The sequence below is a fragment of the Hemicordylus capensis genome, chromosome 1 (assembly GCF_027244095.1).
Source record: "Hemicordylus capensis ecotype Gifberg chromosome 1, rHemCap1.1.pri, whole genome shotgun sequence".
Lineage (NCBI taxonomy): Eukaryota > Metazoa > Chordata > Lepidosauria > Squamata > Cordylidae > Hemicordylus > Hemicordylus capensis.
In genome coordinates, this window is record NC_069657.1 from 333,235,769 (window position 1) to 333,448,376 (window position 212,608).

Sequence of the window (212,608 nt, forward strand, 5' to 3'; positions counted from 1 at the left end):
CCTGTGGGCTTCTAGCAGCATCTGGTGGGCCACTGTGTGAAACAGGATGCTGGACTAAATGGGCCTTGGGCCTAAACCAGTAGGGTTTTTCTTATGTTCTTATCAGCAAACTTCTAGAACAACTTTTGTGGGAAGAGTATACACGTAAACAGGTGGAACTATTTATTTATTTATTTATTTATTTATTTGTATCCCACTTTTCCTCCATGGAGCTCAAAGTGGTGTACATGGTTATTTTTATCCTAACAACCCTGTGAGGTAGGTTAGGCTGAGAGATATATGACTGGCCCAGAGTCACCCAGTGAGCTTCATGGTTGAATGGGGATTTGAACTCGGGTCTTCCCAGTCCTAGTCCAACACTCTAACCACTACCCTATGCTGGGTCCTACATAAAAGGCACAATTTAGCTGGGTGTGGTTTGTTCCGGGGGGGGGGCAGCATAAATACCAGAATGTTACAGCCATTTACATTGCTCCACCCCCTAAAAAAACAAATTGGACCCCACAATGTTTTTAACCCATTCCCAGTCATGGGAACATAGGAAGCTGCCATATATTGGGTCAGACCATTGGTCCATCTACCTCAGTATTGTCTTCACAGACTGGCAGCAGCTTTTCCAAGGTTGCAGACAAGAATCTCTCTCAGCCCTGTCTTGAAGAAGCCAGAGAGGGAACTTGAAACCTCCTGCTCTTCCCAGAGAGGCTCCATCCCCTGAGTCTCCCATTCATATGCAACCAGGGCAGACCATGCTTAGCAAAGGGGAAAAGTATTGCTTGCTGCCACAAGACCAGCTCTCCTCTCCTCTGTTTCAGGCCATTCTTCGACATTTGTTTTTAATGGGAAATGGGTTAATAAAAGTATAATATTGGGAAAATTTCAGTTCTCAAGTATTATCAGTTGTCTCTAATGCATCCCACTATTTTGAGCATCCAGTTTGATTTTTTAAGGAGTAATCCCAGCCCATTCTATTCCAGCTTTTACACTTTCCCTTTTCCCATGACTGCTCTACCCTAAAACGTCCATGCTACAGCTAACCTTATGACATTGATACCATTCAAAGTAAGATATAAAGGTAAATTTCTTGTTTGTTACTTTGTAAGGTACTAGTGTCATAAAGCTACCGGAGTTTTCGACACTTTAGGACTGAAATAAAAGGCCTGGACAGTTCAGATTCCTATTGCCTTTAAGTTATTTCCTTTCCAACCCAGCCTCAGTGTTAAAGTCAATGGTTTATTTTAACAGGGTACAAGCCTGATAGCCAGGGAACCAGGTCTCCTAAATCCAGGGTGTGTGTGTGAGAGAGAGAGAGAATGAACGAACTTTGCACAAGCTCAGAATTGCTCTCTGCTTTATCTTTAGCTCAAATTAAGCCCGAGCTGAGCTGATGTACATATAAATCTGCCCTGTACTATTATAAATTCCCTAAGACCAGCTAATGACAGCAGTCAGTCCATGGAAAGGGTGGGTGATAAACCAGTTGGTTTATACTGAGGGTTTTAGTACGTGAAAGGAGAACGATGCCAGGCACACAATGGCAGCAGAATGAGGGAAAACAAGTGCCTCCCTTTCCCCTCGCTGCCGCTCTTTGTAGATCAGCAGAGGGAAACCCCAACTCTAGACTGAAACCCTCCAGCACAGCGTGAAGCGTCCCTGCATTTTCAGGCGGCTTAGGATTTCGGATTTTTTTTTATTTTTTGCCTCCATCGCGAGCTCTTTTTCGCTCGGCTGCGAGTGAACCAAACAGCGGCACTGCGGCCTTCCCAGCGGCGGAGGCACCTCGCGCTCGCAGTCGCCGAAGAGACCGAGAGAGACGCAGCGGCGGGAGGCGGACCGGCGTAAAATGGCGGCCGGGAGATCACGTGACCACCCTTGAGGCGCTGCTGGGGTGGTATGGAGGCCGCCAAGAGACCCCAGGAAGACGGCGAGGAAGTGGTGGTGGAGGTGGGTCGGGGGCGTCGGCGTCTCCCTGGGAGGCTGCTGACATTCTACCCCTAACTAACGGGCGGAGTCGCGAACTGGTCTTGGGCTGCAGGCAGGCGCTTTTGGGCTCTCCTCTCTGTGCAGAATAGCTGTTGCTGACACACAGAAACAATACGCCTGGTCGCTGCCTACTGGGCACACTGTGGCTGGAGTCCCAGGTGTTTACTCGAAAGTAAATCTCGTTTCCGGAATGTGCGTAGGCCAGGGTCTGCAGCCGTGCAGCAAAATCTTCTGTATTATATTTACTTGGAATTAAGCGTGGCTGCGGCTGCTGCTGGGTTCAAGAGACCTTTTGCTCCCAGGTAAATGGACATGCGATGGCAGCCTTGAGCCCGTTGTCAGTTTTTAGCACCACGACTTAGCTCAGAAAGTTGTGAAATAAAATGAGTGTCCTTGAGCATGTGTAGAGTATCCCCCATCACTACATCAGCGCGAAGTAGCCACTAACTATTCTCACACGTCTGTGGTTTTGAATTACTTTTTAATATTATTATTTTATTATTTCTTGTTTACACAGTCAGACAGGTGTTATTGACTGGTTTGTTTTATCCAGACATCGAGTCCTTCCCAAGGACCTGGGATGCCAGGATTTTATTGTCAATTGTTATAGATACCGTCGCAGAATATAGGCTGTTCCCAGTAAAGCTGCTTTTTGTAATTGGCTGGTGGTGATTTCTGTGGCCCCTATGGTGTTGAGGTGCTCTTCAAGGTCTTTTGGAACTGCACCCAGGGCGCCAATTACCACTGGGATTATTTTGGTCTTCTTCTGCCACAGCCTTTCAATTTCAATTTGTAGATCTTTCTATTTGGTGATTTTTTCTATTTCTTTTTCTTCTATTCTGCTATCCCCTGGTATTGCTATGTCGATTATTTTGACTTGTTTTTCTTTCTTCTCGACTACAGTTATATCTGGTGTATTGTGTGGCAGATGTTTGTCTGTTTGTAGTCGGAAGTCCCATAATATTTTTACATCTTCATTTTCTACCACTTCTTCAGTTTTATGGTCCCACCAATTTTTGGCTACAGGTAGCTTGTATTTTTTGCAGATGTTCCAGTGTATCATCCCTGCTACTTTGTCATGCCTTTGTTTGTAGTCAGTCTGTGCGATCTTTTTACAACAGCTGATGAGGTGGTCCACTGTTTCATCTGCTTCTTTACAAAGGCGGCACTTGCTGTTTGTGGTTGACTTTTCTACATTTGCTCTTATTGCATTTGTTCTTAGTGCCTGTTCTTGCGCGGCCAGTATTAAACCCTCTGTTTCTTTCTTCAAGTAACCATTCTTAAGCCATTGCCAGGTCTTGGTGATGTCTGATTTTCCACTTATATTGTGCAAATAGTGACTATTGGCTTATTTTTCCATTTTTCTGCTCGGTTCTTGACTTATTCTTTCTTGTAGGCCTGCTTTGTTTCATTGGTGTTGAATAGTTTCGCGTTATTGACCATTTGAAGTGCATCTTCTTGATATATTCTTCAAGGCCTCTTTTCCCCTCCTCTACTGTTTGATGGACTTGCAGCATTCCTCTTCCACCTGAGCTGCGAGGGAGGTATAGCCTATCGACATCACTGCGGGGGTGCAGAGCATAATTGATGGTCATTATTTTCCTGGTCTTACGATCTAGCGTCTCTAGCTCTGCCTAGGTCCAGTCTATTATTCCTGCAGTGTATCTGATGACAGGTATAGCCCAGGTGTTTATGGCTTGTTTGGTGTTCCCACCATTGAGTTTGGACTTGAGGATTTTTCGGACTCTCCTGATGTATTCACTTCCCATTTTTCTTTTAACTACAGTGTGTGCGATGTTATCAGCCTGGAGAATGCCCAAGTATTTGTAAGGTTCTTTCTCTTCCAGGTTCTTGATCTTGCTTCCATTGGGCAGTTCTGTTCCTTCTGTTTTTCTTATTTTCCCTCTGTTCATTATTAATGCAGCACACTTGTCTAGTCCAAACTCCATTGCTATAACGCTACTGAATATACAGACAGTGTTTAGCAGTGATTCGATTTCTGACTGGGACTTTCCATACAACTTCAGATCGTCCATGTACAGCAGATGGTTGATTTTACTTGATGTTTTAGATGTTTGGTATCCGAGGCCTGTTTTGTTTAGTATTTGTGAAAGTGGAGTCATGGCGATTACAACAACAGAGGGGATAGTGAGTCCCCTTGGAAAATGCCTCTTCTAATGCTAACCTGTCCAAGTGTCTCGCCATTGATTGTTAACTGTGTACTCCACATCCTCATTGCTTTTTAAATAAATATCTGAATGTTTTTGCTGACACCAGTTGTTTCTAAACATTTTAGTATCCATGTGTGAGGCAATCAATCGGAGGCTTTCTTGTAGTCAATCCATGCAACACTTAGATTTGTTTTTCTTCTCTTGCAAATTTCTAAAATCATTTTGTCAATCAGCAGCTTGTCTTTTGTGCCTCTGGTGTTCGGGCAATTTCCTTTCTGTTCAACTGGGAGCTGTTTGTTCGTTAATAAGTGTTGCATCACTTCATCTGCTATTATTCCAGTTAATAATTTGAACATGGTTGGCAGGCAATAAACCATCTGATCGGTCTATAATTACTTGGAACTGCACCTTTTGCTGGGTCTTTCATTATGAGATGAGTTTTCCCAGTTGTTAGCCATTGTTCAACATCACCGCCTTGCAAAATGTGATTGAACTGTTTTGATAGTTGTTTATGAAGGCTTGTTAGATGTTTTAAGCCAAAAACCATGCAGTTCGTCTCCTGGCGCAGTCCAATTTTTAATTTTCTTTGCTCTTTCACTTATTAATTCTGGTGTTATTATTAGATCTTGCATTTGTTTGTTACATTTTTTGACCTCTTTCATCCGGCCTGCTTTTTTATTATAATCTATTGGATTGTCCCATAATTTCCCCCAGAATTGCACTTTCTTCTTTATTTGGTGTTTCTACGTTTCTTGCAGTTTCTCCTTCTATGCTTTGGTAGAAACGTCTCTGATTCGACTGGAATTGGAGATTCTGCCTGTGTTGTGTAATTCTGGCTTCATATCTGCTAATCTTCTTTGACACTGCTGTTATTTGCTGCTTGATTATTTCCAGGACTTCTCTAATTTTCCTTGAATCTAGGTGGTATTTTTGGATCAGATACTGTTTGGTGTTTTCATTCTTCAGCTTCTTATCTTTCATATCTTTCAATTTACTAGCATCTGATCTAAGCCTGGCGATTTTATTTTCTAATCTAATCTTCCATTTAGGTGATGTACTGCTTTCTTTTTTGACAGGTCCACTGATCTTATATCCGAGCTCTTGTGTTGTTATTGTTGCTGCACTGTACATTAGTTGGTTTGTTTCTTGCAAATTATTGGTTGTTATTTCTGCAAGTGCAGCATTGACATCTTTTAATGCCTGAGCAAGTTGTTTTTTGGAAACTGTTTATAGGGCTGGAAGTCGAACTCTGGTGGCTGTTTGGTTCATGTGCTCAGTTATTTTTTGCTTTTAATTCTTCTTCCATATCTTGATCCTGTGTTGCTCTTTGCAGTTCTTCCAGCTCAACTCCTGTGAATACTTAATTTCTTATTATGAATCTTCTCTGGTCTGCTAGCCTTTGTTCTGTTATTTCTGTATCTGGATGCTTCTCTTTCCAAATTTGGTACATTCTTTTAAAATAACCTCTTCTAGTTGGACTAGACTTGTAATAGCAGATCATTATTTCCTTGTTGGCATTTTTCGTATATTTTTTTCGGTTAAGCGACGTTTCTTCCAGTAACTTTGCTGTCTTCAGCCCTGGTTGCTCAACTGAAGATCCTGAGTCCTGCTGCCCACTTGCCACCAGATGTCCAGGGACTATAGCACCTGGTGCGGTCCTTGTTGACCCGGGCGACGACCGATCTGGTATAGATTTATTAAAGTTACGTCTCACCATATTGTTGATGGGAGAGGCACTCTTTGTCTGGCTCCTCTGGTGAGACCTGTCCAGTATGGTTGGACCTCTGGCATAGCTCTCACCTTCCTCAGAGCACACAAGCCCCACAACCACGCCAAGGTAGTGCCTCACTGGGGGATTATTATTATTATTATTATTATTATTATTATTTCAATTTCTATACCGCCCTTCCAAAAATAGCTCAGGGTGGTTTACAAGGAGAAATAACAAATAAATAAGATGGCTCCCTGTCCCCAAAGCGGGGTCACATTCTAAAACGAAACATAAGATAGACACCAGCAACAGTCACTGGAAGTACTGTGCTGGGGGTGTATTTAAATGTTAAATATACATATAATTTATGTATATTTAAATACATAAATATTATGTATTTAAACACATCTACACAGACTCCTCTCTTATTCTTCAACTGAACCATATGCAAAATCTTAATGCAAGAGAATGTGGAATAGCTACTACTCATCTTAGTTTATAAACAAGGTGGAGAGGATCTACATTGGTTAGCAGCTCTGAAGTGGCAGTACAAAAACTACAATACTGTAGCAGAGTTCTTTATTGCTGGAGTTAGTGTAAAACTAAATGACTTGTTTGAAAATATAGATGTGAATGTGTCTAATTTTCCTTTGTCCATCAAATGTGTGTTTATAAAGTGTGGATTAGCCTTTGCCTATGTGAATGCATATTTGTGATTAGGTTTAGCCACTACAGAACCAGGAGCTGGTTCTTACTATAGTCTGTTTACATGTCCTAAGTCACTGGTGAGAGTAGTGAGTGGTTTGCAAGTCCACCAAGAAAAGATAAGAGAGTTCTTAAAACATGAATTGTGAGTAGGGTTGCCAACATTTCATTGGCGGAATGAGGGACACAAACACATATAAAATTTTTTTAAAATTCAACAATTTAAAATCAACCACAAAATTAAAACCAACAAATTTGTAAAAAGCTGAAAAAGCTTGGGTGAAGAAATGGGTTTTCAGATGTTTTTTAAAAATAGCCAGAAATGGGGAGGATCATATCTTAGTAGGGAGCGCATTCCACAATTCCGAGGCAGCAACCGAGAAGGCCCGTCTCTGTGTAGCCACCAGACGAGCTGGCGGTAGCTGGAGACGGACCTTCTCAAGTGACCTCAATGGGCGGCGGGGCTCATAGTGAACAAGACGCTCTCTTAAATACCCAATAACATTCAATATGTTATTGAATTAAATGCTTTTGAATAATGCCAGCATTGTTATTATTTAGAACACATTCAGGTTATACCATTTTCAACCAAAAACTTCTAAAAATAGTTTACATAGCAAAAGGAATAAAATGCCCCCCACGGCAAGTATTTCACACTGCCACTGTTTGCCTCCCCACCAAAATGCGGGACAAATGCTGTCCCTATAGGGACCTGAAATGAGGGACGTCCCACGTAATGTGGGACATATGGCAACCCTAATTGTGAGACTTGAAATATATTATTATTTGGTGGTAGCTGCAAACCAGCACTGGAGTGAGTAAGATGCAAATAGCTTCTATTGCATTACAACAAAATTTCCTACAGCAAAGTGAGATATCTGTTTCTTGGCACATAGAATGGATAAACTGGAGGCAGCAATGATGGTGCTCTCCCCTAAACACTACAAATATGGAACTAGGCAAATGCAATGGAGAGGAGGAAAGCTGTTACGTGTTTGTGTTCTTGAAGAGAGTGGCTGTATGGCAGCAATATATATTCAGGGTAGGTTCTGTCTGAAAGGGAGCTTGAGCCTGTAAATATATTATTTAAAATGTGCTTCATAAACTTTGTTTTCCCAGGAACAGTTAGTCATGGTGGAACTGTCAGGAATAATTGATTCAGAGTTTTTGGAAAAATGTGAGAACAAATGCAAGATTTTGGTGAGTGTGGTTAATAGAAACTTATGTTTTTGCTGCTTTGTTAATGAGAGTAATGAAATAAATGTATCTTATTCAGAACCTGAAGAAACTAAAGCGGTTGTTTTGATGGGCTTCTTCATGGTGATAGGTACAGATGTAAACAGATGATGTGAAGCATGCTCATGTTTCTGTTTTGCCACATGATAGTAGAAAGCTATTAATTGTCACATCCCACTGTAGACAGACACTAGCAAAATAGGTGTGTGTCTTATTTGCCCACAACGGTGTATATGAGGACAGTAATGTAGGAAACCTATCATATGAATTGTCCATTAGCTGCAGAGACTTAAAAGTTCTCTGAATCAGACTTGTGTAGAAGTAATTCATGTTTAACCTTATTTCTGATGAAAGTGTCTGTTTCCTCTTCTTTGTAGGGAATAGACACAGAGAGGCCCATTTTGCAAGTAGACCGATACGTCTTTGCTGGGGAGTATGAAGGTAAGAAGACATGTTATAGGTACACTATTATTTTCATATGCCAGGATCCAAAGAATCATGAAATTAGTTCTATTACCAAAGAGGGCTTTTTTAGCTTACTGTCCTTAAGGAAAGTAAGCTTATGAGATTACCCTGCATTCTGTCTGTGTGTCCGTGTGTGTCCTGTCCCCTTTCAACTTCGCAGTGCCTGGACCAATATGAACCAAATTGGATACAGTTGTAGGGACACCTCAGTGGCATCGTTTGTGATGATGTCATCCACCCCAATTCAAGATGGCAGGCACATGGATGTTTGAGATGCAAGTGGGCTAACTTGTGGACTGCCTAAGCGATTTGAACCAAATTCAAATCAAACCGATTTGAACCAAATTTGTAGTGAGTGACACATAGGGACACCTCAATGGCTGAAGTGAGTTAACCTGTAAGGATGGTAATTATCAATTAAGATTTTAGTTAAAGGAAAGTAGGCAGTTTAGTACTTACCAGAACAACTTTCTTAGCTAATTTTCTTTAATAATAACAATTAAAACCAAAGTCACATACAAGTTTAAAGCTACCAAAATCAGAGACACAAATTCAAAACCAATATTAAAATTGTATTGTTGGAATCATATCCCAGTTTCAGATCCCAGTTTGAGAACTCTAGCTACAATTAGCCAGGATTATCTGGTTCAGACACCAGACCATCAAAACATGACTAACTTCCAGAAACTCAACACGGCAGTGGAACAAGTATCATAACTTCTCCCCTCGTGCATGAAGGGAAGGGGTGGAGCACGCATACACCTAAGGCTAGGGGATATCCCATGAAATCTAGATCAAGTCTTGACTCCGCATCACACCTGGAGTGGGCCTTAGTCTTGGAAGCCTTGTTAACATTTAGCCTTGTTAGTCTTGTTAACATTTTTTTTCATCTCTTCCACAGATACTCTTGGTACCTGTGTGGTGTTTGAAGAAAACAATGATCATGGTAAGTAGTAAACGATTTGTATCTAATATTCTCAGAAGGTCAGAGACAAAAATATTAACATTTCAATGAATAAGGATTACCACTCAAAATTGGTCTATAATTTTTGTTTATAGTAGATGCAGAAGGTAACCAAAAATTACAGCTAAAGTACAAGTGCCACACAATGAAGAAGCTGAACATGACACGGACACTCCTAACTGAGAAAAAGGAAGGAGAAGAGAATACAGGTGATTCCTAGAACCTTCTTAGTCCCTCCCCCCGTCCCACCACTTTTTCTATACTTCTCCTATACATATACTGGGTATACCCACCAAATTCACACGCACCATGTTAAGGATGTGTACAAAACGTTTCATGAACATCTGGGTGGGCTTAGAGCAGGCTCTTTAAAAGGCGGGCGGCAGGTCTTACCTGACACTCCAGGGCCACTCAGCTGCCCGAGTGTGGTGCTGCTGGGATTAAACACCCCACACCTGGCTGCAGGGCTCCTCCCAGCAGCCCGCGGATGGCATCGGCACAGAAATGGCATCTGTGCATGCTTGGATGACATTTCTGTGCCAATGTGAACTGCTGGGAGGAGCCCTGCAGCCGCATGTGGGGCATTTAATCCTGACAGCACTGCACTGAGGTGGAGGAGGGAGGTCATGGAGGGGTAAGACCTGCCTGCCTCCTTTTTAAAATGCCCATTCACCCCCGCTGAAACAATTCGGTAGGGGCAGCTTGAAGCATTTTGATGCCTCGAAATAAAGGTGTTGAAACGCTTCGTGCACATCCCTACTCCATGTGTGAACAACTCTCCATATATTAAACTGCATGAAAACTATACACCAGTCATTTCTGGAGATTAATACAGTTGTGTGTCAGGCTGGTCTTGTGGTAACAGCATGACTTGTCCCCTTAGCTAAGCAGGGACCACCCTGGTTGCATATGAATGGGAGACTTGATGTGAGAGCACGGTAAGATACTCCCCTCAGGGGATGGAGCCGCTCTGGGAAGAGCAGAAGGTTCCAAGTTCCCTCCCTGGCTTCTCCAAAATAGGGCTGAGAAAGACTCTGCCTGCAACCTTGGAGAAGCCACTGCTAGTCTGGGTAGACAGTACTGAGCTAGATGGACCTATGGTCTGACTCAGTATATGGCAGCTTCCTATGTTCCTAGGCAGAGAACAGGAGCAAAGATGCCTTTGAATCAGGCAAGCACTTCTAGCAAGAAATATTTCAATAATTCAATAGCTCAAGCTCAAATGGTAGTAGTTATAGTCATTCTTACATTTGCCGTTGAGCCAGTTTTGAATTTTAGGCTGTCTGATACAACAAGTTGCCATTTGTTGTATTCATGGTTGGAGGATATCATATGGACACATCCACATCCCCTGTAAATAATCTGGAGGTGAATTATATGCCTGACTCTCTGGTTGCTGTTATCCCTAAATTTGCGAGTAGAGTTTCTCTCCATGTTTGGTCATAATAGTTGTGAAGATTGCACTATTTCTAGTGCAGTGTTTGCTCAGCACATGTATACAAGTATTACTTAAGTATTGCTGTATGGTTCATCTTTAAAGTGTGTTAATGATTATGAACATAGCACCATTAATGTATGTGGTGCTTTACAGCGCAACAAAAACTCCTCTGCCCTGAGGAGCGTACATATTTTATATTTTAACACTGGGGAAGACAACAAAAGGGAAAGAAGAGATTAAAAGGGAGAGACAAGGGTAAAAAGAGATGAATGTAAAAACTTAGTGAATTTCATTTAAAAATCAGCCCGTTTTAGAATTCTCCCCACCATTCATTCCTTTCCTGGTTTATCTTTCTCTCTTGTTTTTGGTATTTCTTCGACAGGTGGAGGAGTGGAATGGCTAGAACTTAAGGATAGAGACTTCTCATACAGCAGACCTAACATGATTTGCAACTTCTTATATGAAAAAGAAGAGGAGACAGTTGAGTCCCAGGACAAACTGGCAGATGAGTCTGAAGGAGAAGCCGGTGACAAAGGAAATGTTGATCAGAAGTTTGAACCTGAGATACAGCCCAGCATTGAAATTGATGACTCTGCCCCTCCTTTGGACACCATAGTCTCTGAAGCAGTGGACTCTCCTTCAGTGAACACTGAGGATATTATTCTAGATGATTCTCCGCATTGATGTGAAGTCTGTGGATGAGATGTGACAATGGGAAGAGCTGTTTTGATATACTAATGTGTTAGAAAACTCTATATGAGCTCTGGCTTGGATACATAATGAATTGGAAAACTGGACCCTAAAGTTGTATGCCAGCTATGCTGGAGTAATAGCTTACATCCTAAGAACAGTGTATCAAGTCCACTTGTCTTTTTTCAACCAGCAGACTAGCCACTTTTGAAATTCAAGTATGTTTCAGAAGCAGTTTGTGCAGCTGGGAGTTGCTGTTCAAAAGGAAAATAAATAAATCTTGTTAGATATTTGCATGCCTTTGAACATGCCTACCTGGACTCCTTTGTTTAATGTTCCTTATGGTATCTTATTACCTCAGAATTGTAAAGAGCCAAAGACAATGTCTGATGAAGAAATAACATAAGTAAATTCCTGATTCTCCTCAAGTTAATAAAACACATATTTGTACAGTTTAGTTGTACAATGTCTTTGTAAAATGTTTTGCTATTTATAAGCATAATGTTGGATTCAAACTCTTATGTTTACCTATATAGACAAAGATGTATTATTTTCTTATTTTATTTTATTTAACATATTTTTATACCGCCCAAAACTTACATCTCTGGGCAGTTTACAACAAGATAAAAACGAAAGTTAAACATTAGTTAAAAACAAAAACATGAAATTTAAAACAATAATTTAAAAATTTTAAAACAATATTCTAAAAACATTAAAACAATCAAAACAATATCAATTAAAAGCCTGGGTGAACAGATCCGTCTTTAAAGACTTTTAAAAAGTTTTCAGCGATAGGGAGGCTCTTATTTTACTAGGGAGTGCATTCCAAAGCCTCGGGGCAGCATCAGAAAAGGCCCATCCCTGAGCAGCCACCAGATGCGCCATTGGCAAATGCAGACGGACCACTCCGGATGATCTCAGTGGGTGGTGGGGTTCATGATGAAGAAGACGTTCTCTTACATACCTAGGGCCCAAGTTGTTTTGGGCTTTATAGGTTATGACCAGCACTTTGTATTTTGCCTGGAAACATATCAGCAGCCAGTGTAACTCCTTCAATACTGATAGTAATATGGTCACTCCTAGATGACCCAGAGACCAGCCTGGCTGCCACATTCTGGACCAACTGTAGTTTCTGGACAACGTACAAGGGCAGCCCCACATAGAGCGCATTACAGTAATCCAGTCTGGAGGTTACCAGCAGATGTACCACTGTTTTAAGGTCATCTATCTCAAGAAACGAGCACAGCTCGCATATCGGCCAAAGCTGATAGAAGTCTCCTCTGGCCACCGCCTCAACCTGGGACACCAGGGAGAGACTTGGATCCAGAAGCACCCCTAGACTGCGTATCTGTTTCTTCTGGGGAAGTGTGACCCCCATCCAGAACAGGCAGATCAAAATCGTCTCTCGAGTTCCAACTTCGCACAGTGAGTACCTCCATCTTATCTGGATTCAGTCTCAGTTTGTTATCCCTCATCCAGCCCATTACCACCTCCAGGCAGGCATTTAGGGAGGTTATGCCCTCTCCCGATGATGCTGACATGGACAAATAGATTTGGGTGTCATCAGCATACTTATAGCACCCTGCACCAAATCTCCTGATTATCTCTCCCAGCGGTTTCATATAGATGTTAAACAACATCGGAGACAATCGTGCCCTGAGGGACACGATACAAAAATTCAGATTTTGAAGAACACAGTCTCCAAGGGACACCATCTGGAACCTGCCTGAGAAGTAGGCCTCTCACCCCCAACCCCCTCAGGCGCTCCAGAAGGATACTATGGTTGATAGTATTGAAAGTCGCCATGAGGTCCAAAAGGACCAACAGAGTCACACTTCCTCTGTCAATTCCCTGTTGGAGATCATCCATCAGGCCAACCAAGGCAGTCTCCACCCCATAGCCAGCCCGAAAGCCAATTTGAAATGGGTCAAGATAATCAGTTTCTCCACAACTGTCTGTAGCTGGGAGGCCACCACTCTCTCAATTAGCTTGTCCAACAGTGGAAGGTTGGAGACAGGCCTGTAGTCACTCAGCTCTGAGGGATCCAAGTTAGGCTTCTTCAGAAGTGGTCTAATAATTGCTTCCTTAAGACTAGGAGGCATCCTACCTTCCCTCAGAGACACATTTATAATCTCTACCAGGCCTTCTACAACAACCTCCCTGCCAAATAGTATAAGCCACGTTGGGCACGGGTCAAGAGGACAGGTGCTGGGCTGCACCGTTCCAATCAGCTTGTCCACATTAGTGAAGTGTTCTCTTTGACTTGTAGCTATTGTGCAGGATGCATTCTCCCTCTACTTTGGTCTAGCCTGATTTTTTTCTGTGCATAGGGCAACTAAGTAGCGGGAATCTCGGGGTGAAGCTAGGGGAGGAGGGCCCAAGTACACTGCTCTCCCCAGCAGCCCCTCAGAGTGAGGGAGATAGTGAAGAAAATCAGGAAAGGTGGAGCTGGGGTTCCCTCAGGAGCTGAGGTCTAAAGTTCTTTGAACCCATCCGCTCAATTATAGATGCACCCCTGCTGGAATCTGAGCCATGGTTAGAAAGATACTGCTTAATCCATCCTTATTGAGTTTGGTGATTCTTTATTGGGGAAAGATATAAAATGTTATCAAATATATATATTACTAGTATTTTAAAGCCCGTTATAATAACGGGCGCTAGCCTTTTTACCCCCCTTTATGTGTTCTTCATCTTTTTTTTCTTTGTGTGTGTGTGTGTGTGTGTCTCCTGTCCCAACCTCCCTCCTGCCCCACACTCTGGCCTCTCTTCCTCCCCCTCCCACCCTGCTCGCACCCTCCCCTTCCTGTCAGCCTCCTGCCCAAGTCCATCCTGCCACCCCACTCCCTCTTGCCCTTCCCTTCCCCCTCCCCCTGCTTAACTCCCTCTTGCCCTCCCCCCGACCCACTCCCTCTTGCCCCACTCCCTCTTGCCCTTCCTCCTCCCCCCTGACCCACTCCCTCTTGCCCTCTCCCCTCCCCATGCCCCACTCCCTCTTGCCCCTCCACCCTGACCCACTCCCTCTTGGCCCTCCCTCTTCCCCCCCTGCCCTACTCCCTCTTGCCCTCCCCGTGCCCTACTCCCTCTTGTCCTCCCCCCTCCCCCCTCCCTATTGTCCTCCTCCCTGCCCCAGTCCCTCTTGCCCTTCCCCCTCCAACCCTCCCCCTCCCCCCCCCGCAACTTTACTCACTGTTTTGAACGCGACGGAGAAAGGAGCTCGCAAGCAGAGCTCATTTCTCGGCCAAGCCTCTTCCCGGACTGTTGCATTGGGCGTAAAGGACGCCCAGCGACAGTCTGGGCAGTGTCTTTGCCGAGAGAGGAGCTCTTTTCGTGAGCTCCTTTTTCCTCGGTCGTCGGGGTTGGTTATTCTTTGGGTAAGGAGGTCTCGGGCAGCTGGGTGGGTGATTGGCGGCGGCGGCCGCGGAGGCATTTTCGTGGGCCATGTTGGCCCTTGTTCATGTGTGGGGGAGCAGGGAAGGCGGGATCGGGCTCCTGGGAGGGCGGTTGGCGGCGGCCGCCGCGGTGGCATTTTCCTGGGCCATGTTGGCCCTTGTTCATGTGGGGGGGCTGCGGGGATGTCGGGCTCTAGTGCGGGGAAGTCGGGCCCCAAAGTCCCCCCCCCCGGCCGGCTTTAGCAGCGACTCCAGGCCTCGGCGGCAGCTCCGCCACCACCTCGGCCGGCTTCCCCCGCCGCCTCTTTCCCCTCCACCTCTTTCCTATCTTCGCGGCGGCCGCTTCTGCCCCCACCACCTCTTTTTCCTCCGCCTCTTTCCTATCTTCGCGGCGGCCGCTTCTGGCCCCGCCGTTTCCCTCGCCGCCTCTTCCCGGCTTCTTCTGAGCGGCCGCTTCTGGCCGCCCAACATGGCCGCCGGGTGCTGGCGGTCGTGCCTCCCTCGGCGTGTTCTGGGCATGCGCTCCGCGCATGCCCAGAACCGCCGAGGAAGGCACGAACACACGCTTGGTGTCCATCCACGGACGGACACCAAGCGTTTTATTAGAGAGGATTAAACTCCTTTTCTCCTTGGCAGGTTTAAATATTGTTTGGATTGTTGGAAGTAAAGGACTTTGCGCTGTCTCTTTGCCTCAGACAGTGGAGGACAGACTAGTAAGTCAGAGGGCTAGAAGGTCAAAGACATTTGGTCATCACTTCCTGATGCTCTGATGCTATCCCTTTGAAATGTAGATTGCTAATCTTAGGGGATTCAACTTCCTTCCTCCTCCTCTCTCTTGCTACCTGGCTGTTGACCTTGCAACATGGCAAGTCTCTTGCCCTGCACCATATGTGCAGAGAAGATGGTGAATCCATCTGCATCCATTTAGATAGATAGATTAGAGATCCTAAATCCTCACTTTCCTATCTAGAATGGAGTTCCTTAATAAATACCTTTTATATTGATTTGAAACTAGCAATTGGCTCCAAGTTACTTTACTCTTAGCACACATGCATGCATAACTAAATCCGCTGTGTTTGTGCCTCTGTGCACTCTGCTATATTGAAAAAGGGATTCTCTCACCACAGAGAATTTCCAACATGGAGAGCTTGTATAACTTGTGAACATTGATGCACCTTCTCCCTCAGTGCTAAAAAGAGCTCAATGACATGTTGCTAGTACAAAAGATTGTGCAGAAAAAAAGCCATTAACGTTAAGATTTTGGTTTCTCGTTACAACCTGCTTTAGTGTGTTAGCTATTGTGAATCTAAGTTTTGCAACATCCAATGTGAGCAAAATAAATTTTCAGACTTTTGTTCAATGTGTAGGGTTTTTTTCCATGGTTTGGTTTCTTTCCACTCTGCGCAGTGCATAATATTTGCCAAGCAGGCCTAGCCTGATTCTAGAAAAGAGTTTGCTTTTTTTCTAAAAACAAAAACCAAAACCAATCCAAATAAGCACAGCAAAATTATTGTTGGCTTTATACTGTTTGGTCTGGTTGAGTACCATGTATCTTGCTGACCCAAGGGCAGATTGAGTCAATAATGTTTTTGTGTTTGTAATTAGACATTGTTTTAAAATTAAGAAGTACTCTATGTTCCAGAATAACACCACTCCATTCTTTGATACATTAATACTTGGGCACAGATATGTTGTTTACATACTGTTCTATTTAATATTTTATGCAAGTTTTTATAATCAGGAGATATGAGGAGGCAAAAAAATAACTTCTCAAATATTTGTATTCCCTGTTATTTTTTACAATAGTTTTAATATTATTCTGCACTTCAGTGTCTTATTTTGTAGGTTAAGTATTGATAACCACCAAAGCAGAATAATCAAAACAGAATAGTTAATATTGAAAACCAAGGAAATTTTTTTTAAAACCCACAAACACTGAGGAAATTAAAGTAATGATGTAATTGCAGATTGAGTGGAGAAATCTATCTCCACCCCTTTTTTATAACCAAGAGTTAATTTGGTGGTCCCTAGCTTGTCAGGAGGATAGTGAAACAGGGTCCCCCACTAACAAAGTTTAGGTTTCTGTATATTTTGTGATTCCGCAGATGCAAAAAAATATTTGTAGGAAAACGAAAAAAGAAAAGAAAGCCCTAAGCCAAAATGGCTTAATGAGGTCAGAGCAACTTTATTGTCCTTCAGGAGGCACAGAATGCCGAAGGTGCCTGATTGGAGGTGGGAGAAAAGAATAAAAAACAGGGTAGGGTTCTTACTTTTTTGTACCACCCTTCAATATTTCCAGGGCAGTTTACAAAAAGAAAAAACAGCAATAAAGGCCCTAGCAATATATAATATCTGGAATGTGTGTGTCAGTGATATGGAATTGTTTAATTGGGATTGTTTAATTCAGGCCTACAAATAAATGTCTAAGAGTTTGATTCAAAGTTTGGGCTGCTGAACAGCACAAAGAGCCACTAGGCCTGAAATGAAGAAAATTATTTGAGTTGGGGAAAGTGTTCAAACCCGGAATGGGGGCCCCTCTCAAGAACGTGAGATAGGAGGCCAGAAATAACAAATGCCAGAACCTGTCGGGAAATAGATAATATAGGTATGCACAAATCCATTAGACAAATTCCAAGATACCGATAGCGGGTAGGGTCAGTAGAAATGTCAAATAGTAACTTATCTTCTGAAGACACTAACTGCATCACTGGAATGTTTATGTTTAATTACCTATGACATGTATTGATAGCTTTACTGATATGCTTGTTTGCTTGAAACCTATATAAACTGGCGAACTGCGCAGCTTAAATGTGCAGTACCAGACAGATTCTCTCTGACTGTACTCGTGCCTTTCATGACATGAAAAAAAGCGTATTTTGAGCACACATCCTTGTTGCATTTTGACGTACATTCAGTCAGGCAACAAGTCATATTGCAGGAATTCAGTCTAATCCTCTTTGGTCTGGCTTTATTCTCTATCAAATGCGATAGAAGGATGAAAACAAGGGGCTGGATCAAACAGAAAGGCTAGATTCCAGAGGATTTTCTCTGCAACATCAGGACTAAGATTGCACCCCCTTACCTTAATTCACTACCACCCCAATCCAAGATGCTGTAAGAGTTCTGGGGGGACTTAGTCCGATCATTGTAAAGCTAAAAGATCTGGAAGTGTGAATTAAACTATTATCAAAGGAGACTCAGTTGCAAAGAAGGCAGAGCCCCCAACAATTTAAAGAATGCTGATATGAAGGTGAAATTTGTATTTTGGGATATGTGTCCACCCAACTTTCCATATACTGTGGGGAGAGAAAGGCCACTATACTCCCCTCTCACATACTATGCCACCTGGGGTCAGGTTTAATTGAGCAGCTTTCTGCCATTTGCAAATCCAAGGCTTGTTCTTATAACCTTTATGGCATTTTAATAAAATACATATTTTGATAGATGAAGATCTATAAGATTCAAAACTTGTTTTGTAGATTTTCTCCTGACAATTAAAAAAAAAAATCAAAGATAATAGGTAAAATGTGGCCATAATTTGGAAAACAGGATCACATACTGTAACTTAAAATATTTGGTACCTCTTTCTTATGTTGTAACATAATGTTTATAATCACAGTATTAATCTTGGGTATTTTGATTGCTTTCAATATGATTTAATTTAATCTGAGACACTGTTTTCTCCCATGCTTTAAAACCCTAGCTCTCCATTGATTGTGTGACCCAGGAATGTGATGTTCAGTGATTTTATTGCAAATACAGTGAGGGAAATAAGTATTTGATCCCCTGCTGATTTTGTCCGTTTGCCCTCTGACACAGAAATGACCAGGCTATAATTGGAATGGTAGGTTTATTGTAGCTGTGAGAGACAGAATAACAACAAACAAACCCTCAAAAGCCCAGTGCCCAAAAGTCAGCGATGGATTTGCATTGTAGTGAGGGAAATAAGTATTCGATCCCTTCACAAAAGATGTCTTAGTACTTGGTGGCAAAACCCTTGTTGGCAATCACAGAGGTCAGATGTTTCTTGTAGTTGGCCACCAGGTTTGCACACAACCTAGGAGGGATGTTGTCCCCTTTGCAGATCCTCTCCAAGTCAGAAAGGTTTCAAGGCTGATGTTTGGCAACCCGAACCTTCAGCTCCCTCCACAGATTTTCTATGGGATTAAGGTCTGGAGACTAGCTGGGCCACTCCAGGACCTTCATGCAATTCTTCTTGAGCCACTCCTTTGTTGCCTTGGCTGTGTGTTTTGGGTCATTGTCATGCTGGAATACCCATCCACGACCCATTCTCAATGCCCTGGCTGAGGGAAGGAGGTGCTCACCCAAGATCTGACGGTACATGGTCCCGTCCATCGTCCCTTCGATGCAGTGAAGGTGTCCTGTCCCCTTAGCAGAAAAACACCCCCAAAGCATAATGTGTCCACCTCCATGTTTGACGGTGGGGATGGTGTTCTTGGGCTCATAGGCAGCATTCCTCCTCCTCCACACACAGCGAGTTGAGTTGATGCCAAAGAGCTCGATTTTGGCCTCATCTGACCACAACACTTTCGCCCAGTTCTCCTCTGGATCATTCAGATGTGCATTGGCAAACTGCAGACGGGCCTGTACATGTGCTGCCTTGAGCAGGGGGACCTTGTGGGCACTGCAGGATTTCAGTCCTTCACGGCGTAGTGTGTTACCAATTGTTTTCTTGGTGAGTATGGTTCCAGCTGCCCTGAGATCATTGACAAGTTCCCCCCGTGTAGTTCTGGACTGCTTTGTCACCGTTCTCATGATCATTAAAACTCCACGAGGTGAGATCTTGCATGGAGCCCCAGACCAAGGGAGATTGACAGTTATTTTGTGTTTCTTCCATTTGCGAGTTATTGTGCCAACTGTAGTCACCTTCTCACCAAGCTGCTTGGCGATAGTCTTGTAGCCCAGTCCAGCCTTATGCAGGTCTACAACCTTGTCCCTGACATCCTTCGACAGCTCTTTGGTCTTGGGCATGGTGGTGAGTTTGGAAGCTGAGTGATTGCTTGCTTCTATGGACAGGTGTCTTTGATACAGGTACTGTAACAAGCTGGGATTAGGAGCACTCCCTTACAGAGGGTGTTCCTCATCTCAGCTCGTTACCTGCATATAGTGAAAAGACACCTGGGAGCCTGAAATCTTGCTGGTTGATAGGGGATCGAATACTTATTTCCCTCACTACAATGCAAATCCATTGCTGACTTTTGGGCACTGGGCTTTTGAGGGTTTGTTTGTTGTTGTTCTGTCTCTCACAGCTACAATAAACCTACCATTCCAATTATAGCGTGGTCATTTCTGTGTCAGAGGGCAAACGGACAAAATCAGCAGGGGATCAAATACTTATTTCCCTCAGTGTATGTTTCAGTAGAAGTGTTTGCAATGTTAGATTAGACATTGATTTTAACAGAATTACATGTTGAAAAAGTATATCTTGAAATTTTGCTCCCTTCTATTGATTAGAGACAGTACAGTATATGTCATATTGTGCAGAATTGTCATATATTCTTGCAGTGCGGTTTTAGGGGCTCAGATGACAAGTATCTTTTTTTTGTATGTAAGGCTTTTTTTTTTAAAGTGAGAAAAACGCAACACTGCTGATCAGTAATACACTTGTCTAGAAAGAATCTGAAAAGGCCTTTGTGCCAAAGTACTGATTCAAGCATGATTTCTGCCAAAACTTTTGAAATGTTGCTTACAGTTGATATCCAGCATTGCCAGAAGGCTTCCTGTACTCCCCTGTACAGGACATTCTAGAAACCTTTGTTTTTGTTCTTTGTTCTATTTTTCTTTTTCTTTTTCTTTTTAGTTTGCTATGTATGATGGTGCAATCCAGTCCTTGAGCATAAAGATGAACCACACTAAGTTCTGTTCTCAGGATATACCACTTAGTTCTGTGTGCTTAGCTTGTTTTAGCAATGTGTGGTTTTGAAAGGAAAAAATACTGATGGTGTGGGAAGTGAAGCACAAAGCAAATAGTAGTTACTTATATAATTGCAGTCCTGAGCATGCTTAGTTAGGAGTAAGCCCCTAGTGGGCTTGCTTCTGAGTAAATATGCGTAAGATTGGACTGTAATGATATAGTAATTCCAAATAAATGTGAATCAGTGCAATGGATGTGCACAGAACCATTTGGTGCTCCATTCAAGCCAGTTCAGAGGGGGGCGGGGGCGTCTCCTTACGGGGCAGAGAAGGCACTGCCTACCTGCCAACCCCGCCCTGCCCCTTTTCACTGGCGCTCTTCCAAAAAGCGGGTGCACAGGGCTCCTTGCAGCTGGGATCAGTGTCGCCATGCAAACCGTGCCGGCCGTTTGCATGGCGATGCTGATCCCAGCTGCAAGGAGGCATGCTGCAGCCCTGCACACCCACTTCTTGGAAGAGCACCAGCTGGGGGAAATGGGCAGGGGCTGGCAGGTAGGCAGCACCTTCCTTGCCCCCTTAAAGTGACCCCCCGCCCTCCCAGGAGTACACACAACCAGTTCTGTGCACATCCCTAGTGTAAGTATCATTGCATTCAGTTGGATTCACTTCTGAGTAAACATAAGATTGCAGCTTCTTTAGGCCTAGGCCATAAAAGCAGTGACATTAAGCTAGTTACAGCCACAATATTCACAACTCAGCTTCTAAATTCAGTTAATGCCCTTGCATTATCTAGCTTAATATTAACAAATAATCATGTTATTTATTATTGGCTAAGCTATGGAGGTAGCAATTCCACTAACAAAAATATCTTGTTTTCCTGGATTTATAGTCCATGCCATTCTGAAAGCTTGGGGCAGATAATGGTACATTTAAAAGAACATATTTGTTTTATTTACAAATGTATAAATTGAGCATTAGATGGAGTGCTCTGCTATTTCACTTCAAAGTCAGGAACAGGTTACATCAGTTTTCTAAAGGGTGAAACCCTTCACCTCAACTTGGTTTCTTCAGTTCTCTGTCCACCTTCTTCATTCCAGATTCTCCAAAACTGTTTGCTTCACCCTAGTCTGAAAATAGCCGGCTGGATGAGGAGGAGGAGGATGGATGGATGGATGACAAGTGGGTCTTGGTGGCTCTTCTGTCCTGTCCTTTCCTCCGCCTCGTGAGCCATTGGGTTGCAATTTACCTAAAAAAAAGACTAGGCCAACTAGTATTCATGGCCAGAGGTGTAACTATAGGGGGGGCAGGGGGGGCACGTGCCCCGGGCGCCATCTTTTCTGGTCACGTGGGGGGCGCTGCCATGACAAAATATGTATATATATATATATTTGTTGTTGTTAATACAAATGTTTCCTGCTCAGTGCAGCAATGCTGCAGCAGTCAAGGGAGCGCGTCAGCGCCCCCTCCCCCACGAGTGGTCCCTTCCGCACTGCCCGCGCCCCCCCCCCATTGCTTTGCTGGCGCCTGGCGGCCAGTCAGTGGCCTGGCTTGGTGGCGGCGGCGGGCGCTTATGAGGAAAAACCTAAGTATAATGTAGTATGTTGGGGGCGCGGGGGGGGGGCCGCGGGGGGCGCCATTTCAGTGCTTGCCCCAGGCGCCATTTTCCCTAGTTACGCCTCTGTTCATGGCTGCATATTCACTGCAATATGTAATTCCATTTGTTATAGCTAAGACACAGAGGATTACATTCCAACAAAGTTTATTGTGAAACATTGCAAAGCTCTGAAGTGCATTTTAGTTTAAGCACTTCTCTCTTGAATCCTATTTTCTCATGTACTACTGGTAATATTGTAATGAGAAACAGAAGACCATTAAAACAAAATATCCCATTAAAACACAATAAAAGATTGACTGACCAGATTATTTTTTATTTTACCCTAAATCCTGCCCCCTCCCGCCCCAACAACTAGAGTGGATAGAAAGTGTATAACATTGCTTGTTGCTTCCAAAGATTAAGCTATGGTGAATTTCTAAGGAGAGAGAACATTATTATTATTATTACATTTATATTCCGCTCTTCCTCCAAGGAGCCCAGAGCGGTGTACTACATACTGAAGTTTCTCTTTCACAACAACCCTGTGAAGTAGGCTAGGCTGAGAGAGAAGTGACTGGCTCAGAGTCTCCCAGCTAGGATAGGATGACTAGGGGCCACCCAAAGACACACATCTGTATACTCCCTCCCTACATCAGTTCTTTTTAACGAACTTGATACATCTGATTTTTTTAAAGCTCTCAAAGGTCAAGTCCTTACTGAGCAGCTGCTTGATGGATGTGTGTGTGTATTTATTTATCTTATTTTGATACCGCCTGATATGTACATTTCTAGGTGGTGTTCAAAATTTAACATATTTAAAAATCACAGATTAAATTACATGACAATACAAATAGAATAAAATAGTTATTAAAACAAATTATTAAAATTCTAATTACAAGCCTGTGAAAACAGGAGAGTCTTGAGGGTCTTCCTGAAAACAAACAGAGAAGGAGATACTCTTATTTCAACAGGGAGCCTATTCCATACATGTGTGTGTGTAGGTTTTCCTGGCAGAGTAGAATGCCTGAGTTATCTCCTAGGTTTTGCAAGATTAATTCTCAAAAAGAGTACTTTATGTGGGAATTAGATACTCATCCACAAATGAAATACATCAGTCCCTGGCCACATTTTTTAAAAAACAAACAAACATAGAATAAGGACTCTTTGACATCCAGAATAAATTATTTCTGAGTAGTTCCATTGAAATTAATGAGATGAGTTGTCAATTTATAGGGATGTGCATGCGCTGGCTCGGTGTCTCCCCTGGGATGTGCATGCTGCCGCCGCCGCACAGAAACTTCAGGGAAGAGCACTGCAGCCCTGTGTGGCCGTCTGGAGAGTGGGCGCCACTGGCAGAAAAGCCCTGGGACAGGGACAAGAGGATAAGGCGCTCTTTACCTGCTTTTTCAGAGAACTGCTCCCCCACCCCTGTACGTCCCTATCAACTAACATCCCATTAATTTCAAATATAATTTAAAGGGGACTACTCAGGAGTAAGTCTTGTCAGCTAACATGAGACAAGATACCCTTTAGCTCCCACAGCGGAACTAGATCTAGGAAATCCAGGTATAGGAGTTAAATAATTGTTTAGCATACTGTAGGTATATCTTGTAAATATAGAGAGAGCCAGCGTGGTGTAGTGGTTAGAGTGCTGGACTAGGACTGGGGAGACCCGAGTTCAAATCCCCATTCAGCCAAGAAACTAGCTGGGTGACTCTGGGCCAGTCACTTCTCTTTCAGCCTAACCTACTTCACAGGGTTGTTGTGAAAGAGAAACTCAAGTATGTAGTACGCCGCTCTGGGCTCCTTGGAGGAAGAGCAGGATATAAATGTTATAATAATAATAATTAATTAATTAATGAGCATTGAATAACATATAACACCCTCTCTAGATGGGAACATTAGGTAAAGTAGGAGTTACCTAAATCTGCAACAACAACAAACACTTAGAGCTATAGCGTCCTAAACTACAACAGTCAAATGACACTCTTCGTCCCCTCCATTTTAATCACATCCAATTTCCCTTGCCTTCATTCTTTCTCAGTTTTTAAACACCAGTTCCAGATTCTCTTGACTAGGAAGCAGATTCTTCGCCTCACCTCTTCCCCCTGGTGGCCACTTAACTGGCCAACTGATTGGCATGGTGTGGGCAGCGAGTGAGTGAGCTCTTCTTCAATCAAAGAAAAACCTGTGCCGGGGGTGCTGGAAAAAGACCCAGACCCCGCTATAATTGAGTGGATGGGTTCAAAGCATCCGGGCCCTTCAGATCCACCCCTCCCTATTTTCTTCATTATCTTCCTCACTCCAAAGTGCCTCCAGGAAAGAGGCAAATATAGGCCCTCTCTCCCCTAGCTGCACCCCTGCCCAGACCTTTAACACCCTGAGGCATTCAGTCAAAATGTCCCCCACTAGTGTGGCTTGGCATCAAATAATGCCAAAATATTTCAATTAAGACTACCAGTGCCATATTTTAGGTGGATGCTGTATGCATATGGAAGTTTGCAAATCCAGGGGGAGACTTCTTTCATACCTGTAAGGGGCGCTTTCCAAAATGGCCAGCCAATGTTATTGTGTAAGTCCTCTAACAGGATTTATTTATTTATTTGCTTATTTTACATATTTTTATACTGCCCACAACTTACGTCTCTGGGCGGTTTACAACAAGATAAAAACATTAAAACATTAGTTAAAAACAAAAACAAGAAATTTAAAACACATTTTAAATTTTTTAAAAACAATATTCTAAAACAACATTAAAAATAATCAAAACAATATCAGTTAAAAGCCTGGGTGAACAGATGCGTCTTTAAAGACTTTTTAAAAGGTGTCAGAGATGGGGAGGCTTTCATTTCATTAGGGAGTGCAAAGCCTTGGGGCAGCAACGGAGAAGGCCCGTCCCCGAGTAGCCACCAGACAAGCCGGTGGCAAATGCAGATCGACCTCTCCTGATGATCTCAATGGGTGGTGGGGTTCATAATGAAGAAGACACTCTCTTAAATACCCAGGGCCCAAGCTGTTTAGGGCTTTATAGGTTATAACCAGCACCTTGTATTTTGCCCAGAAACATATCGACAGCCAGTGTAGATCCTTCAATACAGGAGTTATATGGTCTCTCCGAGATGACCCAGAGACCCGCCTGGCTGCTGCATTCTGGACCAACTGTAGTTTCCGGACAACGTACAAGGGCAGCCCCACACAGAGCGCATTACAGTAATCCAGTCTGGAGGTTACCAGCAGATGTACCACTGTTTTGAGGTCATCTTTCTCAAGAAACGAGCACAGCTCGCATATCGGCCGAAGTTGATAGAAGGCACCTCTGGCCACTACCTCAACCTGGGACACCAGTGAGAGACTTGGATCCAGAAGCACCCCCAGACTGCATACCTGTTCCTTCTGGGGAAGTGTGACCCCATCCAGAACAGGCAGATCAAAACTGTCTCCTGAGTTTCGACCCCACACAATGAATACCTCCATCTTATCTGGATTCAGTCTCAGTTTGTTATCCCTCATCCAGTCCTTTACCAACTCCAGGCAGGCATTTAGGGAGGTTATGCCCTCTCCCGATGATGCTGACATGGAGAAATAGATTTGGGTGTCATCAGCATACTTATAGCACCCTGCACCAAATCTCCTGATTATCTCTCCCAGCGGTTTCATATAGATGTTAAACTACATCGGAGACAATACAGAGCCCTGAGGGACACCATACAAAAGTTCAGATTTTGAAGAACAACAGTCTCCAAGGGACACCATCTGGAACCTGCCCGAGAGGTAGGAGCGAAACCACTGCAGAGCAGTGCCTCTCACCCCCAACCCCTCAGACGCTCCAGAAGGATACTATGGTCAATAGTATCGAAGGCCTCTGAGAGGTCCAAAAGGACCAACAGAGTCACACTTCCTCTGTCAATTCCCTGTTGGAGATCATCCATCAGGCCGACCAAGGCAGTCTCCACCCCATAACCAGCCCGGAAGTAAGTTTGAAATGGGTCTAGATAATCAGTTTCCTCCAAGACTGTCTGTAGCTGTGAGGCCACCACCCTCTCAGTCACCTTGCCCAGCCACGGAAGGTTGGAGACACGCCTGTAGTTACTCAGCTCTGAGGGATCCAAGTTAGGCTTCTTCAGAAGCGGTCTAATAATTGCCTCCTTGAGACTAGGAGGCATCCTACCTTCCCTCAGAGACGCTTTAGAACCTAAATGCTGTTAATGTACCTCTCTTCAACCTCCTCATGCCACCAATAATGCCCAAGGTTTTTTCTTCCAAATTTGACCTAATGCATAGGATCTTTAATGCCATTTTATGCCAACAAGATTTCAAAAACCATGTTGCCTGCTATAAGCATTAAGTCTCTTTCTTTAAACCCCACCCCTACACACGCAAACACCATCAAACAATATCAGTCAGTAAACTAAAAACCTGTTTCAGATGAGAGTTAAAATGCTTTAAATTCTCACTCGTTTTGGAAATTACAAGTTAAGGTGCCCATCTTAACTTCCATGCCATATATACTGTAAGGACCTTGTATAGTCTCATATTATGCTGTTTTAGAAATTAGGCTTTATGACCTACACCTTGTCTTGGCCTTCAGGCAAGACATTGGGCTGAGTAGGGATGTGTTTAGGCAGAAATTCAACAGGTATAGCTTCTCTGATGAATTTCTGCCGGATGCATCTCTACAAGGCACAGTGTCTATATAGTAAATGTCCAGTCAGAAATTCAACAAGTCCCCAATCTAGTCACAATCACTTCCTACAGATACATCTAATGGATTTCTGTCTGATGCATTATTACAAGGCACAGTTTTTCCTCAAAATGCTATGTCCGACAGTATATTTTCAGGCAGAAATTCAAGACATGCAGCAGTTCCTCTAGGAAACCTTTCTCCACATCTCTCCACTCCCTTCAGACTGGTGGCTGTTCAAGGGCTTCCTTGGCCCTCAGTCTAAACCTGGAGTTTTTAATCTGGGGTCCATGGACTCCTTGGGGATCCATGAGGTATATCCAGGTGGTCCATGGAAATTTAAATATATAATTAAAGGTAGCTCAGAAACCCAGCACAGGAGCGGGAGAAGTCCATCTGCTTCCCACCCAATACTGCCTGGGGTGTGAGACCAGGTGGGTCTTGGGGGCTCCTTCTGCTGCTGCCTGCCTACTCCTGCTTCCCCTGTCGGGCCGCTGCCTGTAGGTAACATCTGTGGGGAGTGAGTGCAGGACTAGGACCAGCCCCTGAGTGGCTCAGCTGTTCCTCGGGTCATCTGCTCAGTCTTGGGCTTTATAGGAGGCTGCTTGTGGCGGCAGGCCCGCCACCAGTGGGGTCGCCACCAAAGGGGCAACACCAAAGGGGGTCACCCCTTTGAAGAAGCCACTTCGGGGGAGAACGAGGGCGAGGGCTAGAGGGCTTCTGTTTAATTAGTTTTAGATGTTTGGGAATTGGGTTGAAGTTGCTGCAATGTGTTTGGGTTCATCTGGAGATGGGAAAACAGGGGGCACCTTCGTTGACTATGGGGCAGCTATTCCGGTTGTGGTGGGTAATAGAAGAAGAAATGTTGGCAGGTCATTAGGTTGCTCCAGGGGAAGGGTAGTCAGAAATTTATTAGCTGTCTCTCCTTCCGGCTGTCCTGCCAGCTCTTTGACCTCAGGGAGCACTGCCAACAACCCACATAGCCTTACCTTGCTCCTCTGCAATGCCAGGTCTGTCCCAAATAAACCTGAGCTCATCCATGATTTGATCATGGATGAAGGGGCCAACCTAGTATGTATTACCGAGACTTGGTTGGGGGAGGCTAGTGGTCCAGTCTGGTCCCAGCTTCTCCCTCCAGGATATTCTGTAGAGGAGCAGGTGAGGGGACATGGGCGGGGAGGTGGAGGGGCTGTGGTCTATAAGGATAACATCTCCATCACCAGGGTCCCTGTTAGGGTATCGGACCATATTGAATGTGTGTACTTAAGTTTGGGGACCAGGCATAAACTGGGACTTCTGTTGGTGTACCGATCACCCCGCTGCCCAACGGAACCCCTTACTGAGCTCATGGACTTGGTCGCGGAACTTGCATTGGAGTCTCCCAGACTTTTGGTGCTGGGGGACTTCAATGTTCATTTTGGGACCAATTTGTCCGGGGCAGCTCAGGAATTCACAGTGGCCATGACAACTATGGGCCTATCCCAAGTGTTCTCTGGACCGACGCATATTGCAGGTCACACACTTGATTTGGACTTCTACTCTGACCAGGGTGGTGTTCCGTGGGTGGGGACTACTTTGATCTCCCCATTGTCATGGACGGACCACCATCTGGTTAAGGTGGGACTTACAGCCACTTCCTACCTCTGCAGGGGCGAGGGGCCCATTAGAATGCTCCGCCCGAAGAGGTTATTGGATCCAGTAAGATTCCAAGAAGCCTTGAAGGGATTAAATGTTGGCTTTGCTGGTGATCCTGTTGATGCCCTGGTTGAGAACTAGAACAACTCGCTCACCAGGGCAGTAGACACGATTGCCCCCAAGCGTCCCCTCCGACCTGCTTCAAAACTGGCCCCTTGGTATACAGAAGATCTACGGGGGCTGAAGCGGCAAGGTAGGCAACTGGAGCGCAAGTGGAGAAAGACTTGACTCAAATCCAACAGACTACGACATAGAGCATAGTTCAAGATCTATGCTCAGGCAATACGTACTGCAAAGAAGTGTTTCTTTTCTGCCCATATTGCCTGTGCGAGTTCACGCCCAGCTGAGTTGTTCAGGGTTGTGAGGGGACTGGCATCCTCCCCCACTCCCTTGAACCAGAATTTGGAGTCATCAGTTACCCGTTGTGATGTGTTTAAAGAGTTTTTCACAGAAAAAATCTCTCGGATTCGTGCCGATCTAGATGGAGACTCCACAGTTAATTTGATACCTGAACTGGAGGTGTCCAGCAACTCCTCTTATGTGATTCGACTGGATCGGTTTCAGTTTGTGACTCCTGAGGATGTGGACAAGCTGCTTGGGGCGGTGAGGCCTGCCACTTGTTCTCTTGATCCTTGTCCAACATGGCTTGTTCGATCTAGCAGGGAGGCTGTTGTAGACAGCCTGGTAGAAATAATAAATGCTTCTCTGAGGGAGGTCAGGATGCCTCCTTGTCTTAAGGAGGCAATCATTAGACCTCTTCTAAAGAAGCCTGCATTAGATTCCTCAGAGTTGAGCAATTATAGGCCTGTTTCCAACCTCCCATGGCTGGGCAAGGTAATTGAGGGTGGTGGCCTCTCAGCTCCAGGCGGTCTTGGAGGAAACTGATTATCTAGACCCATTTCAAACTGGTTTTCGAGCGGGTTACGGGGTGGAGACTGCCTTGGTCGGCCTGATGGATGATCTCCAATTGGCAATTAACAGAGGAAGTGTGACTCTGTTGGTCCTTTTGGATCTCTCGGCAGCTTTCAATACTATTGACCATAGTATCCTTCCGGAACGTCTGAGAGTGTTGGGGGTGGGAGACACTGTTTTACAGTGAATCCGCTCCTATCTCTCGGACAGATTCCAGATGGTGTTGTTTGGAGACTGTTGCTCTTCAAGATCTGAGCTTAAGTATGGCGTCCCTCAAGGCTCCGTACTTTCTCCAATGCTTTTTAATATCTACATGAAACCGCTGGGAGAGATCATCAGGGGATTTGGAGCTGGGTGTTACCAGTATGCTGATGACACCAGGATCTACTTCTCCATGTCAACTTCTTCAGGAGCTGGCATATCCTCTCTAAATGCCTGCCTGGAAGCAGTAATGGGCTGGATAAGGAAGAATAAACTGACGCTGAATCTGGATAAGACAGAGGTACTTATTGTTCGGGGTCAGAACCCCAGAGACGATTTTGATCTACCTGTTCTAGATGGGGTCACACTTCCCCAAAAGGAACAGGTTCGCGGTCTGGGAGTACTTCTGGATTCACACCTCTCCCTGGTTTCTCAGGTTGAGGCAGTGGCCAGGGGTGCTTTCTATTAGCTTCAGCTGATATGCCAGCTGCGCCCATTTCTTGAGATCAATGATCTCAAAACTGTGGTACATCTGTTGGTAACCTCCAGACTTGACTCTTGTAATGTGCTCTACGTGGGGCTGCCTTTGTATGTAGTCCGGAAACTTCAGTTGGTTCAGAATGCGGCAGCCAGGTTGGTCTCTGGGTCATCTTGGAGAGACCATGTTACTCCTTTACTGATGGAGTTACACGGGCTGCCAATAGGTTTCTGGACAAAATACAAAGTGCTAGTTATAACTTACAAAGCCCTAAACGGCTTAGGCCCTGGGTATCTAAGAGAGCGTCTTCTTCATTACAAGCCCCACCGCCCATTGAGGTCATCTGAGGAGATCCGTCTCCAGTTACCACCAACTTGTCTCGTGGCTACACAGAGACAGGCCTTCTCGGTCGCTGCCCCGAGATTGTGGAATGTGCTCCCTGCTGAGATACGATCCTCCCCATCTCTGGCAATTTTCAAAAAACACCTGAAAACCCATCTCTTCACCCAAGCTCACTCAGCATCCTAAATTTTTGGGGTTTTAAAATCTGGTTTATTTTAAAATTTAAAACCTGATTTCGGGGTTTTTAATTACTGTAATGGTTTAATTGTTGTTTTAAAATGTTTTTAAATTATTAGTTGTTATATTGTTTTTAATTTGTTTTAGCTCTTTATTGTTTTAGTGGTTTGTTTTAACTGTAAACTGCCCTGAGCCATTTTGGATGGGCGGTATATAAATCAAATCAAATCAAATCAAATCAATAAAATAATCCCCCCAAAGAGCATGCATATAGAGAGAGGTGGGTGAAGGGGATGAATATGTATATGAATTATGTTCTCTTCTTTATTTGGCTGAACTCTGAATAGATTTGCTGCTGCCCTTGTTGCGCAAAGCTTTATTCTGTCCTTCCATTTTTAATAGAGATGCCGCCTCAATTTTATTTTGTTTTGTTTTTTATATATATGAACCACCCTGAGCCATTCTGGGATGGGCAGTATATAAATGAAATAAACAATAAAAATAATAAATTTGCTTTGTTCTTGAACATTATCGAAATTTGTCATCATTGTATAAAGTGTCATTAAGTTCCACATAACCGGCAAAATAAGTGGTAGTGGCAATGCAGTCTTTTCTGTTTCCAAACATGCTGTTAGTGTTATATTAACACTTTTCAGTTTTTTAAAAAAGTTCCCCTTAAATGCTTGGGAGGAATCCAAACTTTGATCCAACTTTCTGTAATTCCTTCAGCCAAATATGGAAGAAAAAAACCTGTTGAGGTTATTGATAGCCACTTTAGGAGGCTAAGGAGAGGGACTTATTATTTGGTAGCGCTGTGCAGATGTGTCAGTCTGACAGGCATGTTGGAACTGATATAACCTCTGTTGGGAATTAGCAGAATGAATTGCACAGCAACAGGAGAGATCCCTGACAGTCGGAACTCTGACCAATATCCATTCCCTCTGGTCACTGTAGATTGATTGATTGATTAAGTGCCGTCAAGTCAGTGTTGACTCTTAGCGACCACATAGGTAGATTCTCTCCAGGATGATGTGTCTTCAACTTGACCTTTAAGGTCTCTCAGTGGTGCATTCATTGCTGTTGTTATCGGGTCCATCCACCTTGCTGCTGGTCATCCTCTTCGTCTCCTCCCTTCAACTTTTCCAGGCATTATGGACCTCGAGAGAGCTGGGTGTTCACGTAATGTGTCTGAAGTATGATAGTTTCAGTCTGGTCATTTGTGCCTCCAGTGAACATTCTGGTCTGATTTGTTCTATGATCCCTTTGTTTTTTTTCCTGGCTGTCCATGGTATTCTCAAAAGTCTTCTCCAGCACCAAAGGTCAAAAGCATCAATGCTTTTTCTATCTTGCTTCTTCAAAGTCCAGCTTTCGCATCCATAGAGGGAAAACCATTGTCTGAACGATTATAATCTTTGTAGGTAGAGATACATCACAGCATCTAAATATCCTTTCCAAGGCCTTCATTGCAACCCTACCAAGTGCTAGTTTGAGGTATATATCTTGACTTCTGGATCCTTTACTGTTGATGGAAGATCCTAAAAGGCAGAAGTTATCCACCACTTCGATGTCTTCATGATAGATTCTGAGGCTGGTTGCTGTACCTGTTTTCATCAGTTTAGTCTTCTTTACATTTAATTGTAGTCCCATTTTTTTCACTGTGCTCCTTGTCTTTCATTACTAGAGCTTGCAGAGCATCCGCATTCTCAGCTATCAGAGTGGTGTCATCAGCGTAGTGCAGTTTATTTATGTTTCTTCCTCCAACTTTAAAACCATGCTCATCTTCTTCCAATCCAGCTTCTCTCAGTATATGTTCAGCATATAAGTTGAATAAATGAGGAGGAAGTATACAGCTTCGTCTTACTCTTCTGCTAGTCTGGAACCAGTCTGTTTCACCATGTTCCTTCTGGACTGTGGCTTCCTGTCCTGTGTATAGGTTTCTCATGAAAACAATAAGATATTCTGGGTCGCCCATTTTCCTAAGGATATTCCACAACTTGACATAGCTGACACAACTGAAGGCTTTTTTGTAGTCAATAAAGCACATATTGACTTCTTTTTGTTATTCTTTGGCTTTCTTAATTATCCAGTGTGCATCAGCAATGACGTCTCTTGTTCCTTGGCCTTTTCTGAAACCAGCATTTCCCTTTCCACATAGGGCTCTAATCCGCATTGGATGATCCCGAGTAAGGATGTGCACGAACCAGTCCAGAGCCATTATAGAGGCCTCCAAACCAGTTTGAGCTTGGGCCGGTCCGGCAGCCCAGCAGTGGGGTGTGTGTCTCCCTTTAAGGGTGTGGGGGGTTGCACTTACCTGTCCCGCCGCTTTCCCCCCGCGGTGCTCTGTTTTAGCGAAATGTTTTCGGGGCGGCAGTGTTCCTCCCTGCCGCCCCTGCCCCCGTTATTGTCGGGAAATACCAGAAGTAACGAGTGTGTGTGCATGTGCCTACCGTGCACATCACTCACTGCGTGTGCACGCTGCGTGCGTGACATGTGCACACAGAGAGTGATGCGTGCGTGCATGGCAGTGGACACACACACACTCGCTACTTTTGGTATTTCCGGAAAATAACAGGGGAAGGGGCGGCAGGGAGGAATCTGCCCCCAAACCTTTTTGCTAAAACAGAGCACCGGTGGGGGGAAAGCGGCGAGAGCACCAGCGGGGGTGGGGGGAGCGGCGGGAAGGGTAAGTGCAACCCACCCGCCCTTAAAGGGAGACACCCACCAGCACCGGACCGCGCCTCTGCGCTTCCATGCACATTCCTAATCCCAAGCATTATTTTGCTAGCATGTGAAAAGAAGGATATTGTGTGATGGTTTGTGCAATCTGTTAAGTCTCTTTTCTCTGGTATGGGTATGTAGACTGACCTCTTCCAATCTGTTGGCCACTGTGTCATTCTCTAGATTTGGTGGCATAGTTTGATTAGATCCTTGACTGATTCTGCTTCTGTTGCTTGCCATATTTCTGTAGCTATTGCATCAATTCCTGTAGCCTTCTGTCTTGCTTATGACCGGAGTGCTGATCTAACTTCATCTTCCCATACTAGAGGTTCTTACTAGTAGGGAATATCTTCTAGGGTATATTGGACGTTGACATCCCTGTTGTACAGATTTTCAGTATACTCCTTCCATCTCTGTTTGATCTTCTCAGAATCAGTTACTATCAGTCTTTTGGCATCCCTTAACACACCAATTCAAGGTTAGAACCTCCTTCTGAGTTCAGAGATCTTTTGGAAAACTTTCCTTGTTTTCTCTGTGTCTATTTCCATCCTCAAGGTCTTTACAGATGCCATCCTTGTCTCTTCTAACCGCTTTCTGAAATTCCCTATTAAGTTCCTTCCTGAGGTCTTTATCTTTCTTGACTTTGGCTTCTCTCCTCTGCTTTGCAATTTCCACCGTCTGTTGTGACATCCATTTTGCTTTCTTCTGTTTCTTGGTCTTTAGCAGTCTCTTTTTGCATTCATCCTTAACAACTTCTTTGATTTCATCCCACAGTTCCTCTGGTTCCCTATCAATGAGGTTCAGAATTTCAAAGCGGTTCCTGATGTTCTCCTTGAAAATGGTGGGTACATTCTTAAGATCATATCGTGGAAGCTGGATAGCTTTGTTTTTCCGCTTTAGCTTGACTTGGAACTTACACATGAGCAGTTCGTGATCTATTCCACAATCAGCCCCCGGCTATGTCTTTGCTGTTATAACTTAACTCTTACACCTCCTTGCACCAATAATGTAACCAGTTTGATTTCTGTGCATTCCATTTGGTGATGCCCATGTGTATAAGTGCCACTTTGGTTGTTTGAAGAATGTGTAAGCAATGAAGAGATCATTGGCTTGGCAGAAACTAATAAGTCGTTCTCCTGCTTAGTTTCTGTTTCCTAGGCCATATAGTTCGACAGTGTTTTTCTCCTTACCATTTCCAACTTTGGCATTCCAGTCTCCAACCACCAGCATCACATCTTGCTTGCATGTTCTGTCACTTTCAGACTGAACTTGAGCATACAATTCATCAACTTCCTCTTCTTCTGCATTAGTCGTTTGGGCATAGACTTGAAGAACTGTCATATTAAAGGGTTGTCAATGAAATCTAATTGATATTAGTCGGTCACTGACCACATTGTACCCAAGTACTGTCATTGCTATATCCTTCCTGACTATGAAAGCAACACCGTTCCTTCTTTGGTTTCCGTGTCCTGAGTAGTAAACGGTATGATTTTCTGACTAAAAGTGTCGCATTCCAGTCCATTTTAATTCACTGATGCCCAAGAGTCAATCTGTAGTCGATTCATTTCATCTTTCACTGTGTCGAGCTTTGCCATATTCATGCTTCTTACGTTCCATGTTCCCATTGTAATTCTATCTTTGCAGCTTCAGATTTTCTCTTCCTGCACGGCACATCAGCTGCTCAGACGTCAAACGCTTTATTCTAACCATGTCATACACACCATTGGTACTCTGAGAGATCCTCGGCTCTTCCTCAGTAGCATGTTGAGTACCATCTGACCTGAGGGGCCCAACATCCAGCACTACATTGACAATCATTCTATTTTGTCTATCCATGTAGTTTTCTTGGTAAAATACAGGAGTGGTTTACCATTGCCTTTTCCTGAACAATATGAAATGATGCCTTAGTTGTTGTCAGTGAAGTGATCGTCCGCCTCCAGCACCTTCTTATATTGCTGCTGCCCAATATAGGTGCCTGCTTGCTTTAGCTGGGAAGGTCGGATAACCTTTGGGTGATCCTACTGGGAGTATACCTCCTGGCGTAATTCCCTCATCCCTCCCAGGAACACCCCACCTGCCACGATGAGGCAACATAGCAGGACTTGGGGTGGGTGGGGTCATTGCAGAACTCTCACAGAATTCCAACATGCTTGGTGGACTTTCCCTTCCCGGCACCAGCCGCTGCCTTAGCCAGCAAAAATGCTTACCTTTCACTTCAGCTTGAGATTGAAAGGGAGTCGAATCCTTTCCCTTGAACCTCAAGCTGTGCTGAAGCTAGCAATTTTGCTCCTGAAGCAGGGGGAGTACACTCACAGATGGCCCCCCTCCCCCATAGGGGGTTGCCTCGCTCCCCAGTTTCCAGCATGCATCGCCTCAAAACCACCCCTACAGCTAAGTCAGACTTTGACTGGGCTGGGTGGGGAAGGGGAGTGTTGAAGTACAGCATCCTGGAAGGGGGATGGGCAGCAAGGCAACTCTCCAAAAAGGACCCACGGAGTCAGAAGGTCCCTGTAGGAAGTGGCCTTGCTCCCTGGTTTCCAGCATGCTGCCCCATTGGAAAACTTCTATCTGACTTGGCAGCAGGACTGGTTTTTAGGGAGTGCATGATGGAAATTGGTGGATGGAAAATCAGTCAGCTGCCCCATGGAGGATCCCCGCCCCCACCCTGTCAGTCCTTTCAGAGCACTGCCCCACTCCCCTGATTTCCAGCATGCAAGATCTCAAATCAACCCCCACTGGGGTTCCCCAGAAAAAAATTATCTGTGACTCAGAGGGTGAGTAGCATCTTGCTGATGTGTTTAGAAAAACCAAAGCTACTCTATTTTACTTAGAAAACCTCATCTTAACTTAAAGTAACCCCAGCCCAGCTCAGGGACATCAGGCAGCTGAACAGGAACATCAGGCACATGATTAATGTCATTATCTCTCTGTAGTAAAACTGTATCTATGAAACTTGCTAATGATGTGTTTGAGTAAACCAAAGTAACTCCATTTTACATAGAATACCAAAGCATCTCCAAGTTTGCTTAGAAAATCTAAATCTAACTTAAAGTAACCTCAGGCCAGCTCAAGGACACGGCCTCACATGATTATCTCTCTCCACTAAATTGTATCTAAAGAAACTTGGTTCTCACCGTTCTTTGCTGAGAAGTTAATAAAACAGGATGTAACCAAATAAGGAGTGATCACCAGATGAACAATGAATCATTCACATGCGTACTAGATACTTAGTCCACCATTTTACTGCCACGTATACTATGTCAGCATCATTCAGATTGTCTGTATAAATGTAAGATGCACCTATAACCAATTTGTATTCAATGTGGAGCGTGAGCCCCATTGTCTACCTGCTTCTGCAGAGCATTAAACCAAGCCTCTAATTGATTCCCACTGTGTCTGTTTGATTGGCTTAAGGCGGACCCAGGGACGAACTGAATTCACATCACTAAGACAGCTAAACTGTAAGCAAACAGGATTTAACCAAATAAGGAGTAATCACCAGATGAACAATGAATTATTTGCATGTGTACTAGATACTTAGACCACCATTTTATTGCCACGTATACTGTGTCTAGGGTGTCAGCATCATTTAGATTGTAATGTAAGATGCACCTGTAACCAAACTGTAATCGGGTTGAGAGTGTGAGCCTATTGATTACCAATTGCTGACTGCAGAGCAATAAACCTCAATTAATAATTCCCAATCCTTGTGTCTGACTGATTGGCTAAGCGGACCCAGGAATGAGCCCATCCACATCACTGCAAATCAGGGAATGGGGAAGTGAAACAAACCTCCCCACCCCCCACAGGACCCTCTGACCCTGTGGGTTCCTTGGAGTGGTTTGTCCTGCTCCCTTCATCCCCCAGTTTCTAACATGCAGTCTCTCAAAACCACTCACAGAAAGTTAGAAAAAATGTTAGGAATTCTGACCCAATCTGACCAACCAACAATTTGAGCGGGGGGGGGGGGGGCGGCATGTCGGCCCTTCCAACAATTTCTCTGCCGGGTCTGGGTGTATCAGATCAGATTCAACATTTTCCACCCTGTGCACAGGTGTAGTATTTAGGCTCTGCAGCCTGCTAGAGGGACTCTCGCAATAACATTCTGGGGCTAGTTTGGAAAGTGCCCCTTACAGGTCGTGTGTGTGTGAGATAGAGAGTGTGTCTTCCGGTGGAATTTGCAAACTTTCTTATAGATACAACATCTACCTAAAACATGGCACCAGTAGCCGGAAGTGAAATATTGTTGCGCTAAGCCCCCGCACGACATCTTAATCGCCTTCGTGAGGCACAGAGAGCTTTCACCACAGAGTTGCCAAAGGCTAGAGCGACGCTATTTTGAGACCGAGCATCCCCGCCGACGGAGACTTTCAGTTAAGGGAGGAAGAAGCGTGTCGCTCCTCTTTTCCTATCTATTCCTCTATGGGCTAAAGCCCTTTTTGTCATAGAGACCAAAAAAAAAAAAAGGCAAGCGTCACACACATCCTAAAGTTCCGGTTTATATTTGACTGCCGTTACATGCGGCGCCGAAGCATTATTAAAATCAAGGGAACTACGCGACCGCCCGATAGCTAGAGACACCTTTCCATCCCCTTGCACTGGATCAATTTAGAATCGAAAGAGTCTGTAAAGCTTCATAGGGTCTGTGACGTTCGATACGTTTTTGCAGACTTAAAATGATGAGACTAACGTTAGGGTAGGTTACGTGGCTACAGATTTTTAGAGTTGGCGTTAGAAAGAAAACGGATTCCTCTCTCTGGAGGCATCTTTTGTTTCATGGCATAGACAAGACAGTGCCTAAATTATCACAGCTGCTGCCTTTTCCCATCGATTTCTGTAGGAACCCCTCACTTGAGCACGGGGAGGGCATTTAAAAATGGCTCCTGCAGTAAGAGCCAGCAAATGCCCTGTAGAATTAATGGGATTCCTCACTCTGCCCATTTTATAACTCTGTGGTGTTTTGTGAAGGAACTGAGCCCTTGCTTTTCTAACTCTATGCTTAAGCACAAGGAAAACGAATCTTAAACCACGGCGGCGGATCTGACGCTACCACTACGAAATACACAATCGCCTTACTTCCGGTGCACATGTTTGATCGGCTCATGTGGAGGCGGTAAGATAGTCATCGGAGATGGAGGCGCTGGACCGAGTGGTGTAAGTACGATGTTTAGGGAAAACTGATGTCGTGTGAATGGCTGTGCTGCCTTGACTGGGTTGTGTGGAACTTTTTTCCTATCAGGTTATTAAAAATGTCTTTATATTGTTATTGTAAAAGAGTCTTAACGGCTAATACATAGGCAGCCGTATCCTACGCAGGTCTTAGATGTAGGACACTTCGGAGTTGCTTCCAAGGAAGAGTAAAGGCTTGTAGGCTTACTATGGCATAAACGTTCATGGACTCGAAGCTACTCAATCAAAAGTAGGAAGATGTAACATTTATTTGCAAATTCTCCATTAGCTGGCTAAATATATATATGTGTGTGTGTGTGTGTGTGTGTGTGTGTGTGTGTGTGTGTGTGTATATATATATATATATATATATATATATATATATATATATATATATATCCCCCCATCTCTTTTGGAATAACTCTTGAGTGTTGATTGCATTATGTTCTTGAGATTATTCTAGGTTTGGTCTGCTATTTGTTCAGCTATGTTTCAAGCGCAGTAGATTTCCTTATTTCTGGAAGACTGGCTAGTATATCCCAATGAAGAATTGTTTGACTGGGTTGTTAAACTGGAGCAATTTGAACCAGAACATGTGTGCTTTAGCCTTAGCATTATTTTGTATTTGACTGCAACTCCCATCATCCTCAGCCACAGTGGCCAATGATCAGAGATGGAGTTGTGGTCCAGAAGCAGCTGGAGGATCAGAGCTGTGCAGCGCTCTCCTGGCGCTTTTGGATGGCGATAGCTTCTTGACACTGGATCCTATGTTCTGCTGTTTCAGCTCAGGAACATCCAGGCTTGGCTTGTGTGTGTGATTTTAGGGGGCTGTTAAATGATAGGTGCCAATGCCAAATTGTTTGGTTATTGACTGTCCTCCCCTACCCCCCCCCCCCCGGCTCCCCACACTCTTTATAACTATATTTTTCTAGTGTCTGCTTTGCTTCTTTTCTGTGATCTACACATATTGGGAGGGTGCTTAATATTCATAATAGAAGCTTAAAGTTCAGTATAATATTAACTTTAAAATGTAGAACTTGATGTTACAACAAAAATTTAGAATGTGTCCAGTGTAAGGGCAATGTGGTGTCGTCCACTTGACACTGCCAGTAATCCAACACAAGTTCTAGATTACTTAACCTGTTTCAACTAAAGGTGGTGGCAGAAGAATTGGCTTATGGTTTAACTTTCTGTGGGCAGGAGAACTTGTAGGTGACTGTTAAATGAGAAAATCAGTTAATGCTGATAGATTTTGCAGTCCAATTCTAGTCATGTTTACGTAGTAGAAAGACCTAAGTAGAACATGCTTCCAGGTAAATATATTTACCAGAATTTATACTTGGGAGTAAGTAGTAATACTACTCAGAATTTACTTCTGGGTAAACATAATTAAGACTGGGCTGAATATCTGGGTAGAAACAGTTTAGAGCCATTTTGGTCTCCGTTTCTCAAATATGAATAAGAACATTAATTAGGTATGATGCAGTCACTAGGTTTTTTAGATTGTGAGCCCTTTGGGGACAGGGATCCAACTTATTTATTATTTCTCTCTGTAAACTGCTTTGGAAACTTTTGTTGAAAAGCAGTATATAATAGTTGTTGTTGTTAAACTAAAGTGGACTTACCTTCTCATGGAATAGCTTCAGCTGTTGATTGGTATTCAATTGCAGAGGTCAGTCCAAAGAGTAGGTAGTAAAATGCCTGTCTGATACTGCAGTCCTATGTACACTTGCTTGGGAGTAACAGTTGCTTGTTCATTAACAACAGGATTATTCATATTGACTAACTGAAGGATTAGTAGGAGAGATATTATACTCAAAAATGACTGAACTGAATATTTTTTTTATGTTGGAGTAGACACTCAACAATTAAATATTGATTTAATCATTTACCATGCAAAAAAATGTAACTCTATCTTGTATTAAAATTTCTCATGGCAGAAAGCCTAAAACGAAGAGGGCCAAAAGGTTTCTTGAGAAGAGAGAAGCAAAGCTCACAGAAAATACAAAGAATGCTATGCTAATAAAAGGTGGCAATGCAAGTTCAACAGTAACTGAAGCACTTAAAGACATTGTAAGTATGTTTAGAAATACTGTATTTAGTGGAATTAAAGGTTTTGTGATGCGGGAATGTGACTTAGAGAATGCATTCTGGGAATCAAGTCTTGCAAATGAAGCATTAGCTTCTTGTGGATAGTGCTTCATGTTTTGGCCCTACTTTAGTTGTAGGGGGAAATGAGCAAGTGCTATGATTTTTGTTGACTCAGAAGTAAATCTCATGTGGTTCCATGGAGCTTGTGAGAGAGAAAATTTTCCAATCCAATCTTTATTACGGTCATAGACCAGAGGACAAAAACACAAAAAAGAACAGACACAGAAAAACAGAAAACATAAGAACAAATATATCAAGATCAAACATTTAAAAACCTGAACAGATTTTGCAAATTATATAACAGTACCTGGCCACTCTATTAATAACATTCTCATCAGGATTGGCTAATAAAAACTTCAGATAAAAATCATCGGGATGCCCTATAAAATCAGTCAGCAAAGGGGAGATTAATCCTAAATGGGCATCCCTATAAAAATCACAATATAAAATAGAATGCACGCTGGTCTCCACTTGGCCTGTACCGCAGGGACATAGGCGGATGGGAAAAGGAGTGCCTTTAAATCTTCCCTCCAAAACAGTGGAGGGGAGGACGTCCAAACGTGCTAAAGTCAAAGCGCATCTAAATTTGGGAACGATAACAAGACGCAGATAACTTGTGGGGTTAGAACTAATTGTTTGCTCACCCACATGGGCATTCTTGGTCAAAAGAGCAACTTCCTCCTGAAGATGAGAGAATTTTCCAAAACAGAAATGTTTCCCAAACGTTATTTTTCTATGGAAAAAAATCCATTTTTAAAAATTCATTGGACAACATCCAAACTAGCACTGAACACATGCAGCAGTGCAAGTTCCATATTACCTTTGTACTGTATCTTGAGTAAGGAAATGGGTGTTTTCCTCTGATCTCCCTTTCCCTTTGAAGTGCACCATGCATCACCAAAATATGTCCTGGAAGGATGCATGACCTTTGGAGACACATTTTGGTGATGCACAGTGGGTTTCAGAGGGAAGGGGAGAGAAAAGAAAATTGCCCCTTGCTTTGCTTAAGCATCAATGCAGTGGTAGTCTGGAACTTGCACTACTGCACATGCACAATGGTAGTCTGGATTGAGAAAATCTTTTGGTAATGATGGATGCCAATTCAACATGGCAGTTTAAAAGTTCTGACTTTTTTGGGTGATTATCCTTAGGAAGTGTATGAATAGGTACATATGTCTTACTGATTTGAGTGTTTCAATTTTAAAAAATCATTTTACCTAAAACCTTGAATGTATTTCAGTATAATGAGGTGGTAATGGGCTGTAACGGGCTGGATGAGGGATAGCATCATTGAATCCAAATTAAAGTTGAATCCGAATAAGACGGAGGTACTGACCGTGGGGGGTCGGGACCCGAGAGATGGTTTAGATCTGCCTGTTCTGGACGGGGTTACTGAAAGATCAGGTATGTAGCTTGAGAGTGCTCCTGGATCCAAAGCTCTCAGGTTGAGGCAGTGGCCAGGAGCACTCTTTATTGGCTTTGGCTGATACGACAGCTATGTCCATTTCTGGAGGTAAATGACCTTAAAACAATGGTACATATACCGGTAATGCACTCTACGTGGGGCTGCCTTGGTAAGTAGTCCGGAAACTACAATTGGTACAGAATATGGCAGCCAGATTGGTCTCTGGGACAACTTGAGGGAACACATAACACTGGTTTTGCGGGAACTGAACTGGCTGTTGATATATTTCCGGGTGAAATACAGAGTGCTGGTTATTGCCTATAAAGCCCTTAATGGCTTGAGTCCAGGGTATTGAGCGTCTCCTTTGTCATGAACCCTGCTTCCTGTTACAATCTTCTGGAGAGATGGTTACGGTTGCCACCGGCTTGTTTGGTGGTAAATTAGGACTGAGCTTTTTCTCTGTGGCTGCCCCGGGGCTTTGGAATATGATCCCTGCTGAAATAAGATCATCTCCTTCTCTGTTAGTTTTCAAGAAGACCCTCAAGACTTGCCTGTTCTCACAGGCTTTTAATTAGAATTAATTTTAATAATTTGTTTTAATAATTGTTTGATGCTACTGTTGTGTTGTGTATTTTAATCTGTGCTGATTTTTAAATACTGTTTTCAGATTTGTACACGGCCTAGAGATGTGTATATCAGACAGTATAAACATATGACAAATAAATAACACTTAAGCCACATTAAGAGTTTTTATTAATCACCTTGTAATTGCATATTTCAGTTCAACTACTTGGCTATTTGAAAAACTTTTGAGATACAATGTGGGAAATTAATATGGGTTTTTAAAAAGCTAAATGAATAGGTCAAATAGCATGCCAAATCAGATCACAATCTATTTTAGGGCTTTAGAAAATTTCATAGTAAAATTTCCGGAGGAGAAAAATTAATGCCAATCTTATTAAGGTGAGGGGGAAATTGCATTAGGAATTTTTCTGGAAAATGCATATCTGTGCTGTTACTCCCAAATAGGTGTGCATGGGATTGCAGCCTTTTGTAACATGCATTTCAAAACATCTGGACAAATTCAGTTCCATTAATTCTATTATTTATTTCTTGAATTTATATACCGCCTAGTATAAAAATCTCTAGGCGGTATACAGAATTAAAACATACAAAACATTTAAAATTCACAATAAGATAAAAATTAAATTAAAAAATTAAAAGATAAAAAACACGTTAAACACATTATATTTAAAAATTTAAAAATCAAAACTCAGTTGAAGGCCTGGGAAAACAAGTACGTCTTCAGGGTCCTCCTAAAAGCAAACTGAGAAGGAGATGCTCTTATTTCAGCAGAGAGCGCATTCCAATGCTCTGGGGCAGCCATAGAAAAGGCCCGATCGCAAGTTGCCACCAAATGGGTTTGTGGCACACGTAGTCGGACTTCTCCAGATGATCTTAATAGGCGACAGGGTTCACGACAGAGAAGACGCTCTCTTAAATACCCAGGACCTAAGCCGTTAAGAGCCTTCTAGGTAATAACTAGCACTTTGTATCTCGTTCGGAAACCTAACAGCAACCAGTGCAGTTCATTTAGAATTGGTGTTATATGGTCCCTTCTGGTAAACCCAGAGACCAGTCTGGCTGCCGCATTCTGTACCAATTGTAGTTTCTGAACTACGTACAAAGGCACCCCCACGTAGAGTGCATTACAGTAGTCAAGACTAGAGGTTACCAGCATATGTACAACCGTTTTAAGGTCACTAATCTCCAAGAATGGACATATCTGGCTTATCAGCCAAAGCTGATAAAAAGCACTCCTGGCCACAGCCTCAACCTGAGAAACCAGGGAGAGTTTGGGATCCAGGGGCTACGAACTTTACTAGGACCTGACCCAGACTATGAACCTGATCTTTTAGGGAGAGTGTAACCCCATCCAGAACAGGCAGATCTAAACCATCTCTCGGATCCCGACCCCGCCCCCCCCCACAGACAGTATGCCTGTCTTGCTTGGATTCAACCTCAGTCTGTTATCCCTCATCCAGCCTAATATTGCCTCCAGGCAGGCACTGCGTGGGGTCATGCCATTTCCTGATGAAGTTGGTATGGAGAAATAGATCTGGGTGTCATCAGCATATTGATAGCATCCCAGACTAAACTTCCTGACGATTTCTCCCAGCGGTTTCACATAGATGTTAAAAAGCATTGGAGACAGTATGGCGCCTTGTGGAACCCCACACTTCAGCTCTTGCTTTTCAGAGCAATAGTCTCTAAGCGACACCATCTGGAATCTGCCAGAGAGGTTGGAGCGGAACCACCGTAAGACAGCGCCACCCAATCCCACCTCCTTCAAGCAACCCAGCAGCATACCATGATCAATGGTATCAAAAGCTGCAGAGAGATCCAAAGGGATCAGCAGGGTCGCACTCCCTCTGTTGATGGCCAATTGGAGATAATCCATCAGGCCAACCAAGGCAGTCTCAACCCCATAGCCCACCCGAAAGCCAGTCTGAAAAGAATCTAAATAATCTGTGTCATCCAAAACTGCCTGGAACTGAGAAGCAGCCACTCACTCAATCACCTTGCCAAACCAAGGAAGATTAGAGACGGGTCTGTAATTGGCAAACTGAGAGATCCAAAGCAGGCTTCTTCAAATAAGGTCTAATAATAGCCTTCTTAAGACAAGAAGGCATCCTGTCCTCCCTCAGAGAAGTATTTATGATATTTACCAGATCCTCTCTAATAATATGACTATCAGATGAAATAAGCCAAGTTGGGCAAGGGTCAAGAGAGCAGGTGGTGGGGCGTACAGTCTGAAGCAGTTTGTCCACATCATCAGAAGTAACAAACTGAAAATGATCCAGTTCAGTCCTACAAGAGGAGTTGCTGGGCACTTCTACAATAGACTCTGCAGTAACTGTGGAGTCTAGTTCAGCGTGAATACAAGATATTTTATCTGCAAAAAAATTGTTAAACACACCACAGCGAGTGACAGATGGTTCCAGATTCAAATTCAAGGCAGAGGGGGCACAACCCTAGACAACTCAGCTGGATGTGAATTTGCAGAAGCAATGTGGGCAGAGAAGAACCACTTCTTTGCCATCTGCACTGCCAGAGCATAGATCTTCAAATGAGCTCTGTGTTGCAATCTATCAGATTCATGCCAAGACTTCCTCCACTTGTGCTCTTGTCATCTACCTCACCGCTTCAGCTCTCGCAGTTCATCTGAATACCATGGGGAAGACTTTAAAGCAGGTTGGAGAGGACGCTTAGGTGCGATTGTGTCTACTGCTCTAGTAAGTTCATTATTCCATGTTTACACCAGAGCGTCGACAGAATCACTCGCAGAACCAGCTGGAAACCCTTCCAAGACTTTTTGGAATCCTATTGGATCCAATAACCTTCTTGGGCGGACCAGCCTAATGGGTCCTTTACCCCTACAGAAGTGGCTTGTGGCCGCAAGTCTTACCTTAACCAGATGGTGATCCGTCCATGACAGTGGGGAGATAACAGGGGCCCCCACCCATGGAACACCACCCTGATCAGAGCAAAAGACCAAGCCGAGTGTGTGACCTGCATCATGTGTTGGTCCAGAAATCACTTGGGATAGGCCCATAGTCGTCATGGCCGCTATGAACTCCTGAGCCGCCCCTGACAACCCAGTCCCGAAATGGACATTGAAGTCCCCCACCACCACCAACATGCTCCACTTCAATGCCAACTCAGCAACCAGGTCCGTCAGCTCAGTTAGGGACTCTGTTGGACAACGAGGTGATCGGAATACCAACAGATGTCCCAATCTATCCTTGGTCCCTAGACTTAGGAACACACATTCAATATAGGTCAACTCCCTGACAGGGATCCTCCTAAGGGAGATAGTATTCTTATAGACTTTCCCCGCCCACATCCTCTCACCTGCTACACCATGGAATAACCCATTGGGAGGAGCTGGGACCAAACCGGGCCACTAGCCTCTCCTGACCAGGTCTCCGTAATGCACACCAGATTGGCACCTTCATCCAAGATCAAATCATGGATGATCTCAGGCTTGTTTTGAACTGATCTGGCATTACAAAGTGGGGTTGTCTGTGGGTTGAGGGGACTGCCCTCCAAGGCCATAGAGGTAGTAGGCCTGATTCAGGGGGAAACCACAATTGTTACTAAATTCCCTCCCCCTTTTATGACTTGATGAACTACCAGCACCAAATATTGGTCGATTCTCCATCACCACTGAAATGGTTGCCCCAGAGACTCCCCCCGCCTCCCCATCTCCCAGTGACCCAAGACACATACTTACACCAGGCTCAACTAATCACAGGGCAACAACAAAACAGGACTGTCGCTACCAGGAGTCTAAAACAATATAAAGACCCCACCCTTCAGTCCCACCCCCGAAGGCCGCCACCAAAGGCTGGCCCCCTTTGGTGGGTGGCTTTGGTGGCCGCCTACAGGTGGGCTGCGCCTCCAGCAGAGGCTTCCTTCTTTTGAAGGCTACAGAGATAGAACAGCCCAGTCACCTGTCTCTCACACAGGATTGGGCTGAGGTGGCCAGCTGCTTGGTGTCAGAGCAATTAGGAAGGACAAGCACCTAGCCAAGGGGTGGCCTGACCACCTCAAACAGGGAAAGGGAGTTGGAATTCTAGTTGGGATGTTGAATATACAGACTCCTTAATAGTGCCTTTTTAAAAAAAGTTTATATCCTGCAACTTCACAAAAAGTCCCAGGGCATATGTGAATTATGAGATTGCTAGAATACTGTATTCATGGTATGGTGGAATTCCATCATCATTCGTGTATGATGGAATTATTTTATTTAGGCAGCTTCCTCGCCAACTATAGTCAAAGATGTCTTGTTAGGGACTCCCTGATTACTGCTGGTTCCCCAAAGATGGCTGCAACCAATGAGCTCAGTAATAGGACTGCCCTACTGCAGAGCAGTGTGGCTTCATAATAACAAGCAACGGGTTAATTGGACCATATAAATGGACCTAGGAGGAAAAAAGAATCAGGTAACTGGTTGGGTGTGGGGATAACAATTTTAAAATATTGAGTTTGGAGATGAGATTTTGGCAATGCCTGTCCTGTTGCTGCATGTTTCCTTCAGAAAGCAGGTGATAGTAGAGCTCCCTGATAAAGCCATTAGCTAAAGTCTATTTGGAAGTTCAGTGGATGGCTCTATCCCTCAGGCAGGCATTAATCTGGACTTGGCTTTATCTGTAGCTCATCAAAACAAACCAGTCTGCTTTGTATTTGAAGTGATCAGTGTAGAGTGTTTCATTCTTAAAATATTTAACTTTCCCCCCCTTCCAGTATGCCTTGAAAAAGCCCTTTGCTGTACTATATAAAAAGTAAGTGATATTTTTCTCTGTTAATCGAATTGGTTTATCTGGCATTTGGTGTGTGCTTTTAGAGCAGCCTAAACTCTGAGGTATTTTTCTACTTCATGTTCCATGAAGTAGGAAAATACTTCATAGTTTAGAGTTTAGGCTGCTCTAAATGGTTAGTTCATCTAGACTGCCAATATGAAAAACAGGATATTTGCATTGTGCTGATGTTTAGGAAAAGCAGAAGAGAGATGCATTAAAACATTATTGGGCTTCTATGATCAATTGCTCTTTGTCTTGCTCTCTTTTAAATCCAGGTTATCTGATGAGAGAGAATTAGGCCTAGGGCTTCTCAACAGGATATAACTGGTTTCCCTAGACCGCCTCCATGGCTGATGTGCTGAACTTTCCTGTCCCCAAACCTGTTGTAACTAAGGTTCAGCTGAAGAAAATTATTTTCAGCCTTAAGTTATGCAGTTGTGAAGCAGTGGAAGATTTACCTTGTCACTGAAGAGGTCTCTGTATGATGAGTGTAGGGTTAAGATGTTATGAAACATACTGGAACAGTAATCTGGGAATGCTGATCCCCTTGAAAATTATTTTCCCACCCGGCAATCCAGATATGACTGCTTTGCTGCTGAGGAGAGCAAGCTATGGTTAGGGCACTGGATTAAGAATATGAAGACCTGGTCAGGTGAGGTGGTCATCTCAGGCACCAGTTTGGCAAGGATGGCAGATTGCCTGCCTGTGGCCCTGCCTGCCTGACACTGCTGTCACCACCCCAGCATGCTTTCCTTGTGTCAAAGGAAGGGCAAGGGCAGCCATCCCTGCCCTTGCTCTTTTTCCATCTTCACTGCATCTTCCTGCGCTCAGTCTGTTCAAAAGGATAAAGGTAAAGAAGCTGGAGCAGCAGGAAGTGATAAAATACACTTCCCCACCCTCATCCATTTGAACAGGCAGAGGGAAGATGTAGTGAGGAAGAGAATTGGCTGTGACAGTTACTGCAGTGGGGAGAAGCCGTGGTGCAGAGGCACTGTGTGGGGAGAGAAGTTTGCCAGCAGCCTTCTGTCTTTGCATGGGTGCCCTTTCAGAGCTTTGCAAGGCTCAGATTAGTCGCTTCCCATCCAAGCCTTGCAAAGGTGCTGCACAAGGGGAGGGGGTGCTTTTTGCTTTGCAAAGGGCTTTGTAAGGCTCAGATTGGGAGCTTCCCATTCAAGCCTTGCAAAGCTGTTTGCAAGGTGTAGTGTGAGGGTGCTGGCAACCTCCCCTTCCTCTGCAGAGTTTTGCACAGGTCTGGGTGTGTTTGAGGGAGGGGCTGGTCTGCTACTGGACCCTTATAAAACATTGGGGAGACGTCTTCATGCGGCATCTTTCCACAACCTTGCAAAAATTGGTTGGGGATGCTCTCACCTGTCCCCTGAAAGGCTTTGGGTTAAGGAGAGGAGGCTGCTTGCTGACAGGTGATAAGGAGAGCCCTCCCCTCACCTTCGAACTCTGGATATCCAAACCGGTTCAGCACTCCACAAAAGGAGCACTGAACCAGTTCGTGCACATCCCTAGTCTCCTCTCTTCAAGCTGTGCACCTTTAAATGAGGGGGAGGAGTGTTAGGCAGCATTCCACGGCTTGCCTCAGGCGAACATGAGCCTGGGGCTGCCCCTGCAAGGGTTCGAATCCACACAGCCATGAAGTTCACTGAGTGACCCTGGGCCAGGTACTATCTCTCAATCTAAACTGCTTCACAGGGTTGTTATGAGGATAAAGGTGGGTGCGGAGAACAATGCAAGCTGTTCTGACTTCTCTGCAAAGAGGACAACATACACATGTCTAAAGCATGAATAATGTGAATATGGGTGTTATTACTTATTGGTGGAATTTGATTATTTTGTTTTGGTGGTATATGCAAGAAATGGGCTAATGCAAGAAATTATCTAAGGAAGTACAAGAATGCAATGTGTAATTAACTTATTGCTTGCTGACGTGGGATGCTTTGATGACCAACCCACTGCAGCATGGATGGTTTTAAAAGAATTAGATATCTTCATGACAGATAGGTCAAGACACGAGTCCTTTTTATACATTATATTCAGTGCTCATATGAGTGTACACAGGTACAGTTATTCACATGTTATGTTGAACACCGATACATCAGAACATTTCCTGCCTGTACCATGCACTGAAGAGATGAACCCCGGTTCATTTCTTAAAAGCAAGTGCAGCCATTCACCAAAAACATGTACATGTTCTTGTACACTCTTACAAAATAATATCTGAACGGGGCTAATCAACCACAATAGAAATGCTTCAAAACATGATACCAGATGCTGGGGGCAAATACCCTGCTTGTAAGCGTTCCAGAAGCATCATATTGGCCACTGTTAGAGATGGTGTGTGGGACCCGAGAGACCTTTTCTGCAGCGTGTAAAATGCAAATGATGCTCTTCTTATTAGAGAGGTTAGAGCGCTTCTATATAGCTCATTTGAAACTACACTATAAAGCTTGCAGGTTTGTCATACTAGAGGTTCAGAGGTTAAAAATGACTCAAACTTTTCCTTATCTTTAAGAAAAAATATTACAAGACCCTTTGAAGATCAAACATCCCTGGTGAGTATAAAAGAACTTGATCATTTAGAACAAAAGCCATCTTATTGCATAAGACTAAAAAGGGGGAAATAAAGCTTGTAAGATTGAATTGAGATATTTCCAAAGTTATATACTACTATGCATATTTATATACTGCTCTTCAACCACAGTCCTCAAAGCAGTTTACATAGAAAAAAATAAATACATGATTAAGATGGACCACAGTCCTCAAAGGGCTCACAATCTAAAAAAACCAAGGCAAATACCAGCAACAGCCACTGGAGGGATGCTGTGCTGGTGTTGGATAGGACCACTTGCTCTCCCCCTGCTAAATTTAGGAAAATCATCACTTTAAAAGGCCTCTCTTTGTTTAGCAGAATTAAGGTTGTCTGCAGATGATCTGTTTCATACCGAGTTCTGTAAAATAAATATTGCTGTGGGTTTCTTTCTACCAAATAATCCTCCAGCAGTATCCTCCTTTGTTTCTAGGCAGAGCTGTTGTAGAGGAGATGGAGGATCCTCTAGGTTTAATTTCCCTAACAGCTGTATTTGGTTTTGTAATGTGATGGCTAAACTAGATTTAAGAATCATCATCCAGGCTGGACAGGAATATACCATAAACTGAGAAACATGTGACATTTTTTATTAGGCAGTTGCTAAGTGTGAGGGTATTGTTTTCTTGAGGTCACACTGACCGAGGCCTTCAGTTGTGGTGAGTGGCATGTAGAAATTATAGTTTAAATAAACACCCCACTATAACTATATACTTTGATTTATTGCTTGTCCCGTCTCAAAAGCTCAGGTGGATAACACCCCTTCCCATCTGATCAAGCACAATAAAATTAAATATACTGGGTGGCATCTAAAAGTTTCTTGCTCAAGAAGGAATAACACTTTGGCTTGTATAAGCAGAAGACCCAACTTCTGATTCTGCCCTCTTCCTATAGGCCCTGCTCCTCATCTTGCATGGTTCTGGATCTGGAGGAGACGATTTTATTTATTTTATTTTATTTATATACCACCCTTCCAAAGGTGGCTCTAGGTGGTTGTGGAGGGTAGGGGACTGCAGTGGGGAAGAGGGGCTGGAAAGCCCCAGTATACAAGCAGAACTCTGTTCACACTTCTTTGGATACAGCCCAGTTAAACTTCCCTTACCTTTGCTGACCTAGCCACCAAAGTTTATGTACTCTAAAAAAACAACAACAACCCTGAACAGGCAACCCCACATACAATTTGTAACTAGCATTGATTGGGGTTTGTGTGTGGGCTTGATTCTTCCTGGAGAAACTCGACTTGCTTTCTGTATGAAGACTCTTGCTTTGAGGAACAGGCAATTTAAAGGGATTTCTGGAGACTGATCTTTAATGATTTTTTTCTTTGGAATTTAAACTGCAGAATCTGGAGCACCACACACTGTGTTCTCTGCACAAACGATATTTTTAAACTCCTCCTCCACCTTATGCAAGTAGTCCCCCCGCCCCGTGCCCAATTACCCTGAAGGGTCTGGGAACCCTCCAGAGCAACCCTCCATGAGGTGGAGTGGAGGGGCTGCCACTGGAAGGAAAAATCAGTCCTCCCACTTCACATGCAGAAGTGTTTTGTACACTCATCTGAGTTTCTGAAGCAGCTTGTGTAGCCAGAGTGGGAAGGGGCTGATATTCAAGGAGCCTGTGTTCAAAGCCCCACTGAACATGCACAGCTGGTTACCTGGCTTCATGGATTGTGTTGGCTAGTTCTGTTGTCAGGAGCTCCTTCTGGGAATAGAAACACAGTTGTGCTTCCACAAGGGATCCTTGTGTGAGTGGAAGGGACCATTGCTCTCCTTCCAGAAACAGGGGGAACTTCCAGTGACAGTGGCATGTTTCCGAAAGTTAAGATCAATCACATATCTGTCCTGCAAACTTATAAAGTAATGTCTTCATTTCCCAGCAGGATTACTTGGCTTTAATCCAGAAATAAGCAGCCAGTATTGTCTTCTCCTTTGACAAGATTTCAAGTTGCTCAGTGGCAATATGTTCTTCTGAATCATTGGCATTCAGCTTTGAATGGTGCCTCTTCTTTGCCTTCATCAACATATTTTTTCTTATCCATAGGAATTTTTTTCCAAGAAATCAGACTCTTCTTTGTTCCTGTTTGGATCACATAATAAAAAGAGGCCTAATAATCTGATAATAGGTAGGTTTTGGATGGGTTGGTAGATCACAATGAGGTGTTCATTAAAGCTGGGATGAGGAATGTGGTCTGTTTCCTATTTTAGTCCTGATTATTTAATTCTTAATTTAAAAAAACAAAGAAACAGATACGCCTTGGCGAAATAGTAACAATAAGTGTGAGAGGTTCAGAAAGCAGAATTGATTTTCAAGTTGCATCACTCCTAGCTCAGTCTTACTGTGCCATGAAACCTAGTAAAGCTCTCTTTAACCTTTAAGGTTTGGCTAGTGACAGAAGTCACCTTAAGTGGTGCAGCGGGGAAATGCTTGACTAACAAGCAGAAGGTTGCCAGTTCGAATCCCCACTGGTACTATATTGGGCAGCAGCAATATAGGAAAGTGCTGAAAGGCATCATCTCATACTGCGCAGGAGGAAGGCAATGGTAAACCCCTCCTACCAAAGAAAACCACAGGGCTCTGGGCGTCAGGAGTCGAAATAGACTTGATGGCACACTTTACCTTTAGTGGCAGTCAGCTCTTACTACTACGGTTTATAATGTATTTAGCACTTCTGGTTTACAGTGTGCTTTTACACTTTGTTGTGTTCACCCTCATGACAGTGTTGTGGATAAATTGAAGCTGAGCTGGTAACTTGGCCAAGACTACACAGTGAGTGTAGCAGAGGTGATGAAAGTTCAACATACCAAGACTCTTCTCCTGAAGGAGGAATATGGGGGAGTCCAAAATGTATGTGGCTTCTGTATAGAAGGGAGATAGCTACAAATGGTTAACTGTTGCCTGGTATTAATTAGTTTCATGTAAATTGTGGTGTTTAAATATACTGCACACCAGTTGCAACATTGTTGCACGTTGGATTCCAAAATGCAGCTTTGTGCTATATAGGTGAAATGTTAACTTTTGACCAAAGACCACGTTTGATTATTTTGTGTAGGTCGCATGTATGACTATCATGTCCTAGATATGGTTGAACTGGGCATTGAGAAGTTTGTAGCTCTTGGAGATATCAAGGTAAGATACCCTTCAAAACAGTTCTAGCTTATCAGTGATAACTCCTAGCTGATTGTTGGCTGCTTATCTCCAGAAATGGGGAAGAGGAGGAGAGATCACCAAAATTGCCTCTTACTTACCTGCACTATCTAGTGCAGACTTACCTAGAGTATCTGCTGCATGCTTTGCAAATAGTAGAGGGATAGCTATATTCCTGTCAGTGGCTTCTGCAGAATTTTTTCTAAAGCAGTCTTGATTTGGTGTTCTCATTTACAGTTACTAGTTTTAATAGAAGGCAAAGATGAATCCCTAAGGGTGGTTGGTTAATTATTTACTGCCCCTCCTCCAAGAAGCTCAAGGCAGCTTACATTATTCTTCACTCTGCCGTTTTATCACCTGACCCTGTGAGGTAGATTAGGCTGAGTGTATGAGACTGGCCCAGAGTCACCCAGTGAGCGGCATGGCTGAGCAGGGATTTGAAGCTGGGTCTTCCTGGTCTTAGTCCAACACCAGACCACTAAACCATGCTGACTTTATTTATAAAATGTCAAACCTGACATTCATCTCTTCATTTGAAAGTAGAAGATTCTATATTTTCTAATTTAAAAAAACCAGTATGGTTAGAATTTGTGGGCATATTTTAGCAAAGCTCAATTTGTTTTTTGTATAATGTGTATGGTTGCTAGTTCATACTGAGGTGGTAAGCCTGTGTCTGAATTATCCCATTCAGACGGGCTTGAATGCTCCTCCATGAGAATCAGTACAAAGCAAAAACGAACGTGTTGGGGAGAAGGACCCTTCTCCTTGGCATTTCGTTTTCTGTGCAAGGAAACCTTCGTGCGTTTGGAGCTTTCAGCTAGGACATCCAAGTGCAGACCACATGGGACAGTCCACAGTCCTGTTTACTAATTTGGGAAGAACTAGGCCTATGTGTGATAGGGTAGAGAAGTGTTGAATTTTCAAACGCCCCCACTCAACTTGGAAAGGGAACTTCCAAGGCAAGAAATCACTTCACTTTAAAAAAAAAATCCTACACTTTGTTCTGTTTTAATTTATAACCTTATTTTCCAGAAAAACTCAGGCAGCATACAAGACTAAATTGTACCTTCTTAAGAAGGTTGCCATGTGCTCATGTTTCAAACTTCAGTGTGTTGCTGGGAGCTCCCCTTGAGCCTGATCCAACCAAGCACACAGCAAGGTTTGCCTGCTAGTGAGGCTTTCCTCTGTCTGTTCTCATTGGTAGTCGTTTCCTGTCTCATTGGGATCTGCTTTTTAATGTTACGGTGGTGTGGAGGAGGCCACTCTAGATCAAGTTTGCTTTTAAGCTGTAGCTTTAGTTCTAGCCAACTGTGATAGATTACTATGTTTTTTGATTGGCATGACCAGGTGTCCTACATGCTCAAAGCATTCCAGGGTGTTTGAGCTTTGGCCTTTGGCTGCTACTTCCAGGCATTCACGGGTCAGTTTGCAAGTATGACTGTTGCGTGATTTTTTAAATATAGAAAATATTGAAATATTTCCATCCTATTCACTCTAATGTACTTGAACTGGTTTGGAAGAGAAGTTAATCAAGGGTCCATTGTTTCCCTTGTTCTCTTTACCCTCCCAAGAGTCTCTGATTCACTCCCTAGGTATGAAAACAAATTGGAGGTTATCAGGAGCTAGTTTTGCCAGAATCCTTTGATTTTCTAATTAAATAATACAGCAGACTTGAATATCTTGATGTACTGTGCATATTATATATGTTCATGGTTCTCAACTGCCAGCAGCCTGTTAGTGGGGTTTTTAGCAGCCTTGTGGATGGGTTGCTTGTCTGTTGGCACTGTTGGTGCTGTTGGTGACGCTTCCAGATCCCAGGTACCTCAAAAAGCAGCCCCCAGCAGTTAGGCGTCTCAGCACTCCTCTTCTGTGACCTAGACTTGCTGTCCTAAGGTAAAAAAGAAAGCTGTGGGAAGAAAAGCAGCAGAAACTGCTTACTTTTCAAGGCACCACTTGCCTTAGAAGGAAAAACAAATAGCTGTAGGTGCCCAAGTGCTATCTAGCCTTTGGGTTGGATTTAGCCCCTGCTGCCACAAATGTCACTGGACCACTGTTCCCTCTAAGGCGTGCACATGTGTGTGCGCTCACAAGTGTTTGGATGTACGCTCAGTTCATTTCAGATCCCGCTCATGTTGAATCAGGAAGGCCCCACTCTGAATGCCTGTGCGCGCACACTGCCGCCCAGAACAAATCTCATTCCTCACAGAGATGAAAAAATTAGAGGGACCACTGCACTGGACCACTGAATCAGACAGACGTTCTTCAGAGACCAGTGACATTTCTGACAGCGGGAGCTAGATCCAGCAAAAAGGCTAGGTAGCACTTGGGCGTCTATCCATTTGCTTTTCCTCCCAATCTCGATCCCCCCAGTTTAACCACTTTTTGACCATTTCTGTGGCACTAGTGCCTACTTCAGTGTGTGTGTGTACACACACACACACAAACACACACATATATACATATATATATACATACATACACATATCCTCAGGTGTCTGTGTGTAGTTTTGTCTCTAGTCTACTGAGATGGGGAACAGCGTTAGGGCAGACAGGAATGCAGGCCCTGTCCTCGTATGCCACAAGCCCCTACTGTCTCTACCACTTTAACCGTATTCAGACATTAGGTTGAATGAGTGAACAGATGTCTTTACATGTTTTTGTGTGAATGACTGTACCTGTGTTCATTTTAAAAGTGATCCTGGTACAGGTCCATCAAAAGCATGGTACAGATAGAAAGCATACTGCTGTACCTGTGTCCAGCATAATTTGTGACATTCTATAGCTGTGTTCAACATAACGTGTGAATAGGGATTTGCAGTGCCTGTGTAGCATGTTGGCTGCCCCAGTCCTAGTGACCAACATGTCCTAGAAGCTAAGTGAGGCTTCTTCTATTGAAACTCGTAACAAGCAGCTAGTGAAAAGATAAACTTGGTTCTAATTTATTGTAGTTTTTAAAAAGCCAGTGTGGTGCAGTGACTGAGACTTTGGACTAGCACTAGGGAGACCTGCATTCAAATTCTCACCCAACCATGAAGCTTGTTGGGTAACCTTGGGCCAGTCATAATCTCTCAGGAGTATAATGGGAGGAGAACAATAAGGTGCAATTAACCTATTGATTTAGTATATTTGTATACCATGCCAAACTCATGCTTCTACTCCTTGGAGGAAAGGTGGGGTAAAAATGTTAATGAACATGTTTCCCCCTTACTTGTCTTTTGTCACTTATTTCATTGAATTCTTTTCCAAGATCTTACAGTCTTCCCACTGCCTTTATCTTTATTTTTTAATGTTTGTATAATAGAACAGCAAGTGCCCTGAAGGAACAAAACCCATGTTGATATTTGCGGGGGATGCATTTGACATAAATGAAGAACACAGAAGATTAAAGAGCCTTCTAATTGGTAAGCATTTAGAGTCCACGTGTTTGTGCAGTGGAGCACTGAGCCTTGAAATCTTCATCCATGGGGTGGCATTTAGCTGTTTGCTGGGGTGCTCACATGTGAAGAGGCCCCTGGGCTTGATGCTCTTCTGTAATAAAGTTGTGCCAGTATTTAATTGCTTAGTTTATGACGTGTTCAATCTGTGCAGTTAAGCCAGAGACCTGGAGGCAGGATGTGTGGAATGTTGGCATCTCTGCCCTAAGGTGAGGGAACTGATTTTTAAGCAGAAATGGATTCTTCCAAGATGAAAAACAAGCATATATTTGGTTAAAAGTAGATCAGTGTGCTTTCAATCACACACCAAGATAATAAGATGATTGTACCCAGCACAGCTTATGACTATAGATTCCCCCAGTCATAGGATAATTCCTCAGAAAAAGAAGCTGCATGGATAACATACTTACGGGAAGTGTTGTTCAAGAAGCTCACTTTAACAAACCACTAAAGAAGAAATGCATCCTCTAAAGGGCTGACTTTTCTCATTGAATCATGTTTTCTGGGATAAGCCCATGCGTACTCTGCACAGGAGAAGCTGTCCCATAATTGTCTGTCACTGCACCACTGGAACAAGATGTGTGCTACTAACAGAGGATTGCATTTCTCTAGTTGGCTTGAATTTTTGTGTGCATACACTTGGCAGTTGATATCTTGGAGCTAGAGCAGATGATCAGAGATACACGAGCTGCCGTCATGCAATAGTTTGGGTCTATTTTGTTTTTTGTTCTGCCAAGCAAGGAAGGAAGAGTCGAATAGAAACCCATGGACTTGATTCTTTTTCTTTCTCCCTCCATCCCACTGCCCATCGCTGTCTCTAAGCAAGTCTAATTCTGCAGTGCAAAACACACATGAGCTGTATGACCAGAGAGTGTTGCATTACTGTACATGACTGATTGATGTGAGTCGCCCTAAGCAGCACGATGCAGGAGGGGCAGGATATAAATATTTTGAATAAATAAAATAGTAGATGTCTTGCATTTGTACTAATAAGTGAAATGTAACAGCAAAAACAGTAGGTGGAGGAAGTGTTTATCAAGTGATTACAAATGAGTGATATGCTCTTACTCTCAGATTAACCTATTGTGGAACTTTAGTTTTATCTAATGGCTTTAAAAAAAAAGCTTTCTTTTGGCTTCCTGCTAAAAGATAATGGATTTAAAAGAATCACTGCCCTTGTAGATATCTCTGTTCAGCCCTAGCCTAGCAGCTACATATTAAACATCAAATGAACTGTTTACCAGATCTGTGTTGAAGACATGCACATTCTTGGTAAACAACTAGGTTTCTGTTGACTTGTGAGCCATAAACTGGGTTTGAAATTTTTCCCATTTGAGGAAGTCATGTGATTGGTGTTGAGAAAGCCTGAAGCTGGGAAAATGAGGTCACAAGCCTTGTTCTAAAACAAGAATGAATTGGGCCCCTTCAAATCTTTTTTTTTCTTTTGGCCTGCGTGCATGTTATAAATGTGCAATTGGGGGAAACTAGCACATAGAATTTAGACATAAGTTTGGAATTTCTCCCTCTTTCCTTTTTAAATGCAAGCATTGCACTCCTAAAAGTTGTCGTAAGAGTCAATAATGCAACGTTATTTTGTTTGAGAATGATTTCCCTTGCTCTGTCAGTGCCTGTGAGCACTAATCTTATTCATCTGCTGTCATGGTTTCTTTTCCCATTTCAATGTTATAATAAATTGGGAATAAATGGTGCATCCAGGAATTAAGCCATTCAGGCACATATTTAGGAAAGGGGCTCCTCAGGAGTATTACTGAGATGTGGAGTGAGCCCAGATGCCAAGTGAAGCTAGAAGTATATACTACTCCGTGTGTGCAGACTTCTTCCTCTCCCCCACAGAACAGATATTCTCTTGGTATCACATCTTTGACAACACCAGCTGCCTACTGTGTGTTAGAGTGGAAGCAGTCAAGGTTCACCTGAGTGGAGAACTGACCTACAGTGTTAAACGTTCAGAGTAGAAGCACTATCTGTGTCAGTTTAGGCAGGGCGAGAGGGCAGTACGGATTCTCTCTGCACCAGCCTTTTGCATGTAAGGCAACTGATTCTGTGTGTATGAATCTCTCTTGCTTACATCATGGCTATTATGTAAAGGTAATTTTTGTCCTTTCCCACATTGGAGTACCATTGAAGTGCATGAGTAATTTCAGACACGGCAGCATCTCCTGAGCACAAATCTGAAAGTGGTTAACTTGCTTAATAGCTCCTACCAAAATGCTATATACTTGGAGGGGAGTACAACTTGTAAGATTCAGAAAACAAAATATGCCATCTTAAAGCTCACCTGTGGTTGACTTTGCGAGAGTGTGAAATGTTGGGGAAGCAAAGGGGAGATGCTGGAACTGAAGCTGGCAAGAAGTTCAAGAGACTAACATTCCAGACTCTGCAGAAAATAAAATTTCCCTACAGAGATTTTGATTTCATAATAATCCTGTTTGGAAGAGCACAAGTTCAGGATTCAGTGCCAAAAACACTGGAAAATAATATTATAAAAGCTTCCCACATAGGATTCCTATTGCAGCTTGAGGAAGTTTGATACTGAAATTTGTCAGGAAAATATTTTCTTCTAATCTCTTCAGTTAGAATTCAATAATTCAGCAGGGTAGGTGTGAAAACATATTAAATTTACCAATAGCATATTTGTACCTTATGTTTCTTGCTTTCTAAATAGCATCTGCTGGTAGAAGCTTGTTCTGGTTGAAATGCTAAGAAGAGAATACTAAGAAAAATATCATTGACTCAGAAATCTGAAAATGAAGCTAGAAGAGAATTAAGCCCAATGTACTCTGTCCAGTATTCTTCTGGTTTAAATATTCTTTTTTTATTAATATGCCTTGTTTAAATTAGCAGGGTTAGCTCTAATTCATGGCTGCACAACTTGGGCCCTCCTGCAGATGTTGGACTACAACTCCTGTAATCGCTGACTCCTGGCCATTGTAGCTCAAGATGATGGAGCCGTGGTCCAAAAACAGCTGGAGGGCCAAATTGTGCAACCCTGCTCCAATTTAGTGGGTTAAAAAAAGAGGAAAGGGATATTTATGTTACAGAAGTACATTTTACAGAGAAAGTACCTAGAACTGCATTGGTCTCAGTGGTTACCATGCACCTTTGCATGTACATACGCATGTGCGCGCGCACACATGATACCTTATTCGTGCATTTTTTTCAACCCATAACCTCCAGAAGGTATGAACAGCATCAATACTGAAAAGTGAATATCTCTTAACTGCTGTAGCAATGTTGAGTAATTACTGTACTTAGGAGTTGGTTGCAAACACTCCTAGAATTTAGACCCAAATGTCTTAAATATAATGTTTTAGTATTCCAGTCCCCTAAATTAGTATCCAGTTAACAACAATATTATTTTGAATGGTCAGACTTGCTTAAAAAAACAACCAGAATTGAGAAGTGCGGGGGGATGAAAATATATGGAGTATAAAGTAGCATAGGACATGAAAAATGGCTTTTCTTTACTTGCCAGTGTGGTGTAGTGAGTGCTGGACTAGGACTGGGGAGACTCGAGTTCAAATCCCCATTCAGCCATGATACTTGCTGGGTGACTCTGGGCCAGTCACTTCTCTCTCAGCCTAACCTACTTCACAGGGTTGTTGTGAGGAGGAACTCACAAGTACACCGCTCTGGACTCCTTGGAGGAAGAGCGGGATATGAAATGTTAAAGAAACCCACTGCAAAATGTATGTGTTAAGTGGCATGTATTCTGTTTTTCCCAAACTGGTTCTAAACTGTCTCAAAATTGGGGGGGAAACAAGTACTATTATTCACCACTTTTAACACTCATTTTCTGTAAAGCATAACTTTTTTGAAACATTGTACAGAAATGTTTGCTGCTTATTCTGTTTTTTGTGTGGTGAATGCAACTAGACTCTGTTTTACTGCCAAATATTCTGTTTGGAAAGGCTATGTTGCCTTCTGCCTTGACAATTCTAATTTCTGTAAAAATGAAGTGTTCCAGGAGGGTTGAGGCCTTTGACAAATGTTTGTTACATATAGAGAAATTAGAAACGGAGACTCATCTTGAATTACAATTGTGAATGAAGTGTCATGAGTCTTTTCTTTAATCTTCCACTGTGTGTGATAATGTCAAACAGCTATTGAGAATTTCTGTCACTTGCACAACTTTTTTTGATAACATAATCTTACTTAAGAAACCACATACTCTGATTAGACTTTGTAACCAGTCATTTCCAGTAGCCAAAAAAGACTTGACTTTTTCAATTCCTGCTGCACAGAAGCAAAATAAGTTTGTCCCCTTTTGTACCTACTGCAGGGGGTGTGCTTGTTTTGTTTTTACAGGGGAGGTGCAGTGGCTGGTTGTATTGGTAGCAATGCTGTTCCTCTAACTTATGACGCTGATGTTGGATCTCACCACAAAATGAAGCCTAGCACTATTTTGAAAGAGGCATTCTTTGTTGCCAGTGGCTTTAAAAAGATATTACTTGTGTGACAGAATATAGTGGAGGTTTTCACTAATTATTGCCAGACATAAATGTCTGATTTTTGTGTATTTGTGGTCCTGTATTTGTGGTATTTGTATTTGCTGTATTTGTGGTCCCCTGATCTTGCTTCTCCTTACTACTTAGAAATGGTTCTTGCTCTTGCCCTCCTAGATTTCTTCAGAGGTCCCACTGTGCCCAATGTTCGCCTGGCAGGTTTAGAACATGTTCTTCATTTCACAGCTGTGGATGAAAAGATCTATATGAGGAGTTACAAGTAAGTCTCTCTTGTGGTTAATTTCATACCACTGTATGCACAGTAATATGCTTACTAGGGATTAGATTGTGTGAACTTCTTTTGTTGGATTAGATTAGAAGGCATTATTGGATCAAACACTCAGAGAAAATGAGCCTCTTCTTACAAGCAGCGAGAAGGGCTTGAGGGTGGGCTACAGGAAAGGCTGGTTAAACATACCTTCTTCATGGATGAGCAGTTCTTCCTCCTTGGCTGGGTGGATTGCCCACCCAGATGAGCACCAGCTCCTGCCAGTAGCTCAAAGGGCTGGTATACTGGGATATTTCACCTCCCCCCCCACCCAGAGCGCTGATAATGCACCCCACAAGTGTGTGGTTCACTATTGGGATTCCCCCGCCCCCCCAGTCTGCAACACAACCAGAGAAATGAGGTTGAGGGAGTGCTCATCCCCTTAACCTTGTTTTAAAGGGTGGCTAGTTAGGTGGGTTTGCCACCATGGTCGGCTCAATCCCGGCAGTTTGCATGCACGTACAAAACTTGGCTGGGCTCCTTTAGCCTGGTTTTGCAACACGTGTGAATGCTCTCAGTGTCTACCCTTAAGTGATTATGCACATCCCCAAATCAAAAGCATGTTGTCTCAAGTCTGGTGCCTAGTTTTAATTTCCCTGTCCCAAGTTCAATCCCTAGGATCTCCAGGGTAGGTCTGGGAAAGAGCTTCAAGCTTAAAGCAGGAGATTGACCTGACCTTGTGCCTCAGTTTGTAGGCACAGGGTCAGGGACAAAACCCCACCTGTTGGAGACAGGATCCTGTCAATTACAAATTTTGGTTAGCCAGCAGTACGAGCCCACACTTCCTGACTCTTGCTAATAAGTCATCTTTATTCAGAATTTTACTAACTCCCTTAGCGACACAAATAAAAGAACATATCTAATAGCCTCTTTCATGCTGGAAGGATGTTTCCAGACTACACAAAACTCTGCAGGCTTAGAGCTGATCTGTGCATTCAAGAAAAAGCATGTTGTCTGGGACTTCAAAATGCAGGTAGAGGGTTGCTATAAGGATGAATTCTGAGTGCCCGATAAAGCAAGAACTGGAATTTAATAGCAGATAGCAACCTCACTTTTTTCTCTGCTTTTAAGGGTATTATTGAAAAAATCTGGTTGCAAAATTCCGAGAATTGAACTTGAAGATATGGGACCCTCACTAGATTTGGTGATGAGGAGGACTCATTTGGCTTCAGATGACCTTTACAAGTTATCTCTAAAGCAGCCAAAAGCTCTTAAGGTATGTAGGCAAATCTTTAAACTTCTGCAAACTTTTTAACAGGAAAAGGTATGTGAATTCTTTCAAATCTGTAATTAATATAAAGCCTAATGTAACTTCTCCCATTCACTTTTAAATAAAACCCTACAGTCCTTCATTTTTAATTAATATAAACTATATCCCATTTTTCCTAGTATGTTTAGTTCTTCTAGATTTCTTGACATTAAGAATATTTCAGATCTCATTGTTGATACATCTCTAATTCATTGGGATTCTTTGGATGTGATTCTAATTCATTGTTGCTAGTAATGCTAATTCATTAAATACCCTGCTGGGATAATGATGATTTTTGGTAATAGGATAAAGAGCTAAACCAACATTAAAAGTTTTACCCTTTTCCTGTAATTCAAAAATAACAAATTCTGGGGTCCCCCCCATATTAAAACTTGTACTTGAATGGAACTTCTAGTGCAATTCTCTAAAGCTAGTAGTTTGTGAGTTGCATTCTTTATTTGCTATTTCTCAAGACTGTGGCTATGTTTTAGCTTTATGTGAAGAAGCTGAAGGAAGATGTGGGTCCATGCACTCTCCTCTCTTATGTGTGGTGGGGAGGAGGAGAGTGAAAGTCCCGCTTTCAGTTTAAGAGCAAACCCTAGTTCTGCTTTACATATGAACTCAGAACTGTAGTTTTTCTTACTAGTTAGAACAAACCAAGACCAAACGATGGTGACATAATGTGAAATTGTGATTTGTTAAATGAAAGTAAAAGCTTTGTCTACTCCTCCCTCCTCGTGCAGGTGAGACGAGGACCTAGCCTGTGCCTCTTTTTAGGTTTGTCACACAGTGCTTATCCATGGTTTAGTGCTATGTGTCTGAACTGGGCCTTTGTCTTTAGTGTGATTTTTAGATCATTTAAAAACTGATGAATGCAAATTTTCTGTTGGCCGTTACACTGGACATGAATATTTTGTAATTATTAAATGTCATTCTAGAAAAATGAATACTGCTTTCTTATATTTCTAGCCAAAGAAGAAGAAAAATATCTCCCACGATGTATTTGGTACAAAATATGGAAGGATCCACATGCAGAAGCAGGATCTGGATAAACTGCAGACTAGGAAAATGAAAGGCTTAAAGAAAAGGCCAGCTGAAAAGAAGGCTAAAACTGGACACATTCCAAAAAAGGCAAAGTTGGATGATAGGTTGGAGCAGGATTGATCATTCGATTTGGCTGCTGTGTGATTTCTTTTTATTCTCCAAATTCTTAACTCTTAAAATGCCATATACTCCTGAAATGTATATTTAATTAATTTTCAAGAAAACTGGACTTTTTCTTTTCTAAGCAGAATATGTGTCTTAAAGAGATTTAATGTGTACTACTTAACCAGTTTGGGGGCAAGTATTTTCTGGTTACCACTTGGAATTCATACTACTTTTATGACTTCTGACCATTCTTCCACTTCTTCATTGGCATGTGCACATGTGCGTTTTCTCTCTCTCTCCTTGTGCTTTCTAGAATCTGACATCTTGTTCTAATAAATAAAAATTTAAAAACCACACCTCAAAACAGTATTGTAAGGGATAGGAATTAAAAATATACTCTGTGCTTTGGATATTTTTAAAAATAAACTTATAAGCTATCTGTCTCTGGAAAAACTACTACCTATTTTAGAAACAATTCTAAGCATGTTTATGCTGATGTGTCTTTTTTAAGAATTGGAGATTGGGGGCAAAATATGAGCAAGAAGTCCAAGGTGTTTGCATCACTACTTCTGATGCAAAGAATGGAAGTCTACACTCTGTCTACTGCTGCTGTTATTTATGGGATAACAACCTGGATTGAAGACTCAAGAGCTCCATATTTATATATAATATATATGTTTCATCTTAAAATATTGCAATTTAAGCAAGTTAAATTCTTTTGGGATAAGTGATAGCTATGTAACATGAGAATAATAGAAAGTGCAAATAATGTCCAAGTTTATTTCTAGCTCATGGTGAGATGCAACGCTTCCCCACACAGGTCACTTTGCATTTCTTGCTAAGGTATAAAAGGATATGAAAAAATCGAGCTTTGGACACATTAGAGAGGTGTATAGATCAGAGAACATGCAGTAGTTGTGCCTCTCCAGAACATTAGGAGCCCTCCTTGAACACTTGAGTATATTACTTCCTGTGAATTACGGGACATGTCTTGCTTTGTTACAGCATCTAAGCACCCACTGATAAAAAATGTGATTCCAGCCTAGGAATGGAAAAGAATTCTATCATTTCTAAAAGACAGTCTTTGCATCCTCATTGCAAGAAAACACATTTATTGTGGCACAAGTTTCATGGCCAAAGCCTACTTCATCAGATGCAAGAAACAGTCGCCCAAACACATAAGCACATATAGTGAGAACACACAGACGGGGAAAAGAATTAACATATTTAGTCAAAAGACCAAACAGGTAGTACATTTGATAAAGGTAGTACATGGAACACAAGTGAATATAAGTGGGATGAGTGACCTACTCTTAGCTAGAGGGCACTGGTGATTAGTGGGAACACCTAGAGGAGGGCAATTTGTCTTCTGTAGTGAGTTTGCTGCTCCGAAAACCGAACTGTTTCCTTGATTTTTTTAAAAAGGCATCTTATGATCGGAAGCACTACCTCCTAGAAAAAGCAACCACCAGGTGAAGGGAGATCCCAACTGGCACTGTGAGAAGGGAGAGGTCAGCCCTTGTGCTGTGTTCCCCACTTAACATCACCCTGCCCCAGAAACAGCTCTTCGCAGCAAACAGCCACTTCTGGGGCAAATAGTAGCTTGAGAGCAGGTGTGTTCAGAGGAAAAATTGGTTCTGGGGATGCAAGTTAAGTTTTTCCTTTGGCCGCCCCATACACTACAGTCCCTATCGGGATCTCCCCCCACCATGTGCATTTTCGAACTCTGTTCCACACCTGCGCAGCAGTAATTGTCTAAAGTTGCCACTTTGTGGAGTAATGGTGAGATGATGAGCTTTGTGAAAGCAGAAGTATTTCCAGGGCTAAGCGTGTCTCTGAAAAACATCAAGACAAATTGGTAATTTGACCCCCACTGTTTGAAACTAATGTGCAAAATGTACTGACTACTTCTAATTTGGTGGTTTCATGGTGACATTTCCCCCTGGAATGGTTTCAAAGTTGGTAACTCAGAAATGGGTGTGGTAATATTGGTTTCCCAGAACACTCTGTAACAGATTTCAAGTCATCTTTCATCAGCAACATTTCAAAAGGAGATTCCAGTGTGAAGCTGCTGAGTTGAATATGCTAGACCCTTTGGGCTTTTATCTCTCTACAGAAAATAGTTCAGATTTTAGATGTTCATCTTCCTGTGCCTGTGCAGCATAGGAAGATGCAGCCTCTAGCTGGAAATAGCTCTCACCCATTCTACTTAAATGTTGCATTACTTTGTGCACATACCAACTGCTGTTTTTTGCTTTGCATCTTTCCCACATCCTCTTTGTACCTGGTGGCTGACATCCAGACTAGTATTGCATTAGCACAGCAAGATAAGTTGCGTTTAGTTCGGTTTGCAGACCTGCATGAAGTTGTGATGCTTTGTGATATGCAACCACTATGAAAGACCATCTGCGGGGCACAATGTATCAGCATCTTTCCTTAGTGCAAGAACTAGTCTGGAATGTTCTTTGTGCAATGTCCTTGCACTAGTGCAACAGTATAATGCTTCTGCAACACTAGTCTGCATGTAGGCCACTATATATACCTGACATGTAGGCGGTATCTACTTTGTCAGATATACTGGATCTGGCTCATGAAAACTTGTGCCACGAAGTTACTAGTCTTCGGGGTTGTGTGTGTTGTTTGAGTAACACGGCTACTCCTCTTAAGATCTGTCATTGCAGAGTAGTTTTATGCTGAGGGAGCATGGTGTGGGGATGGTGGATTTCTTTTTTAAAGAACAACTCTTGTGAGAAGGACATCTGAGGTTGAGATTGTTCATACCAATCTTGATATTTTTATACCACCCTAGATTTTATTGATTGAACGTTAAAGCTAGTACAGTATACTTCAAAATCTGTATTTGACTGAATGTAAAAAGTTAATCTTGCTTTTGGTGCAGAAGAGGGCAACCAAAATGATCATGGGCCTGGAGCATCTTCCTTATGAGGCTAGGCTACAGCATCTGGGGTTCTTAACCTTGGAAAAGAGGTGACTAAGGGGAGACATGATCGAGGTGTATAAAATTATGCATGGAGTGGAGAGGGTGGACAGAGAAATTTTTCTCCCTCTCTCACAACCAGGGGTCACCCCATGAAATTGAAGGTAGGGAAATTTAGGAACAAAAAAAGGAAATATTTTCTCAAACAGCACATAATTAATCTATGGAATTCTTTGCCATGGGATGTGGTGATGGCCACCAGATTGGATGGCTTTAAGGGGCTTAGACAGATTCATGGTGGACAGGTCTATCAATGGCTACTAGTTTGGTGGCTGTGGGCCACCTCCAGCCTCAGAGGCATGGTGTCTCTCTATACCAGTTGCAGGGGAACAACAGCAGGAGAGAGGGCATGCACATACCTCTTGCCTGTGGGTTCCCCTGAGGTATGTGGTGGGCCACTGTGTGAAACAGGATGCTGGAATAGATGGGCCTTGGGCCTGATCCCACGGGGCTGTTCTTATGGAATGCACTTCGCTCAATTATCTGAGTTCCATTTCCAGTGTTAGGGTACCCAACACTGAAAACAGGGAATTATATACCTAACACTGGAAATTCAGTCCCACCACCCTACAAACTTATTTATTTATTTTATTTAATGGATTTTTATACCATTAGATGGGAAATGACTGAGGTTAAAATCATGTATTAATGTTGAAAACTTGAAAGCTGCCAACATTTCCATATTGTAGGCTGTTGAAGTTTCTTAGCTGGGCAGTGTTGTAATTCCAGTTTTTATACTCGGTGGCTGACATCCAGACTAGTGGTGTATTAGCACAGCAAGAGAAGTTGCATTTAGTTACGTTTGCGGAGCTGCATGAAGTTGTGAAGCTTTGTGACATGCAACCACTAGTGGAAGACCTTCTGTGGGGCACAATGTGTCAGCGTCTTCCATTAGTGCAAGAAGTTTGCCTAGGTCCATACATTTTAAATGTATGACCCCTGCTAACTTGGCAAAGAGGCACCTTTTAATGTGGCGATTCTCTATTTAGCAGGGGGAGAGTAACTGGCCCTATCCACCCCCAGCATGGTACCTCCAGTGACTGTTGCTGGTGTCTATCTTATGTTTCTTTTTGGATTGTGAGCCCTTTGGGGACAGGGTTCCATCTTATTTGTTTACTTCTCCGTGTAAACCACCCTGACCCATTTTTGGAAGGGCGGTATGGAAATCAAATGAATGAATTAATGAATAAATAAAATTGTTTAGTGTATATGAGAGGGAGGTGTAGGAAAGGGTTATTTGCTTAGAATGCAAGAAACTCTGGAGTGGAAAACTTTTAAACTAAACAGACTTACTCTGCAACATGTAACTAGACAAATATCTCAGCCAGACAAGAACATAGATAAGCAAAATAGAAAACTGCTACAGAATAGTCTGAGAATTCCCCATAGTATTTCATCATCCAGAATGGCTTAAGCTAACAGACTAAGCCATACCCCAAAGCATACCTTCAGGGTATGAAAACGGTGTTACATTTCTCACACCTCTTAAAAGTATTTTTCTTCTTGTCTATCATGTAAACAGTCCGACAAGAAGAACTAACTGTATTAGAAGATATACAAATAATTTCTCTCACTCACCTGAGGGGCTGAGGTGGCAAACCCCAACCAAGGGGGCATCCGTACTGGTCGGAAAGAAACTGAGGAGAGTGGTGCTCCGACTGCCTATATTGACGGATGCATGCGTACTGTGGGCGGAGTCCAGAGCACTGCACAAAGCTTTTGGAATCTTCTCTATTGGTCTCTTGCGCAGGTGCGTATCCCAGTGGTGTGAATACACTGGGATCACAGCAAGGATCCATCAGTTTAAACTGTGGGAAAGGGGAAAGTGTCACTGTGTTCTGTTAAGGAGAATCGCTCTAAGCTGAATGCTGGGATGAAAAGAATAAACTAACTCTATATCTATCTATCTAATTTTAATGTAGCATTCTGTTATAAATAAGGTACTGCGTCAGTGCAAGTGCTTGTTAATGAAACTGCCTTGAGGGTGATTGGCCTGAACTCCCTAGTTCGGGGTAATGTGGGGAATTTAGCTCAAAAGGGGAGACAGTTCAAATCAGCCTTAATTTGTGCAAGCATATGAACTGAAGAAAATCTGCTTGAGAGAGAGGTTTTAAATAAATCAAAAAGTAGTTTATTTAAAGCAAAAATACTAAGACTAAATAAAGTAGAAGCAATGCAAATATGTTTAAAAATAGACGATTATAAGGCACATTTAGCTTAAAGTTGCAAAATATGTGTAAATTCCCAGGCGGGCTAGAGAGGTACTTTAAGATAGAGGGGCAAGATTTCAGAAATAAGAGAAATGGATAGGTTCAGCCCTAAAGAAGCTGAGCAAGAGGCTATATCACCTGTCCTGGAGAAGAACACTAACGTAGTCTGCTGGGGTCTCTTGTTGTAGTCTGCTGGGTTCCAGAGTGAGAGGCACAAGGGAACACTGAGATGTTTTGCAGTGGGGGTCCCAGGTGTAGTAATACACGAGGAAGCACACTGGGTCATGGAGTTAGGGATAGTTATATCCTAAAAGAGCACATTTATTTTGTCCTGCTGTGCTGAACAGGGGAACCCAGACAACCTTTTTTGGGGGGAATGCATTGTGTCTTAGTCCTTCCTGGGTAATAATGTGTGTGAATCGCCTATGGCATTCAAGGCTGATTGGAGTGTGCAGGTGCATTCAAAGAGTGATCCAGCGCTCCCTAAGGAGATCGCTCAGGCATCCCCGCCCCATGCCTGCAGGCTCCTGCCCTGCCCTCCACCCCACCAGCCCCAGTGGGCACCAGCTGCCACTGCTCTTAAATAGGGAAATGGTCATCATTGTCTATATATATTTTGGAATACATGATTAAGAGAATGACAGAGAGGAGGAACTGCAGCTCATTTCCTTTTGATGATCACCTATGTGCAGGTTCCCTCTTTACTTTCTAGAGAGAACTCTCAATCTGGTACCAGTTTCTGATAAAGTAATGATTAAACTGGGCCATTTTTAAATTAAATTATTTCCCTAGCTATCCAATTTGTCCCCAAAACAGAGACCCCCAAACAAATCATTCTCTGATAAAGGGTACTCCCACCCACTTCAGTGGCTACATCCTCCATGTTATAAGGCAGAGGAGTGTGCAAGAGAAATTTTATCACGCTGGGATGTCTCCTCTGAAAGTTAGGAGTTAACATGCTCCTATTACATACTCAAACAACTAGCAAGGGACATCTTGGGACATTGGAAATTGCTGCTTTAAACTTCAGGGGTCAGTAGCAGTAAAAGCTGCATTGACACTGCAGAGAAAACATCGAGAGCTCAATACAAATGTACAATTAACTTGTGGAGGAAATGAATCGTTTGTTTTGTTTTTAATTCAAGCAAAACAGTTAACATCTCATTTTGCCATGTAGCTCTTCTCAGGAGACTCCTTATTTCTACTACTTTAAAAGCCTAATTTTTAAGCTTACAATAAAGAATCCCCCAATGCACATTAATGAAACTCCCAGTGTGCTAGTAAAACCGTAATAAGCTTTTAATTTTTTATAGAGTGCTTGAGCTGAAGTGTCTTAAAATCATTCTACATGCAGCCAAATGTAAATTCGGTTTAGGTTTATTAGGTTGAATATGAAGCAACCCCACAGAAAGGTGACCTTCACTTAAAGAAACGGGTAAAAGGAGATTTTCTTTGCAATTAAAGAAAACCTGAGAGCTATTTTTAAAAATCTGGTTCTACTTAGTTATATTAATTAGTAAACTAACATCCCAGTTCCAACCACTTTTGGCATTTAATGCCATGGATATTAATGGAACTTGCCCTTAAGTAAACATGCATAGGATTGCAGCTCCAGGTTTCTAACAAATGATGGTGTCAGGTTGCTATTCTCAGATTACAGTGTGATATATTAATTATTATTTGGTTTATAACTCTTTTCCATTTTCAAAACCAAAATTTTAAAGTCCTCAAAAATTAGAGGGAAATAATTGTTGAAAGATGACTTTGAAAAATCATGTCCACAAATCTGTGGACTTGTGCCTTGTCAAAATGGGTTCTTTTTTCTTTTTGCCTCATTTACTGAAATAATATCAATTGATAAAGAACTTCAAGACAGAACATATTAATTTATATAATGTTCCAATAAGCAATTGGACCAGTTCAGAAATTGGGTGGGTGTGTTGTTTTTCTACATCAGAATTTAAACTAGGGTATCACTGACAGAAATTCTTTATGATGTTCACAAGCTATATTAAGTGGCATAGGGTTTGAAATGATTCCAGCTTCCATTTGGCAACGTGCTTTTGAACAAGCTGCTTCTTGTGGTGTATATTATAGTTGAAGTAATTTTTCTCCATAATTAAGCTTCTTGAATTAGAGTCCTTGTACTACTCTGATAAAGTCACAAAGGGGACACATAGAGATTACTAATAAGGCTTCATGCGCAGCACAGAATGAGCTTGTTTAATGAACTTGAATAAAATACTTAGATGTGCTTGCTATGAACTGGATGAGTTCAAATGTACTGATTATGCCCAGGTTTTTCCTGGATACAATATGTTATGTTTGGATAAAGGATGTTTCAGGCTGAGAGTGTGAAATAGTTTTAATTAAAACTGTTTTCTCCACTTACAATAAAAATATTTTTTAACCAAATGCACTATTCTAAAGAAAGTGGTGCATGAGGTTTTTTCTTTTTAAAAGGAAGGCAGCTGTAACAATATTTTCTCCATTTATTTTACCTGCTGTAGGCATGATGTACATTTTATTTGTTTATATCTATGTAAAGTACTTTGGGAACCTTGGTTGAAAAGTGCTATATAAATATTCATAGTAGTTCGTAATTGTTCATAAAAATTTTAACGTGTGTGTGTGTGAACTACCAGAGCATTTGAGTTCAGCCCTGCAGTAGAGCAATTGGAAAATTATTCATGTTTAGAAAGAATACCAGTTGCAGAGGAGCAACAGCAGGAGAGAGGGCATGCCCTCACCTTTTGCCTGTGGGCTTCCGAGAGGCATCTGGTGGGCCACTGTGTGAAACAGGATGCTGGACTAGCAGGGCTGTTCTTATTTTCTTAACGCTTTTATTTTTAGCCTACTTTCCAGTAGGCTTATGAGATCACCTGGAAGTCTGTCTGTCTGTCTGTCTCCCCATCAACTTCTCAATGCCTGGATCAAAATGAACCAAATTGGGTACAGTTGTAGGGACACCTCAGCGATGTAGTTTGTGATGATGTCATCCACCCCGATTCAAGATGGCAGATGCGTAAACTTTCGAGGCACAAATGGGCTAGCTTGTGAACCACCTAACTGATTTGAACCAAATTTGCTACAGCAGTAGGGACACATAGTGATGCCCCAATGACATAGTTTGTGATGGTGTCATTCAGCCCAATTCAAGATGGCGGACATTTGAACATTTGAGGCGCAAGTGGGCTAACTTGTGGACTGTCTAACTGATTTGAACAAAATGAAGTACAGTTGTAGTGAGTGACACACAGGGACACCTCACTGTTGTAGTTTGTGATAATGTCATTCACCCTGATTCAAGATGTCAGACGCATGAACATTTGAGGCATAAGAGATCTAACTTGTAAGCCTCGAACCAAATTTAGTCCAGTTGTAGAGATAGTGAAATGAAAGTAGGCAGATTAGTGGAACAACTTACTGGAACAACTTGTTCTAGTTGTTATCTAACTGAAGTGCTGGCAGAACATAGTCAGCACTAGCGTCATCAAGCAACATACCTGAATTTTGCAGGAAGGTTTTGTTGATCCATGATGGAAAAAGAAAAAATGTACAGGATTAACTTTTAGCCTTGACAGTTAACATCAGCAAAACAAATTACAGTGCTATCATGTTACAGTTAGTATGTCTTGAAAAGGAAAGGATAGTACTGGTAATGATTATGGGCCACAGTCGTCCTCCTCCTTGTAAGGTATAATGGCGAAGTGGCCCAAAAAGGGCCATAACCACCAAGAAGCTAAGACTAATTATATAACTAATTTGAGGTCTGCTGTTAAAGTTTCTCACATACATTTGACTTGCAAAGAAAATCCCATGTTTCCCTGGTACTAAAAACCGATCGAGTTTCCATACTCCAAAAAGTCAGCAATAGCAAAGCCTCCAAAAATTTGATACATTCTTCACAATATCTCCTGCACTCCCATAAAATATGATCAGCAGATTCAGGCAGCCCACACACAAAGCATAAAGTGTCTTCCACTTTGCCAAGCAAAAACAGTTTTTCACATAAACCAGAATGTTCAGATAGTATTCTTAAAGTGGCAGCTTGCCACGTCCTCTGAAAAGTGTTCAAACAATCCATTTCTATGAGAGTTGGAAAAATCTCATAAAAGTGATGTCCTGTGCTTTCTGTGTCCCATCTATGCTGCCATTCAATTTTCAGCAACTTTACATATTGACTTCTAATCTCAAATTGAGACAAAGGGAATTCAGAATCCACAGACTCATTCCCCAAGGCTTTCTTGGCCATAGAGTCAACTTCTCATGATCCCCACATGAGCAGGAATCCGTTGAAATTTTACCAGAACACCTCTAATCGTTATTAAGACTCCAGATTTCACCAACCAAAGAAGGTGTCCACTCTAGTCCCACATTTTGAATTCCTAACAGTGCAGATTGGGAGTCCGACAACCAAAACCTTCCGCAAAGATTGCTCTTTAATCAGTTTCAGGGCCAACATAATAGCAATCAATTTGGCTGACATAATGCTTAGACCATCATTTAATCGATAATTCTTCTTAATACCCAATTCAGGAACAACAAATGCGCAGAGATCCTGTCATTCTGTACAGTCCGAGATCCATCAGTATATATTTTATACCAGACTTGTTCCTCTGATAGCAGTTTCCAACACAGTAATCTTATAGAGAATTGATAATCTTAAAGTTTTTCTGAGGACCCAATATTATAACTACTGGTGGATACCATACCCAGAAAAGGCCAGAGATTCCTTCCTTTATCTACCCTTATAGTTTGCCACAACCTAGTCCTCAATACATGGGGCAGTCACACATCATGCATCCCACAAGGATCTTTCAACTCCCAACTAGGGTCATAGATGGAACCAATTAACTCATTAGGATGTCTATGTAATCTATCGCATATAAAGCCAAGTGGCGCAGATCTCCTGGCCATTCACCAACAACACCCCAAACTATATTACAAGGAGTCATGACAAAAGCTCCACTCACTACAAGGAGAACTTTATTCTGGATATATCCAACTTCTGAAGAGTGGAACTGACCACAGACATATTAGGTTGACTGCCATATTCTATAATTGGTTGAATCAGGGTCCAATATAGCATTAAGAAGGTTTTCTGGTCTGCCCCCCACATACTTCTGGAAATCCCACATAATAGTTGCAATCTAGGTTTGCACCTGTTAAGTACATATTTTACATGTGGAACCCAGGTCATTTTAGTATCGAAAATTCCACCCAAACATTTATATTGAGAGACTATAGGAAGATAGGAATCATACATCATTAACCAGGAGACTTGACAATATCTCTTCTTCGTAAAAAATCATGCTCACTGATTTAAACTGAGAAAAACGGGAACCCCAAGCATTCCCCCATAATTTCTACTTTTCTTAAGGCCTCATTCATTTTCTTCACGGCCCATTCCACACTTCTACCCCAAGTCCAAAGAGCACAGTCATCAGCATAAATGCTAACGGCAATGCTTCTTGGAATTACATTTGAGAGATCATTGATCATTATATTAAACAGCACAGGGCTTAAAACACTGCCTTGAGGAATGCCATTTTCTAAATTATGTGGGGTAGAATATGAAGAGTCAATGTGCACTTTAATCCATCATTCTGCAAAAAATAATGAACCCATTCTAAGATTTTTATCTGAAATCCTCAGTGAAGAGAACTTATATAAAAGTCCCTCCCTCCATACCATATCATAGGCTTTTTCTGTATCCAGGAAAACAGCAGCTAAGTATTGTTTCCCATAAAAGGCTTTCCATATGTCAGTCTCTACATGGACAATTTGGTCTAATGTACTCCGCAACTTACCAAAACCACATTGAAATTCTGTCAACAGTTGATCATAAGCCAGGAGATGGGTGTTGATCATACGCTCCGTTGTCTTGCATAAACATGATGTTAGGGCTATAGGTCTATATGACAGTGGATTAGAAGGATATTTGCCAGGTTTATTCATCAGTATTATCTGGGCTCCTTTCCAGGAAACAGGGAGTCAACCAGATTGCCAAATCATATTATATAACAATAAAACCAAGTCTATTTTATCTGGTAAATGTTGTAGAAGTTCATAACTAATATTGTCCTCTCCTGGAGAGGAACACTTACTCAATTTCAGTGCTACATCTAATTCCCACTTAGAAAAATTACAATTTAGAATGTCTTTTGATGCATTAACCCCTCTTTCCAAAGCTCCTCTGTCTTCAGTAAAAAACTCACTGTGATATCTCAGAAAAGAGTCCGAATAATTATTTGTAACTTGTTGAAAAGTAGATGCTAATAACTCTGCCTTTTCAGAATTGTCTGTCATTGGTTTACTGTCCACGGAAACCAAAGTTGGGATTTTCCACTTGTGTGTCTGCACACCTTCCATCTTTTGGCCTGTCTAAAGACTGAGGCAAGAGGAGTGTCTTTTGTTAGTTTCCCACAATAATTCTGCCAATTAATTCATTTCGCAGTTTTGATCACCTTCTTGGCCTTGGCCCTAAGATGCTTATATTTCATTAAATCCTCTCCTGCCATAGTTTCTTTAGCTTTTCAAAAAGCTGTATTGCTTGCCTGAATGACATCCCCACAATCCTTGGTCCATCATAGGACAGATTTCCTCATCCTATCTCCTACCTTATATTCTGGAACTGCCAATAAGGCTGCAGAATTAATGCCTTCAATCAATTTCTCCGCAAGGTATTCTAGGACAGATTCCATACCCTCCTCCAAACTATGTGCACAGCTAGCTCCAAATAATGCCCAGTTGGCACTTTTGTAGTTCCATCTCATACATGGTAAAGATAGCTATGACAAAAACTGCAACTGGGGCTGAAGAAGAAATAGCAAATGATCACTTCTCATATTATGATTCTGCAAAACTTCTAGCTTACACTTAAAAGCTAAATTGGAGAATACAATTCCCCAATCCAAACATGACATTTGCCCAGAGGAAGAATCAAAACGCATAGGAGTATTTTCATTCAAAACAATCAAATTATGATCTTCAAAAAATTGTTTGAATAATTTCCCATTTGGATCCAATTTATGATTACCCCAGAGAGGACTGTGGCTATTAAAATCTCCACATAAAACATAAGTGTTCTCTATTCCATGAATGGTTTGATCTAACCCTTTTATATCCAAAGGTTTACAGGGATTATAAAAATTCAAAACTCGAGTCTTTTGAATAGGGCCAGCTAAAAGAATAACCACTCCTAAAAGTTCCAGTCCTATATCTTGAATAACAACCTCCATAAAATTTACATCTGCACATACAAAAATGGCAACTCCACCTCCTCTAACCAATCCCCCATCTTTATGAACTGAAATATAATGGTGAATCTTAAAACTCAGTGTTTCAAACAGCCAAATTTCTTGTATACAAATAACTGCAGGTGGACTTGAAAGTGTAGTCAAAAAATATTTAAATTCTTGCCCATGTGCTAAAAGACTGTGAGCATTCCAACAAAATATATCAAACATTAATCCACTAAGATACAGGACATTCCAAAATCTCCCGTATTTGATCCATTGTTAATGCTCCAGTTTCCATTTTCCCCGCAGCAGCTTTTAAGATAATACCTAATTTTTCAGAGCACTGCTCTGTCTGAGCTGTGTAGTTTATTACTTCAACCATAAAGGCCACAAAATTCACCTTTTAACCAATAAAGTTTCCTTATGGAGAATTGTCTATCTCCATAAGGAGCAGGGGTCTCCCTTTGTGTCTCCTTACTCTTCTCCTGCATATCTGATTCATTATGTTTCTTGACTGCCATCGCATAGGAGATCCCCTGAGTAATTCAAAAAGATTGGAGAACTCTAGAACTTGGAGTATGGTTTCCTTGCAATCCTCCAATGTATGTGGACCACCACATTTCCTTCAACAAATCTGGCCATGACAAATAGCAGCTACATGCCCATAAGTTTGGGCATTTTAAACATTTCAAAGGAGGAGGGATGTAGTAGGGAATCCGGAACAATTAGAATCCTATAACCACTTGATTTGGGAGTTCTGAGCCCTTATACGCAAAAGACATTATTAGAGAGGGCTGGAGAGTTCCTTCTCTATTCAACATCAACCGTTTAACTCCTCTGACCAAATCTTCTCCCAAAACCTTCCAAACATCACCCTCTTATATACTTAAAGGTACTCCCATGATAATACCCTTCTTTTCAGTTTGAAACTGAGGTGGCTAACCAGGGGCTAGGGGAGAGGGGGCCCGTGTTTGCCCCTCTCCCCAGCAAACCCTCAGTGTAAGGGAGGTAATGAAGAAAATAGGGAGAGGCTGAGCTATGAGGCCCTCCAGAGCTGGAGGCCCAAGTTCTTTGAACCCATCCACTCAAATACAGCTACACCTCAGGGCTGACACATTACTCTATGTTTCCTCAAAGAGGAGAGGCAAAACAGTTTATCCAATTGATCATTCTGAGCATTCAACCAATAGGTCTCCCCCATACAACCGTTTAGCACGCACAACATCACCTACAGCAGGCATCCCCAAACTGCAGCCCTCCAGATGTTGCTGAACTACAACTCCCAGCATCCCTAGACACAATTTTTTGTGGCTGGGTATGCTGGAAGTTGCAGTTCAGCAACATCTAGAGGGCCACAGTTTGGGGATGCCTGATCTACAGTTTTACAAAGCCATTCAACCAGCTTTATGGAGTGAAAGTCTCCACTGTTTATATCCTTCCCTGTTGCCTTCACCGCCGCCAATAGCAGGTGGGATCATTCATCTAACAAGCTAACAGAATTTGCTTGAGGATTATTGAGTTTCTTTTTCATTTCATTCATTCATTCATTCATTCATTCATTGGATTTCTATACCGTCCTTCCAAAAATGGCTCAGAGCGGTTTACAAAGAGAAATTAAATTAAATTAAATTAAATTAGATGGCTCCCTGTTCCCAAAGGGCTCACAAGAAATGTAAAAGATCTAAAAAGATCTAAAAATGTAAAATATAAAAAGAAATGTTAGATAGACACCAGCAACAGTAAACTGGAGGTACTGTGCTGGGGGTGGATAGGGCCTTTGGGTTCCTTTCACTGAGGTATCCTGCTTCTACTGCTTCCATTTCACCCTCCCCTCCTTCAATTACCATTGCAACAAACAGCATTACTCGCCTGATCTTCTGTGCCTCAACCCAGTATATCACCAACTCCTTCTCTCCTACAGCTGCCCCTGATTTCAAGGTTTAAAAAACAACTGAAGGCAGCACACTCGACCAGCCGTCTCCAGCTTCCTCTGCTCTCCAGGCCACAGTTCACTGAAGAGCTAAGTAAGCTTAAGCCTGATCGAATTGTAGTCAGGAGGTATAGACCACAATTTGATTTTTATTTTAAATATAGAACAGAATAATTTACTGTTTTTCCTTCAACAAGAGTAGACAAAAGTTCTGAGAGAGTGCTAAGCATTTTGTTTTTAAGTGGATACCAGTGTTGTACAGAACATTTATTTAAAAGTTATTTCATGGCTTGACTCGCATTACATTTTTATGGTTGTTGCTCACATTTATGTATTTGAATAGTGTGTATTTTGTGATGTGGGAACATAAAAGCCTTGCTGAATCAAATCAAAGGCGAACAGTGACCAGGCAGGAGCTTCTGAGAAGCCCATAAGCAGAGTCTGGAGACAACAGCCCCCCCCCCCCACTTGTCTCTCAGCAGATGGATAAAAGGGCTGCTGCTTCTGAACATGGAGGTTCAATGTAACTGTTATGGCTCATAGCCATTTATAGATGTAATCCCCTTTTAAACACAGTCTAAACTAATAGCCTTCATATTGCATGGCAGCAAATCCTAAATGCTGATTATGCATTGTGTAAAGCAGGGATTCTCAACGTTGGGGCCCCAGATGTTACTGGACTTCAACTCCCATAATCTCTAGCCCCAGTGGCCTTTGGTTGGGGATTATGGGAGTTGAAGTCCAGTAACATCTGGGGACCCAACGTTGAGACTCCCTGGTGTAAAAGACTACTTAATTTTGTCTCTTCTGAGTCTACTGCCAATTAATTTTATTGAGTTCTAGTGTTATGAGAGGAAACATTCTCCATGTTCTCTTTCTCCATACCATGTATGAGGGTGTAAACTCTTATGCCATTGCCCCCCCAGCTGTTTATTCTAAAGTAAAATGCCCAAAATGCTTTAGGCCAGTGGTTTCTAAACTGGGAGCCTCCAGATATTGCTGAACTACAACTCCCATAAGCCTCAGCTACAGTTTGGCTGGGGCTGATGGGAGTAGTAGTTCAGCGACATCTGGAGGCTCCCAGTTTAGGAACCACTGCTTTAGGATTTTCTCATAAGCAAGGTGCTCCAGCCCCCTGATCATTACAGTTGCTCTTTTTGGTACTATTGCCAACCCTTGATTTCCTTTTAGAGATGGCATGACCAAAACTGTACACAGAATTCCAAATGTGGCTGCACCACAGATTATAGAAAGACGTTACAATCCTGGCAGTTTTATTTTGAATCCTATTCCCTAGGATGGAATTTACCTCTCTTATAGCACACTGAACTGTTGATTCCACTGAACTCAGCACTAGCCTGTCTTTGTAGGAGACCTAGGTGGCTGCCTAGGCCACCAAATTTTAAAGGACAGTACTACCACTGCTGCTACCACTACCATGGATAACCTTACCCTCTCCTTGACACATGACCCCTGACCTGAGCTGACATTTGGGCTGAATGACCTTAAAGCGTTCTCCATCTCCTCACTTCTTCCTGGAGAGGATTTTTCTGCACATGTGTCCTGGTGATTGTCTGATTGGTTGTCAGCTGTGCATTCTTCTCATGAGTCATGCACGCTGCCAGTTCACTCACTACTTGCAGCTGCTGGATAGCCTGTCTCTTTGTTCCAACAGCACTATGTCTGGCTGCTTGTGTCTCTGTTGGGAGGACCCCTGATGGTGGTGGGGAGAGTGTACTGGAGGTTTAACTAGGAGTCTTGCCTAGTTAAACAATCACCTCAGAGCCTCCAGGCAACTGGAAGCTAGGGGTGTACATGGAACTGGCTGGTTTGGTTCGAGTCTGGACTGCACCTGGACCGAGCCAGTTTGGTCCGGCACCCCCTCGAACCCCTCCCCCATTCAGTCCAGTCTGGGGGGGGTTCACAAACATATTTTTTAAAAATAAAATAATTTTTTACTTACCCCAAAGGGGGAATTGTTGCAGGCAGCGAGGGGGGACATCCATGGACCCTGCCGGTCTCCCTTCATGCTGGGGGGAGGGGGAACATCTGCGGACCCCCCCCCCCGGCCACCTCCAACAACTCCACGGAAGGGGTAAGTAAAAAAATTATTTTGTTTTATTTTATAAGTCCGTGAACCCCTCAAACAGTCGGGGGTGTGTGTGTGTGTTTGGTCCAGGGTCAGACTGAACAGGGGATGGTTCAGTTTGACCTGAATGATCGAACCAAACTGGTTCGACACTGAACACGTTTGATGTCAAACATGTTTGCACATCCCTACTGGTAGCTGGGCAGCAGGAAAGATCTGCCAAAAAAGATACATACTGGGGGGAAATGCAACTTGTTCTTAATACCACTGATTTTAGCAACATTCTTAGGTGCAATCTGCATATAGAGAATTACATTCCCCATGGTTATGAATGTGGGTTTGCCTGAAACCCATGGCAAAGTAGCTTCAGGTGGGTCTGAGTCTCTAATGTAGTTGAACATTTAGAGAAGAAACGAGGAAGCAGGTGTGTCATTTTTAGAAGCTGAAAATGAAATATAATCAGTTCAATTAGTATCTATAATGACAGAAAACAGGGACTCAAACATTATATAGCAATTCCTGTGCCCCCAGAAACTGTTCCCTTTTTTTGGTCTTTTCTGCATTATTGTATTAAATATTAACTGGAAACCCACAGATACAATGGTAAATAAGTTCTGCTCCCCCAACCCCCATGATTTCTGTGTACTTGTCTCTCCTCGGTTCCCCCAATGCAACACCTTCCACTTTCAACAGTATTTCAGCAGCCAGCTATCGCAGTAGACTTTATTAATATTCCAGGTACAGAAAAGCTTCATGGTCACTATAAAAATTTGCCTACAGTACTATGCTAAATCTGATTCACATCAGATTTAGCTTCTGTCAATTCAAAGGTATGTACTCCTGAACCTTACATCTGGGTCTTTGCCTTCCTATTTCAATTATGTACTTTTTCAGGCCTCTCCCTCTTGCTTCTGAAACATTTCATAGGCAGCATAAGCCTCTTCTTAGTTTGACCTATACCCAGGTGCTATCCTTTCTTGTCCCATTTTAGGCTCCAATGATTTTTCACACCCCTTCTCAGTTCTCACCCCTTACTACATTGTAGAGCACGAAGCAATTACCATATCAGCATAGACCAGCCCTGACTATGATTGTACTGCTATGCAAGAAAACCACAAACAGAAGGAAAATCTTAGCCCTATTCAGACATTATGCTGTCTGAGTCTACAAATGTCTGTAACTTGTACATGTGTTTGTGTGAATGACTGTATCTGTGTTCATTTTGAAAATGGAACCTGGATACAGACCTTTCAAATGCATGGTGCAGATAGGAATGCAGGTACTGCTGTACCTGTGTTAACATAACATGAATGACTATACCTGTGCACACTGTATACTCATTGTACAAGTGTTGAACATAACATGTGTATGGGCCTCTTGTCATGCTTCTGGACCCTGGTGTTGCAGTTTCTCAATGCAAATAAGAGAGCTAGTGTAGTGTTGTGGCTAAGGGTTTGAGCTGAAAAATAATTAGTTCAGGAATTCTGATAGCTTCCCAAAGACCAGTTCCTTTGGAAGGAAGACTCTTGCAACTTGAAATGCAAATGTAATGATTTTTTTAACCAATATATATCTTTTGTTCATTTCACTTGTCAAGTAAATACATGTATAATTTCATTCTAAACTCTTCATTCTCTATATTGAATGTGTGTGTGTGTGTGTGCGCGTGTGCGTAAACACACACACACACACACACACACACACACACACACACACAGAGTTATACTTCACCTAGGGCACCAAAATTCCTAGGGTTTTGGTTGCAGCTGTATTGTTCCCTGACTGAGTTGTCCAATGCAGTCACAAGATGTTTTTCCTGGGGAGTCACAATCTGATCAGATCTCATCAATGTACATGTGAAGTTAGAAACCGCCCCACCCAAGTATTTACTTACTTTGACTAGTGCTCTTTATGTTTGTCCATCTTCTGGACAATTTTTCCAAAGCTGAAGCAGAGCATCTTACAGGGACACTGTAAGACTTATTTTTCATGACTTTTGGTGCTTGTATTTAAGTTTGTATGTTTAGCCCAACTAAGTTTGGTTGGCGTTTTTGCACAACTAGTCTTTTTAGTTTTCTACGTTGGATTCTAACAATTACTTTAAGTAGTTACCTGCCTTACACCTTTGAGATAGACTTGAAATGTAAAGAATGTCACTTGTTGCTGAGCCAGATTGAAGTCACAGATGGGGGTTGTTTCCATTATGTTCCAAGCCAAGTAGTGCTGTTCGTGAGGGCTGTTTCTGGTGTTGTTTGTTCCTGTACTTCATTCTGCTTGCTCTGGTAGTTTACAAGCATGAAGGATTCATGTGGTAAAGCAGCTTGTGTTCCTGTAGGTCTCTACTTCATGTGTGAGAAATCCTGTATCCAGATCTAAGATAAGCTTACTAAAGCAGAAAGCTTAGTGGGATTTTTTAAAAAAAGGATTAGACATGCATATTAATAATACAAATAGCAGCAGCCAGGACTCAAATAACTTGGCAAAGGGATTCAATGGTATTGAAATAATTGACCATCTTTCCAAAGGTTCAGAATCTTATTACTGAAATCCTTATTAAATAGTGATCCTTGTTTAAGAAGCTTGCCAGCTGCTCTGGGGAAAGCAGCTAATTGATCTGAACATTTAATTTTTGCTTCCATTCCTTTGGATATATATTCACAAAGAAACTGACCAACAGAGTGGAACTTCTCCTACCTATGGATTTTTAGATGTCTTGGACAATGGCTGCTGTGCATGCACAGAGGCCAAAAGAGTGACATTTTGGAGTCCTAAATGGAGACCAGAACATTCTGAGTCAGTATGGGGTCATTCCGTCAGAACAACCTGATCAACCTGATCGGTGGTTCCAATGGAATGTTCTGTGAATTTTGCATTCTGTTCCGAGGATAAGCTACCACTGCTGCCCATTGAGTGATCTGTAGGGGTATGGTGCTGGACTTCCCTAGTCCTCTAGCCCAGATCCTCAATCAGTTCTGAGCCAAAATGGGGGAAATTGAGCTGTTCCCCATTTTGACCCCCATGCTATTGCATGGCTTGTTGTGGGCCGATGGAATAAGCATGGCAAGCTACATTCTTCCCCCAAGTCCAAACACTCTAGCCCTTTGTGGAGGGCAAGGAGCAAGCAAAAACACATCATAGGGGCTTTTGTTGGGTGGAAAGGAAGCTAGTGGCAGCAGTGATGTGGGTTTTTTGGGGCAGGATTTGAATTGCAGTTTTTCCCAGAATTGTTTCTATAAAATGTGCCCATGCAAATATCTCCTCATTTGCGTATATTGTTTCCTAAGTGCACTAGATTTACATACATATTTCTCCGCTCAAAAATGTTACTGTACACATTTCACTGATGACCTATAGGCTGTGGATTGATGTAGCATGTTTTTCCAATGATGTAGGAAGGAAACCTTTCAAAGGGAAAACTTGGGATTAAGGGGGTTGAAAGTCCACAGACAGATAAGATATGGTATTTTGGAAACAATTAGCCAATTACTAACTGATTTCATTTTTAGCCAGTAGATACAAGAAGTCTTACTCAAGTCAGCAACTGAAGCTTTAGCATTATCTAAATTGCAGGCTCCACTTAAATAAAATTCTCTGCCTGGTTTGGGGGGATTTGCCCTCTCCCTATACCACATCTCACATTGCTCCTAGATGTCCCCTGATCCTCAAAAGTGACTGTTTAGGAAGCTTATGGTATTGCTGTAGGGAGGAGGAGGATACATGAAGGGATACAAACCATTGTATTTTGACATGTCTGCTATGAGCAAACATGGAAATAAAAATAAAGAAGGCCATAATGGATGTGAGCCATGGGAGTGGGGGTTCTTGATAGACTAGTAGGAGGAACATAGTTGAAACTGGAATTAAGTGAGTCAGATATTGCATTGAAAATTGAATCGTGTTGCCCCCTTTTTTTTGTTCTTTATGCCAGAGATGGTGCTTTTATGAGGCAAGGTGAGGCAGTAGCCTCAGGTGGTGGATGATTGGAACACTGGTAGGGTGGCAAGGGCAGATTATTCCTGCCATTGAAGCAGCTCTTTGGAACCAATCTGACACTTGCAAGCTTTGCAAGCAGCACCTTTGCTCACACACTTTGCAAAGCTTTCAAGAAGTATGAGGAGAGGAGTCTGCTGGCAACCTTCCCATCTCTACATTCCACTTTCAAAGTTTGTAAGGGTCAATTTTGAAAGCATTTAGCTCCCACCAGGTTTGTGGGGCAAGGCAGTGTTTGGCATCTCAGCTGAGGCATTATAATACCTTGTTTGATGCTTTATTCAAGATGGGATCTATAACTATTTTGATGTCCTTTTTGTGCATATATAGATATACAAACAAACACACTGGACCAACAATAGTCTGAAATGTCAACAGTAATGATTTTTGATAGAAATAACATCAAAATGATTTGCATTATTGCTGATATCCTCTGAAAATGATAATGGAAAGTGGGGAGGTCAAGGGTCTCTTCCATCTACAAGCGTGTGGTTACTTTTATAGTGCCATAAACATCCTTGAGTGTGTTGCAACTCTAAAGCATTCCCTGTCTTCAGAGAGCTTTAGGGGACATGATAATTCTGTCTATGGAGAAAAGGGCCCTCAGACAAGGATTAGAACAGATCATGAGGTTATGGGGATATATATTGATCTCTCAAAGGTTCTACATGAGCTCTTTGCCTACAAAGAAGCAGTCACTGCAATATTTGACAACTCCCATTCAGTGCTGTCTAAAAACCTTTATACATTTTAAAGAAGTGTTGATAAGACTATCTGGCTTGCATGAGGAGAAGCCTGCCCCTGCCCCCCACCTCCCATGGCAGTTACATTTGATACTGCCTGCCAGGGCCTTTTCCAGTTGGGCTAACTACAGGTCCTCAAAGGTATCAGTGGGCAGAAATACTAGGGAGCTGGGGAGACACTAACATCATGTCCCATGGCATCAATCTTAGCTGTCCACCCACATAATTTATACAGAATTGTATTGTTTTCTCACTAGATGTTTTGAATATGATCTCAGGGAAAAGTTGAATATAAATATATTAAATACACAATCAGGTATTTGATATATAATTTTATACAATTCGTAGGTGCCACATTGCAAAGCTATTGCAGGAGAAATTTGCTGAGATTGTTAACAGGAAATAGCAATTCAAATTATGAAATTGCAGTTTTAAAATTCTCTATAGAAAAAACTAGCCTAAGTTAGGAACATAGGAAGCTGCCATATATGGAGTCAGACCATTGGTCTGTCTAGCTCAGTATTGTCTATACAGACTGGCAGTGACTTCTCCAAGGTTGCAGGCAGGAATCTCTCTTAGCCCTATCTTGGAGAAGCCAGGGATGGAACGTGGAACCTTCTGCTCTTCCCAGAGTGGCTCCATCCCCTAGGGGGTTATCTTACAGTGCTCAAATGTGGTCTCCCATTCAAATGCAACCAGGGCAGACCCTGCTTAGCTAGGGGGACAAGTCATGCTTGCTACTACAAGACCAGCTCATCCAAAGTTACACAGAATATGAAACTTGTGTGGTTGAGGAATGTAAGTTCTTGTGGTGGGTGATGCATGTGACGAGTACTTTTTGCTGATGTGGGGAAAATTATTCCCAAATCAAGGGTTCATGTAGAAATCCCTAGCTGAGTGGACTTAGGACAATGGATCAAGTGACTAGTCTGGCTGACTCATGAATCTAAGGGATGCTTCTGAAGTGACTGAACCAATCAAACTAATCAGAATTAACATGTTTATTCTAAACATTTTGTTTCTCATGCCAGCTTTCTAAGAGAGATTAATATAACTTTATTGGGGCAGTTCATACTGAATGAAGGAAAGCAGAATCTCCACTAATTACAAGCAGAGCTCTGAAATGCTGTGATTTGCCATGCCATGCTATACTTCTAGGGCAAAACTATCACTTTTGTGCCTGATGAAGTGCGACTGTTTAATGGATACAATCCCTAATGCATTGTCATGTAATCAAAACAAAACCCCTCAAAACATAGACTGGTTCCTTGCATGAAGTCACTCAAGGATTGTGTTTTTTGCAATTCTACTGGGGGGGGGACCCACAAAAACAAACCCCCACACAAAAAGCCAACAACATATTTGCACAGGATAACAACCACAGATCTCCCAGCAGATGGCAGTTTATGGCAGGTGGCTTCTCCCCACCTGCCTAAGTTTGTTTGCAAGTAAAAAATAGATGTTAAAGTAAGGTTAGCCCCAAGACAATAAAAAGGGCATAAAAAACATTTATGATGCATTTCAAAGTGGTTTACCTAGACAATTCTCTGTATAAGCCTTTGAATGAGAATGTGTAAGTCTTTCAATGTTTGTAAAATCAGTATTCAAATTGTTATGGAGTTTCAGCACATTATCAAGTTTGAGCTCTGTCCTGAGTTCACCCTGTTATGCTGTGGTGCTGCACAGTACATAAAATCTTGATCCTGCTTGAACTGTGTTGTAACTTCTGTGTTTTTCCTAGCAGGGACTGAATGATCCAACTCGAAACTAGACACTTGTAAAAATGTACTAAAAGCTAAGCTTAAAATAAAATAAGAAGTAAGGTACAACTCGTTACAAACATTTACTTCTCTATTTTAGATGTATGTATGAATGTTTCCCATTTAACTTTGTTGGACATGTTTTCTTACCACAAAACCTGAGCCTAAAAATAAACAGGTCACACAAGTAAAGAAGGCTATATGATGATGCAATGAGCAGTTGCCATATGGTACAAATTACTCAAGAAGTGAGCAAGAGTGAAAAAGAGAAAACAGGGAAGAGGTTACCAAGAAGCAAAAACAGAACTCGGCTGCAACTGCTATTGATTTTACTTGTGCAAAATGGCTGATGTTAGCATCTTCAAAGAAGTGGCTGCAGTGCATTTCCTGTTAGGCTTGTAGAAAGCAGATAAGAGAATATGGCATTTATTTGAGTGCAGTGAACTTTGACTATCCTTAGCAGATGGTTTAAAGGAAACACAGTCATTTTAAACCACACTAGGCACAATCTAGCCACAATGAAACACTTTCTCTTTGGTGTCAGTGGGAACGAGTTTAACAAATGCTGAACTCTTCTGCGAAAAGGATCAGCGCTAAAAGTGCTAAGGCAGCTGGCTCATGCGTAATTAGTAGTACCTCGACTGTAGTCATAACTAAGTGCCATTGAAATAAATGAGACAAGTCAGTCATGCCTAACTTAAGCCTCATTAATTTCAATGGGGCTTAGTCATGACTAACTTAGTCTGGATGCTGTGTATTGTTTATATGTATGTATAAACAATATGTATGTTATATGTATTTTGTATGTTATTCAAATTACTTTGAATAATTCTACATCTAAACAAAAGTCTTCTGAATTTTTCTTCAGCCTTCTTTGTAGTCAAAGGAATGTCAGTGACTGACGTTGTAGTTTGTTCCTAGGACCTCAGGCTCTCTGGATCTTGGAGCTGAAAGCAGCATAAGCCAATGGGCTGAAAGTGTCTGTCTTGCAAAATTCTCTGTTGTGACTCTTCTATACTCTGCACAAATTTCAGAAAATCCAGAATAAAAGTGGCTGAGCTGCTGCCGCCGCCAAGGAAGAGGGTTGGGGTTGAGAGATCACAGGAGAGTTGGTGTGTGGAGGCTACATTGTGGTGGGGGGACATGTGAGACTGTAGAATATGTAACATTGCACAAAGGTTAAACATGGGTATCTTAATGTTCAATGTCTGTTTTTTAGCATGATTTAATTTTTAAGCACCTGAATGCTACTCTTGAAGTGAAGGCTTTTTGATCGTAGAATCAGTTGACTACTGTATGTTGTAGCCACCTAATGGCGCAGCAGGGAAATAACTGGCTTAGCGAGCAAGAAGTTGCCGGTTCGAATCCCTGCTGGTATGTTTCACACCTATATCGGGCAGCAGCGATATAGGAAGATGATGAAAAGCATAATCTCATACCGCTCGGGAGATGGCAATGGTAAACCCCACCTGTATTCTACCAAAGAAAACTACAGGGCTCTCTGGTTGCCAGGAGTCGGACACCTACTTGATGGTGCAACTTTACTTTACTGTATGTTAGCTATGAAAAGTTGTGTTGACGTAATTGGCTCCTTGTTGCAAAAAAGCTGCTATAATTCTACACAGGCAAGTCATACCTTTGTATGACCTGCCCTAAGCTCTCTATCCACTTTTGTGCTGTGTGAGAGTTTGGCATGATGCCACATCGGATGATACCAATGGCTATTGGTCAGCCAGCAGCCCTAATCTATGCTGCATCATCATTGTAATGTCCAGGGTAGATTCTCAGTGCCCCAACTTGCGGTGGTGATAGTATAGTAGTCATGCCCCATGCGAAGCCTGACTACACTTCAGCTGATGGGATCTAGGTGTAAGGTGTGATATTATGACTGCAGTCAGTATTTAAGAGTTTCCAGAAATCAGAAGCAGTTTTTGCTCTAGTGTACTTTATTAATGTCATGAGAGGAACAAAAAGAGACAAAGAGTAGTTAATGCCATTTGGATCTCTCTGCTGTGATCTCTCTGTGTCTTAGCTTCGGTTGAAGATTAACTACTGGGTCGTGGGATTTCAGATGTATCTCTGAACAACTTCATAGCAACTCTGGAGAGTTCAAGGGGTAGAAATGTTTGCTACATGTTGATTTTGCAGGCTCAGCTTAGAAGCTGAAAGCTAAAATGTATTTCTGGTTCATGCATCAATAAAGATTTTGCAATCACAGCTCGGCTAACACTTTTGTTAATCATACACTAATCTGGATGGAATACTAACATGAGCAAAAAGGGTCTCAATATTTTATACTCACTACTATAAGTCAAGGAGATGTGCTCAGATTGTTACAGTAGGTAAACTTTTGTTGTTAGTACTATATGCATTGCTAGCATAAGGTGGTGGGATGCCATGTACTTAAAATCAGTTGAATACTCCTCCCATGGTAAACACACTTACACTATCCTAACTTGTGCACATTGAAAGCCACTTAATAGCAACCTTGTCTGCCATTTTCTATTAGAAGAAATGTTGCAGAAATGCGTTAATGTACATGCTCCCTTAAAGAGAAATAAATCTAATGCTTTTCTTAGAAAAGGCAAAAATGTTGGACTTTTTGTTTTGCTTGGATTACCTTATAAAATTGTGTGCTTTATATTTTTATAATAATAATAATAATAATAATAATAATAATAATATATTTTTCCATTGTCCCATAATGGTTTAATTAGGAGAAAATCTTGCTCTTGTACACAATTATGGTTGTTGTTAACATTATTAAATTTAGAAAATAAACAGAGGAAATTTTTAAATAAAGCTATCTCACATGTCATGCTTGACTGCTTTTACCTTCTCTTTGGTTTGACTTTTGCATTTTTAAAAAAGAGATATAGATGGCTTGTAATCCTCAGACTGTATGTTTAGTGGCAGGAACAAGGCTTTTTGTGTGTTCTGTAATGTGGGTAGAAGATGTTGAACCACAGTTCTGAAAGCAATGTTCAGAACTAAACAAAAAACAAAAAACCTTCAGCAGGAACAGATGCCCATCACAGTGGTCAGTATATAGATAGTATAGGACTCTGGCAAAATGAGACTGCAACCATCCATGCTTCTGGGGCCAGCCAAAGGGTTTTTGGTGCCCTAGACGAAGTATGGTGTTTTAGCACACTCTCCCCACCCCCCATTCAATATAGAGAAAAATTAGAAGTCTAGAATGAATTTTTAGATGTACTTACTTGGCATTCAAAATGAACAATATATAAATAAAAATGTGTATATATAGAAATTCATTAATCTTAACATAATTATACTGTATAGGATAAACCACCCAGTAGCTGACACTTTATATGTGATTTCTAGCAGAAAATCCTTAATGTTTAATATTTAACAACTCTCCTGGAAATTATTGGTTCTCCTGGGGTGTTGTCATGTCACAGCAGCTCCACTATCTCATGCCACAAACAACTGGAATGTTTGGTATTGTACTTCAGCTAATTATGCAAAGATTGTGTCATCACATGCACAGTAACTGGGCAGAAAGCAACATGCTTTTTTGTCCTTTGGCTGGCAGGCCCTCTCTCTCTCGGGTATGGGCATTCAGCAGGCAGTGGCATCCAGCCAGCACCAGTGATTTCTCACTGTGCAGCTGGCGGCAAACTGGTGGGCTGTCGTGTGTGAGCCCCCCGACCCCCCACTTTAACTGGCATGGTGAGAGAAATGGCTGAGACTGGATGCTTGCTACTTGCTAGAGCAAGCAGTGGGCATTCAGCATTAGAGATATCTTGCTGCACAGCCATGCCACCAGTTGACTGATAGGTTCTTGTGTGTGTAAGAGAGCCCCTCCCAGCCAGCTGGCATGTAGAGAGCACTATCCACAGGACAACAGAGCATGCCACTCTGTATCAAACCCTTTCCTGGTACATCACTGTGCATAGACATAGCTGCAATTGAACAAGAGGGGAGGGCAAATGTCCCTGTGCCCCTGAGGGAGTGGGACTAGCCAGCTGGGTGACAGTTTGCTCTTTGCTCTCCGTTTTGCACCTCTCCAAAGAGGAAGGTGGGGAGGGGAAGAGGACTTTTTCTCCCAGGGCCCATTACTGCATATGCAATGACATTATCTTAGCTGAGCACCTGCAATAGTCTCTCTCTCTCTCTCTCTCTCTCTCTCTTTCTCTCTCTCTCTGAGTGACTCCAAACAATAAGGCATGCTTCTTGCTGTGTTTCAGATAGCACTGATCTACAAAATGTTCCATCTGCAATTTTTAATTACCTCGAATACTGGGGGGGACGGGACACTTCCATCTAGTTTAGCGCCCCTTAAAACTTGATGCATGAGGTGACTGTCTAGTTCACCTACATGGTCAGGCCAACCCTGCATGCTGCCGCCATCTGCTTTGCCAGGGTGATTTATCCAGGTAGGGTACTTCACTGACTCCTTCACTACAAGTTATCTCTTCATACTTCCACTGCCACTACTCAAGGTTTGTTTGTTTTTAACCACACCTTTGGTGAAGCTGAGACTGAGTATGAAGTATCAGCTTCACCACATCAGCCAACATAATCCAATGGAGAAAATAATGGTTTGTCACCATTTTGGTAGGTGGGTATCAGATGTTAAGAGCTAAACAAGATACTTTAACAATTTTTAAAATAATCCTCACCAATGTTTCTCTTTCTTTTATACTCTGTTTGGATGATACTATTTGACTAGTCCATCCAAATGCATTATTACATGCATGTTCATGCAAATTGCTAAGTCTTGCCCTTGAGCTTCCAGTGTGATTTAAATACTACTTTAAAGTGAGTGTGATGAGAGGCAGTTCAGGTGTTCCTCTACTCCATGTGATTATGTAGCAGGGGGACAGTACAATGCGTAATGGGAGAGAGATGCACACATTGCTCCCTAGGTGATTCAGTGGGCCAGTCAAATGGGCCCTTAATCTTTCCCTCAATTTTTCTCCTGTGCCTCACACAACTCCCTCCAACTGTCCCATCTCAGTGGACAACTCCTGCTTCTCTCTGCACCCCAAATTCTAATATGTGTTTCCACTGCTGGGTGACCTACTTCTTCTGCCAAACAAGTGTGAGATTCTAAATGATTTCCCTAACCATTAAAATATAATTTAATAACACGAACCAATAGAATTTCTGAAATATCCTAAAGATACATATTAAACCAGCTATCATCTGACCCCTTCCCTTGGTGAAGAACCAAGCTGCTCTCCACAGCCATTGTCATCAGGCTGAAGCAGTAGGTGAGGCAAGCAGGGAGGCCCCTCCATTGGCCTGAGGAAGACCAAGAACCTTCTCTACAGTCATTGTTATCAAGCCTCCCCTCTGACAACTCCCCTCTCCTAACTTTTGTTTTATTTCTTTAAAAGGTTGTGAGCCCTTTTGGGACAGGGTTATTAATTTTAAAGAATGCTGTATGCCGCTGAAAGCCTTTCGGGAAGAGCGGGATAGAAATGTAACAAGCAAATAATAACCAGAGATTTTCAAATTTGGGCTACAGCTGTCATCATCCCTAATCACAATGACCTTCAGCAACATCTGAGAACCCAAGTTTGAGAATTTCTGTATTAAACAATTCAATAAATCAAACAGCAACATGCCTCATGAAACATATTTAAAACCTACCTCACAGATAATTTTTCACATGGAACAGTTTGTCTTCTTTCCTTTGTTATATTTCCTTTCAGATCTCAGTGCTACAGTATATCTTTTTATTCACTGCATTGTTTCTTAAGGCTTTCGTAACTAGAAAGTGACCAGCAGTGTCTATTTGTAATGTAAATAACACAATACCTATATGAACCAGCAACTGGCTTCCCACCAGCTCAATCTTAATTGGAGCCCCCAGGTACTTGGGAGAAGGAAGGAATAAAAATCAGCTACATGTGGTACAAATAGCTCCTGTCTCCAAGCACATTAGCAGCACTGCTTCACATTTGCAGAGCATTGACACCTCTCAGATTGGAATAATAAGGGTCCTCATCAAGCCCAAAGGGAACACACAGTTGGGTTGCAGGCCGCTTGCTCACTCAGTATAGCTCAAGCTTGCCACAACTTGCTTGCTTAGCCCTGGAGAGTTTCCTAGACTGAGAGTACTAGTGGAAGCCTCAGGATCCCCATGTGGCAGCTTGCAGAGAAGTCTAGGTGAAAATATGGAGGATAGGAAAATGGGAATCTTCTATCCTCCATCACTCCACTTATAGTGGTTTATCACAGTTCCTGACTTAAAACTACATATTAATGAAGGAGAGTTCTCACTGTCTGGCTCGTAGGGCAAGCTTGCAAGATGATATGGGTAACCCCTGCTAACTGAGCAAAGGGGCACCTTTCAAAAGTAGAGATTGTCTCTGTTTAGCGGGGTGGGTGGGGGCAACTGGCTCTATCCATCCCCAACACAGCATCCCTCCAGTGGCTATTGCTGGTATTTATCTTATGTTTCTTTTTTAGACTGTAAACTCTTTTTGGAGACGGGGAACCATTTTATTCATTTGATTATATCTATGTAAATCACTTTAGGAACTTTTGTTAAAAAGCAGTATATAAATATTCATCATTTGTATTCACCCAATTAAAAAATATATAAGCCAGCACCGGGGGCCACTAGATATGATGGTAATTGCTTCATCTGGCCCTTGTAGATGTGTCCTGTCAGATGGAAATAGTGTTATTCTGTTAGTGGTTTGAGTCTAGCAGGGACAACTGCCACATGGCTTCTAGAACTTCTTTTTGACTGGCTATTCCACCCTGGTCATTATGTAATGTGAGGTAAAAGCTCATACTCACATCTACTTATTTTCCTCCTCTTCTCCCTTTTGTATTGTCTTTTTGATATCTATCTATCTATCTATCTATCTATCTATCTATCTGTCTATCTATCTCCCTCTCTATCTATCTATCTCTCCTGGGTGTGCCTTGGAATGTGCGTCCCAGCGCACAGCTGATTGGCTGGGCAGCAGACGCGCCTGATTGGCTGAGGTGCACCCAGGAGGATTGGTTGCTGCTGCAGCGGTCCGGCCATGGAGGCCAGAGGCAGTGGGTCTGGCCTGGCTGCGGAGGCAAGGCCCAGGAGGGGGGATAGAAAGGGGGGGCAGAAGTGGCGATGAGGAGGAGAGGCGGCTGGGCCTGGAAGCGGAGACTGGGGCGGAAGCGGGTGGGGGAGAGGTAACCGCTGACCCCAAAGAGCGCACAGATGCTCTGTGCAGGGATGGCTAGTAAGACACTATTTTGAATTGTAAAGTGCATTAGGTGATTGGCAGAAAGGTGGCATATAAATCTACTAAATAAAAAATTTAATTATGCCATTGCTCCTTATAGTTTTGCAGATTCTTGATTCAGCCTTGCAAATTTGAATTTATCATTACACCACAAGGATGGAGAGATTCCACTGCTGTTCAGACTGCTAGATTTTTTTGCCACTATAAAGACGTCTTGGAGACCATCTATAAAACCTGTTGTGAATCAAGAGGGGAATGGAGTAGCCAAGTTGTGACAAAAGACGGATTGAATATTGGTTAAAATGCAATCAAGTGTGCCAAGGTGGTAGGGATATTACAAATATATTTTAAAATGTGACATACTTGATGGATGGTTCCATTAACTCTAGAAGTAGAATCCAAAGAAATCCCAGCTCTTGGAAGTTTAGATTTTGGATACAAGAAAAATGGAAATTGTACAGAGATGATTTAAGAGTGAGAAGCCTATATTAGATTTCTAGGAAGAACATGATGATTTTTTTCTTCATCTGAGTATTAATAACTAGTAAAGAGATATGGCATTAGGTCATCAAAGAGCATATTAAGCTTGAAAATGTGTTTTAAACAAATGTTAACTCTCTGTTAAAAAAAATGTTAAAATTTTAAAATAAAGTTTCAAATCTTTTAAAAGAGAATTTTTAAATTTATATTTTATTTGGAGAGTAATCAGTGTTGATTCCAGGAATATGAAATGCTATACAGTTAAATGACATGCGTATTAGACTAATGTATGGTAATCAAGTCACACAGCAAATTAATCTGGCTATATTATCTGCCAGCTCAGCAGTTCATTTATTCTAGTATTTCGAAAATCCTAACCATAAATATAACCATAAATGAAAACAAGTTAATAGACACAAGTTACCAGAGGGACAACAGTACTACACATGACCACTGGCAATTGGTACACATCCTGCTGGAAAATATTAATTATACAAATATTAGCAAAAAGCACTGGCTGATTTTAGTGTAGTTTTTTTAAAAAGAGATTAAAATTGAGATTTTGAATGGCTATATTCTAATGAAGGAAAATTAAATATTAAATTATACCAAACTAATAAGTTACAAAATATATTCAGAAGAATGCCTTTGAAGAGAACAAAGTGTAGCTTTTGCTGCAAGTCATGTTCAAATATAAACAAAGAACTAGGGTGTGTCATTTTATGGCCATTGATTTTTATATGTCAAGCTTTGCTTAAAATTTAAAGGGGATCAAGAGATATAACAAATCTGTAATTTAGTACTCATTTCCCCAACTGAATTAGAAGATGTATCAAATGTAGAAAATATATTCAATAGTATAAAATGTTAAAAACTTTATAAAATGCTGTTTTGAAGATCATTATATGGTAATTCCCCCTCACAAATGATTTAATGAAATATGCTTAATCAATTTAGGTGAGAAAACCATTACTCTTAGGATGAAATCAGTCTAGTGCCAGACAGTAAGTTGGAGGAAACTGGAGGTTCCTGGGAACTGGACTTAGAGTGGATTGTATGAAGCCACCCTTAAGGCAGGGGCGTAACGAGGCTGGAGTGGGCCCAGAGACAAAATTTTAAAATGGGCCCCTCGCTGATACACACACACTCACTTCACATGTGACTTGGCTCTGGGGGGCCCCTCGAGGCGTGGGGGCCCCCAGGCAGCCACCTCCCCTTGCCTAATGGTAGTTACGCCCCTGCCTTAAGGTCAATAGGTTGAAAAATTATCAACCACAGTTCTGTCTGTTTTTTGTTTCATTCCATTCCAGACTGCATTAGTTTCAATAAAATAATCCTTGGGTGTTTTTTTTACAGTGAAGTTTAAGTAATTAAACTTTTTAGGTATAATTTTGATTTTTAAATTATTTCTATAATAAATAGATAATAGCTATAAAATGGATAAATTTATATTGTTTGCTTAAATGGTACATGCGAAAGGAGGAGGGAAATGCATCTTATAATGCTCTTTAAAGACTGATTCCAAAGGATCACAAATAATCAAATATGTATGCATAGTGGCTTTTCATTCTGCCCCCCTTCCTATCACAGGAAGCAACGTTGCCCAAAGCAACGCCCCGCAAAAGCCTGTACTAAAATTCAGGGAAAATAATATTCAGGGAAAATAGGAAAATCAGCAATCCATCATGAACACGTGGAATCACTTTACATGAACATGTCTACGCCTCGTTGGATCCTGGCCACATTAATTTGCCTTTATCCTGGCTATATGTCTTCCCTTGTTTCTCATTATACTCATTGCCAGATATATCATGATATGAAAGTAGCATGGGCTTCCAAACACAATTCCTCCTTGTGATAATCAATATATTTATTTCAGTCTTTGACCAGCATAAGTCTTTGACCAGCATAACAGAGAAGCTATACAATTAGCAACTATGACATTAATAATAGTAAAGACTATGCCTAAAGACAATAACTATAAAGTTAAAAGGTGATAGCATAAGAACTATAAAATTGTCTTAAAGCTAAAACTTTTTCACTGTCATTTATTTTAACTAATGTTTTAAATTTTTTCTGTTGTTATTTATTTGTTTTAAATTTCTGTTTTGTTTTGTTGCAAACTGCCCAAAGACAAACATTTTGGATGGTATAAAAATATAAACTGGTGCTCTGTATGTGTGTGCGTGATACACACACACACACACACACACACACACACACACACACACTCATCCAGACTAAGTTAGTCAGGCATTTAAATTAATGGAATTTACATTACTCATGACTAACTTGTATCATGGATTTCAATGGTGTTTAGTCACAATTTAGTCTGGCTGCTATTAATTATTAATAGTAGAACTACACAAGATATATACAACACATCAGTATGCACAAAAATATAGTTAATTGAACTTCATTTTTATGCACAGTTGCGTGTCACGAACAAAAACTTGTAATGCATGTATGCACAGTAGTTACTAAGGTTGAAGTCCTTTGCACAATACTTGGGAGCAATTCAGATTTAACACAGTGGGACTGTCTTCCAAGTAAAAATGGGATTTTGCAACTACTGAGGCTGCAAAACTATTGTTTATATCATTCATTTTATGTGTCTTATTTTATCTGTCTATCTAACATATTTTTATACTGCCCAAAACTTACATCTCTGAGTGGTTTACAATAAAGCAAAAACAACAGGAAAAAAAATTACAACAATATAAAAGTTTTAAAACAATATTTAAAACAGTGTTAAAACTATTAAAACAATATTTAATTAAAAGCCTGGGTGAACAGATGCATCTTTAAAGACTTTTTAAAAGCTGTCAGAGATGGGGAAGCTCTTATTTCAGCAGGGAGCACGTTCTAAAGCCTCGGGGCAGCAGCGGAGAAGGCCCTTCCCCAAGTAGCCACCAAACGAACCGGTGGCAACTGCAGACTGACCTCTCCTGATTATCTCAATGGGCAGTGGGGTTCATGACAAAGAAGACGTTCTCTTGAATACCCAGGGCCAAAGCCATCATATTCAGTGGCAAATGACCTGCCACTGTCATTAATGTTTTCACGACCTCCATTAGCTTAGTGTAATGTACACAATTTCAATGTCTTCTAAAATAGTTCAGAAATTTGTTAGTGCAGAATACGGAGGCCCTCCTATTAACAGGTGTATCTTGACATTCTCATATATCACCTATTTTGAACCATCTACATTGACTGCCAGTTTGTTCCTTGATTTAAGGTGCTGATTCTTAATTCTAAAACCTTAAATTGGTTAGTTCCTGCTTATCTCAGAGAATGACTCTTTGCACATGAGCCCCTGCCTGGCATTTGAAATACTCTGAGATCCAGCTCTGGATTGCATCTTCCGTATTGGCCAGGTTATCCTTTTCCTCCTCCAAACTGTCTTTCCAAAGGCACGTGAAAACATTTTGGTTTCAGAAATTATTTAAAAACTAGCTACTGCTACATATTTTTCCTCTGTATTGTTTTGCTGGTATTTAAAGTTGCTAGTGTTTTATTGTAGTTTTGGTTCAATTTTTCTGTAGTGTGTTGATTTTGTTTTTAAATAGCTTATTTAAAATGTTACATGAACAGTGGTACAGAATGTTTTCAGTGGAATAAAATGTGTGTACTATTTGTAAAATGAGTGTATCATACATCATATATTTTATTATTATTATTTATTTTTTACATTTATATCCTGCTCTTCCTCCAAGGAGCCCAGAGCAGTGTACAACATACTTGAGTTTCTCCTCACAACAACCCTGTGAAGTAGGTTAGGCTGAGAGAGAAGTGACTGGCCCAGAGTCACCCAGCTAGTATCATGGCTGAATGGGATTTGAACTCGGGTCTCCCTGGTCCTAGTCCAGCACTCTAACCACTACACCACACTGGCTCCGTATGGCAAGGTATACATGATCCAAGAACTTTGTTGTACTTCCAAAACATTATTTTCAATTTTTAAAAAACTGTGACCACTGAAATATGTAAAAGATTGTGATTGAAATTAACTTGTCCCATTAATTTCAACGGGGTTACTCAAGAGCAAACTTTAGTCTGTCAGCCACAAACTCCAAAGGTTATCTGACTTTTAACAAAGTATAATTATAGCCTGCATGATTCCATCTAACTCCTGGCTTTATGTTGGATGTTGATATAGTTTTCCTGTGCCAGGGTTGTTCTTGTTGGATTGTTGTTTTTGTCATGAATAATTTCTTTGTAAAATTAATTTAAAATGGTGCAAAGAATTTTGTGAGACCTTAAATATTTACACAGTGGCATAAGCTTTGATGAAATGGGTTCTTGCCCATGAAAACTCACGCCAGCCACAGGCCCTCTATTAGCCTTGAAAGTGCTACAAGGTGCCTTGTGCTTGTTGAAACAGACTGGCATAGCTATCCTCGTGGAACTGATTACCTTAAGAAGCAAATCTGTCCTGTCATTCCGCCATGACGACCATAAGTTGTGTGGCTTGTAATAAGCAATGCCCACAGAAAGGCATTTTCTTTTCTCCTCTTGCTTGTGATATAGCGACCCTGAGCTCTGCAGAAAGGTTTGTCCTCGTGCCTGTATTTTGGCAAAACCTCCTCGGTTTCCCTGGAGCCTGGCCTGCCCACCAAATAAATCACTAACTTTGGGAGGCAACTGACATCATATCACACACAAATATTCCCCCCCTCAACTCCTACTAACTGGGCAGAGGTGTGTGTGTGTGGGGGGGGGGCACCTTCTTTATTTGAAGCGGTGGCTCTCTTACTATGGTCGGGAGGGGAGAGTAACAATTGTACTGTCCCTTCTTCTTTCCCTCCCAGCTTTGTGTCTCGCCGCGTTCCGTTTCTAGGTGGTGGTGAGAGCCCACTCTCGGCACAGACAGGGCACATTCGATTGGCGCTGTAAGCCGCTTTGTGAACTTGCTTGCTGAAACGCAGTAAATCAATATTTCTCAATAATATTCAGTAGTGAAAGCGGGGTGAAAAGACTAGACAGCTGCCCCCTTGCAGAGCGCGTGGGGACAGCTTTCTCTCTCCCCTCCCTTCCGCCCCGAGAACCGAGGGGAGGGAAAGCGAAGCAGCGCTACTTGCGGCCGCCACCAACCGCCCTCCCTGGGTGGCCGTTATAACAGTTGACTTGCGGGCCGCGCGTCCGCACGCACACGCACGCACGCGAACACACGCTCCTTCCTCCTTCCACCCCCGGCGGCCGCTCTGCCAGCAGGAGTCCGATTGCACCTCCGCTGGCATGCTGTGCTTCATCTCAGAAAAAGGGCGGAGCCTCGCTGTCCTCTTAGCCAGTGGCATTCTCAGTGACTGGGGAGGGGGACAGAGGGGCGGGGCAGAGAGCACCGCGTCCCTCTGACGGCCACGCCCCTCGGGGGTGCCCCTTTAAAATGTGCCTGGAGGCGTTTTGAGCGAACTTGCCACCCTCAGGGGCCGGTGTGCGTGGGGGGCTGGCGAGGCTGGGGTGGTGGAGCAGCCAGGGGGAAGAATTTCCGACCTTCCGAGGGCGCAGAGCACCAATCCTTCTTTTCTTCTCCCGGAGAAGCTGTATCCTTTCCGCTTCTGTTCCGCGGGAGATGGTCGCGTTGCCTCGGCGGAGGTAGGGAAGGAGAGAGGCACTGAGTTGGAAAAACAACAACAGCGCTTGGTATGTCTCCCGTCAGCGAGGAGCTGGGACTGGAGGACGCTGCTTCCCACACCACTGCCCCGTTGCCCGCTCTTGAAGAAACCCAAGCGGCCGAGGGAGAAGCGAAGCGGGAGAATGGCAAGTGGTGCCTGCAGGAGGCGTCCCTGGCTTCGCCAGAAGGAGCCGGGGAGTCTCCCCCGGTGACGGCGAATATGACAACGGTGACGACAGGGAGTCCCCCTGAGAAGAAGGAGGCGGAGAAGGAGGGAAAAGAGCAAGAGGCGCCGCCGGAGGGGGAAGGGGCGCCCTTGGAGCCCCCCGAGGGCGGCTGGGGCTGGCTGGTCATGCTGGCCTCCATGTGGTGCAACGGGACGGTGTTCGGCGTCCAGAACTCGTGCGGGGTCCTCTTCAAGTCCATGCTCTCGGTATACGGGAACCCCGAAGACAAGCAGCTGATGTTCAAGACAGGTGAGACGAGAGACGCAGGGCAGGCGCGGCGGCGCGCAGTCTCTCTCCCGGAGCGGGGCTCCTGCTGCTTGCGCATGCTGCGTGCTAGTAGGGGACACACACACACACACACACACACACACACACACACACACACACACCAGGAGACTCAGCCACTCTGCCTAAGCAGGTGACACGTGGGTAGACTTAGGAACGAGAACCGGGGGCAGTGAACTTAGGAAGCTGCCTTTTCGTGGGTTGAGACCGCTGGTCCCTCTTGCTTCGCTTTGGCTACTCGTCGAGTAGGCGGCGATTCTGCAGGGTATTGGTCATTACTGATCCTGTTGGGTGGAAATGTCGTTGGGGAATTTAATGCAGGCATGTGTCTTCTGCAGGCATGTGTCCTATATCACGGAGTTGTTATGGCCCCTCGCCCCTGAGCTTGCTGGTGCCTCGAAGACGGGGGAGTACTGAGTGACCTACCCAGACAAGTCACTCCCACTACACTTTTCCTTGCCTTGGTTTTCCATCCCAAACTCCTGTCCTGCTTGTGGGCCTCCCAGGGAATTGGCTGAACGCCATTGGAAACGGTATGCTAGAGCCGACGGGGGCGTGTGGCTTGCCCAAGACCACGAACGGAACAGTAGCTGTGGGGTCTGAAAATCCAAAGGCTGAAGCACTCCTTTGAGCCAGGATTTCTTACTGACTAGAGAAACTGACAGATGGCTTGAGACAGCAACACAAAACTGGAATAGAAACTTTTTGCAACACCCTTAGTTCCATTTCAATTAACTTCTACCACTATTCAAGTCTTCTCATTTTTTCACCCAGGTCATCTCTACTTCCCTTAACAACCAAACAACCAAAACAAAACCCAAAACTAGTTTTCAATTTTTATTTGTCTCCAAGAGAGAAAATCCTTACTTGTCACTCATCATTTAATCATAACCAGACAACCCAGATCCAATTCTGTCATCTTTTGGCAGGAAGTCTAGACCTAAGTATTAGTTTTGCTTCTGTTCTTTCTGCCTCCATCTTAAAGAAATCAGAACAAAGTTTGCAAAACTTTTTAAAAGGGCAGCTGACCAATCAGCAGCCAGCCAGCTCTCAGTGCCACTATGAAACCTTTGTTGTTACTCTCCCTCCTTCAGAATCTGCCCATTGTTGAGGTGGGGGGGCAGGGCATCTATGTGGCACTTCACTGTCATTTATTTGTTACATTTTTATATTGCCATTTTTTTCCTCAAAGGGAGCACAAAGTGGTGAACAACAATGGCACAGATATAGTTTAAAGCACCAACCATTTAAATTAGTTTCCTGATACAAGAGCAGGTAATAGAGAATACAGATGGAATATTAAAATGCAGGGTAGGCATAGTGATCCCTATTTGCACACTTGTACTGGAACCTTATGTTCTAGCCACCATCTTAAAGGCAAAAACATGCACAATAAAATGCACATGGATTTTTATTGGCTCTTAATAGTCTTAGATGACTGTAAAAATCCAGATCTATCTAGGGCCTTTAGATACAAGAGCTAGATACAACATCTATACCCCTGTATACCAGGTGTTAGGGGCAAACGATGTAGCATCACCATCATGTCTTGATTGTGAGTGTCCAGGCGTATTGGACTGAACAATGTTGGAAACTGATGCATAGAAATATTTTAAAATAGAAATATTTAAAATAAATAAATATTTTAAATATGCCTCTTAATGGTTACAGAATAAATATTCTGCTTCTGAAATGGCAAAGAAAAATGTGTTTGTGGGCTGGAGTGGAATGAATTGTTCAGGGGAAGAATAGGTGCCAGTTTGTTTGTTTTTTGTTTCTGCTAAGGAAGTACAAAACCTGTCCTTTTATCTTCTGCTGTACAGTCTGTTCTGCTGTATCTGTTCTGCTGTACAGAGTCTTCTGCTGTACATCTCTGCACTCTCTCCAATATCCATGGAAACTCTTAAGTGTCCTATATAGACTTTTCTGAACAACAGCTATGCATGTGGCATTTCTCCTCCTCCCCCAGCAAACTAATGCACATTAGAGCAGGAGATTGGCAAATGTGTGTTGATTAATCCTACAAGATATGGATAAAAATGTGCACCCTATTTGAGTGTAATGCAGTGCTGATAGATGTCTGTGCTTCAGTGTTAATACAGAGTCTCTTTCCCCTTTCTTTGCCTAGCTTGTGCAGCCACCAGTCTTTTCAGTGAAATAAAGTTAAAATGATAGAATGAAACATCAGGAAGGCCTGCGTTAATTGTCTGTACAAAAAGAACAACAATATCTGGGTTTGAAATTGAAGCTGGTGGATTGGCACAACCTCTCTAGCTAGTGCAGTGGCTTTATCACTTTTAACTTCCTGAAGTTGCAATTCTATGTAAACTTATTAGGGAGTAAGCACTATTCAACACAATGATAGTCAATTTCAAGTAAGCATGCATAGGACTGGACTGAAAATATTCTTTACTTGACTCTGCAATAATCCTGTGGCAGATTACTGCTATTTCTCTTTTACAAATATGGGGATTAAAGCTGAGAAAATCATTTTTTTAAGGCTATCCAATGAATATGTAGCAGAAATTGGACTTAGATTGAGCTCCAGCTTCAACTCCATCTTCTGTATATGCTATAAAACAATATTCAAGCAACATCTGTTATTAAAATGTCTGACAGGTATTAGGTGATTTCTCTCTCTCTCAGACCTTTGCTTGTTTAAACAGTAGCTAATATAGCTGATCACAAAAACACTATGGGTAGTATTGTATATAAGAATAGACACTACTTAAAAGTCATTGCATATACTTTAATTCCTGTATACCTAATATCACAAGCGCACCTAATGGTGCAGTGATGAAATGACTTGATTAGCAAGCCAGAGGTTGCCAGTTCGAATCCCCACTGATATGTTTCCCAGATTATGGGAAATCCCTATATCGGGCAGCAGCCATATAGGAAGATGTTGAAAGGCATAATCTCATACTGTGCGGGAAGAGGAAATGGTAAACCCCTCCTGTATTCTATGAAGGACAATCACAGGGCTCTATGGTCGCCAGGAGTTGACACCGATTTGATGGCACATTTTACTTTTTCACCTAATGATTGATTGCTTAAGTGCCGTCAAGTCGGTGTCGATTCTTAGTGACCACATAGATTCTCTCCAGGATGATCTGTCTTCAACTTGGCCTTTAAGGTCTCTAAGTGGTGCATTCCTTGCTGTCGTAATAAAGTCCATCTACCTTGCTGCTGGTCATCCTCTTCTTCTCTTTCCTTCCACTTTCCCCAGCATTATGGACTTCTCGAGGGAGCTGGATCTTCGCATAATGTGTCCAAAGTATGACAGTTGAGCCTGGTCATTTGTGCCTCAAGTGAAAATTCTGGATTGATTTGTTCTATGATCCATTTGTTTGTTTTCATGGCTGTCCATGCCTTTTCATGGCTGTCCATGCCTTTTCATGGCTGTCCATGCCTCAAAAGTCTTCTCCAGCACCAAAGTTCAAAAGCATCAATGCTTTTTCTGTCTTGCTTCTTCAAAGTCCAGCTTTCGCATCCATAGAGTGTCATGGGAAAACTATTGTCCGAACTATTCTAATATTTTAAAGTGTAGACACGGCACCTTAATATCCTTTCCAAGGCCTTTATTGCAATCCTACCTGGTCTGTGGCATATTTCTTGACTGCTGGATCCTTTACTGTTGACTGTCAATCCCAAAAGGCAGAAGCTATCCACCACTTCAATGTCTTCATTGTCAGTTATGAGGCTGGTTTCTGTACCCATTGTCATTAGTTTAGTCTTCTTTACATTTAGTTGTAGTTCCACTTTTTCACTTTGCTCTTTTACTTTCATTACTAGAACTTGCAGATCATCCGCATTCTCAGCTATCAGGGTGGTGTCATCAGCAAGTTATTGATGTTTCTTCTTCCATCTTTAAAACCACGCTCATCTTCTTCCAATCCAGCTTCTCTCCATATATGCTCAGCATATAAATTGAATAAAGAGGGAGAAAGTATACAGTTTTGTCTCACTCCTTCGCCGATCTGGAACTAGTCTGCTTCACCATGTTCCATCTAGACTGTGGCTTCCTGTCCTGTGTATTGGTTTCTCATGAGAACAATGAAATGTTCCAGGATGCCCATTTTTCCTAAGTATATTCCACAACTTGGCATGGTTGACACAATCGAAGGCTTTTCTATAGTCAATAATGCACATGTTGACTTCTTTCTGGTATTCTTTGGCCTTCTCAATTATCCGGCATGCATCAGCAAAGATATCTCTTGTTCCTTGACCTTTTCTGAAACCACCTTGAACATCCGGCATTTCCCTTTCCATGTAGGGCTCTAATCTGTGTTGGATGATCCCGAGCATTATTTTGTAGGCATGTGCCCGAAACGTTTCGGAGGCCATTATGAAGGCCTCTGAAACGTTTTGGCACTGGGGGCGTTTCGGCGTTTCGTTGCCGACGGGGGGTAGCGCTTTAAGGGTGGGGGAGGGTGTACTCACCCCTCCCGCTGCATTTCCCCCACCGGTGCGCTGTCATTTGGAAGCCCCTCGGGGTGGCAGCGTTCCTCCCTGACACCCCGTTTGCCCCATCAGCTGGAAGTGGCCGGAAGTCATGAGTGCGCATGCGCCCGTTGTGCGTGCGTGCGCACATGGCAGAAAGGCGTGCGCGCTCGCGACTTCCGGCCGACGGGGCAAACTGGGCGGCAGGGAGGAACGCTGCCACCCCGAGGGGCTTCCAAATGACAGCGCGCTGGCGGGGGATATGCGGCGGGAAGGGTGAGTACACCCTCTCCCGCCCTTAAAGCGCTACCCCCCGTCGGCAACAACGATCTTCGTGCACATCCCTATTATTTTGCTAGTATGTGAAATTAAGGATATTGTGCGATGGTTTGCACAATCTGTTAAGTCTCCTTTCTTTGGTATGGGTATGTAGACTGACCTCTTCCAATCTGTTGGCCACTGTGTCATTCTCCAAATTTGCTGGCATAGTTTGTTTAGAGCGTTGACTGTTTCTTCTTCTGTTGCCTGCCATATTTCTGTAGCTATTCCATCAATTCCTGTAGCCTTCCGACTTGGTAATGACCCGAGTGCTGATCTAGAGGTTCTTGCAAGTAGGGAATCTCTTCTAGAATATCTTGGATGTTGACATCCCTTTAGTATCCTCTTTCCATCTCTGTTTGATCTTCTCTGAATCGGTTACTATCTGCCCTTTGGCATCCCTTAACATACCAATTTGAGGTTGGAACCTCACTCTGAGTTCAGAGATCTGTTGGAAAACTTTCCTTATTTTTCCATGTCTTTTCCCATCCTCAAGGTCTTTACAGATGTCATTGTAGTACTGCTCCTTGTCCCTTCTAACAGCTTACTGAAATTCTCTATTAAGTTCCTTCCTGAGGTCTTTATCTTTCTGGACTTTGTCTTCTTTCCTCTTCTTGGCAAATTCCACCATCAGTTCTGACATCCATTTTGCTTTCTTCTGTTTCTTGGTCTTTGGCACTCTCTTTTCACATTCATCCTTAACAACTTCTTTGATTTCATTCCACAGTTCCTCTGGTTCCCTATCAATGAGGTTCAGAATTTCAAAGCGGTTCCTGATGTTCTCATTTGAAAATGGTGGGTACATTCTCAAGATCATATCGTGGAAGCTGGATAGCTTTGTTTTGCTGCTTTACCTTGACTTGGAACTTGCACATGAGCAGTTTGTGATCTGTACCACAATCAGCCCCCAGTCATGTCTTTGCTGTTATAACTTAGCTCTTCCACCTCCTTGCACCAATAATGTATTGAGTTTGATTTCTGTGTACTCCATCTGGTGATGTCCATGTGTATAGGTGCCGCTTTGGTTGTTTGAAGAATGTGTTAGCAATGAAGTTAGCTTGGCAGAAACTAATAAGTCATCCTCCTGCTTCATTTCTGTTTCCTAGTCCATATAGTTCGACAGTGTTTTCCTCTTTACCATTTCCATCGTTGGCATTCCAGTCTCCCACCACCAGCATCACATCTTGCTTGCATGTTCTGTCAATTCCAGACTGGACTGGAGCATAAAACTCATCAACTTCCTCTTCTTCTGCATCAGTCATTGGGGCATAGACTTGAAGAACTGCCATGTTAAATACCACCCTCCCAAACAGGCATGTTTTCTGATAGAACTTATTCCATGCTAGCTATGTGCAAAACATCCTGTATAGATTTAGTATAAGTTAAGTAAATGTGAATTAAAAATGCTCAAATACACCATTACTCATCCAAAATTATCTGTGTACAAAATTGTCCCTTTTTGTGAAAAGCTGTTTGAATGAGTGTTGAAATCCGGGTGCTGAAACATCAGTCTGAACACATGCAGATTGTCAAATTTGCTTCCTGTTATAATAAACATGTTATGTTTATTTTGGATAGTAACTGAAAAAGAATGGTCAGCTATAACAAATCTTGTTTAATTTAAGAGCAGTGCTGGGGAGCTGTTCTCTACTGTGTGTAACAAAAAATTTTTTTAGCAACTGTAGCAAGAGTCCTGCTGAGGAGCAAGGCTTTCAGGAAACCCTGGTATGCAGATGGGAAACGAATCCAGTAGAGAGAGAGAGAGAGTTGTCATCTGGCTGGACCTGAGAAAAAACTAGAATGGATTAGGTTCAAAATTTCTCTCTTGAAGCAGTGAGTTTAGTAAGACCTCTAGCATAACAACCCAAGTGATTTTTTCTGAACTCTTCCTGAAGGGAATGTAAACTGGAAATATATTTACCTCTGATGTATATGTTGCTTGTGGCATGAGGTTATCAGTAAATGAATGTCCAAAGCAATAATAATCTTAAACTGTGTCAGTAGCAAAAATTCTCTGTTTGTATTAACAGCTTGAAATGACATTGGTGTGTGTGTGTGTGTGTTTTCTTAATCCAGATTTCCATGTAATGGTGCATGGCCATTATAAAGAGTTGCAAGTGTACAGGGAAGCAGTGATCTCTGCTTATTTTGTAATTGTATACTGCCTCTGGGCAGTCAACAACAAAATAAAGAACAATCATAACACTTTAATAAAAACAACTTGAAACAAAACAAACATTTTTATGTAAAGAAGAGAGCCAGGGGCCACTGACTGGCGAAAAACCTGGATAAAATGTGTGGTCTTTGGTTTCCTCTAAAAGGCTGATAGAGAGGGGGCCATGTGGATCATTGCTGTGTGAGCAAGTTCCACAATCTGGGGGCAATCACTGAGAAGGCCATGTCCTACATGCTTGACAAACGAGCTTTAGCAAGCATCGGCATGTGGAGTAGAGCCATCTCAGCCAATCTAGTCAGGTGGGTAGATTCAGCTGGGAGCAGGCAGTCCCTAAAGTACCTGGGGCCCAAGCTGTTTGTCATATTATTATTATTTAAAATTTACATACCACCTGACTCCAAAGGCTCTAAGCAGTTCACAAAAATACACACAAGAAAAACAAAATAAAACTGTTCAACAGCAATTTAAAATATTCAGATTACTAAAAGCCTGGCTGAAAAAAGATGTCTTAAGGGCTCTTTTGAAGGCTGGCAAAGATGTTAAACCACAAATGTCTATAGGTTGTGCATTCCATAGCCTAGGAGTGATTACAGAGAAGTCACCACCAGACAAGTTGGTGGCATACGGAGACAGACCCCTCTCGATGATCTCATTGTGCGCTGGGGATAATGAGAAGAAGGCGCTCTCCTAGGTAACCTGGTCCTAAGCCATTTAGGGCTTTAAAGGTAATCACCAGCACTTTGTATTTTGCCCGGAAACCTATTGGTAGTCAATGCAATTGCTTTAAGAGGCATAATATGGTCTCTCTGAGACAACCCTGGAGACCAATCTAGCTGCTACATTTTGAAACAAATTAAGTTTCCGAACTACATACAAAGTACATATACTGCCTGGCATGTGTGTCTCTAGGCAGTGTATACAATTTAAAACACAACAAATATAAAACAGAATAAAAACAATTAAAACCACTTCATAGACTAAAACCATTTCATGGGATAAAACAATTAAACAGTTTAAAACTAATTTCATTTAAAAGTCTGGGAAAACAGGTGTGACTTTTTAAAGGCAATTGGAGATGGATACAGTAAGCATATTCCAAAGCCCTGGGCAGGGCCAGACTGGGGGTACAGAGAGGGTGGTGGAATGTATGTGGGGAGGGCATTGGGTTTTGAGCAGAATGAGTGGGAGTATTTTTTTGTTTCATTTAAGAATTTTTTTTCTTGTTAACTTTTGATATCTGACCTCTATGTTTTCTGTTACTTATAGCTTACTATAAATATTTCACCTCCCTCTTCCACTCCCACCTGCATGCCCACAGTAATTTTGGTGGGCCCAGAATACTAACAGTTCTGCAATTGCTTGTTGCCAAAGCATTCCTTGCAGCTTGTGCGTGAAGGAACATTGGAAGAGCGCCTGCTGCTTAACCCTCCACGTTTAACCCAGTTGCAGTCAGAGAGGAAAGAGGATGAGATGCTGCTTTTCAGCTTGAATGGGTTCTCTCTCCTTTTCCCCACACCACTTCCTGTTTTCTTAGATGTCTCCTGCAATTGTGATGGATGCAAAGACAAAATGCAAACGTCCTAGCCCTTCATTGCATTGTTGCATCCACAAGATATTTTTAAAAGGTGGAAAGTTCAGCGCCTTAATCCCAAGCTCCCACCCACCCCAAGGCAATCACAGTAAGGACGTGGAAAGACTAAACTACCTCCCAAGCCCTGTGGCCACCCCCCTCCCCCAAAAAGAGTGGGGAAGGGGAGACAATAGCAGTGACCTACTGCCCTTCCCACCGTGCTCACTTCTGCTTCTTCTCACTTGCAAATTGCTGCTGCTCTGACCTTCACAGCCCCTCACGACAGGGGAAGCAGAAGCAGAGCGCAAGGCCCTAGCCAAATGGGCGGGGCACAGAGTGCGGCAGCTAGATCCCAGAATTGGAGAGAGAATTGATGATAGTTTAAAGGAGGACGGGTCGGGGGAGAGTGAGACACAGGCAGCTAAGGCTGAGGTTGAGGGCTGGGAGGCTCACATGATGAGTGAAGCCTCTCCAGAGGGAGGGGGCAGGAGAGGGTCTTGAACACATGACACATCTGCGGCGACACATAGCGCCCTGGATTCACAGAGTGCGCATTGGCGTGCATTTGTACTTTAGAGTGCATTGTGCTGCACCTGTTCATCTATCAAATCAATCAGGGTGCACCAGGAATCGGTGCCCTGTCCGGCCTTGGGGCTGCCACAGAGAAGACCCAATCCTGAGTCGCCGTCAAACAAGCCAGTGGCAACTGTAACCAGACCTCCCCAGATGATCTTAATAGGCGGCAGGGTTCATGACAAAGTTTAGGGCTTTAAAGGTAATAACTATTTATGGTATTTAATAGTTTGACTTTAGAGTCTGAAAAAGAGACTGATAGGAGAAGCCCCAATTTAGAATTTTTAAAAAGTGAAATATCTGTTTGTTACCTTAAGAGGCACAGCGGAGAAATGCTTGACTAAGAAGCAGAAGGTTGCCAGTTTGAATCCTGACTGGTACTATAGCAATATAGGAAGATGCTGAAAGGCATCATCTCAGACTGTGAGGGAGGAGGCAATGGTAAACCCCTCCTGTATTCTACCAAAGAAAACCACAGGGCTCTGTAGGTTCCAGGAGTCGAAATCGACTTGATGGCACACTTTACTTTTACTTTATATTTTTATACAATCCAAAATTGACTATCTCTAAGTGGTTCACAGTCTTAAAATCAGTAAATAAACTAAACCACTGAAAACAGTTAAAACAATTAAACAAAGATGATTATATAAAACTACCAAAGGCCTGATTTAATAGATGTGTTAAGACCTTCTTGAATGTCAATAATAAGGTCAATCCAAGCATTTTAGGAGGGAGTGCATTCTGAAGTCCAGAGATAGCTACAGAGAAGGCTCAACCATGAGCTGGCATCAACTGGAGGTGCCAACCTCCCCAGAATACAAGCTTGAGAACTTTCTTGTTGGAGAACTCCATAAGCAATGACTAAAAATACTTGGATTCTATTCACCTGACTTGGCTTGAAAAAAATGTAAAGATTTCTTTTGAGGGATATTGATGACTTCAGTATGTACTGGTGTGCCTTTGTGTTTATATTTGCTCATGGTGGAAAAACTCTGATTGTGTTGACCATCAGTTCCTCTCAAAGATTGCTTGAAATAAGTTGCTCTTGTATCTTTTTTGAAGTTGAGTTGGAAATTTAGACACTACATTTTTTGTGTTCAGCTGAATGGCTGCCAATAGTTTCCCTTTTGCTTTATTAGGTAAGTATAGTGTATCTAGAGTAAAGTGGAGGAATGCATTCATTTCACCTTCTGGAATTTCTCTCTTACTTGACTGTTGTCAAAACCTTCTTTGATATGTAACTAGATGCAGAAAGCTCAGAGAAAAACAGGAACATGTATATCTATCTAATTAAAGCAGTAAAGGAAACTAGGGATGTGCCTGAACAAGTTTGGCAGTCCTTTTCCGGACCGCTAAGGTTTGGAGGTCCAGTGGTTTGGATGGTTCGGCAGCGGGGGGCAGGGTTACCTTGAAGAGACCGGGAGGGTGCTCTTACCGCCCCCCCCATTTTCCTGCTGCATTTCCCCTGCTGGTGTTGTGCTCAAAATCGCTGTGTGGGGTGGCGGCGTATCTTCTTGCCGCCCCAATCAGTGTCCGACTAGAAGTGGCCAGTGCATGTGTGCACATCACACACATGCACCGGTCACTTCTGGTCTGATGCTGAGTGACCGGTCACTTCCGGTCCAAGGCAAGGTACACTGCTGTCCCATGCAGCGATCTTGGGCACAATGCTGGCAGGGGAAATGCAGCAGCGGGGAGAGCCCCCACCCTGTCCCTTAAAGGTAACTCCTGCTGCTGCTGAGGCATCGGTTGGATGGTTTGTGCACATCTCTACAAGGAACTAGTAGCACTATGTAGACTGTCTAGATGTCTTAATGAAATTTTTGAGCATGAGCACTTAATCGCATGCAAGGCAAGAATGGTTTAATGTGTTCCTGCTTCATATCTGGTGAAGTGGGCTGTTGCTCACAAAAGATAATGCTCAAATATTTAATTAAGACCTCTAGAAAGACTACGTAGTGCTACCAGTTTCCCTTATTGACTTTACTATAATAGAGGAACATGGCTATCTAAAACAAAAATTAGTATGTCATCTTTTTATAATTAATTAGGATGACTGCGAACGTCTGGTTGAAACTGAGCATGAACTTTACAAAAGGTGAAGGCAACCTAATCCCCATTATTTTTGCTCACTGAAGAGGATAAGTGAATTAATAAACCGTAATCTTTAGATAATTGCATGAATTTGTAGAAGTGTATTTTATTCTTGTGAAAATTCTAAAAGCTTATAGAGCAACTGAAACTCGTTGAACATTCTGAAAAATCTAATTATCAGTGCTATGAGTCTCCAGTATTGTTTTTTACAACATGGCTATTGAGCAACTGGAATCTGTGGCTGGAATACAAAGTGGCGCATGTCGTGTTCTGTGTGTGCACTAGAGTGGCCACGCTTGTGCCCCACAAGGTTATTGTTTGAGCAACACCCATTGATGTGTGAGGGGATGCAGCATGAAGGAAAAAACTAGCCTTGTGTATTAAGGCTAATCCAGATCCTGGGCCATGTATTATGAAAAGCAATTAGTACTGCTATTTTAAAGTTGATTTTTAAAAATGTGCCAGAAAGGCTGAATTTTACATAATCATTTCAAGTCAACATAGAAAGTGAATAGGAAGTTCAAGGCCAAGAAATAGAGAGTTCCCTGATCTGGCAATGTTTATTTTGAAATAAAATGTACATTTAAAACAATTTTCTTTGATGCTCTATAGCAGTCATTTGCATTAATTTGCTAAGTAGGTATTTGCATTAAGCCCAACTTTAATAGTGGACTTGTGAAGTGGCTGTCAGTACAACAGCAAGACGTATTTCAGTCTAGTTGTGATTGTGTATTGCACTGCTGGGCTGATAATATCACAATTTTGATAGACAGACTGTAGAGCAAGAAAGGAGCTAAGCTGTGTCTTTGTTAGAGAGAGATGTGTACAAATCAGATTGTTTCAATGGCTAGCTGTTTTGATGAATCGACTTCTAATCATTCAAATCAGTCCAAGCACCATTTTTTCTGGTGAGAGCTGGTCTACCAATTGGGGTCAGTGGGTAGACCAGCCCAATTGATAGACCAGCTCTCCCCGGAAAATCAGGCCTCAAAATGGCATTGTTTTTCTGGTGAGAGCTGTTCTACCGGTTGGGGTTGATGGGTAGACCAGCCCTCTGCTCCAGACTTAGTGTGTTGTCCCACCTCGGAGGACTGTTTTTCTTCTTTGAAATTAAGGGTGAGTACATGGCTTGAAGTTGCTTTGCAGCCTTCTGTTCTGTACTCTGATTTGCCTTGACATCTTCAGCAGAACATAAGAAGACAGCTTGCTCCCAAAGTGGATAGTTCACTTGAATTTCTAAACTGTTGGGCTTCTTGAGTATACATGACCCTTGTGTTATTTCCAGAATGTCTACCAGAACTGCATTTAATATATGAAACAAAATAAAGACATGGATGCTGCCCTCAAGCATGCAACTTGAGGATTGTATCCTAAGAAGTTCTTGCACAAATATTCTGTTTGTGCAAGGGGAGGGGAGCAGTTTCACCAGTCTCCCTTTCCCCCTGATTTTTTTTTCTTTTTTTTTTTTGCGGGCAGAGTGGTGGTGGTTGCAGAAGGTTATAGAGAGATGAGCAAAAACTGCTCTTCCCTTGTGCAAACAAAATTTATTTTGTGAACAGAAGATATTCTTAGGATACAACTCATTGAGTCCAGACAATAAGGGGAATGAGTAGGGTGGTGAGTTGGAGAATGAGAGAGTGAAGAGGTTCAATTTAAATCATGTATTTAAGCAGATCTCTCTGGGAGGAAGCTTACTGCAACTGTTGGTCCTCTAGCTGATGGCTAGGCAGTGGAAGGGAGCTCTACTTCAGGGAGTAAGAAGAACCAGTGGGTAGCTTGGCATATGCACACATATAAAGTTTCCTGTCAGTGATTTAAAAAAACAACAACAAAGTTGCCAAAAATAGAATTTTGTGTTTGAGCTTTAAAACTAAAATATACAGGCACGCACCATAAATAACATGTTTAAGGCAGAAAAATGTGCTGAGTTTAAACTGGTAATAAGGATTTAAAAACCTTGACTTCCTGTTTTCTTGCAGTTACTATAAACTGTGATAAGTTATATCTGAATAATCAAATAATAAGGCTTAATCATAGTAAAAAGACCACAAAAATTCTGCTGGTTTTATGGATGTATAAATAGTATTATGGAGACAGGGCAAAAGCAACTTCTCAGTAGTAGCATTTTAAAATCACTTATTTATTTATCACTTTTTAATACTGCCCTATATAAAATTTCAGGGCAGTTCATAATTTAAACCAAACAACAACTAAAATCTAAAAATCAAGTAAAAACCACTTAAAATTACCATCAATGAAACTTTAAAACAACATAAACTAAAAGTCTGATAAAACAGGTGGTTTTTCAAAAGTCATTTTAAAAACAACCAAAGATGCGGAGGTTCTGATTTCACTTGGGAGTGAGTTCCAGAGCTCTGGGGCAACCCTAGTGAAGGCCCAGTTTTAGATCACCACCAGTGAGCCAGTGGTAACTGCAACTGGACCTCCCCCCATGACCTTAATAGGTGGCAGGCTTCATGAAGAAGAAGGCACTCTCTTAAATATCTTAGACCCAAGCTGTTCAGGGCTTTATAGTAAATAACCAGCACTTTGTATTTTGCCCAGAAATTAATTGGCAGTCAGTGTAGTTCTTCTAAAATAGGAGTAATGTGGTCTCTTCAGGTAACCCCAGAGACCTGCCTGGCTGTCACATTCTACACTAGTTGGAATTTCTGGACTACATACAAAGGCAGCCCAATGTAGAGTGCATTGCAGTAGTTGAGCCTGGGTGTTACCAGCATTTGCACCACTGTTTTAAGGTTGTTTATCTCAAGAAAAGGATGTAGCTGGCGTATCAGCTCTGGCTGATAAAAAGCACTCTTGGCTGCTGCCTCAACATGAGATATCAGGGAAGGTTTGGATCCAGAAGTAGACCCAAACGATGTATCTGATCTTTCAGGGGAAGTGTAACCACATCCAGAACAGACAGATCTAAACCACTTCCTAAGTTCCAACCTCCCACAACAAGTACCTCCATCTTGCTTGGATTCAACTTCAGTTTGTTCTCTCGCATGCAGCCCATTACCAATTCCAGGTAAGCATTTAGAGAGGTTAAGCCATTTCCCGATGATATGGAGAAATAGAAATAGATATCAATAACACCCTGCAACAAATCTCCTGATGATCTCTCCCTGCAGTTTCATGTATATGTTAAAAAGCATAGGAAATAGAATGGAGCCCTACTGGACTCCATACAGTAACTCTCGCTTTGAAGAGCAGCAATCTCCAAGTGACACCATTTGGAATCTACCCGCGAGGTATTTATTATTTATTTATTTAAAAATATTTATACCACGCCCCTCCAGTGCACTACTGCTCGAGGTGGCTCACAACAATAAGATAGACACAGATACAATAAAAGTAATAAAATTAACTTCATTTTTTAAAAGTCAGATTAAAAACCACAATTATTAGGTTCAAATTAGAACTGAAAATTATAAAAAGCTAAAGAACCTACCAGATATAACAAAACAATAATGGATCATTAAAAAGGTGTGTTTTGAGATGTTTTTTTAAAAACACTGAGGGAGGGAGCATGGTGAAGCTCTTCATGGAGGGCATTCCAAAGCTGAGGGGCCACAACCGAAAAGGCCCTGTCTCTAGTCCCTGCCAACCAGATCTCTGTTAGTGGTGGGGTCATGAGCAGGGCCTGAGATGATGATCGGAGGGCCCTGGAAGATTCATATAGGCGAATGCAGTCCGACATGTACCCTGGCCCCAATCCGTGTAGGGCTTTAAAGGTCAATACCAGCACCTTGAGTTTAGCCTGGAAGCGGACCGGTAACCAATGAAGCTGACACAGGATGGGTATAATACTCATGAAGCGACTTGCACCCTCGAGTATCCTTATGGCAGCGTTCTGAACCAGCTGAAGCTTCCAAACAATCTTCAAGGAAAGCCCCACATAAAGTGCATTGCAGTAGTCCAATCTGGATGTTACCAATGCATGAGTGACTGAGGTCCGACTTCTCCAAGTAAAAGGGTCGCAGCTGGCATACCAGCCGTAGTTGGTAAAAGCTGCTTCTGCACACTGCCGCCACCTGCGCCTCCCAGGACAGTGTTGGGTCCAGAAGCACCCTCAAGCTGCGGACTTTGTCTTTCAGAGGGAGCGTGACCCCTTCCAAGACTAGATTTACCTCCTTATTCGTATGATCAGTTCTACTGACCCAGAGCACTTCCGTCTTATCTGGATTGAGTTTCAGCTTGTTTGCCCCCATCCAGTCCCGAACAGCTTCCAAGCCCCAGTTCAGAGCATCCACTGCCTCCCTGGTGTCTGCTGACTTAAAAGATAGGTAGAGAGGAGTGTCATCAGCATATTGATGGCACCGCAACCCATACCTACGGATGACCTCTCCCAGGGGCTTCATGTAAATGTTAAACAGCATGGGGGACAGAATAGATCCTTGTGGCACCCCATAGGGCAAAGGCCAAGGGGTGGAGCACGCACCCCCCCCAGCACCACCTTCTGAGTATGACCCCCTAGGTAGGAACGGAGCCACCGTATAACCGTGTCCCCAAGTCCCAACCCAGAGAGACATCCCAGAAGGATACCATGGTCGACGGTATCGAAAGCAACTGAGAGGTCCAGGAGGAACAACAGAGTCACACACCCTCTGTCTATCTCCTGGCGTAGGTCATCCACCAGGGAGGCCAAGGCAGTTTCAGTCCCATATCCAGGTCGGAAGCCAGACTGGAAAGGATCTAAGTAATTAGATTCATCCAGAGCAGTCTGGAGCTGAGACACCACAACACTCTCCAACACCTTGCCCAAGAAGGGGAGGTTTGAAACGAGTCAAAAGTTATTTAAGTCATCTGGGTCCAATGACAGCTTTCTAAGGAGGGGCTTAATGACTGCCTCCTTCAGCAAGGGGGGACCACCCCCTGCTCCAAAGAGGCATTCGCCACCCATGGACCCAGTCCCTCCCTACAAGCCTTCAACAACCATGAAGTGCAAGGGTTGAGAACACACGTGGTAGGCCTCAACCTTCCAAGCAGCCTGTCTACCTCCTCAAGCAACACAGTCTGAAAACCATCCAATATAACTAGACCAGATGTGGGCAACATCCAGTTCCGGTGTAGCAAAAATCTTGGCATCCAAGTCAGAATGGATATGAGCAATTTTATCTGCAAAATGTAAAGCAAATTGATCACAGTGGGCTGCCGAGTGTTCTGTTTGATGTTCTGTTTGGGGTTCTCACCAAGGAGGTCCCGAACCACTCAAAAAAGCTCCGCTGGATGACACTGAGCTGATGCGATGGTGGTAGAAAAGCAGGATTTCTTCGCCACCATCACCGCCATAGAGTATGCCCTAAAATGGGCTCTAGCCTGTGTTCAGTCACATTCATTCAGAGTTTTCCTCCAACGACGCTCAAGCCATCTACCAACCTGCTTCATTGCCCGCTACTTATCTGTATACCAGGGAGTCACTTGGGTTTGGCGGGTTGTGAGAGGGCGCTTAGGCATGACCATGTCAATTGCCTGACCCATCTCCTCATACCAAAGGGAGACCAGGGCATCAACAGGATCATCCACTCTCTCAGCAGGAAACTCCCCCAGAGCCATCAGGAATCCATCAGGATCCATAAACTGCCGGGGCGGACCACTGCAAAGCAGTGCTTCCCCCTCCCAATCTTTCAGGCGATCCAGAACAATACTATGGTTGATGGTATCAAAAGCTGTCAAGAGATAAAAAAAATTATTTGATGGTTCTCTGGAAAATCTAATAGATTTTATTCCTTTAAAAAACTTAATATGTATTAGTTAAATAATGAGGAGTTCCAATTGTGCATTTAAATTTGGTATGGTATTATAAGATTACTTTGAGCTACTTCAAACATTATAAATGCCTATGTCCGTTCTGGATGAAATATAATGCAAGACTACTGCGACTTCTGCTATTACTATTTTTATACTACTTTTCAACAGAAATATCTCCTTCTTTTATTACAGAAGATGCAGATTCTGCTAAGTTGGTTACAATTGTTTCAGCATCAGAACTATTAATATCCATGTCTTAAAATGTGATGTATGAAGTAGCCCTTCGAGAGCAATTATTGAGAACTTGGGTGTAAAATGAGTTTCACAGAATTAGTGTTTTGTGAGTGGCACCTTTTGGTTTAAAGGTATAAGTAATATATATTTTTTGGTTTAATGCCTTTACTTATTTGTATGTGCTGCCCTACTATACGGTAAATATTAAATGGCTAGGAACACACAGTTTTGGAGCCTTAAAGCATTTATGTGCTTGCTACAAGAAGCTTCCATCTGAAACAACTGTTAGCACCGACTTGAGTGCATTTCAGATCTTTGAAAAAATAGAGTTCTTGAAGTAAACTTTCCTAATTTGAAGTCATGCCAACTTTCATGTTTGTGTTTAATTTTTCATGGTTGTAGAGTGTGCATGGACCGTTTGGTCTAAATTCGGACCAAACTGGGGGTATGCAAACTGGTTCGTTCAAATTGATCAGCTGGGCCAGTCAATACAATGAACCAGCTTGAACCAGTTTGACGTGGTTCATGATTGAACTGGTTCTATTGCAGGCTACCATGGTCTGGGAGATATGAAGGTGGAAATTGCATTAGTTGTGCTGTTCAGTTGTAAGTACTGGTTTCAGAGCACACACATTTTGATTTATTTGTTCTTGCCACATGGAGTAGATGAAAATCTTATTTTGTTCTGTGGCATCAACACAAAATATTTTCATTTTTGTAGCTGGCATGTTCCTACAACTGTGTAAACCATATAACTGAAAGGTGCATCTGATTGCTCTCTGTGGCATGGCCACAGAGACATGGCCTTTAACATTGTGAAGGAAGTGGGGTTAAGAAAGGACCAAACAGGCTTCTAGAATCTAAGAGAGAACTGAAGTAATAGATGGAGAGGAAGAGTTTGCTGTGTGCTAATGAAACTCCCAGTGAGACTTACTTGAGCCCTCTTCAGGTCCCTTCATTGTCCTGTGAGCTTGTGTCTCAGGGTTGATGGACAGCATTGCATATCCCTCATAATGGCTCAGTGTTTTGTTCAGATAGAGGCTAAGACCATAGAGTTCAAACTGCTGTTTGTGCCACAGCATACTCCGAAAAAGCTTCAACTCGGGCACAAGGATTTGATCCACTGTAAATCCACTGGAGAAGGGCTGATTGCATTGTTCCAGTGGTTGTAATGCAAAGTCTGAGATGTTTTAGATGCTCTAAGGTAAATAGTATCTCTGTAAGATCTGGACAAAGAATATTAGCAAGTGTGCTTATTTGTTTATTTAGAACATGAATCTGTTCAGCTTCAAAACCCTATTGTAGCTTTTCTCAGTAAGTTAGTGTCTGTGTTATTTCTACATCTACAAGAGAGAGGTGGATGGGATCTGGAGAGCAGCTAACCAAGGCAGTATATATGTGTGCAGATGTGTTTGTATGGGAAAGAATAAAGAATGTGTATTAAGAATAGTCATTTTGCCTTGCTGGAATGACCATGGGAGGCAAAAAAAAGAAAAAGAAAAAGAAAGGAAAACCATGGATGGAACAAAAAATTTGATTAAAGCATTGTACTTTAAGATACCACCTAGCAGTTGTGTGTTTCGGCATGGACCATGGGTGGGGGTCCGTGGCCTCCTGCCTCCTGGGGGGTCCCCAAATTCTTTGGGGGAGCATGCCTGGACCTCGCCGCCATTTTCCGCCACCATTTCCCACTCTTCACTGCTGGAGGGGTGAGTGGAACAGAGCAGGCCACCCCTCTGGTGAGGGTGGTGGTGGGTGCAGGTGGTCCTCCTTGGCCTGCACAGACTGGTCTCCTCATGATGTCCTGGGATGCAACACTCCATACTCCTGCTGTGCACATGCGCAGGCCAAGGAGGCCCGCCTGCATCCGCTGCTGTAAAGGGGGTTGGCCCTTTGCAGACCCTGCTTAGCAAAGGGATAATTCATGCTTGCTACCACAAGACCAGCTCTCCTCTCTTTCTACAGCTCTTTTGTGCATAGTAAATTATTCTGCTGAAGGGATGATATGGAGTTGTAATTTAATTACATAAGATATTTGGAAGGCTTTTGTCCTTCCTATTGAAGGTCAGTACCTTTTGTAGAAAGGAGAGCTGGTCTTGTGGCAGCAAGATTGACTTGTCCCCTTAGCTAAGCAGGGTCCACCCTGCTTGCATATGAATGGGAGATTAGAAGTGTGAGCACTAAAATAGAGCCGCTCTGGGAAGACCACAAAAGGTTCAAAGTTCCCTCCCTGGCATCTCCCAGATAGGGCTGAGAAAGATTCCTGCCTGCAACCTTGGAGAAGCTGCTTCCAGTCTGTGAATACAATATTGAGCTAGATAGACCAATGGTCTGAGTCAGTATATGGCAGCTTCCTATGTTCCAATGTTACCAACTTATTTGTTCCTTAACTCTTCCCATATTTGTGACTGCTTATTCACATAAATCCTCCTTATTTTGCATAAATCTTGTATTCATAAGTCTTTGGACACGGCTGTTTTGGAAAGATTAAATTTACAGTGTTTGCTTCTTTGCTTTTGAAATATTTTTATTTGTATTAAGTTGCAGGATAGTAAATCTAACTTTTGTAGAGGACTGATGCACATTTGTTTTGCACTAGAAGTTGTGAGGCTAATTCTTTCAAAAGGGTTGTTGTGGTAAACTGAGCTTTGTGGCAGTTGCTATTTTAGCCTCTCTGATAGTTTTGCATTTGGACTTCTGACCTGACACACCTCCAAAGTAAGTAATGAATGTGAAGCATAGTTAAGTCTGCCAAATTATTTGTACAAGGAAAAACTTATTTACGTTGGCTTTACAAAACCATTGTAAAGGGAACATTGCTTTAGAGTAAACTGATTATTTGAGTATTGAGATGCTTTAATGAGTTTTTTTAGGTTACAGTGGGCATGCTGTATTCTAGCATTGTACTGGGATACAATAAAATATTTTTGTTTTAATATATGGGATGGTGACCTAGAACAGATTACAGTAATAATTAGAAATAAAGCCTTCCCAGTTTTAACTTTTAGTCAGAAAAAATATCCCAGGTGCAATTTATGTCAGATTCTATCAAATTTAATTTCCATTTGTTGGAGAATCATTGATAGCTAGATGCAAGAACTTGTATGCATGCTGCTCAGGGCAAAGAAAGAAAGATAAAAAGGATGCTTTGTGTCCAGGCTGTAATGTTTGCTTACCTTAAGATTAAAAAAACACAACATACTGAGGAAAAGTACTCAGTGTAGTCTCACTGAAATTAAAAGGACAAGTTAAGAAATTCTTGCCCTTGTAATTTCAATGGAACTACTTTGAGTAATTTTCTTCAGTATAGTATGCAAGATATGAAATTGCTTTGCAAAATTGGAACCCATGCTGGCAAATTATGCCTTGTTAAGACTAGCAAAAATATTGTACTGCTCTGTTGGAATAAATTAGTCCCAAATCGATACCAAAAAATTAAACACATTTTTCTCACCACAAGTATTAAAATAAAACTCCGAAATAGTCTCAGTTATGTGACCAGTTAGTTCATCACTCCACTATGTAAAAACATGGTAGATTAAAAAGAGGGAGTGTTGAACTCATTGTAATGCTGAATACCTATCTAAATTTTATAATACATTGTTGAATGCAAAAACTGCAGCCAAGACACAATTTATAACCTTCTAAGCAAGATATCTTGGTGTAACTGAAACATTTGCTGCCTTTTCATATCATGCAGCAAACTGTTCTTGAAACTCAACATTTGTGATAGAGCATGGAAATCATATTGTACAAAGGCAAACATCCCTCTGGACATGACTGAAATAGGTATTTGGATCTTCATCAGTTCTGTCTAAATCTAATTGGATTTCCTTCAGGGTTGCTGTTCAAGGGTGCTTTCTTCTAATCAAATGGTGGTTTTCAAATACTTTGGTAGTTTGACCTTGTACATTTTCTCTAACTGCAGTGGCACAGCGAGTGGCCTGTGTGATTTCAACTTAAAGTCAAATCCTGTGTTGGGGATTGGCTTGGCCAGCCTACACACAGGCCAATGTGTGCTGGAGGGGACACATCCCAGTCGTAGTCTGGACAAGGACTGAGCTTTACTAAAGCAATGTAAAGCCAATGAGGGTGGCTACTGCATCAATGTTGGAGCCTGGGCCACAGTCATCAGCATGGGACACAGTGCCAGTAGTGCCTCTGCACTAGCCCTGAGACCTTTAAGTGTTATCCTTTATAAATTAAAGTACTAGCACACAGCTGAACTTGTTTGGTCCATTTTGGGCTACATATATCATCACCATTAAGCAGTCCCCAGCCCTTCAACACTCTGTCTTACCCTCTACATCCACTCCTTCTCTGCCTTGCCCTCACACTCCATTATCTCATAAAACATATAGCTCATTAGGAACTCTGCCTCCTGTTTTTAACCAGTTCTTACAAATACTGGCAGCTTCAATAATAGGGTATTAATGATTTGAACATTAGGTTCCAAAGGGCTCAGAAAGTGATTGATACACTCTCTGGTGGGTAGATTAGGAAATACATACAAGGCCTAGGTTGGTTATTTTTTTCTGGTGAACATTTAGGATTTCATGATTGTGAGAATTCATCCAGATACATTTCCCATATTCACAGCGGAGAGGACTAGAGGTCTCCCAGGGAAAGGCATAATCCCATGGCATAACCTTCTGGACAGCAAGCTCAGCAAACTTCTGTCTTGTCTCTGTCCATGTTGAATAGGTGAACCATTAAAGGACCAAAGAAGAATCAAGAGGGAAACCTCAAAAAAGCAACATAAATATCTGTTGTTAGGGGGCAACAAGGATTGAAGTGCCCCTGTAGACTGAACTGCCGAGATCAGGCATGCTCAACCAAAACCTCCAATTAAATCTGTCATTGGGAGGGCTGTATTAACACCTACAACATTTTCTGTGGCACCTGGGTGGTTTCTTTGCAACTGTTACAGCATTAAAGCAGAATATTACATCTTTCTGACCTGACTACCTTTTAAAGTTGAGGCAAAAGTGATATTAAACTCTGTGTGTGAGAGAGAATAAACTAGAAAAAAAGTATGAAGGTCTTGTAATAGGTCAAAGAGTACACAGGCAGGAACTGGATCTCTATGCATTTAAATAGCAAGCTTCATTTATCCAGCAGGTGTTCATGACAATTGTACAAAAATGTACACAACTCTTATCACAGAAGCACTAGTGATCATTCACTGGGGTTAGGGATGTGCACGAACGACTCGTGCAGCCGCGGACAGGGTGGTGGTTGGTTCCTTTAAAAAGCAGGTAAGCAGGACTTTACCTGCTCAACTGCCACCCCACCCAGGGGTGTAGCAGCCATTGAGCAAATGGGTTCAACGAATCTGGACTGCCATGCCACAAGGGCCATGCCTGGCACCTCACCCACACCCCTGCATCTGACATTGGGTGCTGGGGCCGTGGGCCATGTTAGCAAACAGGGCAACATGCCCCGTTTGGAAGTAAAATACAACCAGGCTGGGAGCCCAGCGCTGGTTGAAACTTTTCAAAAATGGAGCCACACTCCCAGCCTGACCAGGAACGGCTTTCAGGGAGTTGGATGAATTTTACTTCCAAATGGGGCACGCAGCCCTGTTTGCAAATGTGGCCACGCCCCCTGTGTCTGACATCTGATGCAGGGGCATAGTTGGGGTGGCGGGGGCCACTGATGGCAGACTAGACAGGGGCCGCCGGCATCCTCACTATGCCACTGGCACTGCTTTTCCAGGCGTGGCACTCACTGTTCAAAAGGCTGCGTGCAGCTGCAGCACAACTCTCAGCAGCCTAAACCTGGTGTTGGCATGCTCATGCGGGGAGATGCCTTGCTCTAGCACATATTGTTCCAGCACGACACTCTGGATGCTACCCATGAGCTCCTCATTGTTTTTGCTCATGGACTCTCCATTGTTTTTTTTAATAATTATCACTTTATTAATTCTGAATAATATGTTGTAATATTTGAAAATTAACCCCTTGTTTTTAGATGTTATTATCTTTCATTCTTGGTGCAAAGACTCTGTGTATGTAACCTAAGAAAATATCTGAGCAGATCCATATTGGACTGCTCTTTGTTGCCAGATTTTAATCCACAAACCTCTCTTTCTAAAACTATTTCTTTTGGATTTCTCTCAGCTGTTGTTACTTGGAAATAAAAATATTTCCTTGTATGGATTCATGTCAGTCAATTCTGAGTTTTCAGTTGTTCAAACAGGTAGTGAAATTTCAGAGTTCCTTAGGCTGCAATTCTGTGTATGCTTACATGTGATTAGGTCCTACTGTACTCAGTGTAGTTTGTTCAGAATATACGTACAGAAGATTGTGCCAGTATTCACCAAGGAAGAGGTAAATTTTTAATAAACCAGTCCACTGATTCTGGATGCAGGAGGTAGTTGGTCATAAAATGGCAAGCACCTTGCTCCCCACACACACCTTTACCTGCTTGCTTACTTTATTTTATCTAACATATTTATATACTACCTAAAACTTGTGTCTCTGAGCGGCTTACAATAAAACAATACAAACAAAATTAAAACGCTCGGACTGAGCCAGGGGCTGGAGAAGGGAAGAGGGAACATCTTGGGCAGGGCATTGATTGTGCTTTTTGCCATTGCCCCACCTTCTTCAGGTGTGTACCATCTGTGGAGCTGCTGCTGCTGCTTTAAAGCTCAGGCTGAGCCAGGGGCGCGAGCCTCTTGGTGTGAGCTGAAGGGCGAGAGCACAAGGGCTCTCATCCTTGTGGCTCTCAGCCTTGGGGTGAGCTGCCTGGGGCCGGAAGATCTTTCTGACGTCTCTTCCATCAAGAAGTCAGCATAAGTCTGTTTGAGTCCTGGATTTGGTTTTGTTAAGTAGTGGAGCTGTAGTTGGTTGGACTGAGGGATGTGTCTGGGAGAGCAGGAAAGTGTGGCTGGTGTGGGGACAGCAATATCACAGGTAGTGGGCAGAGGGAGATATGGTGGTGGGAGTTGGGCTGGCTGTTAAAGGGGGAAATGGTCCAGGCAACTGAGGCCTGTTCCTTTTTCCAGCTCTTCTCCCAAACCTGAGACCCAGGGAACTCTGAAAACACTCCCTCAAGGATTAGGGTGCTGCTGCTGAATGCCAGGTCGGTCAGTGCTAAAACATCTCTCATCCATGATCTGATTGTGGATGAGCATGCTGACCTGGTATGTGTGACGGAGACCTGATTGGATGAGCTGGGTGGGGTTGGTCTCTCTCAGCTCTGTCCTCCAGGTTTTCTGAGCATGCAGTAGCCCTGCCTGGAGGGTCAGGGAGGGGGCATTGCAGTCATCTGTCGAGAGATCCTCCCCGTTTCCAGATGCCCAGTCAGGCAATCTCAGAATTCCGAGTGTTTGTCCTTGAGGGTGGGCCTCCAAGATAGGCTGGAGATTCTGCTGGTGTACTGACTACCCCACTGCACTTTAGTCTCCCTACCTGAGCTGGCAGGGTTGGTCTCTGAGGTGGCCTTGGGTTCCCCCAAACTTAATGTTCTGGGAGATTAAATGTCCACGCTGAGGACCCTCTAGTAGATGCGGCTCAGGATTTCATGGTCTCCATGGCAACCATGGGCCTGTCTCAATTGGTATTGGGCCCTACCCACATGACTGGATACACTCTGGATCTGGTTTTTGCCAACTGGGGAATAACATGATCTGGAGGTGGGGGAGTTTGAGATAGCTCCCTTGTCATGGACAGATCATCATCTGGTGGGGTTTAGTTTGACTGCTCAGTCTGCCCCCTGCAGGAGTGGTGGACCAATTAGAATGGTCCGCCCCTGGAGGCTTATGGATCCTCTTGGATTCCAGATGGCCCTCGGGGGTCTTAATTGCCTTCTTAAAAGTTATCAGAGAGGGAGAGGTTCTCTTTTCAGCAGGGAGCACATTACAGAGCCTTGGAGCAGCAACAGAGAAGGCCTGTCCCCAGGGTGGATTTGATTTAAATCAAACTGATTTAAATCACGATTTAAATCACTAGCAGGGTGGATAAAAATATAAAAAATCTGATTTAAATCAAAAAATTGGATTTTTTTGATTTTTATCTTTTATTATTTTTTTGATCAAATCGGATTTTTTTGATTTAAATCGGATTTTTTTGATTTAAATCGGATTTTTTTGATTTTTATCTACCCTGCTAGTGATTTAAATCGTGATTTAAATCGTGATTTAAATCAGTTTGATTTAAATCAAATCCACCCTGCCTGTCCCTGAGTAACCACCAGATGACCCGGTGGCGATTGCAGACAAACCACTCCAGATTATCTCAATGGATAGTGGGGCTCATGGCGAAGAAAACGTTATCTTAAATACCCATGGCCTTTTTAGGGCCACCTAATGGCGCAGCAGGGAAATAACTTGCCTAGGGAGCAAGAGGTTCTTCGACGTGGTCTCCCTTTTACATTGATGGGCTTTTCGCCTGTGCAGAGACCTCGTCAGGATCTAACAAGCTCTATCTCCTGCTTTTTTTGGCGGGAACCCCGCCCCCAGCTGCTATATGTGGCTGAGCCTCTCCGCATCCCCTCAGTCATCTTCATTGTCTGCACTTTAGTAGACATCGTAGGACTGCTGGCTCAGAAGCAAGCAGAAAAGAAAGCAATATTTTTCTATTTGTTGTTTCTCCTGCTTTCCCTTTCACATCTTTTTATCTCCTTTATTTTTGTGTGTGTAGTTACATCTTTTTCTTGGCGTTTTTCTTTTGTCGGTGCTCTTCCCTCCCCTCTTTCTTTGGAGAGGCTTCCCTCCTGGACAGGACGGAGCATTGTGGCCTTGGACCCTATGTTTTTCCCCTGTCTGGAGATCATCATAATGGGATCAGGCACTGGGCATGCTCAAGACAGACTGGATATTCAATTAGGTAGTTCCTCCCGCCGCCTGGTGCTGTCTCCAGTTCCGGTCTGTCTTGCTCAAGGCTAGGTCCTATTGGAACTTTGCTCTGCCTAGTTTTTCTTCTCCTTCCCCCTTGTCTGCTACCTGTGAGTTTTTTCCAATTGTGCAAGGGTGGGAAGGAACTGCCTATAGCTTTTTTCTTCGTTTATTATTCAATCTTGCCTAAATTCATTTTTTTTTATTTTGTAATTCGGTCCTATTGGCTTTAGTTTGCTTTGTTCTATTTACTTTCATTTTTGAATCACTGCTGGTTAGCGGTATGGAAGTAGCTCACGCTTGAGGAGCTCCTTCAGGGCTCGTTATCGGAGGGTACTTTGGCACCTGAAATGCCGATCTCTGCTCCGCCGCCCCCTGTAAGCGCCCCAGCTACTTCGGGGATGGCCAATCCCACTCCGGGGGCAGCCCCTCCCCCCCGCAGTTGCTCTCGCTGCGGAAGCTCGCTAAGAAAGGAAAGTCCAGTAAGGACAACAAGGACGCGAGCGTGAAGGCAAAAAAGTCTAAAAAGCTGTTGGAATCGGTGCAGCTGAGCGAGCGCCTGCTCATTCAGTCTGTCTGCAAACGCTTGCACTGCGTGAAGGAGCACAAACCCAAAAAGGGCAGGGGCGACCTACACCATTTTGGTGAGTCCATTTCCCTCAGCACCTCACCCGTGCTTGTTGTGGGCGGCGGTCCAGCGGCACCCTCCTCTCTCCCCGCTTGCCCGGACATCGGCATAGAGGGGGATTCAACCCGCCCCCTTGCAAAGGAGACCGGTGAGCTTACACAGGTTCCCACACCACCGGTTGCAGCCCTAACACAGCCCTAACAGCAGCTTTGGCAGGTACTGTTTCGGGACCTCTTTCCTCTCTGCTCCCTGCTGATGTGGCTCATTGATTGAAATCTTTTTTCATGTCTGAATGTCTCCCATTGATTCCTGCTACCCAAGGGGGCCCAGTACCAGCCCACTCTGCCCCAGTGTTGCCGCCTCCTGCTGCAGCGGTTCCTCCCGGTAGACCGCGTGGGCAACTTTCTTCCTCCTCACCGGCCTCTAGCCCGCGCAGGGATGCCATACCTATCGCAGAGCGGGGACGCTTTGCACCAAAACCTCACCCACCCAGGCGTAAGAGGCGCAGACCATTCTCCTCCTCCTCAGATTCTGATTTGGAACACGTCAACCCTAAGGTTCCCAGGAGACGTGGTGAACTGCCACTTACTTGGGTCCCAGGTCCGTCTCCCGGGCCTATTTCTGTCCCCCCTAATTCCCCAGTTTTTAACCCGGTTCTTCTTTCTGTTCCGGCCCCTGCAATTCCGGACCTAGAGATTCCAACTCTCCCTGATGGGTAGCCGGAAAAAGAGGAGGGTGAACTCTCCGAGGAAGAATCTCCCTCAGTGTCGGTTCATCTTTTTTCATCTCAAGATTTTGATATTATTTTATCTAAGGCCAAGAGGGCCATTAAAGATGTTTCCTCAGCAGATGTAGTCCCCCCGCTCTGAGCTTGACCAGGAAGTGTTCCCTTCCTCCTCGGGGCTTTCTTCCTCGGTTCCCTTCCCTACACTGTTTAAACAGGTGCTCCTAGCAGAATGGCAAAATCCTGCTTCCTGCAGACCCATTGGGTCCCTGCCTAAAAAGCACTATACCTTGTTAGCAGAAGTCTCAGCCTTACTGACTACTCCTAGAGTGGACCCTCCCGTGGTCCAGATTGTGTCGGGCTCCCTCCTTAACACAGAGAGTCAAGAGCAACTCAAATCTATGGAGGACGAAAAGAACGACGCCCGGCTAGAAAAGTCCCATGAGGCAGCAGCCACAGTAATTAGAGCAGCTACAGCTAATTCTGTATTTGCCAGGGCCTCTATACTCTGGTCCAAACAGTTGGCATCCCTGGTTCCCCCGGGTAACTCTCAACTCCACCAAGGTCTTAACAAACTGGCTAAGGCAGCGGCCTTTATGGCAGATTCTAGCCTGGACTGCATTCAACACGCCTCCTGGTCCCTGGCTACGGGAGTGGCTCTGCACAGATCTTTATGGCTCAAGAGCTGGCAAGTCGATTCTAAATCCAAGATGGCCTTACAGGCTTCTCCTTATTCGGGCACTAACCTCTTTGGTCCCGCTCTAGATTCCATTCTGATCGACTCCAAAGACAAGAAAAAGATGATGCCTTCCTCTAGGAGAGATTTCCGCAGCCCTCCTCGTGGCCAGAGCTCCTTTCGTAACTACAGGCAGACCCAGTTTCAGTCCTCCTTTCGCATGGGAGAATATAGATAGCTCCTCTTCAGACGCTTCAACTGGCCCCAGTGGCGGCCCAGGGGAAGGGGCTCCTTCAGGCAACAGGCTGGTAAGGTCTCTAACCCTTCCAATCAATTCCCTAGGAGACAGTGACTATATGGCTGTTGGGGGCAGACTGCAACTCTTCAACCTCACCTGGCAGTCCACTACCCAGGACCAGTGGGTATTAGGCGTAGTATTAAAAGGCTACTCTATAGACCTAACCCACACACCCTGAGATTCCCTTTTCATCACCCCGTGCTCCAGATGCCCCGAGAAACATCGGCTGATGCTCGAGGCAATTCGTCATCTTCACAAGATTCAGGCGATCGAGCCAGTGCCCTGCACAGAAAGATGTTCCGGCATCTACTCGCTTCTCTTTCTGGTTCCCAAAAAGGACGGGTCCTGGAGGGAGGTGCGGAACCTCTGACACTTCAACAGAATGGTGAAAAAGCGGAAATTCCGCATGGAGTCTCTTCAAAGCATCAAGCAAGCCATTCTTCCTCGAGACTTCCTGGCCTCCATAGACTTGTCAGAGGCTTACCTTCACATTCCGATCTTACAGGAACACAGGCGTTTTCTTTGATTCTCCTATGACGGTCACCATTATCAGTATCGTGCTCTCCCGTTCGGCCTCTCGTCGGCCCCCTGGGTCTTCACGAAAGTAATGGCGGCCCTGACAGCGCACCTGCACCTGCAGGGTATCTGCATTCATTCTTATCTGGACGACTTGCTCATACGGGCGCCATCGTTTCAGACCGCCAGTTTGCATGTTCAGGCCACACTGGACTGCCTGAGGGACCACGGCTTTGTCGTGAACCGAGACAAGAGTCATCTGCGCCCGTCTCAGACCCTCCGACACCTCGGAGCTGTATTCCACACCATCCTAGCCCAGGTTACTCTTCCGGAGGACAGAAGGGCCAAATTCCCATCCATCTTGCTTCCCCTGCTACAGGCAGAAACGGCGGATGTGATGCTCTTGGCTCAAGTCTTGGGGATGATGACCGCTGTGATGGATTGCATTCCATGGGCCAGATGGCACTCCAGACCCCTCCAATGGCTGTTACTTCCCCATCAAGATGACATTTGCTCTTGTGCGTGGATCCCGCTGCGACTACCCGAGAAGGTCAGACACTCCTTCCTCTGGTGGCTGTCCCCTGCCCTGGAAAGGGGCCTATCCTTCACAGAACCCAACAGGACCCTGATTACGTCGGACGCCAGCCGCACGGGATGGGGAGCTATTTGCGAGGGTCACCTGGCTCAGGGCTCCTGGATTATGATGGAAAACTCCTGGAGCATAAATTGCCTGGAACTTCGAGCCGCCAGGCTTGCCTTCCTGGCTTTTCAGGAGCAGATCTGGGACACACACGTCCTCCTCAGGACAGACAACACCACTACCAAAGCCCACATCAACCGTCAAGGGGGCACCAGATCCAAGGGCCTGATGAAGGAAGCGAACCTTCTCTTTGAGTGGGCGGAAAGAAACATTCTCTCTATCAGGGCAGAACATCTGAGCGGGGTAGACAACACGCAGGCGGACTGGCTAAGTTGTCAGTCGGTTGACCCATCAGAATGGATGCTTCATCCTCAGGTCTTCCATCAGGTCACACAGCGCATGGGCACTCCTCTGATTGATCTTTTCGCATCTCCCCTCAACACTCACCTGTCCAAGTTCTTCACGAGATTCCACTCTCCATCCGCTCTGGGCACAGATGCCCTCACGTCTCCTTGGCCGGCGGGCCTCCTGTATGCCTTCCCCCCTACTCCAATCCTGGGACAGGTGGTTAGCAAGATCCGGATGGAATGTGCAGAAGTCATTTTAATTGCTCCCCACTGGCCCAGGAGGGCGTGGTTCACGGACCTGGTCAACTTGGCAACAGCACTGCCGTGGCAGCTCCCTCTTTGGGCAGACCTTCTTCTACAGGGTCCCTTATTTCATCCGGACCAGCAGTGGCTGCATCTCTGCGTGTGGAAGTTGAGCGCAGCAACCTGAAGTCTGAGGGCTATTCATCTCAGGTCCTGAATACCATCCTGGCGTCTCGCCACCCGTCAACTCAACACATTTACCAGACTTCGTGGGCGGCTTTCTCCTCATGGGCCAGAGATAGGCATCTTGACCCCCTCTCAGCAGGGATTCCACAAGTCCTAGATTTTCTACAAACAAGGTTGGCTCTTTGACGCAAACCCTCCACTCTTTGGAGGCAAGTGTCTGCCTTATCCTCAGTCCTAAAGATTTCTGACCTGGGTACACAATCTCTGCACCCTCATATATCCCGGTTCCTCAAGGGAGCTTCCAACCTGGCTCCCCCCCAGTTCCACGTTTTCCATCCTGGAACCTCAATAAGGTTCTCAATGCCCTTACGGCCCCTCCATTCAAACCCTTGCACTCCATTCCTCTGAAACTTTTGTCTTCTTGGTTGCCATTACATCTTCTCGTAGGGTCTCGGAGTTGGGGGCTCTCTCTGCACACAAAGAACTCTGTGTGTTTCTTCCGGAAGAGGTCAAGCTTACGTTAGACCCTACCTTTCTTCCCAAGGTCAATTCAGTGTTTCACTGGGCACAAGAGGTGGTTCTTCCGTCCTTCTGCCCTCATCTGACGGAGGTCCGCTGGCACAAGCTGGATGTTCGTTGCGCCTTACGCTTCTACGTCCGGCGTACCAGAGATATCAGGAAGTCGGATGCCCTCTTTGTGTCCTTCTCTTCTCATAACCTCGGCCTCCGCCCCTCCAAGTCTTCTCTAGCGGCTTGGATCCGGGCTTGCATCCAGATGGCCTATGAGAGCCTTGGGATTCATCCTCCACAGGGGATCATGGCGCACTCTACCCACAGCACCGCAGTGTCCGCAGCCTTCTCTACCCAGGCGCCCCTGGCTGATATTTGCAGCGCGGCTACCTGGAGCTCAGTGCCTCCATTCATTCGACACTATAAGATACCATCCTTTCTGGAGTCGCAGGCAGCATTTGGCCACAGAGTACTTCAGCAGGTGGTCTGAACATCCTTCCCTCCCCCACTGGGACTCATATCTGAGTTACTGCTTGGGCATGTCCCATTATGATGATCTCCAAACAGGGGGAAAAGGAACATTGGGTCCTACCTTGTGAAGGGTCCTTTTTCCCTGATCTGGAGATCATCAGGCCCACCCGGATGTTCGGTTATTGCGGGTGTTGTTGCCTGTCCTATTACATGGGAGGGTTCTATGTTTTGGGTGGAGGCAGTTTCCGGGGTTATAGATCCTCCCTCCTTTCTGTCCCTTTGGCTGTTTTTCCTTGACTGCACAGCATTTGGTGTTCATATGTTTCCATTTGCCTGTTGGTTTTCTATTTATTGTTGTTAAGCTGTTTTTTATGGCAGAGCAATACAGGTCCTCCTCACCTTTCGCACATATCCCGGAACTGGGGACAGCACCAGGCGGCGGGAGGAACTACCTAATTGAATATCCGGTCTGTCTTGAGCATGCCCAGTGCCTGATCCCATTATGATGATCTCCAGATCAGGGAAAAAGGACCCTTCACAAGGTAGGACACAATGTTCCTTTCTATGCCGGGTACAGCAAACTTTAAAAAGTGTGCCTGCTGTGGGTCTAAGATCCCTCCCCCCGATACTCATACCGAGTGTCTCCTTTGGGGGAATCCCACATTGTCGAGACCTGTTCTCACTGCCAGAGGCTTACAAAACAGGCTTGAAAAACTAGGGCTTCTTGCCTATACACAACCCTGTGCGAGTTAGCCCTCTGTTCTTTGGAGGCCTTGTCATTGAAGCATACTTTCAAAATGGCTTCTTTGGCTTCGACAGAGCAGACAGAATCTGCTCCTCAGGAGCCGTTGCAGTCTGAGGCGATCTTGGTACCGCCCTTGATACCAGTATTGGAAGTGACTGAGTTGGTGGTTCCCTCTGCACCTTTGAGCTCAGTACCTGCATCTAATCTGTCATCTTTGATATCAGCATGTCCTCCAGTCTCTTCTGACCTGCTTAAGAAGAAAAAGAAAAAGACGGTTCTCCAAGGACCTCCGTTACCGATGGGTACCACCAATTCCAAAGAAGAAGGAGCCCTTTCCAGTGGCGCTTTCGGATGAGCCCCCAAAGAAAAAGATTAAGCTGCTTTCTTCGGATAAGGGGTCTGACAATGCCACACTACTTGGGCAGTCGGTACCGAAGGACAATGTCGTGCCTTGGCAAAAGCCTTTGCTTTGTGTTGTGCCTGAACTGGACAATGACACCCTTGAAAGAGAAGATGACCTCAATTATGGCGCATCTGACTATGAAGTTTCCTCTCTAGAGAGGTTTGGTGACCACTCATCTTGGCTCCCTCAGTGATGCTCCCCTCTTGGGCTCTCTGACCATGCCGTCTCTCGGGATTGAGAAGAGCGTTGGGACACTGGGGATTGTTCCTGGCAGTGTAGATATGGGAGAGACCAGGACAGTTATGATCACTTCCCGAGATTCCCCAAGGAGCTCTCTCTATGCAGCTGACCCTGATTCACCTCATTACCCCTTAACATGGCCATGCATAGCCACTAGAAAAAGCCCGCAACTTTGGCACAGACTAAGAGGTGCTTGGATAATTTTTATAGAGTGCAAATTCAAGAAAACAACACAGCCTTTTGGAAAAATCACCCAGCTCCAAACTCTATTGTGGTGGATGCTTCCCTTGGTAAGTCAAAGGAATGCAACCCATATGCTCCTGGAGACAAAGAGGGGAGGAAGTTGGACTCCTTTGGGAGGCAGCTTTATTCTGCATCAGCAATGCATTCGAGGGTCACAAACTACCAGGCCTACAATGCAAGATACAATAATTTCCTTTGGGGAAAGGTGACTCTGTTCTTGGACCTCTTGCCTCAGGATAAACGAGATCCTGCTAAAGTCTTCCTGCAAGAGGTTATACAAGTGGCTAAGCAGGAAATTTATTCGACACAAAATTCAGTTGAATATGCGGCTAAGGTCATGGCTACCTCCATTGCCCTCAGGAGACACGTGTGGCTGTGTTGTTCTGGGTTAACCTGCAAGGCAAGGGCAAGGATGGAAGATCTTCCCTTTGAGGGGCAAGCCCTATTTGCAGAATAGATCGACAAAACTTTGCAAAAGCTAAGAAGTACTGTGAAATCCATGTTCTATTCCTCTGCTGGGAATAAACTACAGAAATAGTCTAGATCAGGGATTCTCAATGTTGGGTCCCCTGATGTTATTGGACTTCAGCTCCCATAATCCTGGCCCCAGTCGCCTTTTGATTGGGGATTATGGAAGCTGAAGTCTAATAACATCTGGGGACCCAAAGTTGAGAATCCCTGGTTTAGATGGTCTCCCTACTCCCCATACTAAGGCTTCATCACAAAAGTCTTCTTTGGCGTGTTCCTTTCGCCCTAATAAGTTTCAGTCCTGCTTCAAGTCTGGATACCAGGCCAATAAGCCTTTCTTCCAGAAGCAGAGACAGTCCACTTTTCAAAAAAAATCAATGACTGTTGGAAATTTTGCTTGGCCCCTTTTGCCAAGGCATGGGAAAAGCTGACTGCGGACCAGTGGGTTCTTACCATTATATGCATAGGTTATACTATAGAGTTCCTTCAAATGCCCCCCTCTTCAAGGATAGTGAGCATACTTTCCAACCCGGCTCTCAAAGAGGAAGTCTCTGCCCTTCTCTTAAAAGATGCAATTGAAAAAGTTGCCAACGAGAACACGCTCAGATTCTTTTCCTGTTACTTTTTAGTCCCAGAGCCAGATGGAAGTCTGTGTCCCATATTGGATCTCCAGGAGCTCAACAAATACATTGTTTACAAAAAGTTCCACATGCATTCTGTTCCTACTGTCCTAACCCCCCAAGATTAGGGCATGTGGATGGTGTCATTGGACTTGTGGGACACGTATTATCCTGTCTCAATTTGCCCTCAACACCACCGCTTCCTGAGATTCAAGATAGGGGGGAACTCCTATCAATTCAAGGCTCTGCCCATTGGGCTGACAATGACCCCCAGGGTCTCTACAAAGTGCCTGGCCCTGGTGGTGGCTTGTCTACAAGATCAAGGAATCCAGATACTGCAATATTTCGACGACTGGCTCATTGTGGGTGGTTCCAGAGAGGACACTTTAAAGTGTCTCCAACTTACCATAGACAGTCTGGAAGCCCTAGGCCTACAAATCAATTTTAAGAAGTCCCAACTGTGCCCAGCCAGACAGATTCAATTCGTGGGACTGGTGTTCGATACTCGTCTGGAAAGGGTTTTTCTGCCAGAGGGCTGTATAAGAACCATTCTGAGACTGGCCGAGGTCTTTGTGTTAGGCAGGCCACAGACCACTCATTCCATTCAATGCCTTCTGGGACACATGGTGGCAACTACCTATGTTCTGCCTTATGCATGTCAGAATGCGTGTTCTCCAGAGATGATTTCTCAATATGTTCAACCCTCTTTGAGACTCTCAGTCCACTCGGCTAACCCCTCCTCGGAGGGTGTTTGAAGATGTGTTATGGCGGACCAAAGTAGAGCATCTTGCTTTTGGTGCGCCCTTCTGTCAACCCATTCCAGTAGTCATAATTACTACTGATGCATCGAAGCTCGGTTGGGGTGCACACATGGACCATTACTGTCTCAGTGGGCATTTGACTGTAGAAGAGGCCAGGAGCCATATCAACTTCCTGGAACTGTTGGCAGTCTTTTGTGCCTTAAAGGGTTTTCTCTCTATGATACTGGGGTGCCCTGTGACAGTCCAGATGGACAATACTACAGCCAAAGCTTATAAAAGGAGGAACGGGCTCCAGAGCTCTCCTGTGCCTTTCCGTCGACCTGTGGCTTTGGTGCATCAGGCATGCAGTAACACCACACGTGATCCATATTCAAGGAGAAGAAAATGTGCAAACAGATGGCTTAAGCCGAATGAAATTGATCTCTCACAAATGCGTGTTAGACCCGTAAATAGATGTTACCCTGTAAAGGATATTTACAGTGTGGGGCACTTGGACTCTGGTTGCCTTTGTGTAAGGGGACAATGCTCAGTATGCCTTCTACTGTTCCAGGGACGGAAAGGGACTGGTTCCCTAGGAAATGCATTCACCCTTTCCTGGAGACACACTTGCATCTATCTGTTTCTACCAGTTCCGCTCATACTGAGAGTGCTTCAGAGGTTGAGAGTGGAAAATGTCCGGGCCATACTAATAGCACCGTGGTTGCCCAGGAGACCCTGGTTTTTGGTCCACATGCCAGGGGCGTAACTATAATAGGGAAAGGGGAGACAGTTGTCTGGGGGCCCACTGCCTTGGGGGGACCCCCAGAGGCAAGTCACATGACTGACTCCTCCAGCTGCGCAGCCACCCGGGCTTTGTTCAGTTGTATTCATCCTCCGAAACTGATGTGAGCATTAAGACCTGGAGCTACCAGAACAGCATGTCTTCCTCTAGTACCATTAAATGACTTACATTGTCCACAATTTACAAAACCTTAAAAAAATAATTTAGGATGATGTTCTATTGTACTTCATGAGCTGAGCTTCAGTGAGGGGGGGCATTTTAAAATCTTGTCTCTGAGCCTACTACAACCTTGCTATGCCCCTGCTGCATGCACCTGGTGGAGGCACATATCTGGCTTCCTTATTATCCACACCTCCTGTCCCAGCAGAAAGGGTGACTGTTATACCCCGTGATTCAGTCCCTACATCTCACTACATGGAGAATTTAACAGACTTCCCTGCAGAACTTATGGAGGTCCTGATTGCGGCCTGGAGACCTTCAACTAGAAAGTCATATGGCCATAAGTGGACTCACTTTGTGACTTTCACTACTTGACAAAACGTTGACTTGTCTAACTTGACTGTTCAAAATATTTGTACTTACCTATTGCAATTAAAAATGTGTGGCCTAAAGTTGTCTTCCCTTCAGGTACATTTAGTAGCCATTGTTGCATTCTGCCCTGGTCCTGGGGGTTCTTGGTTTAAACATTCCTTGGTAAACCATTTTTGAAGGGGTTGTCCCATTCTCTGCCAGATGATCCTGTTATGGCCCTGGCATGGGATCTGGCAGTGGTATTGGCCGGGCTTTTGCGCCCACCCTTTGAACCTCTGGCTTTAATCAAGTACTCACGTGGAAGGTGGCCTTTTTGGTGGCCATTACTTTGGCCAGAAGAGTGAGTGAGCTTAGAGCGCTTGGGTCCAATTAGCCATATATTCAATTTCACCAGGATAAGCTGGTGCTCAGGCCTGATGTTCAATTTCTCGCTAAGGTTATCTCCACCTTTCATCATTCACAACCTATTAACTTTTCTGTGTTCTTTAAGGATCCATCCTCCCCTGCAGAACACATGTTGCATTGTTTAGATGTCCAGAGGGCTCTAGCTTTCTATGTTCAAAGGTCTGCACAGTGGAGAAAGGCCTCTTCTCTATTTGTTTCTTATGAGGGCCCCCGTAAAAGTCTGCAGGTGTCTGCAGTCATTATCCATATGGATTTTTTCAGTTATTGAGCTTTGTTATAGGTTAGCAAAAAAGCAATTGCTGGGCGTAATCAAAGCTCACTCCTCAAGGTCCATGGTGGCCTTGGTGGCCTTTGACCGTTGGATTCCATTAGAGGCTACTTGTCAGGCTGCTATATGGACTTCATCCCATTCTTTTATGCGGCACTATGCTATTGATGCCAGATCTTGTAATGATGCTAAATTTGGCAGAGCTGTACTTCAGTCTATTTTCTCTTAATTGTTCTAGTTGTTTGAATAAAAGAACTGTGTTCACTTCCACCTCTGTCCATGGTCATGCCTATCAACTTCTTCCGTCCTCCTTGGGTGCTAGCTTGTTATGCGCCTATCAGTGTAAAAGACAGAGACCATGCCGAAGAACTACAGTTTGCTTACCTGTAACTTTGGTTATCCTTTGGTTATCCAAAGAACCTTTTGGAGTTCTTTGAGAGTGTCCGCAGGTGTGTGGATAAAGGTGATCCAGTTGACATAGTATACTTGGACTTCCAAACACCTTTCGACAAAGTTCCTCATCAAAGGCTCCTGAGAAAACTCAGTAGTAATGGGATAAGGGGACAAGTACAGTAAATGGACAGTTTTCACAAAGGAGAGAAGCAAGATGTGGGGTCCCCCAGGGATCTGTATTGGGTCCGGGGCTCTTTAACTTGTTTATAAATTATCTAGCAGTTGGGGTAAGCAGCGAAGTGGTCAGATTTGCAGATGACACTAAATAATTTAGGGTAGTGAAATTCAAAACAGGTTGTGAGGAGCTCCAAAAGGATCCCTCCAAACTGGGATCCTTTTGAGTGGGTGACAAAATGGCAAATGTGATTCAATTTAAGCAAGTGTAAAGTAATGGATATTAGGACAACCCTCGCCTCCAACTCATATAAACGCGGATGCAGTCTGAGTTGTCAGTGACTGACCAGGAGACACAATTTGGGATTGTGGTGGACAGCTCTTTGAAAGTGTTGATTTAGTGCATGGCAGCTGTGAAAAAGGCCTTTATACAAATTTGTGGTGTGGTCATACATTTGGAATACTGCACCACGTCTAAAGAAGGAAATTATAGAACTGGAAAAAGTTCAGAAGGGTATAGCAAAGATTATCAGGGACCTGGAGCACCTTCCTTATGAGGCAAGGCTACAGCATCTGGGGCTTTTTAGTTCCGAAAAGAGGCAACTGGAAAAGAGGTTTTGTTGTAAGCCGCCCAGAGATTTGCATTTTGGGTGTATAAAAATATTTATTTAAATAAACTAATAAACTATGGGGAGACATGATAGAGGTGTATAAAATTATGCATGGAAATAAATTTCTCTCTCACACTAAACTCTAGAACCAGGGGTCATCTATGAAACTGAAGGTCAGAAAATTTAGGACCAGCCAAAGAAGGTACTTTTTCACACAGTGCATAATTAATCTGTGGAATCCTCTGCTACAGGATGTGGTGATGGCCATTAGCTTGGATGGCTTTAAAAGGAGCTTAAACACATTCATGGAAAACAGGACTATCAATGGTTACTAGTCTGGTGGCTATAGGCCACCTCCAGCCTCAGAAGCAAGTTGCTTCTAAATACCAATTGCAGGGGAGCAACAGCAGGAGAGAGGGCATACCTTTACCTCTTGCCTGTGGGATTCTCAAGAGGCATCTGGTGGGCCACTGTATGGACTGGATGGGCCTTGAGCCTGATCCAGCAGGGCTGTTCTTATGTTGTCTATAAAATCCTGTGCTGAAGGGTTTTGCTTAATAAGTAAATAATGGCATACTTTTTTTAGCTTTCTTTTTTCAACTTAAATTCCTGCATGATATTTTTGACTTAACTGCAAGTTTTGTGTTTCTAGGTTAAATGCACAGATTTTTTCCCCCTGTGGCTTTTAAATATGGGCTTTTAAATATGTGACTATATTACTGCCAAACAATTTCCATCCAGTAATTTTGTTTCATACCATTCAACATACTTTCACAAATCTGCTCATCTGGTTTGGGCAGATGAAACACATATTTTCTGCTTGCAGTCTCCAGTGTTTAACTTGAAGCCTATTTTATGTTTTTGAAACTGGTTGTATAGAATTGCTAACCAACTATGTTAGTTAGATTTTTTTCTGTGTTCCCCTAAAACCAGAGTAGTAATTTCATAATATGCTCTTCTATCATGCAATGAAACCTGCCATATTAAACAAGTTAATCCTATATATTCTTAATCTTTTCTACAGCATGGGTGAATTCTCTGTCCATGGGAATGATCTTCTTCTGTTCTCCTATAGTCAGTGTATTTACCAACATATATGGCTGCCGACCAGTAGCTGTTGTTGGAGCAGCAGTGGCTTTCATTGGACTCCTTGCAAGTTCATTTGTAAGGTAAGAATACCAGCGTTTGTTGACTTGTTATGAATACTGTTGGTATTTGACAGTTTGTCACAATCTTGGCTGACTTAAATCTGATGATACATTTTGGGAACTTAACCGTATATTTGAAAGGTATTCAGGATGCTGCCAGTTGCTACACAGCTTTATGTGTGACAACTTACTTGTAATCCTTTTTGTTATATCTCTCTGGCATATTAAGCCATTAGCTGCCCCTCTGAATCATAAAGCTGCCTTTCAGATGTACTGAGCTATGCATCTGACCTATTGCCAAGCTATAGACCTCCTAAAGTCAAGACAGTAATGTTCAAGTGTCTACTCAATGCAAAGTGTCCAATGCAATAGCACTCTAATGGATAAAATATATGTTAAGGACACCTGTCATTTATATCTGAGATTTAGTAGAATATTCTAAACTGTGTAAATTGAGAGAACCCATTAACATAGATGATGATGATGGTAATATAATACTTAGCATTTATAAAGTGCCTTCATGTTCAAAGGGCTTCACATACATCATCTTAATAGTTCTTGCAAGAACTGTGTAAGGTACATCATTCTCACTGAGTCCATTGTAGTGTGTTTGGAGCAGAGATGGGATTTTAACTTGGCTCTTATGGCACTGTGAACCAGGCTCTTTATTGCTCACCCTTACGAAACCAGACCATTTGTGCACCAAACCACACAAATCCACTTGTACAAGCCACATACAGTATTACAGCAAATGAGCAAGCGTAGTGAAATAAGAGGCCTGCACTATTTGAGTTTCTGTAGCCTCTCTTGCTTGTTGGAAAAAGATCTGTCCTTTCACTGATACACATTTTGGAGAGATTCCTGGTGATGGAGCAAATAAAATTCTGCCTTGGATGCATTTCTGACTGTGACATTCTTTGGAGGTGTAGTGATCAGCATCCTCTCCTCCTAAAGAGTTAACAGAAGTAAACCCTTATCTCGACTGACAGTCTGGTGAACAGGGCTCAGCCAATCAGCACACCAGGTGGGTGGGATCTAGAGAGCTGTTGCCAGGAAGAAGGAAGTTCTTTGTTAGAAGAAGCTAGGCTGTGGGCGTACAGGAGGATATGTGGCCATGGAGGTTGGCTGCAGGAGTATAACCTGCAGTTCCTTGAAAGACAGGAGGGCAGGAAGCTTGAATTCTCAACAGGAATTTGGTGAGTTCAAGGAAAATGGAAGCCAAGGCTAGTGGCTTTGGAAGTTTAGGGCAGGAGAAAGTGGTTTAGTAACAGATTGTGTTAGAATATCTGTTTCTTTGGTGTGTGCTCTGCATATTCTGGATACTGTTCTGTTGTAGTTTGCCTGCAATGTAATTGAAATAAGAAACACTAGCCTATGCCCATCCTACCTAGGGCATTGTAAAAGCCTCTGTAAACATTTAAGTGTGCATAAAGACAACCTATTTTTGTAACTTCCTAAATATTTTTAACTGTTTCTAAAAGCTGAGACAGCCTCTGATTGAACCAGTCTGTAGTAATTGAAAAATACTCTGTAATCATTTAAGCATTCTTAAATGCAACCTATTAGTGAAGCTTGAGGCAATCTATTTTTGTAGCTTTTTGAAAGAAACTTTTCTTTTTTCTGTTTTCTTTTTTACTTTTTACAAGCCTCTCCAAGTTGGTTTTTAACTCAGGAAAAGAGGCGGGGGGGGCGTGAAGGGAGATTTATCTGGTGCAAACATGTCCTCAAATGTTCAGCAGCTATCAGTTTTCTCACCACGTGAAGACATGCACATGGAAGATTTTTGTACTTGACCAAGAGCCAAAATAAGAGAGTTTTTCTTTGAGTTATCCCACCCCAAGCTCAGAGAGTTTCTGTAAACAAAAGGGGTGGTGGCAGCAGCATTTTGAATTTAGCAAGAATACAGAATAGTTTTATGAGAAGCCTAGTTGGGCAGCTCAGCAGGGATGATTCAGCATTTCTTTCCCTCATGTAAGCTTGCTCGGAGACTAAGGCTGTAATCCGCTACAGGAGGCTTCATAGTATCCCTGAAAACTAGCATTTCTTGCTGATTTGATTGGAGTCTTCAAGGTTTGGAAGAGCAGATTGAGAAAAGGAGATGGACAGTCTTGCTTTCAAATATCTTATGTGCAGACATAAGCAGTTGGGGGATAATAGTGTCTTTTTTCCTCACTAGACTTGAGAAGAAAAGAATTATGCATAGATCTGCTTTCCTTATCTCAGTTTCATGTACTAATGAGCGTCATACACTGATAAAAATGATTCATTTTTTCATGCTGCTTTTAAATTAACATTGGCCTTGAACAGGACTTCGGCCTGTTGCCCCTTCGGTGCTTTTAAGCTTTCAGCAAAATTAACCACCTCTGACATGTTTTTCCTAGCAACCTTATTCTTGCAGATGATTTGTTATTATCTTTAGATAACTTTGACTTATGGTGCTCTGAGAGCCTTATGGTGTTCTCTTATGGTAGATATTGATATAGCTATTTTTTAGTTGAACACAAACATGGGTTTCCTATGTTTGACCCTTACATTTTGTTTATATTTTGAAACATTTTGTTTCTGAGAGCCTTATGGTGTTCTCTTACTTCTACAATAGATATTGATAGCTATTTTTAGTTGAACATAAGCATAGGTTTCCTATGTTTGGCCCTTACATTTTGTTTATATTTCACAGCCTATAGGCAGGATTCAAACAACTAGCACTATGTCCCAGGGGGACTTTGAGCTTGTATTTTCCAGACAATAGCCCCCTCATGCCATATGGCAAATCACTCTTGAAACAGAGGGGGATGATCAATGCAATGTATGATGTGTCTTGGGAATCGAGGTCTCTTGCTCAAAGGAAAACAAGTAAAGAATCCCACTCTGCAAGTCCATGGGTGTACTTAAAATAATCTTTGGATCCTGGCCACATTTGTGTGTTTTGGCACAAGCAGCTTGTTTCCATTTTCAGGTGCCTAGTAGAGCAAATAGTTCTTGAAAGTAGAACAGCTGCAAAAGAAGCTTTCGTACATTTCTCTGATAAGTGTGACTAGTGTAGTTTGCTCTTCAAGGAAAAGATAACATGGGTAGCTTGTTCTTCAAAGAGAAAACTCAGAACTGTTATGGTGTGAATATATTGTTAAGAGGGCTTTCTTTTGCTCTTTGTAGCATTGTTCAATAATTGTAGATATGATAGATACTAGTAAAAATGATATGTAAAACCCTAGTTCAGTTTTTAAAAGACTATATATATAGTACACTCATACAAGTGAATCTGGTAAATTGCATTTAACTTGATGTCATATGGCAGAAGAGAGTGGGGATTAAAAACATTGCCTGTTCTAAACCGTGACATGCACATTATGCTGATGATACATGACATATATAGGACTGCAGTCCTGTAGGAGCAGCATATAAACAGGCTCCAAGATTGCCAAGAGTGATGCAATGGGGATTTTACACAATTTGCAGCTTTTTTTTTTTTTGAAGGGGTGACTTCTTTTATTAGTAATAGAAATAGAACAGGTTGCATCTCTGAGATCGACATAGTCATACATGAATAAGAGCAATGACTTGTCCACAGCAAATAAAAACAAACAAACCAGTAATAGTATTTAAGTATACTTAAATGAGTAAAGATAATCTGTAAGAAAAAGAGAGTACGTCTAAAAAACTAAATCTAATCATCAGAGAAAAAATGAACCCTAAACCTCATACAGAACACTCCTCCTTGGACTCAATCGAATGATTCAGAACAAGAATATTCAATGGAGAAGAAAATGAAAAAGAAAAAAACACAAGTTCTGCCATAAAGAAAATGCGTATGTATTGTAAACACAAAAACACATAGCCACCAATATTCTATAATCAGAATTCCCATATCGTACCATACAGGTATACAACACGTCATAATAAAGTAAATGACAGAAATCAGTTAAACCTTCAGTAGTCCTCTTCTTCATTTAACAAAAAACAAAACCGGAGAGATAAATGGAGAGATATTCTTTCATGAAGAGGTAGACCAACTTCAGCCAGAACTGGTCTCTGTAGCCCACCACTTGGAGAATAGGCTATCAAGCTATGACACTAAGATCTCTCCCCATACATACATTTAATCCTTCTCAATTTCCTTCTAATTGTTTGCATCACAACAAGTAGTTCATTCAACAGTTACTATTATAAAGTTTTCATAAAAGCCCATAGGGGGAAATGAAAATAAAGAAAAATACTGAAAAAGGAAATGGGAATGATAATGATGTATATTTCTGAAAAATTGAGACTATTTTTCAAATAGAATCTAAAGCTAACTTCAATTAATTGTTCAAAAATGCTCAAACCAAGACTTAAGAAAACCAAAAAATCAAACACTGAACTTCCAAAGCAGAATATCTCGCTACGTAATCTTTTAAAAACTATAATGTCATATAGTAGAATATAGCAAATAATCTTATTCCTTAAATTTTAAAAATATTATCAGTATTGCAGCCACTTATTTCTAAAGGTTATTTCTAGAGGTCCACTCTTCCCTAATTCCCCCATTCGTAATATATATCATTTCTTCCATAAGAAGGAAAGAAAGAAACAAAAAGAAACAAAAGACAAAAATATGTGGCAATTCCTTAAGTCATTTAAACTATCGGGTTTATCATACAACATCCCAATTCCTGACTTGGTTATTGTCAGTATTAAACCTTATATAGAACTCCCTAATTAAAAGGCCAATTAATGAGGTATAATATTTAATTATACTCAGAGTTAAAACCTATAAATGAAACCCTAAATTAATCACATAAAGTATTGGTTCTTCCATGAAGATATGTGACAATTCCTTAAGTCATTAGAACATTCGGGTGTATCATAAAGAATCTTAGTTTCTGAATAGGTTATTTTCAATGCTAAACCCTATGTAGAGTTCCCTAAATCTCAATGGTTAAGAGAGAGAGAGAAAAGGAACAATTAACACAGGGAATTAATAAGGTATATTATTTAATTAATAAATGGTGGGCTACAGAGCCCCTGGTGGGCTACAGAGCCCCTGGTGGCGCAGTGGTAAAACTGCCGCCCTGTAACCAGAAGGTTACAAGTTCGCTCCTGACCAGGGGCTCCATCCTTCCAAGGTCGGTAAAATGAGTACCCAGAATGTTGGGGGCAATATGCTGAAATCATTGTAAACCGCTTAGAGAGCTCCGGCTATAGAGCAGTATATAAATGTAAGTGCTATTGCTAATTATACTCAAAGTTAAAACCTGTATATGAGACCTTAAGTATGTCACATACCTTAAAAAACACACACAAGAAAAGGAAGGAAACCTCAAAAGGAGAGGAAGGATTAAAAAATAAAATCAGAGGCAAAGAGAAGTAAGAGAGAAAAGATAATTCCATTATATTAAAAATATATCGGCAAAGAGAAATAAAATGCTGATAGACACACCACTAAAAATATCGGGCTTTTCATTCATCCCAGCACAAAGACAAAAGAAGTGGTAAACATCTCAGCTGCAACTCACATAACATAGGGTTAATATGAAATCTTGAAAACGTATCCAAGGACACTCTCTTGTTAAGGGGGAGACTAAACAGTGTTGGAACTTTAACTTCTATGCCTGGGGAAAATGGTTTTCAAGTTTCTATAAAGTAAAATTCCTTCAGTTAGACTCCTTCCGCGTAAATCTCGCCATAGCTACCTATCCAAAAGCTGAATAGTTCTAATAAAACACACCCAAAAGACATACAGTTAAGGCAAATAAACTTTTAAATAAGAATAAAATACTTGAATTACTCAGACCCATTTTAGTGAAATCTTCTTAAATTATCCTGAAGTGAACCACCACTTAACAGTCCCCTGCATACCAATTTCCCTTCCCTGTATTTAACGAAAAGTACCATGATTGCAACATCAAAACAAGAATAATAAATCATCATCACTCCAACTCAGCTGAGAAACAAGTATGGGAATTCTTCAAAGTAAAGTCAAAGTCCCGATACAAAATGCTAATTGACATTAACTGCTATTAAATGGAAATTCCATCAGTGGCATTAAACTACAAAAGAGAGAGAAGTCCTGATTCAAAGAAAGAAAGAACATGGAAAGACAATCTTCCTCTTCCTCTGCGGAAACAGCAAGTTCTCTCCAGTCACTTTTATTTCCCCAATCAGAGCTTCAAATAGTTGGTAATGGGAAGATAATTGTCCAGCCATAAAACACTTTGTCAGCCATGCAAACAGAAGGAACTATGAATTCAAGGAGGATCTTTCAGAATCCCAAGCAGATCCTCCCAAGATGCAGATAAACTAGATCTTTCCAGTTAGGACTTTATAAGTAAAACATAAGCTGGTTAAATGTGTAAATATGTGGCATTGCAGAACAATAAAAAACAGATCTTCTTCTCCACTGCAGATGCTGTACATTTTTGCTGAAAAGTTCAAGGGGGATTCTCAGAAAATCCAAAATCATCTCTGACAAATTACGAGTAGGTTAAAGATCAAAATAAAATAAGTAATTGTTGTAGCCTCAAACATTTAAAGAAATTCTTCAAAGCAAAACTAAAAGCTAATAGCATTGGAATGCTGAGCTCTCTAGTGAAGTCCATAGAAAGATTCAAAAATAGAAGACAGCAGAAAATAACCAAAAGTTAACAATAAAAAAGCCATAGATCTGACAAACTCACAGCCGTAGCCATCTTAGAGATTTATTTTTTTAAAAGATAAGAGTAGATTTATTGCAGATCATCCGTGACTAGGCAGTGTAAATGCTTCTCTCCATTCAGTCCGATGATTGCAGATAGGTCTCTCCAGATGTTCATCCAGGGTTTTTCAGGCTTTTTAGGGTCTGAGGACCCCCTGCACCCACACCTCTGGGGGGAGGACAAAGCCCTGCACACATTCCGATCTCCATCTGGCCGATGGAAGATGATAGGATCAAATGGTATCTGAAAGCCCTGACAGCTGTTTAATCAGGTGCTTTCATTCCGAATGCTATCTTGCAAGCTCCGCATGTTGCAGCTATTGACTGGTTATCTGTGTCTCTTTAACTGATCAAGGACTTTCCATATGAAGCTTTGAAATGTTGTAGTGGTGTGTGAGAATTCATAATGTGATGAGGGTGAAGCCTTGAGTTGTTAAATGTTTGTATATGCTTTCAGGCTAGAAAAACTTTAAGAAAAATCACAAGTCTTACTTTGGGTTTATAATATAGCATGTTACAGTTATAACATGAAAATGATGTAATTCATCTTGGAATAAATAGTTATTGTATATATTTTAAAAAACTTATTAAGTACTGATATGGCTCTTGAGGCTTTTGTGCCTATCTTTCTTTTTTAAAGGAGAAGATAAGACTTTCTGCTAAATAATAAAGAACAAATTATATCAGAACAACCTAGCTTCCTCAGTTTCTGGTATGGAGAACTATTGTTCAAAGGGTGTATAAAAAAAACACACAAAAAACAACCCACCACTGGACATGCTTAAAGTAACTCTTTTAATCTCAGCCAAAGCTGGTAAGCTGCATTTAGTAAAAAAAAGGGGACAAATGAAAAAATGACCATGATTACTTACAACCCATATAACTGGCCCTTTGTATAACACAATCTTCCTTTTATTTGCTGAGATTACTCATTAGATGTTAGCACATATTTTCTAGGGCCATCTTAGCTAAACAAATTAACATACTGACAATAATTTATTTCACTGAAAAACAGGTTAAAGAATGAACAAGTGTTAGACATCTTTTTAAAGAGGAGTACATTCTACTATTTCTTAGGATTTGTTGCACAGTGGGGAAATGACTCAACTAGCAAGCCAGAGGTTGCCAGTTCGAATCTCCACTGGTATGTTTCCTAGACTATGGGAAACACCTATATCGGGCAGCAGCGATATAAGTTATGATTCTTGTGCGTTAGGACAGAGAGATGAATGAATTGACTGAACCATTAGAGTTCTTCCAGCACTGTGAGACAGAAGCTGGGACTGATCTAGCTATTTACATTCTTTGAGAGATGAAAAGAAACATTTTACAGGTGACTGATGTCTTTTCACACTGGATTCCAGTACTGTGTTTTCAGTGTAATGCTTTACTTGATTCAGTCGTATGAGTCCCTACCCAATTCCATTCCAGTAGTAGTCTGCCTTCTAGCATATGCTAGTTTGTGGTTGAAGATGGTTATTGTAATTGTGTTAAAAAGAATTTGTCTGTTATTGAAGCCTTTTAAAGTATGTTCTACATTCTAAAAGTAGTTTCTCTGTTAAATCCTTAAATCCATAATTAAATTAAAGATTAAAGATTAAACTTAACGATTTCCTTTAAACCTGCTACCTTCTCCAGAGAAGATCTTTATCATGAAGAATAAACATATACAGTATGCTGCTAGCTTGTATAAAATGGGATGGGACTGTGAAAGTTTGGAGTTGGACTGTTCTGTGCTTCTCAGCATATTATATGGAATTGGTGATGTAAACATGAAGCAATGCAGCTAATATTTGATGGAAGGGATATTATCATTAATGCATCTTAAATTTGAAGTGGTTGCATTTAATGTGTTTGCTACAGGCAGTATTAATTGTTTCACTTCAAAAAATTCAATTGATATAAATAGGACTTAAATAAATTGTCCCATCTACAATTTTCTTGGCTAGATAGAATAGCCACCTTAAAAATGAATACATGCCTACTTGATTGTCTTTGTTTTGTTTCTAAATATCCCCTTATCTGTACCAACATCAATCCTAAAAGAATGGCAAGAAATTATTATTAAGTTTGCATGGGCCAATAAATTCCATAGGGGTTCAATGACAAAAGTTACAAATAGTCATCTTTATAGCTGAGTTTGACAACATGCCGTATATGTTGCAAATGAATGTTTTATTATATAATGCATCCTCTTATTGGGTGAGGTGTTTGTGTCAAGACAATTAAAGTTAATGTATGCATTACTTTGCAAAGCACTGTGATTTAATAACGTTTCTTTTTATTATAGAACGCTTGGACTGCTCTATTTCACCTACGGAATTTTATTTGGCTGTGGTTGTTCATTTGCATACCAGCCATCCCTGGTCATTTTGGGGCATTATTTCAAGAAGCGCCTGGGACTGGTGAATGGCATTGTCACTGCGGGCAGCAGCTTGTTTACTATAACACTGCCTTTTCTCTTAACTGCACTGATCAAGTCAGTTGGCCTAGACGCCACTTTCCAGATTCTGTGCATCTTTGTGTTTGTTCTTTTCCTGGCTGGCTTTACTTATAAGCCTTTTGCTCCTAGTGCCAAAGAGAGTGGGGAAAAGGGCAAATCCAAATTTCCTCAAGCAAACAAGATTTGCAACTTCTCAATTTTCAAAAATTCAACCTATATACTATGGGCTTTTGGGATTCCAGCTGCCTTATTTGGATACTTCGTACCTTATGTTCACCTTGTAAGTATATACATTTTTCTTTTATAGTACTGACACTGCATATTTATTTCACTAAATTTGTTTTAAAGGCATGCAACTGTTTTCTCCTTGTATTCTCATTGGAGAAGATCTGAGGAAGAAACCTCTAAAGTCCAGCTGGTTCTTTAATATTAGGTAGGATGTGCAAATATAAATTGTAGTTGGGAAGAATTGATATGCTGATCCAAATCTGTGGATGGAACAATGTGAAATTGTCAGTCTTTCTCTCTGTGAAATAGTGTGGAAGAACTTGTCTTGTTTATTTAACCCTGGGTCAACACTGGGGTGAATTGTACTCCTTCTGAGAAGGGGGGAAATTATGACATTTTGTGTTTTGTGACTTCATCTTCCAGTTCAGACTCAACCTTAATGAGGTTTATGTTCCCTGTGGATTTAATCCACCAGCCCTTTGTAATATTGTCTAAAAGTGCATTTTCCCCTAATATGGATATTAGGTGAAATATAACACATATTGTGTGTGTGTGTACAATTTGTAAAAGATAACCTAGCAGTGGCTAATTAACTGTAACAATACATTTTCAAGGAGTTAGGGATCTAGAATTTTGGATTTTCTTAATACAAAAAATGTAATTATTGGGGGATGGGTTTAACAATCATTATCTTACTATTCCATCATAATGCCACCATAAGTGCAGGATGTCTGTTTTAGTGCATGGCAATGTCAGCAACCTCCTGTTCCATAATTGTGTTTTGAATATTTTTCCACAGTGTCATATGTGCTTGTGAAGTGACTTTGAAACAATTTTCTAAACTGTAGTGATGTTGAGAGCAAGGAGCCTGTATTAAATAGATATGTTTATACATTATCTAAAAGCACTGTGAAGTGCTCTTCCATTTTGAGATAAACTGCATAGTTTTTACATGTTCCAACATCAGAGTAATGTTTTATGTATTCTTAACACAGTCTGTCTGTTTCTCAGATTGTCTGGGTCCTTAGTATTTTGTCTTTCATATTGAAAAACCAGAAATGTGTGTGTTAGTTGTGAGTAACGTGTCAATAATCAGAGCAAAATATCTTTTATCTACCATTATTTTGCTACATGATAAATGTCCACAAGTAGTCATCTAGATTAAAATATGGATCATTTATCACTAAGATATTTAGTCAGTTTTCCCCCTATATTTCCTCCCACCTTATCAGCAAATATGCTATTAAATAGTTGTCAAATACTGCTTTCTTCTTGACTTAGTGGACTGTAAAATATATGTAATGTAAGGAAATTTTGCTATATTTTATTTGGAGGTTAAAAAAAATCGCATTTGTAAAATCCCAGCAACTTGTGTGTGATAGGGAGGTAAGAACAAATAGACTCAACTTTTAATGTGGTTTTAGAAACATACTAAGTTGCTTTATATAGAGTCAGACCATTGGTCCCAGTGCCATAGGGAGGCCTGTGGCGGCCCCAGTTTAGTCCATCACCAGTGGGCCCCCAGACCACACTCCCTGCATCTGACATCAGATGCAGGGGGCATGGGTTTGCTTACAAATGGGGTTGTGCCCCCGTTTGCAAGCAAATTCTGGCCAGCGCCACATTCATAGCACGGCCAGGAGCGGCTGTCCTTGCTTTAAAAGGCAGGGAGACACATTCCTAGCCAGGCTGCGATGCTGGCGCTGGCTGAGCTTCTCAAAAACAGAGCCGCAGCTCTGTTGGGAGGAGAGCTGGTCTTGTGGTAGCAAGCATGACTTGTCCCCTTAGCTAAGCAGGGTCTACCCTGGTTGCATATGAATGGGAGACTACATGTTGTGAGCACTGTAAGAGATGGAGCCACTCTGGGAAAAGCATCCAGGTTCCAAGTTCCCTTCCTGGCATCTCCAAGATAGGGCTGAGAGAGATTCCTGCCTGCAACCTTGGAGAAGCCACTGCCAGTCTGTGTAGACAATACTGAGCTAGATGGACCAATGGTCTGACTCGGTATATGGCAGCTTCCTATGTTCCCCAGACCAGCATTCCTCCTATATATTTTCTGGGCACAACAGAACTGGGAGTTATTTGCACATGGCTTCATGCTGCGGGGTAAATGTTGCGTGAAGAGACTTTGAATTACACTGGCGGCATTGAGGGAAGCAGCCCCTCCCCTCTGCTCTTGGGTTTGCTTTTGATGCAAGTTCACATGGCATCCCTTCATGTTTTCCTTCTAGCCAATGGCAGGGTGGGGCGGGGAAAGAGATTACTAAAGTGCTACACCTGCATTTCTAAAGAGAGTATCCTTCTTATCATGCTAATTATTCTGTGTCAGTGCCTCTCCCTATTTGCTCTGAGGTTTTCAGAAAAAGTAGCTTAAAACAGCATTTTAAAAACCTGGAAATACCTTGAGATAAGCTAGAATTTGCAAGACAAAGCCTGATGTGTGTATGGAGTGGGTCCAAGGATCTTGAAAGGACTTCGGGGTAAGTTAGTTTGGCTGGTGTGTGAATGCACACACTCTCCCAAAGGAGATTCGGGGTAGAGGCCCTGTCTGTAGAGCCTCCTGGTGGCATATCACTGCTAGTTGCATCTATAAAACAAAAAGCAGAAATGAGAGCCAAGGCATTCCTGAAAAGAATAGGACACAGTATCATCAGTTGTTCTTAGGGAGCCCTATCTCTTGGTCAGAAGTGTGCTTGTGCTTGGCAAAATACAGTAAGTTCTTCTTGCAGCTAATACATTTAACAGCATCTTCACTTACACTTATTACTTCATAATTATTTCCTTTGGATTTGGATTGGCATTTTATAAAACTATGTTATGTCCTGTTAACTTGATTGTAATCTCTGACTGGTTTTATTGAAACTTCTGCTTCTGATAATTCTCGTGTTCATTTTTTAAGCCTATAAATCTTCCATGCTATTAAAAGTGGGGAAACTTGTCTAAGTAGAAGTTCAATTTTATTAAGGGTATAGGTTGGCATCTAGCGACTTTTTATTTAATATTGAGTTAAAGTAATGGGGTTATTTTGATTCCTGTGCCCTATATGTACATGCATGCTTATTTTGCTCAGATTTCTGGGACTTGTTCTGGAAATGACCAGCTTGTTCTGTATTTAATCATGCATTTTTCTAATTGGTACTTGGAAGTGGAAATAACTGGCCTGATCATGAGGTGGGCTGAAGGTCCCACTTCAAGCAGTGGATTTTGGGAATAGTGACCCCAAATAAGCAGCCTCAGGCCCTAATTTTTAGAAACTTGGTGGCCAGAGGGGGAGCACCTCCAAGATGGTGTCAGGCATAGGAAGCTGTCTTACAGGGCTGGCTCACCCACTAGGCAGTCGCCTAGGGCACAAAGTGGGGAGGGATGGCAATGGCCCAGGTCACTAACGTGTTGCTTCTATGGCTGGTGGGGGTGAGCAAGCAGGTGGAAGTGAGGGAACAGGCCATGGACTGAGCAGAAGCTCCCCATCCCTGTCACCTGCCCTTGCTCCCCTCCTATTGATGGGCTGTGCCCTCCTGTCATGGGCCTGCTGTGATACATTATAATGATGCCATTGTGGTAGGAGGGGTTGGCCTGCTGCAGCAAGAGAGCAAGAGGGAGTGCCTGCTAGCTTGCCTCGCCATGGCAGGCTGCCGCTGCTCTTACCTCCAGCCTGCTACAGCACACGTTAATGGTGTCACTGCACATGGCAATGTCATTACAATGTGCCATGGTGAGCTGCTGATGGTAGAAGCAGGCTGCCCACTGAGGTGAGGAAAGTGAGGTGCTTCCTATCCCTGTCGCCTGCTCCTTGCTCTTCTTGCCATGGTGGGCAAGAATGGAGGATGCCACCCCTTATTTTCACTGCAGCAGGTGAGGAGGACAAAAAGCAAGCAGGTGGGTGACAAGGATGGTGAACACCTCTTTGGTCCGCCGCATGCCCCCCATTTGCACCCAGCCAGTGGGAAGCACCCAACTGCATGGGCTCATCTGGGGCAACCCCAAGCCTTGGAGTGGCCCTACTATCTTATACAGAGTCAGACCAGTGGTCCATCTAGCTCAGTATTTGTCTACACTGACTGACAAGGTTTCAGGCAGAAATTTTTCCTAGCCCTACTCGGAGATGCCAGGGATTGAACTAGGGATCTTCTGCATGCAAAGCAGATGCTCTTTCACTGGGCTATGGCCTCATCTTAAAAATAATGTGAGATTCAGGAGGTGCAAAGACATTTGGAACATAAGAGACTGCCTTATCAGACCATTGGTCCATCCAGCTCAGTATTGTCTACACTGACTGGCAGGGGCTCTCCAAGGTTTCATGCAGGAGTCTTTCCTAGCCCTACCTAGAGATGCCAAGGATTGAATGACCTTCTGCATGCAAAGCAGATGCTCCACCACTGAGCTATAAGTGTGGACATTGTGTGTGCAGGCAGTCTAGAGTGACTGTGCTACCACAGTACCATTGTGGACAAGAGAATGTTGCGAAGAGCAATAGGAAGCCTGCACACAATGCACATGCCTGGCATCAGTTTGGAGGTGTTTTTTCACCATTAGAGCTGGAGACAAACCTGTTGCAGAGTAGTGGTGGTTGGTGTTTTAACCCTTAGACAATGAAAAGACTAAGCAACAACTGGCCTCAATACTGAATGTTTATTTTCATGAAGAAGAATTTTCTTCTAAGTATAATTTTTGGCGAGGCAGTCTATACTCCCTACAAAGTTTGGCCCAATATTTAGCTCTGGACAAATCAGTTTCTTCTGGGCAAACAACGCAACAAGCATCCTGGCTCCAACAAGCTCAGATCAACTCAATAGTTCGGAAAGAGTTACAGTTACAGGGTGGGAAACTTAGAGATCTGACTGAATTTGAAGAATTAATCACCTTAAACACTGATCATTTATTAGGCAGAATTTATAAGCTATTACTGAAGTATGAAACAGAGACTGAGCAGATAAAGAAAGTATGATAAAATGGATGCAGAACTTTAATAGATCGATCGATCTCTCTGATTGGGAATACCAATGGAAAAAGAATGTGAAATTTACTTTGTGTACCCATCTAAGGGAAAATTGGTATAAGATGTTCTTCAGATGGTATATAAATCCTTTGACTATTAACAAAATAGATTATTCTTTCTCTAAGAAATGCTGGAAATGTAATTCACATTCAGGTTCATTCTACCATATGTGGTGGAGTTGTGATAAAGCTCAACAGTTTTGGAAACAAATTCATATGAAAATTGAATAAATCTTAGAAGTTAAGATTCCCTTTCTTCCAGAAATTTTTCTTTTAAGTATGATAAAACCTTATATTCCTGCCAAGTCAAACGAATTGTGTTTATATATGATTACAGCAGCTAGGATAATATAAGCATCTAATTGGCATAGTTTGGAAATCTCTTCCTTAAACAATTGGTTTTTGAAAGTGTGGGATTATGCTTCAATTTCAAAAGCCTCGGCTTATGTACATGGTATGTCTACTGAATCATTCATGTCTGTTTGGGAACCCTTTATAAATTATAATATCCGTTATGGTCAAACTTTGTTCCCATTTTCTGGATTTGACTTATAGTGTGTTTGATATGTAATTTACAAGAAGCTGATCAGATTAGATTTTACAATTTTAAGAGTCTGAATTTCTTTTGCTTTATCTTGTTCTAGATATTTTTTCCTTACTGATGTAATTAATTAGAAAAATGAGGTTTTTCATCATGAAAAATGATTGGTTTTAAATTGTTTTTATGATGATTTGTCTTTGCTCTCTTTGATCTATTTCTTAATAAAAAATTCTTATTTAAAAAAAAAAGACTGAGCAACAACCATTGGAAACTGAGGGTTTCCCCTCTAACATTAATACTGTTTGCTAGGGCACAGCTTGACTTTTAGGTGTGTCTCTAGGAATCTTCAAATGTTTCTTTAGGTGTTCTCAAAATGCCCCCTGCTTATCAATTTTCACATGAGGCAATTTTGAGACTTAGCTCTGAGTTGTGGTCTTTGTATTCAAGGTGTTTAAAGGGTTCTTCGTGGTTTCTGGCTTTTGTGTCTTCCCATTATGGGAGATACTACTTCTGTATGCTCCTTCTTAAGGATACCAAAGAATGGGAAAATTGGTTTTTGCCTATAAATTCCTTCCAGTTAGGGACTGGTTAGTAGTGGAAACCTCTCTTAGTTAAAATTTGCAATACCTGTTCTTCCTGGAATGGCAGATAGCCCAAACTATGAGTTTAGTCATTTAAATGCTGGAACTGCATTTTTCTCTTGAGCTCTATTTGTTAAGGGGACTTTGAGACCACATCAGTGCTCCTTGTTTCTTTTGTGTTAACTTTTCCTTGTGCCTATTGAGTTCCTGATTTGCTCTTTGCAGTTTGGGCTGCAAAGGAATTGTTGACACGTGTCTGTCTTAGCCTACTGTGTAAAGTGGTGGCAGACTGTGGTGCTTAACAAATAGCCCTCCTAATCATGTTTGGGAGTGCTCCCGTCCACTAGTTGATGTGGCAGGTTGAAACTCTTATCTGCTTGCCTTGTCTGTCTAGCGGAAGTGGGAAAAGGAACAGCCCTTCCCTGTTTAAGATTGAAATTGACAATATAACTGCTGCAGCTGACCAGCATGATGTTTTGAAATTATACACTGGAATGACTACTATATATTGACTGATGTACTGTATGTATGTATTTGTATTTTTACATTTATATCCCGCTCTTCCTCCAAGGAGCCCAGAGCGGTGTACTACATACTTGAGTTTCTCTTTCACAACTACCCTGTGAAGTAGGTTAGACTGAAAGAGAAGTGACTGGCCCAGAGTAACCCAGCTAGATTTATGGCTGAATGGGGATTTGAACTCGGGTCTCCCCGGTCCTAGTCCAGCACTCTAACCACTACACCACGCTGGCTCTCTGGTACTGACAAGTACCAGTGACAAAATCTCTAAATGGTTTCCTCATCAGGGATTCTACCTCACATGTGCTGCAAATGCCATCAGGTGTTCTTAGGACACTTCCTTGTAAATAAAGTTGTATGCAGTCATAGTTGACTGCATACACTGATGGATTATGCACACCTAATCCATCAGTGTGTTACTACTGGTTTCAGTGTTTTGTGTACAGTAAAGAACATTATGGCGGATATTAAAAGTTATTTCCTCCCCTCCCAGTTTTAGCATGCTAAAGTCCACATCTATGGATCTTAAGTGATAATTATGTGCATGCAAAACAAGATTAATCCAGGGGAATATATTAATGATTCTTAGGATCTTTTAGCAAAGACTTGATCAAGTTGTGATCATTTGATGGCAGCCCTACATTTTAGTCAAAACATATGCTAAAGTCTTTAACAAATGTACTGAAATAATATAAAATTGTGTTTTTACTATGATTGTTATATTGCTTTATCGCTATATAAAGTCATTAAGAATTGCACCAGAACTGTTCCTTTTCCCAGTCTAAACAAAATGCTTCCGAGATCCAGATTATTGATTGCCAATGGTGGATAGAGATTTAGTACATGAGCCAGCAGTACCATCTAGGGGGAATGAATGTTGCTTGTGATTTTTGATAAGACCTACACCCCTAGAGATGGAAAATAGATGGTCGCATTGCAGTACTTTCAGCCTTCAGTGCATTACCATGCTTTTATTGTCCTGAACATCGAGTCTGCAGCGGCCAAATTTGTAATGGTGTTTTTAAAGTGTGTGTGTGGGGTTTTTTAATGCAAAAACCACTATAACATTTTATCGATGTTGTCAGAGAAATGGAATTGGCAGGAATGTCCTCCAAAGATTACTCCGTGGAGAGCATACAACCACTTGTTACCCTAACTGACCCTAACCCTTTCCTCTGTGTAAAAATGATTTCACTTTTACCCTAATAGTTTGGGGGGAGAGATAAAGAAGGGGTAATAATGCACAGAAAGCTGTAAGTGCAATAATGCTATCACCTATTTTACATCTCTAGGAGGTTGGACATTGCCAAAAATAACTATGAGCATTTGTCCCCTGAGATGCTACTTATGGCCAAAAGTTGTGGGCCTGGATCATGAACTAATTAAAACATATTTATATGAAGCTGCTGGTGAAGAATACACATAACATGATAAATAGTGGGCAACATCCAGACTAAGTTAGCTGATCAATTTAAAACTTAACATTCATTCTAAAGAAGTAGAAGACAGGTTACATAAAATAGGACTATTCAAATTATATTCCACATTTGCTTAAAAATGCCCAGACTTTAAAAAAAAAAAAATCTAAAATACAAAAACACCTAATTAGACCTTGGAGACTGAAGGTCTAATGGGAATCTAAGCTGATTACAGAATGGAGATTTCCTGCTGCTTCCTTCCTGTTGCACAATAGCAATAGCAATAGCAATAGCACTTACATTTATATACCGCTCTATAGCCGGAGCTCTCTAAGCGGTTTACAATGATTTAGCATATTGCCCCCAACATTCTGGGTACTCATTTTACCGACCTCGGAAGGATGGAAGGCTGAGTCAACCTTGAGCCCCTGGTCAGGATCGAACTTGTAACCTTCTGGTTACAGGGCGGCAGTTTTACCACTGCACCACCAGGGGCTCCTAATCCATCAGTGTGCTATGGGGGGGGGGAGGCAGGTGCCCCACAAACAAGTAGTTTACTCTCCCCCCGGCTCCCCCATTTATGTTTCAGAAATCTAAGGACACAGCTCACCCACCCATACATTCACTTTGCCCCCAGTGGTGTAGTGCTGCAGAGATGGGCAGAGACGCAGTCCCGGTACTTTCTCCCCTCCAGGATCTCAGCAGGGATGCAAGCCCCTTTCTACATGAAAATAATGTGCTATTCCAACCATTGACTACCATTCTTACTGTCTTAGGAACATCAGAAGCTGTCTTAGAACTTTGGTCCAGCTTGCTCAGTAGTATTGTTAACACTGACTGGCAGCAGCTCTCCATGATTTCAGGAAGGAGTCTTTCCTAGCCTTTCCTGGAGATGCTTCCAGGGACTGAAGCTGGGACCGTCAGCGTGCAAGTCCTATGGTGAACTAGTGTCTGCACTAGTCCTAACATCTTAAAATGAATGACAGGGAATGCCCACTAAAATGCACTGGTTCCTTCTGAATGGTCATGGAATGTATTGAATTCCTGAATGGCCAACAGCCACTGAGCAAGTAGAAATGCATTCCATTTCCATGAGCAGTCTTTTGGGTTGAAGCCAAAATCATTCTCCTTCTCTTCAATATTCCTTTCTTTATAACTCTGAAAATTTTGGTAACCCAAACTTTTGTGCTAAAATACAGTGAAATGAGCACAATATAGCTTACCCTGTTCTTTAAAACCAGTGTCTAGGGCACAATCCAGTCATGACTTGCACAGGCCCCTTTTTATTTCAGCGTGACTGAAACATATTTAACCAAGCTCTGTGTTGTAATGCTCGATTTGTTCACAATGGTAACGATACAGTGCTAATCTACTTCTGAGTTTTTCAATCAATTTAATTCCACCTATTCTTCTTCATAATTTGTTACAAACTAGCTGCTTTAAAAATAATTTTTGTGTCCTTAATCTAAAAAATGGTTCTACCAGGTGACTTTGACTACAAGGATCATTATTTTGAGGAATTGTGTCAAACATAATACTCCCACCACCACTTTCTTCCCTCTCTCAGCCAACTCTTTTTCTGTTTTTTCCTTCATCCATGGCGCCACGCTCTCTTCCTGTCCCAAGTTCATATGGTACCTGTGTATTGCAGTGCCACCTTTTAATTTTTAGATGGGTGTTTTCTAAGGCACCAGATCTTCGGGGCTGCTGTGTGCTTTACTTGCTTTTCTAATCTTTACATTTATCTTCCTTCAGATCTCAACTTCTGCTGCAATTTGACTGTCCAGGTTAGTGAAATTTCCCCCCTTTATACAGTTCTGTAATTGTTCTGCATTTCTTGCTCTTCTTTGCATTTTCGGTATTGACCAAGCTTATGCTTGTCTGGACTAGCTCCTTTACTTTCATCTGATGAAAGTGATATATTCTGTATGTTCTATGAAAAATGTCACAAAACTAATTTGTTCCCCTAATGTAGTGTTCTCATTAGCCTTGCATGTTTACCCCAGGGAGATCTGATGACAGCATCATAATTATCAACGACTATTATCAGCTCATTTTCTTGGGAGTTCTATTAAATATTAGAGAGAGACGTTTAAAGTGCAAAATGAGGCTAAATCATGAAAGCTAAATAAAATTGGTTGGTTAGATGCATAAAACAACCAGGCTGCCAAAAATTGACAGATATGCTGTATATCAAGAATATTCTTCACGAATAATCTTACATTCTAAGGGTGTAGGGTAGATTATAGTGTACCTGTATCTCAGAATTGAGTAGAGCCTAGCACTGTACCTCATTGTTACTGTCTTACTATGCATTCTCTATGTAGAGGAGAAGGAATTTGAGTTCCACAACTTGATATGAGCCTTCCCTATGATATGAACACAGGCACCAACCCACTCACCCATGTAGTCTGTAATCTTAAGGACAGTACAGTAAGGACCACAAATGCAGTGGGATTTCCGAGAGAGCCCCCTCCACTCAAACTTTGAAACAGACTCCATGGCACCTACCAAGCCACTTCTGAAATTGGGAGAACATTGGGAGCTGATCCTAAGGCTCTCAAGCATGAGTAGTTGTGATTGAGAGGAAAAAATGAGGTTCTCAGTGCACATACAGAAATATTATTTGCTTAAGATTTATCTTTTTTAAATCATGGCTTTAGATTTTTTAAAAAGGTTTACAATGATAATTTTAAAAGGATTACTGTTTTGATTTTTTAAAATAGGAGGCCACTAAAACACTTCAGTCCACGATTTGAAAGGGAGGGAGGGTAAATGGCAGTGATAAAGGATTCTCCCCTTTTAAGGTTGCTTTTTAAAAAAAGCAGAAATAATTTCAACATAGCTTTACTAACTTTACCAACTCTACTAATGCTCCACAGTCTTTACTAAACAAATAATTTAAAATAATAGTAGTTTGATTTTAGATTATTAGCCTGTTATCAGGTTGTACTCTTAAAATCTGCAAAAATGAGATGCAGTGGGCAGGGATAGGGAATACATATTCTTGTTCACCATATATTAATAGTTTGTGTTCAGCATTCAAAATTTCATATGGAATAATGTATTTGAGGTACACTTTATGCACCTTTATGTTTGGTATTTCTGCATACAGAGCACCTTTTATTTTTTATTAAAGTAATATGTGTTCAAGCATTCTCATTTTATCATTTTATAAGGACACACTCTATCTCCTATGTAATACTATTTCTCAATAGCTTATCTGTCACAAAGGTTTTCCGTGGAAAGCCTTGATCTCATGTGCAGGACTAATTACCACTGCTGATAAAGAAACAGCACCACTGGAGTTTCCCCCTCTCACTGACTGGGAATATGCTTCCAGAAGAATAAGTAATCAAAGCTACAACTGTTGCTGTTCATCATATGTGATTATTACTGGTGGTGATACACTGGTTGCAGACCCTCTCCGGTAAGAGAGAGTGTCTGCAACCAATGTATCACCTGTAATCATTAGTCACGGGGCAGTATTTGATAGGGAACAACACTATTGACACAGTCAAAGGTCACTGGCTTTATAACCACCTTTTCTTTTCTTTACAAGCCAGTGGCCTTAAACTGTGTAAATGGTTATATTCCTTTTTCAAATGCTAACCCATGCATAATAGACTCGATAGAGCATCTGTAATGTTTTTCTCTATGTGTGCTCTTGACAGGAGTTCACAACAATAGTGATATGCCATTGGTTTTATAACAATATATGTATTCTTGTGTATATTCTAATTCTGAAAAGCCATGGTAGTCTTTAGCTAAATAGGAAATCAAGGAAAATTATGATCACCCTTTAAGACTACGAAATGTTTTGTATACAGAAAGTTTGTATACAACTGGTTCTACTAGCAGAAGCTCTCTTCTCCCAGATTCTGAGTCTCCCTCCCTCATCCTGCAGCCACCCATCCTGCATCCAGTGCTATTGCTGCAGGTTCCTGGAACAGCTTTTCAGAGGCCTTTGGTGGCTGCAGTGATGGGGGTGGGGGCAACAGCTTGTGCTCATGTCATTGCATGAGCAGAATTGTGGATACTAGCCATAGTTCTCAAAGTATGAGTTAGGAGGTTAATAGGTATTTAAGCTCATTCAGACCTGAAATGGGTTAGGGTTAGGGTTACTTTGTTCTGAACTGTTCTAAAATGTTCAGTAAATGGCTGCATGTTTCCCTGACACCTGCCAGTTACTCTGTGTGTGTGTGTGTGTGTGTGTGTGTGTGTGTGTGTACGTGCGTGCACGTGTGCATAACTTTGAGTTGGTTGGAAGAAGAATCGTGACCTTGTTTCCTTTCTGTGGTTGGTGGGTTTTTTGGAAGAGACAAATGCCTTAGGTTTGTTTCTTGGGCCACTTGTATTTGTGGCCCAAAAGCAAGTGGCCACAAATCTTGAAAGCAATCTGGGGATCAGAGAGCCTGATCTATCAATTTTTCCTGGGTCCATAGAGTGTTACCAATTGTCATTCTACTTTGGAAATTCTAGATAGTCTACAATCCTATGTCTAGAAAAAGCTAAATTTATTTTTTTTAAGTTCAAAATCTGTCCTATTTGAACATTCTCAAGAATGCTTACTTGGAAGTACGTTCTGATGAAATAAATGGGATCCACTTCCAAGTACAAGCAACAGCATGCCAGAGAGTGGGGGGAACAGCACATCCTAAGTTAGCTCAGGCTTCCCTTGCTTTTCCGCACTGTTACTTTTTAACTAAAATTATTGGCTGTTCCTAAGACATAACTAGGTGTCCTGTAGATTGAAAGACTTGAATTACAGAGAAGACTTTAATTATCTGGAGCTGCAGCTTGCAAAAGGAGGCAGTTTCCTTTGTAAAGCTAGAGAGATAATTACACATGGGCCAGCATCCAAACTAGTGTTTGGCCTGTGGAGACTCCTTATGTGAGAGCAAGAGGCTTCCACCAGCTGAGCACTAGTCTGGATGTCATATTTAATTGATTTAGTACTGAAAAGTATGTCAGTTGACTTTCTGTAACTCTCTCTCACTCTCAAAAGCTAGTTAGTACAATTTTCAGTATTAAGGGTTCTACTTTGCCCATTTGATAAAGTGCAATTATGTGCTTCACATATCTAGTGTAATCAAAAGGTTTGAATTGTTGCATCAAGTCTTTTTACAATTACCTGAGGAAATTAATATATTTTAATCTCTTCAATTAACTTATATAACAGGGTTCTAGTTGATTAGTCTATTAGCAGTTTAAGTTAATCTGATTTTGGGTAGAAGGTGTTAATTGGGATTCTGACTGTAGTGTTATATTGGTTTAAATATGTTATTACTCTCCTGAGTTCTCCAGTAGGATATAATCCAAATGTTCTACATGCTGTATTAGCCTTTTCCATATTTAACCTTGCTCCCTTCAACACATCTTAATTATTTTCCTTAAAACTGTTCTCAGTCGTACAAACTTAAATAATAGTTTCTGATTATTTTCTTTTTGCACCTTCTTGTTTTTTATTTTAAATGTTTTTCTTTGGCATAGCATTTGTGCATATTCAAAGCGCTTAATTCTAGATTGTTTTGTGTCTGTGCATTCTTTGAAAATAGATCTGTGTTGAAGTTACAAATGACTAAGTACAAACCATAATCTATACATACATATAAAACATATATATCATGAGTTTTCCAGATAATGACTCATTTCAATACTGTATCAAACTTACAAAACATTGGATATATATACAAATTCATAAATTACTCAAATGAAAAATGCTATCTTATATTACTGACTTCAAGGGCTGAGGAGTTCCCAGTGAGAATTTGCCTTTGCACTGGATGCAGGAGTGAATTGGTTGATTTTGATTCAGTGTTATTATTGAACTGAGGAATACAGCTGCACATATTTTCCATTTGGAATTTCAGATCCATGAGGGTCACTTTCACTTGAGTAATCCTATATGTATGTACATAGAATTACTCAAATGTATTTTTCATTTGAGTAATTCTATGTGTTTGCATTTACATCAAAAGTTTTATAAGTTGGATAAAGTATAGACCTGACTCATCCAGAAAACTCATCATATGCATGATTTATATGAATGTATTGGTTATTGTTTGTACCTAGTCATTTGTAGCTTTAATACAAATTGATGTTCATATATATCTGTTTTGATTGAGGTTCCAGCTTGCTGTTTACCTTTTGGTTTCTTAAGGGACCTCTTCTTCTCTTGTGGTTGGTCTTGTTTGGCAAACAGTATTCTTTAGGAAACACTGAAGAACCTTGCTGTCCTGATCCAACAAAAACTTTTAGAATCTTCTCTACCACATGAATAGAAGGATGCTGTGGGGAAACCCTGCATATTACACTGCCAAATAGGTTATAATCGCCTATTAACTGGAAGAGGAAGGTGGGATTGATACTTGATACTGTTGGATTTGATTGTCAGAGGGGTGTGGATCACTGAAGGGTACTAACAATTTAAAAAGTAATTTGACTACACCTACCAACTACTAGCTTAAAAACAGTTTTAACTACAATTTAGTTAAAGTAATTGGAACTGCTTTTGTAACTAGAAGTAGTCAAGTAGTTTCAACTACTTTTTTCTTTCAAAAACTAATCCCTCAGGTTTGGAAATTAAAATATTAAACAAGAAGACATTTTACTGGAGTTTAAGGATATTATGGACATTTACTTTACTGAAATAATAATTTGTATTCTTAGATACTTGAGTCCTGTAAATAGAAAACTCAGTTCAATGCTTCTAGGTGCATTTACTCTCTTCTGGGCCAGACTAGAATATTCTGAGTGCATCCAGCCCATAAAGCATGTTCTTAGCAACGATTTTAGCAATTTAAAAACAACAGTTTATTCCTAATGGCTGAAAGTAATTATAAGTATAACCGTGTGGCTTGAACTACTTCTCATAAAGTAATTGAATACATTCAGCTACATGAAAATAATTTAACTACTGCCCATCTCTGGTGTGGGTTGATGGTAGGCTTCTACAAATGGAGCAAGGATTTAGGGATGTGTACGGAACCAGCAGAGGGGGGTGACTTGAAAGTGGGGGGGGATACCTTTAAGGGTGGGGGAGGGTGCTCTTAGCCCTTTTGCTGTGTTTCCCCCACCAGAGCTACACTTTAAAAGGGTCCGGCAGGGTGGCAACGTATCTCCCTGCCGCCCCTTTTGCCTCGTTGGACCAGCAGTGACAGGAAGTACCTGACGTGTGTACTTGGGCTTGCACTTGTAAGCTGGATTCCCCCTCCCCCACCGCCACTCTTTCAAGGTATAACAAGTTAGTCCCTCAATAGTATCTTTTTCCACTCCACTTTTACAGACTAACCAGTATTCTCCATGTTCATGAAGTTATCTTTAAAGCAATACAATTCAATTTGAATTCATTATGGTTTCCTTAGATTTGTAATTGATACTTGGCTTCCTCTGTTGAGTAGGCAAAAGTACACTTTTTAAAGGCTATTGCTTAAAGCATTGCTAAGGCAAAGAGTAGTTTAATAACACTTTTACTACAGTTCAGAACTACAGTGAGCGTCCTTTGCATTTTTCAGTGTTTGTATTATATGCTGTTTTTGTTCCGTGATTCCTCCCCCCCTCAAAGAATGTAAATATATGGTTGACAGCAATTTGAAGAAAATTCCATTTGACCACAATGCAGGGTAGGCTTTCTTGTTAAGTTAATCTTTTTCCTGATTTTGAACAGCTGAAACACGTGAAAGAACGGATTGGCGAACATGTTCAAGATGAGACACTTCTGCTTTGCCTTGGCATTACTTCAGGAGTTGGCCGATTGATCTTTGGCAGAATTGCAGATTATATTCCTGGTGCAAAAAAGGTTTATCTACAGGTACATCCTATTGCATAATAACCTTTATAAGATTAGAAGGGATAGATTCCTACAGTTACCAATCTCTCTCTCTCTCTCTCTCTCTCTCTCTCTCTCTCTCTCTCTCTCTCTCTCTCTCTCTCTCTCTCTCGCATATTTGTGAAACAGAAAGGTTGTGTGTGCCTGTTATTTCTATAGACTGAAAACAAATTTGATAATGAGTGTTATGCTTATACTGCATTTATCTGTAAGACAGCACATAACTACTGGATAACTTTGTAACCTACATATTTGCAGGGAAGGAATAGCAACCACAGGAAAAATAGTAGCAACAAGAGTTATGGTGGTTGTATACCCCTATTCCACTAGCCACTGTAAGAGCTGAGAAATCTTCATTGCCACAACCTAATGTGCTCCCATGGTAGCAAACAACACTCAAAAAGTTGTGACTCTGGTGGGATTGTGCATTTGCACATGGCTTTGAGCTTTACCCTGCTGTAGTGATGACAGGAGAAAGTGTATGTTCTAAGAAGGGCATTATACTTTGCCTCAAAGAAGCTAACTTCCACTTAATGCAGGTTCAAACCCTTGCCAATCCAAGTATCTTCTTTGCATAGTGGAGGAAAAAGAGAAAGCATTTGTGACACCTTCACTTTAGGGAATACTCCCTAAAGTGAATACTGAACCAGTTAAGCAGTCCTGGGTATACTCATGGGTCAAATGGGCCATAACCCAAAATTTGGCTTAAAATAAGCCAAATCTTGCAACAGACCTGGACCGCCAAACTGGTGTTTGGCCGGTTCAGCAGCGGAGTGGGGTTACCTTTTTAAGGAGTAGGGAGGGTGCCCTTATCCTCCCGACCCATTTCCTCCGCTGGCTCTGTCGCCAAAATCGCTGGTGCGGGACAGCAGCATATCTCCTTGCTCTGGTCAGCATTGTACCAGGAGTAAGGAGGTACGCTGCTGCCACATTCCAGCGATACTGCAGACAAGTCACTGCATAAGTGATGCACTGGCATGGACTGATGATGACAGCTGACAACATCTAAAAGAACTGCCTGGATGAGAAGTAACTCAGTAGGGCCCAATCCGCATTGCACAGGTTACAGCTTGAACAAAAACATTGCTAGGCCTTATGCACTATTGTGCATTCAAGATATCAGATTGCATGCATCCTGGGTACTGTAGTCCGTAATATCTGTGAAGCAGTGCACGTGTGAACTGTGTGGAATCCAACTGGTATCTGAATTCAGCAAAGAAGCAGGAAAAAAATTCCTTCCGTGACTATAAAAATGTATGTAATAAGAAATCAAACATGAAAGATGTAACTCAACATGAAAAACGTATATTCAAAAGGAAAGGTCAATGATAAATGACCAATATACAAAAATCACAAACCAGTGATAAATAACCAATAACATAAATAAACACGCGTATTGAAACTAAATGGAGTAACTTGACACTAATAATGCATAATGAAAAACAGTCAATAATAAATGGTATACCAAAAGCCTTCTCACATAACTAAATGCATCAGTGATAACATGTACAAAAGTGGTAATCAAAAGGGGAAGATAGTGCCCGGCCAAAAATAGGGCAGCACGATAGAGAGGGCAGAGTCATGTAACATGATGGGTTGTAAATAACAAATGCGCTGAGTCAAATATAGTCCCAGGAGTAGATGAGAGTGTCCACAATGGCAAAATGTTCAGCACCAATGGTACAGTACCACCCTCTGCATGCCTTTGCGAGGAGAAACAAACTGGATGAATCGGTGTTGTTCATCAATCAACGTTTGCGAAGAAAAGCAGACTAGATGAATCGAAGTCATCCATAAATCAACGTTGACGACTCTTCTGGATAAAAGCCGTTTCGCTCACCAAAGCTTCATCAGCCTATACAATAAATGAACAGTGTACAATATAAACTAAAATAAAACATGAGTATAGCCAGGAGTAAAACCCTCCAATGAATATGTAATAAAGAAAACGCTGTAATATAAACTAGCATACAAACCTCCCAATTGACATAAAGACCAGTATCTACTTTCATAAGCTGGACACAGCCTAGCAGTCCTTTCCGGCATTAATATCTACAGAAACCTTCCTCATTTTTATCTGTGTGGAATAGATTGCCCACAGCTGTAGATGGAGGCACAAACAGCAACTTCTGGCATACACGCATGCAGATAAATGACTAAGCACTTAATCAATAGACATGAAAGCCAAGCCATAAAAACCGTAATTAAAGGTAATACGTCCGCAATGCTGTGACCGTAAAAAGCTGAAAGCATCCTTCAAAAACGAACCACACTTCATGGAACAACCTGACAAAATCTAAAATAAACATGAATGAGGAAGGGAGGGTGCAGGGAGCAGAGGGGGAAGTATATACACAGTTCACACAGGTCTCATACATAAGAGTAGAAAGGGAGATGGGGACATATAGAACTTAATGAATCCCGGTAGCCTATGATGTAGAAACAAAATGACAACAAGGAAGAAAGATATCAGAAAACTCAGGGTTGAAAACCTACAAATAGCTGGACAGTTCTAGATGGGTATTTTACAAGCTGACATCTTCCCACTATCCCATACCTACTACTAGGGTTGGGAACAGCACGACGGGCTGCCTGAGGCCACATTGATTTGATTTGTAGGACAGCCACTGGATATGTTTAATGGATCCATTCAAAACTGGGCGTCAGATGGTGTTGGTGTCTGCCCATCACTATTCTGGAGATTCTTCTCCCTCTGCCATCCTGCCCCTCCAATATTTTCTATAATATTTCCCCTCCCACTTGTTTTGCTATCTTTCCTTTTTCTTTTTCTCTTTAATTCCTCATCTGAAACACTATAGTTTCTTCCCTTGTGTTTTCTCTCCTTCAAAAGATTGAATACAAAAGCTTATACCCTTTCTCCCCTGGATTTATTATTCCATAGTTCAATATTTTCATTCAGGAAACCAGTTTAGAATTCTTCACTCTACCTACAAGAATGTGTTGAATGTGTCTGTACATTGTCCTGATTGGATGATAATTACACTAGGATATGATGCCCCTAAGGTTGCACTCAGTAGAAGTTTGACGAATACTTGACTAGAATCTCAGATGAAAGTAGAATACTATATTCTCCAGAATAAGCATTTGTTCAGATTTAGCTGAAACAGGCTGTGTTTTCTTCCCACCCCACTCAATATTCTTCCTGCCAATGGCTTATAACACTAGAATGGTGTTGAATATGTGGACTATAAATATTGTACAAATAATTTTTGGTTCTTGAACAAAGTTTTTTTTCCTTGGTGTACTTGTTTTCATTCTAAACCATGAAGCACTTGGTTTGGCATTTTACAAACACGATCTTTTAATGTAGACTGGGGGGATGATGATTTGAAGCAATAAATAGCCAGCTTGAAAAATAGTGATATTGCTGGGCAGTATCGTGTAATATGAACTTGTTAAAAGCACTCTGAGTTGCAGCATAAAAAGTGAAAATAATGTTGACATGGTGGTAGTTCTGTCAGGAACCCAAACCACATGATAACTAAGCCATATAGCTATCCGTTGCAAGTCCGATGATTAGAGATTTCCCTGGCCTGCTTGGCCCAAACCACATGGACATCACTTGACACAAGTGACTATCCTGCCGTTGGTATAGACATGAAGCAGTCAGGACCAGCTGAGATCTGATACAATCATGGGCAAGTCGAGGTCTGCCTTTGTGGAAAACCTTATCGGACAGGAAACCTGTTGGATCAGAGGGAGACCAACAGGATATACAAAACTTCCTCTCGAAGTTTGGCTCCCACAGAGAACTTTAATCAAAATGTTAAAGAAGGATATCTTAATGTTCAAGACTCAGCAGGGCTACTTGTAAGAGATGGCATACAAGTAAATCCTTTTGTTCTGTCTATCACAGTCTGAGTAAATATTTCCTCACCTGTGTGATTAGGAAGAGGCACATTTGATTGATTCACAGAAGTCTGCAGATCTCAGGAAGAGAAGCTTAACTGGATTCCCCTTTGAAGTTTCAATGCTAGGAAACGGCAAGTCTGAGCTGAGGGAGATTAGATCAACAGTGATTGACCCTTTGTCTAATAGGAATATTGAAACCTGATAGTCTAACACTAGCACTGCATAGGAGTTTGAATATAATCTGTTAAGCACACGTTTGTGACAATGTAGTTCTCTTTCTCTTAAATAGACCAATAATGGGTTTTGTGGTTTCAATAAATATCCAGGAACTTAAGTTATTTTGCCTCCAAGAGACAGTATGGTATTGTGGACACAGTGTTGGACATGGGCTCAGCTTCCATATTTCTTGTTCACCCTTAGAGTGAACATGCACTAGATCTAGTCCCTAGTCCCCAGCAAAGTAAATGAGGCTGGGGAAAGGATTCTTGATGCCGAGACTAATATACTTAATTGTTCTATGTTTGCTTTGTTGTGTTAAAACAAAAGGGCCCCTGCAGGAGAAGCAGCATAGAATCTAGAAAAAGCTTCTCCAGCTGCAATTAAAGTCTCTTAACAAAAGGCTTGGTTGGATATTTTAGGAGTTTGCCTGCACAATTAACACTATGGCATAACCTCCTTTAGGATACTGGATGGGGTAAACTAAGGATCATCTAACATTAATAACAGAACTGTAACTATAATGGATGGAACAGGTGGGGGCAAAAGCTGCTTGTGTTTGCCGGACTTCTGGGGGCTGCTGGAGGCTTGTCCCTCACCTTCCCTTCTCTGCCTGTTGGGGTGCCCAGATGCCTCATGCCCAGTTTCTCTGGCCCGGCCTCTCTGCCTACCTTCAGCAGCAGTACAGTGACGTTCCTCACCGTAGGCCAGGGTGCGTGGGAGGCTGGCAGCAGCAGTGTCAAGGGCCTCTTGGTCACTGGCCAAATGCAGTTGGCTGGCTCCATGGGAGGAGTGGGTGAGTTCCTGGTATGGCCCCGCAATGACTTCCTCCTCCTCCTCCTCCTCCTCCTCCTCCTTCTCTTTTGCTCCTGCACCATGTCCTTCTGATTTGCCAGAAATTGATGCCAGGATACCTTTTTCCTTCCCCTTACCCTGTCCCATGCTTTGGATCTAGCTTCTCTTTCCATACCCAATCTCTACCTAGGCTTCCTCACAAAATGAGCCTAGATAAACTCTTCCTCCCTCATTTATTTATTTCATTTTTATACTGCCTCATCCAAAAGGCTCTGGGCAGTGCACAGGGACAAAATAAAACCTGCGATTTGATCATTTAAAAACAATCAATACAAAACCAAATAAACAGTTTAAAACCATTAAACAATTAAAAAAAATTAAAACAATTTTAAAATCCTTGAAGGCCAGATCAAACAAATAGATTTTAAGGGCTTTCTTGAAGGCCAGCAATGAAGAAAAACGAAGGGGGCATTTCAGATCATTCCCAAACCCACGCCAACCTTGCTATGCCCCAGAGTAGCAGTATATGTTTGTGGCCCTTTGGTAAGGAAGTAGAGCTGTCCTTAGGATAAATAGTCTTCAGCGCCCACCCTACCCCGCACACACCATGGTTAGTTTGTCAGCGTTGCCTAGTTGTATGGCTTGTGCAAGCTCAGTGTGGCTCTCTCTTCAAGTAGGTACCCTGTGCACCCCCCCTCCCCAGCAGTTCACCCTCCCTAAGGTTGGCCTTGAAAGGAAGGTGCATCCCTAACTCTCTATGACAGCTGCTTTTTCTAGTGAAATGCATTTTTCATAGCAGTACCAATAATATTGCTGTTCTAGATGCTGGGAAAATATTGTGTCCTTGCAATGGAAGTGCTGCCCTAAAGGAAAGAAAAAGTTGATTCCTTGCAGTTAATGAATAATTGCATTTATTTTGCCAAAAACACTCTCTAGAATAACCATATAGTACTAAGTAGCCTAAATGAAATTCTGGTATTTGGTCATTCTGACATTTGTGGTTTGATAATTAAATGTTTATTTCCCAATTTGTAGGTGATCTCATTTTTCTTCATTGGCCTGATGTCTATGATGATTCCACTCTGTTATTCCTTTGGAGGTCTCATTGTTGTCTGCCTGTTCATGGGTCTCTTTGATGGCTGCTTCATTAGCATTATGGCACCCATTGCCTTTGAGCTTGTTGGTGCACAGTATGTTTCTCAGGCAATTGGATTCCTCTTGGGCTTCATGTCTGTACCAATGACAGTTGGTCCACCTATTGCAGGTAGGGGTAAAGCACACACACATATATATTTAGTATGTATGTATGTATGTATTTAAAGCAGATAAAGTAGTCATTGCTTTCAAAGTATATGCTAGGTTTGTGCCTGTCCTTAGGTCATTAATTAACTTTCTTGAGGCTAGTTCATTGTGTTCCTCTGTCTCAGCCCTGTCACAGTCAACAGAAGTTGATATGCTTTATCTAGATATGTTTTCCAGATTAAGTTACTTTCTTCCTATCGTAGTTAAGCCTTCCTTAATTTTGGGCTCTCTAGTCAAAACAGAATCTACCGAGTGTCTCCAAAGTCTAAACCAGGTACTATAGACATCTGGTACACTCACATACAACTGAAAAGATGTATGGCCTTGCAAGAGTCATATTGGGCAAACTGATATTTCACAATGAGGATAGGGCCAATGTGTGCTTGTATCAAATCTTCTGAGAAAGGAAACAATTTCCACTAATAAATTAGTTCTAGCCTGTATAATACGGGGTGCATATCCTCCACAACTTTCACATAAGATAGGCAAGTCACTATGTTGTCAAGGTATGACTGAATCTTCTGGTTTCCTTGGAAGCATAGCCTCAGTCTGAGCAATAATCTCCTCTGTGTTTATCACTTTAGACATAAAATCTGGAACCTGTTCCCATCCATGCCCAAGATAACTTGGAAAATTCCCATTACTGAGTATGGTCAAGTGATACTTCACTTGACCATAAATTCTAAAGTCAGGGATTGCTATACTAAACTGTATGGTTTGTATTATATGTCAGTGTGGGTGATTATTAGCATTGCAATCTATCACTAAGTATGTTGAAAACCCAGCTTAGACTGTCCATTATATGTTGGTAATCCCTCTAATCTTTTTCTTTAGGAATTCTGCGTGATCATCTGGGGAATTATGATCTAGCATTCTATCTAGCAGGAGTTCCCCCGATTATTGGAGGTGTTGTGTTGTGTTTTATCCCATGGGTGCATGGAAAGAAGAAATCAAAACAGGCTCGTGCTGTAGACGTGGAAACTATGGAGAAAATGTTGGAAATCAAAAGCACCTCAATGTTGGACTCGGTTGAAAAATCCACCAAATCGGAGTCTGTTATTTAATTGTTGATATTTTTCTATCAGATTGGATTTATTTTTATAAGAACTAGGTTAGCTATGTTTTATGAATTGAACCATATGATTGTACTTTAAAAACGAAGCCACAAGAAGTGGTGAAGATTAAAACAGCTAACAGCTTTTAGATACACTTCAAAACATGTTTCCATATATTACATGAAGTTTTTGTCATCTATATCAGTGAGTGAGTAGAACTTTTTAAAAGAGATGCTTCATTGCATTTCTGGAGCTCAAGAATAGTTCCCATTTGTTAACTGACTCAGCAAGACTTCAGTAATATTATAATTTGTCCAGTGAAACAACATTCATGAAGAATTTTTAGTAGCTTCTGAAAGTTTTTATAAACCCTGCTCTTAATATTTTAAAACCATTGTGTGCATTTGCAGCTTTTTATGCCTTTACAGCTGAATCCTACACAGAGAATGGCATCTTGACTGATGTCCTGACAAGTGAAGCACGCATGCTTAAAGGGACTGTGGGGAACCACCAGGAGCCGTCACGCATCTCCCCCAGTTCCCTTGTGTGCGCGCTGTTGTGCAAGAGTTCTTAGAGTATGGATTGCGGCCCACACTCCAGAAGCACTCTGTGAGATTGGAAACATGACACTGAGTGTCAGAAACAAGTTTCTGGTTTTGCAGAGCACTTCTAGAGTGCAAGGCAGCACCCCAAACTCTAAGAGCTCTTGCACATCATTGTGCACACAAGGAAACTGGGGGAGCTGCATGAGGTTTCAAAACAATCTTTATGGATTGTCAAGAACTGAGAGCACAAATGACATACTGTTACAATGTATGTACAATATAGAAATTCACAGGTTCCTAAAAAATATCCAGTTACAAAGTTATAACATCTAAGGGAACAACAGAATGTTTGAATCTCACAGGTGGGATGAAAAGGAGCATAAGGAGTTCATAATGACGTCTGTCTTGAATGTTGCTATGTAATGGAAGGAGTTGATCCCTCCATCCACAGCCAGAAAGCGTTCCACTTCCATGACAGGAAACGTCCTTGCTCCATGGATGCCAGTGTTGGTAGGCATTTTACAACAAAATTAACAGAAATAGTACAGCTTTGCTCTCTCTTGGTTGAAAGTTCTCGTGATCTTTGAGAACCCAGAGCTAACATGACAAAAAAAATTGACTATCCAAACTGTGCTTATTGGCATTTCCGAAAACCTTTTGACCTATGCCTGATCTGTAGTGCCTTTCCCTTTTTATTTTGGGACCCTCTAAAAACATGGACCCGAGCCTTCTGGAAACCAGCTCCTCCCAAATCTATTTCTCTAGAGCTGGCCATCATAGAGCTTCACTTATCTCTTGCCATAGTAACCTGGCTACTGGACACTCTTTGACAAAATGCTGTATCAGTTCTCTAGGAGAGATGGACCCTTTAGAGACTGATCTCGGATAGACCTGTTGGCCCTTGGGAAGCCAAGGTTTACCCCTGTTAACTAGGTATATCTAATGATACAGGCACTATCTCAAATCCCATAATGGGATTCTTTTGTCTCAGAAAAATTCTATAGGTTCATTTAAAGCTTTAAGGTACACTGTCAGATAAAGTTTTGTGGTCCTTTTTTTAATGCTCCACCTTAGAGGGACTTATTTAGGATATGGTTGTAAAAAACCCTTTTCTAGTCCAGGTAACCACTCTGGAACAGTTCCGCATTCCCTCATAAGGAGGAAGATTTCTGTAAGATAGTCCGGACTCACTGTGTTCATCATAGATGTAACTTGCTTAAAGAGCAGAGCGCTACCTCACCACTGCTTCTCCCACATGGAGTTCCTCCATTCCCAAAGAAAGCCATTATGACCCAGAAAGCCATTCTATTTTTTCCCCTTTTTGGAGCATGAAAGCCCCAATCCAAAGGACAAAATTCAAGCTCATAAACACCAATAGAATAGTGGTCCTAAGGCAAGTAAAGCCAACCCGCCATTACCAACCTTGCTATAGGCCATAACCCTCACCAGAGGGTAAAAAGCAGTCCCCCATAAGAACTTTTAAATGCTCAGTTCTAATTTCTTAATCAACTTAGCAGGCATAGGAAAGACAGTTGCAAGTTTAGAAATAATGGCTAATAGATATCTTAATAAAGATCGATTTCTTATAGAGGCTGAGGTTCGATTTCTTTCACTCCATGAGCTTACTTTTAGGTTCCTTGGCTCAAAGCCATCAATTTCGGGCACCGTGAAAACATCCCCCTAGAAAATTTATGCTTTCTAGTTCAGTTATGCCTTCTGATTTTAAAGAAATCTGAGCAGGATGGTTTATAAAAGACTGCACAGCAATCAACACTAGGTTTTCAGAAATACAATTAAATTCAAACAAACAAATTTTGTCTTGTCTAAAGGCAATGCTGCTCTTTAATGCACATGCATGGGACACAGAGTGCAATCCTTTCTATCTGGGCCAAATGACATGACCCCAACATCCCAACCCCTTGGAAATGCAGCAATGAAATGCAAGAAACTTTGCTAATTAAAATGTTCCCTATGATTTAATTTATCTTCTTTTTGCTTTGTTTTTCTTTGGCTCCCTGTACCTGTGCCTGACTTCCTTGCACAGTGGCTGTTCTGTATCTTCTTCTATGCCCTCACTCTTGTGGACTCGTTCACTCTCTTCTGCTGTCTCCATGGCTGTGTTGACTAGGTTGTCCTGCCATCTGGATCACGGTGCCTGTGGCCGTGAGGCTAGTTTGTAGTATCTCTGATACCCTTTGGAAGAGCCAGCTCACTGTTTTGGGAATCTTGGATGTAGCCTCCTGATAATCCTGATGACTCTTTTGGGAGTCTGTTTTCTGGCTCTTTCTCTGGAGGGGGTTTTCAGTTGTCATTGGGATTCTTGTTCCATTTCATTTTTATTTCCCTGACAAAGAAAAGAATAGCAGGTGAAAGGTGCTAAATCTTAAAAATAAAATACAGTGAAAGCAGTTAATATATTAACATAACAGTATGCATTGACTCACTCCTAGCTGAGCTGTCCTGCCTTCTTTCTCCTCTCTTTGCAGAGCTCAATCAGTAATAAGGCCTGAGACTGGCAGGTGGCAGTATCCTCCTTCTGGCTCACAATGGGTGGATGACACCTTGCTTTGTGTTGGTATCTGTAAGGCGGCCAAATCCCCAAAATAAGCTGAATCCTGCACATAGTCATAAGAGCATGCTGAGCTTAAGACAAGGAGCCAAAAGTTTTGTGGCACCTGTGGTAGGTTACCAAATGCTGCCTTACCCACGTCCCTAGTGAGGGTCAGCTCCCTTTCAAAACTGACCCTTGCAAGCTTTGAAAGTGGAGCAGAAGCCTAGGGAAGAAGGAAGGTTGCCGGCAGCATCCTCATGCTTCTTGCAAAGCTTTGCATGGAGTGTGAGCAGATGAGTGATCCTTCCAAACTGCTGGAACAAATCTAAAATGATCTGAGTTTCAGAAGTATTGGAAACAAAAACTGTCAAATCATCAGCATGGACTACAAGTTCTGACATTGCTTGCAAAACCAAAATAAAAAATTCAGGGCAGATTTAGTTGAGTTAGCTAAATCCAAAAAGGGGTCTCAAAGAATAATTTCTCAGGAATGGGAACAAATACCTTTTAATGAAAAGGTTTTTTAAAAAATCAAACGTAACTCCAGGTCTAACAAAAACACACACAATAAAGGGCTTAAGGGGCAGCCCTGGCGAACTCCAGAAAAAGTTGGGATTCTCCTCCCTCTGCAGCCATTTATTTGAGGAGTCACTGTGGCCCCTGCATAAAATAATCACAAATAACAAAAAAAACTCATACAGTATACTTTCTTAAATTCTAGATGTTTCCACAAATAAAAATCATGCACTTGATCAAAGGCTTTAGACTGATCGAACTGAAGAAATTGCCCTTTCCAGATATTTCTCTTAGCTAAAGGAAGGACTTCCCTTAGGAGGCACAAAGAGTGGACCATATGTTTTCTCGGGACCACACTTGTCTGCAAACGAGTAATCAATTTATCAGTGATCCTGAACAACCTATTCATTAAAACTTCCCCAAATATGTGGTAATCAATTTTCGTAAGAATGCTAGGTCACCAGTTTTCAGGTAAATTTAAATCATCTTTCTTAGGGGGGGGGAAATGATGAGACCTTCTATAAATGATGTGTGCATCTACTTGTTTTTCAAAAACCAATTAAATAAATCCTCTAAAAAGGGAACCAGCATGTCAGCAAAGGTTTTATAGAATGCCAGAGGAGCAGAGTGTTTCTTGCTGGTGGACATAGCCATCTCAATTTCTTGATGTGAAATAGGGCGTAAGAGCAGTCTTTGCCCTTCCTGATCTAGGATTTCATCTTCTCACACAGACACATAGATATACCTTAAATAAGAAATCACCTCTGTATCAGGGATATCATGCCCTGAGGTTTGTATAAAATCTTTCCATAATTTGTAACGTTTTATGATTCTCAACTTCAACTGGGCTTTGTTAGCCCTTAAACCTTTGAAACTGGTGAAGGATTTTCCAGTTCTCACTTTAGCCCATTCATGGAGCTCCACTACTGCCCTCTGGTCCAATATATTTTACTGAACAACCTCACATGCTTCATCTTCTTCTGAAAAGCAGCAATCTGAATCTATCCATGAATTCTAATCTCATTTCTACAGTCTTTGTGTGCTTTAGAAAAATTACACTGGATTTTAAAAATCACTTGGTGGTAGATGCATAGTTTGTGATTATAGTCTATTGCTGTGATAGCACGAGACCGTTTAATATTGCATTTCAAATTTTCCTACATGGGGTGCTTCTTCAGGCTCTCAAAGCGTGCATGCTTCATTAATCAGGATGTCAGACACAGAAACCTAACACTGCGTTCGATTGCAGTTTTAGTCTTGAATCCTCCAAGAAGCTATTGTAATAAATTATTATATGAAATTATAATTTCATAAGGTAACAGACACTTTTAAAAAAATGTTTGTGACTATACCAAATCTTCTGTTGCTTGATTCTGCAGTGAGCCTATTTTTGCATTGCTTCATATCTCAATGGGTTACATCCAAAGTTTTTGCTCTGTAAGTAGAAGGATCCCTTTTGTGAGTAGAACGAAAACTTTGGATCCAATCCAATATTTTAAAGATGGACTGCATTGTGGTCACTTTGATAATTTAATAGTAATAATAGAAGACTGCTGAGTTTTTAATAGTATGTGGAGAAGTAAATACAGCAGGGGGAAACCTATTGCTATATCATCCGTAGTGCCTAGCTATTATAATCCAAGCAGTTATTTGCTAATGGGCTGCTAGTTACATGAAAACCATATCTAATATGCACAGTACGGCAATGAGAATGTTTTCAGTCAGGTTAATGTATTTCCTCTATTTGGCCCAAAGTGCAGTTAATACAAATGCTGATTTGTTTTGTTGCATGAGTTTTTTATTTTCACCTCAAAGGGCATGCTTACGATTGCACTAAAATTATTCTGGTTCAATCCTGCCATGCATCTATGGTTCTCCTTTTGTGGTAGCACAGTTATGGGAAGGAACACAGCCTTCATATAAAAACAAGTCTCTCCTTAAGAACATAAGAACAGCCCTGCTGGATCAGGCCCAAGGCCCATCTAGTCCAGCATCCTGTTTCACACAGTAGCCCACCAGATGCCACTGGAAGCCACAGGCAGGAGTTGAGGGTATGCCCTCTCTCCTGCTGTTACTCCCCTGCAACTGGTTCTCAGAGGCATCCTGCCTTTGAGGCTGGAGGTGGCCTATAGCCCTCCAACAAATAGCCATTGATAGACCTCTACTCCATGAAGTTATCCAAATCCCTCTTAAAGCAATCCAGGTTATTGGCTGTCACCACATCTTGTGGCAGAGAATTCCACAGGTTGATTGCGCGTTGTGTGAAAAAGTACTGTTTGTTGGTCCTAGATTTCCTGGCAACCCTTCTCTCCTTTAATGTGTAACAGCAGATCTGAGTAGGAAAGAATGGAATCAAAATGGTCACTGAGACTAATTCGGCAGTCCATGTTGCCTACCTCATCATATTTTGAATTGTTTGCTGAATAGTCCGGACCCCTTTTTATAATAGTTCCCTTCCACTCCTTGCTTCTGTGGTCTATACTCCACTTTCCTATATACATGCTTCAGTATCTGTGGTGTAGAAATGGCAGCATGTTGGTCTTGGAAAGAGTTTTAGCCTCCAGTTGAATGGTCTGAGGTTTTACTGGCAAAAGAACTTCCTTCTCTTCCTAGCTCTTGTGCACTAAGAATTCTATACAACTTTCTCCTTCAAAATTTCCAGACTGCAGGCTTTACCACGAGTTTACTGCAAGGCTTTACTGAGAGTTTGAATTTGCCCCCAAAAACTGATGCAAAAAGTGGATTTTTTTTTTAACCCCAGACATAAATCAGGCTATGCTCTAATACATAATGAAAAACTGAATTGTGTGTGTGAAGTGCTCCCTGATAGCTCACAGGGACTTCAGGGTAAATCTGGCTGATATGTGAATGCCCACCCTCCATTCTGGAGGACAAGCAAGCTAAAAGCCTCATCTGGAAATGCTCCTTGTGAGAGCTCCAAGATATGTAGAGAAGTGACAATAAGAACAAACTTCAGCAGCTTCAGGATAGACCCTGCAGAGCTCCCATCATAAGAAGAGCTGCATGAGGCCCTAGTCTAGGGTAAACCTGAGTGGCTTGTAGGGTGTGTATGAATTGTAATTCTCTTGGTAAGCTGCTTTCAGATTTAAGAACTTGGTAAGAATAATATGGAGGAGCATGATTAACGGAGGGTAAGCCTAATGCTTGGAAATCCTCTGGATTCCACAGCCTTTATGGCCTTTGACAGACTCAGGTTTTGTGAATCTTTCAGATGATCTTTCTCATAGCTAGGAGGGGGAAAAAAGCATGGAGAAACACTGGACTCTAATGTAGACAGTGTTCAGGAAGATTTCTCCCCACCTTCTTTTAATGTCATGCTGAGATGACTATGCACAGTGCAAACAGAAAAGGGAGGGTTTTAATAATTGTGGAGGAGCAATAAAAAAAAATCCACTGCTGCAGCAAGACAAGTCCAAGGGTCTAGAGTGAACTTTATTGCACACCATGCTTTTTTTCCAAGTGGGTCTGCCTGTGTGCCTGTAATGGACAGCATTTGTAGCCTTTGCCTTTGTATTCCTATGCATACAAATCATTTAAACTGATTACTGGACAGTGTCATTGCTTTGATTAGAGGTACACCTGATTCTACTATGAACTTGAAATGTCCTATGAACATTTAAGAATGTGATGTATTTGTATGTTCAAGACAATGCAAATTTGAAAGTAACCAGGACAATATGTTTGTGTGTGTGTAACTTCTTGGCAATCGGTTTCCATTTATTAAGTCATGCCACATGTACAGTATATGTATACATGAAGATATTAATTGGCTAATCTTCCTTTTTATCTCCTGAAGTTTGTGTTTTTAAAAAGAAACTAAAAAGCCTTGGTGTAGGAGAGCAAGTAATTGTTTGTTTCAATATATCATGATTATGTTCCCATTCTTTGCCTATATTTATGTAGTCACCATGTTGATGGGTGGTCAGTCTTGTTTAAATGCTTCTAACCAAATAATGAACAGAGCATATATGTCTGTTGACAATTGCAAAAACTCAGATTTGAGACTCAGGCCAAGATTAAGATTTTGTATGCAGTCTGAGCATCTGATCCTGTTGACTTGCCCTAACTTGTGCTCTGGTCGTGATTTTAAAAGTGATACTGGGCATGCAAAAACAACTTAATTTTCAGTGGTCCTTGAAACTTACTTTGTGTTTAAACTAGAATATCAGCCACTACATGTACAGTATGGCACCTACTTGATTCACATATCCCTAGTGTACTAACACCACACATGCAGGTTAGGCAACCTGTGTACATAGAATGGTACAGAGGCAATTTCAGTTGCAGCATCACACCTGAAACTGGGTCTGAGAGGAGTGAGTGCAAGGATGAGCTGGAGAGAAGGGATATAGCAACACTGAATTGTAGCAACCATTTGTGCTGGCTGGCAACTTCTCTCCCAATCAGAGGATGCAATCTCCTTTCCCTTTTGTGCGTTGACAACAGAGGTATCTTGTTTACTTCTCTCTTTTCTCCTAATACTTTGAAAGGTAGCAGACTGATAAAAGAATTATATTACTGATAAATACATCTTTTATCAACATGCTGCTCCTACAAAATATTGTCATGTACATATAATAAACAAAAAACGCAAACCACTGCAGATGCCTATGTAAGTTTTCTCTGGTTGTGCTTAAAAATGTAACTGGAATATATGAGACCTGGTATAGTTGCAGTGACTTGCTTTTAATATTTAAGATTACATAAAGTGTTGGACAACTTTATATGAATATTTCAAGGAAACTATTACTACTACACTACTATAACTACACATATTTATATTCTTCTTCACAAACAAAGTTTTCAGAAAATTTATTTTTATAAACTTCTGGCAGAAAAATAAACATAAATTTGTTTTTATAAAAAATTTCTGATAGAAAAATAAACATAAATAAAATGGTTCCCTGTCCCCAAAGGGCCCACAAGTAAAAACACAAACATAAGGTAGACACGAGCAGCCATTGGAAGGGTGCTTTGTTGTGGTTGGTTAGGGTCACTTGCTAAATATAAGAGAATCACCACTTTTAAAAGGTGCCCCTTTTCTCAGTTAGCAGAGTGTATTCAATTAGCATCTTGCTCAGGTAGGCTCTTGTGCTTTTTTCTTATATGGAGTAACTGCTACACATTCTACTCCTCAAAAAACCCAAACTCTTTTAAACAGGAACCATTGTTTGAACACAAGTTACTAGGTTTCCAACATAAACTAGTATAAACTATGAATTAAAACATACAACTAATGACCAACATTTCCTGATAGTGGGAGATTTTCTACTCAAGCAAAAAATGTGATTAACAGTGAGGTAGATGTTCCAAAATGATGGGAGCTGTAATCTGATAGTATCTGGAGTGCTCAGGTTGCCCTGTCCTGCTCTAGAACACTCTTGGGAAGAAAAATCCAGCATTGGCTGGAACAAAAAATTACCCCAATGGCTAAAATCAGTAGGCATTTCACATGTCTAACACTAGGTTAGAAGCAGCCTGCTTTTTTAAAAAAACATTTTATTTTAAAGAACAAACATTACAGTCCAAGACACTCCCCAAGATGAAACACTTTCATATAAAGTTTTAAAAGAAGAGAGAAGAAGAAAGAAAAGAAAAGAAAGCGGGGGTGGGGGGGAGAGAAAAGAAAGGAAAAGGGAAAAAACCCAACAAACAATGCATATATATGTAATCACCTTCTAAAGCACATACAATTCATTAAATTTTGACCATATAGCTTGAAACTCTTCTTCTTTGCTTAAACGGCAACCTCCCCCCCAATTCAAAGGTGGATAATGAACACGTTTCAGTAGTCCAAAGCTGAAGTTCTGGAATAAATTTGCTTTTCCAATGTTGAATTATAATCTTTTTGGCCACTTCTCAAGCACGAAGAATCCATAGTTAGGAACATAGGAAGCTGCCATATACTGAGTCAGACCATAGGTCCATCTTGCTTAGTATTGTCTACACAGACCGGCAGTGGCTTCTCCAAGGTTGCAGGCAGGAATCTCTCTCAGCCCTATCTTGGAGATGCCAGGGAGGGAATTTGGGACCGAGATGCTATTCCCAAAGCGGCTGCATCCCCTAAGGGGAATATCTTACAGTGCTCACACATCACGTGTCCCATTCATATGCAACCAGGGCAGACCCTGCTTAGCTAAGGGAACAAGTCATGCTCGCTACCACAAGACCAACTCTCCTCTCCATCCTATATAATAAAAGGCTACGGCGTGATCCCATGCACCCGTGTCTTTTTGGCCCGTTCTGGGCATGCACGGAGCGCATGCCCAGATCGGGCCAAAAAGATACGGCTGCCCAGACATGGGTGGCCATGTTGGGGCCCAGAAGCGGCGGCCTCAGAGAAGTGGCCGCCACCAACGGGAATAGAGTGCTGGCGAGGAGGCGGCGGCAGAGCCGCGGCCTCAGCCAGAGGTGGCGGTGGCCACGGCGGGGCAACTGACCCCGATGGCGGCAGCTGCCACCCTACAGGAAGTGCAGGTGAGGCAGTGGCGGGCCGAGTGGCCCTGATGGTGGCGGCGGCCGCCGCGGAAGTACAGGTGAGGCGGCGGTGCTCTGGCCCCGTCAGGCCCCTTTTTTGGCTCGCTGCGGCCGGGGGTGAGTGAATGGGCCAATTTGGCCCTTAAACGTGGGGGATGGGTGGAAAAAAGCAGCTGGGAGGGAGGGCGGCCGGACGGGCGGCCGGACGGGCGGCGAAGAGGGGAATGGCGGCGGGGGGCCAGGAGCGCCATAACTAGAGCCCGTATTTAAAACGGGCTTTAACATACTAGTTGTTGATAAAGTGTTAAGTTCCATATCCTGAGGATATATCCCAGGAGAACATAGCTATCTTTAAAACACAATGATAATTGCAGTGTCTTATTTATAATTTTATGGACTTCATCCCAAAAAGATGCTATAATTGGGCATGACCAAACCACATGTGCCAATGTCCCCTCATAAATATTACATCTCCAGCAAACCGTGTTCTGAACCCAGCTCTTTCTGAACATCTTCTGGATCTTCTGGAAGAGCGAAACAAAAGTTTTTGCTGAACAAGTCTGAAGCAGCCTCCTATCCTAATTTGGGAGCCAGGCATGCTCCCAATCTTCCATCGTGTGTTAGATAAAAACCAGGTTAGAAGCTGGAGCTTGACCATCAATCAAGCCCCAGCTGGGTAGGATGATTTCCCTGCCTACCTTATTCAAATGGTAGGGAGGGAATCTGAGTAGGGCATACTTCTCTTTCCCAACTGGGACTTGATTGATCAAGTTCCCTGCCTCCGACCTTCTGTTTGGCTAACACAGAATCCAAAATCAGGCACATGCCCGGCTCCCAAATTAGGGTAGGAGGGTTCCTAACCTAGAGTTGCTTGGGTGAACAGCACCTAATGTATGTATTGGAATAATTTTTGTTCCAGATGTTTTTCACAGAATGAAAATAGTAGCAATAGCAATAGCACTTACATTTATATACCGCTTTATAGCCGGAGCTCTCTAAGCGGTTTACAATGATTTAGCATAGTAGATGGTAATTGGCTGTACTTTTGGAGATACTCTATTCTAGGGTGCAGGTGATAATGTCCTAAAAGGCATAAATTGTAGCACCACATGTGTGAATTCTGCAACCAACAGCTTAGAAAGGCCAGTAAAGTTAATTTCCTCAGGCATGGTTATTAACACACAACATTCTGCACAACCTCCTGCAGATGTTGGACTAAAATTCCCATAGGCCCCTGACTAGTGTTTCTTTTGCCAGAGTTTGTGTGCTTCTGTTATCTTCATTTGGGCAGGCCTTCCAATTTCTGAAGGAAGTAGTCTTCCCCTTTATAGTTTCCTAGATTTTACTTGTTGGCCATGTAGGCATCCTCCCGGACTTGATGGTATCTTTCCTCCTTTTGGGCAGCATTCTAACTGGGCTTCTATTATTGTGGTTTTAAATAAACTCCATGAATTCTGCAGTGAAGTGACTCTCCTGATTTTCTCTTTGAGTTTTCTTTTCACCAAACTCTTCATTTTAAAGAAGTTTCCTCTTCTGAAATTCAAAGTGTCTGTATTAGACGTCCTTGGTGATTCTCTCCTCTTATGTATGCTGAATTTGATCACACTATGGTCACTGTTCCCTAAAGGCTCCATGACACTGACATCTCGCACCAGGTCCTGGGCACAGAACAGCAGCTCTTCTCTCTTGCTTCCGCCGTCTCCCCTCCGCCATCAGACTTGTACAGAGCAGACATATTTGATTAGGGGTGTGCACGGAACCTGTTCAGGCAGTTCGGTTCAAATTCATGCCAAATTTGAACCAAACCGCTGGTCCACAAGCTGATTCGATCAAACTGGCCAGTAGTCCAGTCTGTCTGGTCGAACTGGTTCAACCTGTTTTTAGGGCTATGCTTGAAAAGGGGAATCCAGTGAGGATTTGCTTTTAGAAGCAAAGGGGTAGGGGAATCCTTTAAAAGTGTTGTAAGGCCGGCTGGCATGGCGGCAAGAGGACAACTTACTGGTGGAGCGGTGGCTCCTCTAAGCCCCACTCCTCTAAGCTCTTCTAAAGGTTCTCTAAACCCCGCTGGTGCTTCCCCAGCAGTGTGGGCCAGTGGTGGCTTGGGTCCAGCCTCTGCAAAGGCCATTTGCATGACCACATAGATGGTCCCCGTGCATCTGTGGAGGCTGGAACTGGGCCACTGCTGGCTCATGCTGCTGTGTGGAGAGCGCTGGTGAGGCTTAGAGGAGCAGCCACCACAAAAGCTGGTAAGGTGTTCTCTCCCCACCCCCTGCCCCCCGCCACCCTTACGACACTTTTAAAGGATTCCCCCACCCCTTTGCTTGTAAAAGGTAATCCTCGCTGGATTCCGTTTTACAAGCATAGACCTCGAACTGGTCCTTATTCTATTCTTCAATCCTTGTCTTCTTGGTTCCATGTAATATTCTAATTTTCTGAGATTGTGGATTTGGGGTTTTCATGAGCTGTACGCCATGATCATCACAATTATAACAAATTAAGGCTTGACTTCTCTCGCTTTGCATGTAATGCGTCTGTCTCATATATCAGTTTCACCTTTTAATTTGCATTACTGAAATTAATGGACTTTTGCACGATATTCTAATTTTCCGAGTTTCACCTGTATATACCGCTTTTTAACAAAAATCTCCAAAGTGGTTTACACAGCGAAATAATACATAAATAAGATGGCTCCCTATCCCCAAAGGGCTCACAATCTTTAAAAAAAAACACACACACACACGACCAGCAACAGCTTCTGATTCTGTGCTGGAGGTGGATAGGGCCAGTTACTCTCCCCCTGCTAAATAGAGCCACCACATTAAGAAGGTGCCTTTTTGCCCAGTTAGCAGGGGCATAAGCCTTCCTTGGGTAGGCTAGTGCTTTTTACTGACTTCCAGAACAAAATACAACAGTGTAACCTTGAGGGTTCCACCAGGGATGAGTTGCAGAATGTGCCAGCTTGCACCAATGTTTCTGAGGAAAATGACAAGTATAGATACACTGCTATTGCAAAGCAGTGAGCATGTATTCTAACCTGTCACCTACCTTCTCTTCTTATGGCTACTTTGTTTCATCCGCCAGCATACCAATCCATGAACCAATGTTCTCATTCATATTACTCTTAAGTAATCTTTTCTTTTACGCTTAAGAAGGGAAAGTATTTATGATCTTTGTCATGAGCCTCTGTCCATTCACACTAATGGGAGTTGCACCTGCATACCCTTCGCTGAATTGTCCTCATGATCTATGTGACCCTAAGGAAAGAGCAGTAGGAGCATAACAGCCTCGATTCCTTTCCAATTGCCACAACAACAGCAATTGGAGTCTCATATCTGTGGCAAAAGTGAAAACAATTTCCATTATTTCCCCCCCTGATATTTTTCTTAACTGTGTATAGAGCATGCACTCTATTTGCTCATAAGAACTTTAAAGAGAGTTTTAAGAAGTGTCACCTATGTAAGGCAAATCTTCCCTCGACCAATGGCTTAAATTGGAGATGCTTCAGTTTGCTTGCAACATAAGTAAAATGAAGGTAAAACAATTCAAAATCTTGCTTTTTATGGTGGTTTATTTCAATTTTTAACACCTGCAAATCCAGCAATGTGAATGCTGAGAAGTAATTTACTATTTATAGTCAGCTCTTGCTATGTTGGTTTATGAAGATTAAAGATATAAAACAGATATGCGATACTGAACCAATTAAGTTTAGAAACATGCAAGCAATATTTGAATTTATACAGTTGTTAATCGGACAGGATGGAAAAGTAGCATTATTCTTCATCATGTATGTAGAAAGCTTAGCTCAAACAATGATGCTAAGACCTAGCTGGATTTTACATCTTTACAACTTAACAAGTTAACGGGACAAATGGAAAGTGTGTAATTAAAAAAAACAAATTGCTACCAACTGATTATATATTTTTTTAATTAAAAAGCCATTTTTTGTTACAACTTGAGAGGTAGCATTGGCACCACAACAGGAAAGGCCCATGAAAGCCCCAAGAAAGTACAAAAAAACCCCACCTGTTGTTTTGCAAATCTTCACAACGTATACCTCAAACTGTATAAATGATACACGGTGTCTATTACAAATTGAAAAAGATAATTCTTTTGGCAAATTACATCAAAGTGTCATTCCATAACATTTGAACTGGCTCTTAGAATAGATGCCCTATTTTGTTCTTCCCTCACTTCTATTTCAGTGTCTCTGTGATGAGATGGTGGGAGAAGATTTTGTTGTTATTTCACAGAACAAATACAGCTTTATTAATTTACAGTTTCTGAAGTTTTCTTGTTTCTCTAACTTAAGAAGTAGGGTAGTTCTCTTGCTTGGTTACAGAACAGTTTCTTTGATAGTACTGTTTACTTTCATTTACTTCTGGTATAAACACTTCTCTGAGTCTGGCCTTACACACTCTTTCTTCCCAAAGCTCATATATTAGAGTTACAACTATATTTCACAGAACCTTTCCTGGTTCACCTTAACTCAGCCTTCTCCCAGGCTGTATCTCAGATGCACACACTCTGTCTCTTTACAGTACACCCTCCAGGAACAAACCACATGTATTTGATTTATAACAGGTCCCTTTCCAAGCTCAGTAACTGTTCTTCTTTTAAACTTATTTTGCTCAGCACACAACTTGGTTCTTGCTACTTCCAGCCCTCTTATTAGGCTGACTGACAGACACTGGCCACATCCGCATGTACAGTAACGGGGAAAGGGAGTTGCAGGGGCCAGAGGTTTCCCTACCATTGCATGCAAACATGTGCAACTCTGGTCCTGTCCCTTCTGTGACCCGAAGTTTTGTTCCGGAGACTCCAATATGTTCCATGCAAATATGGAACCTTCAATTTGTAGTGAGTTTTGCTGCTCAAAACCAGGGTTCCATGGAGCCTCCGGTACATCTGAATGCAACACTGGAGGCTGTATTTGGCTGAACTGGAATTGAGGGAGGAGGGTCCTCCCTCTCTTCCTCCATGATTGGCTGTGCAGGCTGTCCTTCAGCTTCTGTTTCTGAGTGGCATAACTTGAACTTTCCATTTAAATTCAAGTTCTGAAACAACAGAAGTGCCTCACTTTTGCTGCTTTTGGGGGTGGATGCGGTGTTATTTTTTTATGAGAGGCTTTATTGAAGAAATAAAACATGGATTTCCACTTAGAGTTTTATAATACAATTAAGATTTCATGACAATGATGACCAGAAGAGGTTCAGGATTAAGACTGATTTCTGTTTCTTAAGAGAAATCTGGTGACAGGGAGAGAAGTTCATTGACTTGGTTTTTAATATCTAAGCTATCAGTTTTTTCCTACAAGATAGTCTGGTGAGGAAAACGGTTCAAAGGACAATACTCCCAATGAAATTAAAAGGACTAGATATGCAGGGCAGGGTGTCTCTAGTGCCCTGCAATGACAGCCCATGGTGGCACCACGTGGGTGTAGAGGGGGAGCAGTCTGCACTCCTCTTGCCTCCCTCCAAAAGCCCTTTCCACTTGCATAAAGAGGCTCCTGAAGAGCAGCCCTCAGAACCAGATTTAAGCTGGGTGTTGGCAGTGAACCCCCCCTCCCCTTTTTAAAGGAAGAGTCGGGGGTGTGTGTGCAGAGGCTAAGGCCTGGCATGCAGGCCTTGGGTGCTTTTCCTTCACAGTGACCCTAACCATATCCACACCTCTTTGTATGATGTAGTTCCCCCTGCCCGACCTTCATCAACCCTAATGGCTTGGGCCCAGGGTATTGAAGAGAACCCCTTCTTCCTTATGAGCCCACCGCCTATTAAGATCTCCAGGGGAAGTTCAACTGAGGTTGCCACTACCTTGTCTGGTGACGGCTCAAAGGAGAGCCTTCTCTGTAGTTGTCCCAGAGCTGTGGAACTCACTTCCTGCTGCTCCATCCCTGTTGGCTTTTAGGAAACAACTAAAGACACATCTCTTTAGCCAAGCTTTTTAGCTATTTGGTAGTTTTTATGGGTATTTTTATTTGATGTTTTTATATACTTTATTTGTTAAAATGTCTTGGTTTGTTTTATTGTTGCAAACCGCCTAGAGACTTAGTAGTGGGCGGTATACAAATATGTCAAATAAATAAATAAATAAATAAATAAATAAATAAATAAATAAATAATAACTGCAGTAATATTAGATGGCCTGGTTACAATCCTCCTCCTCCCCTGCTTCATACAAATGACCTGTGTTTGAAAGACACACTTGCAATTCTGGTACCAATGATACATGTTTAAAGTAACGTATCTTTACAGCTTTAAAGTAAAACACCACACTTTAAAAATGGTGTGATTTGAAATTAAGCAGCAAAGTGATCAATGGCCACAATCCCAGCCAAGAGTTCAGTGTGCTCAAGCATGTCTAATTCGGGGTCGAACAGTGGCCATGGGGTGCAAAAATCTTTTCCTGATGTTTTGAATAGAGGCTGATGGAGGTGTAACGGAAAACCCAAATAACAGGAGTATTGTTTTTAGAATGAAAGTTATAGACAGGATATTAATAAAATACATACACTTTGCTTGGTCTTTGCCATGGACAAAGTGAAATATAAGTCACTGCAGACAGAGTTGCTGTGTTGTTTTTTAAGAAGAGATGTTTAATATTTTAATAATCTCTGGCTGTTCCATGTTAAGCTTTTTTAAAATGTCAGTTTTTCAATAAAAATAAAGGGAGGTATTTAACATGAAGAATGCAATGGTTCATACAATAAGAACTGAAATGACTGTAGAATGAGGAATGCTAAAATGTATCTTTCAGAATTGCACCACTGATTCATGCGTTTCCTGAGTCTGTGGATTGGGCGGTATATTAAATCTTTTAACAAACAAACACATTTCAGTGGGGATTATGAAAAATATTTCAGGGGAATGTTCTCTGCATTTACTAATATTAGGTCTGTCTAATAATATATCTGATGCAAAATTTTCAGGTAGTGCACTGGAGTTCAAGTGAACTGCACTGAATTAAAACTAGTTTATGTTTGGTATAGATAACAGCCTCCCCACGAATAAAACTGTCAGACTGGCCTAGTTACTATGGGGCAGGATCAGAGAAACAAGCTTTTAAAGTCCCAGTTTCTGCTCTGAAATACTATCACATTCAAATATTTGTGCACATTTTACCATTTGAGAGCCACAAATCTTTTTACCTGATAAAAATGTTGTGTTTAACTCAAATGCTTTGCTATCTTACATTGATGCTATGGAAGGTTCTCATTAAGGAAAGCACACCACCATTCTTTCTAGCAAGAAAAGCTGATACATTAAAGAAACTGCTGAATTATTATTATTATTATTTTACACAGTCAGACAGGTGTTATTGACTGGTTTGTTTTGTCCAGACATCGAGTCCTTCCCAAGGACCTGGGATGCCAGAATTTTATTGTCAATGTTGTTGCTGTTGTTATAGATATCGTCGCAGAATATAGGCTGTTCCCAGTAAAGCTGCTTTTTGTAATTGGCTGATGGTGATTTCTGTGGCCCCTATGGTGTTGAGGTGCTCTTCAAGGTCTTTTGGAACTGCACCCAGGGCGCCAATTACCACTGGGATTATTTGGGTCTTTTTCTGCTACAGCCTTTCAATTTCAATTTGTAGATCTTTGTATTTGGTGATTTTTTCTATTTCTTTTTCTTCTATTCTGCTATCCCCTGGTATTGCTATGTCGATTATTTTGACTTATTTTTCTTTCTTCTCGACTACAGTTAGATCTGGTGTATTGTGTGGCAGATGTTTGTCTGTTTGTAGTCGGAAGTCCCATAATATTTTTACATCTTCATTTTCTTCAACTTTTTCAATTTTATGGTCCCACCAATTTTTGGCTACAGGAAGCTTGTATTTTTTGCAGATGTTCCAGTGTATAATCCCTGCTACTTTGTCATGCCTTTGTTTGTAATCAGTCTGTGCGATCTTTTTACAACAGCTGATTAGGTGGTCCACTGTTTCATCTGCTTCTTTACAAAGGCGGCACTTGCTGTTTGTGGTGGATTTTTCGACTTTTGCTCTTATTGCATTTGTTCTTAGTGCCTGTTCTTGTGCAGCCAGTATTAAACCCTCTGCTTCTTTCTTCAAGTTGCCATTCTTAAGCCATTGCCAGGTCTTGGTGATGTCTGATTTTCCACTTATATTGTTCAAATATTGACCATGCAGGGGCTTATTTTTCCATTTTTCTGCTCGCTTCTTGACTTATTCTTTCTTGTAGGCCTGCTTTGTTTCATTGGTGTTGAATAGTTTCGCATTATTGACCATTTGAAGTGCATCTTCTTCACTGTCCTTGATATATTCTTCAAGGCCTCTTTTCTCCTCCTCTACTGTTTGATGGACTTGCAGCATTCCTCTTCCACCTGAGCTGCGAGGGAGGTATAGCCTATCGACATCACTGCTGGGGTGCAGAGCATGATTGATGGTCATGATTTTCCTGGTCTTATGATCTAGCGTCTCTAGCTCTGCCTGGGTCCAGTCTATTATTCCTGCAGTGTATCTGATAACAGGTATAGCCAGGGGGTTTATGGCTTGTATGGTGTTCCCACCATTCAGTTTGGACTTGAGGATTTTTCTAACTCTCCTGATGTATTCACTTCCCATTTTTCTTTTAACTTCAGTGTGTGCGATGTTATCAGCCTGGAGAATGCCCAAGTATTTGTAAAGTTCTTTCTCTTCCAGGTTCTTGATCTTGCTTCCATTGGGCAGTTCTAGTCCTTCTGTTTTTCTTATTTTCCCTCTGTTCATTATTAATGCAGCACACTTGTCTAGTCCAAACTCCATTGCTATATCACTACTGAATATATGGACAGTGTTTAGCAGTGATTCGATTTCTGACTGGGACTTTCCATACAACTTCAGATCGTCCATGTACAGCAGATGGTTGATTTTACTTGATGTTTTAGATGTTTGGTATCTGAGGCCTGTTTTGTTTAGTATTTGTGAAAGTGGGGTCATGGCGATTACAAACAACAGAGGGGATAGTGAGTCCCCTTGGTAAATGCCTCTTCTAATGCTAACCTGTCCAAGTGTCTCACCATTGATAGTTAACTGTGTACTCCACATGCTCATTGCTTTTTAAAATAAATATCTGAATGTTTTTGCTGACACCAGTTGTTTCTAAACATTTTAGTATCCATGTGTGAGGCAATGAATCGAAGGCTTTCTTGTAGTCAATCCATGCAACACTTAGATTGGTTTTTCTTCTCTTGCAATTTTCTAAAATCATTTTGTCAATCAGCAGCTGGTCTTTTGTGCCTCTGGTGTCGGGGCGGTTTACAAAGAGAAACAATAAATAAATAAGATGGCTCCCTGTCCCCAAAGGGCTCACATTCTAAAACGAAACATAAGATAGACACCAGCAACAGTCACTGGAAGTACTGTGCTGGGGGTGGATAGGGCCAGTTACTCTCCCCTTGCTCAAGAAAGAGAATCACTACAGTAAAAGGTGCCTCTTTGCCCAGTGGTGAATGTCACCATTCCTCAAGACAAATTCAAAAAGAGACTCCTGGGCGCTTTCCAGATTAGCCACTCAGCAGAGGCAAAATGCTTCTGTTCAGGCAAATCACATTCAAAACTTAAATAGCAAAGCGCCCAGCAGGGGGAGCAGTCTTGCAAAAACTAACAACCCGAAAAAACAGCAACCTTTTTATGCAGGACTACTACATTTTATCAATAAATTGCAGCGATTAAATCTGAAACAAGGCATCGGAAATGTGAACCACACCCTGCTTCAGTGTAGAGACTGTGGTGTCACAACACAGGAAGTGTGGAAGCACACTTGCGAGATACGCTGTGACCCCGTTGCAGGGTCTCATCGGGAAAGCGCCCTGCATTGAACAGCTGGATTAGACTTTATTAAGAGATTTGGTTCTACTCATTCAGGCTTGAATTGAGACAACAGCTTTTTGTCTCATCACCGGAGTTAATTTACATTTAGCTGAGATAGGAGGATTTTATCACAGGGTTATTGCAAAACCCCACAATGGGCAAATTTGAGGTTATGGGACATGGGAATCAATGAGAAATGGTGTTAGGGGAACTGCAATCATGAAAACACCTCAAAATCAAGGAAAATAATGGTCAAATATAGATAAAAATAACCAAAAATCCCTAAATATCACCAGGGCACTTTCCAGATTGCACACTATCTCAGTGTCACAATGGGTCTCTTAAGTGTTCTTCCATATTGCCTGTGTTTTGGCATCGCAGCCCCTGGGTTGTAAGGAAGGTGCCGTTCATTTTTCAGATGACTTCTTCCAGGTTTTATTGCTGCGCCACAGCCCTATAACATCATATCTGCGTTCCAAAAAAAAAAAAAAGCTGTATTTGCTCATTGTGGGAGGCTTGCCCCCTTACAATGGATCTCTAATGCAGTTTGAATTTGGTGCCACAAAATGTTGCAGTGTAAGGCTCGTAATCTGGAAACCACCCAGAAGTCGACCAAAAATCAAAGCGTTAATAAAGAGTTACCAAGAGGAATTAACAGATTGAACCTCTGAAAAATGACCCCCCCCCCCCCCGCAATCACTCCAATGCACTTTAAATCACCAAAAATCAACAGCACACAAGAAATCTTAATGAAGAGGTTTTCCTACCTGGCAGCCATGCAGATGGTCATGATGAGGAGGAGGAGGGATGTGGTGGAGTAGTGGTGGACTCAGGGGGGACTTTTATGGGGAGGAGGGGGCACCAGCAGAAACACAGCAGTAAACTGCTAACTTGGCAAAGAGGCACCTTTTAACGTGGCGATTCTCTTTATTTAGCATGGGGAGAGTAACTGGCCCTATCCACCCCCCCAGCACAGTACCTCCAGTGACTGCTGCTGGTGTCTATCTTGTGTTTCTTTTCAGACTGTGAGCCCTTTGGGGACAGGGAGTCATCTTATTTATTTATTATTTCTTTGTGTAAACCTTCCTGAGCCATTTTTGGAACAATGGTGTAGAAATCGAATGAATGAATGAATGAATGAATGAAAAACACAGCACTCTTTCCTCCCCATTCCCCCGCCAACACATGCTGCACTGTACAAAGTACAGGTACACGTGCACACACACACACACGATTCTCTCTCACCTCTGCTTCTCTCCCCCATCTCTCTCTCTCTTTCCTCTGCTCTTCTGCCTCTTTCCCTCCCTCCACTTCTCTCCAACGTCTCTCTCACTCCTCCACCTTTCCCACCTCTTGCAAGCAAAAACCCTGCCTCTCGCAGAATGAAATCCCATGAGAAATCATGTATACTCATGTCATGGTTGGCAAGACCAGTCACAATTTCCCAGTCACAGGTACTAAAAATTGCGGTTGGAAAAACTGTGGTAGGCAAGGGATGACTGTAGTGCTATTGTGAATTGGTTAGAAGGCTAAGGACCACTGGAAGATTGCACTAGTCTGGCCAGGGGTGACCAGCAGTGGCCCGGATTCAGCCTGCCGCATTGGCGCTAGCCACCCCCCCCCCCACCTTCAGATGTGTCTGACTTCAGATGCAGGGCACGTGGTTAAGCTGCACAGCCCTGTTTGCAAGTGAAATAACGCCCCTGCATCTGACGTCAGACACATAGTTGTGGCTCGGGCACGAGGGACGGCTCCTGAAGCGCGGTGGCCTGGGTTCTTCAAATCCATTCACACAATGGTGGCCCCATCCTGAGTCTGGCCCCATCCATCCACAGACCAGGGAAGGAGCAGCTACAGGGAGCCTGCTTCCACAGTCCATGCCAGAAAAGAGCTCCCTGCTCCAGCTGTCCAGGAACAGCAGAAGCAAAAGGCCTTTACCACTGACCAGAGAACAAAGGGCTCATAAATTGTGTGTGTGTGTGTGTGGAGGGGGAAGGGTGGTTCCCCTAAATAAAAAAGAAATGAATAGTTCCTTTGCTTATCTATGTTGACATTTTACAAAGAATTGTCACAGATCATACTTGTGCACAGTTCTATAGTTCAAATTGTGTCCTGATCCTAGCATTGAACATGAAACGACTTCAGACAGCTTTACTCCAGCATGTGACATCCAGCAAGGTAGGTTTAATTAATTTTATTGTCTTCCAACATGCAAATAAGGAACTTATACTACAGAGGTACTGTTTCATGAGATTTGTAGAAACATTTGTAGAACGTTGTGGAACACCATCAGGTTGATGGTGACAGGAGGTTAGGCTTGCCCAAGGTAAAAGGACAATAGTTTCAGCTGGATCAGATTCAAGTTTCTGAGGCTGTTCACAATGCATGGCCACTTGGGTTACCTTAGGCGGCTTGTGTCATCTGGAGAGCTGGGAGCAGAGAGCTTCTGGCTGCTCCAGACCACACTAGCCAATTTTTAAACCTGGCATTTGGTGGTTGTCTGGGCAATCGCCGGCAGGTTAAGAGGTTTCCCCCTGGCCTGCCATCATTTCTAACAGCAAGCCAGGGGGAAGGAGAGGCCATACCAAGTGTGGTGGTTGCTCTAAGGAGATCGGCCACCGCACTCATGGAGTGGGGCATCCTGGGATGCGGGAGGGGAAAGTCCTCCTGCTCCCAGCTCTTGCTGCTGTTCATGTAGGTGCATGGTGCAACAGAGGGCAGCATGACTGCTGCTCATCTGCCCGGGAAGGCAGGCAAGCTTCTGCCTTTCCCTCAGCTCTTGGCAGCAGTGGCCAAAGGTCATGTGTACGACCTTTCTCTTGCAGACTTCATTCCTGCTGCTCATGGGCAGGAAGCAGGCTTGTCTAGGTGATCTCCTATACAGCACAATGATTGCTAGATAGCCTCTGCTTGCAGATCTCTGATTATATTATCAGATTTCCTGATTAATGCTATAGAGTGAATTCCCTAGAGCTTACATAGACTACTATTTAATGTATTTATATCTACGTAAACCGCTTTGGGAATTCTTGTTGAAGAGCGGTATATACATATTTGTCATATCATACTAGGAAGCTTACGACAATATCATGGCTTTTCTATGTTGCATGCATACGAAACATGTGGTGGCCTTGTGGCAGCACAGATCCATCTTAATAATACAACAGAATGATGGGTTGAGGATTAGACCATTCAGAAACAGTAATTATACAAAATTGTAGCAACATTACTTTATGTTACATGGATGTGAGGGAGTATTTGCTACCTGTACTTCAACTCATAAACAAGTACATCCAGTCACTAGCAAGCAAAACATGACCGTAACTGTCATTTAACATTTCTCCTTATCAGTGGAATCTCTCTCTATATTTCTCTAAGGCGTACCTGTCACTAATCTCATGTGTGGCAGCTCTTGTGAGAGTTTGTGAGCGCTGCCAGCAGTGGGAGAGGTAAGCAGCGGGGCGGAAAACAAAACATTGGGGCGAGGGGAGGAGAAAATGGTGCTGGTCGGCGGTGGGTGAGCAGGGGAAGAGAACAGTGGCGGGTGGGCAAAGACATCAGTGGCAAGCAGGGAAACTAGAGGCGCAGATGCTCTGTGCCTGGCCCAACTAGTTTAATTTATTCTAAATAGTGACTTGCAAAGTACCCAGTGATACTTCTCTGAAATGAACATTTACCTTTTTATATCCCTGGGGTAATCTTCTCTGGTGATATTGTAAACAGTTTTCACTGTTAAGTTTGTTTCTAGCCATTCATCTGTCTGAAGTGTAGTAATTTAATTGGGCTGAAAATGTTCATTTGACTCTTAGCCAAATGATAAAAGTATATGTTCTAGCTGCTTATTAAACAAACAAGAAAAGGTCACTACATTGCATTCTCCACATTTCAGTGTCACTGAAATGCTACAATGGGCGTACAACTCAATTTTCTTCCACTATTCTTCAAATATATTTCATTGTTTATTTAACAAAACCTATTTTTACAGCTTAAAACTAGTCAACAGAAACAGGGTTGGTTCTAGAAATTTTGGGGCTTACTGCAAAATGAGGTTCAGGGCTCCCTATGCACAGCTAATTTCCTTTGGGCTAATGAGTGGGGAGGTTGTCGGCAGCTGCTCTTCTGCCTCAGCTCAGTTGGCAACAATCTAGATTCTAGAACAAAAGAAAGAGAACTAACCGTCTCCAAGCAATATCTCCTTTCCTCCTTTTTATTTGTCTCATTTTCATTGCAGGGCTCAAGCTGATTAGCAGGAGATTTAGGACAGAGAAAAGGACAGACTTCTTCACACAGTGCACCATTAATCTAAGGAATTCAGTGTGCAGAACATACACTGTGCATTTGGAAGGTCCTAGGTTCAATTTCAAACTGCAAGGTTTTCAGGAAGCAGAGCTGGGGAAGAGCTTAGAGCTGCTGCCAGTCAGGGTAGACAATAGTGGGCTAAGTGGACCAAAGTCCTGACTCAGGGCAAGGCAGCTTCCTATGGCCAGGGAAAACTTAAGGGATAGAGCCCTACTTTGCCTTCAGCTCTCCACAGCTGGCACGATCCTCTACAGCCCCACGGCTCCTGGCTTTCCTCCTCTCTCAGTATCTGCGGAGGGCAATCCTGTCTGAAATCCTGAGAGTATGGTTTCTGAGACACACACTCTCTCTCCCCTCCTGTTGCTGTTCTTCTACACAGCCCACAGTCCAGAAAGAGCCCCCCACAAATGCTGTGGCCCCCTGCAGCTGCAGTAAGCTTAAATCAGTCCTGAACAGAGACATAGGAACACTTTATCTCCAGTTATTTTCTTTATCTATCACCTTCATGAGAGATCTTTTGCTCTAAATCTGACTTAATCTTTGTTTTATTTACTTGCTTAGTTATTTTGAAGATGTATTCCCAAGATGATTTGCTACAAAGAAATGACCCTGCAGGCCCTGGGGGCCTGTATATTTTCGATGCCTCTTTCTGGTCATGGAATTAATCCGCTTTTCTGTCCCACTGTCAATTATTTAGTACGTCATATTTTCCCCCAAAATGGGGTGGTGTTACACGGAATTTTTGCCTCAAGTACCAAATTATTTTAGGATACGTTTATGTGTGATTTCACAAACTGAGTGGCAGATCTCTACTACTGGCATGCACATGGCAGTAGGAAAAGGAAATAGATCTTGTTTGCCCAAAGCTTTAATTAATTAATTAATTAAATGTGTACACAGCCCCAAACTTTCCTCTCTGGGCAGTTAACAATAGCATAAAACAAGTTAAAACATTTACAAAATCTTAAAACAATTTAACAATGCAGAAATCACCCACGGTTGTAAAACCCTTTAGGAGAACACGCTGCTTTCCTAATCACAGTTCAGCTACAACCTCAGATTTCTCCATCATTTTCTACGGGCAGTTATCACTTCCGTCCTGGAGAAGAAGGAACAGGGGAGGAAGCTTGAGGGAAAACAGGAAATTTAGTCTCTAGACCATTGGATCACCACTAAACTAATTTCCACATAATAGCTCGGTCGGTGACGTTGACAGCTGTGAAGCTCAAGTTTAAAAAGCATCCAATAACCGCAAGATTTCAGCAAGCGGGCAGGGAGCCGCTGGGCCGCCATTTTTAGTTGGGGGCACATCCGCTTTGGTTAAGCGCCAGAGGACGTCATTCAAGTTAGTCGAACTCGCAAGCCTGCACGTGTGCGATCTTAGCCAATAAGCGCGTTGCAAGACTTGATTTTTTTTTTTGTTTTGTGTTGCTTTTTGTAAAAGAAAGGGGTGGGGGAGAAGAGTCAGGGTGTGTGTGTGTGTGTGTGTGTGTGGCCACGGTGGCGGGGGCGCACTCCCAGGGCTTTCTGGGAGCTGTAGTCTTGCTAGGGAGCCTTCTTTTCTAATCTCGCGGCAAAGATGCCGAGGGTCCTTGCGCGGTAAGGTAAAGTCACGTGGCGCCAGCGCGGCGGAGCTGCTGCTGCTGTCGGACGGGCAGAGATGGCAGGAGCCGCGGAGAAGAAGAAGCAGGTTCGCTTCGCCCGCCTGGAGGAGGAAACACGAGCTGGCCTGGGCGAAGGCGAGGAGGAGGAGGAGGAGGAGATCTTGGTGGCAGCGGCGGTGGCCGCTCGCCCGCCGCCCTCGAAGCAGCCACTCGGGGACTGCGCTCAGCTTGCCCTTCAGCTTGATGTGATGGTGGCCGATGGCAGCGGCCGGAGAAGCCGGGCAGGGGGCGGCAGCGGTGTGTGGAGGCGGCGGCGGCAGCAGCAGCAGGAAGCGGCGGCGGCGGCCGTTGTGCAGCGTGCGCTGAAATGGTGCATCTCAGCTGCTCTCTGTGCCGCCTTCCTGGGCCTGGTAAGGGGGCGAGAAGAAGCCGGGTTGGCGGCGCGTGGCTGCAGCTCTGGGTCAAAGTTTTGCGTTCCTCGCCCCATGCGGGGCGCCTTTCCCAGGTTCCTGGTTGAAGCTGGCGGGAGGACTGGGCTTGTGATAGCAAGCATGAATTGTCCCCTTTGCTAAGCAGGCTCAATCCTGGTTTGCATTTGAATGGGAGACTAGGTGTGTGAGCACTGTAAGATTTTCCCCTTAGGGGATGGACCTGCTCTGGTAAGAAAATCTGCAAGTTTGCATGCAGAAGGTTCCAAAGTACCTTCCCTGGCCCCTCTAGATAGGGTTGAGAGACATACTCCTGCCTGCAGGCTGCAACCTTGGAGAAGCTGCTGCCAGGCTGTGTAGACCATACTGATCTAGATGGACCAATGGTCTGACTCAGTATAAGGTGGCTTCCTATGTCCCTAGGTCTCCACCACCCCCTGCTGAGAGAGCCACCTAAGTCGACTAGTGGCAGACCACACAAACTCTGCTCATCCAAAAAAGCAGAGCAAGCGAGTGATCGTCAGTGGGTAAATTAAAAAACAAAAAAAACCACAAAAGCAACCAAACCAGAAACCTGGCTGGCCCAGTGGGAAGGGCAGAGATGTGTGGAATGTCAGACTTCTTAAAGAAATGGAAACATTGACTGGTATATAGATGGATACCCCTCTTCAGTGTACAAGTTGCCCCCAAATCATGGTTACACTTTCTTGCACACACCCTTACTCTTATATTTTATGTTTTGCCAGGACAACCTTAAGGTAGTTTACAATATCAAATGCTAAAATACAGTAAAAGAAACAGCTGTAAAAAAATGTCAGCAGATAAAATGGCAGAACCACAGATAAGAATCCAGGAGAAAATAGGACACTTTGACCTTTGGTTTGTTTGTGGGACCAGAGAATGAGTGTGGCTAGGGCAGAGATGGTTTTGATTTGGAGGAAAGTGCTGCCTGACAATTGGAATTCTTCCCCTCCCTTTTGGTCTTGCAGTGGAGTTGATGGACTCCTACAGTGGAGTTGATGGAGTCAGAAAGCCCACAGAGGCTTTGGGCTTGTCTTTCTTAAGCAGAATTTCCCTATGCCACATGAGGGAATAATTTTGAAATGTAGTGAATTTTTAAAATATGCTTATGACATGAGGATGTTCTGCTATTAAAGAGAGGGAGAACCCCCAACAGTCCTGTTTATTGAATTTAATTCTCAACATTTATATTGCACTTTTCCTAATAGCACCATGAATTTTGCATATACTATTTCAGTGACTTTCACAACCAATCCTGCAAAGTAATAAGTAGTGTTATCCACATACAGAGACATTCTTACCCCTGGACTTCTGGGCCAAAAAGTCCAGGGCCTCCACAGCCCCTAGGACCCCCCCCCCCCCCGCAAATCCTCTTTAGTCTGTGCCAGGTGGTATGGTCACCTGTTTTCGGGGGGGGTGCTCCAAAGACCTTTAGGTCCATGCTCCAAAATTACTTAGGTGCACCTCTGCCCACATATGGGGGTGGGAAGTGAGAATCAGAGGTACCACCTCGTCTAAGGTTTGCTGTTGTGAGTTTGTAGTAAGTTGTGGATTGAGTTGCAAACCCTCTCTGCTCAATGATCACATTGCTATGGAGTTAAAATGTTCTGGTATAAAGAAAAAAAACCTCTCTTAAATAATGAACAGTTCAAGGATCTGAACATGCAGTCAAGGCAATGCTGGAATTCATGAACTTTTGGACCTCGGTTCCATAGAGATCTCCTGTATCTGCTGCACACATTTAGAATGAAACCTTCACTTGCAGTGTTTCAAATTCATTTTCCTAAAGAGGAACTCTGTAGTCTGTATCGGAGGGAAAGTAATTGACTAAGATCTTGACAACCTAAACTTGCTTTTCCTAATTGTATTTAAAAAGCAAAAGAATGGATTATACAACGGTAGAATATAGGTTATTAAGATTAATACATTTTAAAACCAAATAGATCTATTAAAATTTGGCGAGGAAACAGTTATTGCAGTAGATTTGAAAGCATCTTTCTATTTGTATAATTGCATCTACCTTGGGTTATATGAACAGGAACAGTCTTTCTTAGTCAGATTTGTTGAATGTCACACAGAATATAATCTCACTGATCCCTGGGTTTCAATGGAGCTTATTTTGAAGAATGGGTGTGAGCTGATTGTGAAGCTGTTGAACTTTTATTTTTAATAGTGGTAGGCATTTTATTTAATACATCTATATACCTCCTAAAACAGGTCTCAAAGGTGCTTCACAATCAAATAAAGCCACAAAAAATTAAAAGCAAACATTTAAAATATAGATACACACTTCAACTTAAAACAATAAATTATTCATACTTCCTATTGATACTAATTATAACTTTCATTGCAGGGAATGGCCATTGCTATTCTAGGGCCCACATTTCCAGACCTGGCTGCAAATGTGAACAAAAACGTCAGTCAGATTTCCTATATTTTTGTGGGCCGTTCAATGGGGTATTTTGGTGGCTCTCTGCTTGGAGGAATACTCGTTGACTGCATGAATGCCCAGCTTCTCTTGGGTAAGTACACAGAAATGAGCATTCTGTTTACTCTGTTGCCATGATCCAGCTGGGGGAAGGGCTATCTTTACAAAGAAACAGACTTCTTTCTGCAAACCGATTTCATGCTGGGTAGTACCTGCAGGCAGAGGCGTAACTATAGGGGGGGCAGGGGGGCACGTGCCCCGGGCGCCATCTTTTCAGGTCACGTGGGGGGCGCCCCCAGATCCCCCCCAATTTTTTTTATAAAAAATTTTAATTTAAAAAAAAATTTAATACAAATTTCTCCGGTGCCCCCTCCCCTATGAGCGGTCCCTTCCGCGCCCGCGCCCCCCCCATTGCTTTGCTGGCCTGGCTTTCCGGCGGGCGCTGCAGCGGGCGCCTAGTTCCATGCTCTTGCCTTGCCTTGGCTCGCGATGGAACTTATATCCAGGCAGAAAGAGTGCCTCTAGTGGCTTGCCAGCCAGGGTGAGGGAGGGTCTCTAGTTACGCACGCACGCGCGACTCGGTCAGTGTGCCGAGTCGCGCATGCGTGCGTGCGTCCGTCCTCCAGCTCGGCTCGCCTGCACGTGGCGCGGTCGCGGAGGAGAGCATCGTTGCTGGGGCTGGGGCTGCAGGCGCAGGCAGGAGGACACGGACACCCGGCGGCACGGACAAGAAAGGATTCGGTGGGCGGGCGGATTCGGCGGGCTGGTGGTCACAACAAGGTGTGTGTTTTCTCTTCTGTCGTGTCGTGTAGTCTTCTTATTCTTATCAATCCCTGATTCCCCGCCTGTTCTGCCACTTCCTTCCTTCTGCATCTCAGCCTTACATGATCTACGAGCAGCAGCAGCCCAACCCCTTGGTGAAACTTGCGGCCGCCCCCCCACTTCAATCTCGCTGCTTCCCCATCATCTACGAGCAGCCCAACGCCAACCCCTTGTTGAAACTTGCGGCCGCCCCCCCCCTTCAGTCTCACTGCTTCCCCCTCCATTTGAAACCTTTTCTGGTGTAAATAGCGCGTGGTTTTGGAAAAGGGGAGTCTTTCTTTAACAGCGGGAGAATAAGGAGTCTTTAGCACTATCACCCTAGTCCCTCGAATTACTCTGGAGTCCTTGGTTTTCGTTTTGTTAAAATACATACAGTCACTCACAGGGTTGTTGTGAGGAAAAACCTAAGTGTAATGTAGGATGTATCATCATTCATTGCATCATAATTCTGGTGTTTGAGATACAAGCCAACTTCACAGGGTTGTTGTGAGGAAAAACCTAAGTATAATGTAGTATGTATCATCATTGCATCATAATTCTGATGTTTGAGATACAAGCCAACTTCACAGGGTTGTTGTGAGGAAAAAACACATGTGTTTCAGTCAGATGTATGTTGGGGGGGCGGCGGTGGGGGCGGGGCGCAATTTCAGTGCTTGCCCCGGGCGCCGTTTTCCCTAGTTATGCCTCTGCCTGCAGGTGCTGGGTAACAAATTTCTCGGGGACTGTATGCAGGCCCCCTGGTTTGCAAGGCTAGAATCTCTCAATCAGCTGTTCAGGAAGGGAAATAGGACAGAGCTTGAATTTGGTGGTTCTTTTCTTGCCAAATAACTGTTGGGATTCCAGCTTAACACAAAAGTGAGTCTACTTAGTTTTATGCATTTATACTTATATATCTATAGTGTTTGGCAAAATGTTGACTGAAGTTTCCTCTCTCGAAGAGGTGGTGCTGTTCAGTTTTAAAAGTGGCTTGCCTATTCAACAGTGGAAATCTAAGAACGTTCAGCACCATGCATGGCTTCCTTACTTGCACGTTAATTACGTTTTTGGATAGTGGTCTGAGACTACATTTATGCCTTTCTTCATGTGTTCTCAGTCCTTATGCCTTTGGAAAAGCAGGCTTCCTTACAGACATTTAGTTGATTTAGCACATTTAAAACTATGTTTTGATAAGTTAATAGCTTGTAAGACTTTTGTATTATATTTGTGTATTAAGTAGCTTTATTTAAAAATACATTGTAATTTTCAGTAGAAATGCTGCATCGGCGTAAATGGAAAAAAGGAAGGAAAAAAGATGAAAAAACTGCTGAAAGCCACCAGAAACGCCGCATCGGCGTAAACGTCGCAGTTAGGGGGACATCATGCGTGTTTGGGTTTTTTTTGGTTATGTTGAACGCTCAAAATCTTACTACTGTACAGCTAAATTTAAAATTTTACTACAGCTAAGTATTGTAACCCATATCCTCATCAGTCTTAACACAATGAAAGGAAATGAATGCAATAAAAGGAAATAAGACATAAATGCTGCACAATTTTTTAAATTTTTTTTTAACACATCACATTGCGGAAGTAATTTCCCATTACACTTCATAAGAAACCTTCTTTTATTTATTTTAAGAACATCACATTATAAAGTTCAAATTGCACTTCAAAGGAAACCTTTGAAGTCTGAATTATCACTTTCCAAAATAAAAAGGGTTAATGAGGTCTCATCTGATTTTTCAGGATAGTCTGCATCCTTGTCATTTTCATCCTCTTGTGAAAAGTCTGTTGCATTGCTTTCAGCATTTTCAGATTGTATAATTCTGGCTTCTGTGAAACCAAAAATCACTGAAGAAGTTTCAACAGCTTTCCATGTGTCCGGAACCCATTTTGTGAACTCGCCGTAGGTTGCTTTGCCCATTTTCCCACCCTTTGTAAATATATGCAGGCCTTTCCTCATCCAGTTTTGCCAACACTTTTGTGTTTCACATTTAAATGCCTTGTTCACAGATAAGTCTAAGGACTGCAAGATTTTGGTCAAGCCACCAGGAATCACAGCTAGCATAGCTGATACCTTTTTGCATTCATTTTTAACTGAATCCAGTAAGTGTGCACACATAGAGTCCATTATTAAAATGCCACGTGGTTGGAAAAAAGCTCATTTTCTTTTCTGCCAAATTTCATTAAGCCATTCTAACATCAAGTCTTTGCACATCCACCCTTTCTCATTAGCACGAATAACAACATCCAAAGGAAAATCACCTTTTGGAATAGATTTCCGTTTAAAAATTAGCATTGGTTTTAGTTTGTTGCCATTTGTGGCGCAGGCAATGCACGTGAAAGATGTCTTCTCATTTCCGGTAGTCACTATAGAAATTGTTTTTTCTCCCTTTTCATTCACAGTCTTATGTCAGTTGAACTTCATGCATATTATTATTTGTGATTGCACAATTTTTTCCTGCTCAGTAGCATTTGAAACAAACTTTGAAAACTCTGATTTCCCCCACCCCCGTCCTCTGGCAGCTGCTGTCCCATTGTTGTTTTAGTGCACACAGATAAATTCTTTCACCTCATAAATGTATAGCACCAAGATGGGCTACCTTTAACGGCAGTTATTCCCATTTGTTTGGCCATTAATTTTGCTTGTAGGTGGATTTTCACAACAGAGACTGGCAGCCTTTTCTCTCTGCTCTATAATCCACTCCTCGAGGTTATGCTCCAAACCAAGCCCGGCTGCAACACCACTTCTCCTTGCACGTTTTGATTTTGGCATACTTGCCAGGTCGTCTTTTTCTGATTTCCACCTATGAATGCAGCGTTCATGCACTTCAAATTCACAGGCTGTAGCTCTAATTCCGATCTGTTCTGCTCTTAGCACAACTCTCAGCTTGAAACTAGCAGTGCAGCTCTTACGCCATTTGGATGTAATCCCCCCCCCCATGAAAACACCACCAGAAATCCCACCCAGAAATCTCACGTAAATGCCGCATCGGTGGGAGCACTTTTCCGGCTTGCACCTGAATTCTTATGTAAATGCCGCATCGGCATAAAGGCTGCAGGTGGCAAAAAACAACTTTTAAAAACGTACCCGCCGTGTTTCTACCAATAACTATGGGCCAGAATCCAAACTGCAGTGTGGTTCTCTGCCTGTGCTAACTCTTTCTTTCAGCAGCAGTCCCCTACCCACTAAAAAACTCCTCAAGGCTGCAATAGCCCTTGAGCCGCACCCTGTGGCTACCCCCCCCCCAAGTCTCTCTCCCTTCTCACCACACATAGAAGTGATCTCTCTCTCTCTCTGAATTGCAAAATGTTTAGTGATTTCTTTCTGGCTTTGAATTTCTGTTTTGGAGGTTCAAACAAGTCAGCTTGTGGTGTCAGAATGCAACATTGGCAATTCTTTTTGACTGTAATGGCTATAAGCTCAATGCTAATTAAACAATGATTCTGGAATTTCAAGAAGTCCAATGAAAGCTTTATTTGAAATACAATATTATAGCTTTTCATTAGAAATATAAACTCTTGCTTTTATCCTATGAAATTAACTTTTTATTCTGTGAAATTGTTTTAATTTTGTTTACTCTGTTTTATATTTTATGTGTTAAATAGTGTACACCACCTAGAGATACACATATAAGGTGTTATATAAATATATGATAAATAAAATGTGTTTAAAATTATTTTTTCCTTTGTAGGGTTATCTATGTTGGGTACAACTGTAGGTCTGTATATCATTCCATGGTGTAAGAAAGCCATCCTGTTGACAGCCATGATGTCTGTCATTGGTTTTGCAATGGGAGTCCTGGATACAGGTAAAACATACAGTTTTCTTTGGATGTCAGCATGTTGGATATGATTCAATTGGGGTTTGTTGTATCCCCACAAGTATATATTGCTATATCATATTGCTTACGTCTTGATGCTAAATGCATTCTCCTCTGTGTATTAAGAAAAGCACAGGTTCTTGAACTTGCAGGCTGTTCCACTTGGTTCAGGTGAAGAACCAAGATGTTCTTCATAGACGTTTTGTTGTTTTGCAAACTGAAGTTAGAACAGTGGCACACAATTGAGCATCATGTGTAATTTGACCCTGAGACACCTGATTTGAGTGCTTGAAGGAATGTATGTCAATGGAAGTAAAGAAGGTATCCTGTTGTGCTGTCAGGGGAACTCTGGGCAAGGGAGAGCTTCCACACCCAACCCAAATAAGTGTTGGATCCAGGTTGTTCTGCAGACCGAGGGTGCAATCCAGCCAAAGTTAAGCTCTTCCAGGTTCCATTATCTCAGTGGGAGGATCACAATATATGGGGTCACCGAGTGCTCATCACCAAACAATATTTAGTGGTCAAAGACTGAGCTGCAATGAAATCAGTGAAGTGGAATATTATGGCCAGTCTTGCAAGGTGCTTCTCCATTGCCTGGTGTAAAGATGTTAGCTGTTGCTTTATAATAAAACCCCTAACAGTGGGACTTTGTCTCTGAGTGACATGGTTTGTGAATAATTTTGGTGGCAAAGTTCTAAACAGTGGGCTAAGATAGCATTAAGTATAGGAGATTATCATGTGTTTTTGCTGAGAGGATCTAGAGAGAGAGGGAGCCACATTTGCAGTGTCCTGTGGGGAGCAATGGCATGTACTGATGATGAGCTGAGTATGGAGAGCGGGGAGTCAAAGACAAAGGTTAGTTCCTGTTAAATAAGCTGAATTGTGATATTAGTGATATTAGCCTGGCTTTGCCTGTCGAGACTTCTGAAGACCTTTTGACAGGCACAGTTGGAGGGAATTGTCATAAAACCTTCAGGGTAGAGGAACTGCTAGCTCACCTGTTGTTTATCCCCTCCTCAGTATTTAATTTTCCTTTATCTTCCTTGCAACTCCCAGGGAAGGTCAGTGAAGGAGAGAGGCAAGCAGGAATAAGCAACAGATGAGTTAATAGCCCCTCCTCCTCTGTGTGTGTGTGTGTGTGTGTGTGTGTGTGTGTGTGTGTGAGAGAGAGAGACTCAAATCCCCTCCAGGTTTCTAGATCTGCCGGGGGGGGGAGCGTTCAGAAATATTAACAAGCAGATCTGGGTTGATATCAAGTGGTATTGTATAGCACCTGACCCTTAAAAGAAACCATTCTGTAATCTGTAAGTGAAAGCTTGACTTTGAATAAATATGTATATTTTATTTGGCAGGTGGCAATGTTCTTGCCTTGGGCACGTGGGGGACAGAAGCTGGTCCACATATGCAGGCTTTACACTTCAGTTTTGCCCTGGGTGCCTTTGTGGCCCCCATCCTGGCCAAGATGGCATTAGGTGGCTCTGCAACTGATTCTCAGCACCATGCGACTAGCAGTTATGACAATCAGTCTGTTTTGAATCCTCATCCTACTGCTGTGTTGATCCTGAAGCAGCATTTAAGCTGGAACTTTGTGTTGTCTTACAGCGTTATCGGCACATATCTTCTGCTTGTTGCGTTGCTTTTTTGTATTTTATACTTGAGGAGCAGCCATCTTCGAGACAGAACAAAACTTTCTGCTCAGAAATACCAGACTGCCAAATACCACCATGCCCTCATAATTCTCCTTTCTCTGTTCTTTTTCTTCTATGTAGGAGCAGAGGTAACATATGGCTCTTATATATTCACTTATGCAAAAACTTTCATTGGCATGAAGGAGAGCGAAGCAGCTGGTTTGAACTCTGTCTTTTGGGGAAGCTTTGCAGCTTGCAGGGGACTGGCAATCTGTTTTGCTACCTGTTCCTATCCTGGGTCTATGATCCTGTTGAGTATCACAGGCACAACTGTGTCCTCTTTGTTCTTGGCATTGTTCAGCACACACCGTGTGTCTCTGTGGCTTGGCTCTGCAGTATATGGAGCTTCAATGGCTACTATCTTTCCCAGTGGCATTTCCTGGATCGAGCAGTATACCACCATCCAAGGGAAATCTGCATCATTGTTTGTAATGGGTGCGGCTTTGGGGGAAATGTGTATTCCTGCCGTGGTTGGCTTCCTTCAAGGGCATATTCCTACTCTTCCAGTGCTCATGTATACTGCATTGGGAACAGCTGTCATGACAGCAGTGCTGTTTCCTGTGATGTATAAATTAGCTACATCGCCTTGTGATGCTAAGTTGATGGATGCTGGAGATAGTGAAGTCCAGGAAGCCTTATTGTCCAGTTCTCATCTTGAAGAAGAGGAGGATGGCAGAGAATGGAATGAAGTAGACTTTGAAGTAATTGAGATGAATGACACGTTGAGGAACTCGGTCATAGAAACCTCTACGAAGATCCAAGGTGAATGTTCACCTGCCACATCCAGCAATCCTCCTTCAGAAAACTCATCATTTAGTTCTTCTACCAGACTTTCTGTCAACTCCCCAAGAGAAAAGAATTCAAATCCAAATAGGGATAAAAGTGACTAAGGCTGCTTATTCAGAAGAACAGCAAGGACTCCTGCTTTAAACGATACATTTCAGTAGTGCTGGCAAGCTTGTTGAATCCTAATCAAGGTTGGTTATTTTGTGTAAAAGTGTGAGAGAACAAGTACTAAAGAGGAGGAATTGTGTAACGGAGCCCTTGGATGAGCAAGAGTGTGGAAGAAAATCCAAGTGAGGATTTGAGACGTCGGACGGGAAAAGTGTTGTATCTCACACTGTAATGGTTCTTCAGCGAGGTCGGGAGGTTATTTCTAAATTCATTTATATTGCTCTTGTTTGGCGGAAGGGATTCATGTGCTGACCTCACTGTAGACAGTTTGTGGGAGCTTATCTTTTGATTTGAACTATAGTATGATAGTTAATTTGCAAAGTCTGTGGGTTGGGGACTAGAGTCAGCTTCAAGAGCCTCATAAGGGGTCCTCATCTATTTTATGAATACCACATAGATCTGTTTTTAAAAATGCTCTGAAAAAACTTTGAGAAAATATTTGCAGCTTCTCAGCTGCATCTGAATTGCCTCTCAAAAGCAAGAATATCAGCACATTATGAAGATGTTTAGTTTCTTGCTAGTTTTGTATACAGAACATTGATTACCATCTGCTTGCAAAGGTTAATAGTCTTTACCAAGATAGTCTTCAGTACTTTGCATTTCTCCTGTAAAAAGTGGCCAACAGCTTCTATGATATTTTGTTAAAAAGCACACTGATAGCAATTTGTGAGGTTGCAGTAGAAATGTAGGGAGGGAGGAATTGAGTGTGGGACAATTCAATGTCTATTTAGTAACTTAAAGGCACTCCCTTAGCAACAGATTATTTTCAGTCATGCTAAACTGAGTCATCTTACATAAATTATTTTAAAACAACAAAGCAAGCATGCACTAGGAGGGAAGCATGTGTGCTACATGACAGAAATGTCCTGTCTTTTTAAATTGTGAGCCCTGTGAGGACAGACAATCTTATTCTTCTGTAAACTGGTTTGAGAACCTTGGGGGAAAGCGGTGTATAAGTATTCTTAATAATAATGACAGTACTTCATTATATATTCCTTGTCCAAAAGAGGTTTACAGGCTAAAAACAGAACCAAGGAAGACACCAGCCAACACTTTCAAAGCCAACACTTTGAAAGGTGGTTTCTTGCTTGGGCAGCAGCTGATTTGGGGGTGAGGAATTTGACTTCTGTAGATGGATGATTATATAATGCTGTGGTTATAAATATTGAAGAAATGTTTAAAATTTTTACTTTGAGATTTTTAAGCAAGAATTTAAATACGATACAAAAAGGTCTGGTGTCAAAATGTCCTATTATGTTCATACAGCACATAGTCTCTCTTGTACATCATCTATCTATATATTTAATTCTCGTAGATGTGCTGCTGGGGATGTGTGGTGGAACTCTCACGAGAGTGGCAGCTCCACTCGCGAGAGTTCCTGACTTTGGGTGGGTGGGCGAACCCCTTCTAGCCTGAGGAGGCTGGCCGGCAGGCAAAGCCCTGCCAGCCTGAGGAGATGAAATGAGGCTGAAGGGGGAGGAGAGGTGGGAGGAGGCGGCTGGCCAGTGGCTGACAGGTGCCTGGGCCAACTAGTAAATTACTATTTTTGTAAGCGGATAGCCCTTTCTGATTGATGTGTAATAGAAACACTCATGAAAACAGCAAGAGAAAGAAGATTTGGACTGATGCAATAGCAAACGAAGATGAACAAGCAAGTTGAGTACAGTTTACCAGAGGTGGCAGAGGTTAGATATGTCAAACCACGGTAGAGGGCAAAGAGTTTGTATGAAAAAAAGACCAGTGGGGAGTGTGTATGCACACAGTAGGATGGCCTTCTGCCAGTCTCTAAATTGTAGCTAACCATTGCAATCTGCATGTGTAGGCTGATTCCATGCCTCTGGAGTAGTTGCCATTCAATCTGGAAATTGGGACTGCCATCTCCCCACCCTTCCCCCCACCATTTGGAGGTATGGGAGCGCGAGGTAGAATATATGAACTGTTTCTACACATACACACATGCTTTGCTGTAATTTCGGTAGTTACTGGAGCACTAATTGTTAAGTGACCTTAGGTTTAAATAGCAGGATACTCGGTTTGTTTTGTAAAATACCAGAGAAATTGGTGTCTGGAATTTTGAACCGGGAAGACTTGTATTACATATAGCTGTGGCTAAATCAGTGAAAACAAGAATAGGGATTTAAGAACCTACCTCACAAAGATATTCTAAATATAAAGCATTAAAACCCACCACTAAAGCTGATGAAGCAAGGATGCAAGTTTAAAAAAATGAAGCATTGACTTTCAGTATGTTAAAGCCAGGCTCGATTAATACAATACTGTAAAATAGTGGTCTCTACATGAACTCTAGTTACTTAGTGTGACACAATATCTTAAATTTTAGTACTCTTCACTCATTTTAAGTACCGTAATTAAACAAGGACTTGGGTATGCCATTTGAACGACATTACAAGCCCCTTCAGTTTCAAAAGCAGTTTAAGCACACAGTGTGGGGGAGCTGCTGTAAGAGAAACATAAACCAGTAATTCCTTTGAGTATGCAGAACTAGTCATATACACTTTTAACCCTGATCAGATTGTGTTGGTAGTTGTCATTTTAATTGAAAAGATCAGCTGCTTTTTTTTTTTTAAACTCAAAGTAAAGAGCATGGTAAAAAGCATGCCTAAGCAATATCCTAAATTAAGAGTTCTGTATTGAGGTTTGTTGCTTAGCATATGTAGCTTTTAAGGATTGCTACAAGTGTGCAAGAGTAAACACTGCAAATGTAAGCTCAGTACAGTATTTACTTGAAGAATCCTGCCTCTAACAATACAAACCTATTCCTTCCTGGTATTTGCACTTTTATTTTGTAATTGACCTAAAACTGGCATTATGGAAGGCCACAGAGCTGCATTTTGATTTGCACTTTTTGTTAATGCTAGTAAGTGTGAATTGCCTTAACTATTCTTATTTGGGTGTATGTATGTTTGTACTGTTGGTATGGTGATTTTGTAATGTGAATGTTGCTGGGGCTATGTTGCTTGTGTTTACACAGCATCATTGGGAAGTGACATTTTCTTGAATAAAGTATTTATTTACCAATGTGATCTTTGTTTTATTTTTCCTAGGGGAACTAGCAGATCTGGATCGTGATCCGTTGCATTCATATGAATGGATTCTGCGCCTGCGCAGTGACCTTGTGGACCGATTAGCTAGCTCCTCGTGACGTCTCCAACTGCCATGCACGAGCCCGTGCTCCCAATATCCCTTGCAGCTGGGGCGTGATCTACTCATTTTCTGTTAGACCGCTGTTGCATCTACACCTCGGACTAGATAGCTCCTCAGATATTATTGGATTATTTGGAAAAGACTCAGAATGGATTAGGAACTACGAACGGAACTTTGGACTTTGGACTGTTTTAAAGGAACTGGTTAAGGACACTCATACAACAAATAAAAAAATGATTATTCCCACTGTCCCGAGGGTGATGTCTGATGCTATGTCTGCCAAGGACAAGCCGAAAACAACTTTTAAACGCTGTTCAGAATGCAAAGTTGCCCTCAACTTATACGCATGACTTTTGCTTGTTGTGCTTGGGGGACCTGCCCAAACCTCCCCGCAATTTAAGAGCAGGACTGAAGGGCAGGACAGAGCTCATGAAGATCGTTATGGAAAGCAACTGCCGGTCCGCCAGAAACTGAATAGATCACGCCCCAACTGCAAGGGATATTGGGAAGCACGGGCTCATGCATGGTAGTTGGAGGCGTCACGAGGAGCTAGCTAATCGGTCCACAAGGTCCCTGTGCAGGCGCAGAACCCATTCATATGAATGCAACGGATCGCCTCTAGATCATCAGTTACAAGTAAGCAACCTGTTTTTATTTTCTAAAGGCCTATTCACAAACATGGACACTGCTTAAAGACTGCTGAAGAACTTGAGATGCATATTCATTTAGGCATGTATAGTTGTAATGGGCATGGCATTCATGCTGAAACTGAGGTTGAGCTCTAGAAATTTCTGAACAAGGCTCTGTGCGGGCATAGATCCCATAGATATACCCACACAGAAAAGAACTTAAAGTTGTAATTAAAGAATAGCCAGATATTCATATATATCCTACGCACACAACAGCAAGCCCCTATTAAATACAGTGGGACTTGCCTCTGAGGACATACACAGGATCAGGCTATAAATGATTTGTTTATATCCTATTTTAGTAAATAAATCCTTAAATAGAAGCAAAGTATTTCTTTAATCAATAAGCACCTAAGAGAGCTTTTCGTTCTGAACTTTCATTCAACTCACCAGCAGAAAAATTAGTCAATATTCTAAAAATCACCATATGTAAGTGAACATGGATCTCCATGGAAAGGACTCTGCCAGCATGTTCTTTTTTTTAAAAAAAAGGATCACAAGCATAATCAGTTTGAACAAAATGGCAAATGTGGTTCAATGTTGGCAAGAGTAAAGTGATGCACATTGGGATGAAAAAAACCAACTTCAACAATATATAGATGGAATCTGAGCTGTCGGTGACTGACCAAGAGAGGG

General features: G+C 42.3%; 4 protein-coding genes and 1 long non-coding RNA gene across 12 annotated transcripts; 4 read left to right on the top strand and 1 right to left on the bottom strand.

Annotated features, from left to right (window-relative positions):
- The first annotated feature begins 1,526 nt into the window (after positions 1-1,526).
- GTF3C6 (general transcription factor IIIC subunit 6) lies at positions 1,527-11,812 on the top strand. Of its 3 annotated transcripts, none has more exons than XM_053304628.1 (6): positions 1,527-1,941; positions 7,687-7,767; positions 8,181-8,244; positions 9,170-9,214; positions 9,331-9,441; positions 11,053-11,812. In XM_053304628.1, exons 1-6 carry the CDS (start codon positions 1,891-1,893, stop codon positions 11,352-11,354), a joined length of 654 nt encoding a protein of 217 aa, XP_053160603.1. In that variant the 5' UTR covers positions 1,527-1,890; the 3' UTR covers positions 11,355-11,812. The 3 variants fall into 3 exon arrangements, with proteins under 3 accessions (XP_053160603.1, XP_053160680.1, XP_053160529.1); XM_053304554.1 differs by having other exon boundaries at positions 1,537-1,941; positions 9,328-9,441; XM_053304705.1 differs by lacking the exon at positions 7,687-7,767 and having other exon boundaries at positions 1,529-1,941; positions 9,328-9,441.
- A 25,977-nt stretch (positions 11,813-37,789) lies between these two features.
- On the top strand, positions 37,790-64,314 carry RPF2 (ribosome production factor 2 homolog). Its single transcript, XM_053305178.1, has 10 exons — positions 37,790-38,575; positions 40,531-40,663; positions 47,457-47,494; positions 50,034-50,073; positions 52,146-52,227; positions 53,155-53,231; positions 56,551-56,650; positions 61,327-61,429; positions 62,549-62,693; positions 63,696-64,314. The coding sequence occupies exons 1-10, from the start codon at positions 38,553-38,555 to the stop codon at positions 63,888-63,890; spliced, it is 936 nt and encodes a 311-aa protein (XP_053161153.1). The 5' UTR covers positions 37,790-38,552; the 3' UTR covers positions 63,891-64,314.
- A 656-nt stretch (positions 64,315-64,970) lies between these two features.
- On the bottom strand, positions 64,971-99,927 carry LOC128349215 (uncharacterized). 4 transcript variants are annotated; one of them, XR_008318677.1, is made up of 6 exons: positions 98,947-99,927; positions 92,462-92,581; positions 75,707-75,901; positions 74,897-75,000; positions 68,452-68,681; positions 64,971-65,710 (listed from the first exon to the last, which is right to left on the bottom strand). It is a non-coding gene; the product is annotated as an uncharacterized LOC128349215 (long non-coding RNA). The 4 variants fall into 4 exon arrangements; XR_008318724.1 differs by lacking the exon at positions 92,462-92,581 and having other exon boundaries at positions 98,947-99,926; XR_008318710.1 differs by lacking the exons at positions 75,707-75,901; positions 92,462-92,581 and adding an exon at positions 72,511-72,589 and having other exon boundaries at positions 98,947-99,925.
- On the top strand, positions 79,905-183,734 carry SLC16A10 (solute carrier family 16 member 10). Of its 3 annotated transcripts, none has more exons than XM_053304989.1 (6): positions 79,905-80,352; positions 139,570-139,714; positions 148,654-149,086; positions 164,758-164,901; positions 170,839-171,067; positions 171,940-183,734. In XM_053304989.1, the coding sequence occupies exons 1-6, from the start codon at positions 80,073-80,075 to the stop codon at positions 172,167-172,169; spliced, it is 1,461 nt and encodes a 486-aa protein (XP_053160964.1). In that variant the 5' UTR covers positions 79,905-80,072; the 3' UTR covers positions 172,170-183,734. The 3 variants fall into 3 exon arrangements, with proteins under 3 accessions (XP_053160964.1, XP_053160895.1, XP_053161042.1); XM_053304920.1 differs by lacking the exon at positions 79,905-80,352 and adding an exon at positions 99,695-100,620; XM_053305067.1 differs by lacking the exon at positions 79,905-80,352 and adding an exon at positions 138,729-138,747.
- A 14,051-nt stretch (positions 183,735-197,785) lies between these two features.
- MFSD4B (major facilitator superfamily domain containing 4B) lies at positions 197,786-211,157 on the top strand. The gene is made up of 4 exons (XM_053305512.1): positions 197,786-198,387; positions 200,780-200,948; positions 205,348-205,464; positions 206,829-211,157. Exons 1-4 carry the CDS (start codon positions 198,034-198,036, stop codon positions 208,052-208,054), a joined length of 1,866 nt encoding a protein of 621 aa, XP_053161487.1. The 5' UTR covers positions 197,786-198,033; the 3' UTR covers positions 208,055-211,157.
- Positions 211,158-212,608: the final 1,451 nt, after the last annotated feature.

Coding starts and splice junctions, on each gene's coding strand:
- GTF3C6 (XM_053304554.1), top strand. CDS start 1,891: ATGGAGGCCGCCAAGAGACCCCAGGAAGACGGCGAGGAAGTGGTGGTG. Junction 7,768..8,180: donor AGAACAAATGCAAGATTTTG/GTGAGTGTGGTT, acceptor TCTTCTTTGTAG/GGAATAGACACAGAGAGGCC. Junction 9,215..9,327: donor TGAAGAAAACAATGATCATG/GTAAGTAGTAAA, acceptor TTTTGTTTATAG/TAGATGCAGAAGGTAACCAA.
- RPF2 (XM_053305178.1), top strand. CDS start 38,553: ATGGAGGCGCTGGACCGAGTGGT. Junction 50,074..52,145: donor TTGAAGATCAAACATCCCTG/GTGAGTATAAAA, acceptor TCTTATCCATAG/GAATTTTTTTCCAAGAAATC. Junction 61,430..62,548: donor ATCTATATGAGGAGTTACAA/GTAAGTCTCTCT, acceptor TCTGCTTTTAAG/GGTATTATTGAAAAAATCTG.
- SLC16A10 (XM_053304920.1), top strand. CDS start 100,176: ATGTCTCCCGTCAGCGAGGAGCTGGGACTGGAGGACGCTGCTTCCCAC. Junction 100,621..139,569: donor GCAGCTGATGTTCAAGACAG/GTGAGACGAGAG, acceptor TCTTTTCTACAG/CATGGGTGAATTCTCTGTCC. Junction 139,715..148,653: donor CTTGCAAGTTCATTTGTAAG/GTAAGAATACCA, acceptor TTTTTATTATAG/AACGCTTGGACTGCTCTATT.
- MFSD4B (XM_053305512.1), top strand. CDS start 198,034: ATGGCAGGAGCCGCGGAGAAGAAGAAGCAGGTTCGCTTCGCCCGCCTG. Junction 198,388..200,779: donor GTGCCGCCTTCCTGGGCCTG/GTAAGGGGGCGA, acceptor CTTTCATTGCAG/GGAATGGCCATTGCTATTCT. Junction 200,949..205,347: donor GAATGCCCAGCTTCTCTTGG/GTAAGTACACAG, acceptor TTTCCTTTGTAG/GGTTATCTATGTTGGGTACA.